Source organism: Sander lucioperca, chromosome 9 (assembly GCF_008315115.2).
Source record: "Sander lucioperca isolate FBNREF2018 chromosome 9, SLUC_FBN_1.2, whole genome shotgun sequence".
Classification (NCBI taxonomy): Eukaryota; Metazoa; Chordata; class Actinopteri; order Perciformes; family Percidae; genus Sander; species Sander lucioperca.
In genome coordinates this window covers 10,011,910-10,223,401 of record NC_050181.1, presented here as the reverse complement: position 1 = coordinate 10,223,401, position 211,492 = coordinate 10,011,910, and the positions used below count along the sequence as shown (strand labels likewise).

At 38.9% G+C, this 211,492-nt stretch overlaps 11 protein-coding genes and 1 long non-coding RNA gene across 43 annotated transcripts in view; 5 read left to right on the top strand and 7 right to left on the bottom strand.

Moving 5' to 3' along the window:
• Window positions 1–33,131: 33,131 nt before the first annotated feature.
• On the bottom strand, window positions 33,132–35,442 carry LOC118495904. 2 transcript variants are annotated; one of them, XR_004898357.1, is made up of 2 exons: window positions 35,338–35,442; window positions 33,132–34,412 (listed from the first exon to the last, which is right to left on the bottom strand). It is a non-coding gene; the product is annotated as an uncharacterized LOC118495904 (long non-coding RNA). The 2 variants fall into 2 exon arrangements; XR_004898356.1 differs by having other exon boundaries at window positions 33,132–34,409; window positions 35,338–35,422.
• A 43-nt stretch (window positions 35,443–35,485) lies between these two features.
• efcab14 (EF-hand calcium binding domain 14) lies at window positions 35,486–41,594 on the top strand. The gene is made up of 9 exons (XM_031294121.2): window positions 35,486–36,193; window positions 36,976–37,124; window positions 37,277–37,422; window positions 37,689–37,787; window positions 37,901–38,008; window positions 39,287–39,439; window positions 39,572–39,671; window positions 39,764–39,895; window positions 40,122–41,594. The coding sequence occupies exons 1-9, from the start codon at window positions 36,018–36,020 to the stop codon at window positions 40,298–40,300; spliced, it is 1,242 nt and encodes a 413-aa protein (XP_031149981.1). The 5' UTR covers window positions 35,486–36,017; the 3' UTR covers window positions 40,301–41,594.
• znf830 (zinc finger protein 830) lies at window positions 40,651–42,980 on the bottom strand. The gene has a single exon (XM_031294122.2). The coding sequence runs from the start codon at window positions 42,855–42,857 to the stop codon at window positions 41,829–41,831; it is 1,029 nt and encodes a 342-aa protein (XP_031149982.1). The 5' UTR covers window positions 42,858–42,980; the 3' UTR covers window positions 40,651–41,828.
• A 35-nt stretch (window positions 42,981–43,015) lies between these two features.
• LOC116046010 (ankyrin repeat domain-containing protein 13C-like) lies at window positions 43,016–54,921 on the top strand. The gene is made up of 13 exons (XM_031294120.2): window positions 43,016–43,874; window positions 44,015–44,056; window positions 44,949–45,053; window positions 47,368–47,453; window positions 47,684–47,729; window positions 49,026–49,092; window positions 49,237–49,381; window positions 49,479–49,610; window positions 50,466–50,627; window positions 50,735–50,814; window positions 50,980–51,078; window positions 54,038–54,138; window positions 54,241–54,921. Exons 1-13 carry the CDS (start codon window positions 43,499–43,501, stop codon window positions 54,369–54,371), a joined length of 1,572 nt encoding a protein of 523 aa, XP_031149980.1. The 5' UTR covers window positions 43,016–43,498; the 3' UTR covers window positions 54,372–54,921.
• Window positions 54,922–56,400: 1,479 nt separating this feature from the next.
• Window positions 56,401–63,782, bottom strand: LOC116046009 (serine/arginine-rich splicing factor 11-like). Of its 5 annotated transcripts, none has more exons than XM_031294114.2 (12): window positions 63,441–63,782; window positions 62,245–62,378; window positions 59,393–59,505; window positions 58,864–58,962; window positions 58,695–58,732; window positions 58,454–58,587; window positions 58,220–58,298; window positions 58,003–58,125; window positions 57,785–57,874; window positions 57,580–57,657; window positions 57,200–57,371; window positions 56,401–56,975 (listed from the first exon to the last, which is right to left on the bottom strand). In XM_031294114.2, the coding sequence occupies exons 1-12, from the start codon at window positions 63,560–63,562 to the stop codon at window positions 56,880–56,882; spliced, it is 1,278 nt and encodes a 425-aa protein (XP_031149974.1). In that variant the 5' UTR covers window positions 63,563–63,782; the 3' UTR covers window positions 56,401–56,879. The 5 variants fall into 5 exon arrangements, with proteins under 5 accessions (XP_031149974.1, XP_031149972.1, XP_031149973.1 ...); XM_031294112.2 differs by having other exon boundaries at window positions 56,401–57,071; window positions 63,441–63,770; XM_031294113.2 differs by having other exon boundaries at window positions 56,401–57,071; window positions 58,864–58,944; window positions 63,441–63,767.
• A 2,644-nt stretch (window positions 63,783–66,426) lies between these two features.
• Window positions 66,427–71,887, top strand: rpe65a (retinoid isomerohydrolase RPE65 a). The gene is made up of 14 exons (XM_031294111.2): window positions 66,427–66,676; window positions 67,076–67,158; window positions 67,337–67,487; window positions 67,787–67,894; window positions 68,155–68,296; window positions 68,417–68,564; window positions 69,978–70,059; window positions 70,151–70,283; window positions 70,391–70,530; window positions 70,628–70,757; window positions 70,854–70,968; window positions 71,080–71,174; window positions 71,259–71,370; window positions 71,452–71,887. Exons 1-14 carry the CDS (start codon window positions 66,666–66,668, stop codon window positions 71,595–71,597), a joined length of 1,596 nt encoding a protein of 531 aa, XP_031149971.1. The 5' UTR covers window positions 66,427–66,665; the 3' UTR covers window positions 71,598–71,887.
• Window positions 71,888–73,175: 1,288 nt separating this feature from the next.
• Window positions 73,176–77,979, bottom strand: LOC116046007 (RING finger protein 11-like). Its single transcript, XM_031294110.2, has 3 exons — window positions 77,277–77,979; window positions 76,710–76,879; window positions 73,176–75,382 (listed from the first exon to the last, which is right to left on the bottom strand). The coding sequence occupies exons 1-3, from the start codon at window positions 77,397–77,399 to the stop codon at window positions 75,211–75,213; spliced, it is 465 nt and encodes a 154-aa protein (XP_031149970.1). The 5' UTR covers window positions 77,400–77,979; the 3' UTR covers window positions 73,176–75,210.
• Window positions 77,980–78,920: 941 nt separating this feature from the next.
• cacna1eb (calcium channel, voltage-dependent, R type, alpha 1E subunit b) lies at window positions 78,921–138,398 on the bottom strand. 7 transcript variants are annotated; one of them, XM_031294103.2, is made up of 49 exons: window positions 138,209–138,398; window positions 136,142–136,595; window positions 129,431–129,697; window positions 125,227–125,332; window positions 124,436–124,575; window positions 112,348–112,451; window positions 111,011–111,169; window positions 109,562–109,752; window positions 109,374–109,477; window positions 109,178–109,293; window positions 107,776–107,829; window positions 106,448–106,528; window positions 106,088–106,297; window positions 105,802–105,914; window positions 105,425–105,537; window positions 105,158–105,289; window positions 104,807–104,876; window positions 104,298–104,415; window positions 103,577–103,644; window positions 103,337–103,404; window positions 98,679–99,434; window positions 96,432–96,676; window positions 96,009–96,183; window positions 95,764–95,893; window positions 93,281–93,340; window positions 93,023–93,129; window positions 92,502–92,513; window positions 91,839–91,935; window positions 91,566–91,726; window positions 91,015–91,152; window positions 90,685–90,886; window positions 90,426–90,590; window positions 89,691–89,801; window positions 89,501–89,581; window positions 89,123–89,242; window positions 88,957–89,022; window positions 88,514–88,605; window positions 87,788–87,962; window positions 87,571–87,698; window positions 87,087–87,183; window positions 86,649–86,754; window positions 85,676–85,783; window positions 85,490–85,590; window positions 83,849–83,955; window positions 83,659–83,758; window positions 81,730–81,834; window positions 81,219–81,354; window positions 80,864–81,027; window positions 78,921–80,701 (listed from the first exon to the last, which is right to left on the bottom strand). In XM_031294103.2, the coding sequence occupies exons 2-49, from the start codon at window positions 136,555–136,557 to the stop codon at window positions 80,195–80,197; spliced, it is 7,182 nt and encodes a 2,393-aa protein (XP_031149963.1). In that variant the 5' UTR covers window positions 136,558–136,595; window positions 138,209–138,398; the 3' UTR covers window positions 78,921–80,194. The 7 variants fall into 7 exon arrangements, with proteins under 7 accessions (XP_031149963.1, XP_031149966.1, XP_031149967.1 ...); XM_031294104.2 differs by having other exon boundaries at window positions 80,195–80,701; window positions 81,219–81,351; XM_031294106.2 differs by lacking the exon at window positions 81,730–81,834.
• Window positions 138,399–144,606: 6,208 nt separating this feature from the next.
• Window positions 144,607–161,033, bottom strand: klhl14 (kelch-like family member 14). 2 transcript variants are annotated; one of them, XM_036005518.1, is made up of 9 exons: window positions 159,351–161,033; window positions 157,621–158,521; window positions 155,433–155,554; window positions 151,073–151,162; window positions 150,267–150,345; window positions 149,569–149,759; window positions 146,865–147,023; window positions 145,581–145,738; window positions 144,607–144,929 (listed from the first exon to the last, which is right to left on the bottom strand). In XM_036005518.1, exons 2-9 carry the CDS (start codon window positions 158,496–158,498, stop codon window positions 144,789–144,791), a joined length of 1,818 nt encoding a protein of 605 aa, XP_035861411.1. In that variant the 5' UTR covers window positions 158,499–158,521; window positions 159,351–161,033; the 3' UTR covers window positions 144,607–144,788. The 2 variants fall into 2 exon arrangements, with proteins under 2 accessions (XP_035861411.1, XP_035861412.1); XM_036005519.1 differs by lacking the exon at window positions 159,351–161,033 and having other exon boundaries at window positions 157,621–159,329.
• Window positions 161,034–167,406: 6,373 nt separating this feature from the next.
• On the bottom strand, window positions 167,407–187,059 carry LOC116046004 (coiled-coil domain-containing protein 178). 3 transcript variants are annotated; one of them, XM_036005621.1, is made up of 20 exons: window positions 186,855–187,059; window positions 186,439–186,583; window positions 183,669–183,808; window positions 183,510–183,568; window positions 183,338–183,417; window positions 182,659–182,862; window positions 182,331–182,551; window positions 181,140–181,282; window positions 179,419–179,572; window positions 179,229–179,324; window positions 178,847–178,983; window positions 178,553–178,736; window positions 178,371–178,433; window positions 177,888–178,016; window positions 177,678–177,791; window positions 177,330–177,475; window positions 176,413–176,572; window positions 173,759–173,908; window positions 170,407–170,541; window positions 167,407–168,090 (listed from the first exon to the last, which is right to left on the bottom strand). In XM_036005621.1, exons 2-20 carry the CDS (start codon window positions 186,494–186,496, stop codon window positions 167,971–167,973), a joined length of 2,493 nt encoding a protein of 830 aa, XP_035861514.1. In that variant the 5' UTR covers window positions 186,497–186,583; window positions 186,855–187,059; the 3' UTR covers window positions 167,407–167,970. The 3 variants fall into 3 exon arrangements, with proteins under 3 accessions (XP_035861514.1, XP_035861513.1, XP_031149960.2); XM_036005620.1 differs by lacking the exon at window positions 167,407–168,090 and adding an exon at window positions 169,095–169,363; XM_031294100.2 differs by lacking the exon at window positions 167,407–168,090 and adding an exon at window positions 169,151–169,363 and having other exon boundaries at window positions 186,851–187,043.
• Window positions 187,060–188,147: 1,088 nt separating this feature from the next.
• dtna (dystrobrevin, alpha) lies at window positions 188,148–207,622 on the top strand. Of its 17 annotated transcripts, XM_031294087.2 has the most exons (25): window positions 188,148–188,403; window positions 189,048–189,375; window positions 191,926–191,993; window positions 192,887–192,967; window positions 193,056–193,269; window positions 193,566–193,651; window positions 194,157–194,311; window positions 194,421–194,526; window positions 195,091–195,257; window positions 195,490–195,614; window positions 196,351–196,359; window positions 196,708–196,791; window positions 197,048–197,128; window positions 199,464–199,559; window positions 200,717–200,798; window positions 201,159–201,253; window positions 202,866–202,979; window positions 203,160–203,256; window positions 204,331–204,354; window positions 204,887–205,046; window positions 205,145–205,234; window positions 205,306–205,405; window positions 205,865–205,982; window positions 206,093–206,130; window positions 206,385–207,622. In XM_031294087.2, exons 3-24 carry the CDS (start codon window positions 191,927–191,929, stop codon window positions 206,108–206,110), a joined length of 2,169 nt encoding a protein of 722 aa, XP_031149947.1. In that variant the 5' UTR covers window positions 188,148–188,403; window positions 189,048–189,375; window position 191,926; the 3' UTR covers window positions 206,111–206,130; window positions 206,385–207,622. The 17 variants fall into 17 exon arrangements, with proteins under 17 accessions (XP_031149947.1, XP_031149946.1, XP_031149945.1 ...); XM_031294086.2 differs by lacking the exon at window positions 189,048–189,375; XM_031294085.2 differs by lacking the exons at window positions 188,148–188,403; window positions 189,048–189,375 and adding an exon at window positions 189,796–190,020 and having other exon boundaries at window positions 197,060–197,128.
• Window positions 207,623–209,056: 1,434 nt separating this feature from the next.
• The window catches only part of mapre2 (microtubule-associated protein, RP/EB family, member 2), a 14,434-nt gene continuing 11,998 nt past the window's right edge, over window positions 209,057–211,492 (top strand). The window contains exon 1 of one of the 2 annotated variants that reach the window (XM_031294080.2): window positions 209,057–209,209. The gene's annotated coding sequence lies outside the window, so the exon portion shown is untranslated. The remainder of the gene's footprint in view (window positions 209,210–211,492) is intronic. The other variant, XM_036005342.1, reaches the window with a different exon arrangement.

The following is a 211,492-nucleotide window of genomic DNA, read 5'->3' as shown; positions in this document are numbered from 1 at the left end:
AGCTAATTCATCTGTACCCCATTTGTTTGTATCTGATTTCACTTGACAACAAACTGCTACTAGTAACATTATAGAATTAGCCAAGTCAGGGTCACTATCTTGGAATAACAAGACGGTTTCCTGTTCTTCCAGTTTATTTCCAAAGCCTCATGGGAGCTGTAGTTGTTTAATGCCAACATAACAAACTGTCTTTATGTTAAAAGGTGTTTGTATATGTGTGTTTAATATGGACAGAAAACCACAGTATTGTGTTTTAGCTTTCCACAAAGAGCGAACAAGCTAAGCCTGAAAGTTGGTTCTCCAGAGTGTTGTCCGTAGGTCATCAAGACCCTTTCACATGGCCAACATTTTGATCCAAAATATCAATAAACACTACAGTAGACACAGCAACAATGGGCCACAAAACTGAAAAATCAATAACGACATGAAAAAAATCACTGCTATATATGAATTGTGTAAAAAATTACCTTCATGCTCAGGTGAATAAGCTCAGAAAACATGAGTCATTCCTTGACTGCCACTCAGCTACTCAGCCACACTCTCTACACAGCTTCTTTCTGCACAGCGTTGCATCAAACAGTAATCATGACATTTCACAGCCACAGGTATGTCAGTGTGGAGAGAGCTGCCAGGGAGAGGCTGTTGTGGCACTGCAGGTTTAGGCGCTGTGTGCTCTAAGTTCAGGCTCTTGTTATCTGAAATGCTGCAAATTGATGAAAATTACATATAGTAAGTGTGCTACCTGTTGGGAGCAGAGGCAGAAGTATAGTATAATAATGATTTGATAGCTCCATCATAAATGGCATGTGTGGCGTAAAAACACACTGAGAAGTATGCATTTTCTGGTGTAAAACATGCAATTTCTTCTTGAAATCTGTGATTTTACACTTACAATAAAGTTCTTCCATGAAGCTATGACAATAACAAACAAATGCTATGAAATGCAGATCCATATACATACTCAACTCCATTAGTCTTACTGTCACAGATGTGAAGTGGGCGAAAGCATAGGAGGGAGTTACTTAGGCTATTTGCAAGATAAGAGTAGCAAAGGTGTCAGTTTTTCAAAGCATGGCAACCACATCAATCTGGGCCCATGTCAAATATGTTTGACATGATTCAAGAGTGCATTTCATGCTATGCCATTTGTCTTGGCCTACATTGAGACTGGGTTAGAGAGGAAAGCAGAGAAAATAAATATGCCAATCACGGCTACTGTCAAACTCTCATTGTTCTGGAGTATTTTATGATTTATGCCTTTCAAGTAGGATTGTTTCACATATCAGTGTTTCTACCTTTCCTTTCATATGCATGCCATGTGTGGAGGTCTGTGGTCGTACTACTGTGGTAGTATTCAGGCATAAGGCTTCATGACAGATACTTTACACATGCCAGACTGTTAGGCGATGGAAGACTGTGAGACAACGATAAAATGTTCATATTAAAAGCATTTACCCCTCTCCAGGCGCCAGACTGTCTGACACTGGCTCAAATTGATTCTTAATTGGGTTTGTATGGACCCTAGATCTACTGTTGATGAGTACAGTGAAAAGTGGACATCTACGGCTTCAACTCTCCACAGAAACGTGATAACACAACTGACCCGACGGAGGGGAAAATGACTTCTTAGAATTCTGGGCTCTGTTTTTAAACAATAATAATTATGAACCGGACAATCTGCACATCTTGAAAATGGATTTAAAAGAATGATCCATCATCCAGACGCAGCAGAACAAAGCAACGGACTCAAAGGGATGTCATTACTCATCACCAGTCACAACCAGTTGGCATTAACCAGCTGTGTAGCTAGATGTCTTTTTGGGGGACTTGTTTTTTTTTTGGTTGTAATAAATCACTCAGAGTTGCTGTGGAATGCAATCCAGTCCTCTGGAACAGCTTGGTCTTGGTTGAGGTGATTTTCTGTTTCTAGGCTGACATTCCTCATTATCTATTTTGGCTTGCCTTGCGTGCACACTGGGTCGTGGAAAAGGCTGGTTAAAAACTGAGCAGTGAGGGGGAGAGGGGCTTGAATGCTCCTCTGTGCCCCCCTACCGCCACTCTCCCCGGTGAAGCTCAGCATGCCTGTATTTGAAGAGGAAGGGAGGGAAGTTATCCCTACCTTTGCCTTGCTTATGAATTTTTTCTCTCCGCTCACAGAAGAGGCTTGTTACCCAAGCAGGCAGACATGGTGGAGAGCAACGCTGCAAAGCTTTATTCAAGCTGAGGGGGAAGAATCTGCTGTGGATTAAGCCTCGTCCACAGTCTGGTCTTAATTTCACTGCTTTTGTGCAGTCAGACTGAAGGAGTGCTTCTGATTACTGTCTATACCTTTGAAGGCTCACTGCAATTTCAGGAGTCAATAATAATAATAAAATATGTTATGAAAACAATGGGACTAAATGGGCCTCCATTATACAACTCAGGATTACTCATAAACTGTAAATGTCCTTATAATGAGCGTATTTACTCTTGATTACTGCAGAAAATGAAACATTTTTGAATTTGTGTGGAGTTGTACTAATTACCATGACAGAGATAGAGATATGATGGAGGTGAACTAGGCACCATAGACAGTAATGCATTAGGCAACTGTACATGTTATCATAATGAGCTTATGTAAACTTGATCAGTGTGCGATCTTGAGCATTCAGAGATATCAATGGAGTCTGTACCGTAAACAGTGGCTAAATTATGAATACAATGTCTTTATGGGATGGTTTTTAAATTCTAATAATTCATAAAAATATCACTGTTATTAGTAAGAAAATTATCTTGGGAGCTGTAAGAGGAGATACAAATCAAAGAGTATATGTAGTATAAACGGTTTTCGAGCTTGAAGTGACCAAAAAAGAACAGGAAAATGAATAATCATATGAATGAAAGACAATATGTGACTGTTGCAGGTCAGGATAGCAATAATGGCAACAAAGAAATCTGTTGGCATAATAAACAATAAAAAATAAACCCTTAAATGGAAGCAGGAAGCCAATGAGCAAGTCTATGACTCAGCCACTTGCTTTCTAAAGTGCAATTTCACCTTGTGGGTGTCATAAATTGTCCGAGGCACCCGGGGCTTACCAGGCTGCTGGGGTGGTCCTTCACCAGCCTCATCCCAGGGTGGGCTAACGTCAGCCTGCAGGCCCAGTGGGCTCGTCAATGTCGCTTTGCTGCTTCTATTCTGGTCGCCAAGTGGAGAGGAGCAAGTGTTTGAGTGTTTGAGTGGGAGTCAGAAAAAAGAAGAACCTGTTGCGAGCGAAGGTATGTTCCAAGCATATGGTGGTCTCTTCATTTTCAAAGCACTAAATGGATTTAAAGCAGGGGGGAGGAATTTACAAGGTGACAATGCAAAGAGGAGTGAGATTCACAAACTGCAAGGATGTCATGTGTGAGCTGCAAAAAGCAGTGATGGCACCAGGAAGTGGATAGAATAAAGTTAGAGCTTCTAACACTGATGTCCCTCCTAAATCAAGACTTACAATTTACTGCACAACTGTTCTGTCTTTGTCTCTTTTTTTAAAATGCCTTAGTCATTAATCTTCAATACAGACATTCAAAACCATGATTATTTCCAATAAAGCAAGATTTGGGTGTTTTCCCAGCAATGGGATTTTTGTTATATTAATCTGCAATGTATTTAAGCCACTTTTCATCTGTGCTGAACAAAGGAACAAAGTGATGCCAAACCAAATGTCCAAATGTTTCTGTTTAGAGACTTCCATTCTCTCAGTTTGTAATGTAACTCATTTTCAAAAGGGAGGGCACTGTGTTTGAATTATACGCTAATTAATATGCAAATAACAAGTGGTAAAACTGCCAACATATTAGCCTACTGTTTCCACAATCATTTCCAAATTAGGATTAACAAATTGCATGCTTTATGTACATCAGTTTTCTTTCTACTCTGCAGACAGAACATTCCTACGATCTGCGATAACCAAAACCGGGATGTGACTGCCCCTTTCTTTATAACCCATAAATGAAAAGATTGTGATCTATTTGTTCCTTTTATATCCCTCGTTTGGTTCTGCGACATTCTTAGATCCTTTGTGTAAAGTCAAATTTGGCTTTTTTTATACGTTTTATTGCATTCCTTCTCTAACCAAATTCCTCTTGTGCTTTAATGGGTAGATGTTCCTCTATATTTTCAATGAAAAAAAGCTACTGCTGCCAGATCTGTGGCCTGTTGTGGTCCAGAAGAACAGCACCACAGGGAACTTCAGAAAAACACACTCAAATTTCAGCTTTTGAAATACAGTCGTGCCTAGCGGGCAAGAGCATCTCCAGGCCCAATATTTCAAATCAGAGATGGACTCTGTTCAGTAAAGAAGGGTGAATGGTCTCCCACAAAATAAAGTATACATGAAGCTCCATGTATGATAGACTGGCTGTGTGTTTCTGGGTGCACGTGGTCACAGACTGACACTTAAGTAACCCCTTAACAGGTGCTGAAGTCTTATGTGTCTGAAGGACAGCTTAAGAGTTTTCTGCTTTTTTTTACAAGCCCAGCCTTGGTTTGTTCACCCCACACATGGTGGTGTTTTACAGTGCTTGGGCAAATGGCATGACGCGACTGCACTCTATAATGCTACAGTGTCCAATGAGTGAATAGGGCTATTGTGGGTTTCTGAAAAAGCATAACTATTTATTGTGTCTACTGTACAGTATACTATATTGTGTAGTATAAATCTTTTTTAGATTTTTGAAGTTATTATGCCAGGGTCTGTGTATGTTGTCAAAAACTGAAGAAAAAAAAGAATGAAAAAATGAATAGAGCCTAAAGGAGACTGTGCACAGAACTCAATTTTGACAAGGCTTGTTAAAGGAATAGTTTAAGATTTTGGGAAATATGCTCATTCTTGCAGAAAGTTAGATGAGAAGATCGATATCACGCTCACATCTGTACAGTAAATATATAGCCTGCAACAGGTTAATGTAGCTTAGCATAATGACTGGAAGCAGGGAGAATCAGCTAGCCTGTCTCTACCTAAAGGTAACAAAATCCACCTACCAGCATCTCTAAACTAATTAATGTCACAAATGAATATGTTATATCTTGTATTTTTAATGCATACAAAAACAGTGTTAAATGAGACTACTGGCCTTGCAGGGTTATGCTGGACCATTTCTTGGCCGGGCGCAGTGACTTCAGTCAACCAACAGAGATTCCATGAAGTTACTTACACTTTGTTTTTGTACGGATTAAACAAAGAAGTTAGAACACGTTATTCCACATGTCCACTGCATGGTATGGCACGGCACGGCAGGGCACGGCTCTACTCAACTCACTCTTTTTTGGTTTTCCATTAGCAAAATTTGTGGATAGTATCTGCTACCAGGTATTTTTTTTGGTACAAACTTGATCAAGGTTCCAAGCAAGCTGAGCTACTAGAATGTGGAGTTAAAACACTGCAGACCACTGATTGGTCAGCGAGAACTGTCACTAGCACGACATGGGACATCCTGCACAAACCCACCATTTCTAAATAGCCAAGATACCATCAATAGAAACCTCAATTTATATTCACTCGCACCACGTTTTTTAAAAATGGCGGTCTGCAAAACCACACCGGACACTACATTGTACAATTGCCAAAGTGCAGACATTGTTGCAGATAAAAGGATCCAGCGAGTGTCGCATTGAAGATAATGTGCTGAAAGTTTCACACGGCGCCGCTATGGCGATCAGCTGAGAATCCCGCTTACACTGAGGGGGTACTATCTGCAGTGGAAAACAAAATTGAGAAAAGCACATGGTACCAAAAGTTACTTGAGTTAAGTTGAGTCGAACAATGCAGAAGAAATGAGACATAAGTGTGCTTTAGAAGTGCTGAGTGTTTCCAAGCTTTATGCTAGGCTGCCAGTACCTTTATCAAGACAAAATATTGATATATTTCTTTAAGTCATTTTTGTGTCAAAGTGTGTGACCTTTGTTTACAGTTTCCTTTAGCGCTTATTCACTATTCATTTTCTTTCTTGACAATGGATTAATAAAATGCTAATTCCCAGAAATAGACAAAGGTTCTTTTCAAACTATTCATTGACAGCATAAGTCCTTATAACTAAAAACTTGTTGCCTTCACGAGTTTGAACTGTGGATCAGAATATTTACATTTATGCAACACTTCCTTTACTTGTTGGAAACCAAGGATCATCTGACACAGGATAAAGTTAAAATAGTGTACTCAGTAAATAGTAAATTAAATATATGTAAGTGAAGTATTATACACAACATACATTGATTAGTTCCTGAATGGGATGCACCCCTCCACTCCCCCCATCTCTGCTGTTGCTGATGTTACTCAGTGGAAATATGCTAATGAGATCCGTCACGATCACTGATTCCCTTTGAACTTTTTATTTCGTTACGGGCTGACTGAAATCACAGAGGTAGAGAGCAGGAGGTTTTCTGCTACATGCCCACGGCCCCTCTTCCACCATCTGCCGGACCTCATTTCATTTAAATAATAAATGAAATCCTTTTTTTCTCTGCTACACAGAGGCGCTTCAGCTCCTCATGTGTTTTTGCAGTTCAAGACAAAACATCCACTAGCCATGACGGAGGATTGTTGTCTCTCACTGTAGAGCCATGCCCTGTGTCTACTGCGGCCACACCAGCCTGCGGCACACAGAAATTACTGATTCAAAGCTGAAATGTATTCTTCTAAGCCTCACACTGAAGGGATTGGAGTCTTCCTTTATTTTGAATAACTGCACATGAATTGAAAAGCCTGGACATCCTGTTTTTCTTTAAGAACAAAAAGATACAGAAAAATATTTTCATGCTGGGTTAATTCCCTCAAATGAAAAAAGGTCCAGTCCCAAAGAACAAACCAGAAATAGATTTTATCAGCAGGATACGCTCATATGGTTACATTCTTGCTGTTGATGGCCACAAGATAACAAGAGGAGCTCTATTCAATCATTGGTACATGACAATTTATAGACTAGTCACTCAGCGTAGAGGATATAAAATGCTAGTGCCCGTAGCTGTAGAGCTGATGGTGGAGACTTTAACTATTCTTGCACAGATAAGGCTCCTTACTGTCAATTTACATAGTTCCCAGCTGGAGATGTGCTGAAGCAGATCTAATTCAAACTTTTCAAGCTTCAAATACACACAGCAGTGCTTCAAACAGCAATAAAGCCAGTGGCCTCTGCCCTCTGGTGTACTTCCCATCGCCACACTTTATAACCCTAGCTCTCAGTGTTAAGATTGGAACATGTGCTCACCAATGGATTCAAATAGAGTCAATAGGCGCTTCTTTCCCCTTCAGCAGTCACCATGTCGATCTCAAATAGCAAAGTGGTGTGATTAGCATGCACATACTTGGTAAGAATTCAATCCATTATCATTTCCACTTCATACGAAGCAGAATCAGAACATGAATGTTAACAGCATGCTAATCCTTCTTTTATCAAAAACAAAAAAATGATGTCTGAACCTTACAGTGTACATTTTCTTTGAAGAGAATATTTTACAGGATTGTAAAAGCTTTAGTATTTATTAAGAACAAACGTCCCGGACAATCTGTCGAGGGGAATATGGAGAGAGTACGTAAATCTGGTCCCCTGCTGCGCGCCTTCACCAGCTTTTACAATGATTGTCCTCTGCAGGTTTCCAAAAGCCAGGAAACAGGAGAATGCCCTTGACAAACTAGGTATGAGAGAAAAACGAAAAATTAGCTGAAACCCGAGGGATCAGCGGGGGCAGTGAAGCAGGTTGTTCCATTTCCCCTTCGTTTAAAAACTACTGCCAAGCTCTGCGTAGACTTGGACCCATGTGCCTAGCCAGGAACAATGGGAGCCAGCTAGAATTAATGAAACAATTATCGGCAAACGTTGCAATTAACCAGCTCTCCAAATTCTACTCTGCATGAGTTGCTGACAGAACATCAGTTTGGATAAAATATACATAGGTGCCATAATAGGAAAACACAAACAGCCTCGGAGGGTCTCTGGGGCTCCTGGGACACAGAGATGGGCCTCCCCTTTCTCTTTCCTGTTTCCATTTCCTATTCCCAACTATTAGTAGTGTTAATAGCAAAGCACACATTACAGCTGCTGCTTTGCACCAGCATTTCAATTAGCAGGGTGTTCAAAACCTTTCATTATCATAGCTATGGTAAGATAGCTGGTATATACCAAGCGAGTGCAATCAACACCCCTGACAATAACATGGTGTTAATCACTGGGATCAGCCCAAGCCCTACTGTGAAAACGTTCTGCATTGTCACTTTTGATCAAGTACACACCAGATGCATGAAAGGTAAGGGCACTAACATGAAACAGCAGGGGTTGCAGCACATTGCAGCATTTGCTAGTTCTTTGAATCAGTCCTGGTCCTGAAAAGTTAAGGTTTTTTTTCCGATGTAATGTGACATTGTAGTCCAGCACTTTAGGGTAGCTATTAAGTGTAATTTCATGGTGAGTGTGGCTTGTTCGTTACAAAGGTCAGTGTGCCAACTGAGCTTAACTTTAAATCTATTTTGCCCTACAAAGGCAAAACACAGTATCTACATAGTTGGTCAAAAATGAGTGAAGACCTGAATCTGACATTTTTACAGTGGTTTTACAATTTAAAAAAAAAAATATATATATATATATATATATATATATATATATATAGCAGACAAAAGTGTAATCTGTTTTTATATTTGCAGTAACTACGAAACAGAGCTAAAAACATACAGCTAAAGTAAGAGCGCTTTATCAAGCTAAAGCTAGCTGGTGAGATAGCCACAGCTAGCCTTAAAGGTCCAATGTGTAGGAATTTCTCCCATCTAGCGTTGAGATCATATATCGCATTCAACACTCTCACACCACGCAGTTCAAAGTACGTATTACAGCTACGGTAGCCTTCACGCTTCAAAAAGCCGGTCTCTTGCTTTTTCTGGGCAAAGAAGAAGACTCCTGTTCCTGAAATTTGGATTTTGGATACGTGTGGTCCTCCATGTTTCCTTCTTCAAACTTGCCGGGGCCGGGACGCTACGATACCTATTAGCAGCATTAGCAGCACCTGTGAGTTTATCATGTGACAGCGAAAACGCAAAAGGCGGAGCAGTATGTCCTGTATGTCCCTTACCGGCTAACATATTTCAAGATGGCGCATGAATATGGAGCGTCTACCCCAGTTCATGCAAATGCAATAAAATTTCAAGCCAAAAGGAATACTTGGAATTGATGGTGGTGGTAAATATTCATGAAAAAGGACAAGTTTTTGAACGGGCAACACAGATTTTGATAATGAACAACTAAACACGTTACACACTGGACCTTTAACATCTTGGTTATTCAATTAGGTATTCCACATAACCAAATAAAGCAGTAGCTAAATTCAATGGAAAAAAAACTACCCAGCTAAACTCTTGCTAAAGGTAACGTAGCAGTGTAGCAGTGACTATTGGAATTCATGGTCTACCATTAAATAGCATATGTAAATGTATTAAATAGTAAATAATGTATAAATATTTACAGTATTTAGACAATTTTCCATTACTTTACATTGTACATGACTGCTGCTTGGCATCACTTAGAAGTTCAAAATCAAAAATATATTAATGAAAATTTGGAATATACATGAACGTGGATTTTTAATTTTCAATCCTAGAGATGCAAGTTGCAAATAAACATATGTGAGAGTATATTTCAGGAAAACACAAATAAAACATTTTATGCAAAACTTTTACTCTATCCCCTGGACAAAGCGGCTGCAGCAGTGGTTACACTGAACAACAAACAAACATAAGGACATTATGTTTCATGCCATGCACTCAAACAACTGTTCAGGTGATTGTGTTTTAACTATTCTCTTGAGGCCAACCTTTAGTTTTGCTTTTCATCGTGTTTTACTATTTTCAAACACATTTGAATTTGTCTGTTTCACTGCCAGGTTTATGGTCTTTGTGTACAAATGCAAATAGAGACTTGTGGTGCATTGACGCACATTTGTCTGACAGTCCAGAATTATGGTAGGCAGACTGGATCCGGCCGTGAGCGGGAGGAGAGAGAGAGCGAGAGGGCCCCCGGCAAGCTGCCCTGGCTTTGTTTACAACAAAAAGCCATTGTTTGATGTGGTCGCGCAGCCGGCTCCAAAGCTCCCGCTCCCACAGGATGTGCTCTGGGTAAAATGCCAGACGGAGGCCACTGCTGGATGACTGCGGCCTCGCCGTACAGGGACTCTAAGCAAAGTCCTCCTGAGGCCTCATGAGACTTGAATAAGTCCATAAAACAACAGTTTGATGCATTTTTTGTTTTGCGTCTATTATGGGACAAATGTGTGAGGAATATGTGTCTGTCGACCAATCAAATTCATGTGTTCTTTTAACCGAGAAAAGTAAAGGTAGTAATATCAGGTGTGGAAAAACTAATTTTGTAGATCTTCGACATATTCTTAATTTTCTTTTACAGACCTTTATATTTGTCAATTTTACCATGTTCCTCAAATGGCAGGATTGGTGACATGTTAAGTAGTGAGAGTCCTAAAGTTATTAATTTCCATCCCACATATCTTCTATTCACAGTCCTCACTCGCCAGAAACATAATTAATTTCTAATTCCTTTCACTCACTGGAAGATTTCTCTTTCAGTCCTGCTCTGCCTGACACTCCTTTTCCCTGCCAAATCATCAGTACAATCAAACCACACGTTACCAGTTTGCATACCACTGCAAACCCAGAGAGCCCTCATTGTGTTTATGATGCAACTATTCAAACGAAACAAATGTAGGTCATGTAAAGGATGTGTCGTCAAAGGAGACTGCAAGCATTCCCAAAGCTTTATTAATCTTTTATCACATGCAGTGTCCTTAAAGGGGTGTCCGGTTGAATGCCTGGCTGGAAATCATAATTGTGAAAATGGTATAAAAGTGTCTATTTATTTTTTTTAATTGCTGAAGTAGCACACAAATAAGAAGTAAAGATAGGGCTAAACATTCAGTCCACACAGGTGAAGCATTTCCAGCTAAAACTCTGTAAATGGCTTCTAGCTCTAGCTTTGTTGATGTATATTTTGGTAGAAAAAATCCTTTAAGAGGCTATTTACATTTGTTTGATGTGTGTGTATATTGTTATCAGTGAAGTGAAGAAAGGGCTTTGGTTGCATAAATATGAAAGGAACGGTAGGAAGAGTCTCCTGACATGGCACTAAGGTAGACTGTAACAGTAGCCGGTATATGGTGATAATCTATGCCTGAAGCAAGACTGGGCAAGCAAAGACACATGTGGTGGTGAGCCAAGCTCAAATCCCCTCTGACCTTGCCCCTTTTCCTGTAGCCAGGATGAGATGAAAGGAAGCGTTGATGCCTCTACTGCCCCCCAGAGGTGCTGGCTTCATGGCAGGAATTGGGGAATCATCTTCAAGGCCAATCTTCAAATACGCCTCTAATAGCTTGTGTGTTACATAAACTCCACTTAGGCTGATGAGGCCTGAGTTTAGATTTTGAGTCGTTAAACCCAGACTTCAACAGTTTAACATTATGATGTACTGCTGTTTGAGAGACAAGGGATCTAGACAAGAGGTTCAAGGTACTGTAAGTCCCAACTGTTTCATGCAGGATCCATTTAATTTTTCATGTCAGTGGAAGTACAAAGCAAGCACTACACCACTGAAAAAAGGCAACCTGTAAAGTCCTTGAGGAATCCTAAGAAAGTCCTAAGTGGACTGTTGGGAAATTAAATATGCTCTCTGTCCTTCCTCTGAAGAAGTGATGATTCTGGCAGAGTTGGGGGAAATGTAGCACAAGCAACAGTAGAGGAAATAAAAAAAATCACTGACACAGAGACTGTCTAAGTATGGCTGTTTTTTTTTTTCACCACACAACGCACAAGTTTGTCAAGATAGTTTATGGCCAGCTGTTTCATCTTTTAGCAGTCATGGCTGGAATTAATAGGGCCTTAAACACAGGCAGCTGTGAATTTTCTATACTGTGGCTTGTGGCATCAGGACTAACAGTTGTTATTCTGATATGATGAAACATCCCTCTTCAGTATGGTTTCATGCCACTTGAGAACGATGCAGCAGACAGACAGCACGATATGCAAACTCAATTGAGCAATCCGATTGTTTGAGGTGGCTTTGATGAAAGTTGGTGATGTCGCATTTGTGTTGTTGTTATTAAAGAAATCTATATTGTATAAACATGAGGCCATGCTGACATCTGATTGGCATTTTGCGCTTTTGAAAAATAAAATGGGATTAATATACATTTTAGCAATGTGTGAAGTCAGCATGCAAACACAAGGGTTTCTGTTTCACAACCAACTGTCATATGTAAATGATTGATTTGCTTTTGGTTTGTTTGATAACACTGAGCAGATATCTTTTCCTCCAGTGATATGCAGCAGCACTCTTAATACTTCTTCCTGCACCATGATGAGTCAGGGTAAATCTATACACTGAATATAAATAAGATTGTGCCTGCAGAGCTCTATAGTCTCTATCCGCGCCTCCTCTCTCAGCAGCAGCTCCACACTGCGGGACGAGAAATCTGTGAGTCTGAACTGACAGTGACCTAAGCAGCTCCTGCTAAATCTTCTCCGTGGCCGAGTGTGTACAGGGGGGTTGTAAACCTCACCAGGAGCCTGTTTTGCCCCATGCTGTCAGGGCAGCTGGTTCTGAACTTGTCATGAGAACACCTACAATCACAAGCTTTTCACCTCCTGATCAATACACTATTGGATGCTGTGCAGAGATGAGCACCACCCTGCATGAGCAACAAAGCTTCAGTCAACACGTACTGCACACCACCCAACCCATCTGCATCTTGTATCATTCATTTTGGTCTGAAATGAAACACCTCAAACATTACTGGAAGCCTGCCTGTCTGTCTGGTGCTGGAAGAGATTAGTTTCCAGTTATTACCTCTGCCAAGTAATTTGTTAAAAGTTATGTTTTTGGTATGGCTTTTTCAGTGTGTTTGTCTGTCAGCAGGATTATAGAAATGGTCAGATTTTCATGAAACTTGGTGGAAGTGTGTAGCATGGGCCAAGAAGGAACCCAATACATTTGGGAGTGGACCAGAATCACGTGGCAGATGCACAAATAATTTCACCTTTTTTAACATTTGAGATTGGGCATTTGTGCTGCATTTACGTGGATTCAGAATATTCGAAAAATTACAATCATCATCATTTCATCTTTTTAGGACTCACCTGATCGGTTTGCTTTGCTCTTCATTGTCACGAAAACACTGGTAACAGCTTTTCAGCTCTGAGCAACACAACACATCTTCTTGTAGTGTCCATGTTGTATCCACATTACAACTTCAAGCTCATGAACACACCAAAGTCATAAGAACAACTTCCCAACTCGGGTAATGGGAGCATCCGAGGAAGGGTGAATGGTCTCCCACAAAATAAAGTAGAGGAGTAAACGTCTGCGAACATGCACAGGGAAAGGGTGTTATGGGTAACTGTAGGTCAAAATGGCTTGCAGAGCTCAGAAATCTCAACTAAGCTTTGGGCGGACCTGCATGTGAAGCAAGTTGATTGGGTATTCAACTCCTGTTGGGAGGCATGATCAAAACAGTACAAAAACACATGTAACCGTACTACATAGAAGAACGTATCCAAGTGTTTGCCTACGTGAAGAACCATGATTCCAGCTTTATAGCTTTTTTTTGTTAATTAAAAGCACAATTTAGTGCAGTTATCCATCTCTCCTCTCTGTAACCTTCTGTGTTTCTTATACATCACAGTGCAGTTGTTTGGAGTGGCAAATTTAGTAGTTTTCTGCTTACATTTACATTGTTCCAGAAAGGCTTTAGCTCATTCAGTATTGCTGACCTGCAGGTCGCCACAGAGCCTCCAACATGGTTGCTGTGTTTAGCTGTCTGCTTCTGGAAATTCAGAAATAGATATATAAATATTTTTTTAAGTTACCAATGAATGTTAAACTGGTTTTATGCCACATTTTAGTTGATTGTTTTTCACTGCTGTATCCATTAATGTATTCATTCTTTGCATTTGTATTTATTTAAAGGTTTCAAACAATGACAATAAGCCATTTCAAAACAGACAACCACACATACAACAACGACAATAATAACTCATAGTAAGCCACAATAAATAAATTGAAAATCAGTGGAGGAGGAAGTACTGAATCTCAGTACTTAAGTAAAAGTACAAATAACCAGAGACATATTTACTTTAGTAAAAGTAAAAGTACCACAATGACAACCCTACTTAAGTAAAAGTAAAAAGTACCTAATTTTAAATGTACTTTAAGTATTAAAAGTAAAAGTACTTGCATAATGATTTATTCTCTTCATCGTATTTGCATATTACCATTTAAATGGTAATATGCAAATAAGAAAACAAAGTTGGTTAGTTTGCACCTTGGTCAGTGAGGGCACTGTGTCTAGCGACCCAAGGGGTGGTTCAGTTATTTTGATGCTGAGCATCGACAGTATCCATACTGTCCACTACCACAAACAAGGCCTGGCTTTTGAAAAAAGTTCCTATCCTAACCAGCATAAAACGGAAATATGTTGTTAGAATCAGAATGTGGTTGGTTTTATTCATGGATGTATTTTAAGACGGTTTTATTTCTTTTAATCATGGGAGCGTAAGCAAATAAAGTGTGTGAAGCAGCGGAAATGGGGAGGCGATGTGAAGAGGTCCAGCCAAATAAATAAGATATGAACGTGTCTTACGCAGCCTGGCAGAGATGTAAACAATGCTGTGGAGAGAAATAGATGGCAACTATGATTTAAAAACGGGAATAATAAAAAAACTAACATTTTCATTTTCACTTTTACCGGAGGCTGTATTTCAGAGGGTCAGAGGCGCTGCGCCCGGGCTCTGGAGTACTGGAGCCAGCTTGGAAACCGATGAAGGATCGGCGGTGCCCCATATATATCTATGGCAACCAAACTTCCCTGGTGAGACAAACGTGTGACGGTCAGGAAGACGTTTTGGCAGGGGGAAAAACTGATCAGAAAATGTAACAAAAATGCAGAGATGTATAGTAACGAAGTAGAACTACTTCACTACTGTACTTAAGTACTAAAAGGCTGTATCTGTACTCTACTGGAGTATTATTTTTTTCTCCTACTTCCACTTTTACTTCAGTACATATTTTCGATGACTCCGACTGTGACTTTTACTCCGATACATTTTTTTATGTGCTGCATCGTTACTCGTTACAATTACAAAAATGTTACGAATCATTCCAAGCCCACAATATCACTGCCAGAGCGGTAGATGGCTCTGTCACCAGGTTTGATGACTCATCATTGAGCAAATCAAGTGATCAAGCTGTCTTATAAGAAGACCGCGTGTGCTCCTGTTCTGCCTTTCGCTCTGCTGCCTGCCTGCATTGAGAACACTTGAGCTTTGTTAGTTTGTTTTGAGATGAAAGAACTAGAAACACCACCTTCAACACCTTCAACTTGGAGTGATCGTGGCGGTGAGGGTGAGGAAGGAGACCACCCCTGGCCCTACTTAGAGTCCAAAGACTAAAAGAATTCATATAGAATGAAGTGCCTACTCTGCCTCCTGAAAGATTGCGAAATAATGGCCTTCAAAAATTCACCGTTGAATTTGAAAAAACATATCAAGGTAAGTTACAAATATAATACACAAATGGCACACCAGCTTCAGCTATCAGTAAGCGCTAGCTAACTAGCTACCCGCGGTTCATGACATGCTGCGGTGTTGTACATTCCTGTCCTTGTACAGCTGCTACAGCCAAAGGAATTGTGAGTGTCCTTTAGGCTAAACATTTGAAATAATATAAACAATATGATATTCAAACTTTTGACTGCTTTCTTTAATAACTACATAACACAATACTTGTACTTTTACTTTCAGTACTTGAGTAGTACATTTTAAAATAAACTACTTGCAATACTTAAGTACAAAAAATGTTGAATACTTTAGTACTTCCACTTAAGTGTGGTGCTTAAAAAGCACTTGTACTTTTACTCAAGTCTGGGTCTCTAGTACTTTATACATGTCTACGAAAATGTAACGGAACGTTGTAGAAATGTAGTGGAGCAGAAAGTATAGATAATTGCTGCAAAATGTAACGAAGTAAAAGTAAAAAGTATGCACTATTGATTCTACTTAAGTAAAGTACAGATACGTGAAAAATGTACTTAAATACAGTAACGAAGTATTTGTACTTTGTTACATTCTACCACTGTTATATGTTATAATACTAAAGTAGATAAATTATCATATATATTCCCAATCTACATCTTTCTTTGAACACCTAATTATAGCTTGTCTGTAAAAAGGTAGCCACAGGTGTCACAGAACAACAATGGAGGGCATTTTCTTCAGCTAATGACATTCCTGACACATTATTGTGCCTGTATGGTGGCTCATTCCTAGCCAATAGGTGTATTATCCTGCATGGGAGTTTTTGACAGCTCCCCTGCTTTTAAAACTGCAATTAGGATAATTACATTGGACCGCTTTTCAGCTGAAACTGAGGCCAACTTTGACTGTAGCACTGGAATTTCAATCAGTCGTATACACAGGATCTCACCTCTCTATATAGGAGTCAGAAACTCATTTTTATATGAAATCTATCTGAAGTTAAGCTTCACTTTGCAGTCAAAGGAAACCAATGTCAAGCAGCTAAGAAACGCAACATAAAAAGAACTGACGATACACAAATCTCAATGGAACTGCATCTATATCAAAGCCAATGATTATACGGGCAAAGCCTTGTCTGATTGCAATAGCAGCTAGTGAGAAGATGAAAGAATAGTTTACCATGTGATGTCTACCTCGATGCCTTCAAAACAGCACGTGGGGTAGATTGCTTTAAACTTTAAGTGGTGTCAAAAATGTGAGAGGCATCTGAGAGTCAATGGACATTGTGGCATCATTACGGTGGCAACACATCTTGTGTTAACACCCACTGGGCTGCAAAACAGCGATAGTAGATAGTAGCTGGACAGACTAAAATGACTAAATCAACTTCCTGGGTGGATGGATGGATGGATAGATGGGATGGATGGGTGGATGGATGGATGGATGGATGGGATGGATGGGATGGATGGATTTATGGGTGGATGGATGGATGGATGGATGGATGGATGGAGTTAAATAATTTCTCTGTACACAAAGCCATGTCCATAAAAAATTACATTCTTTGTATTGTGTGGAAGAATTTAAATTGGCCTTCACAGAGTCCCGACCTCAACCACATTCAACACCTTTTGTGATGAATTGAAACACCAACTGCGAGCCAGGCCTTATTGTCCAACAACAGTGCCCCGACCTCACTAATGCTCTTGTGGCTGAATGAAAGCAATTCCCTGCAGCCAGCATCCCAAAATCTTGCGGGAAGCCTTTACAGAAGAGTGGAGTCTGATTTGGCTACAGATCAATGCCCATGATAGATAGATAGACAGATAATTGTTGACCCATTAAGACTGAATTTCTCAGCATCATATATAACAAAGGGCAGTGTGTGCTTCACTTTGTAAAACCACCAGATGTGGTATGCAAAAACAAGAGATGTGATCTCATCAAAACAACCAGCTCTACATTGTTCAAGAGATTTCGAACAAGATGTGTGGTGAATTCGTCATAACACCACATGTATTGAAACGAGAGGCTAGTCCACAACAATCCAACATAATACAATGTGCTGTTGTGCCACTAATATACAGACAGAATAATATCAGTATTACAGGTAGATAGCAGTAGTAAATGTGCCAGAGTGGGTAGAGAGGTTCTCACAGCATACAAAGGGAAAGTTGTTAGTGTTCATTGGCCCGGCAGCTCTGCAGAGGCCTGAGGATAAGCCTTAAGCCAGAGCACAGCAGATAGCCAGGGGTGAGGTGAAAGCTCAGACAATATGGTTAGGCTCTGAGGCAAGCATCCTGCTGGAATGGCAGACTACAACAGATACTGTGTCACACAGCAGTATGTTGGTGTCGCAAACAACAAGACCCTTATTCACACTGTAAGCCGAGGCTTCATGGAAAGAATGAGAAACTACGGAGGCAAGAGTTTGAGAGGAACAGAGAAAGCACAGCGAGGAATGAGATCTTAAGAAAAGGTGTGATGCTGCCGGCACAGAGAATAGATCTAGATTTCTTTCTGTCCTTCCCTCTGTAGGAATTGAAAGGGCCGGTCGGATAATATAATTGGTTCCAGGAGCAGTGAATGACGCAGGGAGGGACTTAAACGTACCCCAAGAAACCTAACAGTACATGCCGGAGAAAGAAAAGAAAAAAAGGAAAACTAAATAAATGCAAGTTGACAGGCAAAATGGGGGACAGTTAGGCTTAGTGTTATTACCATGACAAAGAGAAAAGAGCACAGTGTCTACTCCCTGCATGGAGGGTGAAGAGGTTTAAGGACAGAGCAGCAGGAGATGAGGAAGTGACACACTGAGCTGTGCGTGTGTGCCTCAGTGTGCTTCTATCAGCCTGCGGATGTGTGTGTGTGTGTGTGTGTGTGTGTGTGAATCTGACACTCAGCGTCTCCCTCTGTCATGTGCATGTATGTAATCATACCTCTTGCAAGGCGTACCACTTTGTCTGATCTGATATTAATACTCTGCAACTAGAACATAACTAGGAGGAATTTCTGCACATCTAACGACAGAAATGATTAAGTATGTTTGTTATATGCTCACGCAGGGCCTAAAGTGTTACAGATTGAATCAGCTGCAATAGAGACAACTATCAAAGACTGATAACTCCTAAGGGGCCCTTCAGGCATGCAGGAGACTGATTATTCCTCTGCAGGGCAAGAAGTGACATCATCCGTGGCTGGAAGCTGTTAGGAAGAAGGCTAGCAGAGAGCATGCTTCATATACCATCATCGCATGCCTCACACACAACTCACAAGCATGGAGACTGGTGCTTGTATCTTTACACTGTTGACTGTGGCGCTTTACATCATCCGACCACATCAAACAGCAGAGGACAGGGTTAATTTCTCCTTATGCCCAGAGGTTTCGACAGAGATGCAACTTTTCAGTCTTTGAGCAATCCTCACTGTCAAACCTAATGACACAAACAGATGAAACTCTTTTACATTCTCTCTTTGCTCAATATTGAACAGAACTTGATTCATTACAATACAGCAAAAAAAGAATTGGATGAATCTGTATCAGGTGAAGAGTTTCATTCCAAAATTAGATTTCCGCAGAGCATAAAACATGACTAACTAAACAGCAGTCGTTTTATTTTCAATGGGGCTTTGAAGTTTCAGTAAACAATTTGGGAAATTATGTGAGTAGTTTTACTTAAGGAAAATTAAATTTTGCATAGATCAAATTATATGTAGCTGTGCGATTGCAAGTGGAAATGTGGACAAGTAAAAGCTTAATTGAAAAGTATGTTTTGTTAAACCTAATTTCATACACAGATTTTTATGAAGCTCTGAAACAGCAGTAAAATGCAATAAATGTTCATCAGACAAGTCAAAAATACCTAATGGAAGAACATTATTTAGGTTCACAGACACCATGCTTCTATATTCATCACATTATCTTCATCTTTAGATTTATGTCTATGTATCCTTGACATTTTGTAGATGTGTATGATTTAATGTCTCTTTTCTCATAATGCTGTAAGAGTTTACTCAGTAATGCTACAGCAGTATGCAGTACAGTATCAATACTGCATGCAAGTGAGCTTTAGCTAGCTGGATAGCTGAAAAGGCTGGTTCTCATGTTTTTTTAGCCACCAGTGTTTTCAGTTAAAGTATCTAGCCACAGTACTCTTGATTGCTATACACACACACACACACACACACACACACACACACACACACACACACACGTAAACCCTGGACCAATCACTCTGGACATACATGGATATGCCCATCTCATTAACGTATATGCTTTAGGAAAAATGGGAATGTGGTGAGGAAAATGGGAAATGTTGCATGGAGAAAATAGGGAATCAATAAATGATTAAATATGTACAGTATAAGACCCCCAAAAAATAGGAAAATGAAGGAGTTGGAAAAACAAAAAGAGCTAGTGAGAGATAAATAAAAGTAATATAAGTTCAATTTTCTTTTTTTAACCAACTGAATGTGTGGGCAAGTATAAAGCTGTATACCTCAATTTCAATTATTTACGTAACAATATTATTTATTGCTGTATTCAGTTGTATTTTTTGACTGTCTTGTCTGAACATTAACTATATTTTGTCAGATTTGGGGCTCCACAGAAAACTCTTGGATTTTGTCAAATTAAATCCAAATTGACAAATACATGTATTACATAATAGCAGCAGAGAGTGGCAACTTGTACAGAAAGACTTCTCCCTGGGTTATCTATATTATTATGTTAAGTGAGTATAATTAAGAGGGCTAGCTTGCCCCCATCTGTTAGAGCCTTACAGACCCTCATCAAAATATGAATGTTTTTAAAACCAAAATTGCATGGTTATCCCTGACTCTGACACAAACAAAATTCCTTTTGTTTTTTTCTGGACCCAATTAGCTGATTAGGCATTATGTTTTCTTGTCTGACAGAATCAGACCTACCAACATGTGTTATTTTCTCTCGCTGGCGCAGATTTCTTCTGCTGATATTTTCTACGTGTCTGAATTTTCTTGCACTGGGGAGCAGCAGGTCCTTCTGCACCATACTGCCACAGACAGGCAGATTATATTTTCCTTGTTTCTAAGCACCATGAAATGTGACAAAATGAACTCTCCAGTCATAGAAATCCACAGTGAGTGATGCACAGAAAGTATGTAAGAACCACAGTTTTACAACAGCCCTGCCCAGTCTTACTCTTTTGAGATTGACCTATCAAGATGAATTTCATTGTATACCATGAACTGAACACCTAGGAATGTTTCTCTACTGATTATACAGTCGGCATCCAGAGTTACCAGACACCCATTATAGGAATTATGTTACTGTGAAAAAGACATGTGGTGACAACATGCAGCGATATAGATTTTTACATAGGGTCTGCACCCACAGCGGTTAAACAGACCAACACGGTTGTGTTAACAAGAGGCTTGACACTAATATAAGTCAATTGGACGGTGTTGTTGTGTTGTAGTGATCATGTTCCAGCTCCTAGTGGCTGAAGTTTACTACTTGTCTTGCTAAATAATGCTAAGTGGCGTTGTGCATATTGCTGTTTACAGTGCTGACAGTTGTCTTTCTAAGTGGCTTCTAAGTGATGGGAGGGACAAACTAGAGGGTGTGAACTGACAAATGCGTTGTGTCATTATTAACATGACATGTAACACAGCAGTGGCATGGTGTGAATTATACAGCAGCGACACATTTAAGAACGTAAGCAGGGCAGGGAGGATGGCGCTGAGTCCTGGGTCGCCTGAAACATTGTGTCAAAAGATATTTCAATCACAATTATTGTGTTTTTGTTACCCCTGTTAAAAACTCAAAGTTGTTATTAACTTGCTGGCTTATGCTTATGTCAATCATGAACAAATGATTGACATAATCCTTCACTTTAGTGGACAAAGGATTCATTTCTATGATGTTAACAAATATTGAAATATTCTAACTTGAACACCTTAAAATTATTAATATGTCATATTTTGAGTATGGCTATTTGAAATAAATACAAAATTAAAAAAAAAAAAGTTTCAAGATTTTTTTAGGGGCATTTTAGGTCTGTATTTTTATAAGACAGCTGAAGACATGAAAGGGAAAAGAGAGGGGGAATGACATGCAGCAAAGGGCTACAGGTCGGTGTCGATCCCCCGGCCGCTGTGTCGAGGAGTAAACCTCTATATATGGGCACGCGCTCTACCAGGTGAGATACCCAGGAACCCTACTATTTAAATTTAAAGTAGATATTTAGATGTGGGTGATAAGGCACTCTAATTGATAATTACCTAATCAGAAAAGAATTATATCCAAATTCTCATTTCATAACATAAATAAAATGTGTCCTCTCAGTATAACGCAATTCAACAATACCACAAACTAAAGCCTCCAAAATGAAGTTAAATCAACATCTCTCCAATATTATAACCTTCATGATGGTAGGATTTATTTAAGGGTAGTAGACTGCATTGGGTGTATATTTACAAAAAATATGTACATAGAACGAAGTGCAGTGTGACAAGTTTTAGCAATTGTCTTAGAAACTGTGGTTATATGCGTAATATTGAAGTTTTGCTTTTTTTTTTTTTTTTTTTTTTTTTTTAAATCGCCACAGGTCGGATTCGAACCCTGGAACTCTGCGTCGAGGAATAAACCTCACAGTATATGTGCATCTGCTCTACCCACTGAGCCAACCCGGCCACAAAGTTTGGCATTTTTTTAATACCTTAAAGAGTTTCGTCATTTAACAGGCTCTAGGGGAAGGAGCTATGGTGGGAGGGGCATTATGTGGTTGCAGTTGATGAGAAACACTGATGGGGTGATGGGTCATGTAATTTTTTATGCCAACATTCCAAACATTTGTATCAAAATCCAAAATGGCAGCATAATGTGGACAAAGACACTGGCCATGAGGTAAGTGTTGTTATATTTTTCAGGATTATGATATTATATATATATATATATATATAAATATATATATTTTGTTTTATAAAATAGTTTTCTAAGGACAGTTTTACATGTTCTTGGGGATATTTTAAAAATTATCTTCTCATAACTTTGATAATCAGGCAGTGAACTGAACTCGGCCCATGAACTGTTTAAAAAGTTATGAAATGTAAAATGTATATCCTACATGGGAAATGCATCTTGGGAGATAAAGTTCTGTTTTTTCCATTTTTTTCAAATTTTGTATGGATAACATGAAATAATGTAGCTAATTAATTGTTTATGAACTGTTTTAAAAGTTGGCATATGAACATATGAAATAAAAAGAATACAATGCAAAATGTTACCCTAAATGGGCAATGTATCTCGGGAGTGTAACTTAGAAAATAAAGATCATATATTTTGGAAAAAAAAAAACATGAACATGAACATTTTAGTCTAGCTACATAAAAAAATAGCAATGAATAATTTTTCCATCAATTTTATTTATGCTTGCCCCTTTAAGGGTTAAAAGCATGATTTTTATTTCCTGTAATGTCGTCTTTTTATTTATTTCTTTGAGTGTAGACAGTATGTCTCTGCTCTAATTAACAGATTAGCAGATGTCCATCTTCATCAAATTTAAGTACAACTGCTATTAATACCACGACTATATTTTAATAGATTGTGAAACACAGCTACAGTAGATGTTGAACTCTACACTGTCATAAAGGCTTGAAGTGTTTAACTGTTTTACCTATTAGTACAAAAGGTTATTTTGTCTATTTTTGGAAGGTTTTATTTTTATCTATAATAGAAATGTTAACTAGGACACAAAGGAAGCAGGCACAGAAGAAAAAATTTACCAATTTCTTATTTTCTTTCTCATCAAGTAGAGGTTAACCTTCATCTATGGCTAAAAGGAGGTTACAGCAGAAATATGCACCATCACTGATAATCAAAGAACAGACAATTAGATGTATAACGTCCCTAGAAAATTACAAAACTCAATCTGAAATCAGTTTGACATTGAGGGCAAAAAAGCCTGATAGTATTTTGGCTTCCCTGTCAGTGTGTGTTAGGTATGATCTGTGCTCTGTGCCTAACTTTGAACACAAGTAGAGAAGCAGCTCGTAACCCTGAGCAAAGGGAGCAGTCTGACTGTAGCCTTTATGAAAAAAAATTATAAAATCTCAGATCTCACTTGTGAAAGCATTCCTAAATTTAGGTCTAGCAGCCACCCATCACCCTGTAATCAATTTGAAATAGTCAAGCACATCCAACCCTCTGACCATCACCTGAATGGTAAACGCTTCTTGGCGCAGTTTGCCTCAAGTGCAATTTGAGAAAAAGGTTTCACTTCCTTTGCCAAGGTTAATTGTCACTTTGCACCCACATGACAGAAACAGTGATAGCATCAGTAGCAGCAGTGATCGTATTTTTTTTTTTTTTTTTTTTAAAGATGATTTTTTTTGGGGGGGGCTTTTCCGCCTTTAATTTTAGACAGGACAGCTAGGTGAGAAAGGGGAGAGAGAGAGGGGGAAGACATGCAGGAAATTTGCCACTGGTCGGATTCGAACATCTGCGTCAAGGCATAAACCTCTCAGTTTATGTGCGCCTGCTCTACCACTGAGCCAACCCGGCCACAGTGATCATATTTCTTAAACACAAATTCAATTACAAAGTAATATTTTTATACTCCTGTAGCAGTGTTAAATTGAATCAGCATGACTGTTCATTTCTGACCATGCAGAAGAATGAATGTTATTTTTAAATTATTATTTCCCCTCTTGAGAAGAAAACGTCTTTCTCTTTATTGTTGCCAATTAACGGGATTTCCATGGAGTCCAAGGTTTCTTGTATTTGTTCTTAGGCATTATGCCAACTGCAGGAATATAAGAGGAGGAGAGAAATATTAGAAATGCATACATGTCAGAGCCTTTAGTTCACGCAACAAAAGAGTGGAGGTGTTTTCACACATACAGCCTTATTAAAGAAACACACACTGCTTTGCTGCTGCAAAGAGACATAAAACACTTAACCTTATACTTTGTTTAAATACAGTATTATCAAATATCCTTTATCAAAGTAGGCCTGAATATTTATAATGTTTAATAAGTATTCTCTTTCATTAGTGCACTTCATAATTATTTAGAAAAAATATCTTAAAAAATACAAGATATATTAACATGGTTTGGCACACATGTTTAGGATTGGGGTGAATACAGTTTTATGTTGTCTTCTAAAATAAATGCAGCTTTTTTTGAATCATTAATTCATTAATGACCATGTACTATACCATATCTTCAGCAAGTGCAGTCCACTTTTATACAGTTACACATTCAAACCTGTACAACCACAGCCATTTACACTCTACTGCTGACCAGGTTTCTAATCAGATTTAGTATACCTTCATGAATTATAATAACACTGGCTAGTCCAGTTGATTTAAAAAGCTAAAAAAAACTATGTTTACCCACTTTAGTAAATTGTCAATCATCGATGTAGCACAAAAATAGTAAAAAACATTCATGTTTAATGTGTTTTGGAAATACTTTTGCAGTACAAACTAAACAACTGAATACTTCAGGAATTGTAAATTAAAACACATTGGATATCTATAAAACAATCTTTCCAGTGCATGACTTGTTTTGTTTTTTTCGGCTGATTTCATGGAATACCAGCAGGAGATTGGCAGAGTTTTGCAATTCCGGCGACGGGATGTCAAACAAAGGGAGAAGTTGAGATGCTGCTTGGCAGAAGATTCTCTATTTCTGCTGGTATTATAGACAAATTAGATACGCCGCAGCCCTACTTTTTCCCCCCTATGGAAATGACCCGCATAGTGTAATTTAGGAAACATGCCGTGGACGGCATAAATGCTCCATCTTCTCTCGTAATCCCTGCTGCTGAAGATTTTCAGTACAGGCTGAGCAAAATTGTCTACACTGTTCCACGGCAATGAGGTTTTTATTCAGAGCCACAGTGGCTGTGTTGTACATTGTTTGATGGAGGTTTTTCTTTAATCCACTGAAGGAGACATTTTAGCAGTCCAGTTGTAACAAGACTGGCTCTGTAAAAAATGAATTTCAAGGATACTAGTCTTGTCAAGAGATATATTGCCTGTTATATTAACTACCATTCACCTGCCTGTCATAATTCAAGGTGTAGTTTTAGATTTAAAGAAAGAAAATTAGTAGAAGAAACAGATATCACACTAAGCGGTACTCATTATTGTGTGAGTCTTTATTTCGCAGGAGATAAATCCAGCAGGGCGGGTGCTCAGGCTAATAACTATTTCAAGTCCCAATAAAGCTCAAACATCTGATATGACTTAGGAAGCTGATAGAGGCTTGGCGAGGGAGCCTGTTCTTTTGTCAGAAGCATCCTGCTCCAAAATCCCAACAGACATACATAAACACCTTTCCCTCATTCTATTTATTTATGTCTTATTAATGTTTGCGGATGGCACAAATGCCAAGTCACTCACTCTGTAGGCAGTGATTTACTACATGTAAATATGCCAAGAGAGCAATTTTCGCTGCTCTGCCAACGCCTCCATCAATCAAACTTTTTATAACCTGGATACGATAATAGGGCAAATGTGGGAACAGTTGTGTTTTTTGGCATTGCTTCCACTTCATTTGGCTACTCTGTCTGGTGTTTTTGAGCAAATAAACGTGTTCCACTTACTTTACTAATTACTTCAATTGCAAAATTCGGACCAAGTTAACCTAACCCTTTTTTTGCTTTAGTAGTCCAAACACTAGATTGCAAGTAAATCCTTTGCACATGGTGACTAACATAGGCCAACAATGCACAACGTCTTCTTTGATAACGACATTTCTTAGATCATTTCTCACACTCACAGGTTATTTATTAAGGTCATTAAAATTCCCTTTTAATTATTTTCTGTGCGCTTTAGGAGCCCATCTGCTGCCAAGGTGTTGCAGCACATTTAATTACAATTTAGAATGAATAACAACAAATTAGGTATTAATAAGGAAAGGGGTTCAGTGACAGTGGGATTCAGAATGTGCCTTTTATTATTAAAAATATGCGCTTCAGGAAAACAAAAAGGTGCTGTTGATGACCTTCAGATTTTTAAGTATCACATCTGCCACCAACACAGTCTGCACCAACCAATCAAAATGCTCCTCCTTTGTCTTGTGACTGCCTATGAATCCATTGTACACAACCCTTACATGAGTCACAGGTATTCTGCAACAAGGCACACTTGTCCTAGTGGGAGGTTGCACACACATTATCAGCCCTAATCCTCTTATTTCCTTTCTCCTTTTGAAAATGTGTCTTCCTCTCGACCTCATCAGAGGAGGTAGTATGTCCACATTACATGCCGTCTGGCAGCTGCTGCAAGCTCTCACTTCATTTTGCGGGGGCTCCATGAACCTCAAGGTCCAGAGAAACACAAATAACACATGCTGCCAAAAAATATAGGATATCTTTTTCCATGTGCTAGTCTGTGCTATAGGCTGAATCACTAAAAAGATCTGGCTGACGGAGAATGCTTTGAAGGTTTTAGTCATACCCAAATGTGCTGGTTTTCCTCTCATGCGCCTCGTCAAGGTTTCTCCCTCGTGCGTCTGCGAGTGGATCTGCTACAAAGAGAATTGCAGATCAACTTTAGCTTGACAGTAGATGAATGCAGCCAAGCACAAAGAGCCTAAACAGCGTTGCCTGCACCTCAACATAAGTTGGAAGCACATTTCACTTAGCGTGCAATGTGCTGAGGAGAAATGATGCTCGTACATAACATAATTTGCAAATTTCCCTTTTGATTTCTTCACATTATCTTTAGAAAACAATAATACTTTGCTGTTTCATAACTGGAACATTTCCTTGTTACTCCTCACAATGATCAGGAACAGTTACGAGAGTATTATTAGATACATTCATGAAAATGAACCGCTTCTCGTTCTCAGTGAATCAGAGGCACATGGCTGTGAGTTGCAGTACAAAGCAGGCTTTGTAGAATTAAGCGACACTGAGGGTGCTGCTGTGATTGTCATTTCCAGGCATGATGGTTCCAGTATCTCATAAACAGAAACCCCTCCTGCGCTTTTCATGCATTGGACAACCAGCAAACCCTCCAGTCAACAATAGCACGGGGGGGAAAGAAACCCAGCTCATTAATGGCCGAGACTGAGGGAGGCAGCAGGAATCGAGCAAGTGAAAGGGTCGCCCACAAACAAGCACATTTTTATTGTTTGTTTAAAATGAAATTAAAAAAAAAAAAAAAAAACAGCACAGTACGGCATTCAGATAGAGGAACCGCATGATGTTGGAGACAAGCTTAAAATGCCTGTGTGATTTTTTCTTTTTCTTTCCCCAAACACAGCTGTCTCAGTTTCTGACGTTCAGAAGGCAAAAACAAAAAAAATCTTTTTTTGCCACTTCATGTTTGTTTACATGGAACGAAACGCGAACTGGCCTGCTTTCTTATCACAACATCCTGAACAATTTCTACAATTCAACTTATTCATACATATTTTTGAAAATCAATAAATATAATAAAAAGTATAATATAACTGGGTTTACAACAGATATTTAGATGTTTTCTTGAATAATTCCAGGCTAAACTACAGTTATTGAAAGTAAATACTGTAATAGGCTGACATTATTCCATGACCACGTGTATGGATGTGATTAGACCATTAGCTCAGTCAAGGTCCAACACTCTCAATTTTTTCCGATCAGATGTGCGCTGCATTAACACTGAGCAGATGTTCCTGATAGTTCAAACCCCACATGTGTAAAGTCTTTATGAATGAAACAGGAAACAGCCAAAATGATGACAGTATGAATAAAGAGTGTAATATATGTGACATTCTCACATTTACATATGTTGTGTGAGAGTTAGTGGAATTGTTCAAATAAGATGAGGATAACTAGATTTTAAAAAGGGAAAGATAATGCTATTAAGTGATACTAACGCCACAACACAGTTACATACACAGGACATATTTTCATTTGCATGTTAAAGTTAAACACAGCTCTCTTCAAATGTGGGGGAAATAGAGGTAATCTAGAGGGACTATGCACAATATGTGCACAACAGATATATTATTCATTCTTTGAAGTTATTGTTACAGTACAGTACAGTGGTGGAAAGAGAGTAAGTACTTTAGAACAATTTTAAGGTACTTGTACTTTACTTGAGTATTTCTATTTTATGTTATTTTTTAAATTCTACTCCACCACATTTCAGAGGGAGAGATTGTACTTTTTACTCTAATACATAATTTTTTTGTTACTTTGCAGATTCAGATTATTAATACAAAATATAATTTACACATTAATTATATATTATATATTATTATATATTAAGCTATCCAGCAGTATGTTAAGTACTTAAAATTAACCCCACCTGTAACAGCTGCAACATTAAAGTGTTGCTTTCATATTAATGCATCAATCATTTTATATAATATTTATGGTTCAGACATTCTGCATTAAAGTACTTTTACTGTTGGTACTTTAGGCATATTTTGATGTTAATACTTCTGTATTATATTTGTACATTTTGATTTTGAATGTGGGACTTTACAGAGTAACAGAACACTGTTGTATAGTTACTTTTACCTAAATAAAAGATCTAAGTACTGCCACCACTGACAGTCACATTTAATGTTAATGTAACTTGCTTAAACTCAAAAAGACTGTGTCACACACACACACACACACACACACACACACACACACACACACACTACGCAAGTGCCAATACAACTTACAAATTACAGTGTGTGGGATAGGATGTCACATTTCACTCCCTGTCTTTGAGGAAAAAAATAACTCTCTCTGTATTTGCCTTGTAGAGGTTTTTTTTAAACCACCCGGTGTGTAACAGACAGATGTAAGCCGTTAATAGTAGATTTTGAGGAAAACTCTAGAAAGAGGACCTAAATAATCAGAAGATGTGGGTAGAAATGTGAAAAGTGATACAACCATCACACGTCTAGCAATATAATAAAACTACATAATTTCCATCTCTGAAAATACAGCAACTGCTGCATAGCTGCATCTCACAGCACAAAACCCATCAGCCCTTGTCACAGATGAGCTGCAGTAAAGGGAGCCTGGTCTGCTGCAAGCTGGATGTACTTAATGAAATAGCCGCTGTGTGAGAAATCTAGACCAGAGCAGTATTTCTGTTTACCACAATTTACCCCCCAACATGCACTTTGAGGGGTTTCTTGGAAAAACAGGTACATATCAGCTAAATCCTCTTCCACCTTATTGAAACAGTTGCAGCAAACAGCCGTTGTTCTTGTCTTCTCTGATCTAATTTTCCCCCCAATCTGCACACATGTTGCCACATCAATAAAATCAATTCCCTCTCTGTCATGCTTTAATCACTCACATACATTTTTAATGAAATCTGCAAAACTTCAATGAATTTTTCCACGTCGGATGCTCTACGCCTCCTCTCGCCCCCATTTTCTGTTTCCTGATTTCCTTCACATGTCAACATGTATTCTTCCTCCACTGTTTGCCTTGATTCTTCTTCTGTTGTCTTTTGCTCTTCTTCTGCCCTCTCTTGACTATTTTGCAAATCCATAAACTTGCTTGAAACCATTTCCAAAAATGTGATTATGTTGGATATACCTCTTTTTTTTTCTCCTCTTCAGCAAATAACACAAAACCCAAAGAATGAGAAGAAGACACCTAGTGCACTGAAGACGTTACCAGAAAAATGAAGGGCCTATTTCACAGACATGGATTAAACTAATCCTGGTCTAATACACTGAAAAAGAGAACTTTGGCTGGCTGTCTGTGAAACCAATCCTTAAATCTCATTGAATTTAAAATGTCTGATATCTCTGCCTTATACTCAGCTGTTTTACACAACATGGGAGACCTATCAGTACAACTGCTTATTAAAGGACAATTCCAGCGCAAAATGAACCTAGGGGTTAATAACACATGGGTACCGAGTCGACTGTTCTCTGGGATATGTTTTCATGCTAATCGAATGTGACCAGTTTTAGCGGTTTGCTAATTAGCTTATAAAGCTAGTTGTCAAGGCACGCAAAAGTAAAAAGAAATCACTATTTCTACACCACTAACAAGGCTCAAAATAGCACCACACTTCCACGGTAGCATAATGAGGGTCCCTACATGTAAACCGAAGCATTGAGAACTTTGTAAGTGTACAGACAGTTTATTAAAAACATAGTTTATAAAGACAGTACCGAACGTTGAACGCCGTGCTTGAGCTATGTTACTGGTTACACTGCTAATTAGCAGTTTGCGATAAAACTGGTCACATTCGATTAGCATGAAAACATATCCCAGAGAACGGTCGACTCAGTACCCATGTGTTATTAACACCCTAGGTTCATTTTCCGCCGGAACTGTCCTTTAATAGCATTGACATGGGTTGTACAAGCTTCCACGTTGACATACATGAACTAGTTAACAAAAACAAAAAACACTTTATTCTTAATTGTCTCATACACACACATTGTAGTGAAATTTAAATTCTGCAATTTAACTCAACCTAGTATTAGGAGCAGTAGACAGCTATACAGCGTCTGGGGAGAAACTTGGGGTTCAGTGTCTTGCTCAGGAAGACTTTGACATGTGGTCAGAGGAGCCTGGGATTGAACTGCCAAGGAAAAAAAAAGATTTACGATAACGAATAACCTCCGAAGCCTCTTGAATTTATTGCGCATAGGGTTTGAACTTTCCACAAAATTCAATCAAAGAGTGCTATCCCTGTCCAAGTTATCTCTCTCTCGCCCCTTTTATTTCCTTAATATATTAATATATTCCCTTTAATCTATTTCAGATTATATCAGACTTCTGCTGTATCATGGCAGTGGCGGCCTATACAGTTAAGTACCGCCACAGTATGATTTCTGGCAGAAGGCAGAGAATGAATGGCTAAATCATGACGTTCCTGTCTGATGTCTAATGTTCTTTTACTTTTAAGGCATTTAACTGACACTTCTACAAGGAGGGAGTTACAAAAAAAGCTGCAAATAGTCGTCAAACTGTCATCTCACTCTCCGTCTTTGCTTTTACGCTGAAAATATTTCCAGGCAACCCACAATGGATGTACAATTGTGTTAATTATTAATGGTTACATGATCCCGAATGCATTTTTGCTCCCTAAACATTGCTAACTGTGTATGTATGTGGCTAACGTTGAGTCTGGCAGTGTGTAAAATATTTAGGTGTACAAGCCCTTTACAATTGTAAGAGCTCTGCACAGGATGCTGCAGTCAATATCACAACACAACAAATATCAATGATGACCGCTGTGCTGGATATGAAAGATACTTGCATTGCAGCCATTAGATTGAGCCAGGCCAGTGATTCTGAGCTCATCTGTCCTTGACTCAAGTGTTGCCGTCATGCTGCATGTCTAGGATTGTTTGATGTGAGAACATTGCCCCCTGCTGATTCCCTGATGTACACTATCAGAGGCCTTCATCAGCCAATCTGACTGACAGAAGACATGTGGGATGGGATCACTCGAATGCCACAAAGCGATCACTCTTAGCTTTGACAACTTTTTTTTTGGTTCACTCTCATGTCACAACTCTGGTGTCGTTTGTCAGAGTGAGATCTCCAGCAGCAAGTGTATTATGTTCTGGGTATGCTGCTGACATATGATTGGACTCCGCCAGACCAAAGTGGAGAAATCATATAGAATAAAGTTTGAGTGGTCTAAATAATTCACGCATATCCTAAATAAATATTCATTACATAATGGAAAAATACCTAAATAAGCCACAATCACAAAGTTTGGGTGGAAAAAGACTTGGAAACTGAGCTGGGGGAGGGGGGGATTAATCTGAAATCAGATTGAATTGTGCGTTTGCTGGCAACATAAGCAAACAACCACTAACTGTCATCACATTTTTATTCAAATGTTGCTAGATCCTGGTTAGCACATGGAAGTCCATGAATTTTTTATTCCCATTGTGTTCATGGGGAAGTAGACTATTATGTTTGGTTTGATTGATTGATTTATTTTTTTCGATCTGCAAATTAACCAGAAACTATTTTGATAATCATTTAAGTAATTTTTCAAACAGAGATGCCAAATGTTACCTGGTTCAAGCTTGTCTTATGTGATAGTTACCTGAATATCTTTGGGTGTTGATGTTTTTTTAACAGCCTTTAACGAACAATATTTTCCCATGAGCCCTAGACTAGTTTGCAGACTAAACGTTGCGACCTGACAAAAGGTGAGTCCAGCTGAAATTAAAACTAGAAAGTTAGAAAAAAATTACTTCCGAAAAGAGCGTTGGTGAGTTTTATGTATATGGACGAAACCAATTTTTGATGGCGCAGGTACCTGCACTGCCATGCTTTTTCATGGGAGCTGTCGTTTTATCTGTGATCACAAAGTAAAGGTTGTTTAACTTAAAATCACGAAGGTTTCAATTTCTTATTGCAACTGCTATAGATGAAGGCAATGCGTCGTCGTACTCGTAAAATATGAAAAGTAGATGTGACAACATGACTTCGGCTCTTTATACTATGCTTATTAGATTCACTAAACAAATCAGAGATGAGAGCAGTTATTCAGAGGTCAGGAACCAGGCTACAGACAAAACAGCACAGACAGAAACCAAAACGATTCTAACTTTGGGACAAATTTGTGTGTTTGTGTGGGTCCCCATTCCTCATAGTAAGAAGATTAAGAAAACATGTTTTGCGGGCCTTTAATAAAACAAAAAAGGGATTAAGAATAAACATTGAAAGCTTAGCAAATAAAAAACAAAGCTTATGCTTTACTGTAAATGATGCGTTTGTCTCCTTACAAAAGCATCAGTCTGCAGCTGTCAGAGGTGAAGTTCAACAGTTCAAGAGTGTCACAGTTCTAAATACCATGTGGGTCCCATTTCATCTGTCAGCCAGCATATATTTCATGATGAAATTTTCATGTCTACTAGTTGAGCCATCCAACATGGAAATGTTCTAAATAAACGGTAAAAACGCCTGGTGAGAGAAATTGGTATTCTAACAGCAGCCCTGCTTCCAACTGCTGGTAATCTGTATTCACACAGTCTGCCATGTCAGACGAAAGACTTCAATTAGCAGTCAATTCTATTCAGTATTTTCTATTATGCCACCACCACTATTTACATTCTCTGTCAGCACCCGAGGCAGCTTCCACCCTGTCCGACAGTTTCAGGAATCACTCCCAGTGGGAATATTAAAAAAACGCTGCTGTGAACATAGTGTGAAAACAAGTGTTTTGTAGTAATCAGAGTCATGGGCTTCTAATGCCTGATGCTCCCTACCTCATGGCTGTAGATGTGAGGAGCCATAAGTGTCATCCTTTCAGTCTTAACCCCGGATGAAAAACTGAGACTCCAGAAAAGAGATGAAACACCTCCGATGCTTTGATTTGCAGCCTCTTGCTGGCGGGATCTGCACAGGCCCTCAGCGTGATGATTGTCCCCTCGCCAGGTGTTCTTAGTAGAGAGAGCCACTGATTGAATTTTGCTACCTACATGCCGCTGCTGGATTCAAAACAATACAGTAGCTGCATCCAAGTTTAATGCACTTAAATAAAAAGGGAAGGCGCATCTGTCTTGCAGACAGATTAGCTTTGTATTTGTGTGGGTGGCATCATGCTATTATTGTGAACTGACAAGCATTGCCTTGAGAAGTTATTTTCTGAGGATTTTCATCTTTTGCAACTCAATAACCAAACTCATACTGAGATGTTCCTTTAGGAGTTTGGAAATTGGTCCAGTGTGGAGATTTTCATTCAGGGTCATTATTATTAGTATTGTGGTGTGATAGTATGGGGGGCAAAGCACATAATGGAACATGCAAAACCAAAAGCAGGCCAGTGGGAGTCCATTTTCAACGAAAAAGAACTAAAGGCCAGTCTGCAGAGACCCTGCTTCGACTTAGCCCATGTATCTTGCTGGGTCAGCCCAATAGCACTCCGGGTCAGCTGGATTTCTGCCGGACCCCTGCTGGAAGAGGCGAATTGAAACAAAAATATAAATCCTGTTTTATGGAATGTGTTGCATTCATGAAAAGATTATGTAAAAACCGGTAAAACCAAAATACGCTGACACAACGATAACAAAGACCTGAAGGATAACACACACATATATGGATAACACACACATATACATACATACACACATATATATATATATATATATATATATATATATATATATATATATATACACACACACACACACACACATAGATACAACAGGCTACAAATGTGCAAATTAGAGCTGCAACGATTAGTCAAATAATCAATACTGAAATTACAGCAATTCTGAAAATTGATTCATAGTTGGAATCAATTAGGGCCACCAGGCTTGCACTCACTGAGAGGCTCCGGAGGAGCTATAAAGCAACCACATGCTAAATCCCAGGTGAAATAATCAAAGCAATATTCCGATACATAACACTGTTACGTAAACTCTGTGCTTTGCTAAGAATAGTCAATGTAAACAACAGAAATTTGGAAAACGATAACATGATAAGATCATATCACAATATTATTGGTCAAACAGTCTATAAACTAACGATAACCATAAAAAAGAAATAATACTGCAAATAGGAAAACAAGTGGAAAGAAAACAAAACAATATGACCTATATTTCTTTCACTATTTTTTATTTTAACTTCTCGACCTTGAAATTAGCCCCATGATTAAACACTTTGAAAGGAGAAGGGACATACTTTAAAATAAAATTGTCTTTGGGACTGACTATGGCTTGGAACTAGCTATTTGGCAAAAGACAAATGGTAAGTAACGTTAATTCATTTGCACGGTTGCACGCCGGAAGCCTTTCTCGTTGTCTTTAACTAGCTAGTTAAATCTACCATGTTTTCAATGATATACATCCCATTTCTGTTTTTGCTAATTCGACTTACTTATATTGTTCTTGACTTTCTGCAGCATCGATGTAAACTGGTTGTCCAGTGCGGGCGGTGTTGTGCTCTGTGACGCTCCCTGCCAGAAAGAACACAGGACGTTTTAGCTGCCCGTTGCACCAATCAGCTGTGAGGTTACTTGGACGCCCTGCCCAAACAATACAGACAGATCGTTGGAAATATACAGTACCGCATATTTAGACTTTACGATAGACAGGTTGTATTTATCAACGTAAAGACATTTTGTATTGTTTCCAAAATGAGCGATATCGAGGCACGTATAACTCGCTGAGACGATGTGATAGCACAGTAACGATATCCAGCCTGTTAGCTACCGTTAGCAAGGTGTCAGATGCTAACCGAGTCAGCTAACGTAGCTATGTGACCCCGGCAGCTAGTCGAAAAAGTTGTTTTGGAGAAGCTTTTTTGGGGAAGTAAAGTAATGTCGACCAGCTGTTGAACATTTGTTTGTATTCGTTGTAAATCAACAAGGAAACCAACAGGCAAAGCCCGATGTGTTTATATCCGTTAGCAACGTTGCGTGGTTGAAATTCAAGCTAGCAATTGAATAGTGTAGCTTAGCTGCTACATAAACGACATCATCTATCAAACTGGACAAAACTTTGGATTTAGTTGGGTTTAAATCGGGCTCGGCGGGTTCGCTGACCCCTCAGAAGAAGATGAAGAAGAGAAAGGAGCTGAATGCCTTGATCGGACTCGGGGACAGCAAAAGAAAGAAGACCAAAAAGGGGTCCGGTCACCGACTTCTCCGAACCGAGCCGCCGGACTCGCAGTCCGACTCCAGCTCGGACGATGACGAGTTCAACAACCTGAGCAGCGGAGCTAACTTTGGAAAGTGAGTGATCAGTTTAAAAACGCGTTGTTTTAGTGTAATATATGGTATAATAAGTGTGTATTTACTCAGTAATTAATTTACTGCATTTTTCCAAAGAAAATGTAGAGTAAAAGTAAACTAACGTTAGTGGAATAAGTAGACAGAAATAATTGTTTAGCACTTAACATCAACTGTGTGAATTCAGTTTTTTGTAATGTAAATTAAAAAAAAAACGGCTAATTTGTCTGTTTTTATCTCGTATATTATTGTATTACTGATTTAATTTGATAGATTATTAGGTTGCCAAATCATTGCAACCATACTATATAATTTTTCACTCGTATGTGCAGGAGAATTACAATGAACTATCTTAATTTTCGAATCAAAGAGGCAGAAAGAGTCCTACTTTGCTCTGCCGTGGAGCACATCTATATTGTAGTTATTGTGCAGATGTTAAAAAAAAAAAAAAATATATATATATAAAATATAAATAAGGGAAGATCAATCCACTTCTGCTCTTCTTCTGTGCTCAGGTCAGGTATGACCCATCTTGCATACTAAGAAGGTGGTCAAGCTTTTTCTTCCTGAAGATTGATATTAGCCAAATTAGAAACAATCAATACTACATTCAGCATAAGTATGATATGATGATATAATCCACATTGAAAGCACCGTTATTTAACAGTAATCCTTGTAATTCCCATGACACGGAATGCAGTCTTCTGAAAATATCTCCTTCATTAATAATGAAAGCGACTGTGCAGTTGTAATGTGTAACATTATCATGTTTCTTCTCTTTGCAGAAGAAGCTACTCGCAGTGCTGCAATGTGTGCTACCCCTTGTTTCTGTTCATCATACTTGCTGCCTGCGTTATGGCCTGTGCTGGACTCATATGGATGCAGATTGCTCTGAAAGAAGATCTAGACTCACTGAAAGAAAAGCTGCATAGCAGTAAGACTCACTGTCACACACACAGTTAACCTTGTGATGGTTCATAAAACGCTCACTGCCCTTTGAACACTTAAACCTGTTGTATCCCAGTTACGTATGCATTCATTTGTCATTAACACTGTTTTCATGTTGTTGTGATGTTTTTGTAACAGTGGAATCCAGCCAGAAGGTCTCATCAAGTGAAATACCAAAACTAAGTGAGGACCTGAAAAACAAGGAGAGAAAGCTTGATGATCTTGAAAACGGGGACAAGGGGTTGAGCAAGCTTTGGTCTAACCTAACAGAAATGAACAGAAAGGTCCGTTGTTTTCGTTGCTCAGAGGTTTTGAAGCCACCTTAACATTCACACTGTCACACACTAACCAGTGCTCATGACAATGTGTTTGAGAATATCTAGACTTGCAGCATTGGTCATACTTGAGTTACCTTTTTTTTTTTTTTTTTGACCTAAACTTGCAAACATAATGCTGTGCAAGTTTTAGTTTTCTTTGGGAGTGGCTAAATAGATCAGTAATTCTGTCTTAGAGGTGTAACTGAAGAGGTTGTGTAATTTTACTCCTGCAGATCAGTTTGCTGGACTCTGCGGTAAACCATTTAAAGACCAACTTAAAATCAGCTGCTGACTTAATCAGCCTTCCCACTACAGTTGAAGAGCTTCAAAAGGTAAAGGCAAAGTAAAATGCATGGATGAAATTTGATTGAGAATCTATCTATTGATATTCTTTTTGTTGTACTGATTATAACAACTGACCTCGCAGAGTATTTTTCTTTTCCAGAGTGTCGCTACAATAGGCAGTACACTAACAAGTGTACAGCATGACGTGAAGACTATGCAGGCTGCTCTGGAAAATCAGAAGAAAGATGATGAGTTGAAGAAGACAATGGTAAAACTCAAGCTAGTGACATTTGTAATAGTTTCTTGTTTTGGCACCGAACAGCTGGCAGTTGGTATGGTAACATGTTCAGATGAAATAGGATAGCAGGGCTAGAAAACCTAAACGTCTTTTCCACGGCTCTAAATACACACCTTCACGCTATCTTTGAGATTATTGTGTAGGCTTTCCCTTGCACAAGTTTCTCTTTTGTTTTTTATTTATTGACTTCATTTTAATCTTTTATTTTGTCTGGTCTTGCAGAGTAACCGTTCCATACTCAACATGTTTGCACATCAAGTTTGAGTACATTCGATCATCCATTTTTTTTTCAAACTCCATATTAAACTACTGAAACATCAATACAGTGTTTTGGGCAGATGACAAACATCACAGAGAAACCAGAAGCTGTGTTCTTTTGTAAATAGTATATAGGGCTGCAAGCTCTAGTATTTCATGAGTCAAAGTTAGATTTCACTTATTTAGTTTGACAGCTTGTATTTGTTTATTTACATCTCTATGCTCACTGCAAATATTGCTGCTTTTTCATTTACTATTTATGCATGAACGTATGGGAGTAGTGTTTATAAAACGAGTTAACAGTGCATTGTGCTTAAGCGAATTAGTTGAACAACTTGGCGTGCCAGTATCTAATGTACTACTTCTCAGTTCTTAGCTGTGGTTTTGCTTTTGCACATTTGACTCACATAGAATTGAGGCAAATGTACTTACATATGCCAAGATGAGTCTGCTGATGAAATGTTTGTTGATCTGCTTAACTACGGCAGGAATCCAAACCAGAAGCTGCGGTGAACTTTGCCACTACCAGATTAATTTGTTTATTTGTTTACCCACGCACGCATTCTGGCAGTTCTCGTCAGGCTTACATTGACAGCGTCGTCGGGTTAAGAAGGTCCTGTCCTTTCTTGGATCCATGCTTTGGGTTTTCATTCATAATACATGAAACCAGTGCCAATCTATTTTGGGAGCTTAGATGCTTCAGTTTGCTGAGTGAAACTAGGTCAAATATCTGAGACAACTGCAGAATGTTTTCTCCACTTTATTTTTTTATAAGCAAAATTAGGATGGGCAAAGAGGATCAGCAAATGATCATATACTTTTACATGTTTTTTTATAAAGTGATCTTAATATATATGTGGTCAGTAATGAATTGCTAGCTGGCTGAGATCTCCATAGCTTAGAAAGTCTTAAAAAAAGTAAACTGTCTAACAGTAAACTGCAGGTTTCTTTACTGTGCATGGAATCTTTTTTTTTTTTTTGTCGTCATAGGACATAACCGACCTGAGAAAAGCAGTGAGTGAGGCTAACAAGACCGAGGAGCTGCATCTTACACAGACTGATGAGCACATCCACATCCTCCTCTCTACGGTCACAGATCTTCAGCAGAGAGTGTCGTCATTAGAGAACGGGTCAAAGCAAAGCGTGAGTAATATGAAGCTTCACACTTTATTTCTGCATTTTTAAAGTACAAGTACACCTGGTTGGAAATCTCTAGCCTAGACAGTAATAGACAATTAAATGCATTTTACATTTCATCTTCCGTCTGCTTTACAGCCAAAGGACAATAACGCAGCAGCAATCACCAGTGAAAATCCAGCGACCCTGACGGTGAATGAAGCTACTACAACCAAAGCAACACCTGGGGATGTGCACGGTACAGTGTAGGACAAAGCAGTTCATTACATCGGTTTTCTTTTCCCCATGTGACATTTTAATATATATATATATATTTTTTTTTTTCTCCAGAGGTATCCACACCACTGACAGAGCTTCAGACAAGCAGACGCCCACGCTTCTTAAATCCAAACCGCTCTAAGAGAAATGCTGAGACAACTTGCCCAAAGAGGGTGTTCCTGCCTGGTGTCAGTTCTCTAAAAGGTGCACATTACCTCTCCACTTGTATAGTTCAGCTTTCATTAAAGGAATAGTTTGACATTTTGGGAAATACACATATTTGGCGGGAGGTATAGGGGTCCTCCTTAAAGTGTCACATCAGCCAAACAGCTTGGGTGCTGCTCCTAAGCCTTATGATTGGTAGGGTAAACCCTGCCTCATAGATAAACAGTTGTTTGCATGTTTCTGAATAAAACTGTTCTTTTCACAGACTTGGAAGACATCTTTCAGCAAGCAGGCATTGGACGTAATTTAATCGGGTTGACCTACCGCGGCCTGAGGAAAGAATTTGGAACATCAATTCCCAATGTTCGTACCATGGAGTGTTTTGACAATGATGGAGACCAGAGGTACTCCCTGATGGAGCTGAGAGCTGCTGTAGGTTTGTGAGCACATTATCACCGACAGCGGTGTTGAATACCCAGCAGGGTCTGGGGGTTCGAAGTTCCGGACCCTTTTCTGTAATTGCTGCACTTTTGTGAACTGAATATTTATCATACTGATTGTGGAACAGTGGCGCTGGCATGCCCCATACTTAACTCCCTCTCCCCGGTCTATTCCAACACTTCCTCGTCCACAAAACATACGCTTAAATTTTAAACTTAATCTATATGAGTACCTGTATGCGGAATAATCAGCTCTTATTTTAGCAACTTCCATGGTTTACATGAAATAAACAGTCGAAAAAGTGTTATTTTGAATCCCGTTTTCCATCCTTAATTCTGACTTGTTGTTTTCCAGTTAGTCTGTCTATTTAGCTTCTCTGTAACTGTATTTGTCAGTGTACTTCCTCACCCATCAACAAAAACACCTGATGAAACTCCCCTGAACATATTTATAGAACCTGAGATAGAATTTTAGGAATGTTTACAAATTACTACTAGAAACTGTTTTTGTGAGTCTTCTGTTTTGTTTTGAGACAGATTCCTAACTTTAACTGAAACACACAATTGAGCATACGAGTGAGAAATGATCTCTAAGCTCAACAAGGTTTCAGATTCCTTTCTGCTGTTTTTTTTTCTCTTTTATTTTCACTTAGTTGCTACATTTTGATTGATGTGTTTAGTCCATCTTTACATTTTTGCAGCTTTCAGTTCTACAAGTTTTGAAGGGCTATGAACACTTTGAATCATTTAGAAATAGTTTTGAAGTGGTAACTCATGAGGCATATGTAGCAATAACAAAATGACAGATATTGCTTGTTTAAAATTGCAGTAGACAGAAGGCACACCTAGCTCACAATGTGTAACAGGTAGTATAAGAAGCACTGACGATCACTCTTTACTTGATTCATTTTATTCCATTTTTAATGGGACTAATAATGGTGTATTTACATAGCAAATTTGTCATACTCAAACATTGTTGTACTCTGTAAAAATGGTTTAAATGTATTCTCACAAATTATCTTGTGAAGCGGGTCGGGTTTGGTTAAATTTGCTTTTATGGTCTTAATCTCAACATGGAACATTTCTTAAATAATTCTGTTGTGCTTTGCATGTTGCTTATAATGTAACATGAACAAATTATTTATGAACTTAACATAGTCGACTGGTTGTTTTTGGAGGACAATGTAACCGCTTTGGCCATCATGACAGATTTTGGGTCCATGCTGCTGCTGTACATGGAGAGATTTTATGAATGTTTTTGTGTGAGCACCAATGAATAAACAAAGTTAAAGGTTTGATTTGTTGTCCATCTGGTTGCTTTAAGTCATGAACTGAGAAACACTGTCTAAACAATGTTTTACAAGAACGCTGCGCATCACTGCGTCACATTTAATCCAGTCTGAAATATACCAAAAAAGGTGGTGGAGAGCTTTTAACAAACATATTTACAAGTGTTGGATTGCTGACAGACTTGTACAAAAAGAAACACACATGGCTTTTTTTTCTCCCAGTTGTATGAGATCTGGAGAGACTTAGGCCAGTGCCCCTTTAGCCCTCCAGTCCCGGGACAAAAGCCCCAGCAGCTCCTCTTCATTTTCTTCTTCCTCATCGCTGGCGTCTACCTCCATACGTTCCTCCATAATGGGCAGAGGCTTGCTCTTTGCCACATCCCGTTTGTCTCTCAGTACTTCAACCCTCTTGTAACACTCAATTTGTTCATCGATTTCCTCAATCTGTCGTTCAAAGCGGCCCTCCTCGTCGTCCTCCGCCACGATGGCCTCTGATTTGGTGTTTACCTGTCGTATCTCCTTTTGAAACTCGTCCCACTCCTTGTCCATGTGATCTTTGGGTGCGTCGACGTTGCGCACTTTAGCATCTCTCACAGGATCGTCGAAGAAGCCCTCTGGGAGTGCCTCGGCTGTGTTTTCTTTCGTTTCTGTGCTTTTCTCTTGCACGTCTGCTTTGAGGATGGATCCTGAATGGGAGATGGCAGGAGTTGATGGGATGGAGCTGTCAAAGAAATCAGCGGGTAGTCCTGCAGCTTCAGCCTCTTGCGGAGGGGGATTTGTGGTTCCTGCCTCTTTAGCATCTTCTTCATCATCGTCCTCGTCATAACCTTCAGCCAACAGACTCAGACCTGCAGATTTTTGAGTAGAGGAGGCTCCCTTTTCGCTGGGTTTCTCAAAGAAATCTCCTGGCAGCCCTGACGACGCAGACTGGCCTGCATCCGACGAGGGTTTCACCTTTTTCCCGTTAACGTCCTCGTTGTCCGGTGCTTTCCTCTTTACTGGTTGAAACTGTGGTGTCACTGGTTGACTCTTTCCTCCCTTCAGCTCAGCAACTTTTTCTTTGTGCTGTTTTCCAAGAACATGCGCCGGCCACAGTAGTTCAGACTTCACTTGCACATTGCACAGGACACAACTGAGGTGCCCGAGACTGTTGTATTTAGCAAAAGGAGACTCGACGCGCTTCTTGTCTGTGGTTTGCCTTTGTTTTTCCCTCATTAAGCGTCGTAGTTCCTCCTGATTTACAACTTTCTTCCCCTTCTTTAAGGATGCCATTATTGTAAACAACGCAGCTTGTTAGCCAGCTAGCTACTTGACTGCGATGAAGTCAAAATGCGTCTCATGAAGATGACATAAACTGCATGAACTCGCGTTCACACTGTGCGTCGTAGAATAATCTCGCGAGATTTACTGCACGCAGCCAAGCTAACGAGACCATATTGAAGCTAACAGAGGATCTTTGACCATACCATCTAGTCCGCGTCCGCCTGAATTTTGCCGCAAAGCAAACTGAATCTATACCATTTTAAAACGTATTTCTGAGGAGCAGTAGAGACAACGATGTAGTCGTTTGTTATTCGTTTTCATTCTTAGCTGTATGTTAATTTAGTGCGTGTGTGTTCTGTTATGTTTAGCATTATTTTCTGTTTTGATCGCCGCACCCACCGTATTCATTTTTTATTGTGGGCCAGCTAGCGAACGTTTACTGGTAACGTTAGCTAACGCTAATGCTGGCTGTGGAGCAGCAGGTGTAACGTTATTTGAATAACAGAGCTAGCTACTAGAAAGCATCGCTATTAGCTTAAATTGCTAAAAAGCTCATTTGAAATCATATTTGACTAGATTTATGCCACATCTTCACCAGATTGTATTACGGTAACATTAAATAGTTAGCCTGTTAACGTACGGTAGTCATCATGACGGGTGAGAAGATACGCACCATGCGAAAGGACCACAACAAACCAAACAAAAATGAGGAGATAATGGACACGTACGATGAGACCTCAAATGGGACTATCCCGAACGGTACCAGTAACCATTTCAAATCGAACAAGGCTTTTCAAAAATCAGTCAAAACCTCGGAACTGCAGCAGCAACAGCAGCTCAATGCAAACAATCTTAACGGCAATGCATCATCAATTGGTACCATTGTCAATGATAACAACAAGAACCCAATAATCCTGACAAGTGAGGACTTGGAGTTCCCCGTTCATGAGTGCGTGTTCAAGGGAGATGTGCGTCGGCTCTCCTCTCTCATCAGGACCCATAGCATCTCTCAGAAAGATGTGCATGGTAAGTTTTCTGTTATTACCTGATTAATCTTTTCAAGTAATTTGCTCAGATGCATTATATAACAGGCACCTCTGATCGTGTGGAATTATTGATAATATTTACACAAACTCGGAAAATCATCTCAAGTGCTTCTTTTTCAGGGAACACACCTCTTCATCTGGCTGTGATGATGGGCCACAAAGGTAAAAGTGATTACAAAAAAATGTTTTATCAGCCTGTAGTCATACACAGGATTAACCAAAATGAACAAAAAAGCTTCTCGGATGGTAATCTACCAGTGTCCGGTTGAGCCCAGAAAATTATATTAAATCTGCTGTGCTCCATGCCCTTTCATCATAATGTGGCTTTATTGAAAGAGCATTTGGCATCCTCGTTTAAAGGATCTTTTTTTTAAAGCACAGTTCCAATTCCTTTGTTGGAGTAGCCTCCATACTCCTGCTGCACTCATCATGTCTTACCTGACCTCTGCAGTGTTGGTATAGCATACATTTTATAGTATAACATAGTAGATATATAAATACACATAGATTACTGATTACATGCAATGCAGCCAATTTATAAGGACATGGATACTTTTTTTGCAGTGCAGAATACTTATAGTTTATATAGCCCAAAATCACAAAATAGGGCTTTCCATTCCGTACAATTTATGACACCTTCTATTCTTAACAAACAATTTGGATACTGAAAAACTCCACAAAGCAAAATTCTATGTATGAAAAAGGGGGAGAAATAGAAGTGGAACAGAGAAAGGACCTCATTTATGGTACAGAAGTAGTAGTTGCTGGTACTACTGTTGATGCTGACCTGAATAATCTGAATATACTGAAAAATGTGCCTGATGATTCCTAAGTTTGTCATTACATAAAGATCAGTAGTCTGTTTAAATCCTGACATCTTTTATCTAGACTATGTTAGAAAGTTACTAATACAATCTTAACATTTACCTTTTGTATTCGGCATGGCTGCTCAAAACAATGTAGAGAATAAAAAGTGGTGATAATACACAGAATTGACAATAATGTAGATACAGTATGTTCCCATTTGTCTCTGATAATTTTGTTTTTCTTTCAGAATGTGCCCTCCTACTTCTGGCCCATAACGCTCCTGTAAAGATAAAGAACGCACAGGGATGGAGCCCTCTAGCAGAAGCCATCAGCTACGGCGACAGGCAAATGAGTAGGTTATGTCAACACTGCTCTGAATAGCTGTCTGCTGTCCAGAGGTTTTCATAGGCAGATGTGTTTGTGTTAATCTTAGTGCCATACCTACAATCATATCACTGTTCCGTGCTGCCTGTCTGACGGGTCGATAGAGTTATGAGGGCTTCATGGTGTCAGCTTTAGTCATTCTGATATCTGGAACGGCTTTCTGTATGAATGCTAATATTGTAGCAGTATTGGTAAATGTCAGCTTGGTGGTTGTGGTGTGTTCAGGAAGTATCATATTTGGTTTATTGTGTTGCCAACTGAATGATAAAATATATTTTTCTAATGAAGAAGGAAATTAGGATTTTATTCTTTCTCAAAGTTAATAAGATACAACACAAAATGTCAATGTAAATTCAATCTCCAGAGTCTGTGCTTTGCTGAAACATTTCCTGGCAGTGTGTACTGTTTACAGTCTTCTCAGACATGTCTGTAGTGCACAGTTTCTGCAGATATATGGGGGATAAAATCTGTTGATTTGCACACATTTGAAATCAAGTCAAGTTGCAACATCTCAAGATGGCATAAGAAGAATGACAACATTTTTATATTTGAGCATTTGAAAGAACTTTTTATGAGTCATTTAATTGTATAAAGACTGCTATTCTGTCGGTCCAGCTAAAAAAAAAAAATAAAGGTGGGGGGGCACTCCTCATCCAGATGGGCTGGAACACAGCCTGAATGATGGCTTAGTGTTAGGAAGCCCTGAGCTTACAGCATGTCACTCCGCTGCTTAATGATGCTGCTGCTTTTAGATCTGACATTCAATGAAAAAGAGTCAAATGCCATGTGAAAGGCACCAGCTAATGCCTTTGGGATGAACTCACTGCTCTTTCCTTTTTTTAAGGTTCTGGTGTTAATTTTGTATACTTAACTAAAGATAATAGAAAAGATAAAAGGCAGGCTAAGTGTCTTGTAAAAGGACTGCATACTAAATCATTAATCTCTGTTTTTGTAACAAAGCTAAGCTGAGACTTTTCTGTTACTGCTGCTTGCCTGTATAGATAACCTAACTGTGAATTATCAACTTCCTATTATACAGCCTATAATGGAGGCTGTGAGGCCCAGCAGTTTGAGAAATGACCCTCAACCTTGTTAGTATGCGTCGCGACTCTCCCTGGCTTGGGACTGGGACCAGGAGTTTCGCTTTGAGAAGGTTGCACCACTCACAAGGGTGAAGCGGAGGCAGAGAGGGGGCTGGGTACATTCACGCACATTAGCAAGGACATGCAAAGAGAGACATAGCGTGGGGAATTTAGACTTAAATCTTTGGTTAAATAACATGCAGCGCACAGCTGGCTATCACTTAGTGAGAAGGGCAAATAGAGAATAATGTGTGTTTGATATCAAATGTGTGGGTAACAGCTTTTCGCGAAACACTGCACTCCTGTCATCAGTCATTACCTTTCGCTTTTACACATGTGCACATTGCGTCAGCAGCTCGTTCACTGGTTGTCCTTGTGCAGCGAAGGCCTCATCAGCACTTCTCTCCTCAGTCACGTCTATTCTCAGTCCAATGTCTGAGTGGTTGCTGGTCAGTTTGTAAGAGAAAGAGCTGCACTTGACGAGACAGTGAGTTGTATCAGCTCATCTAATCTAGGGCTGGGCAATATATCAATATTATATTCGTACACATATCGTGATATGAGACTAGATATCATCTTAGATTTTAGATATCGTAATATCGTGATAAGACATAAGTGTTGTCTTTTCCTGGTTTTAAAGGCTGCATTACAGTAAAGTGATGTACTTTTCTGAACTTAGCAGGCTGTTCTAGCTGTTCTATTATTTGCCTTTTCCTCACTTAGACAGTGTGTCCACATTACTGATGATTAGTTATCTAAAATCTAAATGTGAAGATATTTTGTTAAAGCACCAATTGTCAACCCTAAAATATCGCCACAATATCGATATTGAGATGTTTGGTCAAGAATATCGTGATATCTGATTTTCTCCATATCACCCATCCCTAATCCAATCACTGCTACTGAAAAATGTTACTTAGTTGTAGCAGAGTAGTAGTAGATGCTTCCTCATGTGTTTATGTGTAACAGCACCATATTCAAATCTCACTAAGCACTTAGAGACACTAGAGATTTGAAATGTGATACCAACATATGTTGTGATAAGAGAGATCAGCAAACAATATCAATATTTCAAACGGACTGTAGTACCTTGTTTAGCTATATTCAAAGGTAATGTGAAGACAGTGAATGTACAAGGCATCATCCAAGTGCACATTTGTGTAACTTGAGCTTTTTCCTTTCTCATCCTTGTTTCCTCAGTCACAGCAATACTGCGGAAGTTAAAGCAGCAATCCAGGGAGAGCGTGGAGGATAAAAGGCCAAAATTACTGAAAGCTCTCAGGGAGGTGAGGATCACACTGCCGTCACTTCCACGGATGTCACTTCCACACCAAACTCCAGTCTTCTTTTTGCATCACTGAACTTTCCCTTCATTGTATTTTCAAAATCTCTGCAGGCTTCAATTTGCATAAATGACTTTTGCCTGTACTTGAGTATGCATATTAATTGCTGACCCATTAGGTCATAATACATCAGCTGAATCCTTCAGTTAGATGTGTTTGTGTCTTTTCTGTAGCTTGGTGACTTTTATCTGGAGCTGCATTGGGACTTTCAGAGCTGGGGTGAGTTTCTTACTTCACACACAAAAAAAGTTGTTTACCCTATTCCTTTGTTCTTCAACATTGCTGGATGGGTCAACTGTTGCCTTAAGGATTTTATTACAGTTTTTCTCAATTGCTAAAACACAATTTCTGAAACCTTGCTCCATTTTCTGAAAACATTAAACACAAAACCTCATCTTCAAGCACTATTTACAAAACCTCTGACTCCTCTCGCACAATGAAACTTTCACCTCAAAACAGTTTTACCTGTGTTCAAAATCAAACACTGCTCTCATATCATAAACAAAGTGATCAAATGATATACACTATCAAGCAGTCAGTAAACAATACACCAGCAAATAGAAAACACATTGTTCAAAGCATATAGTTCTCAGGGAGAAGTACATTTTTAATCTCAAAACAAATTTCATATTTTTCCGTCATTGTCTTTTGATGAACGAAAACATGTTCTACATGTTCAATTGATCAGAAATTACTACTCTGCTTTGCTCTTTGCAATTGTTTTTGTTCTTCCTCCTCCTTGTACCCCTATTTTTACAGTACTGTACCCTGCATCTCACAAACTTGTCCTTTGATACTGTAATTCTTGTTCCTTGTTGATATGAACCTGCAACCAGTCAAAATCTATTGAGAGGTCAGTACTGTTAACAAATGGAAAGCACAATGTTCAGGGCCATACAATTTGTTCATTGTACAGTATACAGCCTACAATGCACTGTACTACAGTATACAATACTAAAAGGGACAAAAATCAAAGGAGTAAACATGTGATCAATGTGCTTCTTCTTGTCTTTGGGCTGGGTCAGGCCAGAGCACTTCATCGATATCACAAGAGGCTTCTTCCCCCGTTGCTCTCTGAACTGGCTTATATTGGTTGTGTCACATCATTTGAAACAAGTGAAATCAATTTTGAGTGGTTGTGTTCAATCAATGACATGTGTTCTCTATTTGTATTTGATTGTTGCCACTTGTGTTTACCAGTATGGATGACATGTGCATTAGAGTGCAGAATGTGTTTTGAGAATGAGAATGTGTTCAGAGTTTTGCTGAAAAGTCTAAGTGAGATCTGCAAATTGTGTTTTACCATGTGAAATGGTTTAAGGTGTTAACAACAGACTGCACAATTAGCTAAATGAGTTCAGGCAACTGAGAACTTTGTTCAGCCAGTGGGTTTTAGTGTTTTAGCAATTGAGAAAAACTGTAAAGATAAGTGAGTGTTTTTCTTCTATTGTCAATGCAACACCTAAAATATAAAGAGTATAAAATACTTGTTATCCACTCCCTTCTGTATTTTAGTGCCTTTGCTGTCCCGGATGCTGCCATCTGATGCTTGTAAAATCTACAAGCAGGGACTTAACATCAGGTAAAACTGTCCTGTATGAGAGAATCAAATTTACTGTGCATTTAAAGCAGCAAATGGTCGATATCCAGGTCGAGGACTTCTTTTAGATCTAAAAAGTAGGACGAAACAATCTTCACACACTCTCCCTCCTCTCTCTTGATTTAGACTTGACACCACCCTCATAGACTTCACTGATATGAAGTGTCAGCGTGGAGATCTTAGCTTCATTTTCAACGGCGAGGCCGCACCCTCCCAGTCCTTTGTGGTTCTAGACAATGAAGCAAAAGTGTACCAAAGAATACACCACGAGGTGAGTGAGTGGTACGACCAGACCTCTTGTTTCACATAGTGTCATCATCTCTTTAATATGAATAGCAGCGCCTCACTATCATTGTCTTGCCCCCAAGGAGTCCGAGATGGAGACTGAAGAAGAGGTGGATATTCTGATGAGCAGTGACGTCTACTCTGCAACTCTGTCCACCAAGTCGATCAGTTTCTCTCGCAGTCAGATTGGCTGGCTGTTCAGAGAGGATAAAACGGTACGCTTTATGGGACAAACCCTTACTAAAACATTACTTGACACGTTCAACGACATAAAAAGACAAATGTGGGGGAAAGAAGATTTACAGTAGCTTTTTTTTTTTTTTTTTTTTTTTAACAGTTTACAAAGTGATTTGCGAAAATATCAAATGAGGCGTAGTTGAAATATATATAAAAATGAAGGCACATTAACTAGGAGTTAAATATCAAAACATTACATGTAAGCAGGGTAAAGGTGTGTTTTCAGTCAGCAAGCCTAAGTTCACAGGCATTAAATAGTTAACCTCTGCTAATCTATGTCCCCCAAACAAATAATGGGAAAGAGGTTTGGTTGTTTAGATTCGTGGTTTTATCCTACGACAACCCTTCAAATGGATCATTGTCTACTTGATAACCCTAATCACATTCCATATGACAATGAGATGTGAGTAGTTTAAGAGTGCTTTTTTTTCCCCCTCTGATTGATTAATTTGAATCATTTTTGAATAAAGAGGTAAAAGTATCCAGTTTTCACATTCAACAATTAGAGAAAGGATAGAAGGGGGAAATTAAAATGATGTTTTGTCATAAGGTTGTTTTGACATAAATAAAATAAGCATCACATTTCTCCAGACGGCCTTCGCAGCACTGTCCATGTCTATTTGATATTTGAAATGTTTTGTTGCACTATGAATCTGAAAGACCTGTGTGTACCGAATTGCTATGTTTTATTTAATTTAAAGCTTTTGTGTCCTGAAAAGTTAGTACAGTCCTACCCTCAGGCTGCACCTTGGCACAATCAGCAGTAGTGTTGCGTAATTCAAAGGGTAACTCACGATGAAACCCCAACAAACATATGCTTGTTTTCTGTGCAGGAGAGGGTTGGAAACTTCCTGGCTGACTTCTACTCAGTGAACGGTCTGGTGCTCGAGTCACGTAAACGGCGAGAACACCTGAGCGAGGAGGACATCTTGAGGAACAAAGCAATCATGGAGAGCTTGAGTAAAGGAGGCAGCATCAGTGAACAGAATTTTGAGGTAAGAGAGAAACAAATCCCTGTTCAGGCTTTATTGAATTGTACATAGTAATGGTACCCTGATGACTGTGAGTCAGTAGCACTGACTGATTACTTTGTTGTGCCCAGCCTGTGAGACGGCAGTCCCTCACAGCTCCTGCACCCAACACGATTTCCTGGGAAGAGTACATCACTGCAGAGCAAGGAAAGTAAGTATCTCGTATTTTCTATGATTTCATCAGTCTTTACCACAACTAGAAATGTAATCGGGGCAGTTACAAGAAATTCTGTATAGAGGCTGAGTGTTACATCCAAGTCAACCACCAAGAATAAAAAGTCTTTCTGTGTTTGTCTGCGTCTCTTCCCACCTTCAGGCCACCTCATCTTGGGAGAGAGCTTGTGTGTAAGGAAAGCAAGAAGAACTTCAAAGCTACTGTAGCCATGAGCCAGGATTTCCCTCTAGGCATTGAGTCGTAAGTATATCCCTTCCTCCTCAGATCTTTTTGCAAAGCTCTCTGCACAGATTGAACCTGGGTGAATACACTTGGATACTCTTGGGATTTTAGAAAAGGCAAAAGTAGAGATGAAATAATTCCGATCAGATAATTGGGCCAGGTAGACACTGATTGTGCAGAGAACCCACTGATGAGATTAATTCAGAATCAACTGCTCCACCATGTGACAACAAAATGTCAGTGTGTTGGTTTGTTTTTTAACTCATCTAAGTTGGCTGTGCTCGGGCTGTTTTGAAGGAAAAAAATAAACTACTTATCGCTCTCATTTCCTATGCACGTCATGCACCTGTATGCTTGTGGCATTTGTTTCAGGTTACATTTGTAAATATAGATATTAGAGCCTGACCTATACAGAGTGTTAAGGCTTATAGGAATATTGTGTAGTTTAAAAAGCCAGTAGAAATATTTTGCCTGATATTTTTAATACAAATCCATTTAATTGTGACCAAGATATGTACTGTGCAGGACAGATAAAAGATCGAAAATAGTCAGTGCTCTCTGGTGGACAAACTATCTTTGCCTGCTGCTGGTTATCTATTTTCCCACATTTTCTATTAGTTCTTTAAACATGAATGGATGTATTTTCTGGACATAGTTATGCTTGAGCTCTGTACAGCAAGGATTAACAAAGCCAAGTCATCGACTATAGACTTATGGAAAAACGCAGCAGCACAAGTATCAAGTCCTAATGACCTCAACGTCACAAGAATTAGAGGAGAGCGACTAGGCAAGGTGTGATTTCTGTTTTTGTTTTTGTCTTTGTTTATTTGTTTGTTTTTGTTTTCCTCGAGACCGCAGAGGGTTGGGGGTGGGAGAGGGTTGTTGTTCTTGTTCAGTTGTGTTTGTCTGTTCTGTATGTTCTAAATATAAAAAAAACTCAATAAAAAATGTATCTAAAAAAAACAAAAAAACATGAATGGATAAAATGTAACTACTTTAAGCTTCATTGAACATCGATTGCATTAAGAAAACATGTAAGCTTTAGTGTGTTACTTTTTGACATTAATGAATGTCCATTACATTCAAGCCAAATGAGTTGCTACAAAGCTAATTAAGACTAACAGCTCCACACAACTCTCTCTGTATTTCTCAGTATGGCTGTGTTCAGAAGATTGTGGCGTCCGGTGACTTCTTCCGCGCAGAAAATCAAGTGAAGATAATTACCTCTTCTGAGGAGTCCATCATGTTTTTTTAATCCTCCGTGTCGTCCTAGCAACTAGTGTGGAGGAGGGGTGGGGAGGGGGGGTGCGTCATGTGGACGCGCAGACAGTTTTGTTGTCATTACTTAGAATTCCTCATGGGGGAGACAGAAAGTACACACGATAGCTTTAAATAAACTTCATGGTGGTTCATGATCATGTAAGGAAGAGGTTCGTAGAAAACAAATAAGATCTGAGGAAATAGGAATTTCAAAGGATACACACATTGCACTGAGTCGATGAGGAGGAGGTTCATACAGGATGTGGTTTTGTGTTTGCCTGTAATGGGTTACAGGCAGTGCTGTAAAATATTACTGGGACATAATGTAGTAAGGAAAGTAAGGAGCTGGCAATAAAACCCCACCCTTTTTAACAGCTAATGCTTTTTTAATATGTTTTTTTCCCCCTCCTTCCCATTTTGTGCTTTGTAATGTTAAAAAATATGTTGTACTTAATTCTCTTATACTGTTAAATTGAATGTTAGTAATCACCAAAAAGAAACCAATGCTACGATTGTAGAGAAATTATTTTGTTTTGTCACATTATCTTAAGTCTTGAAAGAATACTTTTTACCCAGAATACACCTACCAGTTTTTATTCTAATAGCGCTGCAAAGATTAATCGATTCGTTTTCCACTCTCAAATTAATCGCCAACTATGTTGTTTGAGTCATTTTTTAAGAAAAAGATCAGGATCAAGAAAAGGTCTCTGATTCCAGCTTCTTAAATGTGAATATTTGAAGGTTTTTTTCATTTCTCTCTGTGACAGTAAACTGAATATCTTTGAGTTTTGCACAAAATCTTGGGCTTTGGGAAACATTTTCCCTATTTTCTGACATTTTACAGACCAAACAACTAATCCATTAATCAAGAAAATAATCAACAGATTCATTGAGAATGAAAATAATCTTTAGTTGCAGCCCTGCGTTTTAACCATTTATTTAGAGAATCTTTTACATCTGGGATGTAGAGTGAGTGTAATTTACTACTCGGTGTGAAAGAAGACCAGTGTTAGTTTGGACCCTGGGGACTAGGATTGAAAATCTCAGCAGACATATCAGGAGACAAATGATTAATATATTCCAGTGGTTTCCAACCTGGGGGTGGGGACCACCAAAGGGTCACAAGATAAATCTAAGGGGTGGCAAGATTATTAACAGACCAACACACAAAACTACGACGGTAAAGGTCATACCTGCGGAACATCAGCATGTTAGCAATTGAATTGTGAGCATGCCGACGTTTGCAGTTAGCTCAAAGCATCACTGTGTCTTAAGTACAGACACAGAGCTGCTAGCGTGGCTCTAGTCTCTTCGTTAGTTTTACTGGCTCTCTAATCATTGTTTTTTTGTAAAACACTCAAATCTATTCAAATTAAGCAATCTAACAAGGCGACATAACTCATTAGTAGAATTCCTGGTAACTCTGAAGACATACGCAACCGGTGACAAGGAATTGGGTCTAGATACTGTTTCTCCCTAAAGGTTTCACGCCAAAAAGGATGGAAAGCACTATTTTATTCCATGCTTTTTTCATAAATGTTGATAGTCCTGTTCAGTTGGAGAAAGGGGACTGAAGCCTGTGCCAAGATTCTTTATTCACTCATGATCTCAAATTGCAGTTTGACTTAATCCCCTTTTTGTTGTTCACATTTCGAGGAATGTTGGCAAAGACAAGACAGTGAAAGAAAGCAGCTGACTCACTTTCCTCTGCCTCCAGGTTATTGAACGTGTTGGAGGTCATAGCCCCGTTCAAGCACTTCAACAAACTCCGGGAGTTCGTTCAGATGAAACTTCCGCCTGGGTTTCCAGTCAAACTCGGTATGTGTGTGTCGACCTACCGCTGTGTTCCTGTGAGTGGGCGAGCTTGACGAGAACGATCACAGAGTAACCTGTTTTCTTCTCGTGTTTTCTCCCTCGCAGACATCCCCGTCTTCCCCACGATCACAGCAACTGTCACCTTTCAGGAATTCCGCTACGATGAATTCGAAGAGTCTACTTTCTTCATCCCCGCTGAATACAAAGAAGATCCCAGTCGCTTCCCAGACCTCTGACCTGTAAACACATCTGACAAAAAGGAAATGACCAGCAAGCTAATATGTGCGATAGGTGGGAAACAAAAAATGAGGAATCCTGTAGTTTTATTCCTACATATATATATATTATCCGTTTAAAAAAAAAAAACAAGAAAAAAAAGGGGACTGGTCTTATTGATCAGTTTTTTTTTCATTTTTGCTGATGGATCCAAAGCGAATCAATGCAAACAGATGTCACAGAGCGCCATCTAACATATATTATAGATGCATATCGGCAGTTGTTTTTTTGTGATATAAGTGATAGCTTTCATTGTACTCAATGTTCACCACCTGAGCAGTTGAATGTGCCGCTCTGTGCTGCTGTTCTTTCCTGTGAAAGCTGTCAGAAGACAAAGCCTGGACATCACTATTTTAATATCTACTCTTATCTCCTCATCTCCAAGGACTCATTACTGAATTCTCATTCTTGAAACTGCACTGACACTGTCATCTGTACATAATTCACATGTAATTCATAAGAAAAAAAAACACACAAATATAGCTATATCCTCAAACGGAGCTTAATATTAATTTATAAATGATGTACTTGATGATGTGTATATATATATATGTGTGTATGTGTGTATATATATATATATATATATATATATACATATATATATATACACATACATATATATATACATACATACACATATATATATATATATATATATATATATATATATACATACACATATATATATATATATACACATATATACATATACATATATATATATATATATACACATATATACACACATACATACATATACACATATACACACACACACACTCAAAGGAGTAACACTGTGTAGCAATACATTTCCAGTACGCAAGAATGTTCTTTACCAGCTGGGAGAAGGTTTAGCATAAAAACACATTAACAGTTCGCTATCCAAGCCTTTTACCCTGTGCAGGAGGCAATCTCCTGTATTTTCAGGTTAGCTCATGTTACCTCTCGGCTCTCTCCACGTTTGTTGTGATAGTATGAATTCTGTGATCGGTGTGAGTGAATAATTGTACTGTACCAATGGTTGTCGTATGTGCGTTTGTGTGTGGGAGAACCCAGATGGGATATCAGGTAAACTGTTCTCAGTTTAATACTGCACTGATATTAAGTAAAGTATATTTAAGGCATGCTATGGCCGTGTTGGCCAGGCCTACTGGATCACATGCACCTTTGTGTTTGTTACATTACCTGCAGACTTATTGGTATTAAGATTAAGTAAAAACTGACAATTGTAACACTAACACTTTGGAACACCTTTTATTGCTTATAAAATCTCTCCTTGATAGTAGTCTGCACATAGTTCTTTTTCTTTTTAATTCAAGGAAAGTAAACTATGCTGTGAAGTTGATATCCCGGAACTGTCCGGATGGGAAAGAATCTGATCCATTGAGTTATCTCCGGCTTCAGCTAATGTCTTGTAACCATACCTACTTCACTTCCCTTTAAATAAAACACCAGCATCATGTTTTAACTAACTTTGTGCAAATATAATAAAAAGACAGTATTCCATTCCATTCCTTAAAATGGGGCTGGGCGATATTAATGTCAACCATCACATATTCTACTATACCGGGGTATGTGTCGCTTTAATATATTTGTGTTTCAAAGCAGTAAGTGGGACTACTTTCTGGCAATATTGGATTTCTATATGATTTTGCAGTGTGAGGAGTTACTTTTAATCTTAAATTGGTATAATTTGTCAGGTTAGCCAAAAAGAGATATTTGTGTCTAATTTAGACACGACTATTTACATATTGATCTGCCAATTTTCTTAATTTTAGTCTGTAACAAGTCACAAAATAGTTAACCATAGCAGCAGTCCCAAAGCCAAAGATATTCAGTTAACTCTGATTTAAGACGAAGAAGTAACAGCTGCAATTTTTTTTTTTTTTTACATTCAAGAAGCTGGAACTTTTATGATTCATTATATTCATTTTCTGTCCACCTATTGTTTCAGCTCATCAGGTTATTGTACCTATTCATTTCTCAAAGTCTTGGTTCTCCAAATAGGCTTTATTATAAAAGAAATCCTTGATAAAACAATCAACACTTTCATATAACAAGAAACAAATGTATTAACTGTTTCGAGAAGATGGGGGAAGAGGCCTTAAGAACACACCACAACACTAAACAAAAATGTAAAAGACACAATATTTGAAAAAAATATGACAAAACCTGACAACACAAGATCAAGAAAAGCAAAGTAAGCCTACTTCCAGTTTTAACCGACTATGTTTTTAGAGGCAAAAAGCATATGGGTACTTTAAAGCAATGTGACAATGTCATCGGGCAAACTCCCTGCAAGAAAATGACAATTCTGCATTGTTGCAAAAAGAGTTGACGAGTCTTCCTTGCAAAAAATCAATACATTTGACGCTCACTTCACATTTTAGATTTACCCCAGTGCAGAAAAAAGTCGTAACATGTTCACAACCAAAACAGAGGGATAATGAGAGACAGGGACAGACTACTCAATCGCTGACATCCATGTCCTCCTCATGGTGATCGTCAGCTCCATTAACTTTGGCCTGCTTCACAGGCCGCGCTGTGCCGTTGCCTTCTACAGACTGAGGAGACAAAGCAGAGTCGTCAGAATCCTTCCTGTCCTCCCTCTCTTTCGCGCTGTCGTAGCCTTGTTCTTCCTCATCATAATCCCTGGTGATCTGTGAAAGCAAACCAATGGATGTGACATTTTAAAGCATAAACAGTCCCGGTCTGGTTAACATCTAAACAGCAATACTCGAGGTAAGCGTGTAAGAATGAAGACTTGTTAAATATACTCTATACTGACCTTGACATCTCCTTTCTCCCCGTCTGATTTCCGCTCCCGTTCCCGTTCCCGTTCTTTGTCTTTACTTTTCTTTTTCTTGCTGGTGGAGCGTTCACGTTCCTCACGACTGTGATCTTTATCACTCTTGCGGTCCCTGTCCCTTTCCTTATCCCTTTTCTTTTCTTTCTTGTGTCTGGAAGGAGGAGAGGAAAAATCAGCTGTGCCATGTAATGCCATGGATGTGCCCACACAAAGGATATTGAGTTTATTTGGTCTGGACCAAAGAAATAAATAAATACAGATTGTTGACTTTTAGTTCCGATTCGGTTAAAAAACGCAAAACGGGCGTGCAGTGTTAAGGCTGTTTTTTATCCACAAATATTTCACATCAAAACACCAACCTTCGAGGAGATGGAGTCCTCTTTTTAGGCGACTTTTTAGGAGGCGATCGGCTGGGGCTTCGACTTCTCCTGCGTCTCCTGCGTAGCGGAACATTACTAAAAGACTGAGTACGTGAAAACTGAGAAGATTCGGTGGCTGCTGTATGAAAGTATACACTTTCAATCGCCTTCTATCTGAGCACAAGAGATCATTTGCTGTACTCACCGGTCCTCACTGCGGGACCTCCTGGCTGTGCTGTAGCTTTTAGGTGGTGTTTTGGATCTTCTTCTCCCTGAATCGTCTTTCTTTCTATCTCTGTAGATACATTTGATGTTAGGATGTTAGATGTTAAGATCTCAGACAGGCTCAAATAATAGTTAAAGATGTAAATCTTTAACTATTATTTGCGTAAAGTAGGCTTGCATTTATTACAGTTAACCCACCTGGATCTGCTTGGAGATAGCCTGATTTGGTCTTTGCCGTCGGTGTGTCTCCTGCTGCGAGGGCTTTTGGAGCGCCTCCTGGTTCTGGAGTTTGACGGTCGCCTTGATCTGCTTCTGGTTCGCCTGCAACCAGACATTTAGACCATTTAACTTTATTCTTAAAATAACAAAAAGCTTCTCCATCTCGACTCCTCAGATAATTATCCCTAATTATCACCTGTGTCTTGAACGTGATCTGGATTTCCTCTTCCTGGACCTGGACCTCGTCCGGGAGCGCTTCTTTTTGCTCTCCTTATCTGCGAGACAGAAAAAACAGAAATTGCTTAGTATTGTCGAGGTACAATGTACAAAGGACCTTGTGTACCCCTGCAATACACACAGACAGACATTATTGTAGACTGCAAAGTCAACGTCCTGTTCAGAAAAGTCCTCCAAATGTTTGTACACTCACTTCCAGGTTCAATTGCAGCAGAAATGAGCGACTGGGCCTCTCTGACTCTCTTCATGGCCTCTTCGATTTCTCTATTAGATGCATCAGCCTTCAGGCTTGCACTCATATTTAAGCCTGCAGCCAAAGGATTCAGCCTGAACAAAAGGATATTAATTAGTTGAACACATCCATTTCCTTACTCAAAAATGTTTTGCCTGAATGCAGTTTTAAAAACCAAAGGAGCTTATTTATATTGACTTACTTTGGATCTGTCATGAACTTTAACAGCTGATCAGCAGCCTGTAAAAAAACAGTGGGAAGAAGGGTAAAGGTTTGTCTAGTTTGTCTAATCGAATACAGTATACTGCATATTTAACTTCACAACTTTTGGAAGACATTTACAGTCAGTGTCATTCAACAAAACCTCTCACCTGGGGATTCATGTTGTGTCCTGGGAATCCAAACGCAGCCATTGCATCCATGTTCGGAATACCGAACGGGTTCCCTCCCATCTGGAATAGAATCGCATACAAGAAACCACAAACAAGCATGTAAAGGCACTTTTGTTATGACAGCCATATTGTTGGGAGATCTTGACATTTTACAAGTGTTCATGTACTGAAGAATCATTTTTTAAACTTTTAAGTTAACATGGACGAGAAGTCCTCAAAGTAACTGAACAAACTCCATCTGCAAATGAACACCATGTGATATGATCAAAAGCTCCAGAAATGTTACCAAATGGACTTTGAGGTGAGATTGTTTAGTCAAATAAAATAATAAGTTTATCTGTAGATCATAATCTGATGCGGCAGGGCAATACTGCTTCTGCATGCCAACAGCAAATTTACTAAAGCACGATTTTCTGGTAGAACGCATGGCAAACCACTGTGTTGTCCCATTTTAAAATTGTATACAATGTGACAGTTTTTATAATATTCAGAGAATTTGAAGTCTTACAGGATTGGACATGGGATTTGGCGTTGGAAGAAGTCCTCCTCCTGGCATCATTCCTGCAACAGCGTTTGCTGGCGCCAACAGTGACAAAGCTTTAGCCTCATCTGGAATAGAGCCTACAGGAAAATAAAAAAACGGCATTAGGAGAGAACAACATCTTCACACACATCAACTATAGAGAAGACACTTTGGAAAAGACAAAGAAAAAAAAGTCTTCACACTGCAATTCCTCAAATTAGGTTCAACAAAATGGTTACCTTACAGATCAGAGAAGAGTTCCCTTAATTCAACATAATCATTGCAGTGACATAACTATTGCTGGAATATATCACACTACTCCAATGAACACTGCCAAGAATATATCACCTGAACGTGTTTTTTAAGTCATGAACCAAACGTTAGCAAGCACAGCTGCTTCTCCAGTTGGGTGAGCCCTCAATTTTCATTAAGACGTTTACTGAAACAAGCGACTCACGCTGGCGGCTTCGCTACTAAAAGCACACAGAGAAAAATCGAGATACACACAACAGAGAGAATTTTAGGGATTTGGCAAGAACACTATACAAGCTATTAGTGTTTACTTACCAAAAACACAATGTCAGAGCATATAGTGGTATGTACTAAATGACAATAGCAGAATTCAGGGTGGGTAGCGTGTCTGCTTTACATCATTATTCTAGTATCCTTACCTGCCACTGCATCAATCAAACAAACAAACCTAGGCAGAGGACTGGTTTAATTAACCTGCGCTACCACAGTCCAATTAAAAAATAACTGATCATCTTTATTTGCAATATGACACTGACTGTTGGTCAAATTTAACAAATAAACACCTTATAATCATTTCACAGTAAATCCACCCCCAAAAAAAACTCTTTCACAAAAGGACATGACTTAAATACGGACACACAATGACAACATTCAAATAAAAAAAAGCACACTGAAGAGAGAGAAATTGCTGCAGGAGACAAAACTGTTGGATGGTATTTTCAGCAGGGCCTGGTATACAGGACTGGCTGAGCCAGGAAAAAGAACTGTAAAACACAACAACAAAAGAAGACCACTGTTAAAGAGAATATATTTTACCAACACAGTGTCATGTCGGGTGGGCATCTTAAGACAACTTATGATGAGATGTAGTACCGTTATTATATAAAATAACCAATCATTGACTAGTGTTCCTCTGTTAAGTCACACAATTAACTGCTCTCATATGGGTAAGTATGTGTAGTGTCAGTTGCCTGGGCATTGTGGTTTTTGCACGCAAGTAATTATTAACACCCAGTACCTTTGTATAGGCTTTTACCACTAAACCCAACTAATGTATTGTATTTCAAAGCTTTTTTTTTTTTTTTTTCCAAGAGTTAATTTTCACATTTTTATAGATAAGGCTGGCGATATTACATTTTTGGTTATTGTCAACAATGCTTTCTGTGGCATCCAGGTAGCTCACCTGCTAGAGCGTGCGCCCCATATACTAAGGCTTGCTGCATGTCGTGCCCTCTCTATCTTCCCCCTTTTCTGTCAATCTTCAACTGTACTATTAAATTAATGCAAGAAAGCCCCCCAAAAATAATCCAAAACAATAAGTTCTGCTCTCAGCCACAATACCATTTGTTACCACTGAAATAACAAGTGACAAATATATTATTTCATTTTTATAAAAGACTAAAACTTTGCTGTAGTTTTCAGCAAAGGTTTTCATACAGGAGTAAATAGTACATTTGTTGGGGACTATTTTTAGTGGCGGATGTGTGTAGCGTGTGCTAGCGAGTATTCATGGCTGCAGTGTGGTGCCGGTGGCACTGACTTAAAATAAACTACAGTGCCTGCTTTCATCATAATGAACAAAAAAGTCACCTTGTGCAACAATGTGGCTCACTGATGTGCTGTCAATTGTTTTTGGTCAATGATGGTCTTTTCATGGGATTTGTTGACATCAAAAAATGAAGAATATTGCCAGCCTTATCCGTTAAGGAACAATGCTTTAGCCATAAAATGGCTAAGAAGCCGTTCCAAAGTGTTGCAAAACAATGCAAAATGAGCACCGGTTTAGGCTACGTCCCTGATATCTGACCTTTTGCTCTAAACTAAACCACCTAGAAAAGATTATTTAGACAGAAGGAAAGAGAAAGAGAAGGCAGAGAAAGAATAGAGGACACAAAAAAGAGTGGGGTGGGACTTGAATGCTTGCTGGCCTTTGAAAATGTCTACAATCCCCTGTTGGCAGGCAGAGGACCACTTTCAGCCATCAACGAGGGGGCTGCTTTTGCCTTCTTCACTACAAAAATCACACACACACACATACACACACACACACAAATAACAGAGAGAAGTTTAACAGTGGATAGTCCAATATGGGGGAGAAAATAAAATGCATATGGTTAGGAGTATTAACAACTTCACTTCACTGCGGCGCCGACAGCTTGGGATTGTTCAACTCCTAGTCTGTGAAACAGATTTTGGTGTACTGTGCTTTCTAAATGCAGGACAAATTATTGTTTTAGGCAGAGACATACCGCTTGATATGCATTTGCCCAAATAAATACAATCCAGTTTATCAAAAGAATTGCATTGTTGTGGTAAAACAGATTTGGGACATGCTACCACAGTATATCAAAAATCTGACAATACAGGTCTGCTTTAAGCACTTCTTATATACAATGGGAGGGAATGGCATTACCAGTATCATTGAAAGTATCTTAAAAGCTTATATAAACAGGCCAAGGTGAGCTGACTTGTGCAATTCACAAATGGGACAAATAAATAATTTTTACTCTTTAACATTTTCACTATTCATGCCATTCAATCAACAAGAACCACTCATACGTGGAAATAATGATGTGACGACAAACCTTCAGCAAATGGGACCACAATCAGTGCTCTGTCCACAAACACGGTGTTTGTCAGATGTTGAGACACTCCAACAGACTCTGGCTCCTGGAACTTCACAAAGCACACCCGTGATGTCACCGGCATCTGAGAATCACTATTGAGGAAGTCACAAATATTACATTAAGTAGCATAAAATTGCACCAATCATCTAAACAATGCATTTAGTTGCAGCCTGTCTTTTGACAACGTAACAGGGTCCAATCATACCCACATGCATTGACATGCACTGATGTGTGGATTTGGCATATTCACAATTTAATGTGATAAAGCATTCAGTACATCCCTCAAAACAGCATCCACACACAATACTGCCACAATTATAACAATTGAGTACTATGGACATTAGGAAGGTTTTGAGCCATTGCAGCAATGTCTCCCTCAAAACTAAATGTCCTATCAGGACAACTTCTCTGCTCCCAATTGTCCCCGTTTTCAAAAGACAAGACAAAACAAGATGCATTGTCTGTGTTATGAATACATTTATCTATGTCTCTCTAAAACACAGATGAAGAGGGGCAGTAACAAAACAAAGGTATAACCATTTCCGGCTCAGCTGCAAGGGAAAATGAGCTTATGTTGATTATAGTAAATCAACATTGTGACGTTGTACGGCTGAATAAAGTCAGACAAAATATTGAGACAGTAGAAAACAATAGTTTCAAAATGACTTGTCTCACCGTGAGTATGTTAATTTTCGTCTTTATTATATAAATTAGTTAATATTCATCTTTTTCCTATGCTGGGAGGAAGAACGTAGCTACGGATTTCACTATTGTAAAACAAACAACAAAACGTTGCAACCCAAATAACGTTAGCATTAGACGTATTATGTTCGTTGCCCCATTTAACATTTACCCTAATATTTTAATTGACCCTTCATTACTAAGTTAGCTACACTTTACGCGTGTAAGACATAATCAACAGGTCAAATTAAGATGAACGTGAATGTAACATTAGCTAGCTAGCTAGCTAGCTGGTGTCAGCCAAGTTACGTAACGTTAGCTAGCTATAACGTTATTAGGTTAGTTAGCTACAATTCTGGTTAGCATGTTAGGCCCAAGTTTTCGTTCTAAAAAGTGAACCCATTTAGAGAACCTTCCAGATAATGTTACTTTATTATCATTCAAGTCGCTACATCACCAGATAGTTAACTCACTCTGGTGGAAATAACTTCAGTTCTTCGATGGTTCCCAAAAAACCGAACAATGTTCTCATCTGCTCCGATGTTGTGCTTGGCGACACATTCGTCACCTGGACCACTTTCGTGGTGTAATTCATTTTCCAGACTAAAACCGTTTAAACAAAAGCACTACCGTTAACCACTACACTTTAATTAAAGTCACGGTTATCCACTGGTTATTAAAACAACTGGCTCGTAGGTTTTTAGCGGGTTAGATGTTAGATCGACTCTCATTACGTCAATAGATTGTAGCATGTCGCCGCCATATTGTAATTCGCGAACGTAGTGCGCATGCGACTAGTTCTTGATCTCGGTTGCTGTGAAAACAACATTTATACTTTCATTAAAACATTACAAGTTATTGGGTTTCTAATTAATTTCGCCTCCTCTTATATCGATCGATCTAATATTAGTCGTGCACACCAGCGCACGCGACAATAATACTATGTTGTTGGAAAAGTTGAAAAAGTTGCAACCTGCAATCAACCAACAGAGGTCTCCCTTTCCTTTTACAGTTTTTCTCAGTCGCTTTGGTACATTTCTCAGATTAGAATTGAAATTCTCAAAACTACCTGTTCAATCTTCACATCATTGTGTCACTTGTGCACATCAAAAAAGCAGTTTCTCATTTCTTTAAACACGTTGCAAATGCTTTGGTATATCCATGCAAATGATTGTGTACAATTCTCTGATGTTTCCTACATTATCAATTGCTTATGTCGATCAAAATGTATTATAATGGGTCTCTGTTGAATAGTCTCACCCCCCACAACATTTAGGCATTAGTTCATATCATAAGTCTTTACATGCAAAATGGTTGAACAAGTTGTCATAATATGTCAAGCATATTCTAGCCTACATATTTCCCTCAGACTTTTTTTCTACTTTCCACGCTGCATCGCAGAGAAGATATTCGTTGTGATGTGGATGAGAATTTGTGGCCCAACGGACAGGAACGTCAGGAGGTGTAGGAAGACTGCACTGTAATTCCTACAGCACTGCATGTACAGTTTTCCCTAAGGAGATTGTCCTATGTTCACATTTTCTACTTTTGTTTTTTTTTCTTTGTGCTATGCAGTGCTGTCTTTTCCTTTCTGTATCGCAATGACATGGTCTGTCAACAAATTACAGTACAAACAGTAAAAGCTTATGTGAATCTTGTCCAGTCTCTTGCAATCAAACTCCCACATACACTAAGGTGTAACCTACAATTTACAATAATTGTCATCAAAACTTTAGCCATAGTTTACATCAGAATATCCCTCCAGAGTACACTGTTATATTGACAACATGACTAAGCAATTCGACTGTCTTATCCGTACACAATGACACAAGGACTTGTCATTCTGATGTTCATTGACACAGATATTTACTTTTGAGCGATGAACTAAGGATTTTGAGCAAGAGACTGGCTTTTGCAGGTAATCCATGGTGTTTTGCTATTTGTATGAATTGTTTTGAGAAATTCACTTACTGTTTTGCAAATGTCGAGGATGATTCGAGAAATGTACCAAAGCGACTGAGAAAAACTGTAATAACAAGGATGTGGCAACTGAGGTACGGGTACAGTAGGCCTAGTATTATTGAGGATGTTGCTATGGTTATATTTCCATTCATTATTTTTTTTTTTTGATAACCTCTGCAACTACAACTTATGACCGTACCAAACACAATATCACCCATTCTATTTATTATAGATAGATAGATAGATAGATAGATAGATAGATAGATAGATAGATAGATAGATACTCTTCATAACTTCCATGACAGATGGATCTGTAAATCTATACTCTTCATAATTTCCATGGGGTGGCACTAGCTCCGTAGTGACTTGGGTTGGGAACCGGAGGGTTGCTGGTTCAAGTCCCAGTACGGACCAAAGTACAGAGTGTGGATTGGTAGCTGGAGAGATGCCAGTTCAACTCCTGGGCACTGCCAGGTGCTCTTGAGCACCCCCATCCGCTCAGGGCGCTGGTCCAACACTGGCAGCCCACTCACTCTGACTCCATATGTGCATGAATAGGTCCTGAGCATGTGTGTGTATTTCAGGCCTGTGTGTAGTGATTTCTAACAAACAGAGTGTAAATTGTAATTTCCCCACTGGGGATCAAAAAAACAGTATGAATTATTATTATTATTATTATTATTATTATTATTAACTGAGCAACCTCTATGAGGAGGACCATGTGAAACTACATTACAATTGACTGAAAAATATGGGCATCTGATTTGGGGTGACAGACCTCTGACTGAACCTCTGTCACTCTCGGGTAGTAATAACTGACCATTTCTTTTTAATAGATTATCATAAAACATGTTATATAGGGGCTTTTGCTAATTAAGGACAGTCCACATGTGTCGGCTGGGGGAGCCACGTCACAATCCCAGCTGCTTCTGGTGAAACTTTTCCTACTAATGGTGTTTTTTCCCAGGAGGAACAATGCAGCCTTTGTCACCAGGCTATATTGAGCATAATCCCTGTATACCTGGATTATAGTTGCACTGAGATAAGCAAGTTAAGGCATTTTGAGTTCAGACCAAAGAACAACTGGCCACATTTCATCAGTATTATTTATTACGTTACATTGTAATAAAAGCAGTGAAGGTTCCCTGTTATTGTTGTTTCACAATAGACCCTCATTCTATTACTGTACTATTTCAGAAAACCATTACTTAATCTAAAATAAAGTGGTGGTACTTGAGTCTAAATCCCAATGTTCCTATAAATTCACTTTTAATGTCTATCGCACATATTCTGAATTACTGACCTTAAAATCCACATTCACTTCTGTTTACTTGACCATGTTTTTTTGTAGCCCTACACATTGCATCAGTACTCTGAAATATACTGCACAGTATAACTCAGCGTAACAATATCGTAAAGCACAACAATAGATACAATTGGAAAATCACATGCACAATTGCAACACATTTGCCAATTCTGTGCAATAAATATTCTCTGTCATAAATCCGGTTTAAGAGGGGTGGCCATTGAGTCACCCAGTTGAGGATATTGGCACAAAGGGACTCTTGTTCACGGTGGGACATGATTGGCCTGGAGAAAGGTTTACAGAAAATTTTCAGTGACTGTGAGGGGGACGAGACAGATAAATACCCCATATCCACTGGGAGACCAGAGACATCCAGGTCAGAAGGAACCAGAGGTTTTCTTAAGAGTTTGCTTTGTGTGGTGCAGAAAACATGGTCAGCCGGTGAGTTTTTGATGAATTATTCCATCTGTAATTGTTCTTAATTTCATATTGATTCCCAAAAGGTAATAAGTGGGGACAACATGTTTGAAAACTAGCTTAATCAGTGATGGGTTTTGCTTTTATTTGAAAAGTGCTTTTTAATAATTTGCAAATGTCTATAATGTTATTTAGCTCTTCTATATACATTCTTGGTCCTGTGACTTTTACACAGTCACTCGAATGGTCAGTGTGTCTGCAGCTGATTAAGCTCGTGAAGGATTAAAAAACTCATGACCTGTCAGAAATACAGCTTTTAATGACTTCAACTAACAGACTCATACATTTAACTTGCTGGAAATCTGATTACGTTTAATTTACTTGGCTGCGATATTGCTTGATGTCATCACTTTTTGACAACAGATTTGAACACCCAGCTGGTAGCTACAAGAAGATTTTTGAGACATGCGAGGAGCTGGCTGAGCCTCTTCCAGCAACAGTCACAGGTTTGTTTGCATCTTTCAGTCAGAAATAGACTGCAGGCAAATCATTCTTTGACAGTCATATAGTAAGTATTTTTCGTCTTTCTTCTGAGAGCATAGAAAGTAGACTGTGATAACCTTTTTACAAATCTATACATTTCAAAACAATCTGATTTGTGTTTATTATGTTGCTGTTATACAGGTAGGATTCCTTCATTTCTGAAGGGGAGTCTTCTCCGTTTGGGACCTGGGCTTTTTGAGATTGGAGATGAACCTTTCTATCACCTATTTGATGGCCAGGCCCTCATGCACAAATTCGACTTTAAGGATGGCCAGGTCACCTACTTCCGAAAGTAAGACCTTAAGGACAATACTTGAATTTTGACATTTTTCAGGCCATTTTGCATAATTTACATTACTGCCATGCAGCAAAATGAACCTGCAGAAACTTGAGCATGTGTGCGCATCAGGTTTGAATTTTAAATGCTGTGCATACATTTCTAATCAAGCTGCACATACAACTGCATTAACACCATGGAATTATATCATAGCGGCATTTTATAAAATAAAGGATGTCCATTAAATCAATTAAAAAATGTTTTTCAAAATGGATGTATAAAGTTTTGGGATGAAATTCTTTTTCTCCTTTTAGGTATATCAAAACGGATGCCTACGTGAGAGCCATCACAGAGAAACGTGTGGTGATCACTGAGTTTGGCACCTGTGCATATCCAGATCCCTGCAAAAACATTTTCTCCAGGTGGGTTGCACATTTACACACATGATTTATTTTCCGGCTCATCCTCACTATCATAGATGCTTTTTAAATCTAAAAATGAAATGAAAATGCAAAGTACTTCAAAGTTGTCAAACTCATCCAGAAAATAAATATACATATTTTCCTTTGGCTTTCTTTCATCATTTGTTGTTGTTTGTTTTAAATCTCCAGATTGTCAGCTTTCATTTCATCTCATGACATACCATTACCTTTGTACAATTTAATCTTTTTTTTGTTTGCAGGTTTTTCTCTTACTTCAAGGGTGTTGAGGTCACAGACAACTGTCTGGTGAACGTTTACCCTATTGGTGAGGATTTCTACGCTGTAACAGAAACCAACTACATCACTAAAGTAAACACTGATACCTTGGAGACGCTGAAGAAGGTACATCAATGCAAATATATCATAGAATTGGAGATGTAAAAAACTAATCTTACGACTTTTAACTTCAGAAACAGTACATTTCTTTATTTTTAAAGCACAGTAAAATTGTTTTCTATGCAGGTTGACTTGTGTAACTATGTCAACATTAATGGAGTGACAGCCCACCCTCACATTGAGAGAGATGGTACAGTGTATAACATTGGAAACTGCATGGGAAAAGGAGCAACACTGGCCTACAACATTGTCAAGATTCCACCCACACAGAAAGGTATGCATCAGTGCTGGCATCACCACACATAACAGCAGCAGTTAACCGCAGCGACCTCTCCTTAAACTCAGTTGCTCTTTATAGCAAAAATATGCTGCTGAATGCTAATTCGGGGTTAAAGGAATCACTGTGAACCCTCTCAAAACCCACCCAAAATAAATGAGTTTTCTCTCTCACATTGTTCCCGAATTATTTGACTTTACTAGAAATTTGCGTGGAAACCCATTGCCTTAAACCGTTTAAGTACTTACACAAGGTGAAACTTAACAGGTCAAGTTGTATTAACACAGAGCGGTAAGTTGATGCAGTAGACAAATCAAGTTTACATTAGTAAACATCAATTATTTTTTTCTGGAGTCATGTTGTCTAAAATAAGCAAGTTAAAGCTTTAGGGCGTAATTTTTTGATATTAATGAACATCCGTTACATTCAAGCCATTGACAAATGAGTTGATACAAAGCTAATTAAGCTCCACAAAACTCTCTCTGTATTTCTCAGTATGGCTATGTTCAGAAACTGGTGTCTTCCGGCGACTTTTGCGCGCAGAAAACCAAGTGAAGATAATTTCCTCTTCCGAAGAGTCCATCATGTTTTATTAATCCTCTGTGTCCTCCTTGGCTACTAGCAACTGCGTCATTACTTAGAATTCCTCATGGGGGAGACAGAAACCAAGCACTGTAGCTTTAGAAATGCAAAGAAACATAACAAACATAAAACTTACAGCTACATATCACCACTAAAGAAATAATTTGTTGATATAAATATGTTTTTTGCTTTATGACAATCTAACTTTAAGAGCAATGTATTCAATACAATTGTTCAAAAATAATTGAAAGGTTATCAAAACACGAGCCATTGTAATTTTCCAATGTCTTGTACTACATGGATAATACAACTCAGGAGACAGCATTACTGTGTTCCAATTTGTGAGTACCACTGAAAATGTTCACTACCCAGAAGCCATCAGTTCATGGTGCAACAATAAATGTAGATAAACATGAACACTAAATCAACCATACAAAACTAAAACCCAGGTAACGTAAATGCACACCCAAAACATTAACAAAACATGATTAAAACACACTTTAAGTAGGACAGAAACCATTCAGAACATATATTTTTCCCATGAGCCTTTGCATTTCAGCGAGGGAACAGTTCAAATGACCCCGCCCCTCCCATACAGAAACTTAACATCCTTAGTTATCTCTGCTTAATGTGATCTGTGCACTGCATACTTAAGATGATTATTACAAACAACTAATGTGATTTAGTAATGAATATGGTTTTTAACAAAACATGAAAGAATAAGTAGACCACTAAAAAGTTTAATTAAAACTAAATCTGGGTTTACAGGGTCAGTCCCCTGGAGCTTGCTTAATAATAATAATTCAAAATAGTCTTTCTTTTTCTTAGATAAGTCTGATCCCATTGAGAAGTCCAAGGTGGTGGTGCAGTTCCCCAGTGCTGAGAGGTTCAAGCCCTCCTATGTGCACAGGTGTGTGTAGACTCAGGAGTTTCGTCAATAATCCATTTGTTATGAGCATTGACACGGAAAGTCTTTGACATTCTCTCCTTAATAATTTCAGCTTTGGCATGTCAGAAAACTACTTTGTCTTTGTGGAGACCCCGGTGAAAATCAACCTGCTGAAATTCCTGAGTGCTTGGAGCATTCGAGGCACCAACTACATGGACTGTTTCGAGTCCAATGAGAGCCAAGGAGTAAGAACTTGAAGTAGTTTGATCTCTTTGGTGATTCTAACTGTTGATATTATCATTGTCTCTGCCCCTGAAATCTCATGATATCTGTTTTGATATGTGGTTTATAGACCTTGTTTCACATTGCCAAGAAAGACCCAGGAGAGTACATTGATCACAAGTTCAAAGGGGCACCCATCGGCATGTTCCATCACATCAACACCTACGAGGACCAAGGCTTCATTGTTGTTGATCTCTGTGGCTGGAAAGGGTAAATGTTGGACTTTTATTTAAACCTACCTGTACATCTTCTGCGTATTTATTTGATACAGAGATATTTGTTGTTCATAATCCGTTTATTCATGCAGTTTTGAGTTTGTTTACAACTACCTCTGGTTGGCCAACCTGAGAGCCAACTGGGAAGAGGTGAAGAAGGCGGCCATGATGGCACCACAGCCGGAGGTCCGCAGATATGTTATTCCCCTGGATGTCCACAAGGCGAGTCGCCTGTTTTGCTCATCAGGACACAAATTGCCCCCTAAAGTTGTAGAGTCTCATGTTATTTGTGTTCATCTCATTGTGGACTCCATGTAGGAGGAGCAGGGGAAGAATCTTGTCAGCCTGCCATACACCACTGCCACAGCGGTGATGCTCGCTGATGGCAACATCTGGCTGGAGCCAGAGGTGCTGTTCTCCGGGCCTCGCCAAGGTGCAAACACACCCAACAAATTTAACTTACTCAATCATGGTGGACATATTTATCTTTAATATACGCTAAACATATCTTCATTATGTAACCATTTTAATGTTGTTTTTGTAGCCTTCGAGTTCCCTCAAATTAACTACAATAGGTACGGCGGGAAGAATTACTCATACGCCTATGGCCTGGGTCTCAACCATTTCATACCAGACAGGGTAAGTTGACAAAATACCTTCAATTGAAAGTGATTCAGAGTGTGTAAAACAAGTTTTTTCATTAACTGATTTTGATGCGTGTAGATCTGCAAGTTGAATGTGAAGACCAAGGAGACCTGGGTATGGCAAGAACCAGACTCCTACCCCTCAGAGCCTCTGTTTGTTCAAACTCCTGATGGGGTAGATGAGGATGATGGTATGTCATCAGCAATATAAACACAATATATACAATCCAACACCAACTGTGATAGAAATTAATCTGGTGCTGTGCCCTCAGGAGTGCTGCTGACCATTGTGGTGGCTCCCGGCTCCCAGAGACCAGGATACCTCCTCATCCTCAACGCCAAGGATCTGTCTGAGATCGCCAGGGCAGAAGTGGAGTGCACCATGCCTGTCACCTTTCATGGGATGTACAAACCCTAACGGAAGTTTTCTCAGGGTTTACAGCCTTTACAGGATTATTGACTGCCACCCAGAATTAATAAGCCGATAAATAATGACTAAATGGTTGCATGTTCTCATTTGCAGTTGATGTGAGTTGTTAAATAATAATATTGTGAATTGATGTGCCTTTTGAGTCTAGTTGCTGGATGTACTATAATATCTAAACCTGAACTGTCAGCATTGGTTTAATTAAAACAAAATGGATTTGTTCACATGATGTGTCACATGAATATTTCATGGTTGGAAAAATAAATTTTGCGAAATCAAAACGCGTGGTTGTTTTATACTACTCTGTTATGTGGTACTAGTTATTTACTAGGCAGCACGGTGCCAAACGGAGGATAAAGGACAGTCCTTCAACTGGGATTCAATCCTCCATGAAACTGGATATTTACTGGTTTAAATACTTTTTAACATGAACACTGAATTTCTGCATTCCTGCTGAACTCCTGGGCTGCTGACCCTGTGCTCCGATTTCACTCAAAAGATGTTTTTGGGGTTAAAATAGCCTGGTGCACATTTATGATGCTTGGTATTTTCTTTAAAATTAAAAAAATATTATTTTATAACTAGTGTCACTTTATTGCTGTTTTTACCTATTGATTCTTTTGCCTTATTTAAAAAAGAAACGGAGGTTGCAATGTTATGACAATTAAGATATTCCATTCTAAATAAGACATTTGTCTTGATATATCAGAGAATATATATATATATATATATATATATATATATATATATATATATATATATATATATATCAGAACAGCAAAAACAATTAGTACAAATAATCCTGAAGACTAAAATTGAGATATTTGTAGGGATTTAATATGTTGCCACACCAAATCTTATGGTTGTGTTTAATCATGTGATCTTTCCATTTACGTCCTTATTGGGTCTGAATCTCATGCAGATCTTGCAACACAGCAAAGCTGATTAACTGCTTAAGCTAAAGAAAGAACATGTTGCAATCCACTGTTTTTTAAGTGCATAACAGTGGATGTGTGGCCCTTGTATACAATGACACCACATAAACCCCATTTTTTTGTATGTAAGGGTTATGTACATAAACAAGGCATCTATTTGGTTTGAATGGATCTTGAGCGGATAGGTGCAGACGAGGATTTACCTTCTGTTAATTCCACTCTGTTTGTGCGTCACATATAAAACACGTAACTGTCAATTTGACCAACGTTTCCAAGCTGAGGAAACATAGCATCAAACATTACTAATATGGCTTGGGCTCGCTTGCTGCATCAGGAGAACCTGGAATATGTAGTCCCATTTTACACTCCACAGCCAAATTTTAGGATTGCATTAAAAGGCTCAAAGGAATGTTTTGAATTGTGTATTCTGTAATCTCTCATTTTGGTTATACATAGAGCAACAAATCTGCCCCATTGCCTGCAATTAATCTACTTCACTTGACTGATGACCAGATTTTTTAATTAGAGACAGCTGTTCTTAATTAAGTCATACCATTTTTTTTTCTTTATTTCTTTACATGACAGCTTATTAACCTTCCAAAAACCAAGAAAGAAAACAAGATTACAGGAAATATTATTTTTCAGAATGAACTTAAGATGAAAAACACAGCAAAGGAAAAACTCAATGGAAAACTTGATATCTCAGATGTAACTATCACACCATAAAAGAAGTCTCTCAGTATGAAATTAATTTGGGACAGAGGTTTGCACAGCCTTAAACCAGTGTAAAAGTTATATACTTACTTTCCTAAATACTTAGATTTACACAAATGCAACAAAAAAGATAAAACACAGGTAACAGAAAAAAGACACACTTTCACCAAATAATGACACATATTGAAAAGAAATAATTGTAACTGCTACAGTAAATTGAAATAAAGCAACATTAATTATAGTGTAATAAAACAAAGAAATGTGACATTAAAGAAATTGACTTTGTTATGTGGATCGAAAATTAAGTCAAGTTCAACCTTAAATTTAGCCTCTTTTTTTCTGAAAGAAACAGTTTGACATTTTGGGAAATATGCTTATTCACTTTCTTGCCAAGAGATGAGCAGATTGATACCTCTTCTCTTGTCAGTACGCTCAATATGAAGCTAGAAGAGGGAGGCAATTAGCTTAGAATAAAAACTGGAAGCAGGGGGAAACAGCTGGGCTTGTTTAATCTGTACTTAAATTGTTTTACAGGGCGTTGCACCTTTTACAATTAGTTGTCAAACACGTTACACCCTGGCTATGGAGCCATGCTAGCAGTTTCCCCCTACTTACAGTTTTTGTGCTAGGCTACGCTAATCGCCTCCTGGCTCCAGCTCCTAACTTAACGCACAGAAATAAGATTGATACCTTCCAATTGTGTCAGAATGTCAAACTTCTCCTTTAAACTGGAGCAACCCTCTGTCCCTTCACTTACACACAAAAACACACATCAAACGTCAAGCAGAACAAAGCAGAGGCTCACACTACTGAATCACAGATTTCATGAAACATATCTTCAGGCTTACTTCAATGTGATAAGTGACTACTGACAGCTTTGAAAATACCTTTTCAGCTATACAACTTTTGCATCTCACAAAATAAAGGAATGAAGTATTGATAGTGCAAGGTTATAAGGTACATATATTAATATATTGTTTAGATACTGTCCTATAAGTAAAGTGCAAATCTCTGGATCAGATGAAAAGTGTGTGCAAGCATTTCTAATTGTTGACTGACTGATCCACCTGCCCATGCACAAATGAGCCCTTTACATTGGCTGCCAGCTACTTTACACACCGCCTAGTGAAACATTCAAAGTACATATTATTTTCCCTTCAACTCAAAGCATTTTCTATAAAGTCTGGCCATTTGGAGCGGCCGAATATCATGTAGCCTTGATCTCATGTAGGTGTACATTGTGTACATATAAACTTTGGGTGATTTCTGTTAAGTGTGTGCATAATTTCTTTGTAATCCTGTCAAACTGAAAAGTGATTCATCCTTTACTATCTAACACCAACAGTGTAAACTTCAGCTGTGTATTCCCACACCTCCAAAATGTAGGGCCATTCTAATATGAGAGCATGTTCAGGATCAACATGTTGAAGTCTTACTGTTGCCACAGAAAGCTTCAAATCCAATCAAATGGATTTCTAAGAACACCTCATAGCATTTTGGTCAATCTGTTATCCTAATTATACATTTTTATGACGACTAAATGGGGATGAAGATGAACTGGGGTCAGTTGGGGAGAAACACCACTGAGACCAGCTCAAGTGGAAATGCACATCGTTGCGTCATCCAACAACCCAAACAGCTCGCTCGCACACGCCGCTCACCGTCAGCATGACAAACACACACAAACTCAATCATGCAGGGTCACCTGGAAACAGTTTCTTACAGACTTGTGTAACTGATGTTTAAGACGAGCTTACTATTTAGACATGGGGGCATGGAAGGCCACACATTAGATGAGTAAATTTAGAATTTTTCAAAGTGCAAGAAAACAGCCAACACATTTTGTTTTACCTCCTCTCACTCTATAAGAGGGCAGTTGTTGGGTTTGTGTGTGCGTGTGTTTGGAGCTGGATGAGCCGTGTTTGATCTAAGCTTGGGGAAGGAGGGGTGAAAAATCAGTTGGTCTCGTAGGTGGAGAGCAGGGCAGCATCCACAGGCTCCATGCAGGAGGGGCATGTGAAGGATCTCATCAGCCAGTCGTCTATACAGTCCATGTGGTAGATGTGCATACACGGCAGGAACCGGATGGGGTCCCCGTATACAAAGTCCAGCATACAGATCACGCATCTGAAATTTTTTTAAATAAAGAGCTTAAATACACACCTGTATAAAGTTGATGTTGTGCTGTGGGACTACAAATCATCTAGGACTTAGCAATATCTTTATATAACTCATACTGGTCTTTAAGGACGCATTACTGGCATGTAGAACTGAAATGATACGTCAATAAATGTAGTTGAGTGACAAAAAATTGTCAACAATTTTGATAGTCGATTAATTCTTTAACTCAATTTATAATATAAAAAATGCCAACTATTCTCTGGTTCCAGCTAGAGCTGGGCAATATATTGATATCGTGATATGAGACTAGATATCGTTCTTAGATTTTAGATATCGTTATATCGTAATATGGCGTAAGTGTTGTCTTTTCCTGGTTTTAAAGGCTGCATTACAGTAAAGTGATGTCATTTTCTGAACTTACCAGACTGTTGTAACTATTCTGTTATTTGCCTTTACCCACTTAGTCATTATATCCACATTACTGATGATTATTTATCAAAAATCTCATTGTGTAAATATTTTGTGAAAGCACCAATAGTCAACACTACAATATCGTTGCGGTATCGATATCGAAGTATTTGGTCAAAAATATTGTTATATTTGATTTTCTCCATATCACCCAGCCCTAGTTCGAGCTTCTCAAATTTGATGTTTTATGTTGATGGAAATTATGTTATACATAGTTACCATGACATTTTATAGACTGATATTGGGCTGCAACTAACTCATTTTGATTTATCAATTTATATATATATTTTTTTGTTTAGCCTATAAAAATGTCTGCAAATAGTACACAAATTACCACCAGTGTTTTGCAGGGCCTGGGGTGATGTAAAATTGCTTGTTTTGTTTGACCAACAGTCCAAAGCCCAAGGAATTTAATTTAAATGATATAAAACAAGAAAGAAAAACTGAAAAACCTCACATTTATAAGCTAAACCCAGCTAAAGGTTAATTCAAGTTTATTTATGTAGCCAAAAATCACAAATTTGCTTTAGAGGGCTTCAGATGTACAATATACGACTCCCTCAATTCAGACTTGTTATGGCTTTTCTTCACTTGACACTTTAATTAACCGACAGATCTTTTCAGCACAAGTAATCAATTACAGCTTCACCTGCATTATATGCCCATTACTAATGACTTGTTTCCCATGGACCATATCATAGCATTTTTATTTGAGATTAAATATTAGTCACATTTAAAAGTGTCACAATATGTATACGGAGGTCAGGGGTACAAAAAATATATGTCTGAATAAATCAATATTGCTAAGCTCAAATGGCCTGCAACCTCCCTCTGTGCAAACATCACAAAAATGCAAAACGCTTACTCTCTGATCTTCTTCTCTGAGCCGTCCTGCCCTCCATCATAAACACCCTTTGGGAGGTGCTGGATGAGGCCGATGCGCTGAGCTATGCGGATCTGCTCCTCCTCTGTCAGCTGGGTGGCCAGACGGGCCTGACTAGGCGTAGGATGGTACATGGGCATGTGAGCCTGCTCCTGGTAACAGACAAAAGAACCCCAAAAATGAAACAAAAACAATTATCCTTCTGTATCAGCTCACTTTGTCTATACAAAGTGGTCTGACTGGTAAGGCTCTGTGCGTCAGTTTAAACTGATAAATAAAGCAGCTGTCTGGTGTGGACATCCGTGGCAGGCCAGTTAATGATTGTTTACTGTGGTATTCTACTGACGTTACACTGGACTCGAGGCAGCCTTAGAAAAAGGCCAGACATTAAACAAGGGATACAGTCACTTTTATAAGCATCCCCCACTGCATATAACACATTTAGGCTTTTAACTAACATTATTCTTATAACCACGTGTCCTGCGTGTGGCAGACACTTTGTTTTTCTTAAATTATTACCCTGGAAGTTGAGTATTAACAGTCTCTTACCTGGTACGGCGGAGGTGCCTCCAGGTCAGGGTCTGTTCCATCACCAAAACTCGCCCTGTCAGACTGTGAGTCATGAAGCAGAGAAATGTCGTCTGATGTCGGAGACTTGAGACAGTTGCCCATGTCTTCGTGTCTCCAGTCCTGTCCTGGCCGAGGTTAGAATCAGATCTTTGTTGCTAAAGTTGCTCTCGGTGGCTAATGTTAGTTTTGTCTAATAACCCAAAAACTATTAACTTACAGTTCAACTACACACTGCTAAATATATCATGTGCATTATTACAAAACTCCTACATTCACGTTAAACGTTAAAGCAAATGTCCACACTAGCTTCTCTTCATGTTTACACGGACCTTCACCTGAAAAACAAAACAAAGAACTCGTGCTAACGACAGCTAGTCGTCAGCTCGTGCTAACGACAGCTAGTAGCTAGCCCAGCTAGCTACTTTTTCGCTAGCCAGCTGGACGACTTCCTTGGTAAGTATCGCTCATTCCTTTGTAGGAATCACAATTTCTACAAAATATCTATTTCAGCAACAGCTGTGACTGTAACACTGAGCTGCCTGAGTGTTGGACTGTAGCGACATGTCCGCCTTTAAACTTAGTGAATAACATTAAACAGTTGGCTTCCTTGCTAGCTCTTTCTTCAATCGGAGGACATGTTATGGGTCCGTTGGATATGACGTACGGGTGTGATTCTGCGCGGTGATTGGATGATTTCCTTTACGTAGTTCTACGAAGAGAGCCGAAGCCTTTTAACTATAAAAATTATAATTTGTGACAAACAAATGATCATTCAAACCGATCATAAAACGTGTTACATAGCTAAAGATAATCTAAAATCCAGTTATTGAAGATATACATTTAAATCATGTTTTATTTAACAAGTTTTATATTTTAACTATGAACGATACATGGAATGATAAGGGTGCAATTGTTCCTTCTAACAGGTATAACTCACTAATAGAATTATTATTACTAGGCAATTCAATTTAACTCTAGAGGTCTAATAAGGCACAAGTGAAAACACCTGTGTGGGTGGACCATAGGTGTGTAGGACCTTGTAAAAAATGGTATGTTTTCAAACTCTTTGTTTCTTGCTTGCTGTTGTAATGTATGTTTTTCTTTTAATATAAAAGTGTAAATTTGCCTTCAATCTCATTTGTTAAGAACTATTATTATGATAAATCTAATACGGAAATATCTTTTGGTTACTAAAGTTTAGGGGGAAAACCCCTTTCAAAGATATCCTGTTTTACTACTCTCTGTATGCACCCATACAGTCTACTATTTAGTGTATACAGAAAACATGTGTTGTGTAATCAGAAAAAACAAATAGCGATACAAATACCATAATAACAAAGGTGTGATCAGTTTTAACAACTAATAAGTATAGTAAATCAAGAAAATATATTTCAATAAAACAAACCTGCTACGTACTTCCGCTCAATTTTCATTTTCCTTCAGTACTACTCTCTGTACAAATGAAATGTACGACAGTCTGGTAGGACCAGGCTATGTCAGTTTCCCATTTGAACTGGTTTTTGTGTGAGGTGTTAATACAATGCTCATGGCTATATAATCTTACTTATCAAGGTTGTTGATGTTTTCCCAGACAGAAAAAAAAACAAATAAAAATGCATCCAATAACAGTGGCAACTTGAGGACACCTTTATTTTTATATACAGCTATTGTACACATAAAAACCCACAAAGTATTTGCATTCCAGGAACTTATGATACAAATCGCCATGTTTTTGGTTAAGTGAGTTTCACAGAATTGGCCTTCTTCAGGCAAATAAAACAAAAACACAAACCTTAAAATGAACATTTCCAAAGATTCCTTTACCTTTAAAGCCCATCAGTGGACACTGTTTATTATTTTGTTCTCTAAATGTTACAAACAGCATAATTTCTCTGTACATTATTAGTAAGTAATAGAGTAATGTTAATCTGTGAAGCAAATGTGTCATGGGGTGTCTACAATGTGTTTCTACAGTCATCGTCTGCAATGGTTCATACAATATTCACAAGGAAGAAAAAGATGAACGATGATTTTGTTTTCATATCAGTTCATAGTAAAATTACACGCCCAACACGTTAAATATAATTGTTGGGAAAGTCTCAGTTAAAGGGTGTTGACTGGTAAAAAATAAAAGCAACAGACTGTTTTGAAGGATAAGTTTAAAGGTTTGAGGTTTGTTGGAGGCATGATTTAACAATAACAAACAAATAAGCATATTTTCTGTTATTCTATTACTGTATTCATACCTGACAACTTATCATGTTCAATACCAAAAAGTTAAATGGCAAAGGAAATCAGGCAGTTCTTTCCCCCTGCACATACATTCACACTGTAAAAAAAAAATCCAGCATTATTGAGTGTTACTTATTAGTATCCACATTGTCTGGTAAAGTATCAGATCCCCTTTTCGTCATGGGTTGTTCTATTTTAATAAATGGCAATGGTGTGATGATCACAATGTATTTTACAAAACAATTAATTTATAAGAAAATGTAGTTACATATTCACACACCCCACAGATAAATGTTAAGATCAACACTGAATCATTTAGAAACATCTTCAGAAATGAAAATACCCATTGACACAAATTACATAATTTGATCCATTCATTTATTTTTTGCATCCCACAACTATTTGAGATGTATTATTACTCTCTATCATCAAGTACAAGTCAGGAAATAGACCTTATTTATTGTCAGTGTGTGAATTGGCAACTACAGTTTCAGAAAGTTCTTTTCGTTCGTTTTGGGTTCATATTTTATCAAACATCCAGAGTGCTCGTGGCCTCTAAGCAGTGATGCAAAAATAGTCACATTAACCTTCACTTTGTACTGTCGTACAGAGTCTTAACACCTCTCTGGGATTCCCCCTCCTCCCTCATGCTGTGCCTCCTGTCCCTAGCACCTGTCGTCCTCCTCTGTGTCGCTGAGAGGATCACAGCCAGCAACAGAGGTTGTCTGTGCCAGGCGCTTCCGAAAGTGTCCGTTGGGGACCTGCCAGCCAGTCCGCAAGCGTGGGCGGGCCGAGCTGACGGTGTTTGAGCGTCCCAGGCTGCAGGCCACAGCCGCCTCGAAGGTCAACGTCTCCATGGGACCGGAGGGGTCTGGGCTGTGGTCCCCCTCTTGGGAGGCTAGGAACGGCTCGGAGGGGTAGCGCCGAGGTGGGGACGGGTCTCGGCCTGCCTCGCTCAGCCTGTCACCTGCGACCCGCTCTTGGGTCTCCCAGTTGGGCTTGCCCTGCCTCATGGTCTCTGGGCTGCCTTGCTCATCCTCGTCTTCACCGACGGAGGGGTGAAGCGGAGAGTAGGAGATGTGAGGGCGAGAGCGGTTCTGTGATATGGGTCGTCGGCCACTCGGGGTGCTGGACTCTGAGGTGGAGGGCACCGGACTGTCCGAGCTGTTGCCCTGGAGACCAGAATAAAGACAAAATGGAACAAACAATGTCATTCATTTGGTCATTCAATTTTATTTTCAGAGACTTTAAAATGTGTTGTTAATTTGTGACTCTGCCTTGTTGCTGTCCAAGTCCCTGAAGTCAGTTAGTTAGACAGAGCTTCTCTGACCCACCTGTTTATCTTGGGGGTGTGCTCTCTCTACACTAGAGGATCGTGAGGGCTGCAAACTTCTCTCCTCTGAGTTACAACGAGACGCGTCTGGAGAAAGGAGGTGACAGCGCTCCTTAGACCGGCCACGCTCCCTGTCGCCCTGCTGCCTGTGCTCTGACCGAGAAACTAGAGGGGAGACATTCAGGATAGGAAATTACATACAATGACAGATAAAGAGAGAAAGAGCTGGTCTGCATTTGACCTTTCCTGTATTTTAACACCAGTGTTTGATGTTAAGAAATGATGGGGGGAAAAAATACTTCATACTGTATGCACACAAGCTAATGTGATAATAACAGGTGAGCAGCAGAACTAACCAGCAGCCTTGTAGCTTTTGTGACGAGGTCGATAGAGTCTCTCAGGACTTTTCTCATCCTGCCAAAGACCGTTCACCTGCTGATCTGCAACGGTGGAGGCTGAACGTTTCATGGAGCCACTTGCAACCTCCGTCTGCTTATATGTGAACACACACACACACACACACACACAAAACAGACAAGCACAAGGTACATACACAAAGAAAACAAACACTCTAATTACATTCAGATTATTTATTTCAGAAACAAGTGCACCATTGCAGAGAGGTTTTTAAAAAAACATGCTGAGATGAGAGAGTTTAAGGTAAGAAGGCATCAGCATTCAAAGACCACACCCCATTTTAACAATTCTTTGAATCTTAAATCAGACTCCCAACAAGACAAGCCAAAACTCTACTGATTTAAACTTCGGCATCACATAAGGAACCAGGCACTTTGGCATAAGAGCCCATGCAGCCACTGACGTCCTCACGATCCAGCACAGAGGCCGTGTCATGGAAGATGTGTGTACCTGCGACTCTACAGCCAGACGGGGCATGGAAGAGGCCCGCACACACAGACCCCTCCCTAGTGGAAGCTCCTGTGGGGCTTCAATCCCCCTACTGCACTCGCCCACCTAGGTGAGTACAGAAACAAAAGAGGGCAAGGAGGGACATCAGGCTCATCCCCGCCAGGACTGCCTATATACGGAAGTCCAGTTTAGGTGAGAGGAAGGCAGACAAGCCATTTCATCACTGACGGTCATCTATCATAAACATCACCATCGCCATCCAATCAGAAGCCATTCCAGCCAATCATGGACAGATTAAAAACTAGCAACAGGAAAACTGACTTCAAGGAGGAATAGAAACAGTGGAGAAGACGAGCGAGAATAGACAATAAACAAAACAGTTCACAGGGAAAGATGGAATCCATATCTCAGCTTGGAAGTACATTCAGTCATGCATGTTGAGGTCTTAATAGCTACACAAACAGAGCCAGACGACATCTGTCTAGGGGCCGAACACATTCCTCTGCAAGAACAAACACTAATATGTGGGGATTTCAGAATAATTTCATGTCATTCATCTAGCAAGCGATGTAGACCAGTAAAACCAGACAGTATAGACACAGCAACACATTAACACGTTTGACAATCTGCCTTTGCTATTCCAACCTCAACAGGACTAAAAGACAGGAGCACACAGAGCAGCGATGCCGTGCTCTGCAAGGCACGGAGAAAAGTCACAGCAACGTCAACAATTACAACATGTTAATACTGTTTTAGTTAAACACTTAAATAAAAGGTGTGCTGTGCAAATGTTCAGAGTGAAAATCTGTGCTCAGACAGTGGTTCCGACAGTGGTTCCGAACCTGGGGGTCAGGACCCCCCTTAGGGATCACAAGATAACTCTAAAGTGCAACACACATCAGCGGCGTATGACGTGTCAAAACCCACACATCCATTGTTTACTATGTACTGTACGTCCGCACGCCAACAGGCTCGGCACATCCCTCCTACTGCACTAGGGCTCTGTTTTGGGATGATTATTTTATAATAAAATACTTAAAGAGAAGGGAGAATTTTTGCTTTTTTAAGCAGCTGCTGGTGTTTGATTGTTCTGACTGTGGTATGGTGTGTTTTATCAAAGGAAGAAGTTTAGACATTTTGTCTATGGGTGTGTGATAGTGGCTAACTAACGCCTAGCGCAAGATGCACTTCATCCACAGTAGGCTACTTCTCACTTCTCTGGATTAGGGCTGGATACCTAACCATGATGGAATGGCTGATATAGCAGTAGAATCATGTTTTTATTGCACTGAATGCATTTTTTATACCGATGCTCTGTCCTACCACAGCATTGATGTAGCGCGCGTGTGTGCGTGTGTGCATGACAAAAAGAGAGGTATGTTTTTAATATTAAAACGTGGCTTCAGACGGACATCTTCTTGCTCAGTCTGTTTTCTAATTACAGCAATTGTTCCTTAGTACTAAGCTCATAATTGTGCCTGAAAAAAAAACTATATCCGTATTCCTTAACAATTACTAGTGAAATCTGAGTGCCCGGCTCACCTCGATACTATACCTTGACAACTTTTGTCTGGTATAATATAGGGATGAGTGTGATGTGTGTTATGGCTGTCATGTGACACTCTGTGACGCTGCAGATGTATGTTGCACTTAAAGTAGGGTTTTAGAATGAATAAGGATAAGAAAGTAGAAAAAACATTACTCTTCAATATGATGTTTACTTTTTCTCAAAAAATTATTCAAGAAACAATCTGAGAAGGATAATTGCTGTTTCATTTAACTGGCCACAACCCCTACGCATAGGCAACCTGTGACAAGTCGACAATGCTTTGTTTTAGGGGGTAACAAGTTAAAAAGGTTAAGAACCACTGCTCTAAGACATGGTTGTGGTATTTATGGTTGAAGGCTCATGTTGGTCCTCTTTCTTACCAGATTTTGCTCTTGACTAGCATCAGGGTCAGAGCTTATGGGCTGCAAAAACAGTTCCTGAGGTGAGATGGGGCTCAAAGCCACAAATCCTCCTCTGGTCCTGTATTAAGACAGAGAGGAATAGTAAACAAACGCATAAATAGAGACACAAGTACAAATATAACAAATCTGTACGTGTGCGCAGACTCACAGGGCTGACCCAGCGCTGTGGGCCATCATAGGCAGCGTCTGGGTGTTGGACAGAATTTCCTCGGGAAGCGCAGAGCCATCCAGACGCTTAAACATTAAGCTACTCTTCTGAAATGAGAGAACAAAAAACACAACAAATGAAATAGAGGTCAGAGGGCTTCATTCCATATTTATTTTCACGTTGTTCAGGCTAAGAAGGTCCAAGAGGATTGAGTACTCTACACCCCAAAGACAAGACAATTCCATAACTTCTGTATATTGCCATTCCTCCCTTTATGCACATACTGTAGTTCTGTTTGGTAACAATGGACTCTTAACATTAGAACCGCTATGCCATTGAACGTTGTGATTTTAAAATGTATATTACTCTGTCATTCACATTCCTATACTGTCATAATGATAGAATAATGTTTAGAAAATCAAAATAGAGAGTTTAAAAAAAAACAAAAAAAAAACACCCCCCGTTATTTGCTAGGAGCAGCGCAGATTAATGTTAGTACTCTCCTATGCCACCAAATTCACCCATTTGCATTATGGCCGTACGTGCATTGAGCCAATTAATATACGGCATAAAAACACATTTGCACGCCAAATTTCACTCATATGTGTTTGAAATATTGTCTGTTGAACTGAAAGACGCACTGCACATGGGAGAGATGGAGAGACAAATATAAATGCTATGGGGGACTTATTGTGGTTCTTTCGTTAGACAAAATGTGACAATATAATAATTTGCATCTAATTATATTAACCATTTAGTGTACTGAAATGCTGAAATTGATTTCAATGTTTCGGCATTTGTTTCCAGCCTTTTAGGTGTTATGCTGCAGATTATAAGCTGCTTACAACTCAAAACAGCATCAAATAGAAACTAATAGATCTTTTTATGAAAAAGGTTTTATTTGCAGGAGTTGCTCACAGAAAGATTTTGTGTTGACTATTGACTGAACTAACCTGAATGACACAAAGTGCAAATGCTAATGAATGACTATTGCTGCATCAGGTGGCAGCATGAAAATATTTTTTCTAAAATAGCACATTTTACTGTACACTGAGTACAGAGAGTACACCAGTTTTGTGTGGGTTCAAGCTGTTAGCTATCTGGCTGTATATATCGTGGGGGCTGTGTGTGTCCTTGCTGCTGTAGAGATTAACGCAGCGCTATAGAAATGAAGAGGGGTGATGCGTTTATGACCCATCAGCGATAACAAAAGGATACAGACTCTTGGGCGGATATAGAACCCCTAACATGCCTGGCGGTGCTAGTGTTAAGAAATATTGCCAATTGGAAAGGAACTTGATTATTGTTGAGCTAGACTGCAATTCTTCCTAAATTTTTCTATTCTGTTTTTCTGGTTTATTAACATCTTAAAGCTAAGGGAATATCATAGCTAAAAATATGCTTTTTGTTTCTCCATGTAATTGATCAAATTATGCCTTAAATGTGTTTCGTAGTACTATGAGACGAAATTATAACAGATCCCTTGTGACAGACAATAGACATGGCTGTCTAAAGCTGTGCTGTGAGATTGAAAGTTTTTTGCTTTTCTTCTCCTACTTTTTCAAAATCTATTTGCGTACCTCTTTGAATATATAATTGTAAAACCGGGTGAGGAAGTTGATAACAGCATGCAGAGCTGACCTGAGCTTCAAGTTGTTGCCTGAGCTTCTTGGCTTTGTTCAGTTTGAAGTAGTCCATTATCATCATCGAAGCATAGATCTTTCCCACTGTCATGTCCGTATCTGTGAGGGCAGACATGCTACATTAACTGTTGCTGCTTGTCTCTCAGCATTACATCGAGTATTTCCTCCATAGTTAGAGCCAGACCTTTGTTGATAGGTACCAGTAGGTCCAATGTCTTCTGAGGCAGATAAGGCCAAATGATACTGATCTCTTTTTGTAGTTCACTATCCAGAGTGATACGGTCCTCACCTCCTGTGACAAACATCCACATTCAGCCACTTTGGCAAATATAATAGGTTACATTAATGGTTTTACTAAAGCTGAATGATTAGTCGATCAGCTAATTGATGTCATTTTTCAAGCACAGAAGACAAACATACCCTCACAAAAAAATCACATGTGAAATGCAATTTTTCACAATTAATTTCTGTGTGAAGTGAAACATTTCACTTTTTAAAATTCAATGTTTTTATTTATTAACTAACTATTAACTAACTTAACAAACAATTAACTAACTATTAACTAATTATTAAACTAATAATTAACTACTAACTAATTAACTTACTATTAACTAACTCAATATTAATAATTAATTTTTAACTATTAACGACCTGACTAATAATTAACTAACTGACTATGAAATAACTGAACTAACTAGTAACTACTAACTAACTGTGAACTAACTGACTTTGAACTAACTAATAACTAACTATGAATGAACAATTAACTAACCAACTATGAATGAACAATTAACTAACTAACTATGAACTAACTACATAAATATGAACTTACTAACTAGGAACTAGCAAATAATTAGCCACCAACTAACTAACTAACTAACTAACTTACTAACTATGAACTACCTATTAACTAACTAAATAACTAACTAACACCTTTCTCAATTGTGAGGATTTGCTGTATTTGTTTGTTTTATATGATAGCAAACTGAATATTTTTAAGTTTTGGATTGTTGGTCGGACACAACAAGCAATATAATGTCAACTTGGATATTTTCACTATTTTAGGTCATTAGACCCAACAACTAATCTATAATCAAAAAATAATTCACAATATGATACAATATCACAATCATGACGTGCTAATTAGCGACTCTGACCTCTAGCTATTTTGATGTCCAAAGCTGTGCGGATGAGCGACATCAGCGTGGAGGTGAAGTGAACGGACATGTCCTCATCTACAGGCATGTTCATCAACACCAACCTCTGAGAGACAACGAGGGACGGATAAAAAGAAGACAAGTCAATCACTTCAGTGTACATATCCAGCACAAAATACCAGACAAAAGCATTTAGTCTCCGTACATTTTCCTAAATTTAATAAAAGTCGAACATCAATCCTTCAATTGTATTACCCTCGACTTCATAAAGAGTCTGTTAGTAAGTTCCCTTGAATACACTTTATTTACAATTCATATTGCTCTTTGCTGTAGTATATAATGCATATATCATACAGATAGGATAGGCTTTTACTTGAGTTTTGATTTAATCTAGCCCTTCTGTGTTTAGTGCTTATTAAGTGATTATGTTTTCAGTACCTTGTAGGCGATCTTAGCAGGGCATTTTTTGCCCAGGCCCAGGGGTGGTGACATGTGGGTTAACATCTCATACATGGCAGTGTAATGGATACGACCACTACAGAGTGATAAGTGGCACAGAGAAAAAGACGCAGAAGCAGAAGGTGGAGAGTTTAATAAAAAGTGTCATAAAACTACAGATGAAGACAAACAGCAAGTTCCCTTTTCAAGGTCTTGTACTTGTAATGTGGCATTTGAGATTTTTAGGACAATGATTTATTTTTCTAGCAAAAACTTAAGCACAGTGAACTCTGGATGCTCTAGCACTTTTGGAATTTTATCAACTTGTGCTAAACATGACAGCTCATTGCACTGAAAAATGTGTTTCACACGCTTTGACGGCCCTCTGCTGGGTAAAGATAGAACATGAATGTTGATCAGGTCTGCTCGACACTAAATAAAACTGAAAATGTAAACATGCAGCAGTAAAAAGATCAAACCTCACCATGCCAGACGATCATACTCCCCCCAGATGCGAACAAACTCGTCCAGGTGATGGGGACCCAGAATTGAGGAGTCTCGCGTCAGGTACTCAAAGTTATCCATGATCACAGCCACAAACAAATTTAGCATCTAAAAAAGGACATACAGAAGAAAATCAGTGTGCAAGACAGCAGAGAAATTGACAAATATATAGAGTGTTATTTTGGTGGAGCCCTGACCAGAAACGAGCTGAAGAAGATGAATGAGACGAAGTAGCAATAGGCAAAGTCAGTCCCGCAGCCTCCCTCGTGGTCTGGAGACATGGTTAGAGGGGAGATGGAGGAGTCTGGTTCACACTCCTGACCAGACAGACACGAAAGCATAATCTCCTGCCAGGACTCCCCTGTCGCACTCCTGGTGGTTTAAACACAAACACCTAGTTGACATCAAATTAAAGGGGACATATCATGCTCATTTTCAAGTTCATGCTTGCATTTTGGGTTTCTACTAGAACATGTTTACACGCTTTAATGTTCAAAAAACACTTTATTCATACTGTCTGTCTGAATATACCTGTATACCTGTGTCACCCTCTGTCTGAAAAGCTCAGTTTTAAGCCTCCCGAAAATACCCAGTCTGCTCAGATTGGCTTGCGAGAAAAATATGGCGCACCTTTGCAAATGTAGTTTTCAAGCTGTGGGTGGAGATACTCAGATAGGGGGCGGCATATTCTAATGAGCCTGCATGTGACATAGGAAGAAGAGCCAAATCTGAATGGCTTGTCCCATGTTTTCCGATCTAGGCAGCCCACAAAAAACTGACTGGGTTGTCTATTTCACAGTTTGTGCACAAGCACTAAAAAAAGTGAGTTTTTCACATGTCCCCTTAAAGATACAATTCTAGAAATGAAAGATAAGTAAGAGAATGGAAACTGAAGGCATGGAAGGTATTTTTTATAAGCCCACCTGAAGAGCAGCATCAAAGCACTGAAAAAGGTCTTAAAATTGTTGTGTTGATTGATGTGACTCTCATCATTCAGCTTGATGTTTCCAAACACCTGCAGAAAACAGGTTTTGTTAACTTCATTGGTTTCCCATTAGCTTCTGCCATAGCAGTTGTAATCTTCCTGGGGTCCAGGGTTAGTAATATAGTAAATATAAGCAATCAATTATATCAATAAATGGTGCAAATAACCTCATATAATATACAGTATACAATATACAGTTAAAGAAGAATGCACCAAACAAGCACCATACAAAGTACAACAATACAGCTACATTTAAGCACACAAACATTTGTAAAATCCATTAAAAAAATAAGTGTACAGAAGCCCCGTACATATGTTTGACTTCAACTAAGAGCCGTGACAGTCTGTTATGATATTTGTGAAATATTAGTGAAAGGATACCTGCATTCCAATTATGGCATATATGAAGAAAAGCATAGCAATGAGAAGACAAACATAAGGAAGAGCCTGTTGGAGAAGAGACAGCAAAGACAGTCAATTAAAACATTATCATCAACCTTGTGTGAGCAATTGAAGTGACAAAAAATAAATTGTAAAAATGTCCGACCTTGAAAGATTGTACAAAGGTCCACAGCAGAATACGGATGGTGTAACCCTGTCTCAGCAGCTTGATCAACCTAGCTGCTCGGAAAAGCTTCAAGAAACTCATGTTGATGGTGTTCACCGACTAACGCACAAATGGTTGGAGAGAGGGTGAAACAAAGGAAAGGAAGGGAGAGAGTGGCAGACAGAAGGGAGAGACAGGATGTAAAACACAGATGGCGAAATTCATCACAACATGACTTAAGTTGTGTCTGGAGGCAGGGATCGTAACACACGATGGAAACTTGTAAAGAAAGAATGCTGCATTTAACGCTGGCTATTTGTGCCTTTTTTAAAGGGTCACAACATTGTGAAAATGAGTGGTGTCTTGGCAGTATCTTACCTGTAAATCCACAATTATCTCGCTGATGCTGCCAAGAACAGTGATGAAATCAAAAATATTCCAAGTATCTCGAAAGTAGTTCTGTGGAAAAAGAAAATGTTTTAAGTAATTTGAATTCTTCATCAGTGGTGCTAGATGTGATTTAAATGGCTTCTGTCTTCGATTGATCTCTTCTTTTGTCAATGCTCACCACCAAACCAAATGCCATGATCTTGAGTATACACTCCATGGAGAAGAGGACAGTGAAGGCCGAGTTGAGGTGTTTAAGGACCATGTCGTAGGCTGCCGGGGCCGAGTGGTACTGAAGGAAAAGAGAACTTTAAATTTACTGACAGAAGGATTATCAGAAGTCATAGTTTCCACCCTGCCGTTGGTTACAGTTCATTTCAGTACGGTATGAAGATGTTCTTCCAGAGACTTAAAACTTGCTCAAGATTGGTAATCACATTGAAAATTGTATTGCCTTTACTCATATTTTATATCAACGTTTAGTTATTGTCATATGGTGCAGCAATTTAAGGAGTAAAAAAAGCGGTACAAGGTACATTCAGGTGCTTGTTGGAAGTTACAACATTCTTGTACTGTCGAGCAACGAAGAGCTATACTCAGCATGTCGTTCAGCAGTGTAACAATAAACAGGGGTCTTCTCTCAATACATTACACAATGTATACATACAAACTACTAATACATTTGTCCCGTAGATCTCAAGAGCTCGTACTGGACACTGCACTTCCTTGGGTCCAAAGCAATAAACCCGCCAAGTGTGAAGTTGATGGGATGAACAGTTGTCGAGAAAATCGAAGGATGGACGGATGGACGGAACAGACAGGACAGAACAGACAGACAGACAGACAGACAGACACACAGCTTTCATTTCAGTTAGATACTGTTCCACTATGAATCCTGCTGTACAGAGTGCTTTACCTTCATCATGAGGACTACAGTGTTGAGAGCGATCATGACTAGCACAGTGTTCTCAAAAGAAGGCGATGCCACAAAGTGCCACAGTCTGTACTGGAAGGTTTGTCTGTTCTGGGGCATGTAGCGGGTCATCGGCTTGGCGCTGATGGTAAAGTCGATGCAAGCCCTCTGATGGACAGAAATGTACCAAAACAGACATGAATGAATACGTGTGAATGTAACTGTGTGTATGTATCTGCACATATATTTCACCGCGACACACCTCGTTCTTCTCCAGAGTGCACTCCTGAATCATTTTGTCACCCTGCTCCTGGAAGGTGATGATGATCAGAGCCACAAAGATGTTGACAAAGAAGAACGGGAAGACCACAAAGTAGACCACGTAGAAAACAGACATCTCCATTCGGTTCCCTCGACTTGGCCCCATGCTGTCCTCTGTAACATCGGTAGAGTGCTGCAGGACCCTAGCAGAAAAAAAAAAAATGGGAGAAAGGAGAGGTCATTTATATTTTTTAATGCTATTAAGACCAACATCTTTTTGTTTTTTTACTTAAATTTTGATAAATGACATTAAAAAGAAAAATCCACTTACTGAGGCCATCCCTCTCCAGTTGAGACAGTGAAAAGTGTGAGGAGGGCCCAGCAGACGTTGTCGTAGTGAAACTCGTGTCTCTTCCACTCTCTCCTCTTCACCTCCTTTTTGTCTCTGCTGTAGTCAATGTAGTAGCCTCTGTAGAGAGCAGAGCGACTCAGAGGTCATTGTTTCACTTAATTCACTGATTAAACCAGCACTTTGAATGAAGAGAAAAATATTAAAGCTTTTGTAACGTGCAAATCTTATTAACTAGTGAATCTGGGGGTCTGCAGGCAATCACAGGTTATCTGGGGGTATATAAAGACTGAGGAGCTGCACTTCATGGCCATTTTCTGCTTATACCCGGAGTCTCTGTATTGTTAGCCATTGTTTGTGCAAGGATTTTTGTATATCATTTTGTAAAGCATTTGCTCTCAAAGATCAGAAATGTTGCGGTCATGTTTGTTAAATCTATTTATTAGTTAATTATATAGAGTTGTTGTTGTGTATGTAAACTCCTTGCTCCTATTTTACTTGCTGGTTTAGATATACAGTATATATCCACTTACTGGCATGCCTTCTCTGAATTCATGGAGCTGTCAGTGCAGTAGAAGAACTTCCCCTTGAAGAGCTGCACGGCAATGACAGCAAAGATGAACATGAAGAGCTGGTACACGATGAGGATGTTGAAGACGTTCTTCAGAGATGTGACCACACAGTCGAAAACAGCCTGGGGAGAAGAAAGACAAGAAGGATGGCAAAGCAAGCGCAATCTGTTAGAGATCTGTGAAACACCCAAAACCCAAAATACCGGAGAGTGTTTGCAGATGTTAACATCATACCTTGAGTTTAGGAAGCCTCTTGATGGTTTTAAGAGGCCTCAGAACTCTTAAAACTCGGAGGGACTTTATTGTCTTGATGTCTCTGCCTTTGTTGTTTCTGTTGACATTGAAATACAGCCCTTAGGAACAGCTGTACACTCAATCGAGTTCACAAGGACACATGGCACAGACACATTCAAAAAGAAAAACACAGTGCATATCAAAAAACAATGAAACACAGAACTTCATCTTGAGTGTGTTTATACAGAGCCCAGCAGGTGTCACAGGCAAACGTTATGATAATTTGTACATGTTATGAGTTTGGACTGAGATACACGGATACATTTTGGGCTTTGGCTGATAACACAACAATGTGTCATCTTCCATTGTTCCATTTTACAGAAACATTTATGATTTTCTATTGATTACTGTGCAACAATTCTTAATTTGAGGGTACAAATCATTAATTAGAGGGCATCAATGATTTGTTAATGTCACCAAATCATCAAAAATGTTACCCCTAAAACCTGTCGGGCAGTTTGGTGAGATTTAGAAGACGCAACAAAACAAAACAAAAAAGCACACTGAATACGAAAAGGAAAAATTGTACACGTGAAAATAATAAAAGAAATATATGAGAAGCTAATGGGATACATTTATATTTAGTGTGACTAGAATTTTTACCCCATCACATTCCTGGTAGCCCCAACAGTGACAAAATCCACAGGAACAACAGAGAAAAATTGAGGCATAAAAAGAGATTCACCGTGAGCAAAGCTCGCAGGATCACAGCTATAGTCACAACAGAGAAATTAACATACAATACAATCCTCTACAGTACAACAAAAGGCACAAAAGATTTAGTAAGTTATCTGGCACACTCATGCTGGGAACGACGACAAAAATAAATATCGTAGAGGCTTTTTAGCTTCACCCATGTATAAACCCCCATATTACACAGAAATCTATCTTTTCCTCTTGTTGTAGGACCATAGGGACATTTAAATCTGAGTTACACACTGTACAGCACCATGCATGCCTCCATATTTGCAGTTTATGAGCTGCAATGTAGCAAAAGAAAATTTAAGCTGCAAAAGGTGTCTTTGAGGGAAAGTCGTTCATAACAATACTGTATGCTCAGAAAATGATTTGCTGTAGTGAGTCAGTCATTAGTTGTCTGCAGGCAGCACTGTATAGTGACTCACGTTAGAGCAAAGGCAATCAGAGCTCCCACCACTACAATGAAGTCCAGGATGTTCCACATGTCTCGGAAATAAGAGCCATCGTGCAGAATGAGACCCTGGTCTATCATCTGGAGGACACACCATACAGACACGTAAAGTTAACAGCTTAAATACGCACAGGGGCCAAAACACCTCTGAGAACTTCTAGAGTACATCAAATTCTTTAAAAGTGTGATTGGTGTTGTAAAAGTGGAGAAAAGATATGTTTCAGTTACCCACCTTGATGATCATTTCGAAGGTGAACACTCCAGTGAAGACATAATCGAAATAACGGAGGACCTAGATATTTACAAACATAAAAAGTACACAGACACAAGACTTTTCTGAGGGTGCAAACTCACACTTTGTATTATTCTGGCACACACGCACTAATTCTATAACGTACACTGCATATTAATTGTCATAGTACAAACAAATTGCAACCTTGGAATGTCCCAGCCAATTTAACTTAATTTAATTTTGTTTCCAAAATAGTTCTCCACCAACCACCATTTATTTCAGTGTTTTTGCAGCTATGCGCATCTCCTCTGTTTCTTGTACAAGATTTTTTATTTCATACATTTCAAATGTGACTTTGTGTGTCCTTAGCAGTGTTGTGACCATGTAATCTTTGCTCAAGTCCCAAGTATGTCTCAAGTAATTTGGTCCAAGTCTCAAGCAAGTCTCGAGTTGTTTTTTTTTTGGGGGCAAGTCAAGTCAAAGGTTATGTCAAGTCAAGTCGAGTCCTTAAGTCAAGTCCCAAATCAAGAGACTTTTTTTTTTACACACAAGATAAAGCACTTTACCTGTAGATTTTAAATCCAAAAGTGATTAAGCCTACCGGTGGCACAGACGCAGCCATTGTGGTGGTCTGGTCCGACAAATGAGGCTGTATCAGGGGTCTTTGATGTTACTTGTTGCCATAGCAAGGAGTTTGATTGACAGCCAGTCATCCAATCATGACAATCACATACCTGGAAGCTTTTTGAGTCGTTCCAATCATGATTCACAGTTTGCATTGCTGCCGCTGCATAGCATACTTGATAGTTTAAATAGAAAAGTGACAACATTAAATTTTATATTTAATAGCTAACATTCAAACTAATGAATATAAGCAAGTCATCCGAGTCATCATGCCTCAAGTCAAGTCTCAAGTCATTAACTTACAAGTCCAAGTCGAGTCTCAAGTCATTTATTTTTTGTCAAGTCGCAAGTCATCAAAACGGTGACTAGAGTCGACTCAAATCCAAGTCACCAAGTCTCAAGTCCACATCTCTGGTCCTTTACTTGGTCTCTCTCATACTAAAGTGTAGCTTTTACTAGTTTGTGTTTATTTAGTTACTTGTGACACTTTCCATGACACAGAGTTGTGAAAACAAATAGAGCACAGCTATTTCCCAGGAAAAAACTGCAGATTCGCACCTTGTATGTGTGTGAAATTAAATGTGTCACGACACATTCTTGCTGACAGTGTTATGTCAACTTGAGATCAAACAGTAAACCTTAAAGCTAAAACTCTGTCAGTAGTATTTCAGAATGAGTAATGAGTCATATTTTCCATTCATTCTTTTTTTAGTCTTGTGAAAATAATTGCTTCTTTGAGGATAAAGTGTCAGCGGTCAGTGTAATACCATCAGATCGCTCTGGTGCGATCGCAACTTTTGTATAAGTTAAATAAATCTAAGACTGCTGCATAAATCAGTTGGCACTTCAGACATCCACTGCTTTTCTAAGGTGTCAGTATGTTTCAAATGAGGTGCTTTATTTTTTGATAATTAAACAGCATCTGAAACTCCCTCACCCCCACGTCAAAATTGTACCCTTTCCCGAACCGACAATCAGACATTCACACCCACCTAATGCAGCCAGCAGTGTAAAGTTTTTCTGGTTCTTCACACGATTACGTCACTTTTTATATGCACAAACAATTGCAACACTATGAATGCCTTAAAGGAGAGACTGTCCTAAAAGTGTGAGCCGTTATCCACATTTGAACAATTTGAGTGTGGCCGTTCGGAAAAAGCTAATAGCACTTTTGCCTGCAGACGTGGCCGACATGTTCGTACAAACTAGTTTGTAATGAGCACAGGACATTGCACACACCCGCTACCTTTCCAGAGAAAAAAAACATTGTTAAAGACAGTTGTCACCCTGGCCACCATCTCTTTGATCTCCTGCCCTTAGGGAGACGCTACAGGTCCATCAGAACACAAACCAACAGACTAATGTAAAGTTTCTTTCCAAAAGCCATACAGACTCTAAATCTACGCACATAACGTCTCCGCACCCATATTCACATTTCTTATTAGTGTTTTTATAATCCATTTTATTGATGTTTACAATATTATGTCTTTATTTCTATTAATAACTGCAATATATTTATTATCGCAACTACCTGCTATTGTTTTATGATGAATGTTGAAAAAATGTGGTTGTATAATATTATATGTGGATGTGTGCAATATAGTTTTATTTTAAGTACCGCTGGGAGGGGCACTTGTAATTTCGTTGTATTCATTGTAATATAATGACAATAAAAGGATCTTATCTTCCCCCCACCTTTAGTCTACCAGATCTTTCTAACACGCCTGTAAAGCACTGCTGTATAATCTTTTTGCACCTGGTAAGAGTTTTCTTTTGACATCAAATTGATCATCCGACATCCAAGTTTGGATCATGAATAAAACTATAGACACTTTAGGAGAGATGTATTTCGATCTCACCTTGTTTCTGTCTGAATTGGTACACACGGGGTCCTCAGCAGCCAGTGCAATGCTGCTCGCCACGATCACGAGGAGAATAGTCATCTCAAAGTAGCGCATAGTGACCATATAGTGACAGATCCTCCTGATACTGAAGCTCAACAAAAGGGGGAGATATTAATTGTTGATTGAAGAAAGAGTGCACACAAGAGACAAAGACCTTTTATAATCAGTCACAAAATGTAGTGGATTTTGTAGCATCTTACGGGTTGGAGGCCTTAAAGATGAACATGCTATCTGGAGCTACAGGTTTGGGAGGAATCGGAGGTTCCTCCTCGTCCTCCTCCTGCTCCTGCTCCTCCTCCTCGTCCTCCTCCTTCTCTGTGTCGTCCTCTTTGTCTGTCTGTTCAGAGTGGTATGCCTCCAACTCTTTACTGTTCACTAAAACCCAGACAGAGGTCCGAGAGGATAGAACAAAATGCTTTAGCTGTGCATAGACAGCTATGATGAAGAAAGAACAATGTGAGTCACCAGCACAATGGATTCAGTAAAGAAAAAAAAAAGACTGGCACTCTAACCAGATGTCAAACACCTACACATGGTGATCCAATGTGATACCAACACTAAAACCTACAGTATGATGCACAGTAAAGGAGTGTGACTGCAGTTAAAAGTGATCACAGTGCTACCTGTCATGGGCGAGAGCTCAAGCAGTGGTTGTGCAGACATTTCGATGGCCACGCTTCCCACCAGGTTGGACTTGTCACGTTTGATGGAGACCGGGCGGCTCTCAGACTCGATGGCCCTCACACTGAACTCTGTGGCCTCTAAGGCGGGCTCCACTGGGATGTTTTGGTCTGAGTGCCCGCCTTCACCCTGCTCTGACCAGGTACAGTCCAGCAGCTGCTCACACTGAGGAGGATTGGGAATGTCCCTGAAATAAAAAAGAAAAGATCACTGGACTTAAATCAGTGCAACAACAACACATAGATATGTCATGGAAATCCTGTGCAAAAGCTTTTGTATTCTGAACTCAAGTATAGTGTATTTGTATCACCCTTTTCTTGTTGTACAATTATCTTTCCCCTCAAGAGAATTTTTAGCTATGCTCGCTCTATAGATATTTGGATATATAGGCAATGTTTCAGCTACTATTAAATGTATTGACAAGAAATTTGGTGCTGACATTCATGTTCTCCTCAGGATGATTTGTGATCCCTTAACCTTTTATCTGGTCAAAATTATAATTTGTCCAGCACTTTGGTTTATGATGAAAAACCTGCATAACAAGCGACAATCCCATCAACCTCAGCTGCACTTTGTGTTTAGTGCTAATCAGAAAATGTTAGCATGCTAACACGCTAAACTAAGATGATGAACACATGGTAAACATTCAATCTGCTTAACATCAGCAATAGGCTCGTTCGAGATGAGCCAGGTCTGCGCAGAATCGATCACCGGCGATCGCCGCCCGACCTGCTTGACGTCATGCACACGTGGTCAACGATAACCTCACGAGATCAAGGCGGCCGCAGTTCTGAGACGCAGGCAGCGCAGTTACTTTTCACCGACTGCAAGACCCAGGCGGACCCAGGGCATGCTAGGAAACACCGGCCTCTCAGCTGATCTAACAGATGATTGGTTCAGAATCTACTCAACATGATGACGTTTTATATAAACTTTTTATTGATTTTGAATTGGAGGGATTTTAACTGCTATGTGTCTGATTTAAAGGCTTATTCTGTACAAACCACATGTTGTGTGGCTGATAGTTATGTTTAGAAGTCAGAGAGACTAAATCCGTTCAGATTACGGATCATCTACAGTGTATTGTTAATTAAAATCAGCAACAGATCTCATGTAGAGCATTTTAAGAGCTACTCTGTCATAATTAAAACAACTGGAGACTGTGTACAAGCTGATATATGGGTCTGATAAAATTGTATTAAATCGGAATCCAACCACAGTGTTTCTGTGACTTCCTGTTCAGCATGAAGACTGCTGGAATCGGCTGGAAACTGTCCGACTTGACAGTGGATTTTTGTCACTGCCCTCTGCTGCTGTTACCGCCTGCTCTCGTCCACTTTACAGGCGAGGCACAGTTCATCTCGAACGAGCCTACTGTCACAGTGAGCGTGTTAACATGCTTTTGTTAGCACTGAGCGCAAAGTAGCACTGTACAGCCTCAGCGTGGCTGTAGAGGTTAACATTTTTTCAAGTCTTTCCCTTAAAACATCACTCAAATACCAATATGTACATTTCAAGACATATTGGTTGCTGTAATTGTTCGTCTTCTCTATACTGGCTGTAAAGAAATCCCTTCCTAATGGGATTCTATTCTCCTCCTAATAGAAGCGATGTGGGACAAAATCCACAGCCTTCGTTCTGTACAAAAATGCTTTCCAAAGTTCAAGTGAAGCAATACGAGGCCTAGGAGTTAGACTAAACAAATGGATGTCTTTGAAAGTTAACCTTAGATAAGTTAACTCTTTTTAAGGAGGAATCCAAAAGAGGGAACTAGAGGGAACTAGAAAGACAGTAACTTTGGAAAAAATACACACTTGATTTGTCTAACCCAAACTTCTTAAACTCCATATAATTCCACTTACTTACTAATTACTGTGGGAATGCATTTTTGCGTTAAAGGTAGACAGTGGACGTTGCTCCCCAGCTCCATGAAGGGATCTCTTCTCAGCTAATAACTTTTTCAATGCACATATGGACATGTGACTAATGTTTAACAAGGTGCAATTCTCACTCAGGAGAAAATATCCAGTGACAAATAAACATTCCAGTTAAAATGGCTTTTACCAGATAATTACTTACAACAAGAAAAGGGATAAAATACAAGGGTAAAAATGTGCTTCAGTTCATGAGATAGTATTTAACCTTATAATCCCTCTTCCTCATCAAGTAATACATGAGAACAGCCTTACCTTCGACAGTCTTCTCCAACTTCTGCGTATGGGTTGATGATGCATGTTCCACCATCTTCTTGGACTGACTCTCCTTCTTCCTCTGCTTTTTCTCTCTCCTCTCTGTCATCCTTCTCTTCCTTCTCATCCAGTATCTTCCTCTCCTGGCTGTGCGACCGTCTGACTTGGGGCACCTCATGTGGTGCCTGGGTGCAGTCCAGACTCTTGGCTTCAGCGCGAGCATCGCGGTGACGGTGCCGTCTGTGTCTTGCCCCTTCGTCTGGCCCCTGACTAGGTCTGAACTTGCGGGCCATCCTGTGCCTGCCTCCGCCTGTGGTCCGGTGGTTAGCTCCTCCAGTTTTCTCCTCACTCAGGTTTACTAGAGGCTCAGCCGTCGGAGGCTCAGGGATGGAGATGGTGATGGACATCGGGGGCTCGGGGATGGGCAACCCCACAGACATGGGAGACTCAGGCAGGTGAGTCGGGCTGGGCTCGGCGAGGTGGGGTATGGTGGGAGTTTCAACGGTGTCCTCTGTAGGGCTTGCAAACAGCTCCTCTCTGCTTGCCATCTGGCGCCGTTTACGTAGCTGATTGGCTCTCTGCTCCCACACTGACATGTGAACCTTTCTCCTCCTCTCGCGGCGGCTGACGAAGGCGTTAGAGCCATTGAGGGGCTGTTCGTCTGGGGCCCCTGTCTTGTCCTCGGGCTCATCTGGGAAGTTTGGTCGGCCTCGGTGGATGGCTCGTTTCCTGTATAGGTAGGGCCTTCTCCTCCCACTAAAGACCACAATATATTTCATATCAATATGGGGCAGCAACAGGCCTAAATTTAAGGAACTGGTGACAAGAAACATCAAGACTTTAGCATACCAGTTATATAAAAGTATATTTAAACAAATCAAATAAAAGCTGCAAGAAAAGGACAGACCTTTTCTGTGAATGTATAATGTTAGTTAATCAGTAACACAAAACAATTCCCATGGAAAAATATGCAAAATACTTTAAGCTAAAAAAAAAAATACAAAAACATCCAAAAAAAGAAAAAAAGAAGATACCTGAGAGGTAAGGATAGATAAAAAGAACAAAAACCACAAGAACGAAAAAGGCAAGGTGCAGGATTTAAGTACAGAGTGTAGAAAATAATCTCAATAATTGAGTAGGAAAACTCAAGGGAGAAATTCTGTGAGACAGAGATGCATTCAATTATACTTACTGGTATTCAGATTCTTTTGTTGTCCATGTAATCAATGAGTGATTTTTGAAAACAAGACATTAGTGTTTTACAACATACATAGAACATTTGTTGTGACACAGAACAAAGTGTGTAAAGGGGACACAACGTTTACACAAAGGTTATCCAGTTTACACAGGTTAAGAAGGGACTGAAATCAGTTCTTTAAGATTCATAATGTCATGGGAGCATTCAATTGTATGCCCATTAACATTAAATATTTTCTTACTTAAAAGTGCTCATATTATGCTCATTTTCAGGTTCATAATTGTATTTAGAGGTTGTACCAGAATAGGTTTATTTGGTTTAATTTTCAGAAAACACCATATATTTGTTGTACTGCACATTGCTGCAGCTCCTCTTTTCACCCTGTGTGTTGAGCTCTCTGTTTTAGCCAAGGGGGTAAGCTTCGCTTCAGAGCTCGAACCTCCTATGGCGCCATTTTGATGCTACAAGACGATCACCCGACGTTAGCATTCCATTGACTGCCATTCATTTTGACGTCACTTTGACAGCGAATAATTTTACATCTGAAGCGTTTAAAGACTTTATTTGTTCACTGTTTATTTCTAAAGAAACATGACAATGTATAAAAGGCTCCATTACCTTGTACCTCACATTATGGCTCCGTAGCAGTCGTTTTTGTAAAAATAGGCTAACGATTGTGTCATAACCACGCCACTTACTTTCGCATAGTAGAGGAATTACCGTATAGTACAGGAGAAGCTCGTAGGCAGTTTCGACTTACATTAGCTGTTTAAGTTTAATTACTAATGTTAACTAGCATTTTAGTTAGTAATAATTAGCCTGTGCCTATGTTATCTCCTTACATATACCTACGCTCTCCGTCTCTGCAAGATTGAGAATGATTGAGATTTCTCTTGGCACAGCTACCAGAAGACTTACAACTTTCAGACAGGTTGCTCACGTCACATTTATGTCGTCTCTCTCAGTTGGAGGCTGCGCAGTAACGCTCAGTGCTCACCGGAAAAGTGCTTCTAATATCCTTCACCGGTCTCCGTCCAGAGCAACGGGATCTGTTGGTCCATTCTATATACAGTCTACGGTTTTAGCTACAGAGTGAGACATCTCACTTCTGTACCATCTTTGTTGGGAGTCGCACATGCGCAGTAAGTACCGCTAGCTGGTCAGTTGCAGAGTATGAGGGTGTGCCGTGCTAGCAGCTAGGCGAGCATTATAACGTGTGTTACAAAGTGATGCACATTCGTCACGGAAGTAAAGGCTGGACTACAACAGAGCTGTTTGGAGCAGTTTGTGAACAGTGTTTTCTGTTGGAGATGGTAAGTCCCTTTGGGGTGGACTTTGGGCTTTTTCACTTTGTAAACCTATAACGTGCACAAAAAGATATATAACACAAAGGAAAGGGGAAAAAGCATAATATGAGCACTTTAAGGTTTAAGGTTCAAATTGATTCAAAAGCTGACAGAATGTCAAAATACACAACATTTTGGTCAGTGCCACATAACAGGAATAAAACAAGACAATGTGATGGAACCAGCAAAAGCCTGTAATATACATCAGAATCAGGGTCTTGATAGCTGCAACACGTACAAGACTAACATTCAAATATGTAACAGACAAATGATACATTCAGAGTCACAGCTATAGAGTCAGTTACCCGTCACTGTACGTAGGTGTTAGTTACCTTTTCTCTCACTTTATGGAGTTAAAAAGTGTCTATATTTTTTTGTCTTTTGTCTGAAATGCAGTTTGTAACTTTGTGAAGAAACGTGCTACGCAAAATAAAAGTTTATTGTTATCATTATTACATGATTTTAGGGAGTTTGAAGGGCCCACCATAACTTCACCAGGGATTTTGCATGTGTAATCACGTAAACATTCGTATTATTGCCTGCAGTAATATAAATGTTTGATTTTCTGCCTTGAAGTAGGTACTGGTGTCCCCCCATTTAGATATGGTATAAAAATCAGCTTGCAGAGACTTTAAACACTTGGAATAATTCATTATTCACAGTGAACATTTATTTGTTCATTAAATGTCTTTTGGCAGTGCAGTTGCAAATTAGAAACAGTTTTAAAAACACTTTACTGTTGGTGTTATCAGTTTTTTTGGGAAGCTCCAACATTCAATACTTGAGGATATAGACCTTTTCAATGGAATTCCATTGCTAGGCAATAGCCTGGCCCCTTGTTAACTTCCTGTCAGTTGATGTCATTCACATGACACACTGCAACAGGAAATCAACCTTGGGCCATTTAGAATCTTTATGTTTACATCTGTGAAAAGGTCATTTTGATTTCATTGCAGAAAAGCAAACCAAGAAATTTCAAATGATCATTTTCACAATTGCCCTAATTTGCCTTGTGGGTTAGATTTTCCAAAGATTAAGCCTGAATTGTTCATTGTTCATGTTATGAACTACAAATAAAGCTTCACCTGGTAAGCAGGAAAAACACATTCATCAAATCTAGCTAGTAATGGAAATACCCAGAGTTTGTTGTTAATGGTGTAAAATATGCAATAACTGACACTGATCAGATGGAGTCATACTAAGTAAGTAAAAATCTGACACACTCCAAAATGTGCCTCCTTCCAGTAGAGTGACACACTGAGACTTGCCATAGTTCCCGAAAACTACCTACTGCCCTCCTCCTGACTTAATGGATCATTAGACCTGTGAGAAAGCCACCAGGTACCAGGGACAAGGACTGCAAATTAGCCTACGGCTAGAAGTCCCACATACATTGCATCGGTTGCACTTCAGATGTAACAATGCCTATATGTATTGTCCCTGACAAATAAACTGATAAAATAAAAATAAAATAGGTCATCGGAAGGAACAGGACAGGAGTTCCATGAAGAATCTCATTAACTAAAGAGGCTGCTTATCACCACTCATAGGCTGAGACAGTTATAGAAGGAGGTTCAGTTATGCTGCAAAATCAGTTTATCAGAGGTCATGCTTTTAAATCAGGCACATTCAATAAACATTCAGGATTGTGCCATCAATGACTTAAACATGCCTTTCTAACTGAACTGCATTCACCATGCAACTAGAGGCACTGCGGAGCAGATTAAGCATTCACCAGCTACACCTTTAACTGGTTCTCAGAGAGTCCACAGTTGAAGACATTGTGGAAATATCAATGTTATTGGCAATACCTAATTGATTTTTTACACAACTTCTCTCCAATAACAGAAGTAGCATGATGATCGCATTCAGGAACACCACCAGTTCTCCCACAAGCATCCGTATTGTACAAATCTAAGCTTGATTGTACTACTTGCATCTGCTGCAAAAAAACAAAATAATTTAAAAGAATCATTACATGTTTTCAGCCCAATCTGAATTTTCCATTTGCTCAAGAGGAGAGCTGATCTGAGAAACAGTCACACACTCACGACTAAGAACTACTTGAGAGTATATCATCCTAGAACGCTCACTTTGTTAGCTTGTTAACTTACTCAGATATCAGGCCATCTCTGCCTCTGGCATATCTCTGGTTGAAGAACTCCTCCTCCTCCTCTTCATCCTGATAAAGACAAAATGAACATGCACATTTAATGACCACTGACTGGAACACCAGAACTATATAAATCTATCAACTATTACACCTGTAACATACATCATTGGAGGTGTGTTCTGTATGAATAAATATATTGTATTGGTTAAACTGCCATAACGGAGGTAAAAACAGTTCAAACCTTTGTCAGTTCTTGTGCGTTGGCCAGATTATCCACAGCGATGGCCAAAAAGACGTTCAGCAGTGTATCTGTCGTGAAGGCAGTTAAGCACAAACACACCAAACTGTGGGAACCTATTATTGTTTGTCCTGCCCTCTCCCTTTCATAAATGCATACTGTTAAAACTCAAACTGATTTTGAGTTTGCATGGCAAAAGAATCTAAATAAAATTTTCAGTCTTGATGCTAAGTTAAGCGGCAGCTCACCTTACAAACATTAGAGTGGTATCAGTCTTCTCACCCATCTCCCCGCAAGACAGCAAATACGTGTCTTTCCCAAAATGATGAACTAAAGATTTTTCTTACAAGGCATGTAATCATTACATAAAATATGATGTGATGCTATGAATTTAGCGTCCCAGCAGTATATAAAGTATTCAAAACTAGCATTAAACATTAAATCTACGGAGCAGCAACAATAATACAGTAAAATAATATATAATTCTAAAAGGGGCCATTTTGCTGGAATTTTGAGTACTTTTACTTTTGACAGTATATTTTGCTCTATATTTTAACTGAAGTAACATTTTGAATGCAGAACTTTTTCTTGTGATGGAGTACTGCAGTAGTACTGCTTTTACTCAAGTAAAAGATCTGAGTAGTTCTTCTACCACTGACTGTGTACAGACTTATACGCTACATAGGAGCTCTCTGCCCACTTGTTGAAGGTTCAATAAGGATACAGTTTCCAAACAGGGTGAGCACTATGAAGTAGATTGATGACCACATTCCATACTGCACTCCACCCTGCGAGCGAATCCCATTATACATCACCTCGTTCCAGTCCTCACCAGTCAGAATCTGTAGGCAAACACACTGAGTATTTAGCATATATAATTGCATTGCTCATATTTGATCGGCCTAAAAATACATGAAGCTGCAGACATATTCTCTGTCTGCAAACCAGTTCAAGATATGGTATTAAAAATGGCAGCGAGATAGGTAATTACTATGTGTGCTGATCAAAACACTCTTTCACAGTGCGGTTGGTTTTGTAGAATATCTGATGTGGATTCACTTGTCTGATATTCATGTGCGCATATGTGTGCATGGATGTGTGGGATGATAGCGGAGGCAGGGGGTGGAGAGCGAGTGAGCAGAGTTGTTTAATCTGCGCCTGGGGTGAGAAATATCCCAGGGTGCAATGTGTCATGGAGAGCAGGCAGAATGAGGGGATCTGTGGGAGCCAAACCTGAAACACTGTCATGATGGCAGCTGGAAACGTGTCAAAGTTGGTGGGAGTGTAATCTTCAAAGATGAACCTAGAGGGAAGGCAAATAGAAAGCAGGGTCAGATATGACCAAGGAAGAATAGGAGGAGGAAGATGAGGAGGAGGATGCAGAGCTATTTTCATCCGGACATGTCATTTCCTCTCCTCTTCATCATTGAAAAAAACTGCTGTTCAATTTGCAGGGTGTGTAGCTACCATTTTAAACTGTGGCATGATCAGATATGTAGATTAAAAATATTCTAAGAAAAGCTGTCCTTGATAATTAAAACAGCGAGGTTGTCAGCTTTGGTGTCCTTGAAATCTTTTACTCACCTTCCTCCAAAAAGCTGCATCCCCAGCAGAGCAAACACCACAACGAAGAGAAAGAGAAGAAAAAGCAGGCTGATAATGGACTTCATGGAGCTCATGAGGGACACAACCAGGTTCCTGAGAGAGGCCCAGTATCTGACAGAAGAAAAAAAAAAAATCACAGATTTTTTTGTCGTTTTTGAACAGAAGTCTGTGGAAATATAGACACAAATATACTACAACCCAGGCCTTATTTAGCTGGAATGCTGTTCTTTTGGTTGTCCCACTTACTTGGTAATCTTGAAAATTCTCAGAAGTCTCAGTGCCCTCAGTACGCTGATCCCAAATGACATGCCAGGCCTGAAGAAGCCCCAAACCACCTCAAAGATGCTGCCGACAATAACCTGCAAAACATGTCAGCATAGACATGTGTTTATATGTTTGTATGTGATCACTTCATTTGTAAGAATGGTTAACTTGCTGATTTATATTCTGTTAATAAAAAAAAAAAGTTTGAGTAATAATAAAACACCTTTATCAGTTAATTAGGATAACCCAAATTCCTAATTTTGCACTAGAAATTTAACTTTTACATTTGCAACATAAAACAAACATTGTTTTCTTTTTTTGTGTAATATGGAGTCAGTATGAGGGTTGAAGGACCTCACCCCACAGTCAAAGCAGTTGAAAGATGAATGGAAGTAGAGCCGGAAACCCAGACCATACATTTTCAAAAACATCTCAGCCAAAAACAGCCCCAGGAAAACAAACTCTGCATAGTCTAGAGGTGAGGAAACAAAAAAGCAATTAGCTCAAAGAAGAGAGAGGAAACGGTCTGCCAAAAAAAAAAAAAAATGCATTCATCAGACATGACCTGATTTATTATAACAAGTAGTAAATCATAGAAAAATGTCAATTAAAAAAACAGCACAACCATTCAGATCTAAAACCCACAGAGGAAGATGGTCAGCCAGTCGGGCTGGTTGTGGTGGACGATGGCCACACAGATGGTGTTGAGAGCCACCAGACTGAGCACCATCAGGTAGAAAGTGTCTGTCTTCACCATGCGGCGGATGGAGATGCGTAACATGCGTTCTTTACGCCGCAGGTAGGCAGCGGGGCCTCGCCGGCCGCTGCGGAAGTTCATCCTCGATCGCGACATGCCTGAGGGAGAAAGAGGGAGAATCACAGGAGGGAAAGAGACAAGTGCAGGAGGGTGAGGAAGTGGTAATACGTAGGCGAAATATACACCAAGAAAAGAAGCCTGCTCTAAAGGCAGTGAGTAACTGAAAAGACTGAAAGTCCTTTACTCACTGGCTGTAGACATGTCCGTATACTTCTCGTCCCCTGGTGCTCCTCTCCGTGCACCAGTCTTCTTACTCGCTCTCTTCAGCACTGAAAATGTCCCACAAAAACTCAAGGTTATAAACATTTCAATATATTTCAAATGAAAATGAAAACAATAAAAGAAATGATCACTCTTGGTAAACTAAAACGGTCTGCTCAACAGTGAGTAGGCTTTACAGAGTTTTTACACTTTCCTGTTATCTACAGTTATCAAAGCACACTGACTCTGTGGATAGAACAGTGCATTGAATTTATTCACATGGGTCACAATTCATGAATTTAGCACCCTAATACCATGGCCACTTACTAAACGAGCAAGAGGCGGTTTGTGATCAGTTTAACCCATGGTTAAGTACCTAACATTGCTGGGTTCATCTATCGGCTGCAGTCATGGCTTTTTAACATTCGTTTATGGCTTTACTCAAAGATCACAGGACCGTTACAGAGAGACCTACAATGCTCACACGATATTTGGCACTTCAAGCATGAAAGGAAGAGGTGGTGGTGGCGCAGTGGATATGACATATGCCTTTGGTGTGGGAGACCTGGGTGGGTTCGATTCCCACTGTGATACATCAACCGATGTGTCCCTGAGCAAGACATTTAACCCCTAGTTGCTCCAGAGGCATGCGACCTCTGACATATATAGCAATTGTAAGTCGCCTTGGATAAAAGCGTCAGCTAAATTACATGTAATATAATGTAAAAGAGGTGGCAAGCACTGTTGAAAAGTTTAATGATATCAGGTCTCTCACAGGATGAATTAGTGAAGGATTTTAATAATTATTTTACCACCAATGTCTGAATTAATGAACAATCAATTAAAGGAGAAAGCTCGAGGGACGCTCGCCCCCACTTCTCACTCATCAATTTAATCTTTCCTTAGTTTATAACTTTAATTTCATTCTTCTGCCTATTTTATAATGTCCGTTGGGACCCTTTTTTAATTCCTATTTGTTCATATGCTGTATGAAAAGCGATTTGCAGGATTTCATCCGTGCAGTTAGCATGAATAAAAGTTAAAAATATAAAGAGGGAGACTGCTGGTCTGATGTTGTCTAATGTTAAATCAAGCATTTGTATTGTTGCTATGGTTACTTGCAGCTTACACAATGACTTACAGTGCAGAGATGGATAAACTCGACCAGAACTACATTTGACATGTTTGGATATACGGTTAAAACACACAGCAGTTAATCCAATCAGACAGCATATTTTGTGTCTGTCATATAATATGTAATAATCGCAGATCCATGTGTAATTAGATGTGATTATTCTAACGTATGAGAACTCACCATCTAACGGCGATCTCCCAGAACTTTTATTCTCCTCTGCAAGCATTACCTCCTCTGTAATAAAATAAAACTGGAGGTTATACACAGACTAACTTGTCTTCATTAAGGCACAATTTAAATCATCACACGTGGAAATATACATTGCAGGGTTGTATTCTTTAGGATGTCTGCAAATGTCTACAGGATCTGAGGCCAAACCAATGTAAATGCTGTTTTGAGAGGCCACTATGACCTTCTTCAGAGAAAGAGCTCTTATTCTCTCTTACATTCTGGCAATATCTCGCTCTCCCTTTTCTCGCTCTCTTCCCACACTCACCCACATCCATGCACACATAAATATGCACCACAGCTCTCTCTCTCACACACATACACACACACACACACACACACACACACACACACACAAGTAAACACACAAACACACACACCAATGCGCGTGCACAGAAATTTAAGTCAGTGAGTCAGTATCACCTTTTTCTCACCTTCTACTTGCGTGGGAGACTAGCAATGTAGATTGCCATTACACCACTGTGTGTGTGTGTGTGTGTGTGTGTGTGTGTGTGTGTGTGTGTGTGTGTGTGTGTGTGTGTGTGCCTGTGTGCGTGCGTGCAACTGAAAAAAGCTACTCTATGTGTGTATAAAATGAGATTCAGTTTGACATTTTGGGAAATATGCTTATTCACTTTCTTGCCTTTTCAGAGTTAGATGAGAATATTGATACCACTCTCATGTCTGTCTGTTAAACATAAAACTGCAGCCAGCAGCCAGTTAGCTTAGCTTAGCATGGAAACAGCTAGCCTAGCTCTGCCCAAAGGCAACCAAATCCACCTACCAGCACCACTAAAACTCACTTAGTAACATGTTATATCTTGTTGTTGTGTACAAAAACCGAACTGTATCAACAACAAGTTGTGGCTTTGTTGACACCTGGCTTCAGCTTCCTATCTAATGGACAAATATGAAAGTGGGATCAATCTTCTCATCCAACTTGCAGCAGGAAAGTGAATAAAGGGGTATTTCCCAAAATAAAGAACTATTCCTTTAAATGTTTTTACAGCTTTGTACAGTTTTAAATTGAAACAAAAAAATCTGAAAAAGCCAAATAAGAGAGGTTCTAAACATTTTGGAATGCTTTTATACATCACGTTTTGTCTGTTGTGAACAAACCGTTTAATAATGACAGCAGAAAAACACCTGAATCCAAAATGTATAAAGTGGGACTGACAGCACTGCTCATTAGTTGCATTTAGAGGTAGTTCGGGTGATGAGAGCAACTCTCCCATAACCACTGAAGCCTGCCTGCTCACTCACTCACTATAAGCCTCTCTGTTACTGTAAACTTCCACATAATTAAACAACAAGATTGTGTCTGCAGATGTGAAGTTGTTCTGCTGCCCAGTACCTGCCCTGTCTATCCAGGCTCGGTAGCCGTTCAGTTCTCTTTCCACCTGTTGCTGGCGGCGTAGCTTCATGAAGGCCCGCCTGTTCTCCACCCTCTCCCTTTCCTTGGCAAATTCTCTGAAGAGGGAAGCATTCAAAACATAATGCATAATAGAGACAAACACCAGTGTTATACATGTAGGGAGGTTCACACTCACCCCGACAGGACTCCCAACACCAGGTTCAGCACAAAGAACGAGCCAATGATGATGAGGGGAATGAAATACATCCAGTTCCATGTGGTACCCAAGGCGTCGTTGGTCTGAAACGCATTCATGTTAATACACATTTACAACAACCGTGTGATGCTTTGTGGTTCATTTGTTTCCGCAGAACTGAAGCTCACATTATAGAGAACGGCTGTCCATCCCTCCATGGTGATACACTGGAAGACTGTGAGTACAGCAAACAGGATGTTGTCGAACTGCGTGATGCCGTCGTTGGGTCCAATCCAGGTGTCGTTGCAGTCGTACTTCTCTGGACACTTCCTCACTCCACAGGCGAACGCCAGCTCTGTTGAGTCGACAGTCTCATTGTCTACAAAAAAAATAGTAAAGCAAACGACTCACAACCGAGTCATGTCCTGTTTTTTTCCCAACCATTTATTATATCTCTCCCAGAACTTTTTTTTTACACTTTGGTTTTAGTAGTAATCAAACAAACAAGATATAACATGTTTATGAATGAGCTTAAGAGAACTGTTGCTTTAAGGAAACACTTAATTCACATTATTTTTGCACACTGTACAACCATTATCACAATTCTTTCATTTTCACAGTTTTAATCTCTCGTTTTTAATGGTATTGCTCATGCTTTAACTATACAACTAAATAAGCACTTAATTGCACATTATGCATTGTGTCGATAGCAAATATATCATAAATGAATTTTGTGACATCACATTATTCTATGATTTACTACAGCCAGTCATTGGTCTAGTACACAACTTACACAAGTGTGATGTGACAACTTGAATCCAGTAGTTAAACATTTGAAAAATATTTGCATTTTTAATTTTTTCAATGAGGGTGAAGCAGTAGATGCAATTATTTTTGATATGTCTTAAAACATGTTTGGAGGGAATCTCTAAACCTTTAAATATTTAAGGGAAAGATGTAAACATTTCCCCTGCTCTAAACGCTGTTTATACTTATTCAGGTTTTATATCGGAATCCACTCTGAGTTGTGCAGGGCGATGACAGTAAATGCTATGGTGTGGCGCGTGATTACAGAGTAGTTGTTGACTAATTAAGCAGCAGCTAAATTAGCCAGCAACAACTCTATTTATACGTCTGAGCTCACTGCTACTGTAATCTATGAAAGCCTCAGTTTCAGTTTTCAGTTGAGAACATTGAGCAAACCACACGTTTGATGTACCTGCTGGTGAACCAATCAAAGTGAATCATAAATAATACAAAAAAAAAGTGTGAAAATAATCCTCTAAATGCATTAGTATTAGTGATGTGATAAATTCCAACAAAGTGTGACAATAATCATCTAAAGGCATTAGTATCATGATAAAAGCAGGTGTGAAGACAACCCTTTATTCTAACTTTGAGAGACTGATAGTAAAACATGGTTTACAATAATCCTGCAACATTTGTCCTCCTTCAAATTTTGGAGATGTCTTTTGATTTTATCTTATCTAGGTTTAACTTAGGACCGAATCCAAAACTTTTTCCCTTGTGTCTTACTATTTAGTTTCACACTGTATAAACAGGAAATTAATATAAAAAAAAATGTATGTGGAGAGTGGACTGCACTCCTTTTTTTTTTACAACAGAAAGAGACGTACCGAGGATTTCGACAGATGGCAAGCAGGTCTGGTGAAGCTTCCCGCTGTAGAACTCCAGACCAATGATGGCAAACATGAGGATGGCAAAGAACAAGAGAAGGCCAATCTGGAGCAGCGGGATCATGGCCTTCATGATGGACTTCAGCACAATCTGCAGGCCTTGAAGTATTCACAAAGAGAAATACATCCTGCTCAAGGATAACACCACAGTATTTTACTTTACATGAATGTAAATGAAATGTATTTGTCAGTGCTCCCTCCCTTTTGTAGAAAACAAACAAGCAAAAGAAAATCACATTGACTTAAAGTTAATCATTTTAAATTGTATGTGAATTGTGTTTTCCTAACATAATATATCTATAAAAGCTAGTCCTGTTCTACCAAAACTCAAATTAAAAGATTAAAGAGAACCTATCCAGTAGCCTCCAACTCTGCCATGAGTTTTCCTTTTCTACTGCCTCAAGATTAACAAAACAGAATGCAGTCTTCATACTATGATATTTATAAACTTACATGCTCTCAAATTTGGAGATTTGGTGGACTTTAAAAATGCACAATTAATGTTTGTATAAAGTAAAAAATAAAATGCTCCAGACTGTATCCTGAAATAGTTCCAGTTTACAGTGAGTCCATGTGAAATAAGAGGAATAAATGCAAAACAATGATATAATAGACAATCACAATGATGACAATAGTTTGGAAAATGAGTGAAAATGTGAAATACACTTAATAGATTAAAACAAATATTTAAAAATGAATGACAAATATAAAACTGAGGTATAAACACTAGTCTGTATATGAATTTTTCAAGAAAAATCGCAAAATGTGTTGCAAAAACTGCAAAAACACAATACACATGCTTTTGAACATTTATACATGTCTAAGCTGTTTTTCACAGAAGGTACCAATGACTTGCAGCACACGGTAGCTTCTGAATGTTGCAAATACATTGGTGGGTTTAAGCTGTTCAATGGAAAAAAGACCCAAGTATCAATGCTATATGTATAGGCTTTAATCTGAAAAAGGGAATCAACCAGAAATCAACCTTGAACCTTGAAATTATGTACAAACACATGGATGGACAGTATTATACAGTAAGATTGAGCATGTTTGTGCATCAGCAAATGCGTTTTTTCTGAATGTTTTTGGAACAAATTGTTTTTTTTTCCCAAAGAGGATTTTATAAATATTACTGAAAGACACATTCTCAAACAACTAGATTTGTGAACTGAAAAGTCCTAAAAATTACCCGCAAAGATTAATGACTTGTCATTTGCATTATTACGACAGTTTGTTCAACCTGACAGTGCAGGATTAGAGGTCAGTAACTGACTCACTGGGGATCCCGGAGACAAGTTTAAGAGGTCTCAGCACTCGCACTGCCCTCAGGGTCCGAAGGTCCACTGGAATGTTCATGTGGGCACCAGCAGTGGCCAGGATCCTGATGGACAACACACACATGCACGCACGCACACACACACACACACACACACACACACACACACAATGTATACAGAGATATTGCTGATGGTAGTGCTGTTAGGCAGACTGTAGATTGAAGATGTTATTTTTCTTCTATTCTTTTGTTACGACAGTTAAATAAATAGCTATTACTTGTGATGGCCTGAAAAGAAAAAAGACATTTAGGTTAAAATAGAGAAAATGCAACAGGGACATATTTAAAAAAAAAAATCCATTAGTAGGTAATTTGGCACCAAGCCTCTCTTTGCTTTCTTGAGAATAATGTTTTTGTCTGTGGTGTTTGACAAATGTAATGACAGAAATAGGTCAAAGGCAACAAATGGATGTAACTCAAGGACAGTTTTGGAAAGGAGTCATTTGAAATGAAAAAAGGGGCAATAATAAACTGATTTCATGTCATGCAGATGACTGAGCAGGCAGTGGGCGGTACAGTAAATCTATTTAGTGTACCAGACTTGTATGGTGAGAGACAAAGAATGCACAGCTACATACACCTGGCAGGCATCTCTACTCACATCTACCCACACACACATTGATGTCCCTCCACCCACACACAAACAATGAAAAACAGCAACAGAGGCAACCGGCAAGCAATCTCTTACCAACGTCTAATCACATGTGAATGTTTCCTGTAGCGATGGCAAAAAAGCCAGATTTATGTTGCTTTCAATTAGGGAAAGATAATGTTATAAGAAATGATATAAACGTGCTGCAATAACCCTGCCAAAAAGCATTTTTCATTTATTCAAGTCCATATCAACCAAGCCAATTTGGTGAACAGTAACCATTTAAGATTTCACTGTTGAGATCATATTTCCATGGTTGATTGTTAATATCTGCTGCTAATTCTCTAAGTAATATTTAAAATGAGTTGTGAAAAATATCCTAGAAATCATGATTATTTTCACATTTTTTACAGCTTTCTCTCTATCTCTCTGTTACACACACACATACAAATTTACTAACTCAAATCTTTGGACAGCGTTGGGAAGTGTGGGGGAAGGTAAGTGTGTGTGTGTGTGTGTGTGTGTGTGTGTGTGTGTGTGTGTGTGTGTGTGTGTGTGTGTGTGTGTGAGCAGGGGGTAGAAAGCACATGGCAGAAACTCAAGTGTGAGCCCACGCAGAATCTCTCTGAAAGCAGTGGGAGGGAGAGAGGCAGAATGAGCGAGTGAATGAGTGAGGCCACGTTCACACTACTGTGGATAAACCTGAAAACGCTATTCAAAGTGGTGAAGGCTCACCGTCCAAAACAACGTGTTCAGGACCTTTCTTAAAAGTTTACTCTCAAGACTGAACGCCATGGCACGTGTAGGTATGCATTTGTTGGCTGAGTAGTGCTCCCCGTTACTAATTAAACAGATCTCAATGTGTAAAATTAAAACAACGCAATACAGAACACCCCAAATATGCTTATGATGGCAGGCAATGTAAGTTTTTGAGTTGAATTTACAGGTACAGTTGTGGCAAGCTTCATTTTTTTTTTAGATAAATTTTTTATTAGCACCATTTATCATTCAGACATACAGAACAAATTCCACAATATGTGCCAGGTAGTATCAGATGGTGCACAGAACAGAGAAACACAAATTGCACAAGAACAAAAACCCTCCACCACCCCCACCCTCTGCGGTCTCGAGGGAAACAAAACAAACAAACAGAAATCACACCTTGCCTAATCACTCTCCTCTAGTTCTTGTGGGGCTGAGGTCATTAGGTCTGATATTTGTGCTGCTGTGCTTTCCCATAGGTTGATACTTGATGATTTGACTTTGTTAATCCTTGCTGTAGAGAGCTCAAGCATAACTATGTCTAGAAAATATGCTGTTTTATACAAAGCGAGTGTGTGTGTGTGTGTGTGTGTGTGTGTGTGTGTGTGGATAGTATTGATGTTGATTGATTGATGTTGTTTGCACCTGTTCACACTCCCAGACCATATGCAGGAACATTCCAGTTTGTTCAGGTTGACAGAACGTACAATAGGGAGTGGGAATGGCTTTCGAGACGTATCTCTTCTGAGGAGTCCGTGGCAAGCTTCATTAATGACCAATCACATCAAATTCTCTCATCTCAATCCAAAGATTTATTCCAAACAACCAAGGATTGAAGAACCAAAGAGACAGTCAGAGTAAGACAAACTAACCAGGCAGGGAGCAGGCATAAATCAGAGTCTGAGGCTTGATGGATTAGATTGATATGGAATCAGAGTAGGAATAGATACGAATGATACTTTTTCCTACTCTCTTCGGATTCACAGGGTTCAGTATTCAGGGTCAGGATCAAGATCAGGGTACAAAGAACAACGCTGGAATGTTTAGTTTTAACGCAAAAACAATCTGGCAAAGAGCAGGTGAGTGTGGCCGGTATTAAACTGCCAGAGTAATCAGGGGAAATGGGAAGCAGGTGAATGTGTGGGTGTAACGGGTCAGGTGGGAGAATAGGTGGGAACAGGATTACTGAAGGACAGGAGGGAGTGGCAGAGTCTGGAATGAGATGCAACAGAGCAGATTGAATGATTAAATATTGAGATCAGGAAGGAGATGTGACAAGTTTAAGGAGTCAGGAGTCTCTAGGCTAGCTTCTATGGGGAAAACTGACCTTCTCTAAGAGTTGCACAGTTGCTCATCACAAAATGTTTATATAGAACCACAAATATTAAAAGGGTACTGCAGTGATTTATTGTTGAACTTCTGTAAAGTTGAGAGATGGCCGAGAGACACTTGACAAGAATGGTCGAAATCAGTGCAGCTGAGGCCAAGCTATGCTGACTCTTAGCCCTGAGTAAAGGTTCCAAAGACGCTATAATTCTTATAATACACCTAAATAGCATCTTTTCTTAGACCCTGATGATTGGCATCATTTTTTAACTTCACACCTCCATATTCTAATGCAGCCTTTAATTTATACATTGTCGGCCTTCAGGCACAAGTCAAGATGACATGACATCATCAGTGTTATTTCTAGCCAACAGGGCTCTAGGGATGGCAATGTCAGTTTGTTGGTCAGTTGGTCGGTCAGATTAAAGTTGAAATTGGAGCAGACTGAAACCTAATTAACATACCTACTGTAAATAACATGTCAGTCTTTCAAAATCACTGTAGCATGTATAGTCTGACGCTCTTTATATGTTTTAATTTGGTGCATGTGTCAGAAATGTCGTTTCTACTTACAAATAACAACACAGTGAGTGGCGGCGGAATACCAAATCAAATTAATGAATGATAATGAATTCGTCAACATGACAAACAATTAACACAAATTAAGTATTTCTATTTGGCTGTCTGTTAATATGTGCCACTTATAGAGCTAGCAAACAAGTGAGTGAGTGAGTGAGTGAGTGAGTGAGACAAGGAGATGACACAGCGAGAGACACTGAGACAGAGCGGGAGCAGAGGAGTGGGAGTCTGTGGAAATAGCCTTCAAACCAAACACACTGAACAAAGGCAGGTAGCCACACAGCTCGTTCAAGGCTGCACTTTGAGCTCAACAATTCAGCGGAGGCTCCGTAAAATATGAAAGCAAATATTCTGTCTGTTTGTGGCATGTTATGAATCATCCCTAAACACACACACACACACACACACACACACACACACACAGAGGCCATTTTCTTTTGTTTAGTTCAGAAAGTGTCTTCCTGCTGAAACAGAATTCTAAATATTCATGCAAACCAACATTTCCTAGTCTTTCAGCTTCCAATATCACACATACAGTTTACTTGATTTGTTGTATGTAACAATTTGCATCTGACATCTTTGGGACCATGCAGATGCACATGATAGCACATGATCACTGTGTTCTGAAGTTTTAGTGCATCCACCAGCAAATTAGACTACAAAAAAATCCAGTTTTGCAGGAGTGAAAGATTCACTGCATTGTAATAACATTATTAAATAATAATAAAAAATAAGTAAATAATATTTACTTTTTCAAGGCTTTCAGTACAGTAAAGAGACAATAAAATACATAGGGCAGGTATACACAAGCCCCTCTACAGATTCAACTATGTAACAATCCAGCAGCGAGTTGATATTCATACTGAGAGGCTAATCTCTTCCTTTTTGGCTCTTTAAGTAAAGCACTGTTGCACAGTATTACACCAAACTGGCTCTGGAGAGGCTGAATTCATTACATGCACAGAATGCAGCCTCTCCCACACACCTCCACCTACACTAAGAACACCACTAAAAACTACAGTAATCAGCAGCATCACGTTGCTCACCATTTCAGCACAGCTCTGCATATGGTAATGTGCGTCAACCCATTAATGGCTTTGAATTAAATCTGTAAAAAACATAAACAATAAGTCTAATTGAAACATTAATATTGCGCTGTTGAATAGGGATTACATTTAAAAAAAACATGTTTTTACTATTAGTCATTGAATAACCGGCTGGGTGTATATTTTCCCAAAGAAAACCCACATGGGACTATAAGCTATTGTTTGTTCAGTTAAATTATGATAGCAAAATTGGAGCTGAGACCACTGCAGCTGTCCTTTAAAACACCTGGTATAATACACATGATGTTGACGAGATCGTTTTAATCTTAATAGGTTTTGAGGTTAGAAATGTGCAGTGGGACTGGTGCTTACTGGTAGGTTGACATGCAATCCCAATCATGTACAGGTAGATCAGACTAATTTACCAACAACTAATTAACTGCCCTGAAGCCTAGACCTCCGGGATTGGTTTGCCCCATCTATTTGTAAATCCATAACTAAGTTTGTGCAAAGTGCAAAGCAAGTGCAAAATCCTTTTAGGTTCTACCTAACTACTAACTAGTTTCAATGAGTAGTTTGCTAAATTGAGTTGCATGCCTAAAATATGAGGATTGTCTTAGCTTGTAGCAACTTTAGTAAATCAGTTGAAACATCTGTTCATCAAGTTACATTAACTGTAACATAAATTCCAAAAATAACAATCGTAGAGGGTCAAACAATATATTAAATGCGACTGCCACATATGTCACACAATACAGTAACATGAGTTATTTAAATTAGCTGGATACAACCGTGAACGTACATAAACCATTTTCAGTGTGTAGCTTGCTAGCTCAAAAGTTGTTGTTTCCCATAGCGAAGGGGTTTTGAGAACAGCAACACAGAGAGCTGAAGCAGAGGGGATGAACCACCCGCTGGTTGTCAGGCTTTATTCTGGAAATGTACTTCCGTTGATCCAAACTAATGCTAACCTAACTGTTATATGGCCTGTTTTTAAAAACATTTTTGTAAATTGAAATATTTTTTTGCTAAATCAAATTTAAAACCTCCCAAATTATTATTTAACAGCATTTTGATCATGTGGCAGGTCAGTTGTGTCAACTATATTTCACCTTAATTACATCACCACAAATGAACAGAAAAAGTGGGGCCATGCAGTAGTGCACTGGCATGCAAAGACAGACACATAGGAGTGAGTCTTTGTGCCAGATGGCTAATGAATCACTCCCAACTCCCACCCAGTTGTATTTTTCATCCTGTATAAAGAGCAACAATTTTAGTTTGTGTCACACAAGGGAAAGCTGATATCTTTCATACAACATGATGGGAACTTGGAGATCAATATCATTCAGGCCTGATGAGTGAATTGTCAGAACTAATATAACATGAGAGCAACAGGTTCACTGGCAACAACCTGTACCTAAAGCCTTAAAAATTGAGTAACAAACAAACACACACACTGACACACAAGTCACTTGGGAGACATTGTATTGCTAATCAAAGCATCAAGCCCACCTGTGCCAATGTGTTTGCCCCAGGATATAATTGACCATTTTAGGAATCAGTGAATTAACTTGGTTTGGTAAATTGTTCTAGCTTCTGTCCTTTTTGCTACACACTCTTCACTCAGATTAAGGATTTTAATTGAGCTCAGTGTCCCAGCAGATTCGCTTCTAGCAATGCATTAATATGAAATGGAATGAAAGCCGCCAGCGCTGGCCCAGTGGCCTCGATTTTATTCCCAACTGGCTATGACACATGTGTGTTTTCTTTTAAGTCTGACTTACTTGTACTGTCAGACTAAAGCGTGTGTGTGTGTGTGTGTGAGTGAGAGAGAGAGAGAGAGAGAGAGAGAGAGAGAGAGAGAGAGCAGAGCAGCATATGTGCTACTAGAAAATGTGTCAGATAGGTGGCAGGAAACCAGGTCGTCAGTTACCAGCTGTGGCTGGAATTGGGCGAGAAGATGATCTGTAGCCTGCAGAAAGTACACTGTCGACTTTGTGTATTTTATGCTTTAGGTGACATGATTTCAATTGTATAACAACTTAACTTCAACAACTGAGTCCATAGAAACCACAGAAATTCTACATTTTTTACCTGTGGTTACAGGTGCAGTAAAGCACATATCTGACCACACTCGATCATACGCATCAGTGATGCTGGATGTGGCACTACACATTACTCTTCAGCCTGGTGTTACGTTACTCTTTAAACCTGCAGTAACTGATTTTTTTTAGCCACCTTTTGGACAAAGGGGCAGCCTTTTAAGTTGATATGGTGAACTTCATAGCAAACAGTTGATTTTTTACACATCTAGCGGTTAGGGAGCAACATTATCATTTTTGGGAGTTGTGTTTCTGGCCACCTGATGAATGCAAGTCCAATATTCACCATACCTTTAGCTCTGTTTTTGGTCTCTACTAACTCCTAAAGGAAATGTCTGGCTTCTTAGCTGCTAAATGCTCCACTATCTTCACCAGGTAGTCACTAACTTTATCTGTCTGCTGTTTGGTGTTGAGCAGGTAGTGAATGGTTAGACGCTATAATGAGAGCGGTTAGATTTAAACAAAATGTAAAGTTGCCGGACAAAAATGAGCTGAAACTTGCTATAAAGCTTCATAAAGTCGATGGGAGCTGCAGATTTGGCTGATAATGACCCCTTTCACGTTGTCATTTGATATATCATTATTTTAAAAATATTGATCATGGCCTCTTTAAGGTGCACTGCATTGATAACCAAAAACCTTTCAAACTGCTCTCCAGTGACCTCCAACCACTAATGCTCAAACTTTTGCCCCAATTTTGTACGAAGACTTCGTGCATAAATAGATTGTATAAATAATGTTGGACTTAAGTGTAAGTCAAAACATATAGTATCATAGTGTCTGTAATTCGTGCACTGCTTGACCACCACAGACACACAGTAGAAGTGAAACGATTAGTCAGTTAATTGATTTGTCGATCCACAGAAGTTTAATTGGCAACCATTTTATAATCAAGTGGTCTCGCATTGCCAGACCTATCTCCACAGCGCTGTGTTAGCACTGGAGTATGGTCTGGCTACACTGCTTATCTATTCTGGGATAGGGGAAAAAATGTTCTGGCTTGTTTGTATTTCTTTAAACCAATCTCAAACGTCCTGGGCAGTGCTAAGCCCTGGATGCAGCAACGGTGCCCTTTGCAAAATAGTTAGCAGAGATAGCGGAAGGTAGCCGACGTCAGGCTCGTCAGGCTATATCCCAGCAATGTACATCCATTGAGCCAGACCAATAGTAATTGTTTAAACCCTTTTTAAAATATATTTTTTTTTTAAGATTTAGCTGGTTCAATCCTCTCAAATGTGAATATTTCCTGGTTTTCTTAAGCCCCTTTCACAAATGCAGTCTTTCCCTGAAATGTGCAGGGACATTTCCAGCATGAGGTCATGAATGAATGATGGATTGATATGCAGTGAAATCTGTCCCACTCAGGACCTAGTAACAGGGAAAATGCTGGTATGGCTGTGGTGTGGATGCAAGCAGGAGCATTGCAGGGATAAGCACTGTTGAGCTGTCCCTTCCCCCATCTATTCTGGCATTGCCAGGACAAGTGTCAAAAAGCGCAAGGCGGAAATGTTCCTGAATGCGTGTGTTAAAGGCTTTAGTCTTCTATGACAGTAAACTGAATTATTTGGGTTTTGGACTGTTTGTCAGACAAACAAGCATTTTAAATATCTCAACTTGAGTAAATCCTGTACTTTTAGGTCACATCACATGTACGGGGGTGGGGGGTATTTTATAAACCAATCGATTAATCCGTTAACTGAGTAAATAACTGTTAAAAATATATCACTGATGACAATAATTGTTATGTAAGACACAGATTTTCAAGTTCCCACCAGTGTGTTTTGGAGGACAGTAATTGGGGCCACACCACAGCTCGCTCTGAACTCCATCAAACTGTTACACAACTTGCACCACTGGCCTTCAAGTGATATCCTATGCCGAATCTCTGTTTTTAGCAACACTCACATTTTGTATGCTTGATGGGCGGCTGGTAAAAGACAACAGCTTCCTGCAGCTGTGGTCATCTGGTTGGTTACAACAAATTAACAGCAGAATTTAAATATTAAAACATACAAGCAGCGTATTTATTTAGCCATACTTTCTTGAAACAATGACTGAAGCATACTGTGAATATGGCTAGAGTATGGGTTTGTTTCTGTACGTTTCTGTTTGATTTGAAAAATCCATCGTAACTGCCTTTACTGCGAAAAAGGAAACTACAAATTAAAAGCCTTGTTGACAATTTATATGAAATGATTACGCCTTTGCATTTTCATATCATTGGAGTAATATAAGGTTCATATCACAGATTGTCCTAAATGCCTGTGAAGAAATTGAAAATATCATTTTACTGACGTGTTTCTCCAGCCATGAGTGGCCAGCACTGTATTTAAAAAAAAAGTTTTAAATCCACAACTAGTCAAAGGCTTGTGAATAATGAGCTGTTGCTTTCGCACCAAATAGTGTTTTTTTTCCGTTAACAAGCCATTTATTGAGAAACTGAAAGCAAAATATTTTGTAGCAAACTTTGACAGACGCCTAATGAGAGAATTTCAAAGCATCCCAATAAAGCAACCAGTACTGTTAATTTAAACTGACTAAACACTTTAACCTTGTAAAATTCAGTGGAAATCTGTCAACAACACAACTGTTGAGTGTTTAGACTGGCATTAACTGGTCTGTAAACATGATGCTGATGTGCCTTTTATGTAAGCGGCAGAAAGAGAAAGACAGCGGGATAGAAAGACAGAGAAATAAGAGATACTGAGAAAAAGAAAGATGTGGGTGTCAGATTGAAATGAGATGTCAACATGTTAACGCCTGCACAATTAATTTACTAAACCTGCAGTCTTAAAGGGAACAAATGAAGTCTCTCATTATGTTTTTTTTGTCTCGCCATCGTCCTTTCCACCCCTTGTTTCCACTCCCCTTTCTTCTCTCTTTCTCTATGGCATCCATCCATTCTTCCAATGCTTATGCATAAGAGCGCTGCATTCACATTTAATTCACAGAGGTCCTGGGGGCGAACCGAAGCAGGTTTTAGACACAACTGCCAATCCACTTATCCACCCACCTATTGCTGACTGCAGAGCCTGACTGTGCCATGGAAACACACATTTACTTGCATTTAGGTGTTGTGTTTTTCTGTGGATATATGCAGTGTTTATATGCTTATACATTTTTTAACAACAACATATATCAACAATAAAGACCTGCCTATAGGGTCGACCACTGCTGACCAGGTGTCAGACATGAGGTACAGCAAGTGGGGATGAGAAGCCTTTAAAATGCACTACAAGCACGCATGGCAACAATATTGATAAACGTTGACACACGCAGCGTCACATGCATGAATGCACCAACATAACTTGACAATCAGTGTCGCAAAATTAATCTTTTGGTTCACCAGTCACAGCCTGGTAAAGTTAAAATGAATTCTGTCAAAATTAATTGCAGAATCATTTGCTGAGCATTAATTTAAAACATTTTTTTCCTCTCCACTCTCTAATACAACCGGTGAAGTTTGTAATTCATCATGGAGTTCAACCAAATTTAAAATTAAAAGCGAGCAGTTGCAAGGATACCTCCAAGCGCACACACATATATGCACATACACAAACCCGCTCTGTTAAGAGTTACACTTGGCATTTTAATATTGAAAGGCTACTTTGCTCAAGTCCAACTAGAATCTAGAAAGTAGTTAGGATGCTGGCAATATTCTATATTTTTCTTGTAAACAAATCCCATGAAAAGAACATAATCAACAATTGTATTGCTTTTACTAACAAGCCTGTGTTGCCAAAGCTTGATATAGCTTATTCCTCTGTGCCATAGACCTCCATTGTTCAAAATCACATTGACGAGCCACATCCTTGCACTGGGTGACATGTTCCTTCATTATGATAAACAGCAGCCACAGAAGTTTATTTTGAGTCGATCCCACATACACTGTCCTGCTGCAGCAACTACTCACTAGAGCACTGAATGTGTATTGATCCGTGGCTGAAAATAGTCCCCAACAAATGCACTATTTACTCCTGTTTGACTAAGTGTGTTAAAAACTACAGTGCCCACCTGTTTTAGGAAATTACACAGCCTTTTTCTTTTTTCTTTTTACTATAATTGTGAAACGTTTACATCAGATTTATGTCATCAGTAGAAAAGAATGGGCTTGGCATTGAATGCCACAAAGTATTCAGAGACGGAAAAACACATTGTTGTTTTTGTATTTTCATGTGATTTGTAGAAAAACTACACAGAATAACGGCAGCCTTATCCTTAAAGTTTATACGAGTTTAAAAATGGTTGTGAAGAAGTGCAAGGGTAGAGATTATGTTTAGATATGGGTTTACATTTTTACAATTTTGGGGTATATTTATCTTCATTATTTGTCCTATTAGTCTCTAAAGACATAAAAGGCATATTCTATTCTACTGTAGTAGGCCTGCCTACAGAGGTAATTGACCTTGTATCTTGTTAGCTTGTAAACCGTCAGAGATAACAAACTGTTACTGAAGGAGGGGAGCACAAAAAATGAAGACTTTGATGGTATAAAGTTACTGTTAAAATCAGATATTCAGAAATATTTAACAATCAAACAAATAGCAGACTCCTTTTGCATAGTAGAAGACAGTCACAGCAATGGACTTCCACATAACTCGTTAGCACTGTTAACACCTGTTTTCAGTCATAAATGCTGTACATTAGCTAACATTAATTGTATCAAACATATAGCCACAACATATAGCAATACATATGCAAACACAGCAGTGCATTAGAGAAACACTTATTCAATAGTCATCCGCTCTTGTACAGAAAAGCCAATCCCCACTTCAGCGCTACAGTTAGCTTCTGCTCCACTAGCTTTCGTTGGGAGATGTTGTTTAATATTAGCAATACTAGCAAAAATAATCAATGTTTTATCATCAGTAGTACCAATGTAGCTAAGAATATGTACAAAAATACCAAGTATTTTGTTTGAGAGTGACGAATAAAAGAAAAGCTATATGATAAAATACATTATTGAAGCTATTGGAACAGAAGTTAGCATGGAAAGATGACAGGACTGACTGTTTGACTACATAGCTACTACATAAATCATTACATAAATAAAAACATGTTTCTCAAACCCAACACTGTGACCAGCAATGTATTAAATGTCATTTTTGTTGATAATTCCACATGCCATAGAAAGAAAAATCCAGGTGTAATTAATAATGTTAATGATGGCTGTATTCCATTTAGGTGAGCCAGCTACAGGGTCCTGGTATTGTGCACACTGGCTCACTGGAATGAATGGCTTAGATTGAAGTGTGCCATCGCTAATGTTATTAGTCACACCTGTGCTTTTTTTCCAGCTATGACTGCTTTGAAGAAGATCTATTAAGCATCCAGACACAAGGAGGAAAACAGAAGGAAAGCTTCGCAAGATGGTTAGACACTACTGCCAATCCAAAGTCTAAGTGCAATTGCTTTGCTCTGATTTGATTGGCTCACAGTTAGAGCGTATGGCGATGCTCAAAAAGTTGGTTAGTTACAGAGAACTGATATTTGTTCCTCCTTCAAAAACAGATTTCACCAGTATGCTTGGCAAGTAGTAATTTAGGAATTGGTTGACAATGTTTACAACAAACATTTCTCACTACCGGGTTGTCATAGAGACTAACTGTTGACACTCACCCACTGAGGACAACTATGAAGTCCATGACATTCCAGCCGTTCCTTAGGTAGGAGCCTTTATGGAAAACAAAACCGAGGGCCACCAGCTTGATCCCCGCCTCGAAGCAGAAGATCCCAATGAAGTACGGCTCTGTCTTCTCCTGTGGAAATAATGTACAAGAAGCAGGTCAGCAGTGTCTGTAAAAAAGTCAAAGCTATAACCTGTTGAGTATACGCAGGATTCACACATAAACACATGTATAGACTATTTCCCATTTACAATTGAGGAAGTGCGTGCAGCAGGGGGATAGAAACACACTGCCATAATGTCATGATAGCTCATATTTCGACATTAGTCCTTTACTTAACTAAAATTAGAAATACCACGATGAAATATTTCTCCATTACAAGCAAAAGTCCAAAAGTACAGAAGTATTAGTATCAAAAATACTCATTTTGAAAATGGCCCCATTCAGAGTGTTTCCACCACAGAAGGTAAACATGTATGTGGCATTTGGTAAAACTTAGTAACATAGTAACAATGTAAGCTATACATTACATTAAATAGGCATTTCTTCCTCACCCATTTCTGTGCAAAACTATCCAACACCTTAAAATGCTACATGCTAATAGCAAAGTATGCACCCTTAACTAAAAGGTTTTACTTTGGGGGATTTGGGATTTACTTATGTGACTTCTGCAGTTTAAGGCACAAAAACAACTTGATCTTCTCAGAAACTCTGGTTTGCTTTGTGACCTTGCTCACATCCCCGTCTATGTGTTGAGGATGTGAAAACAAATTTTGTCCTCACCAGTCTCTTTGCCATGGGGGTCTTATCCTCTCCGGGGAGGTGCTGCTCCAAGGCCAGGACAACACAGTTGGCGGTGATGGTGGCCAGGATCATGTACTCAAATGGTGTAATGGCCACAAAGTTAAGGAAAGTACTTTTATCACAACACAAGGAGAAAACAGATAAAAACAAACACATGCTGATATTGTAGATCAGCACTACAGGCATCTGACAATATAACAAACATATCCTATTTGTCCATACTAAAGTAATCACCATATTCTAAGTTGAACAAGCTTAAAATGTCCAAAACAGTAACAGCAGTAACAATTAGTGTTATTCTTTATCCATATATACAGTATAATTTTCTAAATTCCACAAATACTTCAAAGTGCATAAGTGCGCGGTTCAGTGTAAAGGAGAAAAAAACATAGATGGATGGATGACTAAATGACAGATGCATTATGGCATGGTTCATATTCTCTGGTATTGCGAGCAATCTGTTAGAGAGATTGCAGTATCCATGGCAACCTGCTTTTAAAAGTGCTTTTCAGTTAAAAAAGAGGCAGGTTAGGGAGGGAAAGACAGCACAGTGAAGTCACCTTGGCCTGACAGGTTTAATACACAAACTACAGCAAAAAGTCCTCATAACTCCTTTCCCTGCATATCACTGACACCACAGTACACTACAGTATCAGTTATACAGTACATCAATTTTAGAGTATCACATCCTCAAAGTATTAACACTTTTCTACTTAAGCAGTCTATGTTTTAGCTTGAACTGTTTGATTTTGAGTTGATTTACTTGTCCATCAGACAGTTGTAAAATTCTCTATCATAAAACGAGTAACGACACCATTTTAAAATAAAACTAACAGATGCTGGAGTTACACATGTTTCTATGACTATATAAATAATGTAATTAGTCAGAACAGAAAATGAAATATAAACAAATTTGATAGTCGCTGCATTTCTCAGAGGGGGATAAAGGACAAAGGATATTCAGCTTCTTTGTGCTTTAGATAAATTCAGTAAATCAGTTTCAGACTGTTGGTCAGACAGAACAAATAATAATTTGAAGATGTCACCTTGGGCTCTGGGAAACTGTGGTGGGAATTTTGAACAGTTTTTTTTTTCTTCCATAAAAAGGTAATCATTAGTTGCAGCCCTAATATAATGCAAAATCTGCTGGGGAATTGTAGAAACACTGTGAGTCTGTATGTCTGTGAAAATAATTAACATCTGAAAGTTGAATTTGAAAGATTCTCATATATGTTCTCAGGTTGATGTTTCATAATGAAATGAATGTGCGAAAAAAATAATAAAACAAATGTAATGAAAGCTGCAACCACGCATTAAAACAATTATTAACTTCCAGCTTCTCAGTTATGATGATTTGCAGTTTGAAGTGTATTCCTGCACAAATGTTAAATATGACCACAACTATCGCCACATTTCCTGCAAGAAACTTGTTTCAGGACTGATTTGTGCAGTTGCAATTTTTAGGTGACCCCAAATTCAGAACTTAAGTGTCGGAATGTTTTCTGTAGGTTTTAAAGCTTTAAAGTTCACATTAATTCTAGAAGCTCTTGCATCATTTCGATAATTTCTCAGAAGTGATGTCTACCTTATTATTTTCTCACAGCTAAATGTGTGTGTACATGCATATATGCATGTACATATGGATACAGTATATGCATATGTGTGACCAGCATGCATTTACCAGCATGTGTGTGACTATACAGTATGTGCCCCAACACGTGTATGTGCTTGTGACTTTTAGTCCACTGGAGTTCCCATGAGGCAGCTGCTCCTTGTTAATAATTGTCCTGCCTTTAGTGAAATGGGGTCACTGACTCACAGAGGAGTGCTTCGATGGGGCCCTCTGGGACCCACACTGACTCACATTGACAGGTCCACATTGTTACCATTGAAGGCAGTTGAAAATAGCTAAAGTGGGGAATACTTAATACATTTCGCCCACCCTACCTGCCCTTCACTACACCTGCATAGCAGAGATTATGCATGTTTTAGACCATTTAAGATGAATCACAGTTAACCATGCTGTTGTTGTTTTTAGATATTTTTATATTTTTTTCTGATCTTTTAAGCAGCTGTTTGTTTTAGCACCGTACGGAAATCAATTGACTCCCTCTTAAAACGTGGAATATGGTGACAGGGTGGGATTATCTGGGCTCTACTTTGCCTTTCCCTTTTCAATTCGTTGTGGTTGTTTCTATGTTTTTCACTGAATACATTTATAACATCCTTTGGTTTTAAATGATGTAAGAAATTGAGCTGGCCATTATTTTCATTATTGATTCATCTGCCAATTACTTTCTTGATTAATACATTAATCTTCTGGTCTATAAAATGTGTTGCAGCAAATCACAATTGAGAAGTTGGAATTAGGGGATGTTTGGTATTGTGTTTGAAAAATGACTTAAACGATTAAGGATTCTTAAAATGATTGCAGATTAATTTTCTGTCTATCAACTGAACGATTCTATCTATCAAGTCTACAGTATTTTTGTCAAAGTTACATTCTTAATAGAGTGTGATGGAATAGATAATTAATTAAAGCTTTAGGAGTGTGCTAATGGCTCTTTGTGTTGTATGCAAATAAGTGGAAACCAATGGCTGTCTGGAAGGTAGAAAGAATACATAAAAAAAATCAGCAGTGATGTAAAGTGTACACAAAGGCTGCAACTAATAATTATTTTCAGAATCCATCAATCTGCTGATTACTTTTTGAGTATAGATATTTATATAATTTAATCTATAAAACATCAACCAAAAAAACATAAGAATATCCACCCTAGTTTCCAAGACTCCAAGGTGACATCTTAAAATATTTTGTTTTGTCTGAACACCAGTCAAAAACACAAAGATATGTAGTTTACAATGACATACAACACAGAAAAGCACATTGGAGAAGACACTTTGGCCTACATTGGGCAACAGAAGTCTCAGCAACTTCTCAACTTATAAGGAATGCAGTAGCATACTGTAACACTCCAATATGTTTGTGCAGGAATATAGAATCAAAGAAACACCATTGCAAAAAAATGCATATGAATCTGTGTTTCACTTGCGATCTTAGAAGTCGGACGCTGTGAGCAAAAATCTGAGTCTCACCCAGTCAATACTCTGACATGTGCTGCTTTTACAGCCCACGATCCACCACAGTACAACTGGCCAGCTCTCTCCCACATAACTGCCTCTGTGATACTGACATTACATTACCATGCTGCCAGTGGCCAGCTAGTCTTGACCACTAGCCTCACTCCCACACACCATACAGAGCCTGTGGTTAGGTAACAGTGGGAGACTGGCACACTGCACTGAAGGGGGTGTACGACGGGAGGAGCAGTGGGTAGATATGGCAACTGAGGGATGTTGTTGAACTGATTGTGCTTTAAAAAATGTCTAAATATGGACATCGTTTGTATGGAATCACTTGATTAAAGTAAACAAAAATAAATGGATTTCAGCGAACAAGACAAGTAGCACTAATGGAGTCTTATGTATGGCCTGTAATTGTGAACATATTGCCTGTGTTCACATTACATGAATTTGCTGCAGTTGCTGGAAAAATAACTTCCCTGATAATATTTGTTACTGTAGATTTGCAGAAGTTCAACTGTTGGCCGATGCTGCAGCAGGAAGAAGAAAAAAACACTGCCTGGTGAATTTGAACTGACACCTACTCATAGCCAGGTTCATATTCCAATGAGCAGAGATGTGCCTACATACCACCCCCACAGTGAGCAGAACTGCTTCTAATGATCACCACATGCTAACTTTCTGTCTTCTGCCAACAATGAAGCACATGGAGCTCACAGATCAATAAAATCAGGGCACAGTTACTGATCAGAATTATGAGAAGAAGGTTAAATGCAGCTATGCAGAGGAATTCATTAATCTGGTGATTTAACTAACAGCTGGAAATCAGTATGCTGATGAGCAAACACTAAACAAAGAGGATGCAAGGCAGCTCCCTATATGTGAAGGAGTCATGCAAAACACATTGAGAGCACTGAGATTAAACTTAAGAAACTGTACTTTTGTCACTGTTTAGACATGGTGTAACATTCAAGAGTGAATGGAAGTTGTAGTTTCATGCTGCAGGCTTCACATGCTGCCTGTAGCTGTCCATGGTGCTGAACTGACAACATGCACTTTCCCTACTGTACTTTGAAAATGTGTTTTCATGGAAGGATATGGCCATTCAATGATTCGCCTTGCGGTTTTCCTAATGATGTTGTTCTCTGCGAATATGAAGAGCGACCTGTTGACGGTGAGGCAGTTCTGCCGGTGTGGGACAGGGTTGTACATGGCCATGGTCCGGGCCCGCTGCGCCTTGGCTTGTTTCATGGAAGCCGACAGCACCGCTGCCGCCTCGTCCTGTCCTTCTTCTCCGCCGCGCTCCACGTCCCCATCCCCGGAGTCCATCGTGCTGGGAGCGGACTCGTCTCCAAACCGAGCCATTCTACAAAGAGATGAGGAGACCGCCGACTTAGAGTGTTTCACTACAGAACGACTTCTAGTAAAGAAAAATGTGAAGTGGAGCTAAACGAAAAAAGGATCCACCCTCAATCCGGTGACAGCTTTTCGAGCGCCAAGATTCCCCAAAAGTTGCAGATTCCTATCACTCCATATCCACAAGAAAAAAATGATTATATCATTCAGTTGGCTTATATGCTAGGAAAAAAAAACATCCATTTAGCCTACTTAATGGCGATTCAGGTGCAACATCTCAGCATCTCTGTTATTCCATCTGTTTAACAGCGCGAGTTACAATCGGCTCTGAACAACTTTTAATGTGCGCGCGTCTCTAAAGGCAGCGGAGAGAGGAGAAAAAAAAAAAAAGATCCACCGAGTTTATACCTTTCAATTTTCTATCGACATCCAAGCTCGTTTTGATCTGACAAAGCGGCAGCTGCGTGACCAAAAACTACTCTGTGCTCATAAGAGATGAGAAGGAAGTCTTCGCAAACTTTACGCATCTTCTCGACCCGGTGAACTTGACAAATGGAAGACCTCACGTAAAAGGACGCCCGTTTAACGCGTCTTAAAACCCGATTCTTTATCAAACTGTACAATAAGTTATTCTCTTAGGAGTCGAAAATGTAGCAAGAGTTGCTTGAATCGCTAGATCATCTTACATGTTGTCACCTGCTGGAAAATGATCATGCAGCCAGGAGCAACGGCAGCCCCCTCCCGCAGTGATATTTCATGATGGCGATTTCAAAATTCATCTGAATGAAAGCTAGTGAGGAGGAGCATATTTTGTTACCATAGCAATTATAGTTTGCTGAGGATGAACAAAACTGTTTGTTAAAAAAAAAAAAGAAACCTATATACTGTAGGCTGTGTGGGTATGTGGTTCAAAAACAATTATGTAAAGACGTTAGTGGGTGCAGTGTCAAGCAAGAAAGGGGTATGAAAATACATTTTATACTAGAAAGAGAGACAATGCAACAAGTGTGTGGATAGGCCAAGCAAGTAAAAGAAATGACCTAAAGGTGATTTATAGAACAGGAGCTTGACTCATTTCCCTCCATTTAAATGCGCTCACCATTTGATAGTCAGACAGCATTGTCATATTTTCATTAATGGAGACAGACTTGCACTATTAAAACGTTTAAAAACTAGGCCATTGTGCTAATATTGGAGTAAAAGTGAGGAGTAAAAATAGAGCATGAAATAGATCTTAGGGCTGTTCCCTTTTTGAGGGAGCAGAGAAGAAAGCAGGGTCTTTTTCATACTCAGTGCCACAAGTGAGACCTCATTAGGCAACTGGGCTCTCTCGCTCCATCTGCTGCTCTCCTCCTTTCCCCACTGTTTGCTGAAGATGACCACTTCAGCCCCCACGCAGACATGATATTATGGAATCGTGGCTGAAGCTGCTGTTTGTCACGCCAAATACACACAATTAAAATCAACCACGGCATCATCCCTGACACAAAATTTGTCTCTCCGCTGCTGACTGACAGACTCAGCCGTGCAGCAGCACAATGCAGGTATCACAGTGTGCAGAGAGGCAGCGAGCGAGGGCTCAGACATGGGGGATTGCGAAAGCAAACCAAGAGAGAGTGACAAATGTATGCTTGGCAAACAAGTCGAGATCTGGGGGAGAAGAGAGAAAAAAAATGGTCTAAATTTAACAGGATGTATGAATAAGTCCCTAAGCGAGCTTCTAAAACTCAGACCTGATTCTGTTACTTCCTCTTCCTAAACTGCATGAAGCAGGCGGGCGTGTCACTTCATGCAGAGCCACAAAAGGCAACACTGACCTATCCAGTGCAGATTGTAAAAATAGCAGGATGACAGTTAGAATGTAATATGTACAGTTTGCTGTAATGCACTGCACAACAAGTATCTGCCACATAGCTTACATTCATATCCACTTTCTACTAAAAATGTGTTACATAAGCATTCATTACAAAAAATCTACTTCTATGTTGCCCAACAAAAATATTTGTCCATCTTTGCAAACAGTAGGATCTCTCTCTTTCTCTCAGTGTGCGTGTGTCTTGCTCTCTCTTTGCTGTTGTTTCCATAGCGACGTAGCTCTCTTGAATTCCTGCTCCGTTCTTTTAATTTCTGCCAACAAAAGCCATGTTGCACAATAGAGCAACCTCTTCCTACAGAAAGCTGTTTATACACACACACACACACACACACACACACACACACACACACACATACACACACACACACACACACACACACACACACACACACACACACACACACGGCAAACTGACTTTGCATCACCGTCACTACACTGATAATCCATGCATATATGACCAGATGTAGTCTGCTTTAAGAGTGTTTGGCTTTTGTTCCTGCTCTTGCTCACAGCCTACTCAAAGGCTTCTAAAAATAGCTGTGTAAACTGTTAGTGGATAAAAGCAGAAAGGCTCATATCAATTTGCTTGGGCCTGACCAAACTTTGAATATGATGAACTTACTGTATAAGAAAGGGTCTACATACAGTAAGCTCATTAAGGGATAATTTAGTGCCTTACAGTGATGCAAAAATTTCCACTAGCTTATGATTTATTTTTATGTTCATAGTCTAGCAGAAAACATCTTATATACCATATAGGAGGAGACAGATGAAGTGAGGCTGCAGGTGACATGCACTGTGAGTTAAAACGTTAATGGGCGTACTTTGTGCCAGAACTCTGAAGAGCATTTATATAATTGCAGATAGGCTTTCATCCAGCATTGAATGGAGTGGTTTTAGCATTTTATTTTTCTCTCTGTTCCTTAGCAACAGACATCAAGACATCAATTTGATTTGACCAATAAACGCTGCTTATATCTTCGCAGAGTGCCGTGACACGTGCCAGTTTACTTTGAAACATTATAACATTATGGTTATTTAAAAAAAAATCTTAGAACTCTGCAGATCAACACCAAAAAAAGCTCAACATTTAGTAAATCTCAAAAAGCTTCTGTTCTCTTAAAAGTCATATTATGCAGAGATTTAATATCACTCATTGATGTTGATTTTTTTCTAAAAATTCATTCTACAATTTTACAAAATATCAATAATTTCAGCTGTGTAGTTGTAAAAATCAAAAATGTCCAAACTCAACTGCTGAGCTCTAAAGACATCATATGCTGCTTCCCTACTGCTCTTCTACTTTGATTCCCTAGCATCCCCTAATGGACAAATAACCACAATACAGTGCATGTACAGTACAGTAGTGCTCTAAAATCAATGTCCCTTGTTTAATATGTTGTACTTTTATGTGCTGTAGCGGCTCATGCAGTCATACAGGTTGAAAATAAGAGAATATGCACATTTCAGGGATCAAGGACGAAAAACGGACTTAAGTCCCGTGTTTGAGGGTCTTGTACATGACAGGAAAAGCCAGCGAGAGAATGAATCTGTAAAGTGGATGTGGAATGGGTGGTGGAGGTACAGTAGAGTAAAGAGAAATCAAAAAGGAGTATGAGGAGGAGGAGGAGGGACGGGGCTTGTTGGTGGGTTGTAGGTAACGCTGATGGAGGACCACTCCACAAATGAGTGGTGGGAAGCAGATAATCAGAGCGATGTGGCTCCAGAGGTCAGGAGTTCACAAGCAAGCACCCTCAGCTCTGCTAATAACGCTATCCAGTATCTGATTACAGAAAACCGCAGCCAACAATGTCACACAGACATTAAAAAAGAAACATCAAATCAACTGATGAAAGCAGTGGGAACTGATTTGGTGATTCATTGTTGGAACTATAACAAAGAAATCTGCATATGTATTGCTACTATGGAGCACCCTTTGAGACAATCCCTTTGTAGCTAAGCAACAAAACAATAAGTTATACTTTATACAGTAATCTTTCTGTATTTCTGTATCTTTCCCTCTTTCTCCCTCTCCCCCAACCGTCGAGGCAGAAGGCCACCCACCAAGAGCCGCCAAATGTCCTGAGATAACTTATGGTTATGATTTGACACTATAAATAAAATTGAATTTATCGTTAATAGTTTCAACACTTGAACCGCTAGTAGCACTATGGAACGTTTTTAAATGTGGGTCTCCGTCTTGTTAGTATCTCGTGCACAAGGACACACATGCGTCATGTGATACACATTCATGTCAACGGTTTCACATTATTACACTGTTCGACAATTGGTGACAGTAACGCGCCAAGAAATGTAGCAATGCACCAACAAAGGAAAGAAAAGAGAAAACTGCGAGCAAGGACGTAAACAATGCAGGTTTCAAATTATTTCAAAATTCGGCTCTGCAGATGTTTATGAGGAAGGAAATTAATTCAACATGTTTATTAGGCCCCAAGGACACACACAATGTATTTAGGTGGGAATCCGTCAATAAAAACAAAACAAAAACTCACTTACAAATCCACAGGTTATCTTTAAATCTTTACCTTAAAGTGGTTATTATGTAACTTTCAGTTTGTGTTGATTCTAGTGGCCGCTTTGGACAAAAGCGGTAGTGTTTTTACCACGCTTGCTGTCGTAGAGCTCTTTTCTTTATGGTGCTGTATTGCCCACTGTGTATACAGTAACTGAGTTAGCGTTACCAGGAGGTCATACAGTCGCGATGAATATTTTGCTCAGACAGAAAATCATTCATTTACAATAAGAGAATAAGTTACAGATGCATCGTTGCATTTCAAGTGTTGCATATTTAGCCTGGATGTATCGTGAGCTAAACCGGGTATCACTGTCACTGTGTCACGAGCCCAAGCATTAAGAGATTGTTGTAGCAACCAACGTAGTAATAACTTAGATTTATATATCGCATTTCATGAAACACAAGGACGCTTTACACAAGTACAGGGGGACAAGGGACAAGAAAATAGTAGGCCAACACAAACACGGACTGAAAGGAATAAAACGTCCGCGCTAAATGGAAGGGGGACGTAATTTAATGTTGGCTACTGGTGTACAACCACATCGCGCAATGTAAAGTTACTTCATGAATGATATAGACATATTCCATACCTGAGGGTCAATTCGGGGACGTTTTTGAAACGTTTACAATCCTGTAATTGTCTCCATCTGCTGAAAGCCCGACCGAGATTGGGATTTCGCCCGTTGTCTTTCACTTTCCATTTTAGCTTTTAGTTCTTCGTTTAATTTCCTTTTTTCTTTGATGTTCCTGCCCAAGAATCAGCCATAACTTACTCAGATAACTTCTAAAATAAAACTAGAATACAATGAGGCCTATATAAAGAAATCTCCTTCTACCTTTTACCTGGCTGGATACTCACTAAGGCAGGCTTTTCCGGTGTTACAATTAAAATCTGTGACCCGTCAGAATGTGTATCTGTAGCGCCCTCTACCTGCTGTAAATCATTTTGTAGCGGCATTCATAAAAACTATATAAAAAAAAAAATATATATATATATATATATATATATATTTTCAATGTAAGTCTTGTTTGTTGTTACAGGTCATTTATGATCATCAGAGGAAAAATTACACAGTTTCAGAAACATTAAAAAGTTACATATAGTCACTTTAAATATGCTAAAGCTTATTACGACCTATATTCATGTTTATTGTGGCAGCGACCTCTAGTGGATGTAGTATAAAGAGCACCAAAGTCCGCGTAGGGAGGAGATCAGAGAGGATGGATGGGTCAAACAAACACAGGACTTTCACCCAGAAGGCTGCTGTTTGTGTCCTGTGAGATGAAGTTACGTAACAAACGTGCATATTAACACAAACCACGATCTTTTCCTAAACCTAACCAAGTCGTTTTGTTGCTTTCACCTAACTAAACGGCGGCCTTTTCACAACGTTAACCATGTGTTTAAAACTGTGACTGTTGCGTTTAGGTATGAGGTATGAGGACATGTTGATCTCCTGCCACCGGTAGGGGGGGTAATTTAGAAAACACTTGTGTGGGTCGCATTGTGTGTGGTCTCCATTGGACCCATTGTTCATTTAAAAAATATTGATTTGTATAGCTTTAAGTTTAAGTCATATACAGTTTGTATTTTGTGTCTGCTTGCTCTACATTGTTGAAGCTACAGTGTGTCACATTTAGGTCCTTTTCACAACACATTTTAAAGGCATCATAGCAGGAAAACAACTGTAATTAATTTAATTAATAACAATAACCAAATTAGGATACTTAGATGGGATGTAGTCACCATTAATGTTATTTTCCTGTAATGACAAGTCAAAAAAAGGATTAGTGACTGAACTGTTGAAATGAAGGATTCTATTTTTTTTTTTTTTATTGTATGGTGTAATCACCCATCAGCCTAACATATTTTCTATCTTTATAAGACTTTGGACTTTGTTCAACATTTAAAATTAAGTTCTTTGGTTTTACAGTGTGTGTTCTTTTACATTGGCACTTTCATCCTCCTCCATGGAGATTTATCATCTCTACACATGCAATTTAAAAGGAATCCTTTGCTTCTGAATCTCTTTTATACTTACTCCCACTCCTTCCTGCGGGCCTGCGGCGTGCTCTGGATTTTGTGAGCCTGGTGAGCCATGATGATGTCCTTCTGCTCCACAAGTCCACCGCGCCGCCGCTGCATGCAGTGGGGGCTCAGAGACCCTGAACCCTGATCAGACCAGCCCTCTTGCCGACCACATGCCACATCAAAGCTGGCGGCTCGAGGGGGCAGCCCCAGGTACTCAGGGTGGGTATGAGGGACCTGCAGGGAGCTGGAGCGGGCTCCTTGTGCCAGGCCGTGGCGGGGAGTGGAGCTGGGCTTCCTCCAGGCCTCAGGCTCGGGGAGGGACAGGGAGGACTGGACGTGCATATTTCCACCTAGACCAGAGCTGGTTGGAGGGTGGAGGTTGGGTGTGAGGGAGTGGGAGAGGGACTGGTCTGAATTGGTGAGCATCTCTACAGAGGACGGTAGTTGGCAGTTTCACCATAATGCTACAAATGGGGGGGGTTAGAAAGGCAGAAGAAATGAGGAGTGAAAAGTGGTGAAACACATTCAAGAAAAATTTCCCATCTTGCCTGTCCCTTCTATTTGTCTATTTTTAGCCACGATAGAAGCTTGGCTCTAGGAGCCGGAATGTCGGTCTGCTGGTCAGCACTATTCATGATCCCCAGAGGATGAATCCCAGTAGCAGACAGTCTCAAATAGGGTTAATTCCTCTGAATGCCCTGAACTATTACAATTTATTAAAGGGTGGCTATGGGATATGGATAAACTTTACTTTTTCTAAACAAACACCTCAGCCAGTGGGATACTTATTGCAAGCAGTGTATAAGCCTGAACAAAAGCATTAAACCAGCAGCCATGCAGAAATAGTACCAGTAATTGTACTGGTGAGTGGACTAAGACTTTGTGGGTCAGAGAGGTGAGATTATCAATATCTAAAAAGCATCGAACACAGCACGGACTTTCTTGCTTTAATCCAGCCTCATGTTTTGTTTTCAAAATAATACTGAACACACCATAACAGACCTGTAAAACCATTATACTGTTGTTGCTGTCATTGTCCAGTTAAGCGTGTGTGTGTGTGTGTGTGTGTGTGTGTGTGTGTGTGTGTAACCGAGACAGAGAAATATGAGGGAGATGAGGTGGCAAGGCTGGAAAACAGCTAGTATGAGGTGACCCAGTCAGAGACAGACCAAACAAGGCTGTTCCCACTGAGCCGGAGCTGAAAGGAAGATGACTGAGTGTGGGAGAGCTGAAGCAAAAGGCACAGTGACTCACACATCAGCAGCAGGGCTCCTCAGACATGAACTAGACAGTCTGACTTGAGCTCTGCCCTCAAAGGCAGCACAGCATTCATCTGAAAGCCGGGAGAGGCTACAAGGTCAGCGCGCACATTTACACGGGTGGTGGCTTGATGGCTGCATTATGCTGCTGATGGGCAGGCTGGCTCTGTTTTGGCACAGCCGTGCACATTGAAAATATATGTGATACCTTTTATTTTTGGTGACTTTTTTAGCAGCCACAGTTGAGGAGAAACACAACAGGCGCCCCTTCAAAAAGCTGCACGTGCAAGGAACTAGGATGATTTGCTTCTGAATCTATGACATAGATGAAAGCATAAAAGCATCACTGCAGTGTGCTATAGAGACACTAATTATTATTCCTGCAAAATGCATCCACCTTATCTGTTTTAAAGTTAAAACACTCGTTCTTGTTTTTTTGTTTTTTTTAATTCTAATTTCTCTGATCTCCTTTAATTAGTGTAACCACTGTGCCTACTGGAACAACAGGCAGCCCATCCTCCTCTAATTTGTGCACGTCAGCTGCAGGTCTGCAATCGTTTTAAGGAATAAATTAACTATCCTGTTAACAGCTATTGCCAATTAGGATGCTGTTTCTTGTGGAGTTTAAGTGTTTGACGCAAGTGAAGAAAGAAAGAAAAAAAACACGCAGCAGCAGTCATATCAAGTAAGAATAGATGAATACTAAGATGCTAAAAATGTTCACTGGAGGGAGAGGATTAATGCAGTGCGCGCGCGACAGGGAAAAAAAACCCCAAACAATTAATTAATGAAATGATTAATGAATTTGACAGCTTTACCTTGAGGTAACGCGCGCTCCTTCATCGTCTGAGAGCCCCGTTCAGGTGGATACTAAAATTCAGCCCCTCTCACTCAGTGCAAGTTTAGAGGTTTGAGGACGATTCCGCGAGGATTCCTTGAGTGATGATTACGGCTGTTTGGCTATAAATACCGCGGCGGAGCGTGGCTCACATAAACGTAAACAGGCATGGAGATAATCCCAATCATTTTCACTAGCTGAGCTGCGCTGACGTGAGTCACTTTATGTGGGTCAGTGTGAATGGCTGGGTCTTCAAACTTCATTTAAAGAGTAAAATTGAAATGTGCAGACACAATTCTCAGCCGGAAGCTCAATTAGCCTACCTGTCTGAAGAAGAGTAAATACATTTTTTTTTAAGTGAAAGCAATACATGCAACAGGTCTGCTCATTTGAAACGGTGGTCTGGTGTGATATGCCTTTACCACTAGATGGTGGACTTAAGCTGCATACTTTACACACTAGTGTTGCTTTGTGGAGATAGGTCTGGGCTACGCCACAGATTCTAGGACAACAAGGAGAAAAAAATGCTCGGGGTTGTTGCATTTCTTTAAACCATAAGAGAACTTAAACCAACCATAATCGTCTTGGGCGGCGCTATGAACTCCTAAATTCCGGATGCAGCGACGGTGTCTCTGCAAAATGTCTCCTGAAGGAACTTTGGTGGAACATTTGCACCCAGCAAAAGAAAACGCCACATAAAATGTATGCCTAAATGAAGGTAACTGTTCACACAACACAGTAACGTGAGCTATTTAAATTAGCTGATACATGGTTAAATGTTAGCTCTTACCAGTGCATCACCTGCGTACAATTCGCCCACAGCAATCCCTGCCCATCGGTCCCAAAACGTCCCAGTTAGATAGTAAATGCCGTAAACATATTATTTGTAAGTCTTTACAATCATTCACTGAAAGAACCAAGCAGGCCTGCCTTATTACACGATCCAAATTTTCTTCAAAACATGCCATTTTCAGAGTGTGGCTTGCTTATTTGCTAGCTTGAAGTCTGTTGTTGTTTCTCAAAGCAAACAGAGTTTTAGAACGGCAACACAAAGGTGAGGCCAAAGGCAAAGCCTGTCACGCGCCGGATGTCAGGACATTCCGTTTATCCAGAGTACTGACACTGCAGGTGCAGTGAATAGAATTGACATCAAAAGAACAGGTTTTACCTTCACCTGTAACCTTTTTGTTTGTCCAACAGCAGGGCCGGCACAAGCCTTTTTGGGACTGTAGTGTTTGTTTTACCTCCCCAAACCCCCAAATAAGTAAATAAGCAGTGGTGAAAGAAGTATAAGTTTTCTTTACATAATTAAAAGAAGCAAAAACAGATTGGAAATACTCCATTATGAGTATCATCATTTCAAATAAGTACTTAAAATATCTTAAGTGAATGTACTATTCCGTGTTAAGTCTACCACACTTTGCACCTACTGTACATTGACTCTTTACTACATCTCAGCATCTATTATTATTATTATTATTATTATTATTATTATTATTATAGCACCAACTCTCAGTTCTTTTAAATCAAGGCTGAAGACCTATCTTTTTGATGTTGCCTTTCTTTAAATAACTGTTCATTTCTTATACTGAAGTTGCATTGTTGACACTGTATGACAATCTATATAAGCATATAAAGAGAAATTCCTATTGTATCTGCTTTTATATATTTAACTGTTGTAATTGCTCTTCAATGTTTAATTTCTTATACTGCACTGTAACTTTTATTCTCGTATTTTATCTGTTTTAAATTTTTTAATCTGTTTTCATGTAAAGCACTTTGAATTGCCCTGTTGCTGAAATGTGCTATACAAATAAAGATGCCTTGCCTTGCCTATATTTTCTGTCTATTCTTGTATACTGTGATATTACTGACCTACATCATCATCTAGACCACAATTTGCACCAACTGTATATTGACTCTTTACTACATCTCAGCATTTTGTCTATTCATGCATATCATGTTATTTCTGATCTACATCACTACCTAGTCCACTATTTGCATTAACTGTATATTGACTTTTCACTACATTCAACATCTACATAGACTGTCTATTCCGGTTAACTGTGTTATTACTGACCTATATCACTAACCAGACCACAATTTGCAAACTGTATATTGACTCTTCACTACATTTCAGCATTTATATAGACTGTCTATGCATATATATTGAATTATAACTGATCAACACCACTAACTAGATCATAATTTGCACTAACTGTTTTTGTTTTGTTTTGTTTGGCTCTTCACTACATCTCAGCAGTGTTATAGATTTTCTATTCATGTATATTGTGTTATTACCATATCACTTTCGCATATCCTTCGTCTTACTTACACCTCACTTTTCACCGGCTTTGTAATGCCTACTTAATCTGCACTTTATGCAGCCTTTTGTATTCTGTATTCCTGTATTGTATTGAATGTGAAACTGTATGTTGTCTTGCACGCTTATGCTTTTCTTGGCCAGGTCGCCGTTGTAAATGAGAACCTGTTCTCAACGGCCTACCTGGTTAAATAAAGGTTAAATAAAAAATAAATGAAATGAGTGTATTAGATTATTAGTGCTAATGCAGTAATATGAACAGTAAGATGTTGGATCATATAATCTATATTCCATTTTAAAAGGTGGTGGTGATGATGATGATGATGATGATGATGATGATGATGATGATGATGATGATGTGTAAAAGCTGAATCTGTAAAGTAACAACAGCTGTGAAATAAATGTAGTGAATTAAAAAGTACATTTACCTCTGAAATGTAGTGGAGTGGAAGTAGGCCAAAATGTCCCAAGCTTTATGTCAGTAACAATCTAATGTTTTTTCAGCTTGATAAATGCACTGTAAAAAAATAAAAATAAAATAAAAAAGGCAAGGGTTTCTTCCAAAATCTGTATAAAATGCTTTTTTAAACCCTTTTCAGGCCACAAAAAGTGTGTCATGTGTCTGTACTATATTATGAATCTAGAGCCAAGGACAGAGAATACTGTCTCTTTGATTAAAACAGAGCCACGATGGTCCATGTACTTACTGTAATTAAAAGGTCAGACATGTTCATTTTAACCAATCCTGTTATTCCCTAAACTGAGGAAGAGGTGTTAGCTATGGGACTAAGAGTGGCGCAGAAACCATCTGCTGCCACCAACACTGAAGGGTAAATGAAGACTTCTAATTAAAACTGTATTTCTCCTTATTTTTGTCCTGGGACGGCTTTCCAAAGCTTTGTCTTAATCAGGTTATATTTTTCTTTAATTGCTCAGAGTCCCCTCAACTATCTATTCAAATATCTCTATAAACCGCAGTAGTTGTTGTCAGACATGTCTCTGGGCATTTTTTGACACGAAGAACACAGAGTAGTTTTATTCAGACATATTTTTCTATGTCCTGATGCCATATTGCGTGAATTAGATATGGATTTATGTAATCTAGCAGAATCATCTCTGTGAGGAAATAATTGCCATCTTATCTTCCAGGCACGCGGCCAAGTGGATGCATGACGTGGAGACGCCAAGCAGAGAAACCATTGAAAGAAGGGGAAAAAAAGACATTAGAAATATACCATCAGGTGTGTGTGTGTGTGTGTGTGTGTGTGTGTGTGTGTGTGTGTGTGTGCGCTTGTTTTACTATATTCGTGGGGTCCAAAAACCGGGAAATACAGTATACTTGTGGGGTCTGCACAGCCTTGTGGGGCCCAAAATGCTGGACCCCACAAGGTTAAAGGGATGTTTGAGGGTTAAGACTTGGTTTTAGGATTAGGGTTTGAATTAGGTTATGGTTAGGGTGAGGGTAAGGGTTAAGGTTAGGCATTTAGTTGTGATGGGGTGGTGATGGCGCAGTGGATATTACACATGCCTTTGGTGTGGGAGACCTGGGTTCGATTCCCACTGTGATACATCAACCAGTGTGTCCCTGAGCAAGACACTACCCCCTAGTTGCTCCAGAGGTGTGCGACCTCTGACATATATAGCAATTGTAAGTCGCTTTGGATAAAAGCGTCAGCTAAATGACATGTAATGTAATGTAATGATGGTTAAGGTTAGGGTAAGGGGCTAGGGAATGCATTATGTCAATGATGGGTCCCCACAAAGATAGTGAAATAAACGTGTGTGTGTGTGTACTGTAGGAGGACGAGCATGCTGTTTGGTGCATGAGACAGTTGGTAGTAAATAGTTGGCAAATCAAATCTGGTCTGGCATGAGAGGCCGCCCTGAGGGTGAACATCAGGTTCACTTTGTATGCTTGTTGGTTCACATTTTACAGACTTCTGCTCAGTGCAATGCAGTGTTTTCTTTTAATCTCTCACTCAGATTTATTAATAATCTAACCTTTTGTAGGCTCAGAGTATGGAGACGCGTCTTTATTAGGTATTAGGGGCTGCAGAGGCGAACAGCAAGTTAAATGAATCTCTCGTTAACTCACGTTGACATATGGTAATAGCAACATTATGCTACGACTAATTCATCTACAGTCTAGCCAACACAACTATAGTGGAGTCTTCAGATAGGTATCAAAAGCTAGCTCTAGTTTCTTAGTACTAAGCAAGCAGAAAGGGAAAATGTTCCTTCTCAAATATTATAATGTCCTTATGAGTTGTGAACACTTGGCATTTATTTTATGTCTGAGCCTCATTCTGTGAAAGTGTGAAGTTGTGTTTTAATAACTTAGACAGATCTTGAAGTTCCTCTGTGTTCAGTAGCTCTTAAACTTTCACAGGTTCATGACTCTTTAAAATTAAAGCAAATCCTACTTGAGTGGTGAACAGTTCAACCAAAGAACCATTTTGTGTCATTGGGTTGTTTCATTTGATTACATTTTCTGGCAGAAAACTATTCCAAGAAAAATACAAAACTGGATAGTAGAAATATGTTTTCCTCTGTCATGAGCCCATATTAAAATGAAACTTTGGAGAATTCCTAAACTCAGTTTAAGTTTAGTGTATGTACGAAAAAGGACATCTTTATCTTTACACCGGTTTATTTTGAGACCTTCATCAGACTGCTCACATCCACTTCACAAAACATTCTAATGAAGCAAATCTTCTGTCCAGAATGTCAAAGAACTGAAAATGTATTTTAATCATCAAGAGTCAATTTATTTCCATATTCTAAAATGCAAAGGACATAACAGGATTTGAGAATAAATCCAAGGTTGAGTGCACAAAAATGTTTCACTGCAAGCGATTATGTACAAGAATGAAATCAACAAATCTTTACAGAATTCAACAGGTACTGCATCGATATTTAGAGTCAACTTTTTGAACCTAATAATATAGACTAGACTGGACTGGACTTCAGAGATTAATTTGATCTTTTTTTTTTTTTTAAACACAGCACATTTATTAATTTACATTTTTGTAAACTTTGTTTGCTGAATTAAAAGTTCACTATTAGTGCATTAAGGACCATTGAATGCTTGTTTGTTTTTCATACATTAAAGATTCAAATCCCGTCAAGGTAAATGCTCCGTGGCCTCATAAACAGGCCTGTTAGCATTCACTTGTAAAGGAGAACAAACTAATGTCCTCTTCATCTGTTGTACCCAAACATGCTACCCATAAATACATTGGCTAGCAATTACAATTTGATTGTACCATCATTGTATAATTAATGTGAACATTAGTGCTTCATGTGAATATTAAGAATCAATGGTAAACCTTCAATTGCTTTTCTTGCTGCATGAAGAATAATTGCCACAAACATTTGGCAAGATTTTTTTCTGTCAATTTATACAGAAACACAACTTCAGTCTGGGTGTAAATGATTAAGATAATTAGTTATACAGTAAATTAGGGCTGGGTGACATGGACACATCTTCATCTTCAAGATCATTGCGTTGTTGTGTCTTTTTTACAATGTCCTCCTGGTTGTGTTTGGACCCGGTATACAGTACCTGCTTGCAGGTCTAGTTACAATGTATTTTTTGTCGGCTAAATAATGATTGCAGTAAGGAAATATATGTTAATTTTTTAGAGAAAGACAACAAAAAAGTTGCATAATGATTCAATAGCAGGATGAGTGCACAATCCAGCCAGAGAGTTATAACATGAGTGATGAAGAATATGTAATCGCTTTGATCATCATTGTTAATGTAACTCACCCAGCCCTAGTTTAACTTAACCCCATGATGATAATTTGGGACTGATCACCTTTTCTCCCAGTTTCAGTCCATTAAACAACACTGCATTTGATAGAATTATGCCTCTACTGAATACAAGATACAATGGATTTGAAAGCTATAATTCAGTTCAACACTATGCGTGCTATAGAAGAGAAGCCAAAAACACTTAATATCAGTTTAAATCAAATCAAATATGAAACTGACCATTTCTCAGAACACAGATGATTAAATACATGAGTTACACAATTCTTTTTTTCAAACCTTCAGTAGGGAATAACGAAAGTGCTCTGGTCAAACCTGTAAAAAAATAATTTATACACACCCCAGTCATCTGACCGGAGGGTTTGTCAGAAAATTGTTGAACAACTGTTTTGCTTATTGATGGTCCTCCCTCCATTCACGCTCCTGCTCCACACCCTTACCGCCCTTCGGTTGGATTAGTTGTCATTTGTTAAAGGGAAGGCAGGCAGGCAGTATGACAGTGGAACAGGCTGGGCCAGCTAAGGGCTCTGCCACCTCTCCCTCCAACTCTGTCCATGTTCCTTTCTCTGGGCTGTAGCAGATGGTAGAAGACTTATAGGCCCCCTGAGGAAAAAAAAAATCAAGTCATTCTCTTCGTTCCTATTGGCGCTGTTTGAATTCATAACGAAAATGGAAAAAACTCAGTTTTATATAAATGCATGTAGTCAAAAACAGCAGGGACTTTAAAGATTAAGTCTGGTGATTTCTATATTTCTCTTTTGTCAACAAATTCCATGTAGAGACCAAAAATGAACTGATCCTAGTAACAAGTAGTGCCTGCTTAGCCAAAGCCTGATATAGCTTATTGCTCTATGTAGCAGACCCCGACCAAAAATGTGGTGACACGTTCCTTCATAACCATGAACACGCATGCTGTGGTTGAGCCCATCCTGCTACCGGAAATACTCACTAGTGCGCCAAATCCGCAGCTGAAAATAGTTCCCAACAAATCCACTATTTATTCCTGTTTGAGTAACATTTGCTAAAAGCTACGATGCCCATATGTTTAAGAAAATTACTTTTCAAACTTAAAATAACTTAAAAAAAATATATTTATTTTATTTTTTTCTGACCCATGCCACAGACAGCTTCGGAAAGAGTTGTTGCATTGTTGGTTTTGGTCTTTTCATAGGATTTGTTGACAACAAAAATATTGACTTTTGCCAGCTTTCTCCTTTGATCTAAAATAATCTAATCTGATGTGTAAGAATATACCATGCTCCAGCTGTAGCCGCCCACGAGGAAGATGCTGTCATCCAACACAGCACAGCCCGGGCCGCTGCGGCCCTCCAGGATGGGTGTCTGCAGGATGTTCCACTGGTCAGCTTTCGGGTCGTAACACTCCACCAACATTACGTCTAGATGGGAGAAACCTATGTGACGGAGGAAGAAAAAGATCTTAAACTGATGATAGTACTTCAGAGAAGTTAATATTGTAAGTTCAGGATACAGTAATATACTGTTTTTTTAACTTTAAAGGCCATGACAACACATTTTTGCAAACAGCCTCTTACTCTAAGCATTTTCTACCAAAGATTGAACACTTTTTGTTTTTTTTCTGTGTGCTGTTTTCTATGTGCTCTTCTTACTGGTTTTTAAAGTGGGCGGCAAAAGGGTGATGTCACATACTTCTGTGCACCAATCAGCATTAAACATCATTAAACATCATTTGAATCAAAAACTAAAGACAGTGATGGTGTTATTTGTTTGTGTTGCCAGGCCAAATTTGATCAAACCACACCCACACAGTCCTGATGAAGCCAATTAGCTGAGATGTTAAGTGTTAAACTCTTAATAAAGACCAGAGGACCTTTGTTTCTGCTAACTTTACCTTGTTTGATTGGATTTAATGTTATTGATAAATACTTTTTAGATTTAAAATAAAGTTTATCGTAATATGCAGCTAAAAGGCCCTGTCATTGTACAAACACCCAGTGAAGACAGTAAAGAACACACATCGACTCAACAAAAATAAACCACAAAGACATGCACAAATACACACATGCAATAACTAATCAGAAACCTGAGAAAACAGAGAAAACAAATCTGCCTTTGGATGTGGATACAGTTGTGACAGATCTCAGCGCACTTATGGCAAATTTTCATGAGCTGAATTTTAAATGGTGGCAGTGAAAAGCCAATTAGAGCTACGTAAATGTACATTTAACAGTATTCTGAATGTGTTAGTCAAACAATGTATTTAAAAAGAAACACATACAAGTTCCAGCTTTTCATAATTCCCATCCAAATGCCAGCATTCAGTTTTGCTAATCAAATACAAATGCACGACACGTAACTGTAATTCAGACGTGTGTTTATTTTTTTTCTTCTTCTTTTGTACCTTGAATGATGAAGTGTAGAAGAGGGTGCACAGTGTAATAAAGGCCATTGTCGCTTGCTCACAACAGCTACATCTCTTTCACTTTTCTCTTTTTGAAAAAAATGAGTATAGATCTTGACCTCTTTTCTGTTAATTTCCTGAAATGCTCCAGTGCCTACCTTTTAAATGGTTTCCACCAATAGCATATAGGCGGTCGTTCATTCCAGCCAGGGCATGAATGGCACGCTTTGTGTTCATATCCTGTTTCCTCGCCCACACATCCATTACAGGGTCATAACAGTAGAGCCAGGACACATACTCCCCATTGTGCACCCCTCCTGCAACAGGTAAACACAGAACTTCACCTTTAATACTGGGTTGAAGTTCTTACTGTAGGAAGACACACTGGCTGCTCATGTAATACACTCTGATCAATGATAGTCCTTTTTTAAAGATGAATTGATTTATTTCTGAACTTAATAATTACCAGTGTTGAAACATTGTAAAATGAGCTTACACGTATAACACTCAACATATGATTAATAATTATAGATTTGTAATATCTTTCTTTTCCAGCCACATATGTTTACAGAGAAACTTGATCTTTGTATCTCTGGCTAGACATTTTCTTTTTTTAACTAAAAGATTGCAGTGCGTCAGAGTTTATGGTGCCTTCTCCAACCAGCTAGATTCAAATACTCAAAGTTGGTGTCTTTTATCTCCTCAGTTTTATATTGTAATAACTGGCGTGGTGCATAATACAGAACAATAGTCATAAAATTCACTGATGATTCAGTGATAGTCAGCTTTTGGAAGAAGAGGATTTTGGTTTATGACATTCTGCGTTGGTGTGATGCATATTTGACTGGTATAAATGTCACTAAAATAAAGGATATTATTATAGATTTTAGAAAAGATATTGCATGAAATTTATATTGAATCATATTGAGCTGATTTTAAAACATTTGTATTGCAGCGTTTCATTGCACCTTTAACCTGCGAGTACTTTGCAAGAAACCTTGCCCGATGACGAATCAAAAAGCAAAATTGAAATGTGCTCATTATGGAACAGATTGACTCTCGTTAGTGTTATATTGTTATCATACATTAAGTTCATTAACTATAAATGGTAATGCATTACTTAGTAAGAAGCACTTTAATGTTGTAATTTAATCTATGACAATGCATTATATTTAAAAAAAAAATATCACCTGTGTGATATATAAAATCTTAATCTGCAAAGTAACTTGTAACTATAGCTGTCAAATAAATCTAATGGTGTTAAAAGTACAATATTTCCCTCTAAACCAGAGATCTTCAACAGGGGGTCTGGGGCCCCTAGGGGGTCCTCGGAGTTACTGCAGGGGGGCCACCAAATTATTGTTAATTTTTTGAAAGTTTTTTCAGTACAGAATTATACTTCGCACATCTATAATGTGAGACAGGTGCGTCGGAGGGGAATAAGTAATACAAAAGTCGCAGAGAAACTCCTGCACACTGCCTAACGTGCAAAAAATAAAATTTAATAGTAGGCAATGTTTCAGTACTAGACCTTCATCGGGCAAAATGAATGGAGTTTCTTTGCAACTTTTGAAAGTTTTTTCAAAAATGAAAATGTGTTAACATGAATACAACATATTAGTAGCAAATATAAATTAGTAGCAAATATAAATTAGTAGCAAATATAAATTAGTAGCAAAAATTATATTTGCTACTAATATTAGTAGCAAATATAAAATAAGTAGCAAATATAAACATTCATGATATGCATACTGGCCTCAGGGTTCATACGCATTTTAACCAATACTTTTCCATGACTTTTTGGCAAATTTCCATGACTATGTATTCCTGAAAATGTCAGTCAACATTATACAATAAGAATAAAAATCTGTGTTAAAGTTTACCCTCAGAGGTTTAACAATAAAATGAATGACAATTTATGTGGTTCATAGTGGGATATGTAATATCGCGCCCCGAAGAGAATGTTGAGGTTAAGACAACGTAAAAATACATTTATTAATCACATATTATTATGCTGTGTTAAAAAAAAATTCCATGACTTTTCCAAAACTTTCTGGGTCTTTTTTTGTTTCCAAAACCTTTCCAGGCCTGGAATTTGCATTTTTCAAATTCCATAACTTTTCCAGGTTTTTTCAAAACGTATGAACCCTGTGGCCTATAGGTAAGGTAGTCACTAAGATAGCCATCCATAGATACTATTACATTAAAACATGATTTATAAAATCATACCAACAAATATTTAATAGCTTAGTATTCTATGCACTAAAAAGATATGCACATGCATGCATATGCTTCAGGCTGCCCTACACATTATTGTAGGCCCAGTTTAATATGCAACTTAATTTTATACAATATGTAGTAAGGGGTGCCTGCTCTGTCTCTCTTTCAGATAAGGGGTCCTTGGCTTAAAAAAAAACGTTGAAGACCCTTGCTCTAAACTGTAGTGGAATAGTCGTTTAAATACTCTAAATACTAAAAAAGTAAAACTACCTCATGTTTGTACTTGAGTAAATGTACTTAGTTACAATCCATTACTGCTTAACTCTGTACTGTGTTGGTGTTTATGGTTGTTGTCTGTGTTGACTGTTTTTAATATGATATATCATGGGGCGCCTGGGTAGCTCACCTGGTAGAGCATGAGCCCCAATAAAGGCCTAAAATGCCAAACACAAAAAAATCTTAAAAAACAAAAAAAGTGATACAGTATACTGTATCTTATTCAAATGCTGAGCGACGAACATTAAAAAAAACAACATTCTGTCTATTTTATGTAGCGGAGGGATAATTATTTGCAGAGAGTTAAATGGGTTTTATCATGATAAAAGAAGACGGGATAGTAAGTGTGGCAGGTTCTCTCCTGACCTGATATGTAGATCTTGCCGTTGTGCACAGCTCCTGCATGGGCAGCCAGAGGCTGCGGCAGAGACGAAACGTAGTTCCACTCGTTAGTCTCCAGGTTGTAGGACTCCACGCTGGAGAGGTAGCCACTCTCGTTCCTACCCCCAATCACGTACAGGTGCTTATCCAGGCGGCAGGCAAAGAAACTGGCTCTCCTGAGGAAGGAAGTGTCAACCAGACAACATCATTAAATAAACCAGCAATGACAAGATGTAGGATTTCCCACAGTTTGTGTGTAAGCTGGACATTTTTTTTTTACTTTTTATTTAAACATTTTAATCATTTTACATAACATTTCCTGACAGATATATAAATGTAATAAACAAATGTAAGTGAACACTTCTATTTAAGCAAGAATAATGGCTGTACTTACTTTTTCATTAGACATTTAACTTAATGTTATAACATCATAAATTCTAAAGACAATAATGTACATTTAAAGTAATAGAGATCAATATAAAATGTCTGCATTCAAACTGATAAAAAAAATAAACATTGTTTTCTTTTATGTGACTTATTAGAAGTCAATAATGTTTATGCAGTTCTTTCAAGACTCCTGGAAATCCTACAGTCTCTTAGTGCATCATCAGATTTACTGTAACTATATTGTCTTTTGGCAAGCATGAATGAATAATTATGTATTCAACCACAAACAGACTTACCTCTCCTGCATAGGAGGCAACTGTATCCAACTGTTGAATCTGGGATCATAGCGGCTGACAAAATGAGTGCTGTGCTTTCCTGCAAAACACATAGATAGAAATCCTGATGACACTGATTACTCAAACAAGTCTTTAGGGTTCGATACAGTTTAGGCAGACTATGGCAGTGCTCAGTTGTAATTGGTTAACTCTTTGCCAAATGTTTTGTAATACACAGCACAAATGAAATGCACAACTGTTACTCTGCAAGTCTTCATTTAATATAAACATATTATCTAAAAATCACCACCCACACACTTCTTCATAACATCTTAAATTATCTCTCATAATGTGTATTGATATTGTGTTGATTTTCACTCTCAGAGCTAAATAAACACTACTAATTTCACTACGTGCAGCACTGTATTGTTATGATACTTGGTGAAAAAAGAATAAAAAGCACAGTATCAGATTTGTTGATCATTTACAGTCTTTGTTTCCTACTATGGCGGTGTGTTACCACCGTTACCACAAAAAGCACTCTCAACACTTCCACACCACAAATATTTCACTGTGAATAACAGTTATTGTTCTATGCAAATTATTGACAAGTGTTGGCTGGAGTGTTGTTTGTTCACTCAAAGCTGAACTGGCTCTACGATGAGTGTGGCCAAAACAATCTGAAAGTGTTGCATTAGCGTAACTCTGATGGGATTAAACTTGCATAAACTCCGGCTTAGAGCGCTCTCTACAGTCAGTCAACACTGGCAAATCTGCTGTGTGAAATCACTGGAAAGGAAGACGTTCAGTCCGTAGTGTGACTGTACCATTGGGGTTCCACTGGTCCTCTCCGCCCAGCAGCAGCAGGAAGTTCTCCACCTCCACCACGCAGTGATGGGCGCTGTTGTAAGGCATTACTAGACGAGACACAGAAATCAAAAGCCGTCAATCACAAAAACGCATGAATGATGGTCAGTAAAGTTGAAATCAAAACTCTGTAATGTACTGTGAATACTATATCTAAACCCCAATAAACATGACATTTTATCATCAAATGATAATCAATGCCTCCAAAATGAAGAGTGGCATGTAAACCAGGCTATTTAGGCCACACTATGGACAACCCTAATCCTAACCCTGGTGTGGAAATAAAGTCTAATAACCTTACCCGATAATACTTGATTTAAAGGTACCCCGTGAACACAGTTTTAATTCCACAGCTTTAGACTATTTGACCATTACAGTTGTCTCTCACAAAAACAACAAGTGGTGGTTTAAAAGAAATAGCATGCTGATAAAAACAAAATGTCTGGGGCAACAACAAAAACAACAACAACAGTACTTTCATTCATCCATAAATGAATAAAGCCACTGTTTACTGTGTGTGGGTAACCTATAAATTACATCTTCAGTCTCGTAATGCAACACAAAACATACAATCATGTCCTTGAGGTTTCTTTTCTTGCCAAATACTGTTAACATAAGCTTCATTTGTCATCAAATATAATCCTAAAACTAGTTTTATAAATCAATTCTATTCTTAAATAAATCATAATAATAACTCAAAAAAACTCAACATATTGAAAACGTGTAGGACTATGTCTCAACTGCATCTGTAAAACTACAATGACCCATTATTAAACAAAACTTAAAAGACAATCCCTTATACACTGTAGGTCTACTGGGCTGGACAATAAATGGCAGTCACAATGAAATGAGGTTCTTATTAATAGAACATCTATCTTAACTATTTAATAAGAAATATTTGTTCTAGCAGTGTTCCTTATTTAGTGACTATTTTTATTTGCTTGACAGGAAGCGCTCATGGTACATGTCAAGGTCAAGATTGATTTAATCTGTAATGTACTCATCACAACAGGCCAACGAGCTTGTTACAGCGACACAGGCAGACGTCTATTACACAATCCTCAGAGTGGGTCAATGTTATAGAGTTTATTTTCCCTCCTCATTGCTTTTGTTTTGAAACCTTCCATCCATCAATCTACAGGAAATGATTTCTTGTGAGGAATCAAGCCATCATCAGCAATCAGCGTCTACGGTTTGTTACAATGCTATCTATCTATCTATCTATCTATCTATCTATCTATCTATCTATCTACTGAATCTATCTACTGTATCTATCTATCTACTGTATCTATCTATCTATCTATCTATCTATCTATATCCCACAGTAGTTTTTCATCTAGTAATATATTGAGTATGTCCAATATACATGATCTTTGGTGTATCATACTCATACAAGTTAGCGTAAATGGCTACAAGCCCACAGCTTGAGCAGGACCCCTTGTGGAGGATTTTCCCTTGTGTATGTTTTTGTGCTCCCCTCCTCTCCTCCATCTTCTTTTGCTGAAGTGACCCCATTGAGATGTAGAGAAATGGTCTTAGGTGACAGTCATAATGAACATGATCGTGTTCACTCAATAAATCTCAGGCCCGGTGCTTTTTGAGCACAAATCAGTGAAATGTTAAAGCCCACCTGTCTGTCTCCATCAGTCATTTCCACTGTCACCTCCCCACCGCCTGATGGATCACAGTTGCTGCAAAATTAGACAGCCTTGAATCTCATTTCTTTCCAATTGGCCTCTCCCTGCAATCTCACTCTGGCTGGCTGACATGTGCCGGTCCTCTATGGGAGGGGAGTCTCAGATAGGAACTAATACTACATACACTAAACACAGCTTTATCTCGAGACGAGGGGATTAGGTTGCCTGCCTCCAGTGCACCTCAAAGATGAGTGCCATATGACTGCCAAATTCCCTTACATGCTATTTACATTATAATTCAGTCAGCAGTACTGTATATAGGACATGGATGGGCGGCTTTTTATTTGATGTCTAGTGACTTGTACTCATACTAAAAATCATCTTGTACCCATGTGAAAAGAAGATTATTGCTTTACAGTATGTCACAGGCTGCGGTGTGAGGAGTGCTGTGGGAAGATGTGGGACATTTGCCTGCCTCTACAGGTGCCTCAGATAGAGGTGAACATATAATTATAATAATAATAATAATAATAATAAGGATAATAATAATCATGACCGTGTAATAGTTTTGTGCCGTGAAAATAATATCAACATATAAATTATATTTCCTTCTACAACGAGTAAGACTTTACTGAGAATTATCACCTGAGAAAAAGTATGAAATTAATCTACCTATCTGTCCCCTTTCCCCTAAATCTTCCACTAACCCCAAGGGTGAACAGCCATAGGAGGGCAGGAACAACACATCCTCTACGAGATGGACGCCATCACTCCAGTCTACAGTGAGCTCTAGGGCTCACTAGAGGGAGTCAGAAACCTCTGCATAGAGGCACAGTCTGTGTTGGTTGAATGACTCCACAGCTAATGCACCACTGCCACTCGAGCTCTGACGTGCCTTCAACACCATTACAATTGCATCCCACTGAGCTGAATTTCCTTTGTTCTAGGCCATGCTGCGTAGATGAGGTCCATTTCCAAGTGGGATATTTTAATATCAGGTTGGTTTAAAAGAAGAGGAAGAAGTGAATAGTCCAGCATTGTGGCAGAGCCTGCGCCTGCCTTTGTCTTGTGTTTGTCCACGCCGCTGTGGGTACACTAGATGGCAAACTTTACACTGGAATCACCAAGCAGTAGATATATCTTACACAAATGAGAGCGATCAGATTCTTCCCAAATTGTGTTGATGAATGTCTTAATCAAAGGCTGTCCCTCTTAGGTTTCGCCTCATTGAAAAGTTATGATTGAATGTTAATAATCTTCTATTCCACATCCATTGTGTGGAGGCTACATCAGATGGTCACTGATGTGTTAAGGGGATGATTTTGCAGTTTTGTCCTTCCACTTGGTCACGGACCATTTGAGTGTTAACTTTTTAGTTTTGAGTGATGGAAATCCCTACTGACCTTTTTGCTTGTTGCAGTCTATACCCAGGAGTGTGAGTTAAATGAGAAAGTGACAACATAAACACCAGTGAGCTGCAGGCTGTTGTACTATATATATGCATGGCTCCTTTAGTAAAATGCACCCCGACAGATTTGGCCAAACATGAGCTAAAATAACAAATTACTGCCAAGAAATGTTTGAGTAGCTCAAATATTTGAGCTGAGGTAGAAATAATGTCCAAAACTTTTTTTCTGAATTTAAGACACAACAAGAGAACAACACTAGATTCATTCAAAACTTGTGCTATAAAGTCAGAGTATAAACTGCACAGTATCGAGCTGACAGAAAACAGACCTATGGCTTCTTATATGTACGAATGAAGAGACACTGCTAAGATATGGCTTCAACCAAAACAAAAGGACAAAAACTCAATATGTCTGGCAATGATGATGCTAAGGACAAATATGGTTTCCCATTAGCTCTTGTTTGACCTTTGCAATATGACAACAATATAGTGGTGAGCCATAAAAGGTCAGGGAAGAAAAAAGAGCACTTTACAGAGGTGCAGGAAGTCTTCAAATATGTTCTCTATAGACACTACATTTCTTTCAATACAATACAGTACATTTTTTGGGGAGATTATTATAACTTGCTCTCAATGTGATATCATGAAATCAATATCATAAACTGTCCATTCATGTAACTTCCTACAGGTTATAGGACATGTCTTTATATCTTTTATTTTTCCTATTTAGTCAATGAAAATCATATATTTGCGTTTGGATCTTTGTATCAACATTACAGCTGCTGTGTAACCCCATCCATCTCTTTGGTATTTAACTCACCTTATATAAACCTAATATAAATAGTGACACCAGGTCAACCGTCTGTGATTCAGTATGTATAGTGTAATTGAATCTAATGTATTGATCAATGTGAGTGAATTATCAAGCTACATATCGGTCATTATTGTTCTCTCTCTGCCAAAATAGATCATTAGATTCAAATCTGATCATGCATCCTGCCAGCATATTTCAGCAAAAACAAGGGAATCCGGGCATGAAGCTCCACAGTGCTGTGAAGTCACGCTCTGATTAAAAACTTATATTAAAAGTGATAGTGATACATTATTACCTAAAGGATTTAGGGAACTCCTTCCCCTCATTTTCCATGGAAATTAACCTGTGTTAAAGTCATCCATAGGAACAACTTTTTCTCATCATAAAAGCCACTAACACAAGATGCCTCAGGTAAAAAAGAAAAAGAAAAAAAAGAAAGCAGCAGAGCCTTTTGTACTCACTTGTGAGGATCTTCCATGTCTTTTTCTCATCGTCATAGTACTGGACCAAATTGCTCGGGAGGCGATCAGGTCCAGGAGGCAAACCACCCACCAGTAACAGCATTCTCTTATTGGAACGGATTCTGTAATGTCAGAAGTGTGAGTGTGTGGACAAGTGTTAGGAAACAGAAAACAGAACAGGTATTAAGCCTTAAAAAAAAACATCCAGAAGGCCAAAATGATCTCAACCTGAAACTGCACACCTTTAATTTCTTAATTTACATAATTACGTTGATAGTATTAGCGGCAGTTGCCAGGCATATTTTGATGTTTCACTCTTAAAATGTTCAATGTATGAATTAAATCATCAACAAATAAATTAAAGAACAAATAATGAATTAGATTAATAACTGCTCGTAGTGAGCTCCTACTACTAACTACTGAAGTTGAAGCTACAAATCAGGCAATATGTAGCCACGTTTATTATAATTAACAAAGAAATTGCTCAACAGCATGCTCATCCTTTTGATGCGTTATTGAATGGTTATTTTACTCTAAAGATATCTTTTCAATTAGCTGTGAAGCAAAGAAGATCCTGCAGGGTGCCATGCTGGAGGCTAAAAGCGCAATTGAGTACATAAACCTGGCTATACAATGTCTCGATTTCATTGGCTGCAGTGATTCATGTGATATCTCTGAGCCAGTCGTGAGATAGTTCCTGCTGTCTATATATGATATATAACCCAAAAGCCGCACACTTTACTGTACATTAATGACCATTATCTGGCTCCTAATGGATTTGAACATAAATTTACCAATTAATCACAATATGCAGTAAAAAGATTAAGAGCAGCTGGCCTTTACATTCAGTCACGTTCACCTTTTTCATATTTTACTTTTTTATGCTTTGGAAAATCACCGTTGTCTCGGTACATTCTCTGTGCTACTGGCCCACTCAGAAGTGTTTTGGGGTTATTCATATGCAAATGAGCCCCTGGACATAGATAATGGTGATTAATTGAGAGGAGAGAAACAGTGGCATGTGAAACTAATTATGAGGATTCCTGATTCTTTGCTCATTCAGGTCCATATGTGGGAATAGATATGTTATTGAGATAATAGATTCCCTTTTAAATGATTTCACTTTTAGATTCTTTTAAATAGATCAATTTCATTTTCGTGTTTAGAGATTCTCAATGCCACAGCTCTAATTTTCTGCTCTTTAAAGTTATATGCAGTGAATTCAAAATTGCAACACTTATGCCAACACTACTCAAAAGATGTTCAGCCTTGACTGTACAGTCAGCTCTGTAAACAAAACCTGACAACAGCACCATCAATCAATCAACTTACTGACCATGCCTGCCTACTTACCAGCTCCTTAAAGTGCTGATCAGGACAAACATGAAAGTATTGGCCTTGGCCTATTTTTGTTTGAGTGAGACATGTTTATCTAATAAGAATATAGGGAGCATTGTCAAATTGTCCCTTATTTGATAAGTCCTTAAAATATAATACATACCCAAATATATTGAGTTCCCTCTGACTGTATTTTGTTTATTGTATCTTCGATAGCTGCGGTATTCTTGTACTCATACCAGAATTGTTACATAATTACCATGTAATCCTGGTAACAATTCAATTACAACTGTATTCATGAGAGTTGCTACACATCAAACAAATAACCTTTATCTAGTTTGCTACATCTTGTCTACACTGATTACAGAGCAATTACACAGATGTGTGAGGAAATAGAGTTGTTGTTTTTTCACTAAAACATAAGGTAACCTTGTAATTATGGATACAGTGTAGCATATAGTAGATCAAGCCCCTTGACAGCTGGCAGTCTTTTACAGTAAAAGCCCCACAATCCTCATTAACTGGGCCTCAGACCTCACATCTCTGCCCGGCCACCTACATGGTCTAAACTACACAGGCTGTGTGACCATTGCTTGAGTGAGTGGGCAATACTTGAGTTGGCAATTTGTTCAAATTTAACAAGTGGGAGGCATTTAATCACCTTCCGTCCACTCTCAAACAGCTCATTGCTGTGTGTATATGTGTGTATGTGTGTGTGTGTGTGTGTGTGTGTGTGTGTGTGTGTGTGTGTGTGTGTGTGTGTGTGTGTGTGTGTGTGTGTGTGTGTGTGTGTGTGTGCGTGTGTGTGTTTCTCTTTTTGTATCTGTATGTTGGTCGGTCTCATCCTCACCTGCTGGCTGTGGTCTGCCTGCAGTGCTGCCTGAAGGGCATCAGGTGGTAATTCATGGCATCCAGGAGTAGTTTCTGGCACACAGGGTCACTCCTCATGAAGTCAACAGACTGCACCCTCTCCACCAGCTCTGGAGCAGGAATGAGGGCGAAGCGCAGCCTCTTCATAAGGTCCGGCGCATAGTGCATGCGAGTCTCGCGGTCATGCTCCAGCCAGAGGACTGACATCTGAAATAGAGCCAGCTCTGACTCCACTGGGGGTGGCAGAGCATCAAGCATGGCACACATCTCCTCAAAGTTCAGCAGCAGCACATCCTCCACCAGGTACTTGTTGGCCAGCTTCTTGGTCTCATCCAGTCCATGGAGTGCAGCAATCTTGCAGATCTGCTTGTAGTTCTGCACAGAGATCTGGTCGTTGAGGAACTGCACGCTGAGCTTGGTAATCTGGGGGATGTTGAGGATCTTGCTTACTGAGAGCACCTCTTCCACTGTGTCCAGGGAAAGAGTCACATTGGCAGTGTACAGGTACTCCAGCACTAGTCGTAGTCCAATGGAGGAGCAGCCCTGGAGTACCAGATTATTGATGGGCCTGGCGCTAGGGGTCACCAGCTTGTCATCAGGTGAGGATGAGGGGGTCCCACTACTGCCCTGGTCCCCTTTGCTGCCCTCATTGTTGATAACATTGTGGGAAGAGAAGAGGGATCTGAAATACTGGGAGCAAGATGCCAGCACAGCTTTGTGGCAGTGGAACTGCTGTCCCTGGGCAGTGAGAGTCACATCACAGAAAAGCTGTTTTCTCCATAAGAGATTGAGCCCGTGCAGCAGGGTGTCACTGTGTGTTGGGTCAAAGGTGGATGTTCTATCACCCGATCTGGACATGACTTCCTGACTGTGAACGCCACCTAGGCAACAAATAAACCACGCAAGCCATTTACCTCAGGTCATGTATTTGCACAACACACAGCAGCCTATGGATGCTATCAGTCAACTATTGCAATAGAAAACGATTTCTCGAGTTAAGTTATTGAACAGATCTCCCGTCCATCCAGCGGGAGAGAACCATCATGCCATGCAGCCGGCGAGAATCAACATCCAATGCGGCTTCAGTCGCTTTTCAACTTTGAGCTCTGGTCGTAAAGCAACAAACAAAAACGCAGTAGTTCCCACAGCGTGCCACTCGTATTCATTCTCAACTCAAGATGATTGAAATGGAGGCTGAGGTTTGAAGGGCGCTGTCAAAACAAAACGAGGATACGGAGATGCTGCAGCGCTTTCCCCTCCGTAACGCGGCTGAAGTTGTCGGATAAGGAAAAACAGACACGGTGGACGGAGAACATGCAGCATTCAGCTTACACTTATCCCTTCTCCTATCTTGCTGCACAGCCCCACAATGAGGACATTACACATCGCACAGATTTACGGAGTCATACAAAAGCAATTAGTTTGTCTCTGTGCCGTCAGCAGCAGTAGCCTACGGGTGTGTTTCGCTTTTAGCCTACCTGAGTTAAGCGGACGTGAGTATCGAAAAATATTCACTGAAATGCAGCTTTCGGTAAACTTAAACCTAATATGCATATCTATTGTTTCCTATGCTCTACAAAAGCTATTTCTATGTGCGTAATGTGTGTAAACTTGACACAAGCGTGCTGTAACGTTGTCGCCAGATTCACTAAAAGCGCCTGTCACAACTAAATGATGTGAGCAGCTCGCCCGAGAAGGAGCCAAACTTACCTGACTTCAGCTCTTGACAAAAAAGAAAGTAAGCTTCGGGTTCCCAATATTCTCACTTGAATTTTTCCTTTGTTCTCCTTTTAAGAAAATGTCCTTTCCTTTAAAGTCTATGGTCGGTGGTGTCTCAAAATAACCATTGATTCCAACTCATAAAGTCACTATTTCAGGTTATTTGTTGACGTTGATCATTTGTTCTTCTGAATTAACAAGAAGTGTGTGAGTGTGTGAGAGGGAGCTGTGCTTTCTGCAAGAGAAGAAGAAGAAGAAATATACGTGTGACAAATTATGCTACCAAGAAACAACACATCATTATCCTTGGGCCTGGGGCTCAGTGAGTCGTAACGAGAGTAATAGGAAATCCACGGTTGGGGAGAGAAACGGTCGTGCATGGCCGGTGGAGAGAGACCATGCAGGGGTATGGATGCTGGAGAGACTCGCAAAATTATGGCTCAAGGCTATTGTAAAAACTGTCGAGCGTAAATGACTGCGATTTCAAACATCTATGGAAGAAAGAAAAGAGAAAGGGGGAGAAAAACCGAGTCTTTCCCTCGCTGTTATAGAGAGAACCGTCAAGTTTTAGTGCGCATTGCTAATTAGTCAATTTCTCTCTGCCTTCACAGCCCGACGACTTTGCTGCTGAGCTGAAACTGCTAATTTCTGGGACCAGCCTTTTTTTGGCTGTGAACTGGATGGATGAATGGCTTGTCTCGCACAAATGACAAAAAGCCCCTGCCTTAATCTCCATCGCCAAAATAACCCCTCGTCTCATTCTGCTCCTGCTAGTCCTTTAAAAGAAGGTGTTCTCTACACAAACTCAATTTTTTGCATCTGCATCAAAAATACTACATGCACTATAATGTCCAAACATTGTTTATAATGTTGGATTAAAGCATATACAATAGCCTTTTTTCATTTCTATGAGCAGCAGGCCACACATACACCATGAAACACAACACATGCCCAAAGTATGTAAAGTTATAAAAGAACAAGTCTAACATAACATAGTGTTTTCATGTGCTATGATACATCTGATCAGTTCACTGTTTTACAACCTGAGGTCGAGCTGCAAGCCTGAAAACACAAAGGGTTGAAACCTAATACAACATCCATCAGTGCACAGTAGTGTGTTGTATGTGACAGTCCTTGTTGGATATTTAGATTCCATATGTCTACACACGTTTACTTACAAGACTGACCTTTATCCCTTAAAACAAGTTGATAGATGAATCTCACAATGACAAAGAGACTCCTTGTTGTCAAGTGAATGTCCACTTGATCGCATTGTGTAATTCATAGCACTCAAGAACAACCAACAAGCTAAAAGCACCCAATGTACTTTCAGTCCTGTATTATAAATGAAGTTACTGTCAAACTACTATTCTATCTTCATTTACCACAGTATACAAACTACCTTCATTTCTATGCAACTCCTGCCTGAGGCTTGAGGTCTGGATGTCTTACACTGACATTTGAAAACTTCGGGGAGAAAACTAATCTTATCATCTAAATTAAGACTATATCCTTCCTATGACCCTGCCTGTGAATAATCAGGTAATCCTAATCATTAGTGGGTTGATACTGGATGGTTAATGGTTAAAAAAAGAGCACAAACAACATTCTAGCAACTGTCAATTAAATAAAGAGCTCAATTATAGTAAAGACACTTACATACAGGACTCCTTTGGGACCAGAAGTGACAGATACCTCACAAGTTATGAAATGACAGATAGGGATAAATGGGTTTGTTCATGTACTATGAAATAGAGCAACACAGTGCTACCGTTAAGGGAAAAAAAGGCCACATATAGGTAGCATTTATAATATAGGGAACCAGAATATTGTTTGATGTTTGATTATTTGACAAGCATGCAGCCTGCATATCCCCCACTAGTTATACTGAGCAAATTCATTCTACATGAACTCTGCAAGATGACTGATTAGATTGTGCGCTGCATCTCAAATAACAGCCACCACTGAAGGAAAAATTGAATACTGTTGTATTAATTAGTGGTTTGTAGCCACTAAGAATTTGTATTGTTATTACAACTATTATTGTGTTGCCTCGTTTCCAAAGCACTTGTCTCTGCAGAGCAGAGTAGTTCACTGTATTTCACTTCAGAGTTGCATACTGTTATCTTTACTAGCACTCAGTTAGCACTACATTACCCAAGTCTCGAGCGAGCTATTCTAACGCAATAAAATGACCATTTTCAACTCTTTCAGCTCTTTGTAGCAACTCAGTCTCCTGAGGCCACTGGTCTTCAGATTGCAGGGCGTTTATGGTTGTAAGTTGTTGCAGTGTGCAGAGGAAGGGGGGGGGGGGGGGGGGCATCAGATAAGAGAAGAATTTCTAGACTAATTAAACCCTTTGAGACATAGCATCACACCATAGTGATTTACAACTCTCTGTACCAGTTAACCCAACTCATATTTATCTGTCATATTACTCAGATACCATATCTACCTCTATGGGTAAAAAGCATTTACATCGTTTTTGTCCTCAACAATATGGATAAACAAGAGGTAAAGATATTGGCGTAAATAACAACAGTTACATGAGATGTATGTGCTGCAGTTCACTCACAGAGACAACTGCTAAAAAGGTACAGAAGATTCCAGCTACCCCTCAGCTACTACACAACTTCCGGTGTAACGCTCACATTATAGCACAATTATCATTGTTTATAACACATAAATATAAAACTAAACAACACAAACTGTAAACATTTTGTGTCCTTGAATAACTGATTAAAGTGTGAACATTTAATCTAATCAGTGCAATGAAACAAAACAAAAGAAGAAGCTCCAAAGTTGTGAATAGCAAAGGCTACCAGGCATAATTCCTTTTGCTGGCTGCTGCAGAGGGGTATGCTAAGATAGAAAGTATTATTTTCCTAAATGGAAGGTGTCAGATGGTCACGGAAATGTGATCGGCTGTTCAAGATCACTGCTTCCCATCTGCAATTTGTGACGTGTGAAAGATTCAGCCCAAATGTGCTCACCAAGCGTAAATCCTCAGTACTTTCTCTTATCGTGGAAAAGCAAGATAACCAGCTGTTTACAGATCAGAGAACATATCATATTAATATCATGGAGAGGGTGATATCATCTTGTTTGTAAAATATTTTGTTAACTAAGTGTGGTGTGGTATGGCAACCTATAAAGTGAAAGTTGTAATGTATGTGTTAGTGAAAGGTTGTTTTCTGATTTCAAAAATATATTTAAAGGGAAAACAGAAAATGCAGTAGGCAGCAGGCAGCCTCTTTGGAAAGACTGTATTGAGACTAAATTAATGCAAACTGCAGGTTACAGTAAATACTGAATAATAAAGCTTTAAGCAGTTACATTTAAATTAAAGACCCCCAATCTTAATTCCAATAAACAATGACTAAACACAAGCAGGGTTTACATCCGTCTTCCTGTATCTTATATGATCTTAGAGGAGGTCACAGTTATTTGTGAAATGATATTATAATGTGATATGACTGCTTTAGACATGGAAACAGTTACTATACAGTCTTTTAAGGGGTTTTTAATCTGGATTCTCAGTTTCAGAGTCCCAGTATACTGTAACTTTAATTGTCTGTGGCAGTGGTTTTACCAGTTTCTCATCTCCCGAGAGTAGCTTTGACACAAAAGGAACAAATGAGTTTACTTGAAGCATTGGTTTAATCTATAGAGGTGAGGAGAAAGTGAAAAGGCCAGTTAAGGTGCAACATTTCTAACAGAAGCTTCAGTTTCTCGTGATGAATTTGGACATTTGAACAGATGCATTCACGTGTTTAATTGATACATATTTTTTATATTTATTTTGATACTAGGACTGATTAGCGCGTGCTTGTCAGCTCAAATCAAAGTTAGTCAGAGATGATTCATAAAATGTCCACTGTGTAATACATTTGAAGCACTTATATTTGCCATTTAGGGAGTATGGGAGGCCTGCTGTTTTAAACCCCTAGATCCCCACACATGGCGTAGCCACCACAGACACAGCTCAGAGAGTCAGCCGGCAGCCGGGAGGTGAGCAGAAAGGAACAGGCGGTGTCTCCTTCAGAGTGAGCACAGGAGCGTGTATGTATACAGTATGTGTGTGTGTGTGTGTGTGTGGCATTTCTCAAATGACAAAAGGATGCCAGTTGTGCAGTTCAGGAGGGAGGAGACATGGAGGTGGTATGGAGTCTCACCTGAGGGAGAGCCTAGACTGGCTGGGACCAGGGCTGTAGTGGCAACCCGGAGATGTCTAGGGGCCGCAGGAGGCCACTGTGCTGTAGAGGAGGTTTTGGGGGCTGGTGGGAGAGAGGGGCTGCTGTTGCGCAGTCTCCCCAGCGTGATGCATCTACCTTCAGGGTGGCAGCAGGCGTGGAGTGGGGTGCGATGGAGCGAGCACGGGCTCAGTGGCGCGGTCACCTAGGGACGCTGAAGCTGCTGTAGCAGGACTGATAGTTATTCCTTGGGAGAATTGCAAGATGAGACCCATTGTATTAGCAACCCCCGTCTACTGAAACTGTATCAATGTTCTCAAGCCTTTAAAGAAAGAACTTGGGGTGCAAAATATCTGACTTACCTGATAAACACAAAGCTGCATGCTCTAAAGTTGTATTTAACAAAATAAATACAATGAAGTACTATGTATAATCTCTCTTTAGAAAATAAAATGCAATACTAAACAAGCTTTCTCTAATTAATTATACTATTCTTAACTGTATGTTTCACTGTGAATCTAAATTATTGTTGTCAGAGTTAAACCTCAGCGAAGTATATTCCATACTGATTTAAGCATTCTCAGACATTAAGCTTTTTCATTTCCAAGCCATACTTTTGTGTTGCAACTGTTTGAGTCATATGTTTTAGAAATTCTCTGTGTCTAATATGGTCAGCACTCCCAATTATTCACTCCACTGACAAGTGAAACAAATGGGACCAACCAGTGCATTCTGTATTATCTACACCCCTTGGATTCCCTGACAATAATTAATACAATGGCAAGCTGCTGTTACCAGCCCGACATGAGCTCAACAACATAAGCTCTCCCCTTCCAAGAGCTCTTGAGAGGAAATTACATCCAGCGCTGAGGTCATGTACATTGTGACCACTAGCAGCCGGGTCATATCATACTACTGTCTGTAAGCCTAGATCAGATAAAGGTCCTATTGTAGGGTGCTGTTAACATCGCCAGGTTATTACTCACATCATTAAACCATGAATGTAAGGTGCATGAAATATGTCAAGAATAATATAAATGTAGCCCTGACCAAAGAGATATACATAGCCTTTAACAGCAAAGACTGTCTTGTATATATCAGGGAAATTCATTAATATGCCACATGATCTTACTGAAGCAGCAGTGCTGACCACCTCGCTGCTATGGTCACACACCATTATGTAGTGTTACTTCATTTGCTCATAATACGTATTAACAGAAAAACAACATTACTAATATATCACATAAATAGCATGTACTGTATGGAAGCAGTATTAAGTAATGTAGGTTTATGTTTTTGCAAAAGAAACAAACACTAGTCTCACGATAAAACAAAATGAAATACATGCAGATCATTTTTTGGTTTAACAGTCAACTGACCAATATGTCCTTTTAAAAAGTTGTCATGCAATCATAAGAACCTCTCTTATTTTAGCCTACGAGGATATTAACAGGGGTTTTTTTTAATTATAGAGGAGCACATTCTCCTAACATCCATTAAAGGAATGCCATGCTAATTTTAAATCCTCGCAGCAGGCATTGGCATCAACAGAAGAAAAGTGGATGAGTTTCTCTTTAACAGCTGTAATTTGTGTTTTCCAATCACCATGCTGATTTCTGCTCATTATACTCCGGTTTCACACCGGTAAGTGAGCAAAGTTTGGATTGATTGACTCTAATTAACTAAAAAATGTTCCAAGCCATGGATTTATTATCATGCTAGCTGGCCACAAATGTCAGAGACTTTCACAAATTATTATCCTGTTAAGATAAATATCTTTGAAATCAAACGAGTGTGGCAACACAAGGAACACTTATTGTTATGCTGATGAATTTGTTTGGCATGTTTTCTGCCTAGTTCCACATTAAAGACTCACCTGGGCAAACACACTGTTCCAGTGTATTGTTAAGCTGTACAGTATGACTGAATGACAAACGCTGTAGTTACCTAAACTTTAAAGGAACACACTACCTAAAAACTTTCTGTACTGTATAAATACTGAAGGGAATGAACAGTAGACAATGTCCATCTAGCATTGCAAATGGGCTATAAATGCTGTGGTGTGTGGCATAGGTATATGCTACATACTTATCCCTATAAAAATAAATAAATGTTTGAAATTATTTAGTCAACATAAAATAAAATATTCTCTATAAAATAAAAGGTATTAAGAGCTAATATATGAAGCAATGCAGAGCTGCTTGGTCTACTCTATGTTAACAGAAGACCTATTCCCTCTGTGCTCCAAAACTTGGCAGCATCTCCCTCATTGATATTTTAGACACAGTAGCACCTCTCTCCACTCACATTCTTTCCTTGACTCCATCAGCTCTATGGCTCAACTCTCTACTTGCTCATGGACAAAAACAGGACAGTTTGAGTGGACACCTCCATTTTTCCTGATTTCAAAAAGAGTTTTGGTTAGCTTGAGAACAGAACGTTGCTCTGATTCACTCAGCTTCACATCAACGATCAGAAGTGATCACTGGAGTGAATCCAAACGAAACGGGCCCATTGCCTGCATGGTGGCGCCAGGCTGAAATTGAGAATCATGCTGCCTGTAAATCAGATTTTCCAACATGTCTCTTGCAAAATCTGCCTGTATACAAAACTACAAAGAAAACCATCTTAACCAGCTCTGATGTGTTACAGAATACAACAACACAGTGAGACTTGTGCTGTATAGTCCATCCTAATCTCACTGAAACAACCATCTAACATCTCAGCTGTCAAGTAGCCCCATCAGTATTTCCACAGTCCACCCTCTTAAGAGTAGCAGCCTTTTAGGTGTGTGCACTTTGAGGCACGCCTGCAGATAAATGTGATGACATCTAGTTGTGGCTCACTTTCATTTATTTAGGGGATTGATTAGATGCAAAGAGAGTAGATAAATGTGTTGGGGAGGCACTTTCATTTGAGATATTGCCATATAGTCTGTAAGGAATATAAAAATGGACTGAACATTTTTCTCTTCAAGGTGCTTTTGGAGATCTAGTGGCATCATGTGAGTAGTTAATATGAGATTCTGCATTAAAGCAATTATACAGGCTGTTCTGAATGTATAATATTGTATAGTATATTTAAGTTCAAAGCTACAGAAGAAAACTTTATTGAAACTGAATTCACTTTTTGCAGATAAAAGAGTATATATAAGTGTGAATACTTTTTCTTTTTGTCTTTACTATTTCTAATATTCCAATTGACTGAATAATAATAATCCTTCATTTGAGATAAAAGGCTATGGCTGTGTTAAGACTCTAGACTGGACCGTGTTGCGGTCAATTATGTCTTTCTAAGGTTGTTGTGTTCACACTGCCCCCTTCTGTCCCCACGAGTAGAAGAGGCATCCAGCATATCAACAAAAACAACAGCATCTCTATCAACCACACATGGACAGGAGAGGGCAACACATATCTCTAAGGAGCATTGGCCTTGAGAAAATCCACAGCATGTGTACTCTTTCAAAAATGATATGACCATTCTTATTTATTTATTTCTATTTTTTTATGTAAATTAAAAACATGTAATGAGTCTTAGGAGGTTTAGACTAGTATTGTTTATCAAGAAACAACTTTTAAACTCTATATGTAACAGGCATTAGTGTTGTGTACCATTAGTATGACATTGTTGCAATATGATGAAACAAAAATCTATTTTCTACCAGTACTAAATGTGATTGAGTTAAGATTCCAAATTGAAAACAGTGTTCCCCCAGGGTTCTTTTGAAAGCCAGTGGATAGTGCGCACACAACATCCTTTTGTGCACACTATTTACCCCTGGATTGCTTCAGGCTAATGTCTCAATAATTTTCACTCCTTTCTCAGGTCCTTCCCACAAAGGACTTAACTAATGATCCATGGACAAAATGAAGCATTTAAATTTATTCATTAATCATTCATCTCCAGCTCATTGAAAATGCTAAACTTCCACAAAATTAAGATTGAATATTGAAAAGTGATTGAGGGAGACAGCTCTCAGAGAGTGGAGGAGAGTGGAGGAGAGTGGAGGAGTGCGGGGAGTGGTAACAAAAACAGGGTCTTTCAAGAGACAGTGGTCTTCACATGGGCATGGTCAAGGTGGCCAAGGTGTGCTAAGTGCTAGTTAAGGTCACAGGGTTTCACTAGTTGTAATTAGATCTTGAAATCTGGAGAAGCGTAGAATTTCTGTCAACACTGCCTGTAATTATTCTCTTTTCCAATTAATGGTGACATAGATTAATTATCTGATGAGGCAAAGCCAATTGCAATCATTCACCCAGCTAAAATTAGATCAGTCCTGACAGCAGCATGAAAGTCACCTGTTTCATTGTTATGGATTCGCTGCAAGTAAAGAGGGGGGATAGTGAAGCGTGCTAGGGTAAGTAAGTTGTCTGGTACAGGTGAATGTCCAATTACACTGCTATTTGAACTGAAGGCATCTACTCATTCGATCCTGGACTGACTTGTTTGTTCACCCCGGCTTCTTCAGTGGTAGTAGAGTCATCTGACAAGGATTGCAGGAACGCACAGATGAGCTGAATTTCTGCTGACAACCCCTCCTGTTTGAATAACAGAATAAATGAAACAAGCTCATTAAGAAAAAGTTTTTGAACAAAGGCAATATACAAACTCCTCGCTCTATCTGCATCCCAAACACAGCTGATGGTGAGTCTACATTTGTGAAAAGTAAAGTTACCATATTGTTCTTATTTTTGTGAAGAAGGAGAACAAGAGGCTCCTGGTGAACCATGTCCAGGTTCAGTGCTCTTCTGTTTTAAAAACCTCAGCATCCAGTTTTTCTATTAAACTGCCTGGCACTGTCAACCAGCTTGGGAATCTGAACCGGCCTAGTCATGCAGAAATTCTCTGACTAACAATTATATCAGAAACAGGATCTTGGATTACAGTCCCCTGGGACTGGGGCAGTGGGCGTCTGCTCCAATCATTACTGGCCATTCAACAAGGCTCTGCACTGCTCTCTGCTGTTAGCCATTGTCAATTATGCCATCCCTAGTGTAAACTCGCAGAACACAAAGCTGAACTGCCAGTTCTGGCAGGAGTGTAACAGGATGACAGCCCGCCGCCCTCCACTCCCACCACCACCCCCACCCACTCCCACTCGCCCACCCTAGGGTTCCCCGGCCTTCCTCCCCTCAAGCTACTTTTGAACAAACCATGCCATTTGGCTTCTGATTCAAGTACGCCTTAGCCGTGAAAGTGTGAACCTGACCTCTCTTATGTTCTGCTTGTGGGGTTAAGTGGACATGATGGATTAGTATAGGCCTTGTCAGGATTCAGCCTGGTTCAACTCCAGTCACAAATGGTATCAGTTCCATTGATTTCTTTATCTCTTTCTTACAAAGTGGCAATGATATTGATAATCTATGTATCATGTAATTGTGAATCTCTGATTAGTAATCACTTTCTGCATACTGTCAGTGTATTTGTTATGGATTATAAAATCAAATTAAAGGGCTTAATATTTAGGTAATCATGCAGATTGTGTGTTTATGCCTGTTCATAAACTCATAAAGGTTTTTTTTTTTTTTTATCTTTTCTCATAAAGGTTGTCCTTTTTGGAGGATAGACGCTGAGCTGGACTGTTCACGAGGAGCCTGTTTAAAGTGAGGGTTGCCTGGTCTGATGGACCCTGTGCTGAGCTGTGACGGGTGACGGTGTGGTGCGCTTGAATACACCAGCTCTTTTGTCCTTCACACTCTGCAGCTCTCTGATAGCTCCTCCCCCTGTGCCCCACTCCTCCCTGCCTTGAGCTGTGATCTGCTGGGGCCTTTTGAGGCTGGGCCACTGAGACATGGCTGCTCCCTGTAATGTCTGGACCAGACCCATCAAAAAAACATGTCAGCAGTCAGAGGAGGAGGAACAGAGAAGGAAACCACTTAATAGTATTTTCACTCGGCACTCCCCTGGAAAACCTCTAATCAAATCTGGGCATATTTTGCCTCCAGCATATCTGATAAAGTTGAATTTTGGTGGATGACAAAAACAAAGCAAGGATTTTCTTTTACACAAAAACAACAGATTGCAACTGACAAACATGGCTAGGGTTTTGGGATGACCTACTGTTGAGATAAAGAGGAAGTTAAAAAGGGTGGAAGTAGTAATGGTATGGTTGCATGCCACTTGGCTCTGCGGTAATGCTGGACAGGAGATTTCATAAAGATTCATCACTGTCCCTCTGTCCGCTTTGACCTCATCTCACATCACAGCACAGATTAGACACCGATTATCCTCTAATTGAAGATCCTTACTTCTCAACCTTGCAGAATATGCCGCTACTCTTCTGCAAGACCGACAGAAAGATATTCTGTTCACAAAGAAGAAGATATCTTCCATGGGGCGTAATGAACTCACTCTGAATTAGCCGTGAAGTCAAAAAACACCCTTGCTAAACAGAAAACGGGCTGAAATGTTAATGCAATGTGACCAAACACAGTTGTATATAGAGTTATCGAGAGAGGCAGAACCAGCCTTAGACGCAGGGTCACTGCATAGGCACTGTAGCAGACACATCATCCATCACATCACGTCTGTGATCTGATGGTGAGTGAATGTATAGACTGTAATGTAACAGTGGCGTCTTTAACTCCACCATAGCAGTGAGGCACAAAGCCATGGTGGATGTTTGCCTGGCTGCCCTTGCTTGGCAAAGAAGACACAAGGCAACTGACTTGCCGGATGAGGCTCAAACAATGCCATGCATAACATGGAGTTACTGTAGTATGCAAAATAATACGCTTCCATTCGGTAGAATACCTAGACTGGGATAAAAGTTGAATAAAGGGATTTACCATTTAAATGAATAGTGACAGTTTGTGCAGTATCCCAGCCTGTTTTACATGTATATGTACAAATACCTGGGCTGTTTTTATTTTCTGGTCGGTCTCATGAGAAAGAGCCTGGCACCGGTCCAGTTCAGCCTGGCTGTAGAGGCTGCGTTGTTTGAAGTATTTTACCAAAGCTTTGTGCATCCTCTTCTGCAACAAAGAGAGCTAGGGGGAGAGAAGGCAGAGAAAAGGAATTGGTAAGGCAGGAGAGGAAATTAATGGCAGTGTTCAAGAAGAATGATGGAGGGGAATAGAGAAAGCAGTCAATAGCCCATTCTGCAGTACACGGGCCTGACAGGAATTTCACAGTCTCTTGGTTTCTCTGCCCACTCGTGTGCACTCATCAGAATCCAGTCACATCTGGCTGCCAGGATGGGGGGTTAATTTTCTCTAAATGCTTCAGCAGTTTTGTTCTAGCCGAGGCAAACTCTGTGACTGCAAAGCTGATGAGTAAAATATTTCTACTTCACCCAGTTTAACTTTATACCAATCCCCTCAAGACATATTTTACACATACACACAGAGTCATGAACCCCCCACTGAAACCAGAAATTATTCCTAGTCTCTTGGAAAGACATGCTGCTTGCTTTATTATTTTAACACAGTTTCAAGCAAAGAGGTTTAAATTCTGATAGATGCCATTGCTTTTCTTCCCCCTCCATCACTCTACTCTTCCTACAAAGCTTATCATTGCTTGGCAATGTGTTCCCCAGTGCATTGAAAACTAAAGCGAATTAGCTCAGTCATCAGCTCCTGAAGGAAAGACAATAACAAGAATGCTCTTTATGGTGTGCCCTGTTAAAACCCAAAAGCTGAAAACATCCACATAAACAAAGCAATGCTTACACGTACAGTAGAATCAAGAGGATTTTTATAAAAAGGCACATGCTGGCAATCAGATGCTAATTAATCATGCTTTTTCATTTATAAATTAGAATTTTGCTTATTTGATTCATGTTTTTATACTTGTTGCATTTTGATTAAGACATAATGCCCTAATGTTTTACTACATTCTCTCTTTTAAAACAAAAACTAGTATATGTAATATCAGATAAACCAGCTAAGGTGTGTCTTGATTGGACAATTAATAAATAGGACATACTTCTTCCACTATAAACATACAAAGCCAGGAACTGTTCAATAAAATGATCTGTATCTGAAATACAAGTATATTAAAGCTGCAATCTGCAAAAAAAAGTTTAAGTAATACATGTTATTATTGTGTTATTATATCCCATATATTACGATGGAGTATGACAAAACACTAAAAGTAGCACATTTGCATTTACACATCTATTAAGAATTGCTGCTGCTGATGATGGTTGTTGTGTTTCACCTATCCTGGGTGACAATGGTAATAAATATAGAATAAATAATACACTACCATCAGTGGTGGACAATGTGTTGAGATCCTAAAATATAAGTAGTAATACTGCAATACAGAAATAATAATGCATTGAAATGGTCACTAAGTAAAAGTATGTAGGTATTATTAACAAAAGATGATGCACTTATTCTACAGACAAATGGCCCTGCAAGTGTTATACTGTTATATATTATAGTACTGGATTAGTTTTATTGATGCTTTAAATGTAAGTAGCATTTTACTGTGGTGGAGCTAATTTTTAATATTTTATAAACTGTTGGGCATATTTATACAGTGCTACATGTACTTAGTTACATTCCATCACTGACTACCATTCAAGGTATGTGGTTGGTAACAATTCACTCAAGATAAAGTAACAAGCTTGACACTAGATGCTGCACCTCATTAGCTGTAATTTAACATGACAACTTGTGGAGGCATAATAAATTCAGCTTTAAAGGTAGAATTAGAACGTTTTAACACGTAAATATCAACTACGGGTTGTGTTGCGATGGCTTGGAAAAGGTTTCCATGTTTAGATGCGTTTTGTATAGTTTTGGATGAAAAAGCAAGGTGCAAGGAAATGTATTTATGATAATATGTTTTACCGTACTTCATGCCAGTTTATATGTAAGGTGTTATGTGCTGTACAGTTGTTGTGTTAAAAGCATAGTATGGGTTGTTTTTAACTTGTCACTTGAACTATATGTTAGGAATGCCTGCTGTCACGATTATATTTCAAGGATACTTAAGAGATGGTTTTCATTGTGTCCCTCACTTGAATATAAAGAAAGAAATGACAGGCTCTCCAAACACACAAATGAATGTTGTGAGGCATCTCACACACATGCACTAATGTTCTGAGCTCTCAAATGATCATGACAATGTTTAATGCATTTACCTTATTGCCTTCAGTTACAAACAAACCAATTAATGGTAATCTCATTGTGTAATATACGTACTAACTGGGACAAAACATTCAAACATTATAGGGATAATTATAAATTTAAAACAGGAAAGAAGAGTGCTTGAATGTTCCTGTAAATCAGATTAAATCTGATCTTCATTTCAGAAACATTGTTGATTATAAGCTTGTTATAAAAACTAAATTCTGGCATAAAAACACTAGCCGAGAGGCTGCTGTTATAGAAGTGTAGAGTTGAAACAAACAAAAATGGTGAAGGCTGAATCCAGAGTAAAAGAAAATCAGGCTTTGATCATGAGCGTGGAAAATCCTGTCCACAGGATTTTATTTTTGCATGCATTTTTCACTTGATAACATTCATGCAGTTAGATGAGGAATTGCTCAAGTAAAGGTATTAGCCATTTTTGGAACAAATAATATGAATTTTTCATTGCAGAAGCAGTGTGGCTTCTTCCTGGCATTATGCTTGTCATGTGTAATTCTATTCCAGTTAAATAGTGTCACAAACTATAAAGATTAAACAGTAAAATGCTGCGGAGTTGTCTTCCTCAACTAGTCAAGACCTCTGGTGCTATTTTAGCACTGAAGGCACATTCATTGTCTGATCATAACATGTGTTTGTTGCTGATCCCTAACCAATAGTGTGTGTGTGTGTGTGTGTGTGTGTGTGTGTGTGTGTGTGTGTGTGAGCTGTGGTGAGCAGAAGCAAATTTGGAACACCCCGATAATAAAACATTTCACCTCTGACCACCTTACAAAAACAATAATCAAGAAAATGTAGAAAGTATAGTATTTACATGTGCCATCAACCTCTCTCTTTACTCCCCTTGGTGGCAAAACTACATAGCTATCATTACATTATGTCACATCCATCATCCTCCTCCACTCAAGTTATCTCGTCATTATTAGATTGCTGCAGTCACCTCCTTAGTGGTTGGCAAACTAAAACCTTCTTAAAATGACTGCCCGTGCAAAGAAGGATAGCATGAAAAAGAACATAAGATAACAGAGCAAAAATCCTAAGTCATAAAACATAATTAAAAAAGAGAGGGGGTGATAGTAAACATAACAAAGGGTTATATAAGCCATACCTGTGTGTAATAATGAAAAGATTTATGTGTGTGGTTCTTCTCGCTCAATGCAGACACTGCCTCTTGTTTGGCCTCCATGAGGATCTTCTTAAGATCTTCGTAGTCGCTTGCCAGCTGTTTGTTCTCCTTCAGTGAGATTTGTAATGCTTCCTACACACACATGAAAACAAAAGGTTCAGGTAAAATGGTAAAGGTAAATAATATGTTTACAGTAGCTATGTAATAATCACCAAGACAGAAGTAACTAACTGTAACTATTGTAACTGTGACATACCTACATTACATTGTGACTGGTGATGTGCTGATACAACTGTCTGTCTTGCAATCCTAATCCTGATCAATTCAGAGTATCTATCAATACCGGATATCGATCCAATACTTTTCTTTTTCCCAAATTTAAACTAACTTACTTTAAACTTACTTACTTACTTGTATATATTTTACTGCTCAAAATTCACTGAAATCGTTTTTATGTATGGTAACATGAGGCCAGGCATCGCTGTGGTGCTAAAAACTTGATTTGGTGGCCATCTGTGACTAAATTACAGATATGAGAAACTCGGATTTTTATAGTTACATTAACAAAGAAACCCTGTTTAATGTGGTTCAGTCACGCCATGGCCAATACCCATTGATGAGGTCAATATCGGCCCTGATACCGATCTAGTGTATCTGATTGGTGTATTCACAAATGGATTTATGTTAGTATGATGATCATTTTACCAATATGTTTGTAATAGACCACAGCTACACTGACAGAAGAACAACTGCAGAGGCAGCATCATGTACAGTACAGATGTACAAGGATTTTATATGGTGAAGGGAACCAGAGAGTCAATATACAGTACTATGCATACTGTATAGTAACACCACACTGACCATTTAGGAGACACTGACCTGCTATGTGTACGTACAAAACAATACATGCTTCCTGTATTTGTGTTGTTAATTAAGGCAATATAAATAGCAGGGATACAACAATGGACACTTTTCTGGGAAATCAAGCAAATCAATCACAGTGAGTACGTCTCTCATGTCCTCTTTTCATTTGAACAATGTTCCCCAAGTACTGGATATGTGGCTGGTGAATATCTCAACTCTACCTGCAGACATAATGAAGTGTGTCTCTGCAGTAAAACAGAACAGCACTAAAGTGATGAGTTTAACCCAGCAGAAAGAGGGGCTGTAAACATGACAAATGCCTGCTATTGATTTCAGGTTTAATTACTCCATGCAGCACTGACAAAGCCCATCTGATGCTGTTGTGAAGTGTAAATGGAACAAATTACACTTCATTGCCCATAAGAAACTGATAGCGTTGGCAGTTTGCATTGTTTACTTTGTGCTCGCCAAACGACAAGCCCTGATCAAATCAAAAATTAGGTTCCATGTACGAAAGACGGAATAGAGATGACCACAGATTCCATGGGACTAACCAGTCAACCTATTTCACCTTGATACTATACCCTGTATTTGTATCTTTAAAAATAACCATCGGCAGGTTGTATTTAATACAGCCACATACTAATTCCCATCAGGCTATTAGCTTTACTGACCTGTATTAGTTTCTATAGAAAAGAGGAGCTGTGACCTACAGGAGCTTATAAGAGTCAGCAGTTTTAGAAGAAATCTCTTCTATAAGAAATATCTGAAAGAGTCTAACCATTCTGCTTCATGCACTGTGGTTTCTGAATGCACACTCTGCTTATTATGTTATGCTAATGCAGACATTATGTGTGCTTTATATTGGTCTCAATGATTAAAGTGACCAATTTCCTTCAAACTTCATACTCTCTCTGATCTTTTTATTTGGTGTGGAGTATTGTTGTTATATCATCTTATTTCGTCAAGTGAAAAGACTAAACCCTTTTTTGCATGGCTAACTTTTATCTGGCTAATGGGAGTTGTGTCTATGAGGAAGACTTCTAATTCTTAAATTGTCTCACACCAACAACTTCTTTAAAGTTGCTGCACTTGGATGCATGGCAGCTTAAGCTCCATTGCCTTTTCTTGTTTTGAACTAATGCATTCTTGATCACCGTTTAATGAAACTATATACCACATGGCGATTTCACATTAGATAAGCCATGTGAAACCCCCATCAGCAAAGAGGCTCTGGCTGGGGCTGATAATCCTGCAGATGAAAACCTTAAAATAAATAGGGGTTTCTCTTACAAAGGAGTGTTGAAATACATGCCATTTTGTGCAGAGTGTACCCGTTTTTTTTAAAGAGCCTATTTCTGACATTGATGTAAAAAAAAGTCCAGATTATATGCTTATTTGATATTCTGAACTGTATGCTTAGATTTAAAATTGATATTGAAAATGTTGGCCTACAGGTAACAAAACAGGCGCAGCATCTCACCACGACATGCATCATCAAATTCGTCCAGACAAAAGACTATAACAACAGTGAGTTGTCATTTGTGGGAAAAGCACTTAAACAAGATTGACCATGGCTTGTAATTTTAATTGCACACAGCTCTTTTCTCTGCATCTTAAGGGAAGTATTGTGACAAGCAATGTGCTGACACTAATCCACAAACAAATAAACAATGAGATGTTTTTTTTACAGCTTGTCTCTGATTCCACAGTATTTGACACAAAAAAATTCATGTATTTACAGAAAGTAATACTGAACAACATTTTGTTACCTTGGTGTCTTCCATTTCCTTTTTTCTCGCTGTAACATGAGCAGTGTGTGTCTGCATGGATCGCTGTGTTCGTAGTTGGCAGTTATTAATATCAGACTGTAAGGTGCTCATTATAAGAGCAGCTGATTTGTTTTTGAATTCCACCACATCAAAAACACTTCTGGAAGGAAAAATCAAACACATAAAAAAGATTATTACTGTTTTTTGAATATCATAAATATATGATTACTGGATCCATGGGGGAGCTGGTACTTATTTAAGACACTGGTTCTCAACCTTTTTGAGTCGTGACCCCCCCCAGAATAATGAGGATGGTGTTCGCGACCCCCCCCAACCCTCGACAACGAGAAAGAGAGCTGCAAACCGGTGTAAACAGCTGTTTCTACACGCCTCCCCCTGCTGATTTTGAGTGTTTTTTGTGAATGCTCTCATTAATAAATGTAAACAAATAATGCTTTGCTTTAATGACAGTTTAGTTTAGTTTTAGCAGCTAGCACATAGCCTTGTCCAATATGCTCTAGGCTCTGTGGATTTTTGATGCGTTTGTGACTTTTTCTCTCCCCCTGCCCCGCCTTCAAACCCCTTTCTGTGTTCCAGGACCTCCTGATTTACACATGAAGCTCTGAATATAACACATGGAATGTACCAAACTCACACAGTAATGTAAAAAAACATTCCCCAGTCTAGAATATGTTATTTCATGTTTTTCTCCCCAACCATCTGGCGACCCCAAGAAATTATCTCGCGACCCCTTTGGGGGTCCAGACCCCCAGGTTGAGAACCAATGACTTAAGAAATACTCATTTTGGAAAAAGGTTGAATATTATCACATATATAATCAGAGATATACTAACATTCTTTAGAGAAAAGTTTGATTATGAATTATATTGAGTAGTTCCTGTGTTTAACTAACTTACTGAAGTTCTGCTATGGCTTCTGGCATGCTTTCAACTATTTTTTCCATTTTATCTGAAGCAAACCGGTATTCTTCGCTCTTCTTTGTAAGGCCACTGATCCTGTCTAGGGTGTTGTCATATCTCTTTACAGTGGCAGTGTGTAAATCCTGTAAACAAATAGTTGCAATAATGTTGAAAAAAAAAATCCCTAAGTGCTTAGCAGAGATGAGTTTGTTCAACAAAAGAATGACATGATAAATAGCTGTGACTAGCTTTGTGCTCAATGAGCTTTACAGAGTAAACCTGACTTGGCAACTGTTCTTTGACTCAAGAATTGCTTTATGCAGCCCTTAACTTTTCTTTTCTTACCTGAGCAGCTTTCAGGTGCTCACATTTGAGTTTTTTCTCCTTCTCAAGGTTGACTAATGTGTGTCCGTGTTCATGCTGAATCCTTTCCAAATCTTCTGTCAATTTCTTGATTTTCTATACAAACAAAAGATCAGTCACACTTCTATAAATTGTTGCTTTCTTTTTTTACCTTCAATTATCTTTAAAATAAGTATTACGCTTCATCATTACCTCATTTTTTGTCTCCAATTCTTTAGTTGCTGTGGATTCATCTTCAAATTCTTTCTGAAGTTTTTGGTTAGTTAGCTCTGAGCTCCTTTGCTGTCGAAACAATTCTTCATTTTTATTTGCACACTGACCCTGATGCAAAAGAAAAAACAAGACAGAATGTCATTATCCTAAAGTCTTAAAACATTTACAGGGGGTAAAAACAGTAACAGGATATGTAATGAGTGTGGGAATGTATAAAATTATGCAATTGAATACAGCCGGGCATTTAAAACTATCTTTATGAAACGTAAAATGTTCCATTTTTATTGAGACTGTGCTTTGTGAAGCTTGACCTCTTCATACCTTTCATCATAGTTATACGCTAATACAATCAAAGTGTTCCACAGAAACTGAAAAAGTAAAATACAGTGATATATTTTGAAGATTTCAATTTAAGTCTACTTTGTTTGCGTCACAATTTTGTCATATTGAACATGAATTTACCTTCAGTAGTTCCAGGGCAGTCATCTGACCTGTCAGATCTTTCTTCAGGGTTTCAATCTCTTTCTGTAGAGCATAGATAGAGCCCTGAATAACACTGAAGGAAACATTTGGTATCTGACATTTCCCTTACAAACTGTGACCCATGCAGTATACATAGAATGTGTACATATGTTGTCACTGACCCTGGCCCTCTGTTCTTCCATGAAGGTGAGCTGTTCCTGCTCTTCCAGTTTAGTCTGGGTGACACTGTGCCTGGCTACAACTTGGGTCACTTCCTCCTCGGCCTTTTCCCACTGCTCGTCATTGTCAATGATTTTCTGGAGCATCTGCTTTCTCTCCTCATGCATCTGCTTCACTGTCTTCTTGCTAACAGAAATCACACAGAAAAGTATTGGTAGGTTGCCTACTACTGTGTATAGTAAAACCAAATATAGGATATTGTATGTTTCTCCATAGGTTTGGCTTTGATGCTGTACCTCTCAGACATTTTTATCTTGTAGTCTTCTACATTCTGTTCATACTCCATGTTTTCTTTACGAAGAGCTGCATAAGCATTACGCTTTGAATGGAGCTGCTCTTCTACGCAGGAAACCTCTGCTTCCCCATGAAGTCTCTGTGGATAACATAACATACAGTGTGCTGCTGAATGGATGCATTTATCCAAAACACCTTACAGTGCCATGAATTCACACATTATTAGCATGCATAACTCCAGTCCAATCGTAGTGTGGCAGTTATGTGCCGTGCATTACACAATATACTATCAAGACACACATAAGTAGACAAAGCAGCACCAACATTATAAAGAAATGTCCAGTTTTTGTGACATGATTTAAACATCATTGTGACAATACTTACAGTTTTCTCAATGTCTTCTTGCTGTGCAACCAGTTTCTCTTTTAATTTCGTATTCTTTCGCATTTCATCCTCAATTTGAAGTTTCAATTGCAAAATCTGTCATAAAAGGGGAACAACATGAATTTGACTACTTTTGTAAACTGTTAAAAGCTACCTTTTTAAACATTTAAATGTAGACGATATCAGTTACCCGGGCTTTTTCAGTTTCCTCGAGCTCAATCATTTCAGGGATACGTTGTGTTGTGGCCGCGCACCTTTCTTCTGTAAGAGCAACCGTCTTTTCAGCATCCTTTATTTCAGCAAATAGACCTTCCTCAAGCTTCTTCAACTGGTTTAATTCTTCCCTGAAGAGAAAACCAGTTTTGTCTTTTGTTATGAAGTTGGCGGATTAAAAGCAGTTTTTGAAATCCAGTGCTTATTTTGGGTTGGGAATCACACAATAGTTCATAATATAATGCTGCCACAATATGTAGCTCAGTTAAGCCATTGTATCCCAACACAAGGGACTCATGATACTCGGAATAATGCAAGAGAATCATCTACAACACAGTATGAAAACTGTAAATGAATAGGAAAATATACCCTTAATTAAGTTATTTTTTACAAAACAGGAATTAAACCTATATTGATTTTTTTTGACTACAGAATGTTTAATACAGTTGATATGAAATGTGAACTGGTCTGGACTTTGTCAGCATCAAAGAACAAACTGAAAACGTTAACAGTAAAGGTCCTATGACATGCTGCTTTTTGGATGCTTTTATATAGTTACTTAGTGGTCCCCTAATACTGTATCTGAAGTCTCTTTCCCGAAATTCAGCCTTGGTGCAGAATTAGAGCCACTAGAGCCAGTCCCACAATGAGCTTTACTTAGGATGTGCCATTTCTGTGTCTGTAGCTTTAAATGCTATTGAGGAGGAGAGAGAGGGGGCAAGGTGGAGGGTGGGGGTGTGGCCTTGACCAATTGCCATGCTTGCTTGTTTGCAAGCCATGATGTCTCTCTCTTTCTCATGGGTGGGCCAAATTCTCTGGGCGGGCAAAGCAGAGAAAGGGGAGGTAACCTTCCTCCTTATGACGTCATAAGAAACAAGATTCCAGGTTGGCCCATCTGAGCTTTCATTTTCTCAAAGGCAGAGCAGGATAGCCAGAGCTTGGTTTACACCTATCGCCATTTCTAGCCACTGGGGGACCATAGGCAGGCTAGGGGAACTCATATTAATGTTCATTATTATAATGCTCATATTAAAATCATGTTGAGCCCATTCTTTTTTTGTATATCAGTACACCTGTATTCGAATAATTTTTCAAAGTTTGTTGAATCAATGGTTAGGTCCGATATAGTGAGACTTGTTATCTGGTAATGCATCATCAAGCAGAAATATTGTTACTATGGTTAAGTGCAGTTTAATATACCTTGCACACTGACTCAGTTAAACTGTTGACCATATCTTTGTTTGAGGTGTCCTGTTATATGATTTTAACAGATACCTGCCAGCCAGACTGAATCAAGTGATTTCAGTGGCATAATCTATACAAAAATGATTTCAATAGGAATTACATATGAAATGTTCAATGACTGTGTAGTTATTTAGCATTAATGATGCAAAAAGGATATATGCATTTTCCATTTCCATTTTCCTTTGTACTGTACTTTGATAGTGTGATGGGCATGCAATCTAAACGAAATCACAGAATAAATGCATTTAGAATGCCGTGAGACCGGGTTGTCATACCAGATAAAAATAAGCCACAAAACAAAAGGACAGAAGTCACAGCTATCACCACCAAAGTAAAAGTCACCAATGATACTGAGTGTATATTAATGATTCAATCTTTTTTTTATGGAAGATGTCTCCTGTCTCAGTTGTCCTACACCTGTTTGTTTTCACTGCAGTTAGGATAGATACTCACAATCTGTTAGCCAGCAGAGTCTTCGCCGCCAACAGTGCATAATCCAGTGATATCTTTTCATTTTTGGTCTCCAGCTCCATCTTTAGAAACTCATTCCGAACCAGTATGAAATCACTTTTTGTTTTTGAATATACTTCATCAGCCTAAAAAAGAAGGGGGGAATCATGGGCTTATTAGTTTCCACAGATATTGTTTTTGAAGACTTTCATAAAGGTACTGATATCAAAGACAATACATTATCCCATTATCTAATCATACCCTGTCTAAATCCTATACCTATAGTAAGCCACTGCCACAAGTCAACAGTGAGGCTATGCACTAGAAGGGTTTTTACATTTTTTCTTAGTTTTGGCAAATCTTAGAAAATACAGTAAACTAGCCTAGCTATTAACCTTGGGCTTAGCATGGTTTTAAAGATTAAAAGTTGAATATCAGAGCCCAGGATTACCATCTTCAGAACACTCACAGCCAATTACTTGTTGAAATGTAATTAAAAAATAACCTTGTCATTTGTTCTAACTGAGTCAGTCTGGTATTTCATTCAACAACCATAAAGCTGCAATGGTTTAGATTCCAAGTTGACCTCTCTGTATCTTCCTCATCACTCCTCTCTTTATTAGTACACTTTCATGTCATATTTGATTGTGGGCATTAAACTCAAAGTACAGATGAGGCTGGATTTGGTCATCATCAATGTTGCTGCATCCTGACTTGAACAAATGAAATTAACAAGGAGAAAAGCTTAATTAAAATCAGTGAATTATCAAAGTTATTAGGATTCATCATCTGGGGACTATGAATGTCTGTACCAAATTTCATGGTAATCCAGTCAATTGTTAAACTGGAATGATTTTACTTGATCAATGTGTTGGATGGACCAATAGACCAACAAACATTGCAATCCCTAGTGCCATGCCACTTGTGGATTAATAATAGAGTTAAAAAAAGAGTGAGTGGTTGAGTGAGATAGAGCCTTATTACTTTATTTGGTGCTTATTTTATTGTGGTTATTTGCTAATGTATAAAATGCACCAGAATGTGGTTAAGCACGTGTCTGTACGGGACTACCACCAAAGACAGAGCTGTTAATTAACCATAGCTCTGGCAAACAAAAGTGTCCAGCCTTTCTGGTTTGAAAATATAAACACAGAAATTGTTTTTAAAACAAGAATAAATCAAATTAGAGGTTACCTCAGCTTGTGCAGTGTTGATTTGATTTATGATGCCTCTTTGGAGGGCCAGGTTTTCGTTCACAATGGGAATTTGTTTTTTGGCAAAGTTAATGTCCTCGTGTAAGGTCTGGTTCAACACTTCAGTGTGTGAAAGTTTCTCCTGGGCTTGGTCAAGTTTCTCTCGTTCCAGTTTGAGCTGCCACTTTAGTTCAGTGATGTCTCTAATGCAAGCTTCGTGCTCTAGAAAAAAAAAGCAATAGTCAAAAATGAATTAGTTTATTCATTGTACAAGAACAACAGCACAATATTTTTATGAGGAAATGATAACACACTTCTAAGTCACTGACCTTTTTGGACTACAAAAGAATGCTCTTGTTGCTTCCACAGTGAAATACTGTCAACTTTGTTCTCCAAAAATCTCTTTCTTCTCTTCTCTTTGTGGAGAGCTTCCTCTGCATACTGCCGATCAGCCTCCAGCCGCTCAATCAGATACAAAACCTCTCCAAGGACTTCATTTATTTTCTTCAATAGTGGCGATAAAGGACAACTTTCTAGAGGATGACAAACTTTACAAGATTGATACATTGTGTTGTACTGTATCATCATTTTCTACTAAATAAGCAAAATCCTAAACAAGTAAACTAATGTTTGCAAAGCTATGTTAACATAATATGACTGACTACAAAGTGCTAAAAGTGATAAACATAAACTTGATCCAGGGTATTGTATTACCAGGGTGGTTACTTGATGGTATCTAATCAATTATTATGTCGACAAAAGATGTGAACCAGTCACTGGGACTGGTAGGAATTACTGTTTCCATGACTCGCCACTGCTGAAAATTTTTAAAATTAAACATTTTAACCAACCTAGAGCTTCTCCAAATAAGTGCACGCTACACACTTATGTGTTGCTCTTTTATTTTCAGCATTAGGGGCAGTGTTTGCTTTTCTATTGCATAACAAAAATGAAGACAAAATATTACAGAAATTACTTTTTGCTATTTAAAAAGAAAAAAGGGGTCACCGCTTGCACTAATTGCGATGCCTTCGACGAACAACTCCGTAGACGTCACTGATTCAGTATCTGAGTCTCTGGGCTGATATCTGTTAAAAAGGAGTTAAACTCATGTCGTGTTTTTACGTCCAACTGAATATAACAAAAAGAAATAATGAATGAAAACAACAGAGGACCTCACCTTAAAGTTTTACTGTATTGGTGCTTGTCCTGATTGATCAGTGGCTGATATTTTCCAGGCTGGTACAAGACAAAAAATGCTTTTAAATAGATGTTTACTCATATCTGATATTTGTATTACAATCTCTCACAGGTCTGATCACATCTGACATCAGTTTACCTGTTGACACCAATTTTCCACTGTCATCTTCAGCTCTTGGATATGGTAAATGGCATTGTTGACACATGGCGAGGGACTGTTGAGCAATGCACAAGTGCGACGTCTACCAGAGGAGCAGACCGCTTGAAGATCTGCTTGATCTTGAGAAACACAAAATATTGAGATCTGTAAATACATCTTTAGTTTATCACGAACAATTGCTTTCAGAGAAGCAATGAAAAGCCAACCCTAGCTACAGATGTCCTTTACATAATGGCACAAAGCCCTCAAAACTATTTTATAGTTACTACACTGAGGAACCATCTCTCAATGAAAAAAAAATCTGAAGACAACAGACTTTTGTTGGAACAAATGCTCACCCTACTTCAGTAACTTTATTTTGAAAAGTAATTATAAAAATGTATTTGGCTGTGAATAAACTCTGCAATACATTGGAAGCATCAGTGAGAGAGCAGAGACAACTAATTTGAACAAGACATACCCAAGGGCACAATTCTTGGTGGTGAAAGGACGCCATCTGGCGGACAAAATGGGTAAGAAACAGTGCAGGTGGCAATACTTCACATGAAATAATACTGACTTAGTCTTTTGTCTATATTATAGTACAAAGACATGTCAGTAACATTTGCTATTTTGCAGCAACACTGTTGCTCCGTCCGGTGCTTAGCAAGCCAAGACGATTGTGATTGTTTTGAAGAAATGCCAATAAACCACAGCATGTTTTTCTCCCATCCCAGAATGCTGTGTGGACTAGCCAGACCCTCCTCCGCAGCTCTGTGGAGGAAGGTCTGGCAATGTGAGACTAAGATGGAGATAATGTTTTTTTCACTGCAGGGCCCACAAGAGAGAGGGGGAGAGAGATGTTCATAATAAGTAATACCTTTAATTAATTTAATTTAATTTATTAAATTTTCCAGTATTTTATTTTGAGGGCTAACTTGTTGCTGTCATTGTCTAGATGTATAGGATAAAAATGGATGGATTGTTTTTCTCTGTGCTCAAACTGCTCCTATCACCTGTGGGTATGTGCTCAACTTTGCAGGGTAAGTACCCGGCCCTGGATAAAGTGTCCGCCCACAGATTCAGCTGAACATGAATGTATGCCACGGAAACCTACAAGAGCATCTTCAATTGTCACAAGTGGTGGTATGACATGCACCACCAGGTGATCATGCACTTGTCCTGCCAGCAGTGCCATCGTGGTGACATTTGGTGTTGCCTATAACCTTTTTAAGGACAGCATCACATGTTTGGGTAGGCCCCTTCATAACAGTTAGACAGGTAAATGACCACCTTGCAGAGATACAACCGAAACTGTCAAATACCTGTAGACAAACTAGAACTTGAATCAGTAACAAATATGTCACTGTACGTGAGACTATTGAACCTTTCCCAATTGAGATAACAGTTATCCTGCCATGATGATCCAATAATTAGAACAATGGCTAGTGAGTGAGCTTACTCAGACCAATAGCCTACAAGAACAGTCAAGGAAAAAATGTGGGGACACCAGAAATGAAGGCTATCTGTTGCTGAGCAGTTTAGATGAATAATACACAGTGAAAGAACAAAGTGGGGTAGGAAGGTGGTGAAGAAATATGTCACCAGTGGGCTGAATAAGCTCTAAATCATACTGACAGGGTGTATTATAGCCACAGAGCAGGCCCATGTGAGTCTGAGGACCAATTCACCTAGTTACAGTACACCTGTCATTTCACTAATGACATTAGATGTTTAAATGTAATTATCATAACAAATTATGCACCACCCTAATATAATTTCTGTAGTGCAGTCCAGTCAGTACTCTCTACAGGCTGGGCTTTGTGTGGGCAGTTTACTCACTGTACTGGGACAGGTTTGGTCTCCAGATGAACTTCATTTTCGTAGACAGCTCAATAAATACTACATTAAGTTGTGTGTTAACCTAAAAACGACTGTGAAAATTAATTTTGTAGACTGTGACCACTACCGGTTAGTTTCTGTCATTCATATTCGTTTGTAGTTATTTTCCTATATTGACAGTGTCCATATGTTGTAATACAGTATCTCCATCAGATTTCATGTCTATTTAGACCTAAAAAAAAAACGTGAACTGGTAACACTTCATAATAACTATCATTAATGAATGGTAAATTGATAGTTAATTAAACTAAAGTTAAGTTATTTTACTGACAACAAATAATGCTATGATTTATGTTAGTTTAACAGTTTATTGTTGCACACGTCATAACATTTTATATGATATTAAAGTATTACGTGTTAATGATTACCAAATTATTTTTAAGCCTTTTGGAAACCGTCAATAAACATTGTTTGGATGGCTATTATGAAGTTGCAACTGATGATTATAATACCTTGCTAATGGTTAATAAATACTTTGTAAAGCATCTATAAACATTATTTATATAGCTATTATCAGTGCACAGATATTCAAATAACCATCTCTTTTATTGATCCCCAATGGGGCCAAAGTAATATGTTACTTGATGCTTTATAAACCACTTATCCATGCAAATAATGTTTACATAACAGTTTTTAACCACTGACAATATATTAACTAGCTAGCTAGCTATCTATCGAAATGTATGAACTAATTATTCATTACACCAAATGAATGATACAATAACATATATATTTAACATTCATTCCATTCCATTGTTTGTTAACAGAAAAATAAAATAACTAGCTATTAACTATCAATTTACCATTTATTAATGAGGGTTATAATAAAGTCGACTTGTTTACCGTTTACACAATTAAATCTTCTCACCTTGCTGACTAGGTCGTCCTTCCCTTGATGGGAATCTAAGCGGTTCAACGTCTGGCATCGCTGAAACTTGTCCGATGGGGAAAAATCACCAGTTTAAACTCCACCGTCGTGTGGAAACGTAGAGTCGTTGACATTCAACATTAACCTGGACATTTTGGGGAGAAATGCAATTGTTAATTATGGGTTTTATGTACACATTTAGATGATACAGCTAAGTATAATATCTGCTGTTAGTTAATCTTTCGGACAAAGTTAACGTTGGCTAAAGTTGCAACTGATACCCTCACTCATCTCGCTCTCTTAGCTAACGTTAAATTGACGGTTAATTAACTTAGCTAATGACATATTAATGAGCAGGGGGGGGGTTGTTGTCATGGCAGAAAGTGAAAGCGAAAAATGGAAGGCTATCAACTTACTGGTATTAATACACCTTTGACTGCCAGCTATCTAGCTAGCTAGCTATCTTGAAGTTTGTTATTGTTCTTCTGAGTGACAACGCTGCAGCTGACCTGTAAAAAAAAGTTGACTTTTATTAAAGTTTTCTCCAAATGAATCAACTGAAGTTGCAACTTACTGTCAATCTTCTACTCAGTGTTGCTTAGCAACAAGGGCTGCGCTTGGAGAGGGTAAGTTGCGTTCAAGAGCAGCAATGAAGGTGAGTGCTTTTGTTTAGTAGCACCAGAGACGGTTTAGAAGTATTGGTAGCAGTGGCACAAGTAGTGTTTCCTACTCGTTTCATGCTGAGTTAGGCACATTTTGTTGAGGAATAGAAACATAGAATCATAGAGGGGGTAGTAAATGAAAAAGTATTTATTTTATTTTAGGCAATGATAGTTAGGCCTTCTGCTGTTTGTAGCCTATAGAGCTGTAGGCCTATGTGTAAACACGTGCATAGCGTTACTAGGCCACAATTATAATGATAACATGCTACAATAGCTATGTATTACTCCTACAGTAAGGTATGATATGTTATCTTGATTATCATGGGCTAAAAATCCAAACTTGAAATTCAAATGACGTGTTATTTAATTTGTCTTGGACACTTTTGTAGTAGGCTACAAGTCTTTTCAGACCTAGGCTAAAGTTGCATATACACATTGGTTTGCAATTAGATCTTTGAACGTTTCTTTATAAAACGTTGCACAGTTAAAAACTCATATAGGCTATATAAATCATATAAAAACAATACAACCCTTAAATGAATAATCTTCTTTTTTTATTTGGGTGTAAAACCTCTGCAGACTAATGGTTATTTTTTTATTTATTTATTATTAGTAGCGTGTTATGTGTGTTGGGGTCACAAATAAAAAAATATGGGATGTAGGCTATTGTATTGAGTAGGTTACAATCCAAATTGGAAATGACAATAAATTAGTAAGCCTGTGTCTATCTTAAAGAAAGATCTTTAAATAAGATTGGTCTTTAATGTAATTATTTTAATTGAATAGACTACTGTTTTCATTCACAAGAGTTAGCCTACTGAAAACACATCTCGATGACGCCATCTTCCCAAAGCTACAACATTCTTGCAGCGAATGAACGCCTCTTTGAATCCACCTGTGAAAATGTAAATGTAAAAGTAAATCTGCTTATGTTCTCTATGTCTGTATGTGTCCCCCTTTTTTGTATCAAACCGATCAAACCATAACATTTTGCAGCCGAAGTCGATACTGACCATGGATGTATTAAGAGAACTATATAGATACTGACGCAAGTTAAGAGATTCCGCATTACGTCATCGCAAAGGCCACATACTGGAGGCAAGTGCTGCCTCTATTCTCCTCAGCCAGTACGCTACCCGAAAATTTCCACGACACAAGCTTTGCAGGAGAGCGGCACAGGATCGGCCGCTTCGTGCAGTGATGCAGCACCCTACACCAAAGAAACCCTGATCGCACTGCAGGACACGACCGGCTCTCTGATTCCTGGATGGAAAATAGTGATGTAGCCTCGAAATAAATGGTGGTAAGTCTTGGGCAAGTGCTCTGCTGCAGCTGCTAGAAGCTGGCAAAGCAGCAGAGGAGCCACCTTAACCTACTTTGTCATTCAGGGTGAAATGAGTTTCCCCGATCAAGTTTCAGCGATAAAAACGGGAATGTGCATGATAAAAACATTAGGAACGGAGTCGTGAAGATATTTCTCCAACAACGAGACCTTTGTGTCGCGTACAAACAGGTGTCTCTGGCGTGACAGGTGATGTCTGAGCTGTAGGCTATACCACAATGTTCCTGTTGCTTTTCTCGCTGCCCTTTTACCTTTAATTGCTGTGGTGGAATTAAGATGTTTTTCTTAATGTTAGTGTCCAGAGGGCAACGTGACACTGTCTATGCCCAGGAGTAGGCTACATCTCTTTTCAAGCTTGTGACTGAAATACAAATCTTCTGTGTTGTCCATAACATCACACATTCGCACAGGCAGACTGTACTGTATTTAAAATTCATTCAGTGATTGTACTATTTTTGATACTTTAAAGTATTTACTCTTTTTAGTTATGTGCAAAGAATTCAAAACCAGTGTTGTAAACAAAATCACAGCACCACCAGCAAACCATAAATCTGTAGCTGCACTCTCATTTAACATAGGGGTCCTAAAGTTTTGGCTTTTTGCAGCTGAAACCATGGTGATCATCAGCAAGCAACAGAGAGCAGAGGGCCCTGCAGCAGACATCACTGGCTGGTACCAGACAGAAGGAAAAAACTGTTTCACTACCTACACAGCATGTAGGCCTACTACAACACTAGAGCACAACATCTCTGGCTGTGCTGAGCTCCAACTGATTAACCTTAAGTCAATGGCACAGCTTTTTTATTCCTGTCAAGGGATGGGATTCGGATGCCAGTGCAGTTTATAGTATCATGATGTAAAAATAACTCTGGCCAATCACTGGTAACAGCTGCGATGTACTGTACCGAGCCAACCAAAACACAGATTGTTCAAGTAAGTGCTTGTGTTTGGAAATGTTGCATGACAACCTGTTCATCAAGGAGGATATAAATTAACAGCACTGTCCACTATGTGTTATTGAGCTGCTACAGAAATAGACTCATAATGTAAATAACTGACTACTAAGGCATTTTTGCAGTTGAATATTCGTCTAACAGAAGTCCGTGCAGCATTGAAAGATAGAATGTTTCATTACTGTGAGGCCCTTGGTGTGGTTTTGGCAGTGCTTAGTCTTACCAGTCATTCTGCAATGGTAACAGTAAACAATGAGTTGCTCTTTTAAGGGCAGTTATGTTCTATTGCTGCCAGTGTGACAGTGCGACAGAGAAAGAGTAATGTTTGCTGTGCACATGCCAGGAATGAGGTTTGGAGTCTGCAACTGGAGAGCCAGTAAAGCTGTACAAGAATGTGGAGCCTTCTCATTTGTAGTTAAAGATAGAGTCAGCACAGGCTGTATCCTAGCTGGCAGTTTCTAATTTCAGATATTTTCAGTCGTCCATTTGGATTGCTTTTGTTGTAATGTTTCCTTGTTAGAAGGAAGTTTGTGTTGTGTACCATTATTTCCAAAAGGAGGACTTAGCTTTGTAATAACTCAGCTCAGGCAAGGAAAAGGAATACAACCATGGTGATTTATGAAAGGTATGTTGATAATCTTGCTTCCCCTCGCCATTGTACACTTTGTATTGGCTGTGCTGGTTTAATATCTGCTCTTGCAACAGATTGTATCAATCTCAGTTATTTCCGAGACTGAAAACAGGCCACAGAAGATCACATGTATCTGGCACTCAGGATGTGTTTGCTTGTGATGTGGAAAAGGATATCAATGTTAATCTATAAAATAGTGTATATTTGTGCACTTTTACATTTACTTACTGTGTAAGTGATGAATGGGCTTGCATATCCATTACTTTCAACATAACATTGGACTCCATGCTGCAGGTGCTGGCCTGACATTGCTGTGTGCATACATCTAAATGGCTATTTACTGTTGTCATTGCCACTGAAGAAACATTTGTTATTTGTGTTATTACAGGGTTGTTATTTGTAACATCTCTTTATAATATAAATCCAAAAATGTAGATGTTTTCTATTGTAGCTTGCACTGCTTTGCTATGAGTCTGCATCTGTAATTCCAGGTTAATTTATTAGCTCCCTCTTAAACTGGGGTTCACAGATTCCTAGAGCTCCATAATTGACTGCCTATACTAACTAGAAAGCAGAGGGTAAAGGAAGCTGTTTCTAATTTCCACACCATGGGTCTTTGCAGCATAACATTTGGGTGTACCCTAAATATTTTTGAGCAACTCGCCCAAGAAGTGCCAGTGTGCTCTTAACTATCATCCCAACTGATAATTTTCTCAGAAAAGATATTTTAGTAAAAAAACTTTTCTCTACAAACTTTGCTTGTCTGCAGTGGGAGGTGTAGTGTGTGTGTGGGGGGGGGTAACTTGTTCTATGTTTTTACAAACTGAGCGGCTGGGATCTTTGCTGCCATGGCAACAAACCACATGGTGTATTAAATTGCCTCGAACAGTGTGCAGTGAGGCATGGTGTGAGCGTTCTCTCTGCTGCTCTGCCCCTTTGAAAGTCTTGTCCTTGTCTTACTTAAGTTTTTCTGTGCACCCCCCCCATCCTCCCCCTCACATTTCTGATAAGCAGCGTAGTGTGCTACATTCAATTTGCAAATGTACTTAAAATACACTGAAAAATTGAGGTCAGTGTGTATTTATCAGGGCCACATTAAGCTGCTATGGGGCCCTGGGATAAAATGAGATGTGGGCCCCTGTTGTCCCCCCCCCCATTAGTATTTAATCATTTGTTTTTGGTCATTTAATTAAGCATAAAAATGCAAGCACAATATAACTTGAAATAATAAAGACCTTAATATGTCAAGCTAGATATAAACTGAGAACCTCTGTATGAGACAGAGTAATTGCTACTAGAACATTATGTAAGGGTGAATGATTTTGTATTCCTAGGGGAGAGGTTTAAATATGTAAACAGTAATAATGTATATTTATAGTGAAATGACACAATGTAGCTGTGAGTTGCATCATGTCAAATGGACATAATGTTATTATAGTTACTATGTTAACCAAGTTGTGAGTAGTCTGACTATCCTGATATACAGTGAAGGCATAATAGCCTGACAGGCATTCTCCTCCCCTTCCACTATTTCCGCTATCTATTTTGCAAAGGCGCTGTCGCTGCATCGGAGGCTTAGCACCACCCAAGACGATTGTCATTAGTTTAAAGAAATACAAACAACCCAGAGCATTTTTCCCCCTATCCCTGCATGATAACTCGTGCAGCCAGACCATACTCCAGTGCTGTGTGCAATGCGAGACTAAGTTGTGAGTGATGCGTTATACACAGTAGTTTAACAAATGCTTTGTGATCAATTACAGTTACATTTAGCAGTTTATTTATACAGAATAAAGCTGAAAGCAATAGGAAAATCATATTCAGTGATTGAACTATGCCTTAGTTGGAACTGTTTCTGCGTACACAGGCTCTGACATTACTTTCTCTCCTTTTGATCAGAATGATTGAAGACTTCGGGTGGAGTGGTGACAACATGGCAGATAGAAGGCAACTGTTTGTTGAGATGAGTAAGTGCTCAGGGCCACAGCTCAGCGTGATCTACGCTGGACTGTTTTACTCATTGATCATAAAAATGGCAAATTCTTCTCTGTATCTTTCTTGTAAAGCAAATATGAAGATCAAGTGTCTCCACTTGTGTCAACCAGATTTATTTTAAAAACTGACGGACACGCATCCAGTATGACCTCATGCTCTCTCACTATTTACACAGTGTGGAGGCACACTCCTATGGAGACCCACAATATATATATATATATATATATATATATATATATATATATATATATATATATATAAAACTCATTTATATTTTACTCCAGTATTTAAAAATATCCTTTTGCCAGTCTGTTGTTTTTTCACATCGCCAATGGCTATTTCATTTAATAATTCCTTAAACTGTGTCCCAGTTCCAAACTACATACTAATTCAAAGCAGGTTTTGAGTACATTTTGTGTTCACACTAGAAAAATGGCAAAAATAAGTATGAAAGTCAGAATGTATATTAATATATACTTTATTTTTTGAGTGTGCTGTTAATAGACACATTTTGCATTGCACATAGTGAGAAAACATTATGAAACAGAAAATAAATTTAAAAAAACAGCTGAAGTTAAAAAATAATGACCTACGATAAACTCAGTCTTTTTGTAAAAAGAAGCAGGATGAAAAAACATTTCATAATATACAGATGAGTTTGAAAGGTTTATTTGGTTATTTAAAAAAAAAAAAAACTAAAACTGATTATAAACTAAATATTTTGTCTGTATTTATTTATATGATTACTTATTTCATAGTGTCATTTATTTAGTTGACATTGAATACTTTGAGCCTCCATACTCATTATCTATGAACTAGCATTGACATTTCCGTTGATATTTAATGAGAAGTAATTCTTCCTCAGGGGCTCAAGACTTGGACTCCATACGATTATCGACATACAGAACAGCCTGCAAACTTAGATTTGTTCAGAAGAAATGTAATTGTGAGTACGATGCAGTTACTTTTAACCACATAATTTTGCTCCTAATCCTTTCCATCAGAATGTTTATATTCAGTTTTCCTGTTTCCAGTGCATTTGGTTGACATTTGGAACATCATCGAGGCTTTCCGAGAGAACGGCATCAACACCATGGACCTCAACGCCGAGCTCTCTGTGGCTCGTTTAGAAGTGGTACTGTCCACCATTTTTTACCAGCTAAACAAGCGCATGCCCACCACCCACCAGATCAACGTGGATCAGTCCATCAGCCTGCTGCTCAACTTCCTGCTGGCGTCCTATGACCCGTGAGTAACACGTCACGTGACAGTTGGTGGCTAGTGGGGTACTTTCTCATCTGAGGTTTTGACGTGAGCTAATGTAGTGTGAAATGTGACTCTGAAGTGTCTGCAAAAGTGGAGTGAAAATACAGACTACAGATTTGCCTTCATAATTTCATAACATGCTCATCTAGAGTGTACTTTTTTTTTAAACTGTTGATTCTAGTCATTGACAGCTCCTTTTTAAGGAATATATGACAATACAGTATCTACTGTTTAGGAAATACAGGACCATAATGTAAAATGTATTTGCTCCTTTTTAGGGAGGGCCATGGCAAGATATCTGTCTTTGTTGTGAAGATGGCCCTAGCAACCATCTGTGGAGGGAAAATCCTGGATAAATTAAGATGTAAGCAACACAACAAATGCTTATTTTACTTTCTTATTGTGAAAAATGAAATGAAAATCACCCATTTTACTTTTAATAAATCAGCTAATTTTCTTCATACAGTTTCAGATCTAATTAATATACTGCTTTGGAATTTCTAATACAAATTTCTATTAGTGTCTGTACTACCATATCTCTGTCTGCTTAGCCTTTTGCTCCTAAAGGAAGAAGCAGTACTGGTCTAGCTCTTCATGGCTGGGAAAAGTCATTATTCATTATCTGAAGCATAGGGTTTTTTAATGTAATTTACAAAATCCATGGGAGCAGTAGCAATGGCTCATGAAAGGAAAAAAAGGAGGGCTTTGTTGCTGGTGTATTATAACAATTAATTGGAATAATTGTTTTGCTTTGATTTGTTTTCACAAATAAGTGGGATAATTGTATTGTGTAATGCTGTAATAAGCCGACTGTGGTGGCAGCTGACAATTAGTTTGATTTTGATAATGTCTCCCTGCTTTGTTCTCAGATATTTTTTCACAGATATCAGATTCTGCGGGAATAATGGTGCACTCGCAGTTCGACCAATTTCTGAGGGAGGTTCTCAAATTACCCATGGCGGTTTTTGAGGGACCTTCTTTTGGTTACACTGAACAAGCTGCAAGAATGTGCTTTACACAGCAGGTAAGGGTTCATTAACCACAGAGTGTATCTGTGATTGTTTTAGCATTGACGGTGTGGAAGATTTTTCCTGTTGAATCATCTCACTCTCCTCTGCACCCAACATCAACAGAAAAAGGTCTCCCTCAATACATTCCTCGATACGTTGATGTCAGACCCATCCCCTCAGTGTCTGGTGTGGTTACCGCTCATGCATCGGCTCGCCAACGTGGAGAACGGTAAGAAACCACATAGAATATTTATAAATGGGGAAGCTAGCGGGGCTGGGAGGATGTAAAGTTCAGCTTTGCATCATAATATTGAGTCACCACACACAATCAGTCAAGCAAACAGACACACACACACACCTCCAATGAAGATGACCATTGGGACCTTACACCCTGTGCATGAGTGTGTGTGTTTGTGCATAATTGTGATGCACTCATCTTCACAAGCCACCTGCATGTAAGCAGAAGAAAACCAGTCACATGCTTACACACACACACACACATATATATATATATATATATATATATATATATATGTGTGTGTGTGTGTGTGTGTGTGTGTGTGTGTGTGTGTGTATATATATATATATATATATATATATACAGCATGCTACAGCATGTTAAAATGAAATGAATGTTATCACCTGAACAGACTCAATAGCATATCTGTCCTTAAATGAATGGACATGAGTCCTCTTCTTTGCAAAATGCTAAATATCTGGGTTTACAATCCCATCTGTTTGTGTTCATGTGTTTGTCCATCTGTGTGTCTGACCCCTCCTCTCCTGCCTCCAGTCTTTCACCCGGTCGAGTGCTCCTACTGCCATACTGAGAGTATGATGGGCTTCCGCTACCGCTGCCAGCAATGTCATAATTACCAGCTCTGTCAGGACTGCTTCTGGAGGGGGCATGCCAGCGGTTCCCATAGCAACCAGCACCAAATGAAGGAGTATACGTCATGGGTAAGGGAAGGAGAAGGGGAGGAGGAGAGGGGCGGGCTCAGGGAGGTGTGTCTGCACTGGACCATCATGCAGTGCACATCATGGTCATTGTGGCAATTTTCGTTATGCTTCACCACAATGTGTGGATGCTGAACGTTGGATGCAGGTGACAGTATCGCTGTAACAAGGCCATGTGTTTTGAAAAGAATTTAGTTTCCTCAAGTCCTCAGAATTCGCATCTCACTTCTTCCAGAAATCTCCTGCTAAGAAGTTATCCCATGCCTTCAGTAAGTCCCTGAGCTGTGCATCCAGCAGAGAGCCTCTTCACCCCATGTTTCCTGAAATGCCAGACAAACCTCTCAACCTAGCTCATATTGTGTAAGTTCATCTTCTTTCTTTTCTCCCACTTCTATCTCAGATGTTATCCCCTCAGCTGATAATTATCTTGTAGCTGCCTCAGAGTCTGAAGTGATTCCAGTCAATCTCTGATCAATGGGGCTTAATTATAGCCTTGGGAATGATTGTGATCTGCAACACTGCTGCTACCATTCCTTGACTTGACTGATGTTTGTGTTGTGTTATAAATAATGAAACAACAGCCTACACAAGCACATACTTTGTGGCACCCTGGGGCTGTTTATTAACGGCCGGTATACAGGGACATACAGTAAAGGCTACTTCTGGGACAAAAATCACCCACCGACTGGCATTATCTGTGTTTATTCTTTTACCTTCAAATTGAAGGTAGTTGCAGTAGTTTATGACCCTTAAACAGCCAAATAGATTCGGATTTTTGCAGTTTTGTAGAACAAGGATTTTTTAAGCCAATACCCATATCAGTTAAAAAATCTGATAATGATACATATTGGTAGATATACTTTTTCACATTAACACATAACACAGTTTCTTTCGACATGAAATAATTGTGTTCAAGATATAGATATTCCAGATAAGATATTCTGTGTTTCTTTTTACTTATTGGCTGACATTTTTGAAAGATTCATGGTCATTTTCAAAATGACTGGAATTTTTACTTTTAGTGTAGTGATTGCACTTCTGGGGCTGATTGTAATCAATTATTTTCATTCCTTTTCTTGTTCTGTACTTTCTTCAGAGACACATGGTGAGTTTGCTTTGATTATTTAACACATCCCAAAATGTGTCATTTTTGTGACTGTAGATTTGAATCCTTTGTTTTGTGCTTATCATAGGCTACAGTATTGTAAGTCCCATCCACCCTAGCATACTCTCACTGTTGTTGTGTTTGTGGATTCACAGATTCATTCCTCCATTCATTGCATGTTTTTATTATTTACCACACCCTACGTAACTAATCATATATCTGATTTGTCACATCCTGATATATGTACAGCAGGTCATCTACCAAAATGAAAATTTTAGAGATTATAAAATTTAGATGAACTCCACACAGACAAAAGAAAAAAAGGAGGTGCATTTGTTTCCTGTTCAGGCCACCAAGACCAGTGAACATCACCAACGACTACTCACTCTCCCACTCCATGCCTACATCAGGGAACCCTTACTCCACCAAAAAGTGAGTACAGCTGTAACAATAGATGTCCTGGATTTTGAGTTCAGATCTTTTCAGTTTGCCACACTCCCTAAAGGCCCCATCCCCTGTAGACTTTGTGACCCACACTGTCTTTTTGTTCTTGCCTTTATCTTCCAAAGTGTGTGTGTGTGTGTGTGTGTGTGTGTGTGTGTGTGTGTGTGTGTGTGTGTGCGTGCGTACGTGTGTGTGTGTCATTGTACTTTTTTTTCTTTGTGGTTCCTTGGCTGAATGTAAATAGCTTGCCTTACAGCAAGAATAATGATGTTGGGCAAAGAAAGCCCTTCGATGGGGCTGCTCCACATTTGTTGAAAGGGAGAGGGTAAGTGACACAGGTGTGCATATGAGAATGCATTTGCAGCTCAAATGCATGCATGAACTAATATAGATAATAATCATAGGGCATAAACTAGAGTGCTTATCATCCTAAAGAACTAGTTTTGTTATAGAGGGGTTTACATTGTTGTTCTCGAGGGACAATCTCAAAGACGCTAGATGAAGCATGCATCATAAAGATCATTGGCAATTACTTTGGATTGTCTATTACAGTTTTTTCATTCACACAGAAATGGGAAATATAAACTGCCAGTTTTGGATATAACCCACTTTGAAGTACCCTTAATCTATTCTATTCTGAAGCTGTAACAGTTAAACAGTTTAAATTTCCAGGCTCAGTTATGATATAAGTGAACAAGTATACCTGTTTATGTAAAATAGGCTTACCTTGTTGTTTTCGGTTACTATTTATCTTGTATTTTAGAAGATAAAAGAATTGTTGATCATGAATTTCTAGTAAAATGCCTTTGAGCTCCTCTGCACCTGCACTTGATGATGAAGAAAGTGTTTCTTTAGGGAACACTACTCCCTTTCATAACACTGGCTTATAGAAAAACATACAGACGTGATGAGTGATAGTTCTTTAGGTTATTCTCGATGTGCATGTCAGAGCATCGTGACTGTTTGCACAGACACCATATAAATCAGGGGATGTGCCCTCTGAAGGTTAACTGGATAGCGTTACAACAATGACTGAGAATACTTGATTACATTCCCCAACTTTATAACAAGAGTTTTGACTTTAAACAGCTGGAATATGCAGGTAAATAGGCACCGCAGCGATTACTTCACTCCAGAAATTTTAAAAAGAGTCGTCGAAATTAAAACAGATTGATGACAAGATATCCTGACTTTTAGTTTCTAATGTTAGTCAAGCTCTCAAAGCCTTGGACCGTAGACTTCCCATAATGCAACACAATAAGCTTCCTATCCTAACCAGCCACAAGTTTGTGTTGTTGCGTTTCTGTTAAAGCTGCACTGACCAATATTTATTATAGTGACAGTGAATTCAACGTGTAATGTGAAAGGTGTCGCTCATAGTGGCAAACCCACAGATTATTATCGGCAGGTCCCCTCAGCTCTACGGAGCTTTTAGCATCTTTAAGCTAATTGTTTTGTTTTTTTAAGGCCCAGAAACTTGTTTTTAAGTCATTCTCGCCACTTGCAGCAGGCAGCTGTTTTCAGCAGAAAACTCTGATATACGACTACCTATCCAGCACCAAATACCTGTAGCAAACAGACAAAGTTGGTGATTAGCCGGTGAACAAAGTAGAGCATTTAGATGAATGATAAAAAGCCAGATATTTTTTTCAGAGGTTGGTGGAGCAAAACAGAGCTAAAAGAAGAGTGAGTACTGGACTTGAATTCATCGGGTGGACAGAAACAGACTCCAGATGTTGCTTTGTGTCTGCTAGATGTTTAAATAAGCAACTGTTTGCCAACACATACCATAACAACTTTTGATTTTTAGAAAGAGAGTGTACAATTGGTGTAGTGACCTTTTAATTTGAACTGAACAAATGTGATAATTTTGACTAGTTATTGTGACGTTTAACATCCAGCAAAAAGTGCATATTGACCTCATAATGTTGGACATGTTACCAACAAGCTAATCATGTTTAACAGATCCATTTGTGTGTTTAGATCATTTCAGCTTTCCCACCATTCTGAGGCCAATATGCAGTAGCTGGTAGATGAATGTTTTTTTCATCTGATTAGCTGCTTTGCTAAATTAGCATAACGGTTTGTTAGCTTGCTGGTTAACAAACCAAAATTCAGTTTTTTAAGGTTAACTTGCATTTGCCATTGTTGTTGCTGTTTTGAGACATTTTATGGTCACAGCTAATTCTGCATTGACCCTCCACAATGGCAGTAGGAATGGTTGCTATAGGAGTTAGAGATGCAGGTGGAAAGCCTCTATAAATGTAGGAGCTACATCAGAAAGACTGTGCATGCCTGACATATCTTGGGTGGCAGATTGTTTGACTTAAAAATAATTACTTTTAATAGTTTTAATAACAGAGCACTAAGTGATTAATGCTTGGAGAATGAAAACATGTAGCCTGTAGAGTCTTTTTTTTGCTGGGCATGTCCTTAATAGTGCTCCAAGCCTTCATCACTGGGGTCTTTCCCAAACATAATATGGCCTTGTTTCTCTCTAGTCACCCATGAATGGCTGCCTTTCAGCCCGTCTTCTCCTCTTTTCTTTTGTTGCGTTTTGTCCTTTCTCTCTCTGCTTCCTGTCCCCTCTCTCCCTGTCCCTCTATTGTCACCTGTGTAATGTCATGTGTTATGTTTTGTGAAACCCTGCACTGTTCCAGGTTGAACTACAACCTTGATGTTGCCGATAGACTTGCAGACGAACATGCTCTGATTCGCCTCTATGTGAATCTACTCCAAAACAACCCCAGATCATGGTTAGTTTGGTGTGCACCTGTGTTTGCCAAACACCAGTGAAAACCATGTGCTCTGCTGATCTCGCAATCTTTCCCATAACTTACCTTATTCCGAGTGTGTTTCAACCATAATGCTGCATGCTTTAAATTGTAATTGTTTGTTGTTATTCAGCAGCAATAATGAACTGGTTAGTACCTAAAATTATTTCTACTAAGAGATCAGTATATGTGGGATTTGATTCCAAGATTAAACTAAATTTTTCACATTTGAGTCCTGAAAAGACCTTGTTAGTATACACATGACTACATAATATTAAATTCAATTGTCTCAATCATAAAATGTATTAATCGTTGTCTTTGAATAAAATTTGCAAAAGGCAAAATAGTCTCATATTTGTCACATTAAAATTGTATAACTCCAAATGCTTAGGGCAGATTAGTTAGTTAATTGGTACCAAATACTGCTGTTTTCCTGAGATCTGACTGCCTCCTTAAAAGGTCATGTCTAAAATGAGTTTGGTCCAGAAATTGTGTAAATTGTTAAAAACTCAAGACTGATGTGTGAGCTGACTGGTTTTTTATTTCAACATTGGGAATATGACGCATTACTGCTTATTTTCTCACTTACAAGAAATATGAAAAGAGTGATGCCTGTATTTTCTTTATATATATGTGTGTGTGTGTGTGTGTGTGTGTGTGTGTGTGTGTGTGTGTGTGTGTGTGTGTGTGTGTCTGTGTGTGTTTTAATGCTGATTACAATGCCATCTATCATGTTGGCTATCTATATCTATATTAGCAGCTCCCACATATCTTCCTGTGTGAGTGCATTTGAGTGCTTTTTTACTTTATGTGTGCTTGGAAATGCATAGCCATGTTTGTTTTTACTGTATCAGTGATCAGACTGTATAAGTAACCCTTCTGTTTTTGTAAATACAAAAGATTACTTCAGCTCCACTTTTATGTAATTCCTGCTTTTGGGGTTTTACATGAGTACTTTAGCATGGTTACGCTGGCCTCTGCTGTAAAACTTATGAAGCTTTCCTGCCAAAGAACTAATCTGACTTTTTAACAAACTAAACTTTCTTGGATTTTTGCATTTTTTTTCCCCTGCATAATTTACATCTGCATAGCTTTGTAGTAACTGTGTCGTGTCGTGACTCCATTTTCCTCTTGATCAGTTTGCTGGAGAGCAGTAACCATCAAGAAGAAGAGCACAGTCTCATCGCCCGCTATGCTGCTCGACTGGCTGCTGATGCTGCGGTGAGATATATATATATATATATATATATATATATACATTTAAGATATTTATTGCTCACAATATCGTGGCATCTTTCATCGGTGTCCACTGCCAAAAATCTGTCCTTGATGAGAAGAGGGTTTAACGTACACTGCTAGGGGTTCAGTCCTTTTTATTGCTAAGATGATGAAGGGATTTACAAGTGGTGAATGATTTCTAACCAGATTTGTATGCCTGTTTATGTTCCGACCAGGTCTTGATGGATGGCTGGTGACTTGACTGTTTTATTCCCCCTGTGAGATATGAGATAAGGTAATGGATGACATCATCCAGAGGTAAAGTCAGTTCACGTGATGTCTCTTGCTTGATTTCACCAACAGGCTCAACAGCAGAGAATCCCCACAGACCTCCCCTACTCTCTGGATGCCAACAAACAACAGAGGCAGCTCATTGCAGAGCTTGAGAGCAAAAACAGGTTAGGGATGACTGCTTTGCTGTTCAGTTATCTTCTGTTTGTCTTTCTCTTCTTTTTTCAATTCCACAAAGAAATTCACCTTAAGTACACATACCTCAAAGCACATTCATTATTGATAACTAACTAGTATTATTATTATTATTATAAGGAATGTTCATTATTAGCCAATGTATGATATTCCTTATTAACATTTTTAAGGAGATAACTGTGTAAATGCCAATGAATATCGGACCATGGAAGGCAAGTCAAGCCAATTTATTTATACAGCATATTTCATGCACAGTAGCAAATTCAAAGTGCTACAAATTGCTAAAAAATAAGTAAAATAGGATAAGAGAAAAAAGAAAAATCAGTAAAGAAGACTTATCATTTAAAAAGTAACAGCAGGTTTACCATTAAAATGACAGCAAGATAATAGTGAATAATGAAACCAAAGTGGAGACAAAAGTTTAACTACAGGCAACAGTGAACAAGTACGTGGGATTTAATGCAGCTATAATTCATTTGTATTTAATATAAACAATGGATCACATGACTACTTGTGTATGACGGGGGTCACTCGTGGTGAGGAACCCACAGAGAATTATCCCCAGATGTGCAGTTACCTTTAGCGGCTCAAAGTCACACTGTCATGGCTCGAATAGAACGCAGCTGTGGTTTATTTTATTACTAACAGTTTTTCCTAAGAGCCAAAATATCAGTTGTGAAAAAAGTCTAAAGTGTCTTCCACCCTCATTGTTTTGGTTTTCAGCATCTTTACTGTTAGGTTCTCTCTCACTGCTCTCATAGCGTCGTTTTTGAAATTCTTAGTCGATTAACACTCTAATCGATTAGTTGATTTCATCGACCCGTCTGTAAAACTGAGTTTCTCCACAAAGAATCATGCAAAAGCACCACTTTAAGTCTTGTGTTTACCAGAGATGTCCTCATAGGTTTCTTGGAAATAAGTCATTCAGTATGAACAAAGCATAAAAAATGACTACTTGACTAAAAACATCTTAGTCGACTAAGTCCAAACGACCGATTAGTCGACTAATCAACTAAGAGGGGGCAGCTCTAAAAAAAAAAAGAAAGAAAAAAAAGCACTAAGAACCTACTGTGGAATAACCTGCCCAGCACCAAATGGCAGACAAAGTTAGTGAATAACTGGTGAACATAGTGGAGCATTTAGAAGCTAAAAAGCCAGATTTTTACCTTAGGAGTTAGTAGAGACCAAAAACAGCTGAAAGAGACTGAATACTGGACTTACATTCATCAGGTGAACACAAACTAATGATACTCCGTACCTACTATAACCAAGGTGATAAAATGTGGGTTCACAGCTTGTTTCTGATGCCCCCAAGTGGCCAATGAAAATCAGTTATTGCAGGTTAAAGTTTAAATTTAAACATGGTCAGATTTGGACAGTGCGATCGTCTGGGAGGTTGTTCCAAGAATATGCAGCCATGGTCAGATTTGGACAGTGCGATCGTCTGGGAGGTTGTTCCAAGAATATGCAGCACAGTAGCAAAATGCAGCTTCCCCATATTTTGTGTTGACCCAGGGTCATATGGACAAACCCTGTCTGAAATATAACCTGGTCCTTTATACAGTATGTTTTTGCCTGTCACAGAGAAATCCTACAGGAAATCCAGCGGCTGCGCCTTCAGCATGAGGAGGCCTCCCAGCCGCCACCTGACAGGGGTCAGCAGAACCCCACTCTTCTGGCTGAGCTACGACTTCTCAGGTAACTCTGCGTAGTGTTTATAACAGGCATAGGCTGCAGCAGGACATACATATTGTAATTGCTTTCCTTTTTTCCTGGGTAAAAAAACAGCATTTGCTAGAGTCTACAGATGCTCATACAACTTTTTTTTGTGATGTGACATGATGGTATCATCACGTTGTACAACTTGTTTCCTGTCAGGCAACGCAAAGATGAGCTTGAACAAAGAATGTCTACTCTGCAGGAGAGTCGCAGGGAACTCATGGTGCAGCTGGAGCAACTAATGATGCTTCTCAAGGTACTACAGACGTGCCTTTCATCTCTTTGACTTCGCAGCACTCAAATACAGAACACAGATAAGACGCCTTCATAATTACTGAGCGAACACATTCTGAGCAAACACATTCTGAGCAATAAGGTTGTGGTAATTTAGTTACAAGTTTGCATTTTGGCCAGAATCAGCTCTGTTGCAGTTGAAATATGCATGTTTATAGACACGGACATGTCTACTGTACTGTACTGTAGCTTGTTTTTTTTGTTTTTTATTTGGAGGCAGGTGGTAAGCAATATGGACAGATGATGAATTTCCCTTGTATTACAATTTCTCCCAGCTGTGGGTGATCACTCCAGCTAATATAAAGCATACACTGCACTTTGCAGATGAGGAAGCATGTAAGCAATTACCCAACATGTCCGTTAGAGGGCGTACATCTTTAACAGTCAAGCTCTGTTGAGACCATTGTCATTTTTTGACTGTAAAAATTAGAGGTACATGACATTCACATATATAATTTAAGATTAAGATCTAGTCGGTGTCTCGTGTCAGTCCTGCTCAAAGACCTGTGAGTTGATTTGTGAGTGACAGCCAGCTCCAACGCTGTGTTTTAGTCTTTGTTTGTTCTGTTTACATTTGGATCATCAAAAAGTGCCATCTCTCACATACATTTAAATAATAAAAAATATGTCACACATGCCTTTTTATTAGCCACGTTATCTCGTGCTGCCAGACGAGAGTCCAGACAGCCGGTTTAAGGGCAAGATATTGTGTCTTGGGATTATGCTCCATCACACCTTACAAGACAACATACACTATCTACTCCCTTCTAAGGAGGATAACCTTTAGTGCAAGATATCTTCTGCAGTCAACAAGACAGGAGTTCCTCAAAGCCTACATAAACTGCACACTATACTGGCTTAAGTGGGGAGGATATCAATCTAATTAGGCTAAAAGGATCAATGTTAATCCATTAAACTTGCACGAGGAAGCCACATGCTTGTCACGTCCTGGAGGAATTACTGATTGGATTGTCTTTTAGGAATACTCAATGTAATGTGGTTGTTGTTTCATGAGCCATAAAATATTGTTTTTCAGCTAGAGGAGGAACGGAAACATGCTGTAAGTGTAAAAACTGTTAAGCAAAAAGAGGCTGAAACTACACTTGGATTCAAAATGATTGCATGTTTGAAGTAAATACTGTTGTCGGGTGAAAACTGTGTTTCTGAAATTCCTAACACCAACTTGTGGTTTGGTCCATGCGAATAATTGGAATAGCTTTTAGAGAGAAAATCTGTTTTAACAGCATGTCGAGTTTTTGAAAAATACTGACATAATAGAAAGTGTCCCTTAATGACTCCACATAGTGTACATTTCTAGCATGTGTGTGTAATGTTTGTTACTTATAAAGCTATTGTGGTGACAAATGAGCTTCTCTGTTGACTTAAAATTCTTTGCTGTGAACTGAGCGCTAACAATGAAAAGAGTTATTTGTTGCATTGCTCGTTAAGGTTTGCTTTGATAAGAAACCTTTCAATTCAGATTATGTTACATTATTCTCATAGTCTTCTCATTACAGCATGGGTTTCTCTGTTAACAATGCCAACGCAGTGGCAGCAGTTTACACTAAAACGGTCTGGATGATGTTTTACAGACTCAGGGTCCCGGCTCTCCACGCTCGTCCCCCAGCCACACCACCAGCCGGCCGATCCCCACCCCAATCCACTCGGAGTCTGCCGGCACGACCCCGACTCACACACCTCAGGACTCACTCATGGGCGTGGGAGGGGATGTTCAGGAGGCCTTTGCTCAGGGTAACACACACAGAAAAGCATGCATCAAGTGTTGGATATGGTGTCCAAAGCACGGTTGGAAGCAAAACAATCTTTGTGTGTGTGTGTGTGTTTCAAAGGTCCAAGGAGAAATTTGAGAAACAACCTACTCATTGCTGCTGACTCCATCACCAACACAATGTCGTCATTAGTTAAAGAACTCAATTCAGGTAAAAATGAATGAAAAAAGCTTTCTGAATTTTTATACAACAGCTGTTTTATAATGTCTTTTTTTCCACAGAGGGTGGAAGTGAGACTGAGAGCACTGCAGATTCTGACTTTGGACGTGGTGACCTATTGGCCACAACCTCTTCAGATCCCTTCTTCACATATAAACCAAGGTACTACTGTAGGATGTTTCATCAACAGTTAGTAATAACTAATAATAAGTCATAAGTAAGTAATTAGTAATAATTAGGGTCTTCTTCTACCCTTTCGTTTATCCATTGTAGCTGCTTAACCTGAGAAACTGCTTTGGCACATCTTGCTCCTGACAGTTAATTTGCTCTGTTGCCAGCTTTCCCAGTAGTGTTGCTTTGTTTTATACAGATGTGTGTGCCTAATACTTCAGGTCATTTCTGATATTTATATAAACCACTGGTGTGAATCAAATGTAACGGTTGTCATAAGAGATTACAAGTCGGTGGGACTTCAGCTCTGGCTGTTGTTTTCAATCTTAAATGAAAATGTATTACTTAAAAAATAATACTTCATTCCTGTTGTTCTTCTCTTCTGTCACAATAACTTCTGTTTTCAGGTATCTTGTGTCTTATTTTAAAAGTGCCTGTTATTTGTCACAGGAGTTCCAGCGCTGCAGAGGAGGAGAGCTTTGAGAACGATCTGGAGCAGCGGCTGGAAGACGAGCTCAAGTTGGAGGAGCTAATAAAGCACAGGCAGGAACCAGACAAGTCGTGCATGGTGAGTTCTAGCTTTCCAGGACTGTAAAATGGAAGGAGAAGGTAGCATTTTGTGTATCACACCTTGTCGATACTTGTTCTAACTTGCTGTGTTTTGGTGGTGTGGTACAGGTGACGCTGCAGCAGTGACTGTGTTAGTCCAGATGACTAAGTAAGTATCTGAAACAACAATTAAATGTGTCCTCTACGTTACCTGTGTCAGACTTTTACTTTTTTATTCTAGCATATAGGTCATCATTACAGTGTTTTTCAACATATTTTTTTGTCTCACTGACTAACTACTAAGAAAATGTTCACATGCCAAAGTGTTTCTATCTGAGTGCTCCAGGTAGCATATTTTGGATGTGATGCTTAACACTTGAATTACACCGTGCAGTTAGTAACATGTTCTGTATCCTTAACAGGTGAGCAATATGAAAAGCAACAATAGTAGAAGACACTGGATGAGACGACACTGGGCCGACGGTACAGAGCACTGAAGATATGAAGAATTTAAGTTGAATAAATGGCTGAATCCAACCATATAATACATCTTTGTAAAGATATATTTTTTAACCAACCTCATATTTAAGGTAATACTGTGAGCTGATGTAAAGAGATTATTTAGTGAGCTGTCTATTACACCACAGGTGCCATAAAAACCACATGACTTTGGGGAATTATTTCTTAATTTTTAGCCTTTTTGAGTGAGTTGTCAAGCAAATGTACAACGACGCAGAAAATTCAGGGTGGCAAACCTGATTATTTCAAATTCTCATGTTTCTGCAAACAGTGAACCATGTTTAAGTGTTTGTTTGTCTTCTGATTTAAGATATAAACCTGCGTTGGAGTTGAAGCTATAGATGATAAAATTTGCAATATTTTATAAATGTATAACTCCAGATTTAACCACTAGTCCATAGATTTCTTACTGTTGCTGTCGAGTGGCTTTTGTATTGTTTTTTGACTTGTGTTTGGAGCAGGCCAAGTTTTTTTTTTTTTATTTACATTAGTGATAATAATGCACACATGCCTTAGCTGATTGGATGACCTCTCAAATGAGCTCGTTCAAACTGTCAACGCAGCATAACAACAAAACACACCTGTTCAGCAGAAATGCTAGTTGTCTTCACTGGATGTTAAACTCATTAAATCTGGTGCTGGGAAGTGATTTTGTCGACTCACACACCTCATATTTGGTCTGCAAATATGTACACTGTCTACATATAAACTGTCACTTAAAAACAAGATATAGATGGATTGGTTCTGACATCTGGAAGTGTTTTAAGATTCGGTGAAAAAGATATCACAGGAACTTCCAAATCATGCAAATTCAAAGGTTTACACTGGTAAGGGCATTGAACAAGTTGTGTTTACTATCAATGGTTTATGAATTAAGGTTCGATCGTTTGCCATTGTTTCATTTGTTAGCCTCAATGCTCTCATACACAAATTTCTGTGTGACTTGCACACCAAACATGCACACTCTTGATGTATTTTCTGAGTGTGCGTGAAACTTTACTCAGTCACTTTTGGAAAAAGTGGCAAGCCAATCTAAAATCATAAATGTGTGAAATATATCTAGTTTGATTTTTGAGCAAGTTCATAGCAGTGATTTTGCATGGTGGTGATGCATAATAAAGTGTTGACACAATATCACAATTTTTGCCTATGAACTCCTTTTCTCTTCTTTTTCCATTTCAGACCGGCACACTTCAATTGGCTTGGTTTGGCAGTGCACATTTATTATCTGTCATAAATGCACTGTTGGCTGCCCTCAACCTATTGTCTATAATTCATCACATAGACCCACCATCTGAGGTAACATAAAAGCAGCCATCCAGCACAGAATCTCACAGTCATGTGAATATTAGGTGGGAGAATTTTGCTCTCAGGCAATATTATCAGCATATGAATTAACTGATATTAGTCTTCATTTTTATTATCAATACTTTTTGAAGACATCAACAGAAGCTCGTCCATCATCCATTACCAGGTCTTTGCATAATTGAATGAAGTCTTTCCACAATATGTCTTTTCTTTATATGGTCTATGTTGTGTCTACTCTATCAGCATCATTAGCAAAGCAGCTAATTGTGATGAATTTCATACCAAGGCGGCTCTTCCAAATATCTTTTGTCTTGTAACAAGTGCATGACTGCACCCTGGTGTTAAAACGCGAGGAATGCAGTTGTGTCAGTGGCTGAACATCAAAGAAAACTTTGTGCACTGTATTTCCCACTCTTTTTGTAGATTTTATTTGGATGGAAAAAATAATTAAATAATAAAATAATATACTTTTTTCACAAATAAATATTTAAGTTGCTGTCTCAGCAAGGCCCTTACATTTATATTAATATTTCTCTTACAGGAATTTATGAATTTAAAGTTAATCTAATACAATAAATTCTGTATTGTACACATAAATAACATTTATTATTAAGTTTATATATTATTAGTATATTTTTGGTTTAAATATATTGTCAATGATTTTTTTTTAATGAAATGTCCATAAAAACATAAATAAATTATTAAACATGGTGAAACATGGTCATTACAAATAAGAACACAAGGTGACCTCTTTAAATGTCTTGTTTTGTCTGATCAACAGTCCAAAACCTCAATTATTCAATTTATTATCATAGAAGATTAAGATGAAAATGTATTATTAGTAGTAATAATTCAAAATGTATTCAAAATGTATTAACATTTATTTTTTTATTTGCCATTCTGATTGATTGAACCGCTGTAACAATGACTATCAATTCATCATTCAATCATTTTGATATATTTCTTTTTTTAGATATAGGTCATATATATGTATGCGTAATCCTCTATTATTATTTTTTTTAATAATTGCTGTTATTCATTTGATACTAAAATATTTTATATTTTGGTGGATTTAGCCCATTTTTATGTTGAATAAATATTTAGTTTACGGAAATATTTTGCGTTTCTCTGTGGGAGAAAGTGATGTGACACCTTATGAATACATCCCATGTGTGACACAGAGCGACAAGACGGAAAGCTGTCGGATGTTCTGAATGATCAACGCATCAAGGCGTGATTGGTCAAACTTACTACAGATGTCACTAGCGGGCCAACCAGCTGGGACACCGATGAAGCGTTGTCCAATCAGCTGCCCTCTCTCAGCTCATCGTCTAGTGAGAACGGGCGTTTGAGGGTGGGGCGACTCAGCCGTAAAACAGCATTTTTAACACATTGTAACCTGCGGATCGGAGTTCACTGGTAAGTCAGATTTGTTTTGCTGAACATTTCCAGTCTGTAATTTGACCTGAGACGTGCAATATGTTGTGTAAATGCCTATGGAAAGCCAAACTCGGAGCGTATTTACGTGTGTGCCGGTGGTTCGTATGGTGATGTTACCCAGGGGTTAGGGCATATGTCGGCTGTCACTATTCTGACAAAGCCGGAACAAAGTTAGCTTACGTTACTGTAACTCGGCGGTTAGCTGAACAAGATGTACTACCGTTACTGTAAGTAACGTCTGGCTTGCTAAAACACTATTCTTTTTTTTTTTTTGCTTTGCCATTGTTTGACTCTGTAACGTTACGTATGTAGCCTGCTTTCCAATCGTTTCTCATTTAACTGGCATTCCCAACACGAAGCTGTGTTAGCTTCATTCACGAGAATCACTGCTGTGAGCTGCTTCGTTACGGAGTTGTTTTTTAAATCTCAGAAATTGGCAAGACTGCCTCGTGTTGTCCTCAGTTAGCTATTTCTGACCAGTGGCGTGCACTGGGACAGACGAGAAGAAGAGGGGGTGACCATGGACCTCCTTGGTCTTTTGTCTTGAATGCAAAATTGTCCTTTTCCAATGCCAAAAAACACCCATTTTCTTTACACACGTTGTATTTAAAGGAATGGCGTAAAAGTGTAAACAATGTAAAATATGAGAAAGCAGGTCTCCCTGGTCCTGGCCCTCCCTGTCTTCATTTTGATCAGGTTAGATTTGGTTTGATTAGGTCCTCCTGAAAGTGTTTGTGCACAGCCCTGACTCTGTAAACCCTTCTCTCTTTGTCAAGAATATTTTACACCCTGAATATATAATATCCTTAAATAGCCAGCAAACCATTTAACCTGCCCAACCCACAGGATAACACTGACCTTGCTATTTTTTGAATCTTGAGGGCTGGGTCTGTTGGGTGGAGCTGACACCCCTCACCCACCCACTTGATTACCCTGTGCAGGCTAAAGCCTGGTAAGATATGAATGTAGAGAGCAAACACAGCGCTGTGTTTGCTCTCTTTTCCTCTAATCTGAAATACCTTGTTAACAACAGCCAATGATTTATTGTAGCCTAACATACAGCATTAACAGCTGTCTCTAGAGACTGTAAAGCAAGCAACATGAACGTATAAGCAAAAAAGCTAGATTATCTTGCTTGCATGATGTGTTTCTAGTCTGTTACCCACCCGATTCTATCATAGCTACTTAAACCCACTAACCTCAATCAATTCCGACAAATTCATCACACTAAAATACAAACCACAACATTCGTGGTGTGTATATGCATTGAGGTAACTGTTTCCCAAAGTGACAGCACTGGACTTTACACATAATTTGTCTGGCGTTTCGTTCATTCTTTACCCCTGCAAGTTGGGCTGCAGCATATTTATCTATAGCTAAACTTTAAGTTCAACGGTCTTGAAACATTTAAGGCCATGTTCAGACATTATCACTAGGGGTGCACCGATCCGATATTAAGATCGGATATCGGTCCCGATATTGACAAAATAGCTGGATCGGGGATCGGAAAAATTAACAGATCCACGGTCCTTTAGTCTCTTCCACATGGTGGAAGGAAGGTATAAGGTGGAAGGTATACAGTGTATTATTAATTCAACAATGCTATCGGGTATCGACAGATACACAAAGCCCAGGCATCGGTATCGGTATCGGGACCGAAAAAGTTGGATCGGTGCACCCCTAATTATCACTGCGTAAAAAAACACAGCACCCTAAATCATTTCAAACCCGGCGTTGTTCGGCAAAAAGGTGGAACCTCCGAGGGAAGCCACGCCCCTTTCTGGGGAGAAACAATCCCGCGTTCCCCATAGACGACGACAGAGGAAATGTAATTTGCTCCAAACTTTTACTTTGAACAACAGTTACTACTGATGGATAGCTAACGTTAGCTTTAGTGGGAGGTTGCTAACAGTTTAGCAGCATCAGACTGTCGTCTACAATTAAATCTCAGCTTATAGATCGAACAGTTGGTTATTAATAACAGGTTGATTAATTACAGACGACACCCACCGTGTTGGGTCATTGATCTACTGATACAGGGGGAAAGACTGAGGGGACATGACGGCGATCAACCTTAGTTTATTAAGATATCGTGAACGCTCAGGTTCAGGCAAAGTCACACAATAAACATTAGACATGTGTATAAAACAAACCATCTGTTTAACAAGAAACAATCCACACACATTTGTCAAAATTATGATCCAAACACACGTCAAATTGCATTGACTTCATCTGTTTTCTATCCCCCAAAATGGGGCGCGG

Excerpts from the sequence above, each read along its gene's own strand:
- efcab14 (XM_031294121.2), top strand. The coding sequence starts at position 36,018 with ATGAAGAAGAGAAAGGAGCTGAATGCCTTGATCGGACTCGGGGACAGC. Across the intron at positions 37,423-37,688 it reads TAACAGAAATGAACAGAAAG|ATCAGTTTGCTGGACTCTGC; the intron begins GTCCGTTGTTTT and ends TTACTCCTGCAG. Across the intron at positions 37,788-37,900 it reads CAGTTGAAGAGCTTCAAAAG|AGTGTCGCTACAATAGGCAG; the intron begins GTAAAGGCAAAG and ends TTTCTTTTCCAG.
- znf830 (XM_031294122.2), bottom strand. The coding sequence starts at position 42,857 with ATGGCATCCTTAAAGAAGGGGAAGAAAGTTGTAAATCAGGAGGAACTA.
- LOC116046010 (XM_031294120.2), top strand. The coding sequence starts at position 43,499 with ATGACGGGTGAGAAGATACGCACCATGCGAAAGGACCACAACAAACCA. Across the intron at positions 44,057-44,948 it reads TGTGATGATGGGCCACAAAG|AATGTGCCCTCCTACTTCTG; the intron begins GTAAAAGTGATT and ends TTTTTCTTTCAG. Across the intron at positions 50,815-50,979 it reads ATCACTGCAGAGCAAGGAAA|GCCACCTCATCTTGGGAGAG; the intron begins GTAAGTATCTCG and ends TCCCACCTTCAG.
- LOC116046009 (XM_031294112.2), bottom strand. The coding sequence starts at position 63,562 with ATGAATTACACCACGAAAGTGGTCCAGGTGACGAATGTGTCGCCAAGC. Across the intron at positions 58,733-58,863 it reads GACACAACATGAATCCCCAG|GCTGCTGATCAGCTGTTAAA; the intron begins GTGAGAGGTTTT and ends GTTTTTTTACAG. Across the intron at positions 57,658-57,784 it reads AGGTCCCGCAGTGAGGACCG|GAGACGCAGGAGAAGTCGAA; the intron begins GTGAGTACAGCA and ends TCCGCTACGCAG.
- rpe65a (XM_031294111.2), top strand. Across the intron at positions 70,060-70,150 it reads AAGCCCTCCTATGTGCACAG|CTTTGGCATGTCAGAAAACT; the intron begins GTGTGTGTAGAC and ends TAATAATTTCAG. Across the intron at positions 70,531-70,627 it reads GATCTCTGTGGCTGGAAAGG|TTTTGAGTTTGTTTACAACT; the intron begins GTAAATGTTGGA and ends TTATTCATGCAG.
- LOC116046007 (XM_031294110.2), bottom strand. The coding sequence starts at position 77,399 with ATGGGCAACTGTCTCAAGTCTCCGACATCAGACGACATTTCTCTGCTT. Across the intron at positions 76,880-77,276 it reads AGGCACCTCCGCCGTACCAG|GAGCAGGCTCACATGCCCAT; the intron begins GTAAGAGACTGT and ends GTCTGTTACCAG. Across the intron at positions 75,383-76,709 it reads TCAGAGAAGAAGATCAGAGA|ATGCGTGATCTGTATGCTGG; the intron begins GTAAGCGTTTTG and ends AAAAAATTTCAG.
- cacna1eb (XM_031294103.2), bottom strand. The coding sequence starts at position 136,557 with ATGCTCACCAATTCAGACCAGTCCCTCTCCCACTCCCTCACACCCAAC. Across the intron at positions 111,170-112,347 it reads ACTTGTCTCCGGGATCCCCA|GCCTGCAGATTGTGCTGAAG; the intron begins GTGAGTCAGTTA and ends GAATACTTCAAG. Across the intron at positions 85,591-85,675 it reads ACTGGTACCTATCAACAAAG|ATACGGACATGACAGTGGGA; the intron begins GTCTGGCTCTAA and ends CTGCCCTCACAG.
- klhl14 (XM_036005518.1), bottom strand. The coding sequence starts at position 158,498 with ATGTCCAGATCGGGTGATAGAACATCCACCTTTGACCCAACACACAGT. Across the intron at positions 155,555-157,620 it reads AGGCAGACCACAGCCAGCAG|AATCCGTTCCAATAAGAGAA; the intron begins GTGAGGATGAGA and ends CTGACATTACAG. Across the intron at positions 151,163-155,432 it reads GACATGGAAGATCCTCACAA|TAATGCCTTACAACAGCGCC; the intron begins GTGAGTACAAAA and ends TGTCTCGTCTAG.
- LOC116046004 (XM_036005620.1), bottom strand. The coding sequence starts at position 186,496 with ATGCCAGACGTTGAACCGCTTAGATTCCCATCAAGGGAAGGACGACCT. Across the intron at positions 183,569-183,668 it reads TGGAAAATTGGTGTCAACAG|CCTGGAAAATATCAGCCACT; the intron begins GTAAACTGATGT and ends GTCTTGTACCAG. Across the intron at positions 177,476-177,677 it reads AGCACCTGAAAGCTGCTCAG|GATTTACACACTGCCACTGT; the intron begins GTAAGAAAAGAA and ends ATTTGTTTACAG.
- dtna (XM_031294081.2), top strand. Across the intron at positions 193,270-193,565 it reads CTGCTGGCGTCCTATGACCC|GGAGGGCCATGGCAAGATAT; the intron begins GTGAGTAACACG and ends GCTCCTTTTTAG. Across the intron at positions 195,258-195,489 it reads TGAAGGAGTATACGTCATGG|AAATCTCCTGCTAAGAAGTT; the intron begins GTAAGGGAAGGA and ends CACTTCTTCCAG.